General features: G+C 45.7%; 1 protein-coding gene across 1 annotated transcript; it reads right to left on the bottom strand.

The window, feature by feature from the left end:
• Nucleotides 1-68,861: 68,861 nt before the first annotated feature.
• On the bottom strand, nucleotides 68,862-272,144 carry LNP1 (leukemia NUP98 fusion partner 1). Its single transcript, XM_086933364.1, has 2 exons — nucleotides 271,941-272,144; nucleotides 68,862-69,313 (listed from the first exon to the last, which is right to left on the bottom strand). Exons 1-2 carry the CDS (start codon nucleotides 272,094-272,096, stop codon nucleotides 69,014-69,016), a joined length of 456 nt encoding a protein of 151 aa, XP_086789490.1. The 5' UTR covers nucleotides 272,097-272,144; the 3' UTR covers nucleotides 68,862-69,013.
• Nucleotides 272,145-288,358: the final 16,214 nt, after the last annotated feature.

Below are 288,358 nucleotides of genomic sequence, written 5' to 3'. Positions count from 1 at the left end.
ACTCATTGCTGGTCTGCCCCGCCCAGTGTGTTATATTCCAGCACATTACCTCCGTCTTGGAGGAGTTGGCTAGATATCCAGAAATTGAGCCAAACTCCCCCATGAGGGCCTCCACCCTTGGCATTGTTGCTTTCTAGTATAAAGGAAAATGTCGTCCGCATATAATGCTATTTTTGATGTATACTGCTGAGATTTAAAGGGCTGAATTTGGTCGTCAAGATTTATTGCCTGAGCCAACGGCTCTATATATATGTAGAACAGGAGGGGAGAGACGGGACAACCCTGCCTGGTTCCCCTCTGAATCTCAAAGCTAGGAGTAAGCATTCCATTTACCAAAATTTTTGCAGAGGCTCCCTGATAGCATTGTCTAAGCGTGTGGATAAACATAGGGCCTATGCCCATAGCCTCCAGAACCTCCCATAGATAGGACCAACAAACCCTATCGAACGCCTTGGTGGCATCTAAAGCGATTACCGCCAAGGGTTCAGATCTTACTATGGCAAGATCAATATTACCAATGAGGAGCTGAGTCTGTTCCTCAATAAAACGCCCACTGATGAACCCCTTTTGATCAGAACTTACCAACCCAGGGGCCAGTTTGGCCAATCTCCTTGCCAGAATACCCATAAAGATTTTATAGTCCGAGTTTAGCAGGGAGATTGGCCAATAGGAGTCAGCCCTCAACGGATCCACCCCCGGCTTAGGTATTCATACTATTGAGGTTCCGTGACAATTGTAAGTGATGTTTTCGACTCGCACGAATATGGTCGAGTCTGGTATCTACGAACAGCAAATGACGAGTTTAGTAAGTGTGCGCAGTTTCGCTGTGCTAACTTAAACCGTTCGTTTGTTACGTGGGTTTTTCATCTGTACCCACGGGTTCCATCTTAGATACGGCATCCATTTTGTCTCTTGCCCTCAAGTAGCCAGCGAACGCACGTTGTCCGCTTCGCGACCCTGGGGCTCCCAAGATATTTGCGGAAGACACATGTCCTTTGTAAGTGTCTTTATGATGAGGGGGATGATACTGTAAGGCAGATGGCCCCGCTCGAGGCTCATCTCGCCGTGCCGGTTTATTGTCTCAGCCGTGCATCTCATTAGGCACGTCCCTTTGATGCCTGTAGTTCGTGTTTCCCGATACCTCCCCTTTTACACCCTTTCCAATCTCCCCACTGTTTCCATCTTCCTCTGCACCTGTCCTTGTTCCTTTTTTTCGATCTGTTTTACTGCTGATTGGAATGTACTAATGGTGGGAAGATGGGTTTTTACAGTTGGGAACCGCCAAATGTTTCCGCACTTATGTTCCGGACCTTATGAGTATCAAAGTGACCAAAGCGACCCCTCTCGGGGATAATTGTGGGAACCGGGTTGTAAACCTTTGTGTGCTATGTAAACCTATGGGAGAATTTTGTATAAAAGGAGCGATCTACAGAACCAATTCGAAGCAGTCTCCCCGAACTACACTCGTTGTACTTCCGTGATTTCTGTGTTTCCCTGCAGCAAATAAACCTTGAATCTTTGACGCCGAAGGAAGTGTCCCGTGTCTCTGTCATTCGTACGCCGGAGCAGGTTACCCACGAAGGTTTCAGGTGTTGTCCCCTGGCACCGCTGGGTCTTAAAGAACCCAGTCCTTCAGTTGGCGCCCAACGTGGGGCTGCATCAATGGTACCGGTCCAAGCCCGACGATCGTGAGGAGCTTCGTGTGAAATCTCCGAGGGAAGGTGCACTCCGCTTCATCGATCCTGTTGTCGAAACAAGTGGCCCGAAGACTTTTCCCGCGAAGATTCCCGCCTCCTGACGGCTGCGACGGACTGCTGCCCTGACTGTAGACCTGTTTTGGCGCCTGGCGTAGACCTTGGTAGAGCGAGACGACTGACGGGCCTTCCTGGTGACGCCATCGATCTTTGAGTTAAGTATTTGTGGGTCGCTCCCAGAGTTCTTGGTTGTGGTTGCTTAGTGGTTGCATGGTTCCGTTGCATTTGTGGTTCTTGGTACTTTGTTGTGTTGTTTGACGACTGCAGCCGCCAAAAACCGAGGGTTTTCGCTTTTTGCTGGGACTTGGTAAATCCCGTAACCCTTGACGTTTGTGAAACTCGGCTAGTGTGCAAGATGCCTGGTCGTAGTACTTTGTTTAGTTGTTTCAGACGTTGTGGTGCGGATTCCCGACTGGAGGACTCGTGTCCGATACCTCCGGTTGGAACTCCGACTTATGAACTGTACAGCAAACATGGGCTAGGCCCGATTACTTTTAATGATTATTGGATTCGCTATACTAAGAAGGACGGTGTCCTTAGTTGGCCACCCCATGGTAGCTTTGAGACCCCGATCTTAGATAACCTAGAGGCTAAATTGTTCGAGAAAAAGTCGAGGCCGGCCATGTTTGATGCCTTTCGGTTGTGGCGTAAAGAAGCCCGACAGAAAGAAATCAGACAGACTAAACGAAATCAGAGAGATGGTGTTGCTACCATTGTAAAGAAAGCAGAGCAATTTCAGCGTGATAAGGAGGTTAAGGAAAAGGAAGTGTTTGATAGACTACAGCGTATGACCATAGATAAATGCTATCCTGCTTTGCCTACGGAGTCGGAAAAGAAGGAAGAAGCAGTTGAGGATCCTTTAATGTCTTATCTTATGAAGTCGCCCCCTCCGTATGTACAGGGTACCGCAGCTCCTGTGGTTCCCCCTGTACCTATTCTTCCACCTATTCTTCCTCCACCTGTTCCTCACCCTGCACCCGTTCTTCCGACTGTTCCTGCTCCTCTGCCTGTTGCTATCCCTACTGCCCCTCCGCTTCCACATACTCCTGCTCCCGCTACTGCTCCTGCTCTGTTAACTCCTGCTGTTGCTTCTGTCTCCACTCCTTCGCTTGTTAGTCCTGTGTCCTATACTTCTCCCTCTACTCGTAGTCGTACTTCTCCTCTTGCGGCTAGTTTCTTTCATTCTCTCGGACCTGTTCTTGGGTCCGCTGGTTCAGATGGTCCTCAAAGACGTAGTCAGCTTCCTGGTAACAGGGAACGCGCTTCGCTATATAATATGGCGATGGGTTGGATGACACATCCTCTTAGAAATCCACCACGTGTTGTACTCGATACGTTCTGTCAATTCAATATACCAACCCAAAGATTCGTGTTCGAAGAAATGTGTAAGGTCCTTCGCGATCAGATATCGGCCGATGCACCTGACGAGGTGCTGACCGCTTTGTCTGATCTACAGCTTCAGTTCTCGACTGGACTGATAGTAGATACCAATGTTCGACGTGCTGTTGAACGGTTGCTATCTTTCCGTCCCACTCCTATACCTCAAGCCCTCTTTGTTGAAGATGTTGAAAGACAGCCAGATGAGTCTGGTCAGTTTCCTATGCGAGAAGTTCCACCAGTATGGATGCCAGGTAATCCTGGGGCAAACCCCCGATCTTGCCGTTCTTTCAGAGGGTATGGATACATCTCCCATGGAAACGCTCAGAAGTGTTGCAGGTGAAGCAATCATTGCCTGACCCTCGCAAAAATCCTACAGGGTATTACAAGGAATTATCGCAGCTCGTAGATGCTACGGTAATGAATCTTGCTGATATTGACATGCTGTTTTGGCAATGTTGTACCGCAACCGGTATGGGCTAAGATTCGTCAGGAAAATCACGCAAACGAATTAGGTGGTGATTGGGCTGCCATTGTAGCGGCGGATGGTCGACAAATTGGTGGTGCTAAACCCGAGCAGTTGATTGCTGCTCTTCCCCAGAGAATAATTACGCTTATGAAAACTCTTATGCCAGCTATGAGAGTGAATTGGGACAAACTGTCAGCTTGTAGACAGAAGAAGGACAAGAGTGTCTCCGACTTCTTTACGAGATTCGAGGAGGCATTCATCGACCATAGTGGTCAGGATATGGGTACTGAGGGTGGTCAGCGGTTGTTCGTAGACAAATTTGTTTCAAACTTATTGCCCGATTTGAGAAATAAATTGAAGAATTCAGAAAGTGCGTGGGCCGTTTCTACCTCGGCTCAGATATTAGCCACAGCACAATATTATGAGAATAGAGAGAAAGAGGAGAACGACCGTGCTGATAAAAAGACGAAAGAACTCAAAACTAAAGTGTTGTTACAGCAGGCCTATCCTCCGCGTTCGAATCAGAATGCTTCGCAGCAAAATAGATCGCAGCCACAATCGAATCGATCACAATCTCGAAATGACTCCTCTTCCCAAAGATCTTCGTTAGGGTACAATCAATGTGCCTATTGTAGACAGGAGGGTCATATCAAATTCAATTGTCCTGTTCTAAACGATCGTAATAGCGGTAATTCATCCAGAGGAGGTCGTGGTGGTTCACAGCAGACATCACGCGGTAGGGGTCGTGGTGCTCAGAATGACCGTTCAGATAACTCATCAACTTCCGATAATTGTTTTGATCAACGTGGATCATCGCAAGGACGATCTGCGCAGTACAATGTAGATGATTATTACGTCGATCAGGGAACTGACGACAGTAATTACTAGGACAGCCATAGACAAGGAGAGGGAGTGGTATCAGTTCCGGTTGATCAGAGAGGGCCTTACGTCGCAGTTGCTACATCGGGCGTCGTTGAGCCTTTTCTGTTGGACACTGGTGCACGAAAAGTTCCATAAAGCATTCAAAACTCCCTGGCGCACCTTTGTCTGGCTTAACAAATGTTTCCGTTGGATTCTCTGGCGCCCCCGTTAGCAATCCAGTTTCGCGCCCTCTGCCCCTTACAATTGGGCCTCGTGAGCTCGAAGCTCCGTTGATTTTGACCACGGGCTGTGGCGAAAATCTTTTGGGCCTGGATTTGCTTAAACGTTTGTATGCAACTCTGTATTGTTCTCCTGCGGGTGTAAAGCTTACTTTAGGAGAGAGGGTCGTCTCTCCTATGTACTTGTCTCTCGATAAGCTTCCACCGGAATTGAGTTCTCTTCCTGCATCTTTGTGGGCAACAGGTCCCAATGACGTGGGCCTGCTTGACATCTCCCCTTATGTTGTTCAGTTGAAATCTAATGTGCGATTGCCACGTATTCCCCAGTATCGTATCTCTCTTGATGGTGAACGAGCATTGTTAGCGATCATCTATGATTTGATCGAGAAAGACGTTATTGAGGAAACGCGGGGAAACGTGTGCAACAGCCCTGTACTGCCCATTCTTAAACGTACTGATCCTTCGAAACCACCTGTTTATCGTTTTGTTATTGATTTACGGGAGGTGAATAAAATTGTGATTCCTCAGTTCCCCGTTGTGCCTGACATCACGGCACTACTGACTCTGATTCCAGCTTCTGCATCTTGGTTTTCGGTGATTGATTTGAAGAATGCGTTCTTCAGCATTCCCATTGCAGAAGAGAGCAGAGACCTTTTCGGTTTCTCTCTTGGTGGACGCAGCTTCCGGTTCAAACGCGCTCCTCAGGGCTACTGTGAGAGTCCATCGATTTACAGTCAAGCCTTGAAGGGTCAACTGGATGCGTTTTCACTGCCGGCTGGTGCGGCTTTAATCCAATATGTCGACGACTTATTGGTAGCTGCAGATACTCAGGACATTTGCAAAATTGCTACGGTATCGCTGCTGCAACATCTCTGCGAGTTAAATCACAAGGTGTCACCTTCTAAACTCCAATATTGTTGTCAAGAAGTAACCTATCTAGGTCACTTATTGTCAAAGGAGGGAAGGCGGTTGACCCCAGAGAGAATTGCAGCAATTGCGCGAATGGCTGTGCCAACAACCCAAAGAGATGTGCGTGCCTTTCTAGGTATCACGTCGTATTGCAGGCAATGGATTCCAAATTTCTCATTGCTAGCGAAACCATTGGTGGCTCTTACGTGCAAGGATGTTTCAACTCCTTTACCATGGACGGAAGAATGTCAGAAAAGTTTTTCTGAACTACGTGATTCATTGTGTTCGGCTCCTGTGTTAGGTACTCCTGACTATAGCAAGCCGTTTACATTATATGTTCACGAGAGGGAAGGTTGTGCGTTGAGTGTCTTAACGCAACCTTTTGGTGGTAAGCAACGTCCATGTGCATATTTTTCCTCGACCTTGGACCCGGTAGCTAGAGCATTGCCGAGTTGTTTGAGAGCAACAGCGGCAGCTGCGGTGTCCATCCGACAATCAGCAGGATTGGTCATGGATAATATGCTTACGGTGATGGTTCCGCATGCAGTCGACACTCTTTTAAATCGTACGAAAACCCAGCACTTGACGAGTGCGAGATTGTCTGGGTACGAGCTGACGCTGCTGGCAAGTCATATTCAGATAAAACGTTGCAATGTTCTGAATCCGGCGACTTTGTTACCAATTAGCTCAGAGTCAGACGAAATAACAGAACACGACTGTTATTTGAGGACAGAGGAAGAAACAAAAGGTCGAGTGGACCTTAAAAACACTCCTTTGGAAGACCCAGATGGAACGCTGTATGTGGATGGTTCATGTTTTAAATTACCGAATGGCGATGTGACTACTGCGTATGCTGTTGTAACGTTGAATACTGTTGTTGAGACTGCACGATTAAATCAGAATTCTGCCCAAGCTGCAGAACTGATCGCTCTAACTAGAGCGTGTGTGTTAGCGAAAGGGAAACGTGTGAATGTGTTTACCGACAGCCAATACGCTTTTGGCGTCGCGCATAGCTTTGGACGGTTGTGGAGAGAGAGAGGTTTTCTGACATCGCATGTTACGAAGATTCAGCATGGTCAGCTTGTGAATGATCTTTTGGATGCACTTACGTTGCCTAAGCAGGTAGCGATTGTTAAATGTAGTGCGCATTGTAAGGTGACGGATGATGTTGGTCGTGGTAATGCGTTTGCGGATGAGACTGCTAAGGAGACTGCCCGGAACCTTAGCACTCGAATGTATGTGACGAGTTCGGTTAGGTGGCCTACAGAATCGAGTATGTGTGAGGACACTATCGAGAGTGTGAAAGCAATTCAGAATGAGGCCACCGAGACTGAAAAGGCGAAGTGGAAAGAAAGTACGGGAAAGTTGGATGTAAATGGTTGTTGGATTGATTTATCGGATCAGAAAAGATGGATGTTGCCTGATGCGTATGTGCTGGCTGTTGTGACAATGGCACATGGGTTAGCACATATTAGCGCGAAAGGTATTTGCAAGTTGCTGTCTCCTGTGTGGAAGAACGATGGTATCACGAAGTGTGCTGAACGCTTGGTTAGGAATTGTATGGTATGTATGTTGTATAATCCTGGTAAGGGAACCCCAACTCCTCCTGGTAGTTTTGCTCCCCCTTCATGTCCCTTTGAGGTGATCCAATTAGACTTCATCCATATGGAGCGATGCAATAACCTGAAATACGTTTTAGTTGTGGTTTGCGCGTTCTCCCGATGGATCGAAGCCTACCCTCTTAAGGACAACACTGCTTTGTCAACTGCAAAAATCCTACTGAAGGAATACTTTCCTCGGTATGGAATGCCTCGGATTGTATGGTCGGATAAAGGAAGTGAGTTTGTGGGGAGTGTGATGAAGAGTGTGTGTAAGGGCCTTGGAATTAATCAAAAATTCCATAGCGCCAATCATCCCCAGTCAGCTGGTTTGGTTGAAGGGTATAACGGCACCCTTAAACTAAAGCTAGCGAAGATTCAGGCTACGACTGGTCTCTCGTGGCCTGACGCTTTACCCTTAGCTTTACTGTCAACCAGGGCAACTGTACACTCCCGAGTAGGGCTCAGCCCCTATGAAATAGTGTTCGGTCGTCCTGCAAATGTTTGGGGGGTCCCTAGACCGGGTGTGTTCTGTGATCTTGAGTATCCAATGTTAATCGATTATCTCCATGACTTGACTGCTAAACTGAGGTTAATTCACCAACAGGTTTACGAAGCATTGCCGACGCAGACGGAGGGTCCAGGCCACCAGCTCCAGCCCGGAGACTGGGTGGTGACGCGCAATTTTTCGTGCAAAAAGAATTTGGAGCCAAGATTCACTGGACCCTTCCAGGTCCTCCTTGCCACGAGAACTGCTGTTCGTCTAGAGGGTCGGAAAAACTGGGTGCATGCCACCCATACCAAAAAAGTCCCTATTCCGTTGCCGGCAGACTCGTGGGTGAGGAGAGGCATTGCATCAACTGAAACCGAAGGATTGCCGGCGTTTGTACCTTTCAGCGACGCACAACCTGTCAGAGAATCCTCAGTGCAGCAGAAAGACACTGTTGAACATTTGTCATCAAAAGACTCAAGACCAGAACATTCAACTGATCAACAGAACGCTGTCTCTTCAACAGATCCTTTGTTTGACGAGCAGACACGTCCTGGGAAAACCCGATACTTTTTGCGATCCAGCACTAAAGACTAATAAAAGATCCTGTTCTGTCCCTTGACAATTGCATTATCCCGTTTTCCACGATCAGTTTGAACACTCGTATCATTGTAATTATTCCTGTATATATACATTGAGTTTTTGTTCCTCATATTTTTGCTTCCACAGCTGAGAGACACTTTGCATACACATAATTGTGAATAAAGGCCGTAGGGCCGCGCGTGTACTTCCTTCTGGTTAGTAGGTCTTGACGCTAGGTTAAAGACCGTCGGTTCCTGGGAACTCCTAGGGATTGACTACTGCTACACAGAACGAAGTGCGTCAAGAAACTTTGCGGACGGTCGTAGGGGATGGCATTTTCGAAGCTGATGGACTTGGAAGAAGCTCAGGCGCAAAGGTTCAAGTTGCAACAACTTAGTCGTACCAAATGTTTTATGTTCCAAATATTCGTATTGCTTTTCACTGTTTCTGCATTACTGGCGGGTGGGGTGTATTACATGATGTCTTGTTTCTTATCTCCTGCCATACCTACTCCTACCCCTAATCCTAAATCTACCACTGTTGCATCTACCCATTCTTTTCACTTCTTACCCGAACACGAACAGGCAAGACGTGCAGAATTCCGCAACAATTCTTTTATTCAGCTCCTTCACCAGCATCAGTTAGTGGTTAACACTACGAATTGTTGGGTGTGTGGGTTGATGCCACATACCACGGATAAGGGAATTCCATATCTGGTGTTACCGTATAGTTCCCAAGGGTCTGCTCGAGCATTTCAAACAATGTTTCGAAGCGCATTAGATTCTCAACCCAATCGAGAGCCACGTTCTCCCTACCTTGGCCCTGGCTCGTACTATAAGCCTTTGTCTATAGCGATAGAAGACTTAGATAGAGATATCTATGAGCCGTCGCTCATTCCAGTGGAAGAGGTACAAGCCTATAGGGTCCTGAGTAAGGTCGAGTACAGTGCGCTCACGAGTGATAAACAGCTTAAAAGCTCGCCTCCGATATGGGTCGTACCCCACATTGGTAATTTTTGTCTAATGGGTCGTGGCCGAAGATCGAAAGCCCGACTTGGAGAGAGTGCTTGCACTGAAAATTACATGCTGCCGATGATCTCGTCCCCTGTGTTTCTGGCTGCCAAGGGTACCTACTTTGTCTGTCATGATCGTGCGTATGCATGGTTGCCCTCTGACTTCATGGGCTCATGTTTTATCGCAAACTTGTTGCCTCCGACGTTTACAGTAGATGCAGATTATCACAAGACTAGAGTTGTGAGAGGCGTAATTAGCGAAGAGGATACTGCCGGTCAAGAGGCAGGAGACTTTTTCAAGGGTTTCCTCCCGTTTTGGGGACCTATGGTTAATAGTAGGAACCTGAGACAGTTGACTCGAGTGGTAGAATCGACAGCTAATATTACTGCCAGTGCCCTTGGTAATATCACCACAGAACTTCAGGCGGATAGACTTATGACGTTACAAAACCGTATGGTTTTAGACGTGATCTTAGCAGATCGAGGTGGGGTATGTAAGGTGATCCATTCGAGCTGCTGTATTTTCATTCCTGATAACGCTCCGACTGTTTATCAAGCCATCTCAAAGTTGCATAAGATCTCTGAATCCATACACGTGGATGTAGGGGATTGGACGCTACTTGGGTGGTTTTGGGGCCTGATGTCGACTTGGGGTTGGAAGATTCTGATGATCATCGGAGTCGTTGTGGCGTTCCTGTTCACGTGTTGCCTTTGTGTGCAGTGCGGTCCTGCCTTATGTGGCCTCTGCGCTACAACGTGTATGAGACAGCCGCCTGTTGCCAATGGAACTCGGTTGGACAGGGCTATGCTACAGCAACATCTAGATGGTCTGATGAATATCGAGTATGATTCCGACTAGTGCTTGCCTACATGAGGGCAAAAGGAGCGTCTGAGGTTCCGTGACAATAGTAAGTGATGTTTTCGACTCGCACGAATATGGTCGAGTCTGGTATCTACGAACCGCAAATGACGAGTTTAGTAAGTGTGCGCAGTTTCGCTGTGCTAACTTAAACCGTTCGTTTGTTACGTGGGTTTTTCATCTGTACCCACGGGTTCCATCTTAGATACGGCATCCATTTTGTCTCTTGCCCTCAAGTAGCCAGCGAACGGACGTTGTCCGCTTCGCGACCCTGGGGCTCCCAAGATATTTGCGGAAGACACATGTCCTTTGTAAGTGTCTTTATGATGAGGGGGATGATACTGTAAGGCAGATGGCCCCGCTCGAGGCTCATCTCGCCGTGCCGGTTTATTGTCTCAGCCGTGCCTCTCATTAGGCACGTCCCTTTGATGCCTGTAGTTCGTGTTTCCCGATACCTCCCCTTTTACACCCTTTCCAATCTCCCCACTGTTTCCATCTTCCTCTGCACCTGTCCTTGTTCCTTTTTTTCGATCTGTTTTACTGCTGATTGGAATGTACTAATGGTGGGAAGATGGGGTTTTACAGTTGGGAACCGCCAAATGTTTCCGCACTTATGTTCCGGACCTTATGAGTATCAAAGTGACCAAAGCGACCCCTCTCGGGGATAATTGTGGGAACCGGGTTGTAAACCTTTGTGTGCTATGTAAACCTATGGGAGAATTTTGTATAAAAGGAGCGATCTACAGAACCAATTCGAAGCAGTCTCCCCGAACTACACTCGTTGTACTTCCGTGATTTCTGTGTTTCCCTGCAGCAAATAAACCTTGAATCTTTGACGCCGAAGGAAGTGTCCCGTGTCTCTGTCATTCGTACGCCGGAGCAGGTTACCCACGAAGGTTTCAGGTGTTGTCCCCTGGCACCGCTGGGTCTTAAAGAACCCAGTCCTTCACTATGGTCGCCTCTCGTCATGAACTTGGTATTTCCCCCGATGGACTATAGATTGATTGAAATAGAGAACCCAATGTTGGTACTATTTCCTTCTCAAGAAGTTTGTATATTTCGTTCGGGAGGGCATCCAGACCTGCTGCTTTCCTATTTTTTGATAACTTTATTTGCATTTTAATTTCCTCCAACGAGATCGGGGAGTCCAAAAGGTCTCTACCCTCCTGCGTTAGGGACGATAATGATTTAGTACTCAACCAGGTCTGTATTTGACTTTTTGAGTGTTTCAGATCCTCTTTCTAGAGATCTGTGAATAGAGAGAGAAGGCAGTTCTTTATGTCCTCTATATCTCTGGATTTGTCTCCACTGTCATTGATGACTAGCTTGCTTATATCATTTTTAGTACGGTCCGTTCTGGCCTTCCATGCCAGCAAGGCACCAGTCTTCTTGCCGTATTCAAAGCTCTCCATATTTTTATGTAACCATTGGGCCCTACATTTCTCGTCTAACTTACCTCTATAGTCCAACCTAGCTATATCAAGATCTTCTTCTATTTTGCTTACCCTTTCGGGTGGACCATTCCCTACCAGGAGAAGATCCGCTTCTAACTTCTTAATTTTGTCTTCTCTCAGTTTTAACTCATGGGCTTCAATTTTGTTTTTAAAGGATATAAGACCGTTTAGCCTACCTCTAAGATTGGCCTTAAAGGCATCCCATACAACTCCTATAGATGTTGAGCTGATGTTAATCTCAAAGAACTCCAAAGAGGAGGCTTTGATGGCCAAGATAATTTCAGGGTCAATTAACATTCTCCTGTTAAGAGTTCATCTCGTCTCAGCTACCTTCATTGTTCTTTTGCATGAAAGTAAAACAGGGGCGTGATCCGAGAGGTGACTTGGAAGGATAGAAATAGCAAGGGTTTTAGGCAAAAAATCTCTACTCTACTCATGAGTATATAATCAATATTTGAGAAGTGATGATGTTTTTTACTGGAAACGTAAATCCAGCAGCCTCACCCATCACCTCTCTCCAGACATCTACCAATCCTATATCATGAAACTGGTGTGGGAGCACACTGCTTCACCTCCCAGCAGAGTCGCCCCTAGGCATCATGGTAGATGCAGTTCAGTTCGTCAAGCGAGTACACTTGGAAAGTCTCTTGATTGTTTCACCAGGTGGGTGCATATTAGTGCTGGCCATCTCTTGACACGTTTTTCTGGATTATTATCCGTCATCAGCAGAGATTAGGCAAAATTATTTGGGGTTGCTGAGCAGGCTGCCGTATTCTTGTATCGCTTGTCGGACTGCATCTACCATGATGCTTAGGGGCAACCCTGGTGGGAGGTGAAGCAGTGTGCTCCCACACCAATTTTCTACTAGAAGGTTCCCTCGAGCCGCTGTGGGCTGATGAGCTTGTGGAGAGGCACCTGCGCGCAAGGAGGGATACTACGTTCCAAGGATACGGCAGCCTGCTCAGCAACCCCAAATAATGCCTAATCTCTGCTGGTCCCCTTCTGTTTACAGTTCTGAAACAGACTCAACAGGGGTGTCGATGTTAACCTGTACGAGAGAAAGGCCTTGCAATAGTGAAATACAATTTATTTTTTTAAACTCTTTATTCGTGACTGTATCAGTTGTGTCACAGTACATTCAATCATTTCACATTATATCAGTCTTTTCCTTTTTCTGTAACGTTACCTTTTGGTAGCATGTCTTTCAAAATTAAACATCTATTGCGTCTTACAATTCTCCGGATATCTCTTAATTACATCGTTCGTTTGTCATATACGTGACTTATAAAATCACTGCTAATCCCCAACTACCCCTCCCTCCCTGTCCACCCACCCTCCGTCTCCTGGTCAGTCTCTTACATACGCTCTGCATTTCGGTCCTGTAGGTTTCTGCCTTCCTAGAGAGTGTTATATGTCTTAGGCTCGGCTATCCAACACCTCTGATGACCGCACCCGAACATTCTGGCAGAACGTGTGTGCAGTCATGTCGTTGTGTTTTGCGGTCCTTCTAGATCTACCTCTTCTACTACTGTCCGCATTTGGTCCCATTCCTGTGCTATAGGGTACTTACGGAGACCCCTTTCCTCCTCCCCACGCAGCGCCGCAGATTCTGCCTTGCCCCATTTCAATAAGTCAGACCGCCATATTCCTGCATCTGGGGATCTGGGCGACTTCCATCTCATAGTAAGTACTCTGAGTGCCAATAAGAGCGCCAAATCTATAAATTTCAGCTGCGCTTTACATGTTTTGGATCTCTTCCTGTGCCCTATCAGACAGGGTAGCGCCCCTTCAGGGATCTGCAGTGGGTTTTTTTTGTTTTTTTTTTATTATCCTCATATTGCGAAGCTCTATGTATTTGGAGTTTCAGGTTTCTGCCTCTGGTTCTCTTACCAACACTGCCCCTTGGTCTTTCGTGGTTGGGGAGTTTGTCATCTGCGCGGCGTTTTCCAGAGGAGTACCCTTAAACTATTACATAGTACCAAATCTGGTTTGGATGTGTGGGAGTGAGCTAGCCATCTAGACTACTCGACAAGTATCATACTTGTCCACCAGATGTTGTTTCGCATTAATCATGGGACCGTGTGTACTAACCCTGTATTGGAAATTAGGTGATTTTTAAAGATTTCCCAATATTTAAATCTCTTATTGGTGTTTCCCTTCCTGTCTAGTTTGTTAATCCTTAAGACTGAGTTCATCCCGTCTCTATGTGTTGGTGGGGAGGGCCCAACCCAATTTATACAAATCTCCCTCCTTGCAAGAACAATTAACACAAAGAGTAGATTTTCCTGAGATATTGTTAATCCCCCTCCATCTAATGTGTCTTCAATCCCAAAAAGAGTAAGGGTTGTACTTACAGTTTGCTGTTTATGCATGATCATGCTCATGATCTTACCCACATCTTCCCAATATTCTTCCAACAGTGGGCAGTTTCTGAACATGTGGACGTCGTCTGATTTTTCTTCTCCACATTTCGGGCACTTTTTTACGCCTGCATTTTTAAATTTGGACAACTTTTTCGGTGTCCAGTATGCGCAATGAATAGTGTATAGATGGTTTCTTTTCAAAGCTGCAGACTTTAGTGTTGACCAGCATTTTTCCACAGATTTTTCCCAGATTCTATCCAGATCAGCTAATTGTATATCTCTCCCCTAGATTTGGTTTTCTATCCTCACGTCTCCTTCTCCTGCTGCTATAAAAGCCCAGTACCACTTTGCCACCTCTTTGGTTATGGGTAGGTTGTTTACCATTTCCTTTTCCAAATTTAAGTTCTCTTGATTGTTTATAGGGATGGTTTTCACCCAGCTTGAGATTTGATAATATTTAAATTTGGAGACTGATCCATTGGTGATTATTTGGTGTTTTTCCCATGTAATCAATGTTGAACCTTCTAATAGTTGACCCCAGTAGTTAATATTGCCTTGTTTCAAGGGGGTTGCCATTGAGTCTTTAAACAATCTGGAGTTCCCGGTGAATCCCATATTGGGGCCATTGCACTATAGTAATGAATGTTTAAATTTACTCTGATTTGTACCCACAACTTTGCTGCCTCCCTTAAAGTCTTTAATTTGACTTTTTTAAAGTACTTAGGATGGCCAAATTTGAAAAGAAAATGATCTTCTGTTTCTGTCATTGCTTGTAGGTATTTAGGGTAGTATTGGTGGCTTTTTAGCAGGGTCCGTATGTTTTTGAACTGAAATGCCTTGCAGTACTCCATGAGATCTGGGCTTTATAATCCTCCATCTTGTTTTCTCCTCCTGAGTTTTTTCCATGAAATCCTGGTTCCCTTCGAAGCCCATATAAAACTGGTGATATCCCCCTGTGATTTTTTTAAAAGAGACTTTCCAAATTCTAGAGGAATGGCATTGAAAAGAAATGTATATTTAGGCAGAATTGACATTTTGATGATGTTCGATCTTCCTATAAGACTTAATGGTAGACTGGACCATACTTTAAGTAACTTTCTCACCTCTCCTGTGACCTTGTTAAGATTACGTTGTGGAATCTTCTCTAGTTCATGATTCACTAGAATCCCTAAGTATTTTATTTCCTTCCTGATGTTTGGACTATTGAACTGAGTGTTCCAGGTCATAATTTCTGTTTTTGAATGGTTTACCAAAATAACCTGAAACTTTCCCAAACTCGCTTATTGTCTCTTCTATGGCTGACTTCGAGTTGACATAGTTGTCCGTAAAGATCATCAGGCCGTCTGCATATAGTGCTATCTTTTTTTCCCACATCTGATGTCTGAAGGGGGTAATCTCTTTAGTATTTCTTAATTTGTTCGCCAAAGGTTCAATATATAAGTTGAATAGCAGGGGCGAGAGAGGGCATCCCTGCCTTGTTCCTCTTCCTATGTTCACGTCCTCTGTAAGACTGCCATTGACTAGAATTTTTGATCTTGGTGTCTTATAGATTTGTTTCACGACGTGCATGAATGGTTGACCTATGTTGTTTTTGATCATGACTCTTTCTAGGAAGGACCAGTTAACTCTGTCAAATGCCTTAGCGGCATCGACAGTGAGTATGGTAAGGGGGACTTTCTTTTGCGTAGCTATGTCAATAGAACTCAGGAGTTCATGTGTAATTTCATGTTGTTGTCTCCCCTTGACAAATCCCTTTTGGTCAGGATTTATAAGTTGGGTCATTACTTTTCCTAATCGAGTTGCCATGATTTTTGTAAAGATTTTGTAATCTGCATTAAGCAGCGATATGGGGCGATATGATTCGCACCTAGTAGGATCCTTACTGGGTTTTAAAATGATTGTGATTATTGCATCATTCCAGGAATCGGGTATTTTGTTTTGTTGTTTCAGGATCAAGTTTGTCAACTCCGTAATGTGGGGTAGCAGGATATCTTTTAATGCAATATATATTTCATTTGGTAGGGCATCCGGCCCTGCTGCCTTTCCCTTTTTTAGGCTTCTGATAATCTCCTCTACTTCACTTGTTGGGATCTCTTTATTTAGTTCTTCCTTTTCTTCTTCCGTGAGGGCTAAAGATGGGATGCCTTCTAGGTATGAATCTATCTGGTTTTCTTGTGGGTTTGTATCTTTCGTGTATAGCTCAGCAAAAAATCTCATAAATTCTCTTCTGATTGTATTTTCTTCTGTGCTTTGATTTGTTTGACCTTCTTGATGTATTCTTTTTACTTTATTCCTGGTTTTATCTGTTTTTAGTTTCCAAGAGAGCCACTTTCCACAGTCTTCCCCGTATTCATGATTTGCTAGTTTACTAGTTTACTTGATTCCCACTTTGTACGCACTCTGTCTTCCAGGATGTCTTCAAGTTTTTCTTTCTGGCATTTTCTTTCTATTTCTAGCTCTTTTTTTCATAGTTGTATCTTGTTCCGCTACTATTTGCGTATCGAGGAAGTTAATACTCTTCTCCAGATCTGTTATTTCTTGTCGCATTTTTTTTGTTTTTATATGCTCCCAAACTTAATAATTTTCCCCTTAAAACAGCTTTATATGTGTCCCAAGTGACCTGTTTTGTCGTACCAGTTTTATTATTTTCAAAAAGGTTTTTTGTTTCCAGTTCAATTTCTTTCACAATTTGCTGGTCAAGTAATATTGCTCTCTCTACCGTGAATCTTCTTTGAATTTCAATTGAATTTACTTGAAGTGTTAACTGGACAGCAGAGTGGTCTGATAAGTGAGCTGGGAGGTGTGCTAGATTTTTTACACTTCCTGACAGCTCTTGGTCAATAAGGAAGTAATCAATTCTCGACCTATGCCCCAATATTTTGTTATGAAGCGTAAATGGTTGATTTTTTTCTCCTGACGGTCAGAAACACATTACACACTGTTACAACACTGCCGATTCAGGGATCTGCAGTGTTGTAACAGTGTGTAATGTGTTTCTGACCGTCACCCAGTAATTTCGTATTCTCGGGCATGCCCACAGCATATGGAGGATGTGTGCCTCATCTTCCTGACATCTCGGGCAGCAGTGGGGAGTGGCAGGGAACATCCTATGGAGCCTCTGGGGTGTAAGATATGCTCTATGGAATATCATGGCCTGTATGAACTGGAACTTGACATTTGTAGACACTCTCCTGTGATGGCCTAGGATGACCTTCCACTCTCCATCCGTTATGGACTACCCTGTGTCCATAGTCCAGATCTCTTTGAGTGAGGTAAGGGGCGACGCTACATGTTCCCTAATACCCGCATACAGCCATTTCACCAGATGTCCACCCGTTCCCATGTAATACAGGAGATGTACTAGTTCATGTTGGTCTGGTTTGGTGCGTTGCGGGGCCCACACGCATCGTATGTAGTGTGATATTGAGGCATGTAAAAGGTACAGTCGCTGTGTGGCTCCTGTGGATTGTGCAAATGAGGCATGGTCCAGTAAAGTATCGTCTCCGAACAGGTCCCCCACTCTGTCTACTCCGGCTTCTGAATACTTAGAAGAGTGAGACTAGAGAAACTCTAGTTGCATCCCATGGTTGGCACACATGTGTTTGTCTTTCCTTCATGCAAGAAAACGACTTCCATTCAATATTACGTTATTGTTCATTTTATTATTTTCCGGCTTCTGTCCAGGGACGCAGTCTGTGTTGTGTCAGGTTTCCCTGTGGTGTTGGGAGTCCCAGGAGAGGAATGTTGTCCGCATAGGGGGTGGTCCCTGCCGTGTACCTAAGTGCTTTTCTCCAGCAGTGCAGTGCCACGTGCAGGAGGGGGTGGCACTCCCTGGGGATTCTGGCAGTGGGTAGGAGGAGGGAGTGAAGGTCCCCACGCGCCAATTTGTCTGCTGTGAAAGCGATCTCATGCAGATCTCTACTCACCGTGTCAGCCACTGGAGTTGGCTTGCATAGTAATAGCTCCGTAGGTCCCGCACACCCAGGCCTCCCTGTCTAGTGCTCAGTTGTAATTTCTTAAGGCTTACTCTCCTTCTCCCCGACCCCCAGACGAGGTTGATCAATATTGTATTCTGTGAGGTAAAAATTTGCTGTGGAAGCAGCACCGGCAGGTTTGCAAAGTAGTACAGTATCCGGGGGAGCAGGACCATCTTCGAGACCGCCACCCGTCCCATTACAGATAGGGGTAGGGATGTCCAGAAATTTACACTACTGCGGAGGCCATTAATGTAAAACTTAAAAGTACATGTTCCACTTTTTAAATACACTGCACCCTGCCCATGGGCTGTTCTGGGCCCACCTTAGGAGAGACCTATATGTAATAAAAGGAAGGTTTGGGCCTGGCAAGTAACTTGCCTGGTCTAAATGGCAGTATAATACTGCAAACACAGGCTCTGCAATGGCAAGCCTGAGACATGTTTGAAGGGCTACATATATGGGTGATGGGTGACGCAATCAGTGCTACAAGCTCCCTAGCAGTATTTGATTTCCAAGCCCTGGACACATGTAGTGCACTTTACTAGAGACTTATAAGTACATCAAATATGCCACTTGTGGATAAAACTAATGTTACAACGTTTAAAGTAAAGAGCACATGCACTTTGGTACTGGTTAGCAGTGGTAAAGTGCTCAGATTCCTATGGTCGGCAAAAATGAAGTCAGCAAAACAGAGGTTAGAAGGCAAAAAGTTAGGGGAAAGCACGCCAAAGATGCCAGGTCTAACAATTGCTCACTAATCACAGTATAATTTGAGGCAAAAAGAATTTGACAATATAAATAGACTTGAACCTCTTTTGATGTTGTCATACCAAGCATGATAAGAAGTTGTGTCTGTGTCAAAGCAGTGGGTGGGTTGAAAGTCGATATTTAGCCCCAACTCTGTAAAATGTGACCTATTTTAAAAACCGTTTTTTAGGACGATATCCAAGATTTTACATAACTGTTTTTGTAGCCCTATCATGTGTGTGTCATTGTCTGTCTATGTGTGTCAATTTCATTGTTTGTCTGTTTCTGCAGTGTGTAATTTAAGGTCTAAGAAGTGGAATGGTTCCTGGTACAGGGAGGGTAAATGTCACTCTGCCTAGGCCCAGTAGTACTTGGAACAGCCCAGGCCTGAGCCAATGGGAGAAATCAACAACATATATTGTTTATCATACATGCTTCTTTTGAGTCAGGAAAGCTACTGACTGCTATGCAAGGCCTCAGTGACATGTAAGAGCACACAATATTAAAATACATTTTTACAATTTGGTTACTGAATAGTTTCTAGCTATGTGACAATTTGACTACTCTTTGTTTGAGGCATTTAGCCTGCTCATCAGGACCTAGCCCACAGCCACTGCATACTTCACCTAGCCTGTTCACAACAAGTGAACAAGTCTGAAGAACATGAAAGACCCAAAGACTGTCTCGCATTGCACACAATTAAGGAACATTACTCAGTGTGTCCAAATTCTGTACCATCATTGCCATGTACAGGTGATGTGAATACCTAGAAAGACATTGACTGTGGCCCAGAGTAGAGCTCTAGCCAAGAAATGAAGCTCCAGCATGATCCTGATGACACAAGGGACACAAGAGTCCACCCTGGGAGACAATAGGGGATGTCCAGGTGGTTATGGAGGTACCTAGGGGTGTAGAGGCAGGAGTTGTGCCAGACGTCTAGGAGGCACGGAGAGCCAAGGTGTTAACACGCAGCTGGGCGTAGAGGCAAAGAGGAGCAGGACTGGTACCTGATCGGCAGAGGCGATATGTGGTCTGGTGGCATCTTGAAGGGTGGCCTTAGGTTGTGTTTTGGCGCTGGGAAGAGCTCCTGCTGTAGGTCAGACGCCGCAATCTCATTGAGACCAACAACAAGCATGCCAAACAACACCTATTGGCCGCCTGGGTGCAGTCCCAGTGGAGGAAGACCGGGGCTGTTAAGAGGCATCATCCGCACACTTGGGCAGGAGCGGTACGGCTGCCTTGAGGTCCTTAGGTAACAAGCCTGCTGGTCCCCTCCCCTGCTGCCTGTGATATGTGGGCCAATGTGGCAGTCACTGTACTTACTGAGAAGAGCGGCCAGGGAAGTAGTGGTGTGACCCTTGCCTGAATAGCTGGGCAGGAGATTTCGGCCCTGATCACTAAAAGGCTGAGCACTTGGTGACAACTGATGTCATTTGCCTGTGTGGTGCCCATGAGGAATGACGAGAGGGCTCCCACTATATAATACACAGCAGAAGGGGTGGAAGCAAGCACCCACAGATGGCCTGTTATACAGCCTGGACTGATGGTGGTGGAAGTGGAACATTGTTGGGACACAGTTATGCCCTTCTGAATGTTGGTGGAGCTTGGGGAATGAGGAGGTCTGTGAAAGGTCCTATCAAACCTGAACAATGGTCTGAGACAAAGGTCCAAAGCTAGGCCAATTTAACAAACTGGAGAAATATGCTTTTCAAAGAAGTGCAGAGGGTGAGAATACAGATTAAGAGTTGGGCCGGTCACAGAAAGACCCTGGAGATCAAGAGCCTACACTCAGCAAGATAATGGAACCCGTGAGAGAAACCAAATGAGCGCTAGAATATAAAATGGATAAGTAACATTGGATATTAATCTCAGGTAAGCTGACTACAAGACAATGCCTGGTGAGCCACCCCAAAAAAGCAGAGGGGAGCAGGGCAAATAATTTTCCCAAATATCTATGATGCAAGAAGAACAATTGTCCAGGTCTTTTCCTGTGGAGATAGCACTGAGAACTTGCTGTGCAACCCGGGATGACAACCTGACCACTCTTAAAACTGAACTTAAACTTTACAGACCAGGACCTTATCCTGAGGTCAGCTTAGCTAAGTGGCTTTATAACGTTTGAGAACCATGCAATCATGGTCTTCCTGGACAACACACAGAAAGTGCAGACCAAGGAATTTTTTTTGACAAAATGGAAATGGAATATTCAATATATGTGTTATTTACACGAAGGCTCAAAATTATATCTGAGTGGGGATCACGAGTCTTTATGTCACCATACGAAGTAGGGCAATGGCTCAATTGTTGATGCCCTGTACATGGTAAGTGACAAAGATAATTAAAGATGCCTAGCCGAGAGTTTGAGAAAATCCTGGATTACTTTGGCCCTACAGACAATGGTCAAACAGACCAAGAAAACCATGAGCATGAGGTAACAGACGGGTGATACTACAATAATACTTTTTGATTGACCTGGGGTTAATAAGAAATTCAGAGCTGGAGGTGCCAAAGGAACGTAAATCTGCAATTTCAAGGTGTTCAGTCTACCTCCCCAACTTGCGGGCCTGGAAACAGTTTTTTGTCCTTGCCATATGGTTGCTGTTATTGTTTATTGGGAGGCAACAGGTGCATTGACATAGTGGATAGTTCGAAACCCGAAGCATGAGGCAGTAGGTTGGGGATCTGTTAGGAAATATGGAGGTATGTGTTGATTTTATGGTGTGTATATATGGCATGGCTGGTGGTATGTGTGTTTAAAGGTTGGGTAAGACGCAGTGGTATCAAGCACAATGACTGAACCAACATCTAGGCACAGGACAGTGGCCTTAAGATACCTACTTGGAAAATTAATGGACTGGGTAATAAGGTTAAGTGAGGGATCGTGCAGAAATGGTTTTACAGGCAGAACCCATACCTGATGTTGGTATAGAAGACCTCTCTGATGGGGAACCATTGAGGCTTCCTGGGAAAAGACAGGTATAAGGTATTGGCTCACTAAGGTTTCTCAATCTGATTTCAAGGGAGGGTGCTTGTGCGACGATTGCTAATGCTTATGGTTATGCAGAGTGGACAGACCCTGATGGCTGCTAGCCCGTTATCAACGGGGACTGTAATGGGGAAACTGTAATGGTAGTGTTGTGGTATGTTACTCTAGGGCTTCAATTGATGATGCTAGGGAAAACGGGGAAATGGATAGACCAAGCACCAAATAAACTGCTGAATATGTGTGGTGATTTAAATATCATCATGAACCTAGACATGGATAGAATGGGCTCTGACACAATACAAGGGAGGACTGATAACAGACTGCAAGGCTTTATTGAGGTACTGGGATTAATAGACATGCGGAGGGATATACACCCAGGGAGAAGCAATACTCATACGCATAAGGTAATATGCAGTTGCTTTCTAGCCTGGATTATTTCCTGGTGCCGAAGAAACAGAGAGCAAGATGTGCTGATGTCCATTTTCACAGGAGCGGAATATCTGATCACTCCCTACTGTGTATGAGATTAGAGACCAAAAGAGGTAGGGTGGAGGAGGGTGGAGACTGGATCCAGGGGACATCAAGCGCTAGGATACCAAAAAACACATGCAGGGCACAACACAGAAAATACAGGCTCAGTTAAATCTGGGGTGACATTATGAGACTCCTAAAAAAATGGATATGTATGGGAGATTTATATCTAAATTAGCTAGAAGTGGTAGGAAAGACTTGAAGGCCCTTATGAATCTGGAACAATGGCTGAGCAAGAGGGAGGCAAAATATATAGCAGAATCGAATGCCTCAATGGGCCACGGAATAACTCTAACCAGAGAAGAATATACACAACTTGTGGGTGGGTAAGCCATAAATACCTTTCTCGCTAAACAACATCAGTTGTATGAAGTGGGCAACAGAGCAGGCAAACTCCTCGCCTGAGTGGCTCCTAGAGATTAGAGTGAGAGTTGAATCTGAAGTGTCAAAACGGATGGGGTAGACCTGGTGGACTCGACTTTCGGAGAAAGCGAAGGTATGTGCCAAGCACCAGGAGTGGTTGTTTAGCCCTAGCAATAGATTCTTACCTTTGTACCAAGATATCCCTACTCCATATTTCAGTAGAGATCGCTAATATCTACTAGAAAAGAGTTAGTGGCCTCTGAATTTATATGAATACTTAAGAAAAAGGCCCTTCTGGGGGGCTGCGCATCATACAAGCCAATCTCACTACTTAACCTTGCAATTAAAATATTAGCTAAGGTGTTGGCCAATAGATATCCCGTTTTTGAAAAACTAATTGCCTGGGCTAATTGGGCTTTGTGCCATACAGATCCATCCGTCACAATCTAGGCCCTCAGTACCGGATGAAGGCGAGAGGAGAAGGGATGCTATAACCTATATGCAGAAAAGGCACTCAACTTGCTTGAATGGGCGTATATTATGGGAATTCTTAAAAATATGTAATTCAGGCTAGAATTTTGATCAAGGGTCGAGTTGCTATAACACATCCCTAATCTAGGGTTGGGGTGATTTGCAACTATCGTGGGAGTTTACATTTCGATGGGGAACATATCAGGGGTGTCCGCTATCCCCCTATTATTCGCCCTTGCTATGGATCCAGTGGCAGACTGAGTCAAACGTGATGCCCTGGTTAGCAGCCCTCATTGGGATCCTGACTGGGAGAAAGTTATTTCTCTGTATACAGACTGCCATCTCACTGTTCTCCTGCATTCGAACCTGAGGGTTTTAGACATGCTTACCACATTCTTGATACATGCGGGTATAAATATCAATTGACACAAATCTGTGGCCTATTCACTCACTGAGTGGGAGTCCCCTCGAGACTGTGAGTACCTCGTATAGTGGACAAGGGATTGTTTCACATATTTGGGAATCTATGTCAGTATAGACTATAAAGATTCATACTCCATAACTTAGACTTGTGGTATTCCTATTCAGAATATACTTCCATAGAATGTTATTGTTCTTTCCTCTTGTACATTCTGTTAGTGGGAGTTGGGAACTGAAGGGAAGGTTCTTACCAAGCGTGGATGTTTAAGCTGTCTACTGAGAATAAACTACATTTTCCCATGAACCTACGTTTCCCAATTACTTCGCAATTTGGCAACGAGGATGGGATTTTTAACAGACAGCGTTCACTTGTAACAAAACAGGTACTGTGTTTTACTCTAATTTCATGTTCTGATAGCACCAGCGGCTGTTAATTGGTTAATTGGATAAACGTCACTGCACTGTGTGGAATTTTGTTTGGATATGGCAGTGTTTTCTCTCTAATGTGTATATTGATTGCACCTGCGGCTGTATTTGTTATTTCATCTGCGGCAGTTGTACACACTTCGTTGGATTTATTATTTTTGTTCTCGACATTACCCATACAGTTACCTCTGTACTACAACGTTTTGCTTAAATTCACTTTAAAGATACACTCGTAACATTGAAACATTATGTACGGCAAAGTAACTGTTGGCTGTAGCTTACTTTCAAACGCTAACTGTTGAGTGCCTGCGTGTTGCACTCGAGTTTACTCTCAGTTTCACTGAGTTTTCATCAGTTAGCAGTCTAGTTTTACTTCCCCACATGATAATTTGTGTTTACAATGAGACATTGTTTTCTTATTCACAACGTGTTTTATTCTACTCCCAAGGGAAGTCTCACTTCGTGTTTCTCCATTACTATTTTTGAAATTCAATGGATTCTGATTTCATCTACAAACACCTAGACTTGGGTGACTACATTTATTATTTTATTCTCATCTAGAAACACCTAGACGTCGATGACTACATTTATTATTTTAGTTTCATTAATTTGTAAATTATACTTTCTCCTTTTCAGGTTCTACATGTGCACATCAATCTAAATTATTACCATTTTATATATGTTCATTTTTTTTTGTTATTTTACCAAACTTGTGTTCATTGTAACTCCATTTCTCTAACAATCTATGCATGTCTAATATAGTTGCACCTCCACATTTTTTGCCAGTAGCTGGTGAACCTAAAATGTAGTTGGATTTATGGTATCCAATGTTTTTAGCTTATGTTGATGTTCTAGAAGAGGATGGCTGTTGTCCCAAGAGGAAACTTGCCCTCTTAAGGAACTGTTTAGGGGGAGCAGGTTTAAAAGAATTAGCGACTTTACCTCCTGTTGAAGGTTCTGGGAATACTAATGTTTTTGATATTACCGTTCAACAAATGAGTACTAGATTTGGCAGGAAAATCAATACTGTTATGGAAAGGTTCAAATGTTATTCTCGTGTCCAAAAAGAGGATGAATCCATAGAGGATTATGTAGCTGTGCTACACACATTAGCTGGATCTGGTGCTTTTGAGTCTATCAATTTTGAACAAGTCTTAAGAGACCAAATTATGATGAAAACTAAGAGCAAGAAAATTCAAGAACGTCTATGGATGGACACTGAATCTTCTCTTAATGCTGTACTGAATATTGCCAAAGGGATTGAACAATCTGAAAAGTTTGTCAGTGAAACTAGAGGTCAAGTTGTTAAAGCTAAGGAAATTCTTCCAGAAGTATCAATAGTAAAGGCTCAATCCACTTCTAAAAAATTCTCTTCTTTTCCGCCCAAGAAAGACAATATGGGAAAACATAACACATTTTTGGGAAACACATCCCAAGTTGTTTGCTATAGGTGTGGTGGTTTCGACCATGTTGGAAGTTACAAAGGGTGTCCTGCGTGGAACAAGATATGAATCAACTGCAAGAAATCTGGTCATTTTAGTAAAGTTTGTAAACCCTCTCAAAAAATTTGCTTCATGGCACATGAAGAGAGTGAACATCCTCCAGAGATTAACAGTCTTTTGTGTGTTGGCAACACTATCTGCAAAGGTTTTCCCAGTGGTAAAGTAGTAGTAAATGGTATAGAAATGTCCATGCTTATAGATTCACGTGCCTGGTACAGTATTATAGGCAAAGATATTTTTTATGAATTTTGGAGAACAAAAAAATTATTTCCGCCTGATATTCAGCCAGGTGGTTATTCTGGTCACAAGATAGATCTTGATGGATTTATGTGGACAGATCTAGAGTGTAAAAACAGAAGAACCAGAGGGAAAGTATATGTAGCCACTAAAGGTGTTTCCATTCTTGGTTGGCCCCATCAACAAGAAATGGGTATGAAGTTAGATCTCAATGCTCCGTCACCTGTTTATGTTGTACCTCCTGACAGCAAGGAGCTCGCTAATGAATTAAGAAACTGGTTTCCTTCCTTTTTCACTGACAATTTAGGGGAATTTGTAAATTTCAAACACAAAATCATTCTTAAAGAGGGCGCAATCCCTGTCAGACGCAGGGTAAGAAATGTACCATTAGCGTATTGCGATAAATTGAAAGTGATTTTGTCTGATTTAGTTTCCAAAAACATTATTGAGTTTACTGAATCCTCTCCGTGGGTTTTACTAGTTGTTTTATCCCTTAAGAGCAATGGCGATCTTCGTTTATGTGTAGACCTTTGTAAATAAGCAAAATATGGATCAATAGACACCCTCTACCCCACATAAATGAGCTAATTTCCACACTTTCAGGTGCTTGTGTCTTTTCCACTATAGATCTAGCTAGTCCCTACCACCAGGTAGTTCTACACGAAGAATCTACATTTCTGACAACCTTTGTTGTATCTGAAGGTATGTTTCAGTTTTCCTACATGCCGTTCGGTCTAGCCAGTGCTGCGTCTGTTTTCCAAAGGCTCATGAAAGAAGTCCTGGAAGGGTGTTCTGGTACCATCGCCTTCCAGGATGATATTCTATTTTTTGGGAAGAACCATGAGGAACATGATAAAAATTTGTGAAATGTATTAAAATGTTTACAAAAGAAAGGTCTCACTTTAAAATTTTCTAAATGCAAATTCAGACAAATCAAAGTGGAATACTTGGGACATGAAATCTCTAGTAATGGTATTAGATCAAAGCTTAATCATATCCAAAGCATTTCCAATGCCCCTTCTCCTACAATGAAAAAACAATTAGTTTTATTTTTAGGATTGACAGAATTTTACAGTAAATTTGTACAAGATTACTCTACTAAAGTCCTTCCCTTAAGATCTATGTTAAAGACAAATGTAAAATTCAGCTGGAACAAACAACAAAAATGTGTTTTTGAACTTCTGAAAAAAGAAATTGTTGATGCGCCATTTTTAAGACCTTTTGAGGTCGGAAGAGAATGTATTGGGACTGTGGATGCCAGCAATGTTGGTTTAGGTTCTGTGTTAATGCAGAAAAAGAAGGGCGAAGAATATCTTGTTTTGTATGTATCCAGAACGCTACGTGGCGCTGAATAAATTATTCCACCATCGAAAAAGAGTTATTAGTAACCCTGGGCGGAGTTGGCGGAGTGGGGCTTCGCGGAGCTACGCGAAGTGGGCGAGAAACTACGCCCACCTCCGCACTCCGCGTAGCCCCACTCCGCAAACACCACTGGCCGCCAGCCCCGCCACCCGCCTCCCTCCCGCCCTCCCTAAAGACTTTAAATTAAAGGGGACAAATAATTTAAAATGCACTTACCTTGCCCGCCGCTGTCCGCCGCGTCCCCGGGGCTCGCTATCTTCCGTCTTCTTTATTAATGCGCATGCGCGGGCGGCCGCGCATGCGCATTTCTCACGAGAAAATGCGCATGCGCGGCCGCCCGCGCATGCGCAATAATAAAGAAGACGGAAGACGGAAGATAGCGAGCCCCGGGGACGCGGCGGGCAAGGTAAGTGCATTTTAAATTATTTGTCTCCTTTAATTTAAAGTATTTAGGGAGGGCGGGAGGGAGGCGGGTGGCGGCCAGCTACGCTCCGTCTGCGGAGCGTGCGTAGTGCCGCCTGGCTACGCCCGCTCCGCAAAATGCGGAGTAGGCGGCACTACGCACACTCCGTGCACGGAGCGTAGCTGGCCGCCCACCCCTAGTTATTAGCATGTACTTGGGCTGTGCAACATTTTCGTCAATTTTTGTGGGGTACCACATTTTGTTTAAGAACAGACCACAAGCCTTTAATCAATATGTTAGCTGCTGGTGGTGGTAGAACACTTACTGCTCTTTTGGCACGTCTGGCTGCTAAATTACAAGAATATCAGTGTATCGTTGAATATGTTCCTGGGCATTTGAACTTTCATGCTGATTGCTTGTCTTGGTTACCTTTGCCTGACACACATGATTCTGTTAACAGTAGTTTTAATTTTGATGTTGCATACACAATTGACGATATAAATGGTGGAAACACCAATGTTTCGTTATCTGATATCATTTCTGAATCTGAATGGAAGATTGTTTTTATTTTCAAGTTTCTTGAAAATTGCTCTGTGTCAGGATGGTATATTATCTAATGTTATAACATTCCTGCAAGTGGGTTGGCAATTAACTGGTGATCTTTTGTCTTTTTGCAAGATCAAAGAGGAATTAATTTTTTCTCATGGTTTTCTAACAAGAGGGGATAAAATTGTTCTCCCTTTTAAGATAAGAGAAAAATGGGTATGTCCAACACCAAAAGAAGCTTAGGGAATTTTATTGTGGCCTGGTGTCGATAGCATGGTCGATAAGTGGGTCAGTCTGTGTCTTCCTTGTTCTAAAAGTGACAAATCAGTCAAACCATTGTCAGCGGATGTTACTCCTATTGAGTATGTTTTAAGTCCATGGAGGAAACTTGGCATTGACATTATCGGTCTACTTGGCTTGTCTCCTAACAAGGATGTGTACGCATTAGTCTTAATAGATTACTTTTTTAAATGGCCTGAGTTGAAAGTTGTGGATAAAATTGGTTCAACACAAATAATTGAATTCTTAGATGAAGTCTTTTGCTGTGAAAGACTACCTGCAGAAATTGTTTCCGACAATGGCCCCCAATTTCACGAGTCACAGAGTAGTCAACTACTCCGTGACTCGTGAACGCCGGGGCACGCAGATTTATTCAGTGCACGCGGAAAACGGCCGACTCCTATGGCCTGCGAGAGCGCTGAGGCAACCAAACAAGCTCCTTTCTGCAGCCCAGAATCGATCTACTCTGTGGCTCCCAAAATCGCCCTGAGATCTCTTCTCATTGTTGTTTTCAAGGATTCTACTCAACCAGGATCCTCCAAGCACTCCTTCATTCAGACAACCAGTCCTGATGATGATCCGAACTAATCCGGATCGAAACGCCGTCGACCTAACAGCCTGATCAATAGGCGCACCTCTTCTTTGTGATTCTACTTTCAAATTAAATCAACTGTGCCCGCTGTGATATCACAATGTCACATGCGCCGTTAAGCCACTCACTTTAAATAGCTTGCACCTTATGCATAGTGCGCCGCCAACGCTGCCCACCCTTCACTTGCGTCGCCACTTTCACTTTTGTACACGTTTTTTGCACCAAGTTCCATGTGGTTGTCATTACTACAAACTATGCAGTGCTGTTCCTAACTGTATACGTCTGTCCTTGTAAACTAATGTAACCATATAGAGATGAAAAACTATCTTTTGACTAAAAAACGAGTTTTCTCCTTCTTGTCCACCCAAGTAATGCTATGTGCATGCTATTTATAATTGTCTTTTGACTCCCACCTTTTAGGACACTGTGTTCTATTTGCACTATATCTACAAAGGGCACTCTTTCAGAGAAAAACCCTTTCTAAACCGCTTAACAGCACAACCGGACTTATACTCTAGGGTGACTTTAACCCTTTCATTAATGTTTTAGGTGTGTTTTCTTTTACTTCTTAGCATATACACTTATTGTTATTATTTTTGGGCATTTGTATAGTGCACAATTTGCTAAGGATATGAGCAGGGCACAAGTCCTACAAAAAGAAGTGGGGGACTGACCGAGTTAGGCAGTATGCAAGTGACATCATGACAGTGTCATCAAAGCATATGACATCACGACGCGTGACATTCCACGTGGCATCACAGTAAGTGACCTCATTGGAAGTGATGCTCTATGTGTATGTTAATACACATGCCAACTGAAAATGCAATAAAACATGTTTTTTTTAAAAGTTGTCTCCTGCAAAGCATATTGTGTAACATGCAGACCCCAGATTTGTATTTTATGTAGATAAGTAAGTGGATTACTGCTTTGAACACATAGATCCTTTTGTTACTTGCAGTTAATACATTGTAATCCTTCTAGTAGACCACAGTGAGCTATGACGGGTATTTGACTCCTACACCTTGTAACCCTGACTGTCTCATGTAAGACATCTTGTACATTGATTTACATTTGGAATGGATAATGTGTATGTTGTGTACAGCGCTCTAACACTCTGCAGTGGGATGAGTAGCACTATAAAAGAAATAAAAGAGTGCTATTTAAATTGTTATTTGTAGTAAATACTGAGACAGACCAACCCATCTGACATTCTTACAGTGCATGCACTTATATTCAACATGCATCTCTTAAGTACATGTGAAGAGATAAGCTGTGTGCTTTTGTTTCCTCACCAGTGCATTTGCATTTGTGAGGTTCCAGGACGCCTTTAGTCCGATACTCGATCAAAAGGAGGCCTGATGGCTACTTCACTTCTGTCTTTCTCGTTGCCCAGCTGTAGGTGAAAAAAAAGCCCCCTCGCTTCCTCCATGTTGCTGCTGCAATGGAAAGCCGACAACATGCAGGAGCTGCTTAACGTTTCCTGGTGTCTCAAAATTACACTAGGACAAGTTCAACATATTTCTGTGGGGCCCAACATTTTTGCGTGTGGACGGCGTCCACCTTCTGAAAATAGTGGGTGGACGCTATGTACCTGTGTGTACCCCGGACTCGTGCCCTGGGTGTGATACTGAATCCCTTTCTGAAATCTGGAGCTGAGGTGTGTATTCAGTGTATTGACTGATGATGTATCTCTGTTATGGGAATGTAGGAGCAATGTAGACTTGAGAGTTTTATGGATAGGGCCTAAGAGTTGCACCAAATCACCTACCAGGCTTCGTTGTCTGGTTACGTGCCCAGCATTGGAAATGTGAAGATACCAAAAGAAAGGATAAAAAGGGCGCAATTTCGTTGACTGAAGATATCCCTGGCTAGTAAGCATGGTTATGTTTGCCAGACAATTTGAATAAATATGTGGTGGCCTAATGCTGCTTGTCACGCGAATCTTGAGTCGCTCATCGCACAACATGTGTCTACTGTTGATATATTTCCATGGTGGAATAAACTTTATCCTCATCAGAAAACAACACGACACACATTTCTAAGAAACAAAGTTCTGAGAAAATAACAGGCACAAGTGTGATAAATGTGACATCTAATAGCTTATAATGAGTTATATACATTATAAACAAATATTTATTTCCATGAGTTATTAAAGAACTATTGTTGTGCCAGCAGCAACAAACAAGCAATAGCAAGAAATCAGTGAAAAATCCACAAGCTTAGCTGACTGTGAGTTTCACAGTTTTAACCATGGGAGGATGCCAACTTGAGTTGTTGGGGTTTAATTAACTACAATTTGGGTGAGCTAAGGTAGTACAAATTTGCACTCACTTATCTTTTGGTACCTCAGGCTCTTCCCTTCCTGGAGGCAACGATGAGTATGATAAATTAAGATGACCTTTTAGGGCTCTGCTTGTTTTTGCAGTTATGTTCAACTAAAAAACATTGCGCTTCTCTGCAGTGCCTGCCCTCTGTACACTCTCACTAAAATGCTAGCTTGTTCTATCTTTATTTCCATAGCATATTGTAAATTGTAATTTTCTTTTGTGCTGCAGATGCTCTTTTCCTTTTTAGATCGAGTCTTACAGACAAGGCAAGCTGTATGGTTTCTTGTGGGGAAATATTGAGAGGTTACCACGAAGATACAGGGGCATGCAGACCACCCATTGCTTACCGCTGGTTGGCCATACTGTCACTCTTATTTGCTTGATTTCTATTGTATGACTTTTCTTGATTTAGCCTGTCCATCTTGTGTTTGCCCCATCAATAGAGCATAGTCTCTTTATCATCTTTTTTATTGGCTGGCTTCTGTTCTTTCTGCGCTCATTTTTAGGGACCCGCTTTTTTTCAACACTCCATGACTGTGCATGTGTTTTCCAGCTGTCTTACTCATGTGCTTTTCTCTCCATGCCCCTTCCTCACTTTTTCCTATTTGCTCCTGTTCCACATCTGCATCCTAGTTGCTCTCTCTCGCCTGCGAGATTCTTCACCTGAGCTCCACGTTGCTCTGTTTTGCCCGTGTTCTCTCCCTCGTGTTGCTTCTCCTCCACCTGTTCTGTTGCTTTTGCCCCACCCATTGTGTTGCTTCACCCCTACCCCCTCTCTCAACCACTCATTCATTAAAAAAAATATTTTAGGTGGGCGTAGCCACCGTAGCAATGGTGTGAGACGTGCATCTGGTGTACTCTGTTTCCCCCGGGGCCTGCTGTACGGTGCTTAAAGCACTCCAGAGTGGTAGCGGAGACGTGGAGCGCCTGTCCCTGCACCTGAAGCCCGTTCTGATTGAGTGAAGCTGTAAAGCAGGGCGGTGGTCGCCATCTTGCTCAGGTACTCGCGGCATGCACGTGCCCTCCTCCATTGCATTAACAAAGCACTTGCCTGGTGTCCCCGATCTGGGGTCGTGCCCGTCCACCGGGGGAGGCCACCTGGGGTGTTGGCTCCTGCCTCCATGAGCTGTGGGGGCTGGCTGGGCCATTGCTTGCACCCTGTCATCGGGTCGCCCCGCCACCATAATCACCGGGTTTGGCATTTGCCACAGCATACCTGGGCGCCGCGCAAGCCTACAAGTCGGGGACTTACAGCAACTGCAGGCGGGGTTGATGGCCGCCATCTACACCCAGGCATCTGTGGCAAGACCACCCCCTCTCTTGATCCAAGGGGTGCTGTGGATGGCTCAGTTGAATCCCTGGGGCTGAGTTTGCGCTCACTCTTCTTGTGGGCCCCCCGGCAGCTTAGACAGCTGCAAGGACTGTAGGGGGTGGAACTGCTTGGTGGTCGTCTGAATAAGCCTGGATCGGGCTCTGGGACTCCCGTTGGCACAGAGGCCCTGCTTGCATCGCTCCTCACTGCCGCACAAGATCCTGAGTCATAACAACGGGTGGCCCCACATACCTCACATTGGGCTCTGTTGAATCAGAGCTAGATTGTGACCCCGCGCCCTTGATACATCGGGGGTGTCCGGATGGTGAACCTGGGAGGAGGACTCACCCTCCCCTAGCAGTGGATGTGGAGACCGAAGGCTGTGTGATTGCAGAGAAAGCCCACCACTAGAGCGCGCATTGAGTGTGTGAAAGCTTCTAGCGTACCAGGGACTAGAGGCAGCCTAACAGCAAGCATGCCTGCCATGGGGAACATCCTAAGGTTTAACACAGATCACCTTGGACATCGCTGAGAGCGCATTAGACGCATGAGCCACACTGAGACCTAATGCGGCGAGCGGCATGAAACATCCCCACCCTTGTGGCACTCCTAGATGGATCTAGGTGCACAAACACACGGTATAATGACAGCTGCTTCCGCGATTACCTGGCGACACGTTGAGTGGGTGAATTCCACCGAAGTGACGATCTTCCATGTGAGACTCCATAACTTGGCACCTCTGGACCTCTGCTATGCCACTCTCTCAGGCAAGTAAGGAAAACATGGTGGCATCTTGTTGGAGCAAGGTCCCCAACCGGAAGTGGCAATGCAGTCCTCAGCTTCGACGCTGATCCTGAAGGCCGGGGAGCCTACAGCGCCAGTCATCCAAGGATACAAAGACCTGTTCCTGCTGGAGATACGTACTGATATCTCTTTCCTCAAAGAGGAATTTAAGTCGGGACTCTGTGATATCTGAAGAGAAGTAACTGAGGTTGGGGACCAGGTTGATGGCCTGGAGCGGATTGTTGATGCTCGGTCAGAGGACCACAAGATGCTACTGCGCACATTAGTGCATTAGAAGATCAACAGATTGAGCTTCAGACCAAGCAGGAGGGCCTTGAAAAGGGGGCCGCCACAACAATATTCACATACAGTGGGTCCAGATTGGAGCTGAAGGCACAGACAAAGTGGCATTCACTGCCAAGCTCCTGCAGATGATATGAGGAGCTGAGATGCTTTCCCGCCTGCCTTGATCAGGCCCACAGGGTCTTCTGGGGTGCAGCTCGAAAAGACAGTGGACGCAGCCCGCAATAAGACAGAGATCAAATATCGGGGGCACACAATCCAACTCTACCAAGACGTCTCTGCTGTCACTCTCTGTAAACGGCAAAACTTTAAGCCTGTTACTGATATGCTGTGAGCACAGGGCAGCCGTTATCAGTGGGGTTACCCTTTTGCACTCCTATTTCAGTGGGAGGGCAAACCCCGCTTGCTGCACTCGCTGACAGAGGCCAAGGCCTTACTGGACCTGCCTTATGAACACCAGGCAGACAAAAGCTCTTCCTCCCTGGGCACCTAGAGCTGCCATCTTAAGCCCGCATGGGCCACAGTTCCCCCGCAACGCTCACATAAGCAGCATGCAGGTCTATCGTCCCAGGAGGCAAGGAAAGATGCTATCAATCACTTGCGCAGCCTCAGCGGTGGCCCCTCACCTGCCCACTCGACTACTGGCTCTATGTGAGGATGGGACATTGTGGAAGTGGCTGCTTGCAACAGACCCAGAGACTGCTGTGACTGACCGGAGAATTCAAATGCAGGTGGCGATGACCATGGGCCCCCATCCTGGAACTGTGACTATGCTTGTTGCCCCCCAGGGGGGGGGGGGCACTCAGGGCTCGCCCTGATGGTGCTCTGATGTTCTGGCTATGCCCTTGATGGCCCATTACCCCAGATCTTCTCTCCTAGAGGGTGAATCCCCCAGCGGGATTAGAGCGCCTCAGTGCCAATCTCCGTGGATTGAGAAGACCTTGTTGGGCCCTGTTGGCCTGCTGTTGCTTTTTATATTTCCTTTGTCTCTTTCACAGGTCACATATGATGTTCACATTAGAGATACTGGTGGGATGCTTGCTGCTATGGGAAGAAGGGTGGGGACACAGTCAGTGGGACAATCAATATCTATAAAGTGGAGTCTCCTCTGCCGACGGGGACTGATTGATTGGGGTTTGCTTGAGATTGCTGTGGGGTGGGGGCTGCAGCAGATCATGGTCATCGGAAATCTGGCTAACAACACACCACATGCGAGAATTATGGAGGGGCGCATCCATGCCACTCGGAGAGCCTTCACCTGTCCTCCCCTTCACTATGGGATACATCAATCTGCTTTCACTAAACGTCCGGGGCCGCAACTCTCCGAACAAACGGAAACAAATATAGCGTTATATTCTTCACCACACCCCAGAGGTCATAATGCTCCAGGAGAAGGCAGACTTGCACCGTAAGTCCCACCCAAAATACCCTCACCGGCACTGGGCTTATAGAAACTCTAAAACTCTGGGGGTGGGGGTGCTATGTAAGGCAAATTTCTACACCTCTGTCGCTCGGGACACACGGGATGGGGTGGTGATGCTTACGTCTACAGAGGTTGCGAGCGAAGCACCAGCTGACACTGCTTGCCCTAACACGGTGCAGGACGCATATATCAGCTCTGTTCCACGCGAGCAGCTCACTGAGTAAAGGGGTACATCATAGTATGGGGCAACTATAACTTCGTCTGGGACCCTTCCCTTGACAGAACCGGCGCGACATTCCACATAATTGGGGCAATATCAGCACATCTTAAACAAGACATTGAGGACTGGGGCTTAGTAGATGCATGGCGATATACACACCCTGGTGTTGGAGACTACTCATTCTACTCCCACATACAGATCTCTTATTCGCACATTGATTATGCCCTGGTCACCCCCTCCCTTCGTAAATGCCTTCGCACCGAGGAACTCTTAGATATTTCCATCTCCGTTCATGCCCATCTTGAACTAATATGGGTAGATCGGACCACTTGCCCGGCCAGTGCCCCCTGATGGCACCTGACCTTAACCTACTGCATGAACCAGTAGATGTCAAGGAGATTCGGAAGGGGATTACCGAAAATTTCCAGCTCAATGCCATCCCCCGATGTCTCCATACACACACTATGGGATGGATTTAAGGCCATGATAACAACAATCACCATTGCCAGGGGGAGGTAGGCGAAACTGGTGGAATCTAAACTCACGGCCAATATTAAGTAGCTTGAGCGGGTGGACAAAGATCCCTCAACTCGGCAGACCAAAAGACACTTAGCAATACTGCATGGTCAGTTACTCGCACACCACATGGGTAACGTGGACCGTGCTCTTCTATCCCTATTATGAGGGCGGGAACAAAGTGGGAAGGCTGGTAGCTCATAAATTGCGTCAGCATCAGGCCACAGTGCAAATCTCTAAGATACAGATAGGTACTGATACGTGGGCAACCGCGGAACAGGATAAGTCTGAGGCCTTCTGCGATTACTACCAACAACTATACTCTCAGGAAGGTCCTTCTCCAACAAGGCTTCACTACTACCTTGCCAATTGTGAATGGGAACCCCTGCCCAAACATCATGCAACTCTTTTAGGCGGTCCCATTACAGTAAAGAAGCTGCATACAGCTACCCAAAGTCTTCTCCTAGGAAGAACACATGGCCCAGATGGGCTTTTTGTGCTTTTTTACTACTTCTTCCTTCCTTAGCTACAGGAACACCTCTTGCGCTTGTTTAACTCCTTCTTGGGTGATGTGGGTCTTACACCCACCATGGCAAAGGCCGAGATCTCCCTCATCCCGAGGTTGGCAAGGACACAGCACAAAGCTCTTCCTACCGTCCGATAGCACTGCTTAACACCGATACTAAGCTGTTTAATAAAATATTAGCCACACGACTCGACCCCTACCTCCCTGACCTTATTGATCCGGACCAGGTAGGGTTTATCTGCCACAGACAGGGTGCAGATAATGTTCGTCATATTGCACACCTAGTCGAGAAGGCGCGACGTCTGAATATTACCACCTGCCTTCTCTCGCTTGACGCAAAGAAAGAATTTGATAGGGTGGACTGGACTTACCTCTGCACCATCCTGGATGAAATAGGCCTCAGACTGGAGTTTATCTTGAAGATCATGGCATCGTACATGGCCCTATCAACCTGCATCTGGGTGAATGCGCGGACCACAAGGCCAATATCACTTCATCGTGGCATGCAACAGGGGTGTCATCTTGCGCCCCTGCTTTTCGCATTAGCGGTAGACCCTCTGGCCATACGGGTGAGGAAACTGGAAGGCATAAGAGCCCTGTTTGGTAGTCAGAGCAACAAAATTAACTTATTTGCGAACAACCTTCTCCTCACTTTGACTCAGCCTGAACTCTCATTCCCCTCTGTAGTCAAAATCCTACAGGCCTTTGAAGCTGTGTCTGGCTTCAAGATTAACCTTTCTAAGTCTTCCATCCTCAACATTACCACCCCAGCCTCAGAGGCTGGAATACTACTGTCGTAATTTGACGGTGATTGGGTTAGCGTTAAGCTTTGCTACACGTACTTTTCCCTTATCTTGGCTATAGTTGTCGGACGCCATTTTGTATGTATCGGCGGCCATTTTAGAGAGTGCGTTGCCTCGTGATCAGCATGCCCTTTTGTCCTTCCTCTGTACCACTGACCACTTGAGTTTGCCCAGCAACAGGCTATTTTTAGTAATGGTCAAGCTCACACATGCGCAGTTCAGATGGACCAGTCATCCCTTAGGAATGTTCCGCCAAACTGACCAGTGGTGTTATAGCTCCTCCCATGAGTTGGCTGTGTTCCAAAAATGACCATATATGTACCTAAAACTCTGTAAATGTGTACCGCCTACCTTTTTATTACTGTAAAACTGTATAAAAGAAGGACTTGAACCGATGTTCGGTGTGATACTTCTTGCATTACCGAAGGGTGCTGTAGGAATGTACCACCACCCCATGGGGTCTAAATAAACTTCTCTTTTACATTTTCTAGTTTCCGTGCCAACAGTTCTTATGGTGAAGTGGGTATTCTGCGGAGTATGTAGGCCTGGAGAACCCAATACCACAAATTGGCGACCACGAAGGGACTCATCGGCGACTCGGATGCCCGAAGGAGAGGTCGTGACGAAGGATTGGAAACTCGCCATGGACACGTACGCTGCCACTGAGTGACCCGAGTCTTGGCACCCACAGTGTTTTCTTCCTTTTCTTCTGATCTGACCTTACAGGTGGCGCCGGTTTCCCGACTGAGATCCTGCTCGTTCGAGTTGCCGTACAGTGCCGATTTTGGCTGATTTGATCACAGACCTTGGCAGTTGGAATCTGGATATCTGAGATTTTGGTAAGCTTGTGATTGGTAAGGTAGTCTGCGGACGCTTACTGTGGTTCTATGAATATGTTTTGAGTTAGCTAACATTTGATCCTATGACTTGAACTATATGTGCAGTGCACTTCACATAGGCAGGCATGTAGAGATATTTCTCTGAATTTGTTTGTGTTTGAACGGCACATTTGTGTGAAGTATAGTAAGTGCCATTTTTTGTGGTATCACGTTTCCGTGATACTTTTTGAACATGCCTGTTTTAAGCACACTCCGAGGAATGTGCTGTTTTGGAAATGGTACCACTTATCGATTAAATGAATCCAAGCCGGCTCCCCCAGAGGGGACTCCCAATCGAGAGATGTATATAAAATTTGGCCTTCCCCCTATATTGTACAGTAAATTATGGAATAAATATACTAAATCTGATCCCGAGTTGCAATGGCCACTACATGGGTTGTTTGACTTACGAAAGGTACAGTTTGTGGAACAATGTTTGTTTCAGTGCAGGTCTAGACAAAATATGTTTGATTGTGTACGAATGTGGGAGAAAGCAGTGCGTGAACGAATGAAGCGTGAAATTGCCTTGGTGGAAAAAGAGCAGCGCAAGGCTGCTAGAGATAAGGCTTTACAGCTAGAGGAGAAGGAGTTACAGGAAAAGAAAGAGAGGGAGGCACGGGAACGTAATTTGCAAACGAGCGGTCAATTTCCTATTCGACGTCCGCTTTATCCTGTCCTTACTAATGAAGTTGATGATTTTTCATTACTAGATCGGTGCCCGCCTCCGTATGTTTTGCCTATGGCTCCGGACGTGGACTCGGACGACGATGGTCGATGGAGTAAGAGTAAAAGGTTAACTGCTAGTGAAGCTGCGGAGTTGCGCAGTTTTGCTCGCAAGCTTAATTTGAATAAAATAACTATGTCAGAGATTACCATTGAAAGAAATAAGTGGTCAGAGCGAGAGCAGTTGTACTTTTTAAGTGCTTTCGGAGATGAAGTTGTAGACCGATTTAGAAAACATTCCGATGATCTAGAGCCTAAGGATGTATCAGTTCATCGTGAGAATATGCGTAAAGGTTTATTTGTTATTGCAGATGCGGATGGGTTTTTCCAACGGTTGGTCCAGCTACGGGATGAGGCATCCAGATTGCGGGAAGCACAAAAAGCAGCAGATGTGTCTGCGCCGGGGTCGACGGAGTCATCCAAACAGTGTTCTATGTTTGGAACAGATAAGAGTTCTAAAGCTCATGTTATGCCTATGCGGGAAGCCGCACCTTTGTATGTCTCCCCAAAAGGGCAAGGTACCAGTGATGATAAATTGTCTGGGGATGCAAAAGGGTATTTTATATATAATTGGGTGTACACGCCTGGGAATAGAGCAGATGTTATGGCATTGAAAAACGCTTTACCTGATCCACGTAAAAATCCAGCAGCTTTCTATGAAGGAGTGGAGGGGGCTATTTCTTCTTGTGTTATGACACTAGTTGATATCGATCTTTTTTTTGGGTTAATACTGCCCCCTGATATGTGGAGAGCAATTCGTAAGATTGATGACCAAACGATTTTAGGAGCGGATTGGAAAGCTATAGCCCAGGCTGATTTAGACAGAGAGCCTGCATGTAAGCCTTGCCAGTTAATCCTAGATCTCTAAACAGCTATCCTGAATAAATTAAAAACGCTTGTTCCCCCTAAAAAGATTGATTGGACTATGTTAGCATCTTGCAAACAGAAACAGGACGAGTCGTATCAGACTTCTTTTCACGTTTCAAAGAAGCGTTTCATGATTACAGTGGACAATTATTAACGGATGATACGGGTAGACATTTGTTTGTCGATAAGTATGTGGCTAATCTCCTACCGGAGATTGCAAAGCGATTGAAAACTAGTGAAAGTTCCTGGACCACGGCGACCCCTGCGTCTTTGTTAACTATGGCTCAGTATTATGAGCGGCAGGAATTAGAGGCTAAAGAAAGTATCGATAAGAAAGCGAAGAAGTTGAAGACGAAGGTGATGTTGGCTCAGGTTCGGGCTATGCAGCCGAGAGGGAATGATAGAGGCAGGCGAGGAGGGTATGGTACGTCTTATGGCTGTACTGACATTGCTGAGGACCAATGTGCATACTGTAAAGAGTTTGGGCATTGGGCTGACGATTGTCCGGTGCTTCGTGAGCAGCGTAGTCAGCGTGGTCGAGGAGGTGGAAGGACACGGTATAGTTATTCGGGGATGAGAGGTGGAGCAAGTGAGCGTGGTGGGTTTGAGGCGAGGGGTCGTGGTCAGGATGAGCGTAATACTTTTGATCGACGGAATCAGTACCAGATATCGGAGGGTGAGAATGTGGAGTCTCAGGACTATGTGCACGCATAGGATTGCGTAGGATGGGGTGTGGAATCGGTTGAAGTGCCAGTAGATCAAAGAGGTCCATATGTATCAGCGGTCGTTTTGGGTTATACTGATCAGTTTTTGGTTGATACAGGAGCTACTTGCAGTGCTCTGTCTAAAAACTTGGTTCCAAGGGCTCCCCTGTCTGTCGAAATGATTACATGTATAGGGTTCGATGGCACACCCTCTCCAAGCCCACTGTCACAACTTCTTGCGTTTTGCATTGACAGATTCTTTGGCCTGTGTCCATTCTTATTGTCGCCACATACCCCAGACAATATTATGGGCATAGACTTGCTTAAATATTTTCGAGCAACGATACGCTGCGCTCCTGAAGGAGTGCGGGTTATTTTGAATGACAATTATCCAGATGTAGGAAGACTATGTACCATGCTGGAAATTGAAGCATTAGCCTCTCTCCCACATACGTTATGGGCTGCATCAGACACGGATGTGGGACCGATGCACATTCCGCCTATTCGAATAACTGTTAAGGAGGGAGTGTCTTTGCCACGTGTACCCCAGTACAAGATATCTAGAGAAGGTGAAATTGCCCTAAAGAATATTGTTCAGGATTTGATCATTGCAGGAGTCGTGGAAGAAGTTCCCTACAATGTTTGTAACAGCCCGATTCTTCCGATCCTAAAGAAAGACACTGACGACAATGTCTATCGATTTATTATTGATTTGAGAGAAATAAACAAAATTTTAGTGCCCCAGTACCCGGTGGTGTCTGATATCACCACCTTACTTACTTTGGTCCCCCCTACTGCCACCACGTTCTCTGTAATTGACCTTAAAAATGCCTTCTTTTCCATTCCCATCCATCCCGATAGCAGATATCTCTTTGGCTTCACGTTAAATAATAAATCGTATAGATTTTGTCGTGTTCCTCAAGGCTATACAGAAAGTCCTAGCATCTATAGCCAGGCTTTAAAAAGACAGCTTGATTCCTTTGATTTGCAGTCTGGAGTAGCTCTTATCCAGTATGTTGACGATATCTTACTGGCTGCAGACACATATGCACAGTGTGAGGAGAGCACTCTTGCTTTGCTCTCTTTTCTTGCTCAGAACGATCATAAAGTCTCTGGGAAAAAGCTACAATATTGTAGACCAAAGGTGACCTACCTCGGTCATCTTTTGTCTAAGGAGGGACGTGCATTAACATCTGATCGAATTCAAGCAATTTTAGATACACCAGTCCCCCGCACTCAGAGAGATGTACGTGCCTTTATAGGTTTAACGTCCTTTTGTAGACAGTGGATAATGGGGTTTTCACACATTATAAAACCCTTGTTAGCATTATTGTCTACAACTACACCAATGCCTCTTGAATGGACAGATGAATGTCAGACTGCTTTCGAACAATTGAGACAAGCCCTTTGTTCTGCACCAGTGCTAGGTACACCAGATTACACAAAGATTTTCACGTTGTATGTGCACGAGAAAGATGGTTGTGCATTGTCGGTGTTAGTGCAGACACACGGGGATAAGCAGAGGCCCTGTGCATACTTTTCGGCAATACTTGATCCTGTGGCACGAGGTTTACCCGGGTGTTTCCGAGCAGTTGCAGCAACAGCAGTAGCTATACGGCAGAGTGAGGTAATAGTTTTGTCACACAAACTGTTGGTGCTAGTTCCCCATGCGGTAGACACTTTGTTAAATCAAACGAAAACCCAGTATCTCAGGAGTGCACGTTTAACAGGATATGAGCTCACACTGCTGGCACCACATATTACACTAAAGAGATGTGCTACCCTGAACCCTGCCACTTTATTGCCGTATCCGGTTGCTGAGGGCCAGGAGGAAGAACTGTAGTGTAGTTCCTAGTTTCCCACTAGGCCCTGCGCATTGGAATAACATAAACAGTAGTATCGACGTAGAAGTGCGGATCTTCCAGGCCTCTACTGACTATGCTAAACTTAATTGGGTTTGTTACCAACTAGCTCAGAGGTCACTGGAAACTTTCTTCTCTGCATAGGAAGTGATCAGCTTCCCTGGCACAGACAAGAAGGGATTCAGTTTTCCAACAACCGTGCAACATGACAACTTTGCTCCTCAGATTAAGAGTCAATCTCTAGGGTCGTGTGAAACAATAGACAGTTATTTTACTCAGTCAGGTTAGTGCAGTTTACTTTCACGATATGTAGAGAATAGAGAGACGGGCGTTTGTCAATAAAGGGTTAACATTTATTGAACAGTCTTTCTTCTCGTACAAGAGAAATGTATTGCCACAATTGCAAGACTTGTTATGATAAAAAGTACGTACAGTAAGATAAGTATTGCAAGATAATACTGTAAAAGCATTGATATGGTTTCTTAGCCATACAATGGTTTAAAAGTAATAAAACATATATACAGTCATATATACATTAGGCTAAAATACTCAAATGGTGCTTCTAACTATGCCTACCCCAGTGTGCCTGACCTAAGCCTAACACTTGGAAGGGGAGTAAGTAAGTAGCTTTAAGTTAAGTTGGTTTTGCCAAGGTTTGCTTCAAGAATTCTCTTCTAAGGGTTTAGTCAACACCATACCTCTGAATAGAATGATGGAGGTCTGGTATCTCCTTCAGGGGGAACTCGGTATCCCAGTCACCCGCGAGGGCAGACTAGAAATGCTGGAGCTGGATTTCTCTGCAGGAGAAAGGCTGCGTCTCTCTTCAGCGCGTCGAGGAGGAGGAGGGGGGACAGCGTCCGCGGGTAGCTAGCATCTGCTGGGCTTCTTCGCAGAGGGACAGCTGTTCAGCTCCTAAGCTCACCACACCATCGTTCGCGCTTTAGCAGCGATAATGGTATCAGTAGCTTCACCAACAGCAGCGGGGCAGCAGCAGCATCAGCGTACTGCATACAGCATACAACAGCAATGGGACACCAGCAATTGCTTAAGGCAACGTTGGTAATATTTATACCTGACAGGTGCCTGGTTTGACGTAAGTTTGCTGGACATAAGACGTCAATTAAAGATGTCACTAGGAAGTGATAGCTATCAGTTGCTCATTAGAGTTCCATTACTAATCAAAACACAGCAAGCGGGGATTTCCAGGTTTGCTGAGTTTTTATCTTGTTGAAGAACTCGGAGTGTTAATCTAGGAATATCAGATAGTGACTTCTGCTCTGTCATTGCACTAATTGGTTGCAAAGGAAGTGGCAGAGAACTATTCTGGAATGTGGCTCTGTTCGTGTGAGGCCAGAGATGACTTTCTGAATATTGTACTTGAACGGTTATGCCAATATAGGGAATAAATGGATTTATAGCCGAATAGGGGCATAAGGTCACAGTATCGATCAGGAACCTAGATAAACACGCAACACCCACTCCACGGGTTCATGTCCATCAAATTACTAAAACTAGAGCAATAGGATGCATGTGTAACATTGCCCACCCCAAAATACATATATGCATTTGAAATAGGCGTATAATGTAATACGTGAAATTTAGGTACTGTACGTTTTTGAAGCATAGAAATCATTCAAAAATTATAGCATATGAAATCAATGAACGATTATGAAAAAAGAATTACACATGAAATATCTCTGAAACAGAAGAAGGGCGAGATAAATCATCACATATAAATGCATTGCAATAAATGTGCTAGAGGCTGATGTAAGGTTGTTATGTCTCTAGATGTGTTTAGAAATAGAAGTTTGAAGCTTCTGTTCTCTAAGAATAGTTTTTACTTTAAGCAAAGAATTGTTCGTGCCAAAAAAAGGTCAATATTAAAAAATGTTCAATTCAAAAGAATTATTGCTTGAACGGGGAAATAGAGTTCCAACGCTTTTAGCAGTTTTTGTTGATCAAAACTGAAGGCCGAATTCAGAGTTCATGGGAACGCTGTGTGTCGGAAAGCTTCTCTAAAGTTATTGTTTCTGTACGGGTGAGAACATCGTATCAGACAGGCTCTCAAAGAATTGGTCTACAAAATCAGGTGACAGTTCAACCAAATTCGATAGTGCTGTAACTTGACAGGTGTGAGAATGATTGCTGTCATCATAGTCGGGATCAGCAATGCTCACAGAAGGTCGTACTTGGATGATGTTGCTTTTATCACTCGCTCCACTGTTACCACCTAGTCGTAGTACAGGAGTCTCAACGAATGCCGTCATCAGGATTGGTAGCCGCTGGGGACAACACAATGCGTGAGCCGTTATCGGACTGAGCAAAGTATCGACGTCCATTGGTACTGCTGATGGAAGTGAAAGACAGATGTGCAACACGCACTCATCTCCGCATAGCATACATCGAAGTACCGGTAAGATACAGTTCTGCCATATAGGTCTGAATGAAAGGAACCAGGTCATGTTTAGATCTCTCAGCCTGGCCAATCCAAGGACGTTAGTTATCCTGTCCCGGTAGCGCATTGCTAGGATTGTCTCTTCCATTCCCATGGGAGCTATGTCTGAGCTTTGGCTTGCCATAATGAAGCAGGACGGTCAAAAATAAAATCCCTGCTACAAGTCCCAAAAATAAGGGTATGCCGCCAAAAACAGAGTGAACAAAATTAGGAACGATTCCCAAAATTGCTTGAAAAGGTGTTAGCAGTCCCGTAAAAATCGTCTTAAATATGCCTGGGATGCCTGTGGCACTAGACATGTTAAGGAGTTGGCTAAGCATTTCTACGAAATGCACGGGCAAATTTGTTGATAAAAGTTCATGAACTTCAGTAGCTGTCCTTGCAACTAGAAGATCATACGTCTCTTTTGATGACGTTATGGGCACTGTTGTCTGCAAAAGCACAGACTTCATTTTGCTTAAAGTATCAATTCGTATAGAATAGAGATTCAGACGAGGCCAGATGGGAGTCACTGTGTCTGCAGGCCCACTCGGAGACAATGCCTGCATACAGCATTTGACCATGGATGTTACTCTTACTAGATAACTTTTCCCTGGCACAAGGCCACAACATCTGTGATCCGTTCTAAGAATGTAACTCCCGTTTGCAAGTTGCATAAAGAAGGGCTCTATCTGAGTTGCAGGTGTGACTAGCTGGTGGCATGAAAGGTTGTTAGAATTTCCATCACAAGCTCTGTGTAAATTAATACCCTGACACAAAAGTATACCGCTTAGTGAATGTTTACAATTTTCACCACTAAGAAATACATTTTTGTCGCTGTCACTATAGCAAGAATGTGTGTATGGTAATTTCCATTCTGATTTTACATATCCTTTACCCAATCGTTCATACTGGCCAGTAGGTATGTATTCAAGGCACTTTTTAAATCGGAAAGTTGTTATCGGAATTGTGATAATTCCGTGAATTATCCATTCAATGACAGGACTCTCTGACATTGTCAATGGTAATCTCTCAAGTTTTTCGATGCTCAGGATTGTATAGTCTGCTCCTTTCTGTGCCAAACTGATCTGTTTATCAGTAAGGTTAAAAATGGAAAATAATGACGTTGTGTTGATTAAACGCCAAGGCACATAGCCTGAACGAAGATTTTGCAGCGTCCAGCCCAATTGTACAATAGAACGTAATTGAGATTGGCCATGTTGTAACATTAGCAAGTCTCTGTCTATTATGTCAAAGGCAGAAGATACAATATTGTCCAATGAATATATTCTGGAAGACAGAGTCATTAACCCATTGTCTACTACAGAAAGTGATTTTTCCAAATTAATACGATCAATTTCTCGTATTTTTTCAGCTGTTTCAATTTGTTTGACTTTCCAAGCCTCGTTGTAAGCAGCATAGATACTTGTCGCTATGAAACGCTTTTGACGTTGTTTGCGTGGTCCAAGAATGAAATCGCGCAAATCAGCACCATCTTTTAGTAAAGACAAGTGTTGCTTAATTTCAGCCAGTGTGGATGATGTTAGCCATTCAAGGCAGAGTTTCCCTACACTGTATGTCGTTATTATCCCTGGATGTTGTCTCTGGGAATATCTCGGGTCTAGTCTGGTCATTTTTAACCCCTGTGTTTTATTCAGGAATCTATCTTGACAGCTGTTTGTGTCAGTAGGCCATATTAACCACTTTTTCCAATCAGGATGTGTTCTGTTAAAATGTAAAATTTGTGAGACGTCTAACTCAATATCTGCAGTTGTATTTTCAGGTATTGGCTTTGGAATAGACGGTGTTTTAAGGTCTTAGAGCTAGGCCAAGACAGGATGTTTGGTGTATTGTGTCAAAAATGCTTCTGAATATATCAGTTTTGAATTTGTCAGCATTGTTTTCATTCCTGTTTTATCTAACAGTTTGTAATAAAACGTTTCTGCATCACTAGTGTTAAACCCTAAAAAGTATTTGAATTTCTCAAAAAATGCTTTAGAACTGCTTGTAGGTGGTGTAGCACAATGTTCCCATTGATTATACATAAAAACATTTCTAGGCTGTGCAGATTTATGCAAATAATGATCGCCATAATGTGTGTAGCAGAATAAGTGCTCATAACTAGATGAACCTTGTAAATAATCATGATCTGTGAATCTAGCTGACATTACTAAATCAGACATCATGTCATTAATACTGTTAAAATCCCAATCATCAGAGAATGTACTAGGTTTTACAAAGTCACTTAAGGAAACCTTCAGTTGATGAGGATACTTCAGGATTTCGACCGGACCATAGATCTCATAGTCAGTTTTCTCCCATACTACCCCACCAGGTATTGGAATTGCTGTGACATTTACTGTTGACAGTTCTCTTTTCTTCACGTGGGATGATCTGTGTGGTTTCAGGACTAGGTTGATGTTCTGACTTGCTGTGTCCATTGTACTATATTTTCCCTCAATGAATTTTCCCAAACAAAGTACCATGATGAGCCAAAGCAGGAGGAAAAATACACCTAGACCGAACCAGAACTCTAACCAAGGTGAAATAAGGTAGATTTCCTTCAGTTGATGAAAGAGTTCCATTGCTTTTTCTTTAAAAGTATTTTTTGTTTCTGGCATCACTTCGGGGTCGTTTTGATCTTCAGAGAAGTTGTCGAAGTTGATGTAATAACCAGAGGCAGTTCTGTCAATTGATGGGATTGTTCTTTCAATCTTTCTCTCGGTAGCACTTTTTGATGCCACATTAGTGTAGACTGGTGTTGTTTCTTGACGAACTGTTTCAATCTGCGTCTCAAGAGGCACGAGTTCCATGGCATTATTGCATAGTCCTTCACTGTGCACTGCAGGCTGATTGAATGTGATTAGTCTTTCAGTTTGAACCTCTTGGATTGTTGCAAGTTTGGGTATTCTGTTGTTTCTTGGGAGTCCACTGGGCCTACTGTTGATTATAGGCCACATGCTTGTGGTTTTACCAGGTCGATGGACACGACTCTGTTCTCCTTTTTACCAGCAAGGGGCGGTAGTACAACTGATCTTGTTCCGGTGACTGCCAAGACAGGTACTGCTTTTCTGTAAGAAGGCCCAAATTCCTTCTTCACCGCAATTTTTTCTCTGACTAGATCCCCAATATTTGGAATTCAGACAGGCCTTGCTGGGGCTGTTGCTTGTGGTGCCTCGTCAGTGGTAGATGGCTGTTGCTTTAACTTTATGTTGCTTAAGGATTTTCTTATTCCATTCAGTTCCTGTAAAACAGCCAAACGACCTTTGATGTCAAAGTCTGTTGTTTTTTCTTGTACCACTGACATCTGACTATCGAGGTCCTGAATGTTCATTCTAATTCCGAACAATAGTTCGTATGGGCTGAAACCTTTTAGAGAATTTCTTGGCAAGTTATTAAGACTGGTCTGGACACTTATTAGATGTTTGACCCACCCAGCACCTGAACCTAATACCTTCGCTGTTATAGATCGGTTTATGTCCCGGTTTTTTCTTTCAACCACACTATTCCCTTCGGGGTACGACGGACAAGAATACCGCAACCCAATTCCCATGCTGGCCATGGCCTCCTTATAAGCTCGAGAGCTAAAAGCAGGACCCTGGTCAGAATGGAACGTGGTAATTGCGTATGTGCCGATAAAGACTCGCAAATCTTTTATAACAGTTCTAGGCGTCAGCCGAGCACTGGAGGCCACATTTTTTAAGTGTGTTTAGCCTTAATTGTGTACAATGGGACGCGCTTCTCTTCTTTGATTGCGCAGATAGACCGCCTTATGCTGTCTAGCAGGGATCCTGAAACTACACTGGCCTGTTCATTACTGCGATCTCTGTTGCAGTCTTCACAATTTTGAGCAAAACATTGAATATCTATGCTCATTCCTGGCCACCAGTACTCTGATTGTAATTCTTTCAGAGAATCCTTAATTGTTTGATGTCTCAGACCCAACCCCATGTGTGCTTCCAGTAAGAGGAAGCCCCTCCTGCTCCTGTTTGGAATTACTCTGTCCCCCACTCCAGGGATTCGAGCAAAAGGAACGGAGTTTGCATCTATTATGTATGCATAATTGAGTGGATAGTTCACGGGTAGTGCTGCACAGTCGCCTTTTACGGTCGTTTTTACTGCCAGCATGGTTTCCCCGTCTATGTATTTTTCTGTACGCTTTTTTGTGGCTACGGAAGCCAGTTTAGTTGCTTCCGCTGTGGCTGTATTAGCCAATGAATTCCCTGCAACGTGAACGCCATCACGTTGAAGACTCTGTGCGTGAATCACGTGAGTCTTTTGTAGTTCTTTGTATAAAAGAGCTACCTGTTTCCAGAGCAATTTATGCTTTATTGTGGCACCTGTGTCATCTTTGTAGTCGTTTTCAATCCACCTCTGCAGCTTATTGTTGTAAGAGTTGACGCAAAAATGAGAATCGCACACAATAAGTGTCGGGAATTCACGTTCTGCATTTTCGAGCGCCATCTTTAAACATCTGATTTCAGTTCTCTGAACCGAACAGTTTCCTACAGATTCAGTTTTTGTTACTTTCGGTCTGAATTTACCGCACAGCCAACGACCTTTAATGATCGCACATGCTGCATCGTAGGATTTTCTCTCTACGTTGAAATGCTGTACAAATCCATCTGTATAGATTATACAGGCGTATTGTGGGAGAGGCAGACGTTCGATTGGCAGAGGATATTCTTCTTCATATTCTAAATCATTCAGTTCTTCGAATTGCGGGGCGAAATAGTATTTCACATCTTCCGCTCCTAGAGAATCTACACACTGTATCCATTTCGGATCCAGTGACACTGTAGGCAGGTTTACTGGGCTGAATAGCGCCTCGAAGGCGGATTCCGCTGTGAGGATATTAATCCTTTTGCCGTGTGCTAGTTCTCGTTCATTTGCTAATGCGATTTGCACTGCTTTCACAGTTCTTTCTGTGTGACTGAATGTTTTTCTACTTGTGTGTACAAGTGAGATTTAATTGAAATTGGTACCTTTTCTCCCTCATTAGAGGTTAGGTACGTGAATCCGCATCTTCCTGGGATGACTCGGATTACAAGATCGCGTGTGTTGTCACGTGTATCTAATTTTGTTTTTGCTAACATGTCTGTTTGCAGTGATCTCAAAATTTCTGTGTGTTTTTGAGTCCAATTGATTTGTTTAAAATCAGGCTTAATTAGTTCGTAGAGAGGTTTAACCCTCTCTGCGTAATTTAGAATGTAAGTTCTTCCGAAATTCAGAAAACCTAGAATGGATTGTAAATTCTTCAGCATTTTTGGAGCTTGGAGTACAGCGCACTTCTCTAAGAAGTTGTCCGCTAGGCTTTTTCCTTCACTTAATAATTCGTACCCTAAGAATAGTACTGTCAGATGGGCAATTCGGGACTTTTTAAAGTTGAATTTGTAACCCTCTGCTGCGAACCCAAGTATAATGGTGTTCACTCTTTTCAAGTGAGTATCCAAGTCGTGGTCTGTGAGATAGATATCATCTACGTAAGATAATGCCTCATCATCATATATTTGTAGTAACTCTGTTACCCTAGCTGAGAATAGTCCTGGGCTGTTCTTGAACCCCTGTGGGAGTCAACAGAATATTTTCCGCGACCCAAATGCTGAGAAAGCGGTCAAATATCTGCTTTCTGGTGCAATGTTTTGACAAAAGAAACCATTAGATATGTCTAATGTCGTTTTATATTTTTTCCTAACTATGTTATTCATTAGGGCTGCACTATGCGAGTTTTGTACTGCAAATGTTTTACAACATGTATTAAGATGTCTGTAGTCCAAAACTAGACGATATGAATTGTCTGGCTTGGAGACAGGAAACAAAGGATTGTTCATTTGAGAGGTGCATGTTTCAATCACCCCCTAGTATTCAAGTTGATCTAAGATCTCCCTGACTTGTTTTTTAGCATCTTGCTTAATGGGATACTGCCGTTGGGCAGTTGGTTCACTTTTTAATTGGATTTTGTGGGGAGGTGAGTCCTCATCCCATCCTACATGATTTTTTTATAATGCAGGTGCCTGGGCCACTGCCCATTTCCTTGCATATGTATATTTTTTGTGAATCGGAATGTGATTCGAGAAGGCAGGCATAATTACTTCTTCGCCACGAGGGCACTCCCTGACAAACTCTGGGGGCCAATCTTTTTCAGCTAACAGAATATCATAGCCTTTTGAGAGCTTATCCCAAAATAGACCTCTTATTTTCCTAGTCTTATCACCCTCTATACGCAATGTTATTTCGTATATTTTATGGGGCTCGCTAAGTCTGGTGTCGGCAGTTTCAACCTGAATGTATTCATTCGTGTCCACTGTCTCCAGATGACTCATCAAGATCTTGCGCGCTATAATGATTTCTGCTGCACTGTCCAACATTGTCAATGCCCACTCCCCGTTTTTCAATTGTGTCCTCAGTATTCTCGGCATGGTTAATTACTCTAATACTGGCTACCTTCTTTTTTGAAAATTGAGATTTTTTACTCTGAGCAGGTTCCTTGTCTTTGGACTTGGTGTGCTCTCCTGGGTCTGACCGTCCTCTTCTTTCCGATTTCTGCGAAAAAGATCGAGAGGGACGTGTATCAATACTTTGATATCTATCAGGTTTTTTCAAATTATCCCTATTTCTAAGGTTATATCTTTTCTCAGAGGGCTCCCTCTGGGGAGACTGGTGTTCTCGAATCGGAGTTCTTTCCCTCCGTCGAGGAGACCTTCCTCTGGACTGGAAAACTTTTTCCTTGGGAGTTGATTGTTTATTTCCATCCCAGCTCTTTTTAGGAGTGTTTAAATTATTTTTAATAAATAATTTTACTAACTCTCTATATGCTTTTGTTAATTCTCCTATGTTAACTAAGAGTTCTTCTTTTGACATTTTTTCAATGTCCGGATGTGGTGTGTAGCTGACTAGAACCGGCCACGTTGCTCCTGGTCTACCTAGTGGACCGAGCCTGGTAATATGATCATTATGTTTTAGGGCGCCATTAAACCAGAGCAGGTGCTCTTGGAATTTTAGTGGGATTTCAGTCTCCTCAAAAGGAGCGTACTCTTCCGGAGGTTCCTCTATTTTGTAATAGTGAAACTCTTTTGTTGTAGCGTTTGCCGCTGGAAAGTTTATCCATGAATAGAATACCTCTGTCTGCCGATATTCGTGAGCCTCTATCACGAAAATTACTGTACCACCTTGAGGTGTCAGTCCGTTTTCTATAAGTTTTAAAGTTATAGATTTTCTTAAGTGGACCGGGATGATAATTGCATCCGGGTCTGTGTGTTCGGGACCCTGCTGAGTCGCATCTGCTGCGGCCCCAGTGGTTCCGTTTTCTCCTGGCATTGTATAAATGCAAGGTTTGCAGAGTAGGTCTCCAAGGAGACAAAGATTAGGTGCACAATATTTTGGAACACTGTATCCTTCAACGTTGAATAAACCAGAGCTTTACATAGGAATCTCTTCCTACTGAGTTCGGGCGGATTTTAACCTTTCACCCACTCCAGACGTCTATTGGAGTATTTACGGGAGAAAGGGGTCTGTGTGAAATATGCACGACTGAGTTACTCTAACGTCTTGCGTTAGTTTTATCGCCTTACCAAACGTTTGGGCGTCATGTAGTGTAGTTCCTAGTTTCCCACTAGGCCCTGCGCATTGGAATAACATAAACAGTAGTATCGACGTAGAAGTGCGGATCTTCCAGGCCTCTACTGACTATGCTAAACTTAATTGGGTTTGTTACCAACTAGCTCAGAGGTCACTGGAAACTTTCTTCTCTGCATAGGAAGTGATCAGCTTCCCTGGCACAGACAAGAAGGGATTCAGTTTTCCAACAACCGTGCAACATGACAACTTTGCTCCTCAGATTAAGAGTCAATCTCTAGGGTCGTGTGAAACAATAGACAGTTATTTTACTCAGTCAGGTTAGTGCAGTTTACTTTCACGATATGTAGAGAATAGAGAGACGGGCGTTTGTCAATAAAGGGTTAACATTTATTGCACAGTCTTTCTTCTCGTACAAGAGAAATGTATTGCCACAATTGCAAGACTTGTTATGATAAAAAGTACGTACAGTAAGATAAGTATTGCAAGATAATACTGTAAAAGCATTGATATGGTTTCTTAGCCATACAATGGTTTAAAAGTAATAAAACATATATACAGTCATATATACATTAGGCTAAAATACTCAAATGGTGCTTCTAACTATGCCTACCCCAGTGTGCCTGACCTAAGCCTAACACTTGGAAGGGGAGTAAGTAAGTAGCTTTAAGTTAAGTTGGTTTTGCCAAGGTTTGCTTCAAGAATTCTCTTCTAAGGGTTTAGTCAACACCATACCTCTGAATAGAATGATGGAGGTCTGGTATCTCCTTCAGGGGGAACTCGGTATCCCAGTCACCCGCGAGGGCAGACTAGAAACGCTGGAGCTGGATTTCTCTGCAGGAGAAAGGCAGCGTCTCTCTTCAGCGCGTCGAGGAGGAGGAGGGGGGACAGCGTCCGCGGGTAGCTGGCATCTGCTGGGCTTCTTCGCAGAGGGACAGCTGTTCAGCTCCTAAGCTCACCACACCATCGTTCGCGCTTTAGCAGCGATAATGGTATCAGTAGCTTCACCAACAGCAGCGGGGCAGCAGCAGCATCAGCGTACTGCATACAGCATACAACAGCAATGGGACACCAGCAATTGCTTAAGGCAACGTTGGTAATATTTATACCTGACAGGTGCCTGGTTTGACGTAAGTTTGCTGGACATAAGACGTCAATTAAAGATGTCACTAGGAAGTGATAGCTATCAGTTGCTCATTAGAGTTCCATTACTAATCAAAACACAGCAAGCGGGATTTCCAGGTTTGCTGAGTTTTTATCTTGTTGAAGAACTCGGAGTGTTAATCTAGGAATATCAGATAGTGACTCATGCTCTGTCATTGCACTAATTGGTTGCAAAGGAAGTGGCAGAGAACTATTCTGGAATGTGGCTCTGTTCGTGTGAGGCCAGAGATGACTTTCTGAATATTGTACTTGAACGGTTATGCCAATATAGGGAATAAATGGATTTATAGCCGAATAGGGGCATAAGGTCACAGTATCGATCAGGAACCTAGATAAACACGCAACAGAACACCATGATTGTGTTTTCCTGACTGAAGAACAAACAAAGGGTCGTGTCGACTTACAGGATACGCCACTTCCAGATGTGGATGGGGAACTGTGGGTTGATGGATCGTGTTTAAGGCTGCCAGATGGCACATCTTCTGCAGCATATGCAATCACGACACTTAAGACAGTGGTAGAAACAGAACGAATACCACAGAAATCGGCCCAAGCAGCAGAGTTAATAGCTTTGACAAGAGCCTGTGAATTGAGTGCTGGCCTATGTGTGAACATCTACACAGACAGCCGGTATGCCTTCGGAGTAGCGCATGACTTTGGCCTACTCTGGAGAGAGCGTGGATTTTTGACTTCGCATGGAGTACATATCATGCACGGGGAACTAGTGCGTGATCTTTTGAATGCGTTACTTTGTCCAAAGAAAGTGGCAATAATTAAATGCAGTGCACATATAAAGGTCACTGACAAAGTGGGACAAGGAAACGCTTTTGCAGAAAGTATAGCAAGACAAACGGCTATGTCACGAAATGACTCGCCAATGTATGTGGTGAAATCACAGGCTGAGCGATGGCATGATGCTAGAGAGGAGATATTAGACATTCAGAAGTCAGCGTCTGAAGCCGAGCTTGCAACCTGGGCAGCTGAGGGAGTGCTGGATGACGAGGGTTGTTGGCGAAGCAAAGATATGGAAAGATGGAAATTGCCTGCAGTTTACTTGCAGGCGATGGTCCAAATGACACATGGATTGGCACATGTTGGAGCTCTTGCAATTACTAGATTGCTAACGCGAGTCTGGGAGCATCCTGAGATTGCCAATACGGCCAAAAGAGTAGTGCAGACCTGTCTGATATGTTTGCAGCACAATCCTGCAAAAGGGACTCCGAAAGGAAGCTTTGTTCCACCTACTGCACCGTTTGAAGTACTGCAAATGGATTACATCCAGCTTGAGCGTTGCAATAACCTTAAGTATGTCTTAGTGGTGGTGTGTGCTTTCAGTAAATGGATTGAGGCCTTCCCCACGAAGGATAATACAGCGTTGACAACAGCTAAGGTTTTGCTCAAGGAGTACTTCCCTCGATACGGCGTTTGTAAATTTTTCTGGAGCGATAATGGTCCTCATTTTGTTGGGAAAATTGTGGAATACGTGATGAAGGGATTGGGAATCCAGCAGAAATTTCATGCTGTGTTCCATCCTCAGTCAGCAGGTCTTGTTGAACGATATAATGCTACTCTGAAATTAAAACTAGCAAAGATTGTGGCATCCACATCTTTGAAATGGCCAGATGCCCTGCCATTGGCATTACTATCTATCAGATCAGTGCCCCATTCCCGAACTGGCCTCACACCTTATGAAGTGGTGTTTGGAAGGCCTATGAATATATGGGGAGTTCCTAAGCCTCGATTGTTACATGATGTGCCTTGTATAATGATGAACGATTATTTGGAACGATTAACAAATGATTTACTGTCCATTCATCAACAGGTTCGAGAAGCGCTCCCTGACAACTCTATTGGAGAGGCTCATAATCTTCATCCTGGGGATCATGTTATGATCCGTTCTTTTGAGAGAACAAACAGCCTGGAACCGAGGTGGTGTGGCCCCGAGCAGGTATTGCTCGCAACGCGAACGGCTGTGCGAGTTACCAACAGGAAGCGGTGGGTGCACTCCACTCACTGCCGCCGTGTGTCTCCGGATCTGGTGAGCCCAACTGTACTGTCTGATTACCGAGACATCTTGGACGAGGAGAAGAGCCCAGCTGTAACGTCGGCCGAATCAGAGGGAGCCTTCCCGGACCACACTGTTTCTGGGAAAGAGAGATATAATCTACGACCATGATAAGTTTTTTTGGTGCGAGACTGGTTGAGTTACCGCTCCAGGTTTGTGAAACGGAAGCCAGGAATATCAAGGGGGGGTATCTGTTCTCCCAAGTGTAGCGACACCCGTCTTGAATCTCGGAGAAGAAACCAACGGCTACCTCGGAGCTCAGCACTCATATTTTTATTTTTAGTTGTGTTTTTCGAGACATTCCGAACTTTGAACTATGGCATCTTCTGCAGTGCGAGACAAGAGAATTCTTGATGCAGTACTATTTGTTTTGACAATCGTTGTGATAGCTGTGATAGCCTGGGTAGTAGAACTTGTGGTGCCAGTACGAGAACATTTGTTGCCAACTAACCCGATTCCATCTGAACATTTCCATTTTACTCTGCCTTATCATGAGGAGCGGCACCGACAGACTTATCTGAACAATAGTTTTATTCAGATTCTGCATCACACCCATAATATGACTAACACTTCGAATTGTTGGGTATGTGGGATGTTGCCTGGACATCAAAAGAAAGGAGGCACACCGCTTATCCCACTCCCGTTTTCTCATAATGGCTCTTGCAATGCCTGGTACACACTCCTATTCACTTTGCGATGGCCAACGAAAGGGGGTTGCTCTTTCGACTTAATAAGATATGTTATAATGACCGAGATGGCTATCCGCAACCTGAAGGAACTAAGTTTGAATGGGAGGAGTACCGCCCCGACAACGTGTCGGCACCACGAGTTTATAATAATCATCAGAACATAAACATGTCCAATTCACATGTAATTACTGTCATTGATACCAAAGCCGATCTCTGTGTTCGTAATAAAGATACAATCCCAGTTGGCAGAAGTGAATGTAACACCACTCTTACCTTTGACACTCCAAATGGCATTTCATTTGTGGTCTCCCGAAATACTTATTTTATATGTGGAAATAAAGGCTACCATCGTCTCCCTATAGGATGGTTAGGAACATGTTATATATCTTTTTTTTCCTCCTGTATTTATTGCCCCACCTATGTATCATAACAACTACATTCTCTACCACGATTTCATATTGAACAGGGTAAAGAGAGCATTAGTACTTGAAGATATAGATCAAACGGACACTGCGTTGCAACAATATGTAAATTTTAATTTAGGCCTGTTTTCTTTTGTTGGAGCTGCTCTGAATAGTCGAAAAATACGACGGTTAACTCGTGTTGTAGAAGCTGTTGCCAATGATACTGCTTTTGCATTAGGAAATTTAACTGAGGAGCTTCAGATAACTAGAATTGTAACGCTCCAGGATAGGATGGTGCTAGATGTAGTATTAGCTGATCGTGGAGGAGCATGCCGCATTATCGGAAGTAGTTGTTGCGTATATGTGCCAGATAACTCACCTTCTGTTTATGACGCCATATCTAAATTAAATAAAATTGCTGCTGAAATACATCCTGATAATGGTACATGGACATTTTCGGGGTGGTTTTGGTCAATACTTAGTACCTGGGGTTGGAAGTTGCTGACGATTCTATGTGTTATAATTGGAATATTATTCTTTTTATGTCTCTGTATCCAGTGTGGCCCTGTATTATGCTCCATGTGCCTTTCTGCTTGTATTCCATCCAGACGAGCCTTTGCTAAACATGAACAAATGATTCATAAAGAAGTAGCACAAATTATGTCTATTGATATTGAAGATGAGTACCCCGACTATGTCCACTATGAGGTAGCTTCAGCTAAACGCTAAAAGGGTCGTCTGTCGTAATTTGACGGTGATCGGGTTAGCGTTAAGCTTTGCTACACGTACTTTTCCCTTATCTTGGCTATAGTTGTCGGACGCCATTTTGAATGTATCGGCGGCCATTTTAGAGAGTGCGTTGCCTCGTGGTCAGCATGCCCTTTTGTCCTTCCTCTGTACCACTGACCACTTGAGTTTGCCCAGCAACAGGCTATTTTTAGTAATGGTCAAGCTCACACATGCGCAGTTCAGATGGACCGGTCATCCCTTAGGAATGTTCCGCCAAACTGACCAGTGGTGTTATAGCTCCTCACATGAGTTGGCTGTGTTCCAAAAATGACCATATATGTACCTAAAACTCTGTAAATGTGTACCGCCTACCTTTTTATTACTGTAAAACTGTATAAAAAAAGGACTTGCACCGATGTTCGGTGTGATACTTCTTGCATTACCGAAGAGTGCTGTAGGAATGTACCACCACCCCATGGGGTCTTAATAAACTTGTCTTTTACATTTTCTAGTTTCCGTGCCAACAGTTCTTATGGTGAAGTGGGTATTCTGCGGAGTATGTAGGCCTGGAGAACCCAATATCACACTACAGGGGCTGACCCCATTTCGCTGGACCTCGGACTCTATTAAGTGTCTGGTACTGCACATCACCCTCGCTTACCTCCTGGTCTAGCGTTAACTGGGCCTTTTCTTCGCCACTCAGTACTGGCCGATCTTCAGAGATGGAGGCCTCTGCATATCTCTTGCCTGGGGCGCATTAATGTTATTAAAATAAACATCTTACCACAGGTTTTCTACCTGTTTTAGACATTGCTGACTCCAGTCCGGCAGTTGGACAATCAGCGCCTCCAGGGAGACCTGCGTGCCTTTGTGTGGAATGGGAAGCGAACTCGGATAGCACACTCACTACTGATGCGTCCGTTGGATAGGGGGCTCTAGCTTGCCCTAATTTGCTAGAATACTATTGGGCCCTCCACCTAAGGTATATCTCTGAATGTGTGGTGTGAGAAAGTGAAAAGCATTGGTTCCACATGGACTGTGCGGTGGCCTGCCGGGCCATTGTGGGACCTGGTTTGGCTACCTAAAGATGCTCGCCCCCAAAGTGCATATGTTGCTACTCCAACCAAAACAGTCCTGGGGTAGCGTTAAAAAAAGGTTTAACTATGTTCCCGTCCCCAAATACGCATATCGCATGTAACCTGGAGTTCCGGCAGGCTTACAGATTCTCGCGTTTAATAAATGAAGCGGTGGGGACTGTCGGATGCTCCGCGACTTACTAGTAGGAGATGATATGAAGACGTTTAAAGCCTGCAGGGTGGAATTCACACTTCCCCCCACTGCGAGGTTTCAACACATACAGCTACGACAGTGGCTGTCCACCCAGGGGATCTACGCGGCAGGTGCGTGCCCCTTTACACTATTTGATAAACTATTGCGGGCCTTTGCAGGCTCTAGGGGACTGATCTCTAAACCCTACTAGGTGTTACAGCGTTCAACCCCGATTCACACCCACCGATACCAAACTGCATGGCAAGAAGCAACCCCAGAGGGCATCTCCCCCACAGTAGTGGGACACACTATGGCAAGACATCCCCAAGACCAATTGCAGCCTTGCTTCCTGTGAAACTGCATACAAATTAATGCTTCAATGGTACTATACACCCTCCCATCAGGCAGCTATATACCCCACTGTCTCCAGCCTCTGTTGGCGCTGTGAAAAGGGCAAAGGCACGCTCTATCACATTTGGTGGTTGTGCCAGGTGATAGCCACCTTTTGGAAGGAAGTCTTGGGACACACCAAGGGCGTTTAGAGATATCCGCTTCCACACTTGCAGCATGTGACTATCCTCGGCATACGCCACCCCAGCCTTAAGGCAATGACCATGGCAGACTGGGCCCTCATCAGTGGTGCCAGGAAGGCCATCCACGACAAGGCCCCCCTCTCTGAAGTCGATCTCACCGAGATCCTGCAAGCCACGTGATCCTCACAAAACTCTGGAGAGCAAAGTAGGAGAGTTTCATGTTGACATGGCACTCATTAGACAAGACCTTCGTAATGCCACGGCCGGCATAACATAAGTGGAGTCCTGCTTCTCCTCAGTGGAGGATGATGTACTCTGTCTAAAAGAACAGGTTGCGCAACTCCAATCACACACGAGAGAGCTGCACTGGCACACAGAAGATACAGAAATCCGCTCATGGCGCAACAATCTCCACCTAGTAGGCATTCTGTAATAAAGTATGAATCTTCATGGAGTCAGGATGTAGGTTCCAAGTAAGTCTTTATTGTTATTCGGTTACAGATAGTATATATGAGCCAAGATGGAAAATAAGCTATGAAGCATGCCCCACCAGGAGCAGGATAACCTCCCTGCTCAGCCTGCTGACATCAACTGCTTAACTCTCTGCACACCACATTCCAAGCAGTCATGACATTCTATAGGCATCATAGGCTGAACAAGAGGAATGAGTAAAGGAAGAAGAAGGGCATGTAAATAACTTACAACACATTCCCGAAGGAGCATAACCTGGTCAAGTGGGAACCATTGTTAAGACCTGGATCAAATAATGGATGCTGGTGGACGGGCTATCAGCATGGTTCGCTGTGGAATACGCCCACCCAGCTCTGGTGCCCAGGCCGCCACCAAGGGTGCCTCGCACCAGCCGATAATTGCCAGAATCCTCAACTTCAAAGACAGGAATGCCATCCTTCAAGTCACCCTCTCCCAGACAACCCTGTCCTACCAAGGCCACAAAGTTATGATTTTCCCGGACTATGCTAGGGAGGTTCAAACACAGCCCCGATCCTATGCGGAGGTGAAACAGAAACTACGGGCCCTGAACCTCCAATGCAAACTGCTGTTTCCTGCTCGTCTCAGAGTGTTTTTTCAAAACAAAACCCTCATCTATGACACTCCAGAAGCGGCTTGGACTTGGGCACCTCTCCTCCTGCTCTATACTCTGGAACCATGGCACCCAAAGATCCAGAGCCTCAAAGACACTGCACCGCTCTTGCAAAAGATGAAAAAATGCAGAGAAAAAACCACCTCAGCAGAGGCTGCTGCCCAAGCCTCCAGTACACTGTTCAAACTTCCGCAACCACAGGCTTACCCCAAGACCAAGAAACTGAGAGGACAGGATCTGAAGGAGACCCTCACTCACCGCTGATTACTGGTTCAATGAACACTGAACTAGCGCAGACCCCGACGATCTAATAGACACTCATTTAGAACCAGTCTATGCAGCCATCTACAAGTATCCGTTTAATGCTGCCCTTGACATTTATGACTCTGCTGTATTTACTGTGTCTTGCTTGAGTTTTAAATGCATCCTGCCACCTGGAGGTTGTACCATGTAACTTACACATTAAGCCTATAGTTTAGTTTTGTTACACACCCTGTTATAGTTAGGGCGACTGATGCTTCCTTTTAAGAAGTATATGAAGGGGAGGCTGGTTGGGAGAAGGGACGGGGACATTGTCCTAAAGTTAAGCTCAGTTTCACTCCAAGGACTCAGCATTTACTTTACTACATTAGACGCATGCACAGATTGCCGTCAGTGTGGTCTGACAAGACCCCCAGAATGTTCCGGCCTCAGACATCCCGGGCCACCAAATATGCTAATGCTAACCCCTAACCCCATACTCATGCTATGGCCTGATACAATATCCAGGAAACTCCCTGGAAATTCTCTCCTGGAATGTCAATGGGCTCCCCTTGATAAAGTGAAATGCACAGCGGTGCTGAGACACTCGCAAAGGCTAGCCCCAATGCTCTCTTGCTCCAGGAGACACACCTCATTGTTAACCAATGCCACTTCCTTGTCCGCCACGGGTTCGACAGGGTTCAGCACTCTGGGTTTGAATGGGGATCCTGAGGGGCTGCAATCCTCTTGCACCGTACCCTTCCTCTCACTCACACCAAAGTATCCAAAAATCCACAGGGAGGCTTTGTGGCCCTTACTGGGACTTTAGGGGATGTGAACATTAATCTGGTCTCGCTCTATATGCCTCCAACAACCCTCACGTCCACCCTAAAAGCTGCAGTTTATACCATTGCCTCCCTTCCCCCAGATTTAACGATAGTTGACAATTTTAATGCAGCCACCCCAAAATGCCAACGGCACACCATCCCCATCTAGGACTCAACCTGCTAAACGAATGATGGAATGGGCGACACAAATGGGGCTGTGCGATTTCTGGAGAGTATGGAATCTTAAAACGAGACTCTACACTCACACTTAGCAGCACACCATACTCATGTGCGTATTGACCTGATGTTCATGCCAGCCCCCAACTGCTGTGCAGTAACAGACGTTCGTATCCTCTCTCGAGGCATAGCGGACCATTCTCCCGTCCTCCTCCAGGCAGGGGGCCCTACCGGCACCCTACACCCTGTCTTGCTACTCAGAGTCTGGTTTCTCCAGGACGATAAGTTTCGACACGCACTCAGGAAAGATAACAAATACTCTCTAAACAACCAAGATTCAAGTCTCCTCATAAGGTACGCTGTAGGAAGCTGGCAAAGCCACGATTTGAAGGCTCGCTAAAGGGCATCTCAAAGTCGAGCGACTGTCAAGAGAGACTTGGCTCTGCCTCCTGGAAGCCCTGTCTCTGTCTCGCACTGCAGCCAAGACAGAGACAGGAAGAGAAATCCAACAACTTGAACTCCTAAGAGAGGAAATACAGCACCTATCACTTGAATCAGCAAAGCTCTTGTGGAGAATCTCTGTTTCCCATGTCTACTTATGGGGAGACAAAAATGGCAAACTGCTCCACTGGCTGTCCTCCTAACCATTGCAAACCAAATGGCCCCATACATCCTTGACCAACAAGGTCAAAACCATCGCCCGCCTACCTCCATTGCCCAAGCCTCTGCCAATTACTACTCCCAGCTCTACACGGCATATTGGCCCCAAAGTCCTGATTCAGGGACAGTGGACCTCACTCTCCTTCCTCATCTAACAGAGTCAGAAAAGACCCTACTATGTCAACCCATCACAATGGACAAAATTGGAGAGGCAATCTCCTTGACCGTGGCGGGAAAGATGCCCAGGCCTGATAAGTTCTCAGCGGAATATTATGTGGCATACCTTGACACCCTAATAACTCACCTACATGTGCTTTATGGGGAAGTGGTAAGGGCAGGAGCCTTCCCGCCGGAGACCGATATGGCGACAATCATGGTCATACCCAAAACGCAGCCCCCATTGGCCTCTTGCTCAGAATACCGCCCAATCTTGTGAATCAACTCTGAAGTTAAAATCTATGTGGCAGTCCAAGCCATGTGCCTTAAATCAGTCCTCAGCAGCCTCATCTACCAGGACCAATGCAGATTTATACTGCACCGCAGCACAAGGCACTTCATACAGCGCCTTCACCTGGCATTTACCCACCACCACTTTTTCGCCCCTTACCTCGCTCTCTTTTTTCTTGATTTTAAAAAAGCTCTCAACACTGACTATTGGTGAAATTTGGAGGAGGTGCTGGAGGCGGTTGGCACGGGAGACCACTTATGCAGTCTAGTACGAGTATTATACTCTAATCCCTTGGCACAGGTACTTATAAATGGAGCTCTATCAGACCTTTTCTTGATTCAGAAAGGGACACGGCAGGGATGCCCTCTGTCACCCCTCCTCTTCACCCTAGCCACTGAGCCACTAGCCTGCAATATCCGTGGATACAGACAGATCCAGGATTGGCACTGGTGGTGAGAACACAAAGACCGCATCGTTCTTTATGCGGACGATGTTCTTCTTTTCCTTGAGAACCCGGCCCACTCTCGCCTCAGAAGCCTCCATCTTCTTCGCCCCTTTGAGGCAGCTTCAGGCTTGTGCCTAAACCCAGCCAAATCAACACTGGTCCCCTTACACATACCTAGGGAATGCATAGACTGGCAGGCAAATATCCCTATAAAGCTACTCTCCTTTAAATCTAGGCATTTAGGTGGCACTGTTCCCGGAGCTTGCCTGGTCACTCAATATTAATCCCTTACTCCGGAGAACGAAAGCAGACCTCCGAAAGTGGCAATACCTTCCTCTAAACCCGATGGGGAGAGTCGCCATATTTAAAATGACCGTACTCCCCCGGTTTCTCTACATTATCCAAAACCTTCCACTCTACCTCCCTCGTGGATGGTTCCGAACACTGGACAGCATGGACACGGCCTTCCCATGGAAAACCTCAAGACCACTAATGGCCCTCAAGGATGGCCATGGGTAGACAACATTTTTCTTGGCACAGCAGTTATGGTGGCCAAACATGATATAGCAGCTGTGTGGAAAGGCCCTGCACCCCCCTAATATCACTAAATGGCATAGGGGGGTTAACTGGTGGGCGGCAAAAGAAAAGCCCATATATGACGACATTAGGGAATGGATTAGAGATGATCATGCTTATTATGATCCCACACCGAGAGCAGACCAATAAGACCTGTGGCAATATTCACTGCGCTAAATTTAGGACCTGTTTATGCTGCTGGTTATGTATGCTTTTAAAACCCAATAAAAATTTGTTGTAAAATAAAATCTTGTTCTTATCTGTCACATTTGCTATGCAGTCAGAGACAGAGGTCAAATGTCAAGCTCTTTCTTCCAGAGAGCTTGGTGATTACTTTTCTTTCTCTGACTTCAAAGTGTGAGAATTTATGTGAACATCATGCTGGCTACCCGGGGTATGCTGTACGAAGTTATTTTTTTTTCTAGCACAAAAAGAAATTTTAATGTCTATAAATGAACTGTGCAGATATTTCAGAATATGGAAAGCACAAATGTAGCACATTTTCTGGTAAGTCTAAAGTGTGGTGAAAAATATCGTAATACTATCAAAACTAATCAATACACTAGGTGATGACATTTTCACACATTATTGTTTGTGCACTGTATACTTTTATCATTCCTGATGTATGTCTTTGCAAATGTAATGGTCATTTCAATTGAAGATGTATTGTCCGTAATGGCAGTGTTCTATCACATCATTGTGGGTTTAACCCATCAATGGAGCATAGTCTCTTGACCATCTCTTTGATTTGCTGACTTCTAATCTTTCTGTGCTCGTTTTTAGAGAACTACTTTTTTTCAGCACTCCATAGGAGTTCATGTGTGTTTCAGCAGTCTTCCTCGTGTGCTTTTCTCTCCACACCATGTTGCTCACTTTCACCAATCTGCTCCTGTCCTTCATCTTCATCCGAGTTTCTCTCTCACTGTGTGCTTCTCCACCTGTGCTCCATTTTGCTCTCTTTTTCCAGTGTTCTCTGCCTTTTGATGCCTCTCCCTCATCCACCGTGTTGCTTTAGTCCAACTTCCTCTTTGAACCTGCTCCTTCATTTTATTTATTTTTCAAAGTGATTTCACACTACATTTTACCAGAGTGATTTTGCGCTTATTGTTTAGGTAGAGGCATACCAGACAAAACCTTGGGGACATTCGGAAAGCTTCCTTATGAATGGGTTCTACCCTTTGTTTATCCTTGGCTTTGTGGTTTGTAACTCACATATGCTTGATTTCTATTTGCTGGCTTTATTTGATTTAGGCTGTCCAACTTAAGTTTGTCCCCTCTCATGCCCATACCCTATTTATTGTATTCCTCCCCCTGTACTGAATTTCTGTAAACAGGCTTTTAAATCTTGTTCTTATCTTGTCACATTTGCTGTGCATTCAGAGACAGAGGTCAAATGTCAGGCTCTGTCTTCCAGGGAACTTGATGCTCACTTTTCTTTCTCTGACTTCAAAGTGAGAGGATTTATGTGACAATCTTACTGTCTACTCGTGGTGTGCTGTACAATGTAATTTTTTTTCTAGAACAAAACAAAATGCAATTGTCTATAAATTAACTGTGCGGATATTTCAGAATATTTAGGGCGCAAATGAAGCACATTTTTTGGTAATCCTGAAGTGTGGTGGAAATAACTTTTTTAATACTATCAAAACAAATCAAAACACTTGGTGATGACATTTCCACACATTATAGTTTGTGCGCTGTATACTTTTATCATCACTCCACTCTACACTACTCTAATCTATTCTGCATCACTGCACTCCACACCACTCTACTCTGTGCCACTCTCCTCTACACCTCTAACTTTCCCTTCCACCACTGCTCTCTACCATCCACCACTCTACTCTAAGCCACTTCACTCTACTCTGAAACAATCTACTTTATGTAACTGCACTCGACTCCACTGCATTCTACGTCTCTCTACTCCATTCTATGTCATTGCACTCTACGCCACGGCAATCTACTCTGCACCACTCTACCCTACGTCACTGCACTCTACAACAATGTTCTCTACACCACTTTAATCAAAGCCAATGCACTGTACACCAATCTACTCCACACCACTGTATTTTATGCCTACTTCAGTCTACTCATCTATACTCCACTCTACAATGCTCTACTCCATTAAACTCTACTCTACTCTACTCTATGACTCTCTATGCCACTCCACTCTACAATGCTCTACTCAACGTTATGCCACTCTGACACTACTCCTCTCTACTCCAATGTACTACTCTACTCCACTCTACTCCAATGTACTACTCTACTCCACTCTACTCCAATGTACCACTGTATGCCGCTCCCCTCTGATACTCTATGCCACTTCATCCTATTCTACGCCTCTTGACTATACAACACTCTATTGCACTCTATGCCATTCCACTCTCCCACACCACTCCACTATATGATACTCGACTCTACAACAATCTACTCTGCTCCAAGTCACTCTACTCCACAACACTCCACTTCACTCTACGCAACACCCTTTATGCCACTTCATTCTGCTCTAGACCACTCCATGACACTCAATGCCACTCTACTCCACTCTGACACTCTACTCCACTCTATGCCACTCCCCTGTACTCTAATCTACACCCTTCCACTCTATGGCACTCTACTCTCTCCATGACACTCTGCAACTCTCTACACCACTCCATTGTATGGAACTCCTTAACACTCTACACCACTCAACTCTACACCACTGTACGCCACTCCACGACTCTCTTCGCCACTCCTTAACACTCCACTCTATGACACTCTACTTCAATCTCCTTCACCCCACTAACTTTTAGCCATACTAAAGAGCATCCACGCTGGTGTACAACATGGCTAAAACATATTGGCAAAGCCAATTGCTCCTGCATAGGCGGAACCTACCGGCTTTGCCTATGCTTGTTTTTTTTACCAATCCATCTCAAATTGGTAAATAAAATAGCCTAAGTTCTTTTGTAAGCAGGGGCATGTGTGCTGAATGGATACCCGCACCTACAAAACGGTGTGGCTGCCACGTCAGTGCATCTTTTTAGCATTTGTTTGTTAGCCATGCTGCACAGCAGACGGTGCAAAAAGAGTTGGCAAAGTCAGTAGGTTTGAAAGGCTACACCTTTTGTCTTTGCCAAAGCTTGTATCCTGTATTCCTGATATGTCTGTTGTTTAGTAATGAGATTGACTGAAGCCAAGTCTTCTAAATGTTGCCTGACCTAAAGAACTGCTTAACTGAGGTTGATGGAGTTTCAGAGAATACGTTTGAATACCGGAGGCGTTGTTTTGAAAACTTTATTTTTTAATTGAATGTCTACATCAAAATTAAAAAAGAAAGACGCTTTAATGAATGCACAAGCACAAAGATGCAATTAAAAAATACAAAGTAATGCAAAAAAACAGCAAACAGGAAAAAGAGACGATTGTTCTGTGAATGATTACACAAAGTAAAACATCTAGCCTTAGTGCATACGTTATAAATATTAATGCCAGAAGGAAAATAAAATAAAGTGAAAGCAACCAAGCTTCTATGACGCAAGGTTTGGTTAATGCTTGTGTAATTTGTTATCGTTCTCGAGTTATTTGCTTTATTAAAGGACGTGGACAGTTAGGGGTAGATGTACCAACATACCCTTTTTTTGATTTCTAAATAGCGATTTTTAAGGAATCACTATTTAGAAAACGCAAAATGGGATGCATGTAGAAGTTCACAATTTTTTAGCCATTTCTTATTCTTCCTTATTTGCGAATTCGCAATTTGCGAATTCGCAAATAAGGAATAATTTCCCATTCATCATTCCTATGGGCCTCCTATGGGCCAGGAGGCCCATAGGAATGATTGTGAAATAATTCTCAATTTGCGATTCGCAATTTGCAAATCGCAAATTGAGAATAATTTCAAGGGTGCAGGTGTGTTTCAAGGACACCCTGTTGCACCCCTGAAATTTACATGTGTGTGCATATGGCGCGCATACATGCCCTATGGACATGTATGTGCGTCACATGCCACCTTCACAAATGCCAAATTGTGCATTTTTTTTTTTTTTTTTTTATTTTTGAAAACCTTTATTGTGCACAAAGTCAGTACAAATACGGGCCTACAACCGTCCGGCCGGCCACGAACTCACATGAAGCACTAGTGCATGCAATACGGTGTCAGGGTAATGCAGTCGAGCAGCAAGTGTAGCATAAAATACAGAGCAGGAAACACCACAGTACCCAGGCGCAGGAGCAATGCAGGTTAATTTTGAACTTTTTAAGCGACTATTTAGATCAGAACACAGTACTCCGCACATAAGCTAGTAGAAGATAAAAAAAAATAGGTCCGTGTAGGTGGGACTTGACTAGGAACAGCAGCACCAAACAGTTCGATTCACCACATGCAAGTCCCGACCAGAGGAGGGTCACAAACGAGTCACGCCACCAGAAAGCTGTTTCAACGACCCGTAAACATGTGCGCCGCCACCCATCCCCCAGTATGCCTAACACCGACCAAAGAAAAAGGAAAAATCATAGAAGAGCAATAAAGGCACCATAGAAAAAAACTCCTCGAACCAATAAGTAACCCCCCACCCTACACACATGCAGAGGCTATGGCCTGCCCCCCCCCCTAGCAGAGTGTCTGTCGCCCCCAAAAAACCCGAAATATAGCGAGAGTAGAGAAAGGAAGAAGAAGAGAAAGCAAAGGGAAAAAGAAAAAGAAAAATAACCCTGTGACTTGGAGAGTAGGAACAGTAAACCATCCCCGAACTCCCACAAGAGTGAAAACCGGGAGGAGGACCAATCGTATATACATACAGACTCCGCCAGCCTAAGTAACAGTTCCCGCCCCCACAACAGTATCAAGCAAAGCAACAAACAGTAAATCAGTCAGGGCGAATCAATGGACAGTCCGTAAAAATCAGGCCTAGGTCAAGAACCACCGTGCCTCCCCCCCATCCGCCCGGCTATCAAACCATAGAAAGTCTCCTAGCCCTGGCCCAAATTGTGCATTTTTAAAAGAATTTGCAAATTACCACCAACTACAAGTTGGTGGTAATTTGCGATTTCTTACCCTTAATTCGCAATTCCAAAATGCTACATACATAGCATTTAAGGAATCGCAAAATTGCGATTCCTTAAATGCTTAAGCAAAATAAGGAATCGCAAATTTTTGCAATTCCTTATTTTGCGAATTTTTGTTACATGTCAATACATGCAAAAAGACCATTTGCGATTCGCAAATGCCGGAATTCTGCGAATTCCGGCCTTTGCGAATCGCAAATGGCTTGATACATCTAGCCCCTAGTCCCTTAGACTAACTGACATGTTTTCTATCTTTGGCACACCTTTCGATCATGCCCATAAAACAAAAAGGGATGTATATTGTGTTAGTAGTCTAGTACTACTACCTCAGGCTGTTTAGATTTTCAATATAGGCCGCAAAAAGAAGATCATAAGTGTTGTAACACAGTATCATACTAACATTGTTCCTCTGCCGACCAGGACGTTTCATTGTTAAAAATGCTGTCATCTGTCTCCTTGTCTAGGAAAATTTGTCATTTTATTCACAGTGGTAGAATGAAAACAGCATGCCTCTGCATTGAAATACTTTACACCCTAAGAAAGTCAATTATTCATCCCAGTCAGGTTTCAGAAATGTCTATGGGTCCACCACTGGCTTATCCTTTACTGTGCCCACCGAAGACGTTGACTTTCGACTTCTAAATCGGAGTTGCCGCTCAAAGTATTCTGAAAGCTCTTGGATGGAGTTTGATCTCTTTTTCGGTTCTCTTGCTTCTCGGATCAATTCAGCAGGTGAAGACATTTTGCGTGAACTTTCAGCGATTTTGACTTTGAAATCTTTGTCTTCCGGTATCTCCTTGCCATCTTTTAGGTATAAAGATGCTGGAACTTTTGATGCTGAGTGAAGTCTTGCCACATGCATTGCAGAGAGTTGTGCCTAGGAAATCAAAGTAGATCTTTATTAATCTGTAAAGAAATATGAAGAACAAAGCAATACAAACTGTACTTAATTTAGGCTTAAATGGCACTATTTGCAATCAGTGCCGACAGCAAAATGAGGCTTCCTGGTTCAGTCAATGGGTAATCCAGCAATGGATCCTAATTTCAGTGCAAGATCTCCCACGAGGGACAATGCTGGTCGCACACAACAAACTAGTTCCAAAGTATAATAAAGTAAAGATATGCAAAGTGGATCATCACTAATTCACTTACTGAAGAGGAAAGGATCTGCTGGGTGAACTTTTTAATTGTGTTTGATGGACCCTTGCTTCCGTTTACCCTGATCCCTCGAAAAATCATTACAGAGGAAGGTTGATGAAGTAAAATAGCTTAAAATAATTCAATCTGGATGAAAGGATATTTGTGAAATATTGTAGCTTAATATGGGTATATAGAAAGAAAATACTGCATTGAATTAACTGTGGGTGGGCGAAACTCATTTTGAAAACAAGCATTGGCAAACCTGGTCTGACTTTGTCTGCCAGCCATTTGGCTTTGTCAATCCCTGTTTTGATTTCTCATGATTTTTGCAAAACTTGATTGTTGAGGAAGCTCCAGGCCCTTGTCAATCTAATAATAAAAATATTGCTTAAAAGCTAAAATGTTTTTGGTCTCAAAAAGCACACACTGACTTGTTGCTGCTGGAGGGAACAATTCTGGTGTGGCGTTAGCCAATTGCTGAAGTGGACTGATCCATTGATCAATGATATATGATGCAGCAGGTGATGGCAAAAGGTGATTGACACAATAAAACACCAATAGATGAAAAGGGCTGGTTTAAAGCCCCTGTAAGTAAAACTATTATGTATATAATTTTGCTAAAATGAAAAGGTCCTGCCTAACGCTAGACCTAAAAATAACAGTTTAACGAGAAATAAACAGATGTTTATTGCTTTGTCATCTGTATATCTTGTTTGACGTTTTCTTTTTACAGGTTAACATGAACACGTTACAGTGCGTGGATACTGATTTTTCTGTTTTATTACCTGCTACTTAGGAGTAATATAATAATTCATAAAAAACGCTCTTTCAGTCACACATTAAGAAAACATTCAAAACAAACTCTCCTGAGGAAATTCTTACATCCGCTAGAAAAGTAAAATTAAGCTGGTCCACACTGTCCAACAGATAATGCTGCTTTTTTCAAACCTGCAAAATGTTACCAAAAGTTAGTAGTAATCTTCTAATAGTCATTGTGAAATAGGGCATAAACACTGTATGCTTCCTGTGTTATGCTTGATGTACAATAAGGGATTCCCGCATATTGCACCAGGTTCAAGCTTTTTGCATAAGCAACATCCTCCTGGTACTTCCTGGAGAAAATTGCGTAGGAAAACAGTGCAGTAAGGGGGATGCTTTTCACATTGCACATAAACAACATTTGGAAAACTGCACTTTTGTAGTATGACTGACAAATTTCTGACGACCAATACACCTCGTCTCAGCCCCAAAAAGTTATTACGTATACATTTCTCTTCATGAGAACCCATTCCCAACCAATACTTCTCTTCTGGTTCTATCTCAGCTAACCTCTAGCAACATATCCCTAATCCCAGTTCTCAAATTTGTGTATTTTTCAATCTCTGAAATGTGCTGTTCAATTCTCTATTCTGGTTAGTTCTTCGCTTTTTTACAATGTGAATTGTACCATGTTATGTGAAGCATGCTATTGACTCAGGCACAGAAGCGCTATATAAAATGCTAAAAAAGAATACATTGCTTTGAGACCCATTACTGTGCACCCATGGTATTTTCCAAGGCATTTATTGTGTACCCGATTCTACTCCCAGCACCTTGTGACCTTCTGTAGCGACAGGGTAATTTTAGTCTATTTTCAGACTGATGGTGACTATAATTTACTACCATTTCAGTCCTAGTTGCATTTGCGTTCATTTGTAGGGCTTAACTATGTGCTTTGACAGGGTTTAGGGCCTTTTTCCGTTTTCTCGGTCCTACAGGCCCGAAAGCTAGAGAGAAGCCATTTTGTATCTCTGCCTCGGCTGTCCAAGGCGCTTGCAGGGTAAAGGTAATGTTTAGAATTCATCCTGTTGTTCGCTAGAGAGGAACCGGTCAAGACTGGCCGTTATTGAAGGAATGTGTTTGTCTCCCCGGCTCTAGACGCAATACGCAGGTGGCCACTGCGGAGGGCGAAGGGGGCCGGGGACTGGTACAGGAATTCGGTGGGAATCGGCCTAATGCCGGAATTTTCCATAGAGAAAGTGAGCTCTATATTATCAAGGAGCGAGTAGAGAAGAGAGAGAGAGAGCAACGTGTGGAGAAGACCGAAGAAGTTGGTCTGAAGGCTGGTGCATAAAGATTGATACCATCAGCTAATCGAAATCCTGAAGTGAAGAAGGAGAGTGATTGAAAGTCCTGTAGTGACATCATACAGGAGTGGCAGAGACTAAGACCAGAAGAGGGTTCGAGTATTCTGGAACCATGGCAGCGTAGACGAGGCATAGCGGTGCAGACGTGTATTTGTGAGCCATAGAGGGAGAGCAGAGTCCCAAGCTCATAGAAGAGAACGAGAGAGAGAGGGATCAGCTCCGCTGCTAAGATGGAAAAACACACATCTAAGGTGAGGCATTCTGAGCTTAGTGTAGAATGCATTTAACTATTCATCTTTATTCCCCTTTTTAGGTTATAGGTATCGACTAACTTAGTTTATTTGTCTTTTGCTCATTCTGTCATGTTTGATTTTAGAATAAAGATTTAATGACCAATATCTTTGAATGTTGTTTTCATGAATGGGATTAACCTTTCCTTTTAACCAGGTGCTGATACACAGAAGGATGGGATATGCCCTTCTGCAAAGGTAACTGATGATTGGGGGAGAGTGTGAACTTCATTTGGAAAATGACTCTTAAAGGTGAACCCCTATTTGTTATCCCCATTAGTGTAGATCGTCGGGTGACGTTAAAGAGATCGTCGGGTGACGTTAAAGATATCGTCGGGTGACGTTAAAGAGATCGTCGGGTGACGTTAAAGATATCGTTGGGTGACGTTAAAGAGATCGTCGGGTGACGTTAAAGATATCGTCGGGTGACGTTAAAGATATCGTCAGGTGACGTTATAGAGATCGTCGGGTGAAGTTAAAGAGATCGTCGGGTGAAGTTAAAGAGATCGTCGGGTGATGTTAAAGATATCGTCGGGAGACGTTAAAGAGATCGTCGGGTGACGTTAAAGATATCGTCGGAAGACGTTAAAGAGATCGTTGGGTGACGTTAAAGATATCGTCAGGTGACGTTAATGATATCGTCAGGTGACATTAAAGAATATAAAATGAGGTAAATATAGGACAGGATATGGAATCCATTAGGTATTAGTGATATGTTTGACTATACAGGCATGTAAATAGCTTCTTTTCACTTTCTCAGGTGAGTATTCTAGATGTCTTGTAAATAGTGGCCTGAGAAGAGTGTCGTTACATTACGACTGGGTTAGCCACGGTTGGTGAGCTGCCTGTCATGAGAATCCGGTCGTTACATTTGGCGTCACAAACCGTTTTCGATTGAAGGGTGCGGGTATTCCTTCGTGATTCTGTATGACGGTTCTCGCCGTGAAAGGTTTTGTATATACGTTTTACTGATTGTATATTTCTTTTTTGTTTTTGTGTGTTTATTAAGATTGCATGATGTTTTCGAAAAAATCTAAATCGTCTTTTCAATTGCCTTTGGAAATTCCTGGTTGGGAGTCAACTGCTTATGAAGCGCTTGCTCATGAATGGGCTAATTCTACTGGTTTGAGTGAAAACTGGAATTCATGTCTGGAGGATGCTGAGCCAGCTCAGGTGATTGCGTGTTTGCAGAAAGTTCCGGTGGCGAAAGGCGAAGAGCTTCCCGTATTGGGACGTAGAGGTTGGATTTTATTGAATGCCTACAGGCTTGTACATGAGAAATGTTCTCGATTACAGCGTGAGAAAAAATCCTTTGAAGAACAAGTTGTTCAGATTCAAAATGATGTTACTCTTTTACGATGTCAAAATAAATTACTTGCTGACAAGTTAGAAACGTATCAAGCTGTAGCCGAAAGGGCTGCTGTGCGCATTGCGAAATACAAGTATCGGCACAGACGTGGTAGAGTTAACACCAGGAAGGTGTGTATGGTTGTTGCAAAGGCAGGGCTCGATTGGAACCCTGACGAATGGGATGGTGATATTTATAACTCGTCTGATTCATTTTCTTCGGCTGAAGAGAATGCTGCGCATGCGCCTTCTTGCACTAGACGTCATTGTGACTCTAAAGACCGTACTGAAATTTCTGCTCAACCGATTTATCGACGTAAATTACAGGGCAATCCTAATGCTCCCCAGGGAATCCCTCTTGACAGCTTAGAGGATTATACTCAACAAGAATTAAATGACATTTTGGATAGGTTCCGACAGAAGTCGGTGAATCTTTACTCACTTGGATGGTTCGCCTTTTTGATTTAGGTGCCTCAGGTATCTCGTTCGATAAAGGCGATGCTGTGATATTTTGTACTTTGAGTTCTGATCCTACGGTTCAGGAATCTTTTAGTAATTACAATAGCGATGATCAGACTAATTTGTTGCAGTTGTAATCACAAATACCCTACTGAATCTGATTGGCCTATTAATGAGAAGCCGTGGTATACTTTGAGAGATGCTTCTTAGCAATTGAAGGAAGAGGTTATGAAAACCGCGATCTTTTTGGGTACGGCGAATAGGTTAATGGATGGTTTATTCAATGCATCTGTGAAAAACAGAATCATTCATACTTCTCCTCTTGCGTACAAACAGGTGATGATGACTCTATTAATCAATCAGACTGGTAACACCTTAGCTGAAGTGATTGAGGCTGTGCGTGAACTTGGTGAGTTGGGTGAGTGGATTAAACCTGAACGACAGTCTCGACCGGAAGGTCGCACTAATGATTTCAGATTTTCTAGACGTGACATGTTTCGAGCTCTTGTGAAGGATGGTGTGAAAGCTGATGACATTCATGATTTACTGAATAATATCTTATGGGCTATGTTTCGCAGGCGTGGCCTGGACAGGAAGGAAGGAGCTAGAAAGGTCCGTAAACAAGACTTTGATGTTAATCATTCCGATGGTAGTGGTGATGATGTTATGCCGCGTCGAGAGAGAGGCAGAGAGAGTGGGAGAGAGAGAGAGTGGAGCAGGACACGAGATTACTCGTCTCATTCCAGAAGGGAGCGAGAGAAAGATAGAGAGGAGAGAAGAGATCAGTCTATACGCAGGGATGAGAGAGGGAGAGATCGATCCCCAGAGGTGAGATTGAGAGACAAAAGATCACGATCCCTTGAACGGAGATCACAATATTTTTCCAATGACAAAAACCCTTTTCTTGAAGAGAAAGGGTACGAATGAGAGGTGACATTACCCAAACGATATGAGAGTCTTTATCCTGATTTGTCTTGGGCGACAGAACACAGTAAACGAGACTAGGAAGTAGGTCAAGCTCCAGTTCAAAATTGGGCTCATAGAGATTACAGGCCTTATGTAGATATTGAAATTTATTGGAGACATCGAAATATACAGAGGGCCCGAGCATTAGTGGATACTGGAGCGGAGGCCACTCTAATTTCTGGAAATCCTAAAAAGTTTAAAGGACAGGGTTACACGATTACTGGATTAGGTGGAAAGAAACCCCCGCAGTACAAACTAAACTTGAAATGAGAATAGGTAGGAACCCCCGAAAAGAGTACCATGTATTGGTGGTACCCCTTGATTAATATATAATTGGAATTGACATTTTGAAAGGTATTACATTGCATTTAGATGACGGATGTTACAAATTTGGACACAAGCATTATATATCAACAAAACCTGTGAGAGCCGGACGCTTAAAAATGCCTCCGATTAAAATTCCTCAAGCCACGAAGTTGGTTTCAATGAAACAATACCGTATTCCCGGTGGGCACGATGAAATCAGTGCTACTATTCAAGACTTGATGGATGCCGGAGTGGTAATTCCTATTACTTTGGCCTGGAACAATCCTGTTTGGCCGGTACGCAAAAGTGATAATTCTTGGCGCACGACTGTTGATTATCGAGAATTGAACAAACATACACCTTCTTTGACTGTTGCAGTCCCTGATGTTATTACTTTAATTGAAAGAATTCAGAAACATTCAGGTACATGGTATGCGTCCATTGACATTGCTAATGCTTTCTTTTCTATTCCAATTGCCCCAGAATGTCAAGAACAATTCAGTTTTACATGGAATGGTCGTCAAATGACGTTTAGAAGTCTTCCCCAGGGCTATGTACACAGTCCAACAATTTGTCACAGAATAGTAGCAGAGCATTTAGATGAGGTGACAGTAGATCCAAAGATGCAGGTGTGTCATTACATAGATGATATACTAATTCAAGGTGAGATACAAAATCAGGTGCAAATACAGTTAGAACGAATTGTTGCACATTTACAAAGCAAAGGCTGGGAAATTAATCCTGATAAATTGCAGGGTCCAGCGCAACATGTGAAGTTCTTAGGTATCCATTGGCATGAAGGGAATCGTGAAGTAATTCCACAAGTAAAACAGAAAATTGCACAATTTGCAGTCCCTAAAAACAGAAAAGAAGCCCAAAGATTCATTGGTTTATTTGGCTTTTGGCGTCAACACATTCCACATTTAAGTCATATTCTGGCCCCTTTGTACAAAGTTACACGTAAAAAGAATGCGTTTGAATGAAACAGAGCACAACAAGATGAGTTTGACTTGGCGAAAGAAGCGATTCAGCATGCTTTGGATTTGTGGCCAGTGCTTGATGGTGATGTGGATTTGAATGTATCTGTACAAGATATGTATGCATATTGGAGCTTATGGCAAAAGCAGGGTAAAACTAGAGTGCCTCTAGGTTTTTGGACTAAAAAGTTACCGGACGCTGGTGAGCGTTATACACCTTTTGAGAAACAGTTGTTTGCATGCTATTGGGCTCTGGTGGATACCGAGCAATTAACATTAGGACATGATGTGATTTTGAGACCAGAAATTCCAATAATGCAGTGGGTTTTGAGTTCGCCAAAAACTCATAGAATTGGTCATGCTCAGGAAGTGAGCATCATAAAATGGAAGTTGTATATACAAGACCGGGCTCGCGTGGACCCAAAAGGTGTTGCAATGTTGCATGAGAAAGTGGCGCAGGCGCCGATGGAAGAGAAAGAGAAAAAGTTCTCCGTACCTATAGTACGGGAATCTCCTGTTAAGTGGGGTATGCCGTTCGATGATCTGTCCATGGAGGATAGAAAACATGTATGGTTTACGGATGGTTCAGCTAGGTACATAGGAGAGAAGAGACATTGGAAATCAGTCTCGTATAATCCCACGACTCAGAAATTGTTGAGCCCTACTGGTGAAGGGCGAAGTAGTCAGTTTACAGAATTATATGCTGTATACAAGAACTGCCAGGAACATGTCATATTTTTACTGATTCATGGTCAACTGCAAATGGGTTAGTAGTCTGGTTACCTACATGGCAGTCCCACAATTGGATGGTTCACAACAAGACTATTTGGGGTAAGGAGTTGTGGCAAGAGATTTGTGAGTTACTTCCTCAAAGCAATGTGACTGTGTTTCATGTTGATCCCCATATGACTTTTGATTCACTTGACAAGCTATTTAATACCATTGCAGATGAGAAATCTAAAATTTCTGAGGCAATGGTGGACCAACAGAATTCTGATTTGGCGGGATTGGCGAAATGGGCCCACCAAAAAGCAGGACATTTTGGAGAGAAAATTACTAGCAGGTGGGCTACTGATAGAGGCATTCATATTCCTCTTGATTTGATTAAAACAGCAATACTTCAATGCCCCATATGCCAACATTCCAGACAAAGAGAAGTGCCTAGAATAGTGAAAGGCCAACTACATCGAAGTAAATCCCCTGCACAAATTCGGCAGATCGATTATATCGGTCCTTTACCCATGAGCAGAAATTGTCAATATGTTTGTACTGTTGTTGACACTTATAGTGGATTTCTAATCGCTTTTCCATGCAAGAGAGCTACCCAGATTAACACAATGAAGACGTTGGACTTGATTACATTATATTATGGTACGCCACTTCAGGTGTAGTCTGACAATGCCTCACATTTCAAAGGACGCCTGGTACAAAATTATTGTGCCGAAAACAATATTGACTGGGTATTTCATATCCCTTATTACCCACAGGCCGCAGGCCTGATTGAGCGGATGAATGGATTCTTAAAAGAACAGTTGTGCAAATTGTCAGACGGTACCCTAAAGAACTGGAGAGATCATTTATCATATGCTTGAATTATTTTGAATAACAGACCTTATTTGTATGCAAATTCTCCTTTGATGCGTTTATTTCCTCCCCACATTGATGTTCAACCAAATTCAGTTAAAAGCACAGTTTCTTATTGGGAAATCAGCCCCGGAGCCATGGCTCCACATAGAGCAACCCCTGGATCCGCAGGCTTAGACCTGCATTCTTTGAAAATGACTGTTCTAAAAATCAACAGTATTGCGATAATTGAAACAGGAATTGGTGTTCAAATACCAGCAGAACATTTTGGGTTGATTGCCCCGAGATCTGGTTTAGCTTTAAAAGGTATCCAGGTGCTTGGTGGAGTAATTGACAGTGATTACCAAGGAGAAATAAAAGTCATCCTGTTGAACAGTGGCGATTCTGAGATCACAATTCAGAAAAATGATCGAATCGCTCAATTGGTCATTATGCCTGTCTTCAGTGGCGTGATTCAAAAGGGCACTGCTCCAACTCTGTTAACAATTCGTGGAACCGGTGGATTTGGTTCAACTGACAATCCTGGAGCTGGAGTGTGGGTGCAGTCGCCGAATAATCCCCCTGAACAGGCCGAAATTATAGCAACAGGATCTGATAATACAATCTTAGTGATGAGGCCAGGGCAGGAAAGCTAGGATGTAGTCCCAGCTGATAAATGTTATCTGCGAGAATGAGTAATGCCTATCCTTTTGTTGCAGATCATTGCCTGGATTGTTGCTGCCGGATGTGTCGTCGTTGGACTTCGGTCTGCTGCGACGAGAGTCAAGAGAATGCGCAGGACCTGATTAATGACAGAGCACGTCGTTCCATTGCTTCGTGGGACATCACTATTAACTTTTGGATGCATTTATCGAAATCCATCACAAACTCCTCACATTGTTGTCTAGCACAGAGGTCTTCAAACTTTTTGATGCCGAGACCCCCTTGTAAAACCTTTTTAGGCGTAAGGACCCCCTTCCGACAAAAGATTCTAGAAAGTGGTACTCCTCATCATAAACAACTATCGACAACCATAAATGCGCCTGTTAGACCTCATCACATCCATCCATCCATCATTCATCCACCCACACTTCCACACATCCATCCATCCTTCATCCATCCACCCTTTCATCCTTCCATCCATACATCCATCCTTTACCTATCCACCTGTCCATCCACACACCCACCTTTTCACACATCCATCCATCCATCATTCATCCATGCAACCTTTTATCCATCCATACATCCATCCACCCTTTCATCCTTCCAACCATACATCCATCCTTTACCTATCCACCCGTCCATCCATCCATCATTCTTCCACCCACCTTTTCACACATCCATCCATCATTCATCCATGCAACCTTTTATCCATCCACCCATACATCCATCCTTCATCCATCCACCCTTTCATCCTTCCATCCATGCATCCATCCTTCATCCATCCTCCCTTTCATTATTCCATCCATATATCCATCCACCCTTTCATCCATACATCCATCCTTCATCCACCCACACTTTCATCCATCCATCCACCCACCCATCCATCATTCATCCCCCACCTTTTCACACATCCATCCATCCATCAATCAGCCATGCAACCTTTTATCCATCCATACATCCATCATCCATCCACCCTTTCATCCTTCCATCCATACATCCATCCTTTACCTATCCACCCGTCCATCCATCCACCCATCATTCTTCCACCCACCTTTTCACACATCCATCCATCATTCATCCATGCAACCTTTTATCCATCCATCCATCCATCCATCCATCCATCCATCCTTCATCCATCCACCCTTTCATCCTTCCATCCATACATCCATCCTTCATCCATCCAACCTTTCATTAACCCATCCACCCTTTCATTATTCCATCCATATATCCATCCACCCTTTCATCTATATATCCATCCTTCATCCACCCACCCTTTCATCCATCCATCCACCCACCCATCCATCATTCATCCCCCACCTTTTCACACATCCATCCATGCATCCATCATTCATCCATGCAACCTTTTATCCATCTATACATCCATCCTTCATCCATCCATCCACACTTTCATCCTTCATCCATCCACCCTTACATCCATCCATTCACCCATCACTCATCCACCCACCTTTTCACAAATCCATCCATCATTCATCCATGCAACCTTTTATCCATCCATACATCCATCCCTCATCCATCTACCCTTTTATCCTTCCATCCACCCTTTCATCCATCCATCCTCCATCCACCCACCTTTTCACTCATCCATCCTTCATCCATCCATCCACCCTTTCATCTTTACATCCATCCACTCATCATTCATCCACCCACCTTTTCACACATCCGTCCACCCTTTCATCTTACCATCCGTCCATCCATACAACCATCCACCTTTTCATCCATCCATCCATACATCCTTCATCCGTCCACCCTTTCATCCATCCATCCACCCATCATTCATTCACCCACCTTGTCTGTGCCTCTCTCATGGGGGGTCAGTATCTCTCTGCTTCGTCTTCCTCTCTCATGGTATGCCATCTCTGTGCCTCCCTGATTGGTGGGTGGGGGCTTGGGGGGGTGGGGGGGTGGCAGCCGGCTGTGAAAACATCTCACCATGAAGAACAGACTCTCAGCCACATTTCTCCTGCACAGGCGCCAGGTATGAGGGCTCGTGGGACTTGAACCAATGATATGATTGTAATGTCCTTCTGCTGTCCTTCTGCTGTTTACTGTGTATTTGTAAAGCGCTCTGATACCTACGGGTTAAACCAGCGCTATATAAAACGTTAAAAGTAAAAATAAACCCACAGCTAAGTCCATTGAACTCAAAGGGCCACAGCCTTCCCCCCCCCCCCCCCCCCAGCTCCTGTATGTCAGCCTGGCTGAAACAGCTTGGACACACACAAAGGCACACCAGAGTACTATCACAGGTCTTTAAAAGACCTTTACTTGTTAACGAGGCTTTGATGTTTTTCACACCTCGTGTGAATTAGGCGGCCTCCGCCTTGAGCACCCTCGATCAGCCCGACGCCAGGAACTGCATTCTGGCAGAATCTGCGACCCCCTTCCCAGGACTCCACGACCCCCCTGGGGGTCGCGCCCCACAGATTGAAGACCTCTGATATAATGTAATATGTTATCTTTTTTAGAAATGCTTAATGTAGTAGTGGCTTTTGGGTTTGCACGGAATTAGGCTGGAACATTTTTTTAAATGTACATTATTGTTTGTAATTTATAAATCATGTTTATGTACTTTACGTTTTATAGATAATTATGTACATTAATTCATTATAATTGTATTTATTGATTGATTATTAAATTAATTGTTAACTAGTGGATCAGTTTCTTTAATTATTAAATTGTTTAATATTTTTCATTTTTTTTATTGAATGATAAATTTATTAGTAATAATTTTCCATTTTTCCAATATGGGCAGCAGACGCTTTTCTCTCCAGGCTGCAAAGTTCTGGAACCAGCTTCCTGATATCATCAGACTAGAAGTGAACCATCTCAGGTTCAGGAAGATGTTAAAGACCTTTTTGTTTTCCTGAATCCTGGGGAATTGACTGGGTCATCGAATGCGCTGGGATGCCTCCGGGTAGCCATGCGCTATACAAGTGCGTAGTCATTCATTCATTCATATTATTTTTTGAATAATTTTAATTGTGTATCCTTGTTTATTTTTAGGGTAGGAGGGATAGAAGTGTTTTAATTTAAAATTGTTTCATCTATTTTTCGTTGTGATTTTTTTCTGAGACAAAATATGTATTTTTTTTTCCAGTTGATTTATATTTAATTAAGATTTTTTTATTTTAAATATGTTTTACATATTTTGAGCTATATTCAAATGTTTTATTTAAAAAAAATTAGGAGTGGGACTAGCAAATCTGAACCTCTCCAAACTCCAATACTTTCCCTACTATTGCTTAGATTGAAGTGGGACTCTAATCCCTTCAAAGTCCAACACTCAGTCGCGGCCCGTCCTAATAGGCAGAGGAGCCATGTCCCCTCAACTTTTGCCAAACACGAAGAGTGTCTGTCCGACTGAGCAAAGGTGAGCCTGACAGATGCTCTGTATTGTAAGGTCAGGCAGCTAGGAGCTAGACATACACTAAGGCGTCGATTCCGATCCGGTAAAATGCGCTCCGAATCGTCGTATGGTGCATTTTTCCCCGTACGAATCGTACCCGTAAACGTCCCCGTACGTACGACGAAATACGATCCGTACCAGGAGCCAAAGTCCTGATGAGTCGTACAGGACTCCGTACGACTCAAATATCCGTACGAGTCTCACTCGGAACCCGCTGTACGTGACATCGCTACGGTTCGCGGCTGGTTTTTACGACCCAGCAAGTACGATTTGTGTCGGGTACGCACCGTATGACCCTTTTTTTTTACGGGAGCTGGAAACAGCCGTAAACGCATAGTTCGCACCGAAACAAGTACGGAACGCCCCCCCCGGGGGACGCCGCGTACCCCCCATGATCGCCGGGGTACGCGCCGTACCCCTGCGATCATGGGGGGTACGCGCCGTACACCCAGCGTACATGGGGTACGCACCGTACCCCATGTACGGTGGGTGTACGGCGCGTACCCCATGTACGCTGGGTGTACGGCGCGTACCCCCCATGATCGCAGGGGTACGGCGCGTACCCCGGCGATCATGAGGGGTACGCGCCGTACGGTGTGTATGTGATTGTGCGCTTTTCCGTACGAATCGCCCTTACCTGACGGGGACCGTACGAATAGCGTCCTGATCACCCGGTCCGGATCGTACTCTCCGGGTCGTACGGTGTGTTTACGAGTCGTACGGAAACGGCTACGAATACGAATCGTACGGGGGATTTTTTTTACCGGATCGGAATCGAGCCCCAAATGTGCTGGCTCCTGGCTGTCTCAGCTGAACTCTTCCAGGCTGAGGATGACACAGCTCCTGTGGTTGGGACCTCTTCATGCTGGCAAAGGACCATAAGGCTCTGCCCCTCATGACAATGGGGAGCGTCATTGTTGCCTTAGACCTGGGCACTTAAATTTTAAGCCCTAAAGTGTCCAGGGCTGAGTGTGAATCACTGACATCGTTCACAGAGTGGGGGTAAGGTCAGCACCTCTTATGGATCCCATCCCACTCTGTGACGAGGTAGGTACTGCTGCTTCCCCTCATTGGCTAACCTAAGGTCAGCCAATGAGGGAAGGCAAAAGTCCCAAATGGGAAAAAGGGCTTTCAAAAATCATTTTTTGACTTGCAGACCAAGTTAGAATTGCACCATAGAAAGCGTAGTAACTGTTTCAGAAATATTTTCACATAGAAAGTGACACGTAGAAAAATGGACCTGCTTTATAACATGCAACAATCCTTTTAAAATACATTGGTAAGGCTTCAAATAATATTAATTTCCCACAAATTGGAAGAAAGAGCACTTCCTAAAATGTATGCTAAATAAATGTAAAGAAAATATTTTTGTACTAGGCTGTCATTCTTAAATGTACCCCTTGAGATAGGCCTAAAGCCTTTTTCTCTTGACTCATGCTCATGGCTTGATAGACATGTATTTAGAACATTTTGTCTACCATCAGTAACTTTCTTAACAATGTGCTGACTTCAAGCTTATGTTTCTTTAGCTTTATCACACCATATTAGATCGTCTACCCCAATATAATGAGCTTTGCTGTGACTGTTGAATAAATAATGATTAAGATATATTTTATGAATGCTTCACAGAATATTATTGCTAGTTTTCCTCATGATATCCGACTTGCTTTGTATTTAGAATAGACCTAGAGCGCAACTTTAAGCTTAGATAAGAAGGATTTCCCAAAGGACAAGATCTGTAAGTTGGTTGTTTAGTCTTAAAGGCCATTCTTGGCTAATCCTCGGGCTCCCGCACAACCCTCCTAGGAGCTGGGGGCGCTAGGTGGCGCCAAACCAAGATGGCCGCACTGGTGTGAGGCTCCCGCCAGATCGAGCACCTTTCTCCATCCTACAGTGATCCTGACCGGAGATTTCTGTCCAAGCATCGATTCATTTTGTCTGTGACACCGAGCTGCGCTCAGCGGTACCTGGCTCGCCCGGGTAGACCAACCGGACCCGAAGATAACGGCCGGAGAACCCTGGTCGGGCTGCTGTGTTGGAGAGAGGGCTTCTGGACACCGGCCCAATCCGCCAAGAAAGGCCGAGACTTCGCGGCCTATACAGAACTGCCGGAGGAGGCCTGCCCCCCTGGGAGCACCGAGTCCCCTGGGGGACCGAGGGACATCGTCGCCGTCGGAGCGACCCTAGCAGCTGCCAGAGGTTAGCGCCGCCTGCAGTCTTAACCCCCCCCCCCCCGGTGCTGTGGATATATTCGGCCGCGCTTACCTCCTCGCAGGGCCGGTCGCCAATTACTGCCTGAGGCCCTCCGAATTAGCGGGTGTGCCGATATATGCATCTACCTGAGGCACTGCATATCTGAAGCGCCATACACGGAGCCACAGAAACTTGCCCGGCTGGGGACGCTGACCACCCTTCTGCTGCACCGTCTAAAGGCTCCCCGATCTGCGGGCAGGCCGCACACGCAAACCCGGTGCTGCGCGGCCTACAGGAACCCGGCCGTACTCATTGCTGAAAACGCATGGGACACTGCGGGTCCACAGACACCTGCTCTGGATTGCTTGCTCCACTGCGATACCCCCGAGGCCCTAGCCAACAACCACGTGGGGCCCTTGCAACCATACATCCTGCAAAGCTACGTCACTGTTAAGGCCTGCTCCAACAATTATTGCGCCCAACGCTTCCTACCGGCTCACCTGAAGCAGACCTCTAGGACAGAGCTGCCCCCCCCCCCGTAACGCAGCGCCATACCAGCTGCTTCCTTGTGCCTACGATCTGTAAGCCTGGTCCCTACAACCTAATCGGCAGTGGTAGCAGCGCGAATCAGTACAAGGCCTGAACTACCTGCGGCCATTGCGTGGGACGTCGGTCCGCAATACAGCCGCTTCCCGCATTCTGCGCCTAGCGCACAAAGTGCGAGGGGGTGCACCTCTCAAACAACGCGGGCCAGCCAGCTGCAACTTGCTCTCAACCTCCTTGGTGCTGTGGTTTGCTGAGAATGCTACGCACAGAGGCCCGATAGCTCATCATAACTACAGAGCAGCTGGGACACGAGGCGCCCTCCCGGTGCAGATTGCACCTGCCAACAGCCTTTTTCTTTGTTTCTTCGGTCTTTCTGGGAATCGCCTCGTAGCAAGTATTGGAGATCTCCTATCTGACACTGCTTCCCCTGTAACCACATGCTCTGCTGCTACGCCCCTGTGGCATCTCGCCATTCCTCTGTATGTGGTTGAAGGAAATTGGACCGCGGCCTTGCTCACAATACGTCTAATCCAACAACGGCTCTGCCTTAGGTACACGGAATCACCCCAGGGAGCGCTGTGCCCCTACTTACTCGACACTGTAAGCGGCATCAGAACTGCAGCACACGCTCTTGCCTTACTCTTAGACTTGGAAACCTATTCCTGTTCACCATAAGCCAATAGCAGGCGAAACTTCCTCATAACCTTGTCTGAATTCCAGTAGCCCTGAGCCCCCATTCAACTGGTGCTTGAGGCAACGGACGCTCCTCAGCCCACATCCTGCTTTCCCGTCCAGTCTGCAACAGCCCCCCCCTTCCGCCTGAACCCTCATGATAACTGGCGGGCACTATTTCCATGCATCGCGGACGCCTAGGCGGGACATGGGCCGCAATGATGCTAGACAGTCAAAAATCCCTTTTGAATCCAAGAAAACTTCCAAAACGATGCCGGAGACGGAAGGCAGTCCTACCGCCTCGGCCCCTCAGGAGGAAGACTGGAAAACACTCTTGTTAGGTATGAAGCAGAGCCTGTCTACAATAGACTCCAAAATTGATACCATAAATACACGCATGGACAGTGCGGTGGCCAAGCTGGAGCAACATGACACTCGCATTAATGAGACTGAAGACAGGATTTCGGAATTGGAAGATGGAGCTACCTTTACTAACAGACAAATCACTCAAATGGACAGGCTGCTTAAAATAATAGCTGATAAGAATGAAGATTTGGAAGCGAGATCCCGCCGAAATAACGTCCGTATTTTAGGCCTTACGGAGTCCATCAACACAGGGAAAATGGAGCTCTTTGTTGAGAACCGCGTAGTGGAGCTGTTTGGGAAAGAATCCTTCTCCTCACACCTCATCGTCGAGAGAGCCCACAGTTCTTTGTTTACTCGCCCTCCTCCCGGAGCCCAACCATGTCCCATCAATGTGCGCTTTCTTAACTACAGAGACCGGGATGCAGTGTTGAGGCGTGCGAGAGAACTGGGGACTGTGAACTATGGCAACACAACGCTATCCTTTTTCCTCGATTTCACCCCCTCGGTCCAAGAGGCCAGACGCAAATTTGCAGGCGTAAAAAAGAAACTTCAGGCACAGGAGATCCCATACGCCATGCTGTATCCGGCAAAATTAAAAATTTCTCATCAAGGCAAGCACGACTTTTTTGAGAATCCACAGCAGGTGGAAGACTTTATCAAGCAACACAGGAAAGAACAGAATAGAGAAGATGTGGCACGTCGACGCTCCAGGTCACAATCACCAATGTCACAACAGGACTGAACTGATGTACTGTCATACTGGCCCTCGGGTCAAAAGAGTCCCTGGTCATTGATTATGCGGAGACTAATACCTACGTGACCTGGTGAGATGCTTGTTCTGATTTAATTCTCACTGGTCTATAGTATAACTGAGTGCTCGGTCACCCACCTCCGTCCCGCAATAGGCGACCGGGGTAAGCCTGGTTGTCTGTGGGTGTAAGTAGGGAGGTGGTTGGCAGGTCTGGTGCCCCTAGTTTCTGACCCCCAATGGGCGAACCCCTAAACATCCCTTCCCTCCTTAGGGCAGGGGCATATGTAGTACTCTTTTTGGTTTTGGTTTCGTTTTGGTTCTGGGAACGTGGGTGAGGGCTATATACCCGGCCAGTTGGGGTTGCCGGTGTGGGTGGGAAGACACTCCGATCTAATGCTGAAGCTATTGTAACGTTCGTAGCGCTTGTTCTGGGCGGGTCCTGTGGGGGGATAATGGGGTGGAACTGTTGTCTCTATGATATTGATTGCACTATGGTCCTTGACGATCCATCTACATGCTGCACTAATCTTTATGTGTTTGAATGGGTGATATAGCAGGTGCGCAGCCGGCACAGAAGTTCAGCTGGTCTCATGGAATATTCGCAGGGTGAACAACCCAAGAAAGAAGAGACAAATTCTGGGTTACCTGGACAGGCAGGGAGTGTCAATAGCCATGCTTCAGGAAACACACCTAATGCCAGATAGTTCCCCTCTGTTTGCGTCTAGATGGTCAGGCGAGGGATGCGGTTTACACCCGCTGGGACAGAGGTAGATTCAGGTGGCAGATATTGCATGGTCTGGGGGAAACTACACTCGCATACTGTCCTCTTCGCCTGCTACTATGGCCCCTATACGGACGACACTTCCGCGCTTCTTACAATGTAGGGTAAAATTCAAACATTGGGCATAGGCCATGTCATATAGGGAGGAGACTTTAATACAGCATTGGAACCGGGCCTGGACAGATCTCACCTCCAGGCTTTGCACTACTCCCACACCTAACATACACTGTTGTCTATTGTTGAGGAACACCACTACATCGATGCCTGGAGGCACTTACACCCGTCCCTCAAACAGGGCACACATCATTCTGCAGTGCATTCCACATGGGCGCGTATTGATTACGTTTTCCTATCGGTGGGCCTTACGTCTTGGCTAGTTAATACCCTACACCTTGCCAGGACATTCTCAGACCATTCACCAGTCCTCCTATCACTACGCATACCCATCGATGCCTTTCCATATTTAAGCTGGCGCCTTAACCCCGCACATCTCACGGACTCGGCCTTTAGGGCGGAACTTGACATGACATACAAGACTTCTTTGAGCATAACATGGGGTCAGTGTCGAATCTCACGACGGTTTGGGAGGCCTTTAAGGTCACGGTACGGGGTGGTGCATTGCTAAAGGAGGTGGTGTCCTCAAATCACTACGTGGTAAATTGCGCAAGTTAGAAACCGAGCTCCGGGACCTTGAACAGGGCATGACACGCGAGGGCATACATCTAAAGCTCTACTCAGGGAGAAGCTGAATGAGTATGCTGAAGCGGCTGATAGGGAATGTAAGTTCCTAGGAAAACCGCACACTGCGTGCATCTACGGCGAGGGTGATAGGCCCGGTAGGGCCCTTGCCTCCGCTGTCAGATCCCCAAGATATAATAACTATGTTGCAACCTTACTAGACGAACATAAAACTCCGCAGAGAGACCTCACAGAACAACTCCGCGTCCTTACTAATCATTACTCCACACTATACACCTCCCAAAGATCGACACCTATCAACTTGAATTTGTATCTCGACAACACTGCTATTGCATGGCTTGGCACGTCCCAGCAGAAATCTTTACATCATGTTCTCGAGGTGGACGAAATAAAAGACGCTATCATGTCTATGAAGTCGGGCAAATCACCTGGATCTGACGGGTTGCCAATTGACTTTTATAAGGCCTATATCCATCTACTCGCTCCAATACTGCAGCAAGTTTATTATTCGGCCCTTGAAGAGGGTACTTTGCCACCCACTATGCGTGAAGCCCTTATAACATCCCTTTTGAAACCAGGCAAGCCTCCAGAGCAATGCGACTCATACGGACCTCTTTCATTGCTAAATACCGATGTGAAAATATTGGCGAAAGTACTTGCGTCATGCCTTAACCTATTGATGGAGCGTCTGTAAGCATGGGCGAATTTAGCGAATCTCGCGTTCGCGAATTTTGCGGATTTGCGAACTCGCAATCCGCAAAATCCGCAAATTCTCGCGAATTTGCGGATTTTTTTTGTGTTCGCGCGGGTTTCTGCCAGTTCGCGAGGGTTTTGTACAATTTCGCAAAACGCGAACTTACCTGTCGGGTCGCAAGTTTCGCGAACTTGTTGTTTCTACGTGTCCAGCCTGTTTGGGACACTCTTCTTCATCACTGCCACTCTCTGTCACCACTGCCACTCTCTGACTACTCATGCCACCCTCTGGCCCACCCATGCCACCCTCTGTTTCATCACAGCACCCTCTGGTTGTCCAGTCAGTGTACATTATTGTGGCAACGCAAGCACACCTTCCCTGCCTCAAGTGACCTGAATTAATTTGGGGCTGATTAATGTGTCACAGAATATTTTTTTAGCTGGCACCTGCTTCCTTAGTGCTTCCTGATTAGTGATCTTTTGCACTTGCTAAGTGCTTTCATTGTTGCAAAATTAGTTACAACACCTGCCCTGCCCCAACTGACAATAATGAATTAGGGGCTGATTAATGGATTTGAACCTCCAGCCTGGCTCCTGCTTGTCTCCCTTAGCTGTAATTCAGGACCTTTGTGGCATATGTGTAACTATTCTGAGGTTCAGAGCAGGGTCACATAATAGTTGCAACTGGCAACTGAACTCTGGAGGGGCCCCTCAGGAAGCACTACAGGAAATGGCTACTAATGATGAGCCTGAACTTTTGAACCTGGTAAGTAGTTTCAGTTTTGCTAAGATCGTATTTCTGCAATTTTGCGCTTATTCGCGGGGCGCCGCGAACTCACGCGAACAGTGCGAGCAAGCCATGAAATCCGCTGCTCGCGGATTTGCGGATTTTGCGGGAGATTCGCGAATCTCGCGGATTGCGAATTTACCGAAAATCCGCAAAATCCGCGAGCGAAACGGATTTTCCGCCCATGCTTAAGCGTCTGGTCCTGCCTGACCAAGCAGGATTTGTCCCAAATAGGGCGACGTCACATAACCTGTGCAACCTTCAGGCTGTACTGCAGGACATTAATCCTCGCTGCAAAGCTGCTGCAGTTTTCCTAGACGCCACAAAGGCGTTCGACTTCCTCAAATGGGATTACCTTCTGGCCCTTCAGGAACGGATGGTGATCACCTTTAGCTTTCTTGATTTGATCCGACTGCTATATTGCAAACCGCGAGCCTCAGTCCTGCTAAATGGCTCCCGTTCAGCCCCCTTTGAGATCCAAAGGGGTACCCGGCAGGGATGCCCGCTCTCCCCAGTTCTCTTCGCGATCGCCATTGAGCCCTTGGCGGCCAAACTCCGACAACATCACAATCACCGCTCTCTAATATACTCGGAATGTCAGCTGACCTTATATGTACACAAACCGCAAGAAAACCTTAACCCCCTGTTGCGCGAAATTACCAAATTCTGAGCCATATCGGGGATACAAATTAACTGGTCAAAGTCTGCTCCATTCCCCTTAACGGATAAGACCTTGCATTTCCACCTGGACTACCCCCTAATATGGGAGACAGATGAAATAAAATACTTGGGTATCACAGTGTCCAGGAACCGGGAAGCTCTCATTAGAGCTAATTATGGTACTGTTCTGGATAAATTAACCGACACCATAACTAAGTGGATCCATCTCCCACTGTCAATGGCGGGGGGCATCTCCCTGATCAAGATGGTGGTTCTCCCCAAGCTGCTATATCTTTTCACTAATATACCATACAGTCCAGGCTCATACTTCTTCCGCGTCCTCAATTCCCAATTATCACGGCTCATATGGGGTGGCAAACAGGCCAGTATTAGTCTGAAGTCACTCATGTTACCTTATCATCAAGGCGGGTTTGATGTTCCAAACTTTCAATGATATTATGATTGTGCCCAGGGCCACTTCGTTGCGTACTGGTTTCATCCTCCTCCCTTCATGGCTCACCTGGCGGTGGAGGACGGATATATGAGGCCCGTACAACCGTCGGGTTATTTACACACTGCAGCTCGTATCACAGACCGGGACCCAACCACGGTGTACTGCACGGTTCAGGCTTGGAAGCGCCTAGCGGATCACATGGGGGTCGAGTTTCTATATTCACCATGTATGCCCCTAGCGCATGACCCCAGACTAAGAGTCTCTTGTGAGGAGATCGGCCGTAAAATGCTCACGAAACTGGCGATCCATACATGGGGCAATCTGTACCTCCAGGGGCAATTTTGCACATCGGCTCAATTCTTTGGGGATAACACCCCCTCGGTGATGGATACTTTCCTTTGTATTCGGCTTCGTCAAAATGTTATGGTTGTCACACTCAGTTTCCCTTATGAGCCGGATACTATGGCGCCCCTACATGCCCTCCTACAAGCAGACAAACCGAGACATGTTGTCTCCATGCTATATAAACATGCGCAGGCTGCCCCAGCACCCCCACCACTAAAAGCGCGACGTGACTGGGACGGCGATCTAGACGTCCCGTTGTCGGACGAACAATGGGAAGAAAGCTTCTCGCATACCAACACTGTGACAGGCAATGCACGTCTCAGACTGGTTCATTTAAAATTTTTACACTGACTCTACTACACCCCTGCCAAACTGTTCCGCTTCGGACTTCGGGACAATGACAGCTGTCTAAGATGCAGAAGCGAAGGTGCAGACTTCTTCCACCTGGCTTGGATGTGCCCTGCTGTAGCGGCATATTGGGATGAGATATTTAAGGCATTGTCTGACATGATCGGGGTGGACATCGCTCCTTGTCCTAAGGTTGCCCTACTGGGCCAGTCGAATCCAGCGATAAAATCACATAGGAAATTTTTCGCGCTAGGCCTCCTATTAGCTAAACGCCATGTGGCATGCAGATAGGGTCGGGGTCGGGCGCCTAAATTCAAGATATGGTTGAACACAATGTCTACTTGGCAGGATCAACTACACAATTATGCTGAACTTTTACCACATAAGTCACGTCATAAAGACCTATGGGGTCCCCTCAATACATATCTCCTTTGTGAGCAGGGCGAGGATTTGTCAGAGGCAGGAAGTAACAGGGAAGCAAGTTAAACTAACCCGTCTCCTTTTCCCAGGCCTGATCCAGGTTCCCAGATAGCCGAGACTAGCGGACTCCCTCCACCCTTGTGCATCATTCCACTTGTAAGTCAGCCTGCAGGATAGGCCCAGGGGCGAATGACTCAGGACACTGTACTGTCCTCTGAGATTGCAGAAGACTAGAACACATATCATACCAGCATCAGCTACCCGGCGGATGGCTGGTGTGCCGCTTGTCCTCATAACCAGATTGTTTACACACTACACTAGAATGTTATATGTAGCACAGCATCCAAGGACGTTACATACTGTTAAACTCACAGATCGGATCATAGACTACTCCCCCCTTCCCTCCCATGTCAGCCCGAAAGGTTCATTGGGTGCTGAGTAACATTATCCCAGACGAGGGTCACTTTTCGACATAAACAGTACCGCTCTACAGCTCTGCACCTCAAGGTCCTTTACGCCACATACTAAGTATGGTGGGGAAATCATGGGAGGGAACAGATTATGTTGGCTTTTTCAGTTCGTTATAAATGATAAAAGAAACCTCAAGTATATACTGATTGAATATACCGTGTTAACTTACTGGCTAGATAATGCATCCTTAAACAGCTTATATCGACTTTACATCGCGGCCGGCCCAAAAGGTTTGTAGGCAGCATGCTGTGTTAAATAACTGTTGCTTTACCTCTTTAGACATAAATACACGCATGACTCTTTCATCTATAGCTGCCGGCCCGCAGACGCAGGTTGTAGGCATGAAGCTGTGTACTCTTTATTTTGTCACTAATAAAGGTTTAAAAAAAAAAACCTCCTATGAGCTCTGAGGCAGAGCTGCACAGATAGGTGCAATTCTTTTTATGTTTGGTGTGGGAATGCCGTTATGTATGAACATTTAGAGTGATTGTTATAAATGAATGTGTGTGTGTCTGTGCATGTGTGTGTGTAAATGCATGGTGCATGTGTGTCCTGTCTGCCCCTCTCCCTGCTAAAATTACCACCTGCCATTGCCAACACTTTCCCTACTTTTGCTAAAGCTAAAGCACTTCCGGGTGCGCTAACGCGGCGCGTCATATGACGCATTACGCAACAACGCGATACGTCGTTGGGGCTCCACCGGAACTGATCGAATTGGTAGTCTACAGTGTTTCTGGATGTTTCAGACTGAAGCTGGCGTCAGCATGAGAGCACCCCGTGGCTACGTCGTGGCCATTCCGCGAGCAATCATGGCAGTCGCTCCCCACCGGAAGTCTGCGGGAGTCGGGGGCCCCGGTGACTTTTGTAGAATCTTTAAGGCTGAGGGGACGCTTTTGGGAATGGGGCCCATGCCCTAGCAGTCAAGCGTCCAAGTTCCAGGGTTGCCCAGAGCCATCCTTGCAGGCCAGGCCCAAGTCTGTGGAGCCGACCGCCATTTCCTGAGCTCCGTGGCAGCCGCCTGTCGCTGTACCACAAGAGTGGGTGCAATTCAGCCAGATGGGGGGTGAGACGTTGTAATAGCAAGAGCAGGCGTCATTCAGCTGCCCGAGCGAGGCACTGTGCCGCAGGAGCGGGCGCAACTCAGCTTGTCGAGTGAAGCGCTGGGGTGTAGCTGAGAAACCTCTACCTGGTGAGGTGGGGGAGGCTCGTTTGCGCCGCCTCTCCCTTACAGTGCACACCACGCCATCTCCTGGCGCAGGTATATGTGATGGTTGGACCAGGGCACTGCAGGACGTGTCTTCAGGTCAAACGGATTGTGGTCCAGAATGGAAGAGGCATCAAAAGGCAACAAGTTCCGCCTGACCCCGGGAGCCGGCCGCCTAAGTCGCGGGCGATCTTAGGCCACAGCAGGGCAACAAGACTTGGGGAGGGGGCAGGAGCCAAGCGCCCCCTCCCAGTCCGCGCCACCACACCGCCCCTCGGGGGCCTCCGTCAAGTGGATTGCGGGTGCGCGATATATAGTTAGTGCAACTAACTATATATGAAATTTCAATGGCTTTGTGTGAGTAAAATAAGATTTTGTAAATGCTAATTCCTAACTATATATGGTCTATAACCCATGTTTTTTTCAGTGAATTTTCAAGGTTTTGTAAATGCTAATTCCTAACTATATATGGTCTATAACCTATGGTTTTTTCAGTGAATATATATATATAAATATTCACTGAAAAAATAGATTTCAGGGACGTTATAGTTAGAAATTAGCATTCAAAAACCTTCTAAATTCAATGAAAAGGCCCCAGGTTTCAGGGAGGTCATACAAAACCAGAGAAATTAGTCCGTTATAGTTAGTTGAGCTAACTATAACTAACGTCCCCGCAATGCACTGCTGATGACATCACATATTACATCACTCATGGTGTAGTCAGTGACATCACTGATGACATCTCAAAAGACATCACTGATGACAACATCCAGAGAATGGGTTATTTTTAAAAGTTTAAGAATGTTATATATAGATACGCAAAGGTGTTTTGAAGAATGAGTGGGTGCATGAGTGTCTATGGATGATTTTGTGGGTGCGTGACTGACTGTATAACTGAGTGATTAAACCTGTCTTAGTGAATGCATGGGTGAGTGACTAATCTGTGTGAATGTCTTTATCAGTCTGTCAGTTGGTGTGTAAGTGGCTGCATAGGTTGGTGAGTAGCTACATGGGTGTCTATATGGGTAAATGATTGGTTGTCTGAGTACCTCTATGGGTGCCTGAGTGTCTGCGTGGGAGGTAGGGGGTGTCTCTCTGCATGGATGTGTGAGTGGGTGATTCACTGGGTGTATGGGTTCATGAGTGTGTCTGTGAGAGGTTGTATGGATGGGTGAGTGTGTGTATGACTGTGTTAGTGAATGAATGGATGTCTCAATGGTACGTGTATGAGTAACTACATATGTGAAAGGGTATATATGTGAGTATTGGAGTATATAAGTGACTATATGTGAGAGTGAGTGATTGTGAGACTGGCTGTATGGATGAGGTTGTGCTTATGTCAGTGATTGTATAAGAGAGTAAGTATGTTTTAGTATCTCTATGAATAAGTGAGGTGGAGTGTGTATAACTGTATAATGAGTAAATGACAGTGTGATTGATTCTTTGGGTGACTGACTAGGTGTGTGAGTAACTCTATGGGTGAGTGGCGGTGTGTGGGGAATCTGTATAGGTGTATGAGTGCATATATCAGTAGCTGTATTGATCAGTTACTGCATGTATGAGTGACAGTATGGGTGAGTAGATATGTGTGTAGATCTATGAATCAGTGAGGGGGTATGTACTAACTGCTATTGTGTCTATGGTTTTGAGAATGTTAGTCTGTATTTTTGAGTAGGTGTATGAAAGGTTAAATTAGAGTGTGAGGAGATGCATCAGATATTAAGTGGATGATGCCATCAATGATGTCATCAGTGATGTCATTTGAGATGTCATCAGTGATATTACTGACCATGTCATGAGATGTCATGAGTGATGTTACTGACCATGTCATGAGTGATGTAATATGTGATGTCATCAGCAGTGCAGTGCGCAAGCATGACTTATAGTTAGCTCAACTAAGTATAACGGCCAAATTTCTCTGGTTTAGTTTAAGTGAAACGTCCAACTAACTATAACGTCCCAGAAACCTGTGTTTTTTCAGTGAATTTTGAAGGTTTTTTAAATGCTTATTTATAACTATAATGTAGCAGTGATGTTTGCAGAGTGGTGTAGAAAGGAGGCTGGGCCTCCGACCAGCGCTCAGGAAATCCGCTGCGTAGGACTTACAGGAGGTACCAGGAGGCCTTCTTGGCCCCCAAAGTCCCTCAGGAGTAAAGGGGGCTTTATCCCCCAACCCGTAGCATGCCAAGAGGTGCGTTTGCAGAGTGGTGGAGAAAGGGAGGACGTGATCTCCAAAGACCTCTTAGCAATACCACTGTGTGGGACTTACTGGAGGTCATAGGAGGGATAGTTGGCCCCCAAGGATATCCTTGGGGCTAACTGCCCCTCCAATTACCTCCAGTAAGTCCCACTCAACAGTATTGGTAAGTTCTCGTAGCAGGCGACACCCCCTTTGCCCACCACTCTGCAAACGCACTCCCTGGCGCTCTCTTGGATGGGGATTAAAGTCCCCTTTGATGCTGGGGGTCCCTAGGTACCAACTAGCCCTCCTGACACCTTCAGTAAGCCCCAGATAGTGGGATTGCTGAGAGGTGGACACAGGCCACGCCCCCTTGCTGTACCACTTTGTAAACGCGCCTCCTGACGCGCTCTTCGTTTTGGCATTAAGTCACCTTGCCTCCTGGGGTCCCTGAGGTGGCAACTAGCCCTCCTGTTATCTCTAGTAAGCCCCATACAGCTGGATTGCTGAGAGTGGTCCAAGGCCACACCCCCTTTTTACAGCAAAAAAAGGAGATTTCTTTCTGTGGTTTTTAAGTGTAGTTTTATATGAATGTGACTAGTGAAGCCAGACACTAGTTACGTTCATATAAAACTACACTTAAAACCCACAGAAAGGAATCTCCTTTTTTTGCTATATTATTTCCCAGTCCTTTCTGGGTTCATCAGGGAAAACTCTCTCTTTTTCCGGCACACCCCCTTTTTACACCACTCTGCAAACGCGCCTCCTGGTGCATTGCTGCTCAGGGAATGAAGTCCACTTTAGTCCTGAGGTCCTCAGGACACAAGAGGACCTCATCGCCCCAGCAGCAGTGTGCCAAGAAGCCCATTTGCAGAGTGCTGTAAAAAGGGGTGTGGACTGGGACCACCTCTCAGCAATCCCACTGTGTGGGGATTACTGGAGGTACCTGGTGGGCTAGTTGGCCCCTAAGGACCCTTAATAATCTAGGGGACTTAATCCCCCAACCCAGAACGTACCAGGAGGCGCGTTTGCAGTGTGGTGCATGGGGGCGCGGGACCTCAGGTGAGATGCTGGCTTTTTTCCATCTCTTTTTAGAAGGGGGGCTGTGTGGCCCCCCTTCTCTCACTGTTTTAGGGGCCCTGGGGACCCCATCTCCCAGGGCCTGTGACATTTCATATATATTTATTTTTAAATGGGAAGGAGGCAACAAGGCCCTGGGGACCCCATCCACTGGGGCATGGCCACATATTTTTTTTAACTATTTGAAAGGAGTAGCGCTGTGCGGGCCACCTCCTGAGGCCAGCCGACATTGCTTTTGGGCAAAGAGAGCTGCTGACATGCAGCTACCCTTGCCCAAAAGTAATTCTGCTTTGCTTCATGGAAACGAGAGCAGGTTTGCTGCTCTCGCTTCCAAGAAGCAAAGCAGCGTTTGTTATGATAGGGCAGGAGCCATGCTCCGCCCTGCCATGGCAAACTGCAATGTCCGTGGGTGGGAACCCCGGGACATTGCTGGAGCTGGCCCTGGGGAATGGCCATAGAGGGCTCCAGGATGGGGGCAATACGGCCCCCCCTCCCATTGCAATTAAAGCCCCGGTGTGAGAAGTTATCCTGGAATATGGTGCCCACTATTCTAGTGGGCACCTTGCACCAGTCTAATCGACCCTTATTGATGGTGGTTTGTACAGTCAACCTTATAGACAAGCTATCCTAGTGGTAGCATGGACCAGCAGTCATAGGCTAAGACTTCAGAGAGCATGTGAAGCAAGCTATTTTACCAATTATAATCCCTTGAATACCAAATGAAAGGACACCACATATATATGTATTTATTCTAAACACAACTCCTCTGCACTCTTTATGAGGTCAGAGGTAAAAGTACATCATACGTTACTCAATTAGCATACGATAAGTTGCACAAATACAGTTTTGCCCTAGGGGCCTCACAAACCATATACTAAGGAAGTGGTATAAGAACCACGTGAGAGTTAGACAGCAGGCCTAGGGCCGGTAGAATCGCTGGGACTACACTAAACAACCAAAGGATAGGAAATAGGAGGCCCACGGGAGACGCGTGCAGTGTCTAAACATAGTCGCGAGTTACACTTCAAGATGGACTATGTTAAAACTCTGTAGGACTAGGACACTTTGAGAGTCAAGACCCACGGGAGCATCAGAGTATTTGTGTTACCTCACCCAGGGAAGCCGGGAGCATAGGTCCCTTTTGGTGTCGGGTTTCGTCGTCGTTTTCTATGGAGATCTGCAAAGAAGTGCTGCAGGCGACCAGAGGAAAAGTGTCCGGGTGGATCCAAGGGTGGATCAATGATGTGAAGAACCTGAAAGCAGAGGGGACAGAATCTGGGTCACTAGCCAGTGACCAGGAAGGAACCAGGAAGGAACCAGGCGATGTCGCATGCTTGAAGGTGAAGAAGGTGAGCTTGTCTCTTCAGCCACAAGGTCCAGGAGGCATCGACGATGACCAGGCACGGGATTCGGGCTTTCCCACAAAGGATCTAGTTGACTGCGGTGTTGGTATCTGGATGGGACCCAAAAACCCTTAGCAACCATAACCCACGCAGGATGTCAAGATTGGCTCTGTTGCAGACCAGCAAGGTCTGTGGCACTTCTCCTTTGAAGGAAAGCTGGAGCAAGCCTGGAGCAACCAGGAAAGCAGTTTAGTTCAAAAGGAAAGTCTTCAGGGGGCTCACTAGCATATGGGCAAAGAACCGGGAAGACAAGTCAAGTTGAAATGCAAGAGCGGGCCCCACACAGCACTCGTGGAGTGTGGAGGGCTGAGCTTCGGTGCAAATGGTGCTCGGGTTTGGGGCTTTTTGTACCCCAATGCACAACTGAAAGGGTACCTTGATAGTTGAGCAGTTAGCAAAATGCAGGATGTCCAGGGTGTCCGGTCCCACGTCTCTCGTGTCCGCCCGGGTCTCAGATTTACTATGGATGTGGGTCAGAGATAGAGAAGTCGGACAGTCCAGTTCCTGTGTCGCTGAGTCTTCGGGTTCCGGCGGGAGCATCGACAAAGCAGACTGGCAAGTTACTGGTGGTGCCTTTTTGCACAGGGTGGTCACTCCTTGACCACAAGAGAGATGTCTTCCATCTTCTAGTCGGAATAGAATGTCGAAGGTCCAAGAGTTCTGTATCAAAGTTTCTTTCCAGGATAATCTAAAGTCCTGGGGACACAGCTCCTATACTTTTACTAAGCTAAGGGGCTGGATTTCCTGCCTAGGTCCCTCCTATGGGTGGACCTGAGAAGGGGGTGGTTACACCCCTTTCCCTTTGTCCAGTTTCGCGCCAGAGCTGGGGCTGGAGTGCCCCAGCAACTGGTTTGAACCGGGCTATGCAAGGAGCACCTTGTGTTCTCCAGGCAGTGTCTAGATGCATTCACTGAATGCAGCCCTCCCTGCCCCAATACACAAAACCCCTGTCTGGGGAGGTGATGACACCTCCCTGGACAGGAAACCTATTGTCCAGGCCACCCTTGCTGGAGTTTTCCCCAGCAACATGTCAGACTCGTGTCTGTGGCAGCAGCATTTATTTTGTGATGCTGAGGCTCTGTTTAACTTTAACCGGGTAAAGCAGTAACATACATGTCTTTTCCCTCTAGAAGGGTGGAATGCTACCCCGCTGCCAGAATTGGCGAGGGGTTAGTATTCCAAAGTGTTTGACACCTTACACGACATGTTTTGATAAAGCCAAACCAAAGTTAGCATTAACCGCGAGGATTATAATGCACTTAAGAGTATATGGTATGGCTATATCATAGAACAGCTATAAGGAGATGGTTCTGAAAGCTGCAGAGGGGCTCAGCTCATGCTAGGGCACCCTCTCACATAAAACCAAGCACTCTGCCTCCAGGATTGTCGAGGCCTACCATAGGAGTGACTTATAGGTGCATATGTGTCTATATGTATAGGTAGATGTAGATATACTATATCTAAGTGAGGGGTGAATACACCACCTTACCCAAGCTGAGTGATCAGCCTGTGGTGTCAGTTTGTAGGGCCAGCCAGGGGTGGCATAATACATGCTGCAGCCCCTGGTAGGCCTTGGATGCACCTATGCCCTGGGTACCTATGATACACTATACAGGGGCTCACAAAGGTGACCCAATACCCAATCTGATATGTACCTAAAGTACATTGTATCAATTTAGAGAGAGAACAGCTGGGCTGTGGGTCTGATTAGCAGGCCCACAGCCACACTAAAGTCGAAAAACCAGAAAATCACAGCAAAATGTGGGGGTGAACATATCAAGCAGACCCTACTCTCCTACAACCGGGGAGGTGGTAGTCCCCAGGGCAGTGTGGGGGAAGCAATAGCCCACCACACTTAACCTTTTAATTATTGAAACCCCAGGGAGGTGGAGGTCTTTAAGGCTTGGGGGGCCCGAAAGGCCCCCCACACATATTAGCAATGGCCCAGGGAGGTGGCGGTCCCCGTGGAGCATGGGGTGCAAGTTGCTTTTTATTAAACAATAAGCCCCGGAGAGATGTTGGTCCCTGGGGCAGCGGGGCCCGCTCGGACACCTGCATGCTTATTTGACATTGCCCCCGGGACCTGGCCCACCCAGAGGCTTAAATAAAAGAAGCGTGGAGGAGCGCATTTAGTTTTTTTTTTATTATTATTTTTCTGTCGGATTCGCGCAACCAGAGCAAATCCCAGTGCATTTTATTTTAGTGTACCCTGCCCCCTTTTCTTGATTTTTAACCTTTTTTTTACCTTTTTCTTGTGACTCAGTTCAACCGAGTAACAAGATGGCTGTCAACACTTTTTGTTTTGGAGTTTTGGCAGCCAAACAGAAGTCAGCTCCTGCTCGGGAGGGTTCCACCGCGGTCACTAGATTTCAATATTTTTTATTTATTTAATTTCTCAGGAACTTCTGAATGGATTTACATGATATAACAAAAAGTACACTTTCTGAACCAAGAGCTACCTGTTTGCCAAAGTTGGTGTAATTCCGTTCAGCAGTTCACATTGGCGGGCCGACTGAAGCATTTTCTATATTTAAAATTTGTCAGAAATTGAATTGATTTAGTCAAACAGTGGAATTCCTTTTACGTAATCCAAAACCTCTACAGGAGGAATATTTACCTGTGCACTTTGTGCCCATAGGAAGCCCCAGGCTGATAAAACCACACACTTTGCAACTTTTTCCTACTTGCCCTGGCATCTCTCGAAGTGTTTTTATTAATAGCTGAAATATATTTTTACATTTGCTTAAAGTATATATTTCTATTTTTTATGTATTTTAGAATATTTTTTAAATATGATTTTTATTTATGTATATTTCTTTCAAACCTTAATATCTAAATGAACTAAATATACTACAATATATAGTAAACTAGCAACCCGTCCCGACGTTGTCTGGGTATGAATTGCTGCCAGCCAGTAGTATTTTGTTTTGTAGGATTTCGTTTTTATAGCATTTCTTATCTATGACAGGCCTGTGAAACGCTCCGATTTACAGTGCACTGCTGATGCACTTAAGAGTGCGCGTTCAGTAGTGTGTGAACTCGAGTTTCCCTACTTTATTTTCCCTTGCAATATTATATAGCGTGAACAACATGGCATGAGCACAATTTACATTACAGAAGAACACATTCATTTGTGGTAGGCACTGGGAGACAAAAGGGATTTGCCTGGAATCACAGGATGTTGAGCTGATGCCGAGTTTCGAACGTAGCTCCCCAGCTCTAAAGTTCGCAATTCTAGAACTTGTGGCGGGAGGTGTGTCTAAAAGTGTATGTCGGTGCTGGCCATCAATGAGAAAGACCTGTGTGCATTTTTCAAATGGGTGGTGAAAAAATATGAGTATGTTGCTGGAGATGTGGGCCGCCGTGCCACCAATGTACTTACCGGGGGAGGGTAAACACCCAATATTCCGCAACTTTCTTTCCGCATACCATCACTCTGCATACTTTCATTACGAAAGTTCCATGACTCCGCAATGCCATTATAACGCATGACATAAAATTTTATATGCTTTTACCTATGCTTTAACCACGCATACAGTTACAATGAAATTCGTTGTACATGCATGAATGGTAAAAACATGTTTTTTTAAACTGTTTGGATAAGGTAAGTATGGGTATAGGGGTATATGTTTTGGGGTACTGAGGTATATGTTTTGGGGTGTTTGAGTATTTTAAGGGTTCAGATATAGTTTTGGGTTATGGGGTACAGGGGTAGTTTTAGGGTTTAGGGATAGGTATGGGGTTTGGGGTACAGGGCTATTTTTAGGGTTCAGGGCTAAGTTTGGGTTTTGGGGTATAGGGGTATTTTTAGGGTTCAGGGGTAGGCTTGGGTTTTGGGGTACAGGGGTATTTTAAGGGTTCAGGGCTAGGTTTGGGATTTGGGGTACAGGGGTATTTTTAGGGTTCAGGGCTAGGTTTGGGTTTTGGGGTACAGGGGTATTTTAGGGTTCAGGGGTAGGTTTGGGTTTTGGGGTACATGGTTATTTTTAGGGTTCAGGGCTAGGTTTGGGTTTTGGCGTACAGGGTATTTTTGGGGTCAGGGGTAGGTTTGGGTTTTGGGGCACAGGGGTATTTTAAGTGTTCAGGGCTAAGTTTGATTTTTGGGGTACAGGGGTATTTTAGGGTTCAGGGGTAGGTTTGGGTTTTGGGGTACAGTGGTATTTTTAGGGTTCAGGGCTAGGTTTGGGTTTTGGGGTACTGGGGTATTTTTAGGATTCAGGGGTAGGTTTGGGTTTTGAGGTACAGGGGTATTTTTAGGTTTCAGGGCTAGGTTTGGGTTTTGGGGTACAGGGGTATTTTTAGGGTTTAGGGATAGGTTTGGGTTTTGGGGAACAGGGTATATTTATAGGGTTAAGATGGGTTAGTGTTTAAGGGTGTTGGGGTATTTTAAGGAGTAAGGGTGGGTTATGATTATGGGGTGCAGGGGTATTTAAAGGGAGCAGGGTGGGATTAGCACACGATATGAGACATGGCATGAAGGGCGGAACGTACCACACGCCCCCAGCGTTTGTCACGCCCCCAGCACACGCCCACAGCACAACGCAGACACGCCCGCAAGGGACTACTTTGCTGGAACGGTTCTTTTACCTTTTAATTGTATATGGTGGGCGTCTGCATAGCCTATGTCCTTCTGCTGCAACTGCCCTTTCCAACACTGTATTGGGTGTTGTGATTGGTGCTGTGGTTTCTGAGATTACCCGCCTCAAAGGTTTGAGCTCTCTATTTATTATATTAGTATGGATTACAATATACTTAACTGTTTTTTTAATTAATTTCTTGTACATTATTGTCTTTTTTCGTTACTTTACATAGTATGTAAATGCCATAGTTTGGTTCTCAACATTTTGTCATATAGCCATGGGCCATAATACAGCACTCATTATTTCTTTATCTCTTTACTTGTATCAAACATATAATATTTGCTACCACTTATTTTATGAATTGTGTTCAATAATGTGCACCCCAGCCCAAAAACACTAAAATACCATCATCAATGTATTATTTTGAAGATTGAAAAGAAAGTAGACATAGCCTTCCTAAAGTTACTTTTATAGAGATTAAAAAAACATTTTCAAGACTATTGGGAAACTTGATCTAAGAGCAATGGTGTCCTGAATATACCAACTTCCCGGAAAAGTTATCTCTCCTTGGTAAACCACACTTAGGGCTCGATTACAAATTGGTCTCGGAATGGTTTCCAACCGAATCGGATTCGGGGAGTCCGACCGACCGACCAAATTGATTTCAATGGAAGCCTGTGTTCCAACCAAATACAAAACACAGGCTCCTACTGAAGAAAGGAGTGGCTGGGTAAAATCAGGGACCCTGTGGTGGGCACCCCTTGGTACCTGCCACACTGTGCATGGTCTGAAAGGGGTTCCCTTGGGTACCCCCAATGGACCCATTCTGAAGGCTCTGTGTGAAGGGTGGCCTGCTACCAGCCCCCAAAGTCAGAATCCAACAGCTGTGTCAGAAAAACTGATTTGTAAAGGTTGTCCTAATCGCTCAGTCGGAAACACAGTCCATAGACCTGACTCAGAAAGTCTGACCGTTTTCCGAACATCGTAATCAGTCGTTCAGAAAGCTGTCCATTTCGGAGCCTTTCCGAACTACACTGTAATTTAACCCCTTAATGAGGAAAGGGCATATGTAAAGTTTATAATGATTGCTTTCAACCGTGTGTTCATACCGTTCAAGGCTTTCTGCAACTCCGCTTGTACTCAATGAACCAACCCTGGAATACCCCTTTACCGCCGCAGATCTCTCTAACACACCTAGACTCCCTCCCCCCTCTCCAGATCTCCACACTCAACTTCTGCCCCTCTCCCAACACCCAGACGTGCTGGCACGCTTCGACGATATCTCCCTCCAACTGCCCCTTCTCTCCAACGAATTCTGCGTTTTCAAAAACCTTTCACTTGAATGTCTCCCCTTGTTAAGTCCCCTCCTCTCTCATCCAAACTGGCCCAGAATCCGCGCCAGTGTCACAGATAAAGCCCCCAATGATCATCCCTCCCCCACTACTACTGTCCCTCTTCATAACACAGCTTTCCTCCTCAGATGCTCGTTGACAGTGCTTGCGCCCAAGGAAATTGATAGCCTCCTCAAGTCCTATTCTTCAAGCATGGGCACCAACTCGAGTACAAAGGGAATAATTCAAACCATTCACTCTAACCCCACCACAACCGCAGAGTCATAAATAATGATAACCTCAAGAGAGTGAACATCAGTCAGCCTCCTTCCCCCCATAATCTGGCTACACTCGAATGCATACTACTCAACTGTAGGTCTGCCAACAAACATGCCTCTGAGATCTGCGACCTCATACAACATAATGAGATAGACATCATTATCCTCACTGAAGCTCGGCTCACCCCCTCGTCCACTCCGTTTCTAGACCTCTTGGTGCCCCCCTACCATGACATAATTTGTCTGGATAGAGTTACGAAATTGGGAGGTGGCCTAGCCTGTATACATCAAAGTACACTTGCGATCTCCCTCTCAGAGTCCTCCTCTCCATTAACCTGCGAATACCTTTGCCTCAACATTTCCAGTAACAAGCAGCTGGTTTGCAAAATTCATACATTCTAACAACCTACTATTTATTGAACAATTAATGGAAATCATAGCTGACAACGTGGATTCAATTCAATTCAAAAAGTGCTTTATTCGAGTGTTACTCATAAAAGCAGACAAACAAACACATAATAAAATACAATTAAATTACTAAGTCAGCATGACTTTAAGCACAATACACATTAAAAAAGAAGTTTTAAAACACATTTCATCAAGTTATATACCATCGAGGTGCAAAGTTCATATTATAAAGTCATATTAAAAGAACAATCCAATTACATAGTTAAAAATTATTTTAAAAATGTTTTCGTCAGATAGACACCTGGCATGGGAACAGAGAATAGATGAACTAGCAGTCTCTGATCATCTAGGCAGAGAGTAGTCACCCTACTAGCAATATCTGCCTAATTACCCACGCCCACCCCAAGTACTTTGCGGTCGCTATGATAATCCAGTTTAAGGAGGTAGTTTTAACAATGCGTAGAGCTACCGTGGAGCTTTTAGTACCCAAATTTCTGCACATGGGAGCCAACCACACACGTCTAGGAACAGAATATGCATGACAGACAAACAAGAAGTGTCCCAGAGTCTCATTGCCTTCCCCACAAACTAAGCAAGTTGCTGGACCTCTATTTCTCCATTTAGATGTTAAATTACCAAGAGGTAGAGAGCCAGCCCTCATTTGGAAAAACAGTTTCCTGTCCATGGGTTTAGTTATAATATCCCAGTACATTTCAAACATTGGAAACAGTTTAGCTTCAAGGAAGGCAGTCGTCATAGACCCATTATTGTTGTTAAGGAGACTCTTATTTTCAACCTGTTCCCAATAAAGGTTTTTTATAAACAACTTTGATGGAAAGGATGACCCGGTTGGATCCGACCACAATTCACTCAACCCTAGTTCACTTAGTGCAGTTCTCAAAGATCTAAACCATTTAATTTCATGAAATCGATCTGCTTTGATCACATCAGCAAATCCTTCTGCATATTGTGACAACTCGGGGGTGGTCCAGATTCTACGCCAATATAATATCGGTCGAAGTTTACACATAGCCGAAATTTCCTTCCTACCAAGATCATATCTGAGTGGCAAGAGGGGACTGCTCTGTGGGGTGCCAGTTAGTTTTCGGAGGAAGCTATTCTCTGACCTCTGCAGCTCCTGGAGGTTTTCTTGCCCCCACAGCTCTGCCCCATATAGTGCAGACCCTATTGCTTTAGCCTCGTATATGATTAGTGGCGGTTTGATTGGCTTAGTTAAAGATTTCGTGTACTCCTTAATGATGGTACCAGCCAGTTGTTTGTGTCTTAATATTGCCAGATTCAAGTGGTGGTTCCATCTGTTGTCATTTGAGATATGTATCCCCAGATAAGTAAAGGAATTCACAACTTCAAGGCAGCGCCCACTCATGGTAATTTTGGATTTATAATTCCTACAAGGATTAAAAACCATGAGTTTTGTTTTAGCTGCATTTACCTCCAACCCATGATCACAACAAAATTTGTCAAAAATTGCCAATGCCTTTTGCAGACCACTTGGGGATTTTGATAAAATTAAGGTGTCGTCTGCGAACATTAAAATTGGAACTTTTGCACCAGCGAGAGAGGGAGCATCTACGGGCTCAGCTTGCATAAGGGGAACAATTCCGTTTATAAAAAGAGTAAACAGTGTTGGTGCCATTGAACAACCCTGCCGAACCCCCCGCTCGACAGGGAAGTCAATAGTATCGTTACCGTAGCCACCCCATTGGATCTTAGCATAAGTGCCCTCGTGAAGTCTCATGATCAAGGTTAAAATAATCATCGGGACCCCCAGGGCTGCCAACACCTCCCACAATTTTGCCCTCGGCACCAGGTCGAATGCAGCCCGTAAGTCAACAAAAGCTGCGTAGAGACTGCATCCGCCCAGGACCACTGTCCGCCATTGTATTAATTGGAAGCGAAAGACCTGGTCTACAGTGCTAGTTGCTCTGCGAAAACCCGCCTGAAAAGGGGATAGGACGTTCTGCTCCTCAGCCCAATCAAGCAGATTATTAATAATTACACGTCCTACCACTTTTTGGACCGTGTCTATTAGGCTGATTGGGCGATAATTACAGGGTTGGGCACGATCCCCCTTTTTGTATACTGGTATAATGACAGCACCCCGCCAGGATACCGGGATTTCAGCCCCCCTGGCTATGTGGTTTAATAAAAGGCAGATGTACTTACTCCACCTGACGGTGTCATCTAAGAAGACAGCCGCCGGAACGCCGTCATTACCCGGGGCTCTGCCCCTATGAACGGATTTCAGGGCAGTCAGGATTTCGCTTAGCATAAAAATATCTTCATCTGCGAACAGATATGTAAGGTTAGAATTGCTAGCAGGCTGATCCCTGGAAGAGTACTGCTCGCTGAAAAACTTAACCCAGGCGTCATGAGGGACATTATTGTTGGGAGGCTCTGAAGATCTATCATGGCCCCATTTGACAATATGCCAGAATTGTCTAGAATTTTTACTTTCACTAGCACATCTCAGTTTCTGCCAATGTTCTTCGTCCCAGTCTCTTTTTGCCCTGGCGATACAGTTTTTATAGTGCTTCCTAGCAGACCGAGTCTCACTCAGATTATTATTTTTGATTGCAGCTCCTAGTTTAGATCTTGCTGTCCTGCAATCTTGGTTATACCACTTTGCTGGTTTAAATGGACAAGCCCTGTTGTTTCGTGCGGGTTTTAAGAAAAAGTTTTTGACTTCACCAAAAAGAGTCGTATGAACTTTATTAACATCTTCTTGTCCTTGTGCAAGAGCAGTGATATTTTCCAATGCCAGGATGGCTTTGTCTGCCGCTGCTCTATCTTTTCCAGGGCCTGCTGGTCCGTCTTAACACCAGACCATCTTAACCTACGCATATTATTGGATTGCGTGATCGTTGGCGGCACAAGTAAGTTACAATGAATTGGAGTGATTACATTAGATGTCCACCAATTATGCGAGATGCATAGCGGGTCGTGGTCACTTTCTATCCTGGGAGTAACTACCATATCGCTGAGAGATGGCCATAGCGATGTACTACAAATGACGTAGTCAATACGGCTTTTGCTTCGCCCGTTGTTAAACGTCATGGCGGGAACACGGTCTGATTGGGTTCCGCCGTTCAGGGCTCGTAACCCATGCTCCAAGCACATGGCAATTAGACCTAAGATGTCAGCCGTCCACCGAGTTATCGGGGGGGACTCTAGTGTGGGAATGTCCCAAAGCTTATCTTCCTCCGATCCCAGAGGAGAATCACCAGTGATGAGAGGTTCGAATGTCCGATTCAAATCACCTGCAATTATGATGTTTTTTCCCGCAGATTCGGTCTCAAGGATTGTAGAAAGGCACATAAGAACCTCGGATCTACCTTTGCTACCACCTCTGACATAGATATTATATATATCCATGGAGAGGGGTAAATCACTGGTCAGTCTTATAAGCTGGATATCTTTTTGGTCAAGTTCCACACATTTTACAGCAATTTTTAAGGACTGCCTAACCCATATAGTAAGGCCCCCCATAGGCCGCCCTTTAGGGCCCTTGATAGCAGGAACATGAAAGTTTACATACCCCAATGCAAAAGTAGGCTCACACGCCCAAGTCTCTTGAAAAATACAGAGGTCATACCTATTTACAAATTCAAACCAATCTGCGCTGTCCATTTTGGAAGATATACCAGCCACATTCCATGACAAAAGATTCCCTGAAATAGGTGTCATAGGAATAACCCCTGTAACCTGGTCTATGGTTGTTACATTAGATACCCCAGGTAAATCGACACTCAAAAGCCCCAGAGGGCTAGTTGTTGGGAAATTACAAGCTAAATCTGGTGTACTTTTGGCACAAACAGGCACGGTCACAGTATTACAGGTAGATGGTTGTCAATCGCAATCGCTTAGGTTAGATAATGAAGAGAAACGATTTTCCAACCCCAGACCCCAGTCCACTGAAGCAACATCCTTCCTCCCCCTCTTAGTCACAATGTTCCATTTGGTTCTTAAAATACTTGAGTTTGGTCCGCTTCCCTTTCTTGGATAGAAGAAGTCCAAAGTCAATGGAACAATTGAAGTCGTTCGCCTTTGAGGTGGTAAGATGTTTGGTAGGATGTTAGGCAAGACCCCAGGGTCAGAGAAGTGGAGGACGACACACTCCCCTTTAAACTTTTTCACCCTATCCCCGATCCACTGTACCCTTCTCGCTTTGACGAGCTCTTCAGAAAGTTGCTGCTTTCCCCAAGGAGTAATTACCATGTTGGTGGTTAACCATGATAAAGATTTATTTCTTAGAGAAGATGTTGTTTCTCGCTCGCCTTGAGCCAAGGGAGGAACATTGGCAAGGACAAGTACCAGTGGGGAAGCTTCAACCACAAGTTCGAAAGTCCCCTTTTCAATGAACGGGTCTTCAGCAGCAGGAGCAGGGATCGAGGTAATATGAGAATCACCTAGTAGAGTGTTATTACTTGCCATTAGGGGGTTTGGTACAGGGACAGGGATGAGACCACTAACAGCTGTAATTACTGATTTATTTACAGATTCCTCTATCTTTGCAGAGACATTTTCCGGAAGTTTCCCTATCTCACCTATAGATTTTTGTAGTAGACCTTCCAAACGGTTAACCTCAGAAGTTAGCTTATCTATTTTGCTAACCAGGGGTTTGACCACACCTTTAATTTTTGTGTCCATCAGAGCCAGTAGTTTATTAAATTGGGCATTCGAAAGTGTAATGAACGCTTCACTAGTCAGATCATGCTCCTCTTCCTCAGAGTGTTTCCTCGGGGGGTTTGCTACTCTGTTTTTAGCTGACCTGAGACATTCCCGTTTACCCGGAACGGGTGCTGGAGGGGAGGTAGAATGATCCTGACTAATAGTTGTATCAGCCAATACCTCGTTGACACTCAGGTCTTCAACTCCAGCAACGGTACCACTTGGCTGTATAGTAATGGTATCTGGAAACAAGTCAGGTGTAGCACTATTAGTGCTATTGTTGATTAGAAGGCCAAAGGGGTCATCAGCCTCGATGTCAATGAATGGAGATTGAGCAGATGAGTCTATTCCCAAAGAGGCTCTTCTGTCGATGTTAATTTTTTCCACTACTTGCACCAGATAATTTTCGATAGAATTACTAGGAGTGGTTAACTTTTTTGGAGGCATAATGCACTTTATAAACAACCAAAGTCAATGTAACTTACGTAGCAGTCTGCACGGCAGATGTCGAAGCGCAGCAACGTCAGCTCCAAGGCAGCGAGCCAAAAGACCAGGCCCAACCCAACCTTGTCCGACCTCGGACGGCCTCAGACGGCCCGCCCTTTGCCCGGGCTTCGCCCCGGGCGTCCCGCTCGCGTCCCACGAGACGGGGGTGATGCGCTATTTGAGCGCCTCCAGGCGCGCTGGTGACGCTGGTGACGCGGCGTGCGCCGCTTGGCCTCCTGGGAAATGTAGTTCCCTCAACCACGCTCCTCTCGGCCACCTCGTACTCCCAGATGGCAGTGGAGTCGGGCAACGCGAGGCGGGAGGCGGGAGGGCAAAGCAGCAGTAAGCGAAGGTTTCCTTCTGGTCTCCAACTTCTCTGGGCAGCAACAACAACAACGTTTTGCCGGTAAAGGTTCCCCCCCTCGACCGGGGTGATGCGCTATTTGAGCGCCTCCAGGCGCGCTGGTGACGCTGGTGACGCAGCGTGCGCCGCTTGGCCTCCTGGGAAATGTAGTTCCCTCAACTGCGCTCCTCTCGGCCACCTCGTACTCCCAAATGGCAGTGGAGTCGGGCAACGCGAGGCAGGAGGCGGGAGGGCAAAGCAGCAGTAAGCGAAGGTTTCCTTCTGGTCTCCAACTTCTCTGGGCAGCAACAGCAACAGCGTTTTGCCGGTAAAGGTGGATTCAGTGCAGTCCTACATCTACCTGGGAGACTTTAACATCAAGACAGATTATTTCAGATCCCAACTTAACCAAGCGGCCAATCGACCCAAGAAACTGTTCGAGCTGGTTAAACAACAATCTGTCATAGCCCCCAACTGATCAGCTTCGGATGTCAGTCCTCCCTCATGTGTTGACTTGGTGGACTTTTTTACTGAGAAAACTAGACTTATTATATTGATCTTGAAACCAGAAGGTCTCTATTAACATCCAACGGCCCGACACCCCCCTGGCCTCACCAGACAAGGTTGCTTCACTTAGCTAGGGTATCAATCACAATGCTTCCTGGGACACCTTTACCATCCTAAACTAAAATGATATCAATAAGGTCCTTCGGAGTATCAACCCATCTAATCACTTCAATGACCCTTTACTACCCACCATCTTCAAAGCAATTAAAGATTCAATCTCCCCCATCTGGACAAATATTGTCAATGCTTCTCTCTCACAGGGTACAATCCCAGACTGCCTAAAAGAGGCCCAGGTAACACCTATATTAAAAAAACCTACAGCAGACAGCACAGATCTCAAAAACTTCCGCCCCATCTCCAGCATCCCTACACTAGCCAAACTCCTGGAAAAATGCGTCCAGTCTCAATTATGTGCGCACATCGAAAATTTCCATCTCCTGGACCAACACCAATCTGGCTTTCATAGTGGGCACAGCACTGAATCGGCTCTCATTCACGTCATGGATGACATCCTAATAATGCTTGAAAGAAAAGAATCTTACCTCCTTATCCTACTCAACCTCTCCTCTGCTTTTGACACTGTCAATCACGACAACCTCCTATTCTGGAGCAAAGGATGGGCCTCTCTGGGCAGGTGCTGCAATGGTTCTCGTACGTCCTCCAGCACAGATCCCAAAGAGTTAAGGTGAACCACTCTCTATCCCAGCCATCCCCAGTCACCAGGGGAATTCCCCAAGGCTCCTCCTTATCTCCCATTCTCTTCAATTTGTTTCTGGAACCATTAGCTAATGTTCTAAAATCCATGGACATTCGCTTCCATATGCATGCAGATGACACCCAGCTCTACCTGAAAATCTCCTCCCCGGACAACATCACTTCACTCAACTCCATCCTACTAACTACTCAAAATTGGCTAACTGAGAACCACCTCCTTGTAAACACCTCCAAAACGGAATTCCTCCTAATCTCTCCCCGAAACACACTCCTAATATTGACCTCTGGATGAAACAACTCACAGCCTTCAACTGCTCCCCCGCGTTATTGACTCAGCAAAATCTCTAGGAATCACACTGGACAAACATCTTAATATGAAGACCCATATCTGCAACGTAAGCAAGGGAGCTAACCACCTTCTGAGAACACTCAGGAACCTCAAACCTTTCTTACCTCAAGCCGATTTCAAGCAGGTGGTCCAAGCACTTGTTCTACCGAGGGTTGACTATGGCAGTGCTACGCTATGCGGTCTCCCCAAATACACTTTGGCTCCTCTAAAAGCATCATTGAACGCTGCGGCCAGATTGATTACGGGCACCAAGGGAAATGCCCACATCTCCCAGGACCTAAAATCTCTAAACTGGCTGCCCTACGAAGCTAGAATTCAACTAAAGATTGCTTGCTTATCGCACAAAGCCCTCCATTTCAAAACCCCCAATTACCTGGCGAAAAAGTTAAAACTATCCGGAGGCGGTAGACCATCGAGGAGTGCTAATTCCTTCCTCCTGAAACCCCAGATCTTAGACAAAAAGAGAACATGTCAACGAGCCTTCTCGGGCTCTGCCCCAAAAATTTGGAACTCTCTTCCACCGGAAATCCGGAGAATCTCCTCCAAGGTTGCTTTCAAACAGGAAGCAAAAAGATTCCTCATGGACAAGTTCTTACCTTCATAAGAGGAGCGAATGTCAGCTCTCAGCGCATCGGACACACTACAAGAAAGGATGTTGTATTTGTTCCCCCTTATCATTATGTTTCAATGCCTAGCACATTGTACGCTTAGCCAAGGCCTATATTTGGTCTTTTTATGTTCACGATTTATGCAATGTCTATGTATATTCCCTATTTGACTCTAGTATTGATCTGTTACCTCATTCCCTCAATTTGCAAAGCGCACTGATATCCTTCAGGATTTATTACGCGCTAATATAAAACTTTATAAATAACTAAATAAATAAGAGATCCAACCAAATGGATTGGAAATGTTTTTATATGAGAATATAAACAATGTAGCATTTTTGGCTACATCAAAGCAAATCAGTTTGAATTCCTGAATATTCTCAGCTGGGGGCTTTTATAAGGGAATATAAACAATGTAGCTTGCAAGTGAACACCATTCTTCCAATAGAAACATAGGTATTTTTTTTAACTTAACTCAGTTTAATGACCTACACCTTGCAGTAACAAGCGAATCAATTCAGCCTATTATCAATAAGGTTCCCTAGATAGTTAAAATTGGAAATGTTTTCAATTCTCTTAGACCCCACAGCGTAGTTCTGAGTTTTCGTCTTTTTAGGCCCGCACACCATCACATATGACTTAATAAAATTAAATTTTAAATCAAGTGCCAGCGTAAAATCCGCAAATGCCTTAAGAAGCTTTCGGAGGCCATTTGCTGTCAGGGCCATTAATACAGTATCATGCGCATAAGAGAGTAACGGGACAAGGGTGCCCCCAATACGTAGACAGTCAATTTTGTCAAATAAAAATGCATCTAGACCATTAGTGTAAATTAAAGGAAAGGAGCTAAAATACATCCCTGCCGGACACCTTCTTTAGAGGCAATAGGCCTAATTTTTTCCCCATGTAGACCGTGTCTTATAGTTACAGATGTGGAAGCTTGGAGCCTACGAAGCAGAGAAATTAGGGCTTCTTCGACTCCCATTTTCCTAAAAAGTGCCAACAGCTTATCCCGATTCAAAGGCACTGGACAAGCCCAGGAAGGCCAGATGGACAGAACCCTTTCTGACCTTCATGTACTTGCCCATAATCAGGGACAAGTTGAGGCACTGTTCAGTGGTGCCCATTCCCCTCCTAAAACCATACTGTGTTCTTGCTAGCACCATCGCCCCTGTGTCTAACGCCCAGGTTTCAAGACAGGACAGGACAACCCTTCCCAATAATTTCACTGTAGCTTCAATAAGGGAGATCAGCCTATAACAGGCAGGGTCACATCTATTGTCTTTTGTGAACACAGGGACCACGAAGGCCTCCTTCCAGGTAGTTGGGATAGGGCCAATCATCACTGCTTTAAACACGTTGGTCAATAATTGGGCCCACAGAATGGGGTTACTTTTAAAGAGGTCTACTGGCACTCCATACGGACCTGGAGCTTTCATGCTAATTCCTTTTGCTATAGCTTCCTGTTAGAAATGGGGGTCTCTAGTTGGCAGAGGTATACACTTCTGACAAATAGGGACCCACCTCCTCTAGTCAGGGCAAGGGGATCACACACTCAGATAACTAACCCCCGCTCACCCCCTTGGTAGCTTGGCAGAGCAGAAAGGCTTATCTCAGAGGCAGTGTGTTAAGCATTTATGACCACATACAGTAAAAAAGTGAATACACCACAAATGGACACAACACAGAAGGTATTATAAAAATAAGGATGTTTATATAAGGCTTAGCACAAGACAAAATAACGACAAAAATATACCACAACCTTAATAAATACTCTTTAGAAGGAAAATAATAGTTCAGGTAAAGTCTCTTCTTAGCAAACGGTTCTTTAGCAACAAAAGTAAATCTTCTTCTTTAAAGCACAGTTCTTGGCAACAATGTAACCCCCACAGGAGTCACACGACATCGAAGCAAAGTTATCTCAAAGGTTCGGCGTGGACCGCGAGGAGTGCTACGTCGAGCCCGGAGTCGAGCCAGACCCCACAAACACAGTACCTTTGGAAATGAAGAAACGATGTTCCACGGCGTCGAGTCTTCGGCGTCGATCGGGCCTCGGAGTCGGAGCGATCTGCAGCGGGAGCAGTGCTCACGGTGGCGAAGCAGGATACGGCGTCGTCGTCGATGTCGTTGTTGCAAGAGTGAGCAGCGCTCACGGCGTCGAGAAGGGCTGCGGCTTCGATGCGATCAGCGGCGGCACCGACACAGGGTCACTTGGAGCTGGAGCCGAACTCGCTACTCACTGGCGTCGCTACTGGCGTCAATCGGGCCCGGCGGCCGGTGTCGAAGAAGTGGGACACTGGAGCCGTTACTCACAATGTCGAGCTGGATTCGGCGGCGTCCGTCGACGTCGAGGTTGCTGGTTTCTTTAGAATCCTGGAAGCACCACGCTCCAGTCCTTTAGCCCTGTGACTTCAGCAGGAGACTGGCACTCCTCCAGTCCTTGGAGATTTTCTTGGCAAAGCTTGAGAGTACACACTCAGTTCCTCTCTCCTTGTTCCTTGGCAAAAATAAAGAAGCAACTGCAGGATTCCCACCAGCAAACAGCACTCTGGCAGAAGGGGTAGGCAAGCCCTTGGATCAGCAGGCTTCTTGTCCTTGGTGTAGGTTTCCTTGTCAGAAGTGATCTAAATTCTTGATTCAGGGGTCCTTCTCTTATACCCCTTTTCTGCTTTGATCTCTTTGTCCAGGCAGGGAAATTCCCCCCATCCAGGGTTTGTTGTGGGTGTTGCCAGGCCGAGGCACCTGGCCTATTCACTGTGCAGGGCAGAGTACTCAGCCGCCCAGCAGGAGGTGGAGCCAGCATTGTCACTGGCAGGAGCAGGGCTATCAGTCACCCGGCAGGAGGTGGAGCCAGTATTGTGTCAGGCAGGGCAGGCTATCAGGAAATACTCTTCCCTCACTCTAAACGCAAATGCCTCATTCACTCCACACTGACTCATTCAGACCTCTGGAGCCACCCAGCTCCTGTCACACACACACCAAACCAGCAGAGACCGGTAAATAGTTCAACAAGAATCTAGTCACTTTCTAATCTAGTTTCAAACTCAGAATCTAAAAACCATCCATCCTAAAGGATGTGTATTAAATTCTCAGTTCAGGGATACTAAACTCGACTTTCCACCATGCTCTCTGAGTCTGTTTGGACTATATAGTGTAATAATTCCATCAGCTCAGTCTGGCCTAAGGAGAGCAGGTAGCCTTACAATAGTGAAAAACTAAAATGGTTGTAATTCACTATTAGGACATGCCACACACATCAGGGCTTGTCCTACCTTATGCTTACAATGCACCCTGCCCGTGGGCCTACCATAGGGGTGACTGACATGCAGTTAAGGGAAGGTTTTGGGGACTGGCAAGTAGGTGTTCTTACGCAGTCAGCATGGCAGTACCAGACTGCACGCAGGTTCTGCAATGGCACACCTTAGACATTTTTTACTAGGCCGCTTCTGTGGGTGGCACAAACAGTGCTGCAAGCCCACCAGCAGCATTTGTATTTACACGCCCTGGCACTCCTGGTGCACTCTACTAGGGACTGACAGTAAACCAAATAAGCCAATCATGGAATCCAATCAATGTATCAATTTATCATAGGGAGCACTTGCACTGTGGCACTGATCAGCAGTGGCACAGTGCCCAAAGCAATATTCTCGCAAAACATTGTAAACAGAGGAGGCAAACAGACAAAATATGGAGGAGAGACTCATGCCAATGATGCCAGGTCTAACATGTGTCCCCTCCAGCTGAAATGTGGGGAGAAATACCCTTCACCTAGGGAGTCCTCAGCACTAAGGCGGAAAAATCTGTACAGACCATCAGCAATGGCGTGATCTGTACCAGGGCGGTGTTCCACCGTGAAGTCCATCCCCTGTAGGGAAATGGACCACCTCAACAGTTTCGGATTCTCACATCTCATCCGCATCAACAATCTGAGGGGCCTGTGGTCTGTCTGAACCCGGAAGGGAGTCCCAAACAGGTAGGGTCTTAGCTTCTTCAGCACCCAGACCACAGCAAATGCTTCTCGCTCTATCGCACTCCACCTCTGTTCCCTGGGAAGTAACCTCCTACTGATGAAGGCTACAGGTAAGTCTCGGCCCTCCTCCTTCTCCTGTGCTAGAATAGCCCCCACGCCATGCTCTGAAGCGTCCGTCTGGACAATAAATTCCTTAGAAAAGTTGGGTGCCTGGAGTATGGGTGCTGTACACATTGCAGTCTTCAGGGTGTCAAAGGCCGTCTGACAGGCGTCAGTCCAGATCACGTTTCTTGGCTGCTTCCTGGAAATCAGCGAAGTCAAGGGGGGCACAATGTTGCCATATCCTTGACAAACCTCCTGTAGTAACCCGTGAGACCTAAGAAGGCTCTCACCTGAGTCTGGGTTTTGGGTGGTGCCCAAGCCAGGATGGTATCTATCTTGGGTTGCAGGGGGGCCACCTTGCCGCTACCTACTTGGTGTCCCAAGTACACCACTGAACCCTGAACAATCTGGCACTTGCTTGCCTTGATTGTGAGGCCTGCTCTGCGCAGAGCCAACAACACTTCCTGGAGGTGGCGCAAGTGTTCCTCCCAGCTGGTGCTGAACACTGCTATGTCGTCCAGGTAGGTGGCGCTGAAATCCTCTAGTCCAGCCAATACCTGGTTGACCAACCTCTGGAAGGTGGCAGGGGCATTCTTCATCCCAAAGGGCATAACCCGGAACTGGTAGCGCCCATCTGGTGTGGAGAATGCAGACCTCTCTTTTGCACCATCAGTCAAGGCGATCTGCCAGTACCCAGACGTTAGATCAAACGTACTAAGGTACCGGGCAGCCCCCAACCGATCTATGTGCTCATCAGCTCTGGGGATGGGGTGCGCGTCAGTCTTGGTGACTGAATTGAGTCCTCGGTAATCCACACAGAACCTAAGTTCTGGTGAAGCAACAGGCGCTGCAGCCTTTGGGACCAAGACCACTGGGCTGGCCCAAGGACTGCTAGAGGACTCAACCACCCCTAAGGCAAACATCTTGGAGACCTCCTCCTTGATGTAAGCTCTGACCTTATCAGTCACTCTGTAGGCTTTGTGCTTCACAGGAGTGCTGTCCCCGGTGTCCACATCATGGACACACCACTGAGTGATACCAGGGGTTAAGGAAAACAGATCAGGGAATTGCCCCAACAGCTGGCGACAATCTTGCTGCTGCTCAGGAGACAGTGTGTCAGAGAGAAGAACACCATCCACTGACCCATCTTGCTCTTTTGCATACAGGAGGTCAGGAAGAGGCTCACTCTCCTCCTCCATTCCAGCATCTGTAGCTAGGAGCATGCCCACTTCGGACCTTTCTAAGTGGGGCTTTAACCGGTTGACATGCAGGACCCTCAAGGGGTTCCTGGGAGACTTCAAGTCCACCAAGTAGGTGACATCGCTCTTTTTCTCCACAACCTCAAATGGTCCAGTCCACCTGTCCTTGAGCGCACAAGGTTCCACAGGGGACATGACCCAAACCTTCTGACCAGGTTGAAGCTCCACCAGAGTGGCATTCCGGTCGTACCACAGCTTCCTCTCTTCGTGGCTGGCCTTCAGATTTGCCTGAGCAGGATCTCTGAAGCGCCTAGTCTGGTTCCTAAAGGCCATTATGTAACTGTATACATCCTAGGGAGGTTTCAGGTCCTCTTACCGGGTGTCCATACAAAAGCTCAAAGGGGCTGAATCCTAGAGACTTTTGTGGCACCTCATGGTAAGCAAACAGCAGGCATGGTAAGAAGACGTCCCATTTACGTCTCATTGGTTCTTCAAGACCCATGATCATGCCTTTGAGGGTCCGGTTGAATCTCTCAACCAGCCCATTGCCTTGTGGGTGGTAAGGAGTGGTGAACTTGTAGGTTACCCCACACTCCTTCCACAGGGACTTCATGTAATTGCAAATTAAGCTGGTGCCCCGGTCTGACACCACCTCTCTGGGGAACCCCATGCGGGAGAAAACACCCATCAGTGCCCATCCCACCACGGGGGCCGTCACTGTGCGGAGAGGGATGGCTTCCGGGTACTGGGTGGCATGGTCCACCAAGACCAGGATAAACCTGTTGCCCATGGCTGTCTTGGGGTCCAGTGGCCCCACAATGTCAATCCCCACCCGATCAAAGGGGGTACTGATGACGGGAAAAGGTTGGAGGGGAGCCTTCTGCTTCCGCCCGCTTTTCCCACTTGCCTGGCAAGTTTGGCAGGTTTTACAATGGATGTCTACATCCCTTCTCATCTGGGGCCAATAAAAATGGGTGACAAGCCTATCATAGGTCTTGTCTTGCCCCAGATGTCCAGCTAACGGAACGTCATGAGCCAAACCCAGTAGGAAGGCTCTGAAGCGCTGGGGTACCACCAGCACATGGGCTGACCCAGACTCAGCAGCCTTAGGCTCGCTATACAGGAGATCGTTCTCCCAGTAGACCAAATGTGTTCCTGACTGATCACCTGTTGTTTGGGCTGAGGCCTGCTGCCTCATACCCACAAGAGAAGGGCACACTTTCTGTTCAGCACAAAATTCTTCCCTGGAGGGACCACCATCCTGCTGCCAGTGGGTCAGCTCGGGCAGGTCTCCTAGTTCAGCAACTTGTTCCCCTGTAGGTTCCAGGGCATCCCCCTCAAGGTCTGCCTCCTCCTGGACCGTGGGAACTATGGGGGATGGTTTCCCGCGCCCCTTGCCTCTTCTCTTCACAGCTGGGTTCTGGGCCATACTTTCAGGCTCCAGAACCCCATCAACACCCTTACTAGCTGTCATGGATCGAGTGGTTGCACACACCCACTCTGGCACAACCAACATTTTCAAATGTGTCTCTCTCGCCACCTTAGTCCAAGGGGAGTCCTCCAAATCTTTGCCCAGGAGACAGTCAACAGGCATTGCGGGCCACACAGCAACCTGAAGAGTACCCGAGACCCCCCTCCCCCCATTCAAAGGGAACCTGAGCTACCTCACACTCTCTCTGGGAGTTGTCAGCAGCTACAACAGGGTAGAATGCATGGGGGACCACCTGCTCTCTGGACACCAAGTGACACTTGACAGCTGTCACACTCACTCCGGTGTCTCTGAGAGCTTCCACCCTATGGCCATTAATGGTCACCCACTGCCTATATTTCTTAGTGTTACTAGGCAGAGGGGGTGGAGGGACCATTTCCATGTCACCTAAAGAGACCAGGGACATCTCTGCGGGACTCTCCCCACCAGGGACAACCATCTCCTCCCATTCCAGGGCTACACTCGCCATCTGACGGGGGGGTGCACGTGGTGGTGCATTAGAGTTCTTCATGGGACACTGGGGATCATAATAAAGGTGTCCCACCTGCTTACAAATGTAGCAGGTCATGGGGCCCCTAGGAACAGTTTACCTGTCGGGGCCTCTGGCTTCTTTACTGGGGGAGGCTGGAAACCCTCCCCTTGGTTCCCTTGGGGATTACTTTGGGGCCCTTTCTGAAACGCCCTCTGTTTACCCCTGTCCACCCCACTCTTCTGCTGGGTATCCTGCCCACCTTTGGCTAAGTCTCCCACTGGACCCTTGTGGACCCTGGTACTGATCCAGCGGTCCGCCTCTTCAGCAGGTTTTCTAGGGTTAGATATCTTGCTATCAATAAGATGCTGGCGTAGCTCTGGAAAACAGTTATTAGACAAGTGCTCCCAAGCAAACAAATCATAAAGAGCATCATAACTTTCCACTTTGCTACCCTTTATCCAACCATCTATGGCTCTGCAAAAAAATGACACATATTCAACCCACGTAGTACCAGGCAACTTCTTACATTATCTAAAGGCTTGTCTGTACTTTTCTGGGGTTAGGCCATACCTTAACATTAAAGCATCTTTCATATGAGTATACGACATCCTATCCTCAACAGGCATGCTCAACAAGGTATCTCTTCCTTCATTGACAAAGCGACCCCACAACCCCGCTCCCCAATCCTTCTCAGGAACCCGGTGGGCCAGCAATGCTAACTCATATGCTTTAAACCAATGACCAATATCTTCTTTCTTCTGAAAATCTTTTATCACATCTTTGGGAAAATAGAGCCTACTTTCTGCAGGCACAGAAGGAATGCTGCCACCAGAGGGATTCAATTCTAAACTCTTAGCTTTGAGCTCCATCTCCCTCACCATTTTCTCATGTTCAAAAGCTAACTTTTCTCTTTCAAACTCCAACCTTTTGATCTCCATATCAGCTTCTCTCCTGCTTCTTGCATTCTCTATCTCCAATTGCCTCTCTATCTTAAGTTTTGCCATCTCTAGGTTGTATGCCCGTTCCTTCGCCCTTTCTTCTCTTTCTTCAGGAGAAAGACCCTTAGAGGAAACACTGCTGCCGGGACAGGACCTAGGCCTCTACTTCATCCCCTGCCTCTGGCGGTACCACCACCGGATCAGAGGGATCTCTGGCCTCTAACCAGGCTTCGAAGGCTTTGAAATATTCTCCCTTATTTTTGAGACCTGTGGTAGGAACTTTCAACTGCTTGCAAAAGTGTTTCAGCTCCTTTAACGGGTAGTCCTTTATCTTTTTCCTATCAAATTCCTCCACAACAACAGGGGTAGTGGCTCCGGCCTCACTCATGGTCAAAACTGGCAGTGTTCAAAACAAGCTTCAGGAAAGCGGAGAACAAAAATAGAATATCCTACCAAAAACAGATTGTGGCTGCGCTATGGTCTGTTTTCACTATGTAGTGCACACTAATCACTGCACATGAGTCAGTCAGTCAGTCAAATATCTTTATTTCGGTTAATAAAAACCATAAAAGCAATGCAAAATTCATTATTATACATGTTAAAATTATACAGATGTGCACATGATTACAGTTCATTATTGACAATCTAAAACAATTAAAATCTTTGATACAAAGAGAAAATGGAATGAAATCAATATCATGAAACAATAAACCCACCCCAATTTCAAACAATCCTCAATACATAATAAGCTAAAAGTTTTTTGGGGAATATCATTGTGCTAATAAATTCATCTGGGTAAGTCTTGTTTTATTTATGCGCGCTGCCGCTATCAAAAAACTGGCTACACTGTAGATGACCTGAACGGAATCAAGCATTTGTAAATGTAGGAGGGCAGGCCTCACCTGGACAAATTTTAATTCCTTCAATCAGGATTGGGTTTAAAAAATGTTTGCGGACCACCAGGTAGTGCTCACAAAACATCACTAAGTGGAGCGTGTCCTGTGTGGAAAAACTGTCACAGGTGCAAGGTGGGGTATCTTCTGGGGTCCTCCACTTCGGATAAGTACCCATCGTAAGGTGAATGAGGTTGAACCTAAATCTGACCAGAAGGAAACGATGGTAAGGTTTAGTCACGTACTCAGGTACGGTTCCATGACTGGGGAGATTACCAGCTGATAAATTGATCTCACCATAGGTTTCCTAAGTTCAACCTCCTCCCTTTCTGACTCCAGCAACTTGAGGAAGTTACGCTTAATCCACCCTACATCCTCGTTTCTGAGGCCCTGTGGAGATAAATACATTTCCGGACGCCCTAGCCTCACGCATGCCGCTCTAACATACGCAAGCCAGGGTATTCTATCAGCTCTGTCCAGGGCCATACAGTCCTTGAGTATCAGGTGGTTCAGCGTGATTTCATCATTCAGCCAGGTTTTAACCCATCGTAACAAAGGGGCCGTTTTCAGGTGGTCGGGAATATACCCCAAACCCACTTCACAGTGAATTGAATATGTGGGGGATGATTGTGGGAGTGACAAGAGGATTGAATAAACTTTTTTTCTATGATTTGGATCCCTGGTGTTGGGACATAGCCCCAGATATCGGCCCCATATGAGGCAATTGCCATGCACTTTGATTTATAAATGCGGACCATAGCCTCCATGGGTCTTGCTCCCAGTCTTTTTGAAAAGTTCAAAAGGGCTGTGGTAGATCTTACAACCATGTTACTCTTGAGCTTTAACTTGCGACCCCAGTTCCCCCTTTCATCGAATACACCTAAGTAACAAAAAAAAGGCACCCTTGAAATTGGTGTTCCGTTACATGTAAAGGTTTTAACCTTCGTAGTTTTCCTGCGTAGTCCAGTCACCATTACATGGGATTTCGAAGTATTGATTTTTAAATTCAGGGCTTCCATAAAAGTGCCAAAGTGATCTAACAGTCTTTGTAGTCCCATGCCTGTACGTGCAAGTAGGACAGCATCGTCCGTGTACAGGAGGACCGGAATAACCGACCCTCCCATACGCGGAACGTGCAGGGTGGCCAGGTCCAGGGATTTACCCTAGGAGTTAATATAGAGCTGATCTGAATTGCTCGGTATATCTGCCATCCCTTGTTACCCTAACAGAAGCCGACAAGTTCTGATGAAGATCACTTAAAAAATTAACCAAAGTGGTGTCTAGACCCCTATCCCGCAAAATAAACCATAATTTTGAATGATTAACTAAATCAAATGCAGAAGATAGATCCATAAAACCCAAATATAGAAGCCCCTCCTTCACCACTGTGTATTTACTGACAATAAAATGCAGGTTTAAGCATTGATCCATAGTCCCCCTGTGAGCTCTGAAGCCATACTGGAGATCAGAGAGAACCCCACTCCCCTCAAGCCAATCCCCCAGTCTCTGTAAAATGACTCTGCCTAGGATCTTAACGGCCGAGTCCAACAGGGAGATTGGCCTGTAGCAAGCGGGGTCCCCTCTGTACCCCTTCTTAAAGATTGGAACAATAATGGAGGATGACCAAGAGGATGGGAAACCTGCGTTGGGTATTGCGTTAAAAACGTTAGTTAAAATTTTGGACCAAAATTGTGGGTACAGGATGTAGAGGTCTGCGGCGACCCCATCAGGACCAGGGGCCTTATGTTCACTTGTATCTTTTATCGCCTTTTCCACCTCAGAGGTATTAAACTTAATGGGCGTAGTGTTTCGGGGTGCAACAGTGTCAGAGGAAGTTAAGACCCCTAACTCTGTGTCATAGATGTTTTTAAAATGCTTGAGCCAGCTCTCGTCATCAATTACACAGTCCATATTTGATTTCCCATCCTCAGTGAAAAACGACTGGTTAATAATGGCCCAGAATTTTTTGCTGTCCCTCAGCACATCTGGGGATTGCAGATTATCCCAGGCTTCTTCCTTAATTTGGTCCTTGCATATTGCAAGTGCCAATTTATATTCCTTGCGGAGGTTCGCCACTAGTACTTTGTTCCTGGGTCTGTGTTTTAGTGCTTTAAGTAAGGCACCATGGGTGAGTGAACACTTTTTATCGAACCATTTATACACCTTCCCACAATGTGAGCCATTACTAGACTCCAGGTTCTTAGAAATCCGTGAGCATATCTCGACATAGGCAGCCACAACATCAGCCCCTGATGAAGCGGGGTCTAAACAAACGGCCATATTAGCCTCGGTTTCCTGTGCAAGTGTCTTAAAAAAGGCTTCTGGAATGACCTTCTCCCACTTGACCCACCTGCCCTGCTCCCTGGTTGACAGATGTCTTGGAGCCACCGCACCTAGGTTCCTCCCATGCATAAAACTCTCAAGGTCCACAGCCAATAAGACCGGGTTATGGTCACTGAAAATTGCGGTCACTACCCTATACTCCAGCATTTTGGCTAGCGCCCCAGGAGATACAAAGAAATAGTCAATGATGGTATTTGCATCCCACCCAATAAATGTGGGTGCTCTAACCTCGTCTTTGCCTAAACCTGGTTCAAATAAATTTAGGTTGGAGAGGAGGCTCTCCTCAAGGGCATCACCCTCCTTGCTATGTTCAAAATGGGGGATCCCCTGTGCAGGTGATCCTCCATGTCCATCATTGTAACAATCCCCCTCACAGGGGTGAATATCAAACTCTCCCAGGATAACCATCTCTGGAACAGAAGTGCAATCTTTTTTATAGACTGACAGAAAATCTCCCAGGGCGATCAGGTGCTCGTTCCCAGATGAGCCCTCCCTGGAATTATAAAAATTAATAAATAAAAAATTTTGATGGTCCGAAATGGACCGTTCAATTATAAGTGAATTCATAGGAGCAGGTTCTACTTTTTTGAAAACCCCAACCAGGTTAAGTGAAAACAGAGTAAGCAGACCCCCTTTAGCTCTTCGCTTTGTTCCCGGTACTGCTAGAGTAGAGAAGCTGAGAAAACCGTCCAATGAAAAACTGGACAATGTATCCCAGCTCTCTTGGAAGGCCAGTATATCATACTGGTTGACAAACTCCTGCCAAATAGGGTCAGAGATTTTTGAACTAAGTCCCGCCACATTCCAGGTAAGAATTTTACAGCATGGTCTCTGTGAGCTAGGCAACCCTTCGTCCTCAGCTAAAACATCAGGCAGTCAGTCGTTAGTCTCCATTGAAGTCAAGGGGGAGAAACGATTGGTAAGAGTAATGGCAGCTGGACCTAGACTGTCCTGTGACACATAATCAACTACACCAGGAGAACCTCTTCCCACCCCACCTAATAGCTCTCTGGCAGGTCTTTGTTGTGCCATGTTAAAGCGCTGCTGGTAAGATGGATATGATGTAACACGGGCGAACCCCTCTTGACGAATCACAAGAAATTTGCCCAAGGATCTTGTTATCCCACCTGGAGGATAAAAAAAGCCCAGAGGGAGGGGTCTAATACCGATATTTGACAAAACTGAGGCATCCCAGAAAAGCCTATATGCACTGTCGTAGCTGTTAAAGTTTACAACAAGGCAGTCCCCTGGGATAGTTTTAGGATGGTACCCCACCCAGCTCACTCTTCTTGCCGCAATGACAGTACGTGTAATGTCTGTGCCTCCAGAACTGAATCCTGCGCAGTATTCCCCAGCCAGGCCCATCAAGTCTTTGTTTATCTCCCCTTTGCCGGCCTTAGTGGTGGGATCCCTGTGAAGACAGCCACCAGGGGGGCCGCCTCTGGGGGGAGATGCAAACATTTTGTTCTGTAAAGGGGTCCACTAGGTACCTGATTGTTAATGTGTACACCCAATTTTGTGTGCTTGGGCCCCTCCACAATACCCCCTTTAGCCTGGATGTTCTCACTAGGAGTTTCCGTACGCTTGGTTACGATATTACTACCTATATTACTGGAAATACCAGGTGAGAGATTAACCACCTTCTCGTTCTGACTTGCAAATTGTTTGAGAAGGGTATCAATTTTCTTGCACTTAGCCAGTAGGCCCGCTACACATTCATTTAGTGTGTCCACTATGTCCTTTGCTACTGCTTCCAAAGCTGGTTCAAGTCTTTTTATGAACAGTTCTTCCACAATATCACATACATTGTCCCTTAGGGTGGCAGCTTGGTGGATAGGTTTCCCATGAGTAGATTTCCTTTTGACACCCTTTGCATGAGATCTTCGTCTTCGCGTAATCGTGAGCGAGGGGGCTAGCGAGGTTTCAGTTACTTGAGTGGGGTGTAATGGAGGTGGGGGACTTGGGGGAGCAGTCAGCAGGGGTGCTGGACAGGGGGTTTTAATGGTGATAATTGTAGGTTCTAATGGTATACGCTGTACAAGTTCAGGGATGGGTCCATTATCTGTAACAGAGGTGTTGTTAGTGGATTTCAAACCAAGTTCCTTTTCAGCGTGAGCAATTTTCTTAGTTAAGACCCCCACCGCAGAAGCTAGGTATGAAATTATAGATTCTGATTTGCGCCGAATCTTGGCGACCTTACCTTCTTGGTCGCCTCGGCATGTCTGTTTTCTTTTTCCCATGGCAAATGGAAGAGGGGTGACACGACCCGACCACTGCTGGCCCCTCATGGCCACAGATGGCCCGCTCTCTGCCCGGGCTCAGCCTGGCGCTGCCCGCGCGCGTCCCGCAGGGCGGGAGAAGTTCCGCGATGTTATGGTGCCAGCAGGCACAGCAGGAGCGTCACGGGAGCGCCGTGGAGCCGGGGCTGCTGGGGGATGTTGTCCCTGGCCCAGGAATGCCTCGGTGTGCTGGCCGTTTCCCTCATGGCGGGATTACCCTGGGCGCTGGCCATTTCTGTCACGGCAGGGTCTGTTGGTAAGTGGCAAAGCGTCCCACATGAGTCATAAATGCAAAGTTCAAATCCTCACCGCTGACCAACAATGTTAGAATTGGGGGTCTCTAGTTGACAGAGGTATACACTTCTGACAAATAGGGACCCACCTCCTCTAGTCAGGGCAAGGGGATCACACACTCAGATAACCCCCGCTCACCCCCCTTGGTAGCTTGGCAGAGCAGAAAGGATTATCTCAGAGGCAGTGTGTTAAGCATTTATGACCACATACAGTAATAAAGTGAATACACCACAAATGGACAAAACACAGAAGGTATTATAAAAAAAAAGGATGTTTATATAAGGCTTAGCACAACACCAAATAACGACAAAAATATACCACGTTCTTAATAACTACTCTTTGGAAGGAAAAATAATAGTTCAGGTAAAGTCTCTTCTTAGCAAACGGTTCTATAGCAACAAAAGTAAATCTTCTTCTTTAAAGCACAGTTATTGGCAACAATGTAACCCCCACAGGAGTCACACGACGTTGAAGCAAAGTTATCTCAAAGGTTCTGCGTCGACCGCGAGGAGCGCTACGTCGAGCCCGGAGTTGAAACAGACCCCACAAACACAGTACCTTTGGAAATGAAGAAACGATGTTCCACGGCGTCGAGATGTATCGGCGTCGAGTCTTCGGCGTCGATCGGGCCTCAGAGTCGGAGCGATCTGCAGCGGCATCGACAGGTGTCAGGCTGGAGCAGCGCTCACGGTCGCGAAGCGGGATACGGCGTCGCCGTCGATGTCGTTGTTGCAAGAGTGAGCAGTGCTCACGGCGTCGGGAAGGGCTGCGGCTTCGATGCGATCAGCGGCTGCATCGACACAGGGTCACTTGGAGCTGGAGCCGAACTCGCTACTCACTGGCGTCGCTACTGGCGTAGATCGGGCTCGGCAGCCGGCGTCGAAGAAGCGGGACACTGGAGCCGTTACTCACGATGTCGAGCTGGATTCGGCGGTGTCCGTCGACGTCGAGGTTGCTGGTTTCTTTAGAATACTGGAAGCAACACACTCCAGTTCAAGTAGATGACGAAGTCCTTTAGCCCTGTGACTTCAGCAGGAGACTGGCACTCCTCCAGTCCTTGGAGATTTTCTTGGCAAAGCTTGAGAGTACACACTCAGTTCATCTCTCCTTGTTCCTTGGCAAAAATAAAGAAGCAACTGCAGGATTCCCCCCAGCAAACAGCACTCTGGCAGAAGGGGTAGGCAAGTCCTTGGATCAGTAGGTTTCTTGTCCTTGGTGTAGGTTTCCTTGTCAGAAGTGATCTAAATTCTTGATTCAGGGGTCCTTCTCTTATACTCTTATACCCCTTTTCTAATAAGCCAATCATGGAATCCAATCAATGTATCAATTTAACATAGGGAGCACTTGCACTGTGGCACTGATCAGCAGTGGCACAGTGCCCAAAGCAATATTCCAGCAAAACATCGTAAACAGAGGAGGCAAACAGACAAAAAATGGAGGAGAGACTCATGCCAATGATGCCAGGTCTAACACTTCCTCAACCTCGGTTACTGTAATTGGTGCGCTTAGATAAAAGGCTGAGGTTAGATTTAGAGGCAAATCCTCACTGGGTAGCTCGAACTGACAGCCACTAGGATTTAATATAACCGCAAAGTGAGCTTCCCAGGCATCCCACAGAATCAGGGAGTCAATTTTGCCCACCTCTTCACTAAACAGTGGGCGATTTATGATTTCCCAGAAGCTTTTCGAGTCCGTAAGGGAGCTGGCTCTCTCCAAGTCGTCCCAGGCTAAGCACCTCAATTCTTCTTTCCTCTGCTTAGCTACACCTTTATAAGCCTTCTGAGCATGTTTGATTTGAGACTTGTCATGAGGATTTGCGTGCAGTGCCAACTTTAAAATGTTATGGGCTCTTGAGCATTCCACATTAAACCGCCTTTTCTCCGGCACATCCTTAACCTTAATTGATTTGTTAAACTTTTTGGCTACATCAAAGCAAATCAGTTCGAATTCCTGAATAATCTCAGCTGGGGGCTTTTATAAGGGAATATAAACAATGTAGCTTGCAAGTGAACACCATTCTTCTAATAGAAACATAGGTATTTTTTTTACACTGAACTATGTTTAATGAACTACACCTGGTCACCAAAAATACTGATGATGTTTTCATCCACAGGCAACATTCAGTACTGAAGAGGTTATGCTATATCCTGATAAAGGCTCTCTGTTGGTATTTCTAAGCAGAATCATTAGGCAATATTTTAAAAATAGTTCAGGCTTTCTCCCGTATTGGAAGCCTACTATTTGGCTGAATGAGTATGTGGGTCCATCAGTTTGTCTGCCTCTTAATAAGTTTCAGCTTATGTGCTGCCTAACTGTATGCATATTGAGTGAAATTGTCGGTGTGATTGTTGCCTCTTTGTGTTAGTCTGCCTGCGTGGAAGACTGTAAATGTAAATGTATTTGAGCTTATATAGTGCACAGCTACCCGCAGTGGGTTTCCCGGCGCTTACTTAGGGAACCCGTCCTGGTATTGCCCTGTGAGATATCCTGGCAGGGTATCCACAAGGTGAAAGCCAGGCATCCCGCCGCGAGGGGCCGTTGTGGAGATTAAGCAAGCTATTGCCCAGAGTCGCAGAGTGTGAACCCGTGAGTCGAGGAGGCACCTGAGCGAGAATTATCGAGTCCGTGGATTTTTTTTTAGCCCAAGACCCACCGAGGTGGGGAATTGGACCAGGCCCGGACTGGCTGTTGAGGGCACCGGGCAATTCCCCGGTGGGCCGCCAGGTTGGGGGCCGGATTTGGGCCCCTGGGGCCGTTTTTGTTACAGGGCCGTTATGCTGCAAAAACGGCCCTGTAACAAAAACGGCCGAAAACCGGCCCTGTCACAGAGCACGGTCGCACCTCTCCCCCCTCCCCTCTCCTCCCGGAGGGGGGAGGGGGGCCGGCCGAGCACTTTGCCAGGGCCGGTTCTGGTTCCCAGTCCGGCCCTGAATTGGACCCTGGTCCAGAGCCGATCTCAGCTTCCGGGTCTGCCGCCTCTAACCCCTGAGCCACACTTCTCCACTGTAAGTCTGTGTGACTGGGTGCCATAAGGCTACTTACAGCAGTACTTTAGTAAGTTTGGTCTGTGTTCATTGGTGTTTGTAATTATATTTGTAATTTGTAATTATATTTGTAAGTATATATAGATGTCTGTAGGTTTGCTGCTCTATCTGCATATATATGTGTGTCACTTTGTGCATAGTGGTATTTATCTCTCAGTATTCATGCATATGTGTCATACCTTCTGACTTTGCATTTACTTATTTTCATATATGTTTGATACTACGTATCATATAATAACCTGAAAATGTCTAAGTACTGAGACTTTCATGGCATCACAAAGATGATGTGTCGTAACTGTGAAGTAAGTCTGCATGTGTGGACAGTGCTTGCATACTACCAACGAAACTAGAGAACAACAGAATGCTGAAAAAGTTAGTTACCCTACACCATGAGTACTCGCTAACATTTTCCGAGGGGCCAAAAAGTTTGGTCTGTGATGAGACCAAGGGCCGTACTGATGCCAGCAGAGGCAGTGTGGGGGCTGTAATTTTGTGGTAAGGTGATTGTAGGGTAAGTGACGCATATACATCTAGTGGCTGAAATGCACAATGAGAAACTGGGAGACTTGAGATGTATACCGGTTTCCCCACATTATCAAATTGCGTGATCTTTGGCAATTGTTTTATTTCACTTTCCCTCCTTTTTTCTTTGTTATCATATGTAATGCACCTCGAAATACATGACTTAAGAATGTGTGCTGTACAAAATCTTTTCCTATGTTTGATTTAATAAAGTATAATGTTGTTCATGTATAGTAATAACCCAGGCCACCCAACGAGTGCTCATAACAACTGACTTATCTCTTATTTCACTATTGGAATTGTTGTACGGGTAAGGGTAGGGAATTAATGTTTCTAAATTTATGTTTGAAAACTATCACTTTAATAAAGAATATCTCAATGCACTAATATAATCTGATGTCTTAAACTGAAACGGTTCTGCATATTAAAGAAATACAATTTTGAAGAGACTTTGTCATATTTTTATCCTTTTGCTGCAAGATGTCTTAAAGGTGTTGCTAAAGTTAAGAGGTGCTGGACTCCCTAGTTACTTGTCTCTTTAACACCAATTAACCTTTAAATAAATACATGCCTGTTTATTTAACATTTTTTTAAGGTTTAGTGCTGAATCGAGTAAAGAGCAGCCCAGTGCTGTAGTGGACCAGAGGGCAGCATGTAAAGGTCAGGAGGGCCGCATGCGACCCCCGGGCTGTACTTTGAGCATCAATGCCCTACACAATACCTGGTGTATGCAAACCGAAACACACTCAAAATATCAATTGCTAATTTGAAATCTATGAATGTGTATTTTACACACTGGACTACTGAATAAACTGACTCTAGTCCGTATTCAGTTTGAAAAACATTCCCCTACCACAAATCCTCCATAAAAATGCTCTTCTTTTAGTGATGCACGTCACAACAGTTGCATTGCATTGTTAGTATGTATTGGCCATTTAAACTATTGATAAGGGGTTGAGAACTGCAGTCTGGAGATTCCGCCCTCAGTTTGAGGCTCCCCCGCCCCCGATTGCAGAGACTAGGCTACGAGCACATAGACTCCGCACTTGTAACTTTACTACACGTAAGTAGCTTTGTGTACCTGTGTGCCCAATTCTGTTTGGCCTGGCAAACATACAGTGCAAATAAAATGGGGACGCGCATGCAAACATCAGCAGTGGGGGACTCCAAGTACCAGGATGCCTTGCACTGTGTCACCAGGAGCAAAGGCTACCCAACACGCTGAAAAGTACCAACTTCTTCCTGTGGTTCGGGATTCTCAGCAAACACTGGCAGTAGCAGACTCCAAGCCCCAGCAAGCCTTGCTCTGTGTCACCAGGAGAAGGGGCTGCTCAACGCACGGAAAAGCGGCAACTTCTTCCCGCGGTGCGGGAAACGCGCGTGCCACGCCCAGGCAAAGCCCAGGCCAAGAGCGGGCCCGTCATTGCCAGGAAGACGCAGGGTAGGGCACCCCTTTGATTCGTGGACCATCTAACTAAGTTCCAAATATTTTGACTTTGATCCCATCTCTGACTTTGCTTCTAGTTTTGGACACTGTTCTGGACCACCTAGCTGCCACACTAGTTGAACCTCTGGCCCTGGCTGCTTTGCGTCGTTTGTATTTGGCTTTATATATATATATTTTTTTTTAACTCTTTATTCATGACTATGACAGTTATTACATTTTACACTTATACTTATCAGTCTTCAGCAGTCTTTTCACATTTTCTCCCTTTAACTTCCGGCTATTGTACAAGTAACTTTCCCTCCTTTGACATTATTGCAGGTTGTCTCAGTGTTATTATAACAAGAAATACAGTACATTTGTATTACATTATCGCCTCTTAACGAAACTCTGTCCCACCCAACCTCTCCCCACCCTCCTCGTCTCCTAGCTTTTCCATCAGTTAGGCACTTTAACTCTTGGCATGACAGCCGTATTCTATCCAGCACTGCAGTTCTAAGTGGCTGTCTATCCTGTACTTCCGGCGATTCTATCCTTGTTCAGTGGTCCGCCCTCCCCCCATCTCGTATTTCTGGTCACGGGGTAGTCTCTTGTGATATCTCTAGGTCCTCTTCCTCTACCTCCACCAGCATCCGCTCCCAGTCCTGTGCGATCGGATGCTTCCGGAGACCTTTCTCCTCCTCCCTGCGCAGGACCACACTTTCTGCCCTGCCCCACTTTAGCAGATTGGACTGCCATACCTCTACACTCGGGGGTCTGGCTGATTTCCACCTCATAGTTATGACCCTAGCTGCTAACAGGAGTGCTAAGTCCAAGAACTTCAGCTGTGCTTTGTGGTTCTTGGTCCTTTTCCTGTGACCTATCAGGCAAGGCAGTGCCCCTTCCGGGATCTGCAGGGTTGTGATAGTGTGTAGGGCATGTCGGACTGTCCCCCAATAACTGCGTATTCTCGGGCACGCCCACAGCATATGGAGAAGGTCGGCCTCCTCTCCCTGACACAGGGGACATCTATGGGAGGAAGCAGGGAACATCCTATGAAGTCTTTGCGGGGTAAGATATGCTCTATGTAGTATCATAGCCTGAATGAATTTGAATTTTACGTTCCTGGATACCCTTCTGTGATGTTCTAGGACAATCTTCCAGGCTCCGTCTGTCACAGCCTCTCCCGTGGCCAATGTCCAGGTGTCCCTGAGCGTATTGAGAGACAGGGCAGCGTGTTCCCTAATGCCCACATAGAGCCATTTCACTAAGTGTCCCCCTGTCCCCATATAATAGAGGAGATGCACTAGTTCATGCTGTGCTGGTTTGCTACGTTGCGGGGCCCATGTATGGCGTACGTAATGCGTCACTGTGGCATGTAGGAAGTACAGTCTCGTTGGGGCTCCTGTTGTCTGTGCGAAGGAGGCGTGGTCTAGTATTGTGTCATCTCCAAACAGGTCCCCCACTCTGTCCACTCCCGCCTCCGCCCAGGGCTGTAACCTGCGTTGTGTTAGACGTCCTTGCGGTGTTGGGATCCCTAACAGGGGAATGTTATCTGCATAGGGTGTGGTCCCTGCCGTGTATGGCAATGCCTTCCTCCAGCACATTAAGGCAGTATGTAGCAGGGGGTGGCAGTCTCGGGGATTCTTGGCTTTGGGTAACAGAAGGGAATGCAATTCTCCCCTTGCTAGTTGTTCTTGAGTGAAATCAATCTCATGCAGATTCTTGCCCGCCACCCATCGTGACAGCCACTGCGTTTGGCTTGCGTAGTAGTAGCTTTGTAGGTCCGGTACACCTAGGCCACCCTGTCTAGTGCTCAGTTGTAGTTTTTTTAGGCTTATTCGCCGTCTCCCAGTGCCCCATATGAGAGTGATTAGGATCGTGTTCAGTGTAGTGAATATGTGCTGCGGGATGAGGACCGGTAGGTTGACAAAGTAATACAGTATACAAGGGAGCATGACCATTTTTGAGACTGCTATCCGACCCATGACAGATAGTGGTAGGGATGTCCAAATGTTTACACTACTTCGGAGGCCAGTAATGGCCCTCCTCAGGTTACCCTCAATCTGGTCGTCCTGCCGTCTATATACGTTGATACCTAGGTATTTAAATGTAGTCGGCTCTATGAGAATCCCACAGTCGCCGAATTGTATGTAGGGGGGTCGTTGCCCCTCTCGGAAATAGAAGCCCAGGGATTTCGTCGGTTTAATGGCTAGGCCAGATACGGTCTCAAATTGGGCAAAGATAGTCGCCAGGTTTGAGTGGTCCCCGTTCAGATCCCGTAGATATACTAAAATGTCATCAGAATATATTGATATCAAATTATGTGTTCCCCCTATGGCGATACCCACCTCGTCCGCTCGGGTCCGGAGCACTATCGCTAGAGGCTCAAGTGTCAGTACAAACAGTAGAGGCGATAGTGAGCAGCCCTGCCGGGTGCCTCTATAGATGTCGTAGCTATCTGAAATGTACTGCCTGTGCGCGCGCTGGCCGTCGGGTTCGTGTACAGTAGACAAATTCATTTGATCAGGGAGTCCGGGAAGCCAAACCGTCGTATGACCTCGAACATAAAGTTCCATGTCTGGGAACGTACATGGTTTCAACAGCTTGTGCCATGACCACGAAACTGCAAACTTCTTGGATCAACACGACTTAATACTGCTACAAGAAACCTGGAACCTGCGCCAAATCTCCATTCCGGGATACATCGAATTTCACGTCCTCGCCGAAAAACCCTCTAACTTTGGCCATCCTAGAGGAGGCTTATCAACGTATATCGCCCAACAACACAGATGGCATACTGAAGAAGTAGACACTATGGTTAAATGGATACAAGTAATAAAACTCACGGAGAACTTGGTCGCCGGCACAGGCTCTTGTAATCTACTATTGCTCAACGTTTATGTTCATCCGGAAAAGAAGGAAAAAAATGAAAAACTGATTACTCTACTCACCTTGATCAGGGCCTTGCAACTCACTCATGAGACGTATTCCATGATTATATCAGGTGATTTTAATAGCAATCTAACAAACGATGACAAGATAACGCAAGCTCTTGAAGAACTGGGCCTTTTTATTCTAAATAAAGAAGTCAGTGGGAATAGTGGTATACCTATAACCTTTCTAAGCGGTAACCGAAAGTCAACAATAGACTTCACAATATTGAGCAACAGCCTGTTACCAACGGTGAGTGCCTTTTCAGTGGAGCAACGTGTGGAAAGTGACCATTTCCCTCTAATTACCAAAATGATAATGTTGGTTACCAAGACGGAAAAACAAAATACCATCATCCAGTACACTGAAAAATTTAATCTACGTAAACTAAAATGGAGAGGAAAGGATATAAAACCAACAATGGATAAAATCAAAAACGAACTGCTTAGTTTAACACCGGAAGAAAAAGGAAATCTGGTAAAAACATGGGAACACCTATGCGAAGCAGTAACAAGTAATCCCCCACGTACAAATCAAAACCCAATAAGATTCAACACTGGCAAAAAGCCATGGTACACTACTACCCTGAGGGAAGAAAAAAGAAAAATTGCACGTGAAGTCCGCAAACAGGCATCATTGATAAAAAGTGGAAAAAAATCAAATAAATCGGAATTGAAAGTTATGCGAAAAAAATATAAGCTCATGCTAAGGAGCGCAAAAACACTGTACCAAGAGGAAATGTGGACTAACTTACTAATAGCTAGTAAACATAAAAATGCCAGTACATTTTGGGGTATTATCAATAAACTGACAAGGGGGAATACCCTAAAACAGGAGGCAGGTATTGGAGAAAGTATATGGACCCAGCACGTTGAAAACATGTTCAGCGACAGGACGGGAGGTGAAAAAAGGCACTGTAATCCGGAGTGCAAAGTATGCACTAGAAACTGCGAACATGCAGAAAATTTGCTGGGAAAAGGAGTTAATGCTCCAGGAGACAAACTAAAGCAATCGTTGGGTAGTGGAAACGAGATCAACCCCAAAAATTCACAGTTTAGTAAATCAGAAAAAATAGTGGATGCCGTGACCGACACCCTAGTAACAACAGACCAGCTTAAAGACAAAATAAAACGCCTGAAAAAAGAGGGTGCAGCGGGTCCAAACGGGCTCCCAAATGCTATTTTTAAATATTCGCCTGAATTTTGGGCAGAATATTTAACTCCACTCTTCAATGCAATCTACAACCAGAACAAGCCACCAAGATCCTGGAATGGGAGCATAATTCACCCCATTTTTAAACAAGGTGACCACAACGAGCCGGGGAACTACAGGCTGATATCGCTAATGGATGTTGAGGCAAAACTATATGGATCATGCCTATTATCGTTCCTTCAGGACTGGATGGAAGATACGAACATAATACCAATGTTCCAAACAGGTTTCCGGCCAAGGACGGGTACATTGACAAACTTGACAACCCTGGCGCTCCTGAAGGAAAAAGCTGCAAAAAGGGGGACGAGACTGTATGCTTGCTTTATAGACCTTCGAGCAGCTTTTGATAAAGTGAACAGATCCCGGCTATGGGAAAAACTAAGATCATGGGGTATCCCGAAGAAGTTATTGGAGGCAATTATAGTACTGCACAGCAACACCTGGGCTCGAGTAAAACTGGGAAACGGTAGCAGCGTAACAAGGCTGTGTACTGGCCCCAAGTTTATTCAACCTGTACATGGCAGATATTGTCAACCACATGGAGATTGGGGAATGCCATCCACCCCACATGTCAAAAATCCCAATTCCCTTCCTGCAGTATGCAGACGATATTGTTGTTCTGAGCCAAACCCCAATAGGGTTGCAAAGATCGATCAATAACTTGACAACCTATTTGGAGCACGAATGCTTGGAACTGAATAAATAAAAAACTAAGGTTGTCCGCATTGTGGATCTTAAAAAGCAAATATTCAAATGGTATGCAAATAGCACCCCAATAAAGGAGGAAACTTCATACAAATACTTAGGTTTGAAATTGGGGCGAGGGCCAACGAACAAAGAACATAAAACCGTGCTAAAAGCAAAAACACAGTCTCTGATCTACGCATACCGGAAATTACAAAATAAACTGAGTTGTCCAAATTATTCACACCTGCTGAAAGTGATCAAAGCTCAAACCCTACCATCCTTATCATAAGCACTGGCCACCTGGTGTGGCAAAGAAGCAGGGCTGTTAAACAGCCTACAAACAAAAGTATACAAGGCAGCACTAAACCTTCCAAAATCATCAGCTCCGGCGCAGGTTCGCCTAGAATTTGGCCTTCTAAATCAAAAATTTCGCAGTTTTGGAACCTTTGTGAAACTCTGCCATAAAATACGCACGTCGGAAGCCAATACATTGGACTATTTGTGCTGGAAAGAAATTGAAACCCAACAGAAACAGCAAGTTCCAAACAGTTGGGGAGGCTACCTGTCTCAATCCCTAATCTGCATAGGAATTGAAGAATCCTGGGACATGAATCCAGACAGATCCACCTTTGATAAAATTGTAAACAATGCGGTAAAATGGGAATCTTACTTGGAAGACAAGATAATTACCGCAAAAAGATGACACGGGTTGACCGTGATAAATTCATACACCGGGATAAAACCGCAGTCTTACCTAGAAAGTCACTTTAACAATTCGTTAAAACAAAGATATATAAAACATCAATTAGGTCTACAGTTCTCAAAGGACCTGCTACCAGCCTGGAAAAACTGCCACACCGACCCCCATTGTCGCCTATGTGGATATCGAAATGAAACCCTACCGCACTTACTATGTGTGTGCCCGACACTTAAGGACTTGAGGAGACGGCTTTTAAAGAACATTTTTAACAAATTGAATATTTGGACTTGTAGGCAAGCCGTAATCCAATGGCTAGATGGATCATGTCCTATGGTGGCCTGCAGAGGGGTCAAATATATGATGAAAGCCCAATCTCTCCTACAGCAAGCTGACCTTGGAATTATACCACCAACCTGAAATAACTGACTCTTACTTGCCACTTACAAATAATTTTATTTGCCAATATTTTAAAATGTGTTTTATGCCCCAAGTTGATCTAGATGCATTTTGTAATGATTTTTAATAATTTTATACAATAAAAATTGACTTGACTTGACTTGATAAAGTTCCATGTCAGGGAATCAAATGCCTGTCTGAGATCTAAGGCGATGCAACCGGCATGGGGAAAGTTTGGTCTGTGATGAGACCAAGGGCCGTACTGATGCCAGCAGAGGCAGTGTGGGGGCTGTAATTTTGTGGTAAGGTGATTGTAGGGTAAGTGACGCATATACATCTAGTGGCTGAAATGCACAATGAGAAACTGGGAGACTTGAGATGTATACCGGTTTCCCCACATTATCAAATTGCGTGATCTTTGGCAATTGTTTTATTTCACTTTCCCTCCTTTTTTCTTTGTTATCATATGTAATGCACCTCGAAATACATGACTTAAGAATGTGTGCTGTACAAAATCTTTTCCTATGTTTGATTTAATAAAGTATAATGTTGTTCATGTATAGTAATAACCCAGGCCACCCAACGAGTGCTCATAACAACTGACTTATCTCTTATTTCACTATTGGAATTGTTGTACGGGTAAGGGTAGGGAATTAATGTTTCTAAATTTATGTTTGAAAACTATCACTTTAATAAAGAATATCTCAATGCACTAATATAATCTGATGTCTTAAACTGAAACGGTTCTGCATATTAAAGAAATACAATTTTGAAGAGACTTTGTCATATTTTTATCCTTTTGCTGCAAGATGTCTTAAAGGTGTTGCTAAAGTTAAGAGGTGCTGGACTCCCTAGTTACTTGTCTCTTTAACACCAATTAACCTTTAAATAAATACATGCCTGTTTATTTAACATTTTTTTAAGGTTTAGTGCTGAATCGAGTAAAGAGCAGCCCAGTGCTGTAGTGGACCAGAGGGCAGCATGTAAAGGTCAGGAGGGCCGCATGCGACCCCCGGGCTGTACTTTGAGCATCAATGCCCTACACAATACCTGGTGTATGCAAACCGAAACACACTCAAAATATCAATTGCTAATTTGAAATCTATGAATGTGTATTTTACACACTGGACTACTGAATAAACTGACTCTAGTCCGTATTCAGTTTGAAAAACATTCCCCTACCACAAATCCTCCATAAAAATGCTCTTCTTTTAGTGATGCACGTCACAACAGTTGCATTGCATTGTTAGTATGTATTGGCCATTTAAACTATTGATAAGGGGTTGAGAACTGCAGTCTGGAGATTCCGCCCTCAGTTTGAGGCTCCCCCGCCCCCGATTGCAGAGACTAGGCTACGAGCACATAGACTCCGCACTTGTAACTTTACTACACGTAAGTAGCTTTGTGTACCTGTGTGCCCAATTCTGTTTGGCCTGGCAAACATACAGTGCAAATAAAATGGGGACGCGCATGCAAACATCAGCAGTGGGGGACTCCAAGTACCAGGATGCCTTGCACTGTGTCACCAGGAGCAAAGGCTACCCAACACGCTGAAAAGTACCAACTTCTTCCTGTGGTTCGGGATTCTCAGCAAACACTGGCAGTAGCAGACTCCAAGCCCCAGCAAGCCTTGCTCTGTGTCACCAGGAGAAGGGGCTGCTCAACGCACGGAAAAGCGGCAACTTCTTCCCGCGGTGCGGGAAACGCGCGTGCCACGCCCAGGCAAAGCCCAGGCCAAGAGCGGGCCCGTCATTGCCAGGAAGACGCAGGGTAGGGCACCCCTTTGATTCGTGGACCATCTAACTAAGTTCCAAATATTTTGACTTTGATCCCATCTCTGACTTTGCTTCTAGTTTTGGACACTGTTCTGGACCACCTAGCTGCCACACTAGTTGAACCTCTGGCCCTGGCTGCTTTGCGTCGTTTGTATTTGGCTTTATATATATATATTTTTTTTTAACTCTTTATTCATGACTATGACAGTTATTACATTTTACACTTATACTTATCAGTCTTCAGCAGTCTTTTCACATTTTCTCCCTTTAACTTCCGGCTATTGTACAAGTAACTTTCCCTCCTTTGACATTATTGCAGGTTGTCTCAGTGTTATTATAACAAGAAATACAGTACATTTGTATTACATTATCGCCTCTTAACGAAACTCTGTCCCACCCAACCTCTCCCCACCCTCCTCGTCTCCTAGCTTTTCCATCAGTTAGGCACTTTAACTCTTGGCATGACAGCCGTATTCTATCCAGCACTGCAGTTCTAAGTGGCTGTCTATCCTGTACTTCCGGCGATTCTATCCTTGTTCAGTGGTCCGCCCTCCCCCCATCTCGTATTTCTGGTCACGGGGTAGTCTCTTGTGATATCTCTAGGTCCTCTTCCTCTACCTCCACCAGCATCCGCTCCCAGTCCTGTGCGATCGGATGCTTCCGGAGACCTTTCTCCTCCTCCCTGCGCAGGACCACACTTTCTGCCCTGCCCCACTTTAGCAGATTGGACTGCCATACCTCTACACTCGGGGGTCTGGCTGATTTCCACCTCATAGTTATGACCCTAGCTGCTAACAGGAGTGCTAAGTCCAAGAACTTCAGCTGTGCTTTGTGGTTCTTGGTCCTTTTCCTGTGACCTATCAGGCAAGGCAGTGCCCCTTCCGGGATCTGCAGGGTTGTGATAGTGTGTAGGGCATGTCGGACTGTCCCCCAATAACTGCGTATTCTCGGGCACGCCCACAGCATATGGAGAAGGTCGGCCTCCTCTCCCTGACACAGGGGACATCTATGGGAGGAAGCAGGGAACATCCTATGAAGTCTTTGCGGGGTAAGATATGCTCTATGTAGTATCATAGCCTGAATGAATTTGAATTTTACGTTCCTGGATACCCTTCTGTGATGTTCTAGGACAATCTTCCAGGCTCCGTCTGTCACAGCCTCTCCCGTGGCCAATGTCCAGGTGTCCCTGAGCGTATTGAGAGACAGGGCAGCGTGTTCCCTAATGCCCACATAGAGCCATTTCACTAAGTGTCCCCCTGTCCCCATATAATAGAGGAGATGCACTAGTTCATGCTGTGCTGGTTTGCTACGTTGCGGGGCCCATGTATGGCGTACGTAATGCGTCACTGTGGCATGTAGGAAGTACAGTCTCGTTGGGGCTCCTGTTGTCTGTGCGAAGGAGGCGTGGTCTAGTATTGTGTCATCTCCAAACAGGTCCCCCACTCTGTCCACTCCCGCCTCCGCCCAGGGCTGTAACCTGCGTTGTGTTAGACGTCCTTGCGGTGTTGGGATCCCTAACAGGGGAATGTTATCTGCATAGGGTGTGGTCCCTGCCGTGTATGGCAATGCCTTCCTCCAGCACATTAAGGCAGTATGTAGCAGGGGGTGGCAGTCTCGGGGAATCTTGGCTTTGGGTAACAGAAGGGAATGCAATTCTCCCCTTGCTAGTTGTTCTTGAGTGAAATCAATCTCATGCAGATTCTTGCCCGCCACCCATCGTGACAGCCACTGCATTTGGCTTGCGTAGTAGTAGCTTTGTAGGTCCGGTACACCTAGGCCACCCTGTCTAGTGCTCAGTTGTAGTTTTTTTAGGCTTATTCGCCGTCTCCCAGTGCCCCTTATGAGAGTGATTAGGATCGTGTTCAGTGTAGTGAATATGTGCTGCGGGATGAGGACCGGTAGGTTGACAAAGTAATACAGTATACAAGGGAGCATGACCATTTTTGAGACTGCTATCCGACCCATGACAGATAGTGGTAGGGATGTCCAAATGTTTACACTACTTCGGAGGCCAGTAATGGCCCTCCTCAGGTTACCCTCAATCTGGTCGTCCTGCCGTCTATATACGTTGATACCTAGGTATTTAAATGTAGTCGGCTCTATGAGAATCCCACAGTCGCCGAATTGTATGTAGGGGGGTCGTTGCCCCTCTCGGAAATAGAAGCCCAGGGATTTCGTCGGTTTAATGGCTAGGCCAGATACGGTCTCAAATTGGGCAAAGATAGTCGCCAGGTTTGAGTGGTCCCCGTTCAGATCCCGTAGATATACTAAAATGTCATCAGAATATATTGATATCAAATTATGTGTTCCCCCTATGGCGATACCCACCTCGTCCGCTCGGGTCCGGAGCACTATCGCTAGAGGCTCAAGTGTCAGTACAAACAGTAGAGGCGATAGTGAGCAGCCCTGCCGGGTGCCTCTATAGATGTCGTAGCTATCTGAAATGTACTGCCTGTGCGCGCGCTGGCCGTCGGGTTCGTGTACAGTAGACAAATTCATTTGATCAGGGAGTCCGGGAAGCCAAACCGTCGTATGACCTCGAACATAAAGTTCCATGTCTGGGAACGTACATGGTTTCAACAGCTTGTGCCATGACCACGAAACTGCAAACTTCTTGGATCAACACGACTTAATACTGCTACAAGAAACCTGGAACCTGCGCCAAATCTCCATTCCGGGATACATCGAATTTCACGTCCTCGCCGAAAAACCCTCTAACTTTGGCCATCCTAGAGGAGGCTTATCAACGTATATCGCCCAACAACACAGATGGCATACTGAAGAAGTAGACACTATGGTTAAATGGATACAAGTAATAAAACTCACGGAGAACTTGGTCGCCGGCACAGGCTCTTGTAATCTACTATTGCTCAACGTTTATGTTCATCCGGAAAAGAAGGAAAAAAATGAAAAACTGATTACTCTACTCACCTTGATCAGGGCCTTGCAACTCACTCATGAGACGTATTCCATGATTATATCAGGTGATTTTAATAGCAATCTAACAAACGATGACAAGATAACGCAAGCTCTTGAAGAACTGGGCCTTTTTATTCTAAATAAAGAAGTCAGTGGGAATAGTGGTATACCTATAACCTTTCTAAGCGGTAACCGAAAGTCAACAATAGACTTCACAATATTGAGCAACAGCCTGTTACCAACGGTGAGTGCCTTTTCAGTGGAGCAACGTGTGGAAAGTGACCATTTCCCTCTAATTACCAAAATGATAATGTTGGTTACCAAGACGGAAAAACAAAATACCATCATCCAGTACACTGAAAAATTTAATCTACGTAAACTAAAATGGAGAGGAAAGGATATAAAACCAACAATGGATAAAATCAAAAACGAACTGCTTAGTTTAACACCGGAAGAAAAAGGAAATCTGGTAAAAACATGGGAACACCTATGCGAAGCAGTAACAAGTAATCCCCCACGTACAAATCAAAACCCAATAAGATTCAACACTGGCAAAAAGCCATGGTACACTACTACCCTGAGGGAAGAAAAAAGAAAAATTGCACGTGAAGTCCGCAAACAGGCATCATTGATAAAAAGTGGAAAAAAATCAAATAAATCGGAATTGAAAGTTATGCGAAAAAAATATAAGCTCATGCTAAGGAGCGCAAAAACACTGTACCAAGAGGAAATGTGGACTAACTTACTAATAGCTAGTAAACATAAAAATGCCAGTACATTTTGGGGTATTATCAATAAACTGACAAGGGGGAATACCCTAAAACAGGAGGCAGGTATTGGAGAAAGTATATGGACCCAGCACGTTGAAAACATGTTCAGCGACAGGACGGGAGGTGAAAAAAGGCACTGTAATCCGGAGTGCAAAGTATGCACTAGAAACTGCGAACATGCAGAAAATTTGCTGGGAAAAGGAGTTAATGCTCCAGGAGACAAACTAAAGCAATCGTTGGGTAGTGGAAACGAGATCAACCCCAAAAATTCACAGTTTAGTAAATCAGAAAAAATAGTGGATGCCGTGACCGACACCCTAGTAACAACAGACCAGCTTAAAGACAAAATAAAACGCCTGAAAAAAGAGGGTGCAGCGGGTCCAAACGGGCTCCCAAATGCTATTTTTAAATATTCGCCTGAATTTTGGGCAGAATATTTAACTCCACTCTTCAATGCAATCTACAACCAGAACAAGCCACCAAGATCCTGGAATGGGAGCATAATTCACCCCATTTTTAAACAAGGTGACCACAACGAGCCGGGGAACTACAGGCTGATATCGCTAATGGATGTTGAGGCAAAACTATATGGATCATGCCTATTATCGTTCCTTCAGGACTGGATGGAAGATACGAACATAATACCAATGTTCCAAACAGGTTTCCGGCCAAGGACGGGTACATTGACAAACTTGACAACCCTGGCGCTCCTGAAGGAAAAAGCTGCAAAAAGGGGGACGAGACTGTATGCTTGCTTTATAGACCTTCGAGCAGCTTTTGATAAAGTGAACAGATCCCGGCTATGGGAAAAACTAAGATCATGGGGTATCCCGAAGAAGTTATTGGAGGCAATTATAGTACTGCACAGCAACACCTGGGCTCGAGTAAAACTGGGAAACGGTAGCAGCGTAACAAGGCTGTGTACTGGCCCCAAGTTTATTCAACCTGTACATGGCAGATATTGTCAACCACATGGAGATTGGGGAATGCCATCCACCCCACATGTCAAAAATCCCAATTCCCTTCCTGCAGTATGCAGACGATATTGTTGTTCTGAGCCAAACCCCAATAGGGTTGCAAAGATCGATCAATAACTTGACAACCTATTTGGAGCACGAATGCTTGGAACTGAATAAATAAAAAACTAAGGTTGTCCGCATTGTGGATCCTAAAAAGCAAATATTCAAATGGTATGCAAATAGCACCCCAATAAAGGAGGAAACTTCATACAAATACTTAGGTTTGAAATTGGGGCGAGGGCCAACGAACAAAGAACATAAAACCGTGCTAAAAGCAAAAACACAGTCTCTGATCTACGCATACCGGAAATTACAAAATAAACTGAGTTGTCCAAATTATTCACACCTGCTGAAAGTGATCAAAGCTCAAACCCTACCATCCTTATCATAAGCACTGGCCACCTGGTGTGGCAAAGAAGCAGGGCTGTTAAACAGCCTACAAACAAAAGTATACAAGGCAGCACTAAACCTTCCAAAATCATCAGCTCCGGCGCAGGTTCGCCTAGAATTTGGCCTTCTAAATCAAAAATTTCGCAGTTTTGGAACCTTTGTGAAACTCTGCCATAAAATACGCACGTCGGAAGCCAATACATTGGACTATTTGTGCTGGAAAGAAATTGAAACCCAACAGAAACAGCAAGTTCCAAACAGTTGGGGAGGCTACCTGTCTCAATCCCTAATCTGCATAGGAATTGAAGAATCCTGGGACATGAATCCAGACAGATCCACCTTTGATAAAATTGTAAACAATGCGGTAAAATGGGAATCTTACTTGGAAGACAAGATAATTACCGCAAAAAGATGACACGGGTTGACCGTGATAAATTCATACACCGGGATAAAACCGCAGTCTTACCTAGAAAGTCACTTTAACAATTCGTTAAAACAAAGATATATAAAACATCAATTAGGTCTACAGTTCTCAAAGGACCTGCTACCAGCCTGGAAAAACTGCCACACCGACCCCCATTGTCGCCTATGTGGATATCGAAATGAAACCCTACCGCACTTACTATGTGTGTGCCCGACACTTAAGGACTTGAGGAGACGGCTTTTAAAGAACATTTTTAACAAATTGAATATTTGGACTTGTAGGCAAGCCGTAATCCAATGGCTAGATGGATCATGTCCTATGGTGGCCTGCAGAGGGGTCAAATATATGATGAAAGCCCAATCTCTCCTACAGCAAGCTGACCTTGGAATTATACCACCAACCTGAAATAACTGACTCTTACTTGCCACTTACAAATAATTTTATTTGCCAATATTTTAAAATGTGTTTTATGCCCCAAGTTGATCTAGATGCATTTTGTAATGATTTTTAATAATTTTATACAATAAAAATTGACTTGACTTGACTTGATAAAGTTCCATGTCAGGGAATCAAATGCCTGTCTGAGATCTAAGGCGATGCAACCGGCATGGGGAAAGTCTGTTGGCGTGGCCGGCATAAGGGCGTGGAGCCTTCTCGTGTTCTGGGAAGTGCTCCTCTCCAGGCGGAAGCCACATTGGTCTGGGTGTATTAGGGCAGGGAGACGGGACTGTAGGCGCATAGCAATAGCTTTGCTAAGTATTTTATACTCTGTGGAGAGCATTGAGAGGGGTCTGTAATTACTTAGGTCAAGGGTATCCCCACCGGGTTTTGGTATGGAGAACACTGCGGCCTGCATCGTTGTGGCAGGCAGGTGACCCACTTCATAAGCTGTCTTATACATTTTCTCTAAAATGGGTACTAGCATTGCAGAGTAAGTCTGATAAAATTCTACCATATTTGGCTTTTTATTTGACTTTTGAATGCCCGCCTGTTGTTTGCTTACTGACCCACACCCTGTGTATCACAGTCACAATATTGAACTCTTACTTTATTTTATGGGTACAATGACTTGTGGCCAGTTCTGTAACTCCTGATGGTTATTCTAGCTGTGATCTTTGTGCTCCTTAGGTTGCATGCTGAGTGCATTAGCTATATTTCAGGCCAAAAATAGTCCGGGGGAGTAACTCCGGATACACTCTAGATTTGCAACATATTAAGCCCCATCAATCACCAAAGGGAAAAGGAAGTCCAGGGATTTTAAAAATGGGGACGAAGGGGCACAACCAAAACCAAAAACCAACAAAATGAGTAAAGCACGTAAATCGTCAGGAGGTAATTGCGTACTTGACCGCATAGTCAGTCAGTCAGTCAGTCATATACTTTATTCAATAACTTAATATCATAAAAAGGCACAGATACATATTCAACACATTAATACCATATCGTAATCAGAACCTTAAAAAAAAAGTTTCTTAAAATCTATTATGTTTAAAAATCATTTCATAGGACTACAATCAAGAAACAGTACTAACACTCAAATATTTCCCTACGTGGGTAAGCATTAAAAATACATTGAAAAGTTATTCGAAATACTAAAAATTAAAATTAACAAGCAGTACCATAAACAAATGACTAAAAGACAAACCACATCTTCCTTCATTATTAAACTCAAACTACAGCTCCCATAAGACCTAATCTTTTCTTCGTTCCTTTAATACGTACCGCTGCCACTAGAAGGTTCGCAACATGAAAAGTGGTTCTAATACGTCCCAGAAGCTGCAAAAAAAGGAGTGCCGGCCTAACCTGTGCAAACTCTGCTCCCCTTAACACTGGTACCAGATACTTTTTCCTGATGTCTGCATAATACTCGCAGAACATTATAAAATGCATGGTATCTTGTAAAGAAAAATTGTCGCACTTACAAGGTTCAGCATCCTCTGGTATTCCCCATTTAGGAAAATCACCCAGTGTAAGGTGGATTATATTGAGTCGGAAACTGGTTAGTAAATGCCGATGAAAAGGCGTGTCACTAATGTCAGATAAGGCTCGATTCCCGGTGAGGTCACCAGACCATAATTCGCTCTTACCATAGGTTTTTTCAGCTCTACTTCCTCCCTTTCTGAAGAAAGATGGTTTGCCATGGCATTTTTAATCAGATTAACATCTTCTTTCTTAATGGTGTCCGGTGCTAAAAAAATCCCATGATGACCAAGTTTTTTTAAGGGTGGATTCAATGTATACTAGCCATGGTATTTTTCTAACCTTATCTAGAGCTAGGCAGTCTTTTAAAATCATATGGTTCAGGGAGATCCTGATTGAGCCAGGTTTTAAGCCAGCATATTATCGGGGCTATTTTCAATAAGTCAGTTACATAACTCAGCCCTAATTCTGCATGAATGGAAAAAGTGGGGGTGGACTGAGATTCCGACAGCAGAGATCTTAAAAATGTATTTTCAACTACTTGTATTGGGTGGTATTGTGTACTATACCCCCAAATGTCGGAGCCATATGTAGCCTGTACTAGGCACTTGCTCTTATAAACTTTCACAATGGCTTCAATGGGTCTGGCCCCAAGACGTTTTGAAAATCCCATAAGGGCTGAAGTCGATCTGGCAAATACATTCCTTTTAAATTTCATTTGAGGCCCCCCGGCCCCTTTTTCATCAAACAAGATCCCTAAATAGGTGAACACAGGGACCCTTTTGACCTCATCAGTACCACAGAAAAAATATATCGTTCTTTGTTTTTTTCCCACTGTGGTCCCCCACAATCATAACATGGAATTTTTTTGCGTTTATTTTCAGGTCTAAAGACTCCATGAATTTGCCGAAGGTGTCCAGCAGTTTATTTAGACCCACACCAGTGCCCGCCAACAAAACGGCGTCATCTGCGTAGAGGAGAACTTGACCGCATAGGCGATCTTCTTGTCGAATGCGAAGACATTTTAACTCCACCAGCCAACTTACCAATGACCCCTGCCCCCTTTGCTTAATAAATCACTCTAATAGTACAAAGACCTGCCAGTTTAAGCACATTTCTTCTATGTTTAAAAAGCTTAAAACGTGCAGTACAAAAGCCTGCTCTCCTGACCATTCACTAATGTCCTACATATCTAATGTTGTTGCAGAGGTGAGGTGATAAGTTCTGAACTCTCTGCTAGGGATCTAGATAGCCCTTCAGCCATTACTAGTCTAGATACTGAGCTTACCCTCTCTGATAGTTTCCTCTTGCTCCAACTCATGCATGACCCCCGGTGGCAGTGGGGATGGGGCTAGGTGAGTCCCACAGTCTTGACGATGAGAGACAGCAATTGAGAGCAGACGCAGGGCCCCGAGATACTCCAGTACAGTCTATACGTGAGATTGCCCCTACCGACCATGTCTTGAAGGGTCAAAATCCCCTTAAGACTATAGCTAATCTGAGGTCCGAGATCGACTCTCTGAAAAAGGTAGTTCAAGAGTAAACAGAACAAATAAAATTGCCAGTAGAGATAGGTGATACTGAAGCCCAACCACCCAAGCAGTCCTCCGTAAAATCTCTGACCCGTACTATTACTTTTGATAGCCCAATTACTCTGTCTTTAAGATGTGCTACAAATCCCACCTGGAAGAATTCCTCTGACTCTATGCCTAGGAACACTTCATCCTATGCTAATATTGTTTGCAGCCACACACCAGTCCAGTTGCCAACCAGAGGTGCCCCAATCCCTTCCCCCATTAACTTGTGTTTGTCGAGATATACCCAGTAGGCAAGTCTCACCACAAGGGCCCCCTAAGAGCATCTTTCTGACCAATGTCCTCAGATTGTCATCCCCCACAAGTTATGAACACGAAGACTCCCTTATGTAATGTAATGTATGTGTCTTGTAAAGCGCACTGCTGCCCTGAGGCGTCGTGGCGCTGTAGACCGCTGGGGAACCCGTCCTGGCTATCCCTGTGAGATGGTCCCTACTGGGTATCTCCAAGGTGAAACCAGACATCCCCGGCAAATGTGGGGGTCCGTTGTAGAGATGAGGCAAGCTAATGCCCAGAGTTGCCGAGTGTGATCCCGGGTTAGAGTAGGCACCGAGGCGAGAATTATCGAGTCCGCTGACCCTGGTCCACGACCCTGCCGCGTCGGGAATTGAACCCTGGTCCCGGGCCGTTCTCTGCTTCCGGGTCTGCCGCCTCTAACCAGTGAGCCACACCACTCCACTCCTTATCAACAAACTCTCTTACTTTCCTAAGATAATCTGCCAAGATGTTGCAACCTTACCATTAGCCGCTGTCATGCGCACTACAATCGGCAATCGGTGCCTGACCGCATGCAGTGGCCGCAATGAGGGGGGCAGTCCCACAGGACTTTGGTCTAGATCTCAGGGAAGAGATATGAGAGAGGGTGAAAACCCTGTAGCTTTAGGCAATAGAGATCATGTGACTAAACTCTCCTTACTGTCATGGAACTTTGGCGGGGTGAGAACAAAACTCGCATTAGCTCATTGGACCCAATTCATAGAAAAGCATGACATCTGTATACTATAAGAAATGTGGTCCCCCACGATCATCGTTATCCCCGGGTACATCACATTCCATCGCTCTGCGATTGCCAATAAATCTGGGTACCCAAGCAGGGGTTTACTAATCCTAATCAAAATTAATCTCCAGTGCTCTGTCAAAGAACAGAAGACCAACAGCCCAGATATACTAGCAGTCCACATAAGATCAGGAGATGAGTTTGGAGTGGATCTTTTTAATGTGTATACTAGAGGGACGAAAGTGCGAAGTACATCATCCTCCCTTCAGGAGCTGGAGAACCTTTTAAATGCCAGAGACACTTTATCACCATTAACAGTTGCAGGTGACTTTAATGTCACTTTTGAAGCACTAAAGCAGGAGGACCTGTGTGGAAGTAAGGAGGAGGATGAGCTGTGGCTCGTTCTCCCCTTGGACCTTACTTCTATCAAAAATTGTCCCAAAGGGCACTGCAGCCTAATGCATTAACACTTGAATTTGGTTTATGGGCTAATAACAGGCGAACCAACTCTGGTAAGTCAGGAGCAAATACTTTTAACTGGATCAAATTGATTACTTTCTTGTAGACCTGAGATGATGGCTCAAAGTTGTTGAAATGGTTGCAGGGTCTACCACGGATAGCAATCACAATCCCCTTGAGCTATCCTTAATCTATCCTTGGGCTAGACGCCTACATTCTTCTGATGCTGCTCTCGGTACCACGGAGGTCCATTCCCCCAATGAAAACAGGCGTCTTAAATGGGCACACATAGCTATGGACCCGGAGAAGTAAGCTTTAATTAATACCAACCTGGAGGTTCAGTTTGATAGAATACCTGGATGATCTTGCTAAGATTGCTGACTGTCATGCCAACTTTTTCAACTTATTGGCCACCTATTTCAAAATGCAACAACGCTCACAGGGTGAGAAAATAAGCTTGAAATCACAGTTTGCTTGGTTTACGCGAGAATGCAGGGACATAATAATCCAACTGGTCTCTGCAATTTGATTAAACAATGTAAATCAAGTGAGGGAAACAAGGCGACCCTTTAAGAAAGTCAGTCTCAAGGCCAAAAAAGATTGGGAAGTGAAGCGTTGGTCACTGATCAGTGATGCTTGTGCAAAAAAAAAGACACACAACATTTCTGGCTCTTAGTAATGGGGGGAGAGGAAAATAGGTCCCAGTCACAAGACAACAACATTGCTGTCAAGGCCTGGCATTGCCACTTCTCGTCTTTATACACTGGAGTGCCTGTACATGTTAATGAAGACCCAACAGTCATATAAGCAGCCCTGAGATTGATGGGTTCTTCACCCTAGCTGAAATTAGATCCAGTATCAATACTATTACTAGATAGAAAGCCCCTGGACCGGATGCCATCCCTGGCAACTTATTTCTCAGCAACTCTGAGAACTGGTTTCTCTATATTCGGGCACTGGCCAATGGAATAGCCGCCGGTTCCGCAATTCCTTCTTCATGGAAAGGGACTGAGGTAATCCCAGTATTTAAGAAGGGTGATCAGTCACTGCTCTTGAATTACAGAGCCATTAGCCTGATTGACAGTGCTCAAAAGGTCTTTGCCCGAGCACTCCTTATGAAATACAAACTTGGATAGAAGACAATATCATTCTGACGCCTTTTCAGTCCTGGTTTAGACAGAAAGTCAGCACTGTCGATCAGGTTTTCCACTTCCTACTATTAACTTGGAAGACAGTCACAATCTCACAGGGAAGCCTATATGTAGCTTTTATTGGTTTACAGTCTGCTTTTGACCTTATCCCCAGACAAAAACTTTGGTGTGTCTTGAAGGCAATGGGAATCCCACCTGAAATGTTACCACTGACGGGTTGCCTGCATGAGAACAACTATGCAAGGGTACGCTGGGGTAACCAAGGCCAATTGTCAGACCTGATTAGGATTAACAGAGGGGTCCGACAAGGGTGTGTAATGGCCCTCATTCTCTTCTCACTTTTCATCAATGATGTTGTCCAGTTCCTCGCAGAGAGCCCAGCTGATGCGCCGACCCTGGGGGGGCGGGTTAAGTTGACAACCCCACTTTTTGCAGAAGACACTCTGATAGTTTCCAAGACCCTGAGTGGCCTGCAATCCTTTCTAAAACGATTTGTATCTTTCTGCACATTAGGAGGTCTTGAGATAAACACCGCAAAGACCTACGCATTGCTATTTAAATTTGATTGCTTCATTATGTCTGTATTAAACTGTATGCATATGATACTTTATGCAGTAACGGCCGAAATAAAGTTATTTGACTGACTGAGTCAACAAATATAATGCAGACCACCCTCTTCTGAACAAAAAAGATTAATTTTTGTACTTTCTCTCTATACTTTTTTAGCTCATGTTTTTCTCCTAGGTACTCTGTTTATTTTTCTTTTGTTTTTTCTTTCATACTTTCTTTTCTGCATTAGATGTATTTTTCTCCCCTTTCTCGCTTTTCTCCTCTTCCTTTTCTCTTTCATCTGATCTTACTCTACCTTTCTCTTTCATTCTGTATTGTCTTGCTTCAGTTAGTACTTTCTCTTTTTTCTTCCACTGTCTTTCTTTGTTTCTTTCCATCTCTCTTGCTCTTTTTTGTACTTTTGAAATATTTTTCTTTGGTCTGCTGCATCTTTACTTATTTTTCTCTGTTTTCATTTTTTTTACCCTTTTTCTCTTTTCTCCCCTTATCTTTCTCTATTTTCGATCCTTCTTTCTTTTCTCTTTTTTTTGCTCACCCTTTCTTCAATTTTCTACTTGTATTTTTCACATTCCTTTTCTGTTTTCTTTCATTTATCTCTGTTATTTTGATGTTCTTTCTTTTTTCATTCTTTCTTCTCTCAACTTTCTTTAGCTCCTTTTTCAATATTTCTTTTTCTTTTTTCGCCTTTTGTTTTCTCCTGTCTTTTCTTTTTCCAATTCTCTCCTTTCTGTGGTTCTACTTTACAAATGTTCGTTCTCTCCTTTATCTCCTATTCTCTCTCTGCTTCTTACCTTTCTTTTTCCCAATACCCCATATCCCTCGTTTTGTTTTCTTTTCTCTGTGTATCTGGTTCTTTTTCTTATGTGTTGTTTTTCTCTCTGTCCTTGTTTGTGCTTGTCTCTTTCTTTCTCTCTCAGTTTTTCTTTGTCTACCTATCTTTGTCTTCTTTTTACCTGTTGTGTTTTTTTCTTTCTTTTTTTTCTATTGCTCCCTCTCTCTCCCCTTTTCCCCTGTCACATTTTCTTCCTTCTACACCTCCTCTCTTGTGCTTTTGTTTCTTAATTTCTGTGGGCACTCTTGCTTCCTAGCAAAGTTGAAATTCCCTAATTACCAATACATACATTCATAAGTGCATGTGTCTTCATTGACTGACAGGTGTACTCTGAATGTGCGGAACAGACTGCAGAGGTATGTAGAGAGCCATGAAGTCTGCCTTTGCCTCGTAAAATGTATCTTTGTTAATAGTACTAGTTAAAGATGCAATCTATATGGTAAAAAAATAACTTGCTGCTTAGCTTGTTTGGACAGCAACCCAATGGCATACTGAGCAAGTGGGCAGACGTGAAAGACGTTGGTCTCTAGCTCTCAAAATAACAGTAATATCATAGAGGTAATACATAAATACGAGCAAAGTGACAATATTGATCATTGGGAACCCTGTAGGTACACTTTTACAGCTCTTGTGAATGTTCACTAGGGCAGGACTGATTTACTTCAGGGGGGGGGGGGCATTCACGTTACTTGCCCTTTGTGTACCATCATCAAATCCCTATATCAGGCAGTTGCTTTACATGTTTTTTTATAAACTTCTCACTTTCAGAATGATTGGAGTAGACTGAGGAATGAAATTCAATCATTGATAGCCACGCATACATTTATTTGACCAGCCTTATTTGGTACTACCCTTTTGAACGTTCACTTGTCTTCTCCAGTAAGATGCTCAGGTGTTTTTTTAAAATATAAACTGTATGTATTATTAGACAGTCTTATAAAGCATGATTAGCGTGCCATAATCAGTGATTACTCCATTTCAGTATAATTGTATGCTGTTTCTCTGCTATGTGGCACAGTCACTGACTCATTTTGTTTTGTATATAAATTGCACAGTTTTGTTTTATATGTGCAGCAATGCAATGATGTTTTACCTGAGATTAGATCATTTTAGTTTTGTGTTTGACAGGAATCACTTATAATAAGGTTGTCTAACATGTAAATCACCTGTACTACCCATGATTGATACATCCTGATAAGTTTGTCTGGTCTAGCATCATTCCATATATATCTAGTGCAGCAGTTAAAAATGTTTGTTCTGCAGATGACACTAGTACTTTTTCAATATGATAGGTATACAGATTTGGACATTTGGTTCATCATAGAATTCAGAACAACACACTTGTTGCCTTATTTAAGGTTTGGTGAGTGGCCTGCAGTCATGCTATGGGATGGAGGTGATTATCCCCACCATCCTGACACAGGGAGGCCTGACTTATTCAGCGATACCTACCTGCATGGCTAGGATTTTTTTGCTGTTAAGGTAGCCACTACCACAGCACTCTGAACGTGTTTTGTTCTTTACTCTGCTGGTTTCCTTCTTCCTATTGTTCCTCTTCTATCTAAGTTTAAAGTGTCAAACTGCATTTGCTCGAAAGAAAGTCAATTCCAATAGCAAATCTTTTTAGTTACATTACACAACTAGTTAACAATCTTGGCTAGTGAAAGCTCGAAGCTACGAAACACATATTCTACGAATGGCTAGTATATTAATCAAGCAATGGTTTAACATGCTTATATGAGTTATTTTTACCCTTGAAGATCAACCTTAAAGACACAAGTGGCTGCAAGAAATTCAGATAGGAGTGTTTGGTCAATGTACTCAACGCACAGTTGTACATTGACTATGAAGTCTTGTCTTGTCACATAGATTCTCCTCGCTAGTCTTGGAACTTCAGACCAATCTGTCAGAAACAGCACAATGTAAATATCCTCAACTTATGGTGCCTTGGAAACATGCAGACTCCATTAGACTATACCTCTTCTGGCAGAGGCTTGACCAAACCCACAATCTAATCAGTAAGTGAGAAATGTCATGTAAATTCAATAACGTCCACTCAAGCACTGACTAGACTCTATTACTAAATCATAAATCATTTGGTGTAGACTATGTAATGATTTTCAGCTCCACTGTCTCGGCTCTGATTTGTGAACATTAGCCAGTTAAGTTACATATGAATACATTCTGTAGAATCATGGTTCAGCATTCACTCAACTGGAACTACAGTAATACCATTAGTGCAAAGAAACTCAATTGATGTATTGGGCCACCGAGCAGTTATCCTGACATAGGGTCAGGCGCTGGCAAAGCATGCAGACGAGGAATGCATGGGGCACTGTGCTTGAAATCCCGTTGTCATTTATTCTTTTTTCACACTCTAGGCCTCTAGAACCCCCCTCTCCGTTAAGGAATGGCTCTGCAGAACAGTATTTCACTTTGCGAGAATGTAGTATAGGCTCAAAGGGCCCGATGTAGGTAAGTTCATTTTGCCACTTCTTAAATACCGAATCATACCGATTCGGTATTTAAGAAGTGGTAAAATGGAGGGGGGGGGGGGGGGATGTAGGTATTTCAGATTCGGTAAATACCAAATCGTTAAGATTCGGTATTTACCGATTCTGTAAATACCGAATCGGTAAAGCCCATTGATTCCTATGGGCATTGAAGCCCATAGGAATCAATGATCATTACCGAATCGGTATTTACCGATTTGGTAATTACCGATTTTTGCAAGGGTGCAGGGGGTGTCACTTTGACACCCTCTAGCATCCCAAGTGCAGGCTTGTGTGCCATGTGGCACACAGACATGCCCTAAGGGCATGTCTGTGTGTCACATTGCACAGGTGTGCATGCACAGATGTGCATGCACACCTGAATTCGGTATTTTACCACCCAATTGGATTGGGTGGTAAAATACCGAATCTTAAAGCCCTGTGACACTCTGACATGTGCCAGCTACATCTGCATTTACAGAATCGGTATTTTACCGAGTCTGTATTTACCGAATCGGTAATTTTACCGATTCGGTAAATACAGAATCGGTAAAATACCGATTCTGTAAATGCATGCCCTACATCTGGAAACCGTAATACCGGTCGGAAACGGCCGAATTCGGCCGTTTCCGACCGGTATTAGGGCACCTACATCGGGCCCAAAATGTCAGACCGTAAAAATAATTAAATGTTTGCAATATTTCTGTTCTCTAAGTCTTTTTTGCAAATGATTACTTTTCTGAGACAGCGCTCGTGATCCAACAAATCTGCACTCAGATTGGTATAGCAAAATATGAATGAATATTTCTACCTTGTTTAAATTGCCTTGAAACGTGGACAGAAATAATGATCTGAAAGGTGATCAATGATTCTTTGCAACTGATCTGCCATTACGTCGCCCTACATATGTCTAATTTCTTATGGTACATTTGAGCTAGAAACATTTTTCTTTTGCGGCTGTATGTGTTTTTGTGGCAGATAGTATATGCAATCATTACTTACTGATAATGGCAATACTCCTAGTCCTACTCCCTTGCCTTCCTTCTTAACCAATGAGGCCCTTTGCCTCCCCAAGACCTGCCCCCTAACTTATAAAAAAAGGCCGCCATCACCACCTCCTGTACGTAAGGAAGCCGAGCCTAGAACTCAGTTGGACCGCACAGGGAGGGCGGGAGGGACCATGAAGGAAGGCGAGGGAGTAGGACTAGGAGTAATACCATAATCAGTAAGTAATGGATGCCTTACCTCCCATCACTCCCTCGCCTTTCTTCTTAACCCATGAGGAAATAGCAAGCAAAAACAGATTGAGTTGGACAATTGAGTGAAGAAAAAACACAATTTTCATAACATGCCCGAATCACAACACAATCCCCCTATTCCTTCATAGAGGACACAACTCTGTGCCCCAGGACATCAGCCAAATGTTCCAGACCAGGAATGCCATAGTGGTGGACAAAAGAGGAAAGGGAAGACCAAGTTGCCGCCCAACAAATTTCTACCACAGAGGTACCCTGCAGTTCAGCCACAGTAGCCACCATACTATGGTAGAGTGCCCAGGCACCCCCATTGGAGGATCCACCCATTTAACCTTGTGAGCCAGAGACCAAATCCAAGGATGCAAAGTAGCCAGGACGTTTTTCCCCTTTCTTAGCAGGACCAACATTCCCAACAAAGAGTCCCCCTTCTAGAAGGACTCCACCACCTGCAAATACCACAACAAAGCCCTCCGCACATCCAAGCAGTGCAACTGACAGTCCTCAGCCGAGGAAGGATCAGGACAAAACTCAGGCAAAATCACCTTCTGACTGAGATGAAAAGCCGAATTCTCCTAAGGGAACAAGAGATGGTACCGGCACCAGCACCACCTGGTCCGAAAAGATCTTGCAGAAAGAATATTTGCAGGACAAGGCCCTGACTCTCCCAACTGCTTAGCCAAAGTGATGACTACCAAGCAACAAGCCAATCAAGAGCATCAACTCCAACCCCTCTAGGGGTTCAAAAGGAGGACCCAACAGCACATCCAAGACCAACTGTAAATTCCAACATTGAAAAGAATGAACAGACCGAAGATAAGGGCTCAAAATACCCTAAAAAAACGAGGCATCGGGCCCCCATCATCCTGAAAATTGCACCGCGAACCCCTAAATAACTGAATATCCGCCCACTACACCAGCAGTGAAGCAACCGACATACCCAACTGAGCACCTTTCCTTTAGGAACTGAAACCAAAAAGAGATCAGCTACAGTAGGATAAACCTCCTTACCAAAAAAACTCTCCAATGCTTAATATAAGAGAGAAGCGTGGAAGAACTACGAGAAGCCTGCAAGGTCAGAGCCAACTGTTCAGGGACCTTAAACTGGCTAAGCCCCTCCACTTAACTGCCATGCCATCACATGCAACTTCCTTAAGGTACCCAGGTGAAGAGCCGGAAAATCAAACGGAGACAGAACTACAGGAATGACCCACTCCAGGTCGCACCGAAACAAGTCCAGCAGAAGAAACCAATCCGCACAAGGCCACATGGTCACAATCAACAAGGGACCAAGGACAGGTCAAGCAGTCAATCCCCCAAGCCCAGAGACACTGACTTAGAGAACCTTGGCATTCCTCATATCCACAAACAGGCCTACCACAGGACCAAGGACAGGTCAAGCAGTCAATCCCCCAAGCCCAGAGACACTGACTTAGAGAACCTTGGCATTCCTCATATCCACAAACAGGCCTACCACAGGTTTCCCCAATGAACCACTAACGGCGGAACAAACTGGGAAGCAGGAAGAAATCCTTGGACGAGGGAATGTCCCTGCTCAACAGATCGACTTGGGCATTCTCCACCCGTGAAGAGCAGACAGCCCCAAAACCCAGTCCTGAGCCCACAGAAAATGTCTCTGCCCACCAAGTTCAGGGATATGGACCTGGTCCCCTCTTGCCATAGGACGTCGCAACAGATTGTCCGTCTGAACTACCACCATCTTACCCCGCAGAGCATCCTTAAAATATAGCAGAGCGAGGAAAATCACCCGCAATTCCCTTCAGTTTGAAGACATCCAAAAGTCTAGCAGAGACCAGCACCCCTGAACCTGCTTCAACCCCAGCCACGCCCCATATCCGGACATGATGGCATCCGATGTTACCACCAGTGGATCCGGGGGAGACAACAAGACCCTAGCCAGAAGATGCTGCTGGCAGAGCTGCAAGGAGAGGTCCTCCTGGACTTGGTCTGTCATCTGTAGTGGAGCCAACAGATATTGGGCCCCTGGAGACCACACAGCCAGAGCTCAGTTGGCCAGGCGAAGAAGGTGAATCCAGGTCCAGGGCACAAGAAACACCACTGAAGCCAAATGCCCCTGCACCCTAAACCACTCCACCGCCAGACAAGCCTCCTGGTACATCAAGGCCTGAACCACCGCCTGCAACGAAACCATTCAACTTTCAGATAGCGTAACACAGCCCTCGAGAGTCTGAAAATGAGCCCTGATAAAGAACATGTCCTGAAAGGGGGCCAAAGAAGATTTCCCCAATTCACCAAAAATCCATGTTCCTGCAGATCCTCCACCACCCTTTCAACATGAGCAACCAATAGAGACTCCTCTGCCGCACAAAGCAAAAGATCGTCAAAATAGGGATGAACGAACACCCCCTCCGCATAAATGATAGCCATCAGTGGTGCCAGGACCTTTGTATAGACCCTTGGAGAGGACTTGAGGAACAAAGGGGAGAACACAAAACTGAAAATGGGCGTCACATACCGCGAACCTCATGAATTGCTAAGAGCAGGCTGTGGCGAGGACGTGGAGATAAGCGTCCTCGAGATCCAATGAGGCCAAAAAATCTCCTGGCCAGACCAATGGAATAATCGCCTGAAAGGTCAACATGTACCGAGGAGTTGACCCACTTTAGATCTAGAATCAGCCGAAAACCCCCGAGACCTTCTGAACCAAGAACAAAATGGCCCCTGTGCTGATTTCTGACTCTGGCACCCTGCAAATGGCCTGTTTATCCAGTAAATCCTGGACACCCTCCAATACTCAGTCTGGCTGCGGGCACAGGAGTCATATGAACATCCGTATCCGGGGGAACCTGCCAAAACTCGATCTTGTAATAATTTCCACAATGTCGAGGACCGGGAGATCTGAAACATCCAGATGCCATACCGGAAGGATATGCCTGATCCTGCCCCACAGGTATTGACCCCCCCTGACTGTGATTTTCAGGGAGCATTCTTGGCAGTCCCCTTAGGAGTAGAGGCAGCATGTTTAGGAGAAAAATGAGGCATGAATCTTCTCCTCCGGAAAGACTGATGAGACTCACACTTCAGGGGGGGACCTACTCCAATCTTTACCAGAAGAAGAAGCACCGCCCTTATGAGGCAAGGCATGCTTCTGCTCCTTGAAAGCCTTCAAAATCATGGCAGGCAATTGATCCCCAAAGAGAGCGTGTCACTCAAAAGGCAATTTCAACAAGGCAGCTTTCTCAGCAGGATCCGCCTTCCATTGCCTGAGCCACAAAGACAGTCGGGCAGTCACCAAGGCCCCAGTGGACAATGCTAAAGCCTGATTAATGTCCTAAGAAATGTCATCCAGAAGCTTAGCCTGTTCTTCCATGGCAGCCAGCAGCCCTGAACACACAGAACTATCTTGTACTGCCATGGCCAACTTGTCAAAATCATTTCCAGAGACTGTGCAGAATAAGCGGAAAACAGACTCGCCTTCAAGGCAAAATTTTCAGCAGCAAAGGCTTTCTTAATCCCTAGTCCACCTTCTTAGCAGTGGCATCAGCCAGGTACAATCCTCCCGTTGAATGGCATTCTTTCCAATCAGAGTAGCCAGAATCGAATCCAACCACACAGAGTGGAGCAAGGGGTCATCCGCTTCCACCAAGTAAAGTTTATGGAGAAAGCGCGGTACCTTGTCTACCTCTGTCCACTTCCACATCCCCATCTCCCGTACTGGGTCCTGAAAAGGCATGTCAAACGGAGAGGGTCCAACCTACTGTGGAAAAAAGTGCCCTCCTCCTCTCCATGCTGGGAATGAAGAAACCCCAAGTTGTCCCGGACATGTGCCAAAATGTCCCACATCTCCTCCCATGAGATATACTTCCTACCAGAGGAGGCAGTAGGACCCTCCCCATCTGAAGAAGATGACTCAGCCCCAGGATCCACAATCCGAGATTGGGAAGGGCCAACATGCAATCCAGGATGAGCCTGTAGAGCCTTGGAGACCGCCTCAATCATGCCTGAAACTTCCTGCCTGGATATGAGAGGCATCTCACCCCCAACAGAGCACCAAACACAATGCCATTTCTGGAGCACAGCAGGCCCATCCGCCAAGGTTGAGGTGGAACATACCACATTGCTGTGCTTGGACCACCACTTCTGACTCATGTTTAAAGAACAAGTGCAACCAACCAAAACACCAGCCCCAGAAATAGTCCCAGGGAAAAACAAGCGCCAACCAATGGGGATGATTCACGTCCCAAACAACAATCAAGACACAAATGAAAACTGCATGAAACAACCAAACCCATCCTATCGTCTCTCCAAGCGCCCCTGGCTCCAGCTGATCCAGCCGCAACATGACTATGACCCGAAAACAACACCCCAGCCCCCAGTGGACTGCCGGACTCCTTCATGGCGTCCTCACCCAAGCGCTCCACACTCCTCCAACGAGCAGTCGCTGGTGGCAGCTGCACATCCGGATGATCAACGCCCGATGTACTGCATAGGCCGTGACCAGCACCCATTGACCCCCAGGCCCCGCCACGGAGGGGACAACAAAAAAGAACAGGAGGTGGTGGTGGTGAGGGTATTTTTTTGGAAGCTGGGGGTGGGTCATGGGGAGGCAAAGGGCCTCATTGGTTAAGAAGGAAGGTGAGGGGGGGACAAAAGGTAATATGCAAGTATAGTAAATCGATGTATGCAGAAAATGCAATATTGAACTGTTCTGTTGTTAGATTGCCCCATCTACACCAACCATTGTATATCCAGTTCACGACTTTCCCTTTGAAATCACTGTTATCAAGAACATCCGGTACTTGATTCGAATGAAGCAGGGGCGGCTCCTCCATGGGCTCAGAGCCAGCAGCAAAAAAATAAAATGATATTTCTGTATCTTTTTATTTTGAAGCAGCTGGCTCACCCAGCGTGTGCAGGGAGGAGTGGAGCCGAGGCATGGGAGGGAGGAGGAGAAGTGGTTGTGCACTCCCTAAGTGCTCATGTGTGTTTGGTCGACAGTCTCAGGCCAACCAAAACTCACATGCGCACTTAGGTGTCTATAACCTGGCTGTATTGAACAGCCGGGTTAGAGAAACCCCACAAACTCCCTGACCTGAGTGGAGCGTCATTTTAGCCACTCAGGCCAATCAGCGTGGGGATTGGACAGGGAGTCTGTGATGTAGTCACAGTGTCTGCTGGGACAAGGAAGTCCCAGCACCAAGGCGTGATGAGGGAGACAGCAGGTCAGTTGAACTTTAAAAAACAAAATGTTGTTATTATTACGTCCTCCCCTCCCCCATGCCCCCTCCTGTGCTCCGTCCTGCACTCTCTGCCCCAGGCCCCCTGCCCCCCACCACTTTTTAGGTCTCGGCCTACGCAGCGCGCATGCGCGCTGCGTAGGAAAGAAACCTGTAGCCATCAGCACAGCTTTCCCGTGAAAAACGTGCACGCATTGCATTGTTTCCAATTGCAACGCGTGCATGTCTAGCTATTTACTCGCGGGAGCGAGCAGTTGGCGCCCTCCCCCCTGCTGCCGCGAGCGTGTGTTTAGATGAAGGCGCAATTCACTTGCGGGAGCAAACATCTCTCTGAAGCCGCGATTCACTATTGCAGTCGAATTAATCCCTTTCACTCTGTTGACAGTGCTGCCGCGCGCTCATGATGACTAGATGCAGGATGAAAACGATATTTTTTGTCTTGCAGGTTTTACTGTATTTCAGAGGCAGCGAAGAAAAGGAGATTCAAAGAGTTATGCAAAGTGACAGGAAGTATAGGGTGTCGGAAAAAAGCAGCATGAAGTGGCATTAAAACTAGCTAGACTCGACAACACTTGGTTGTGGCGGCAGCTGCTAACAAACACTTTGGAGAGCCCTCTACTTTACAAATTTTTCATCTCATACACAGATTTATTATGTGGGATAATTTCATGTTTTAGGGTATTCTTTTCTTACTGTGCTGGTGGTTTTAGTTTGAAATTTACAAGGTTTTGTAGTGTTTTGGTTAAGTCAGTAGACTGCAACTTCAAAATATCCTTAGAGACCATGTGGGAGCTTTGAACATATGTCGACACCATCCTGTTCTCCTGAATGGCAGGCAGGCTGGCGGCTTTCTCCGGTTACTCGCCTCGCTTCTGATAACGCAGCTTTTGTGGCGACTGCAGTGAGGCGGCGTTGGCACAGTGCCCTCTTCCGTGATACTCAGGCCTGCCCCCTATGACCAACCCTCTCTTTTGCGATGGCCCCAGACTGTGATGCACTTCCGTATTCCGAGGTCAAGGACCTCGAGGAGTATTTGAGTCCACCCTCTTCCGGAACGGACGGCACGTTAACTTCCTGTTACTGAGACCAAGTTGTACCTCGTGAACCCGCCTTGAGGTTTCTACCTCACTTCATTCGAGTTAGTTCTCGCTTCTTTGTCTGTACTGTCTTCAAACTTCCTTTGTTTGGGGCGCTCTCCACTCACTGCTCGCTTTAGCTGTTTAATGTAATCACTCCGAAAGTAAGCCCTGGCTGAGATAGCTGCACTTCCTAGTGAATGGTGCGGCAGGTTTGTGTTAACAGCATGACGAGTGCCATGAAGTGGTCTCGTGGTGTCACGTTGGAATTATGCAAAATACACACACACACACACACACACACACACACACACACACACACACTCTAAGGGGATTGGGCTGAGTAGCAACACCACCTTTTGAGAGGACTTGTCACAAAGCCAGTCTTGCATGCACATTCGGCCCTTTCAGTGAGTGCAGCACTGCTCCACATACACCTTTTATTTTATGTTTTCTGGAGTAGGAGACTTGTGCGATTTCTGTGACGAATTAGTATTTGTCACATGCTTTCTCCTGAAAATTATGCTTTCTGTACCTGAATACTGGGGTTAATGTGAAATTGGGCAGGATGCTGTCCAAACTGGGGCCATCCAAATCACCCTGCCCTCTGAGCCCCCGCAATGCCCCTCTGTACTTGTGTTCAAGACTCTTCAAGATACTTGCTTGCTTTCCTTCTTCTATTTCTTTAGAGCTTTCCTTATTTCTCTTTGGTGACTCGTTAGCGAGAGCTTAGAGGCCTGGCGGTCATAAAGTAAACAGCAGGGTCTTTAATTTTTGTACCCAAAGGGACTTTAAAATACTCCAACCCTTCTAAAGTGGGAGTGCTCCCTTCTATGTTATCAGCTCTATAACTTTCAGTGACATGGTTGAGAGTTCTGCTTTTAAGGAAACGTGAATCGTATTGTGTGGGGGAAAATAGTACCAGCAGAAACATTTGATTTTTCAGGCTTGCCTACAGACAGCATTCAAGAGTGACAGTCTCGCCTACAGTCAATGTATAGGTGTTCGTTTGCGAATTACCTATTTTCAACCAGGCGCACAACTAGACCCAATTTAGGGTTGGATGGGGCCGGAAAGGTGTTGTATGGAAAGCTAAGATTTTGAATGGGTGGGGGTAGCCATCTTCAAACCTTGAGTTATAATTCTATGGCAGGACGGAGGCTCCGATTATGCTTTTCTCATTTTTTTACTAGAAATGCTCAGCAGAAGAATACAGTAAAGAAAAAGCACAACTACATTACCCATGAATACTCTGGTTAACCATAGAGGATACAAACTATATAAGGCATTATAGAGGAAAACACTTCCTCTTTCTTTGCTGCTCCGCAGCCAGTTAAGTGCCTTTTCTATCTTACTCGATTGTACTTGCTCATGCCTTGTTATTTGCATGTTCTTTAGCTTGTTTTCGTACCTTGTGCACGCCGCTTGCTTTATAATTGCTGTTGTCATTCTCGCGGCTCTGTTTTCAGGTCCGGCGCGTTGTGTGGCCTCCTTTGCGGTGCCGTCGGTGCGGGGAGAGTGCTTCCACCTCCCCAGTTCGGGCGCGTGGTTCCCGCGCCTTGTTTGTAGTAAGTGGAGCGGGAGGAAAGGGGACGGAGGGACAGCGTGTGGCTCGCGTGTCCCTCTATTTACATATTCTACAGGCGGCTGTCAGCACGCATGAGCGACAGTCTCCTTGTTGCTTACTTCCGTGTTTACACGGAGCTCGAGACGCCTGAGAAGCGTTATTCACCACAGCGCATGCGCACAGCCTGCAGTTTATTCCTCAAGTCCCCGCTGACACCCATTTAGGTTGATTATTTGGGCAGTTTAATTGGCATAGGCTTTGCCTAGAGTGGCTTTGTGTTTGGCAAGCCCTCCCTTCACATTTAAATTGGTTTGTGTAGACAGGTTCTTGCCTGCTCTTACTTGGCTTGCTTTGGGGTCTCCACTCCCCCTGTATTTGCCTTTGGCAACTTTGTATTTCCTTTCTCAAGTGGGCAGAATTTACACTTGTTGTTTCCAATATGGGAATTTACTATGAGGAAGATGACTACTACGATGATGAGGAGGCCTCTGGCTCTGTGGAGCGGGACTTGATGGATCAGGCTTTGGTCCACGCCATTGCTCCTTTGAAGCGCCATCTTTCTGATTATGCCATGCAGCAGGGTTGGTTACCCCCATCCTCTGGGTACACTTCAAAATCTCCCAAAAATCTGCATCATTCGGATTTTGCTAGATTGGCGAAGTCTTTATCTTCAGCACAGTCTTCTCAAAAGGCTTCTCGGTCTTCTCGTTCCTCACCAGTCTATCACACGGATGATGGTGCTACCACTTCAGATTCTTCGTCATCTGGTCCTACGGTTCCCCCTCCTTCTAAGAAGTCTTGTAAGAAGCATTTTGTAGATGCCCCCTCTACTCCTCAATTGCTGAATTTTGATCCTTCGGACATTGTCCATCCCAATTCCACTTCTTGGCTACCCTTTCCTGAAGAGGCTGATTATGTGCAATCACATATACGCCAGCCGTTTGAGAAGGATGTTCGGGCCCGACTTTGGTCTGAGTGTCCACGTCCTGATCTCTCGGACAAGTTAGCAGAAACTCCTGAGGTAGATCCGACTATGGTGACATATCTAAAGAAATATGCAAAAGATCCAAAGAAGGGACTGGACAGAGCCTGGCGTTCATGTCAGGATAAGATGTTGGATCTTCTAGGGCCCCTTACGAAAATTCTGGATTTGGGCTTTCGGGCCAAGGAATCTGGTGCTGCCATTGATCCTGACGAGTTGGTGGGTTGGTCCTAGAGTGCCATCTGTCTGTTGGGGAACGCAAATTGTGCGATTTCCAGCGAGCGTCGTTGCTCTATTCTCCTCAAGCTTGACCCTAAACTCACCGATTTGGCCTCGTCGGAGTCTGGGTCTCTGGCACAAGGTTTGTTGTTTGGCCATCTTTTTCTCAAGGAATTGACCAAATTTGTGGACACCTTCAGGGCTTGACAAAGCTCATTCTTCTCTTCGTCGGGCAGTCCGCCCGGTTTTCGGAAGGGCCGGACGGCGGGGACGTTCGTTCGGCCGGGGAACCAACCAGCAAAACCAGCATGGTTTTCAGTCCCAGAAAGGTGGTGGACAGGATTCCTACAACTCCAACAAGTCCTCCTTCTATCCCTCCCGCAAGGGGAGAGGACAGTTCAAGAAAGGAAACTTCGGTGGCAATCAAGGAGGTCGTCACGACTCCTCCAACTCAGGTGAGTTTGATTTTAGCCTCGGAGGTCGTTTTGGGGGGCAGGGTACGGTTTTTTCCCCACAATTGGAAATGGATCTCGAGGGATGCCTGGGTGTTGGAGATGGTGCAGGGTTACAAAATAGAATTCTACAGCCGCCCTCTCCAACCCCACCTACCTATGCCCCCAGGTTTTTTCCCGACTAGATCAGGAGTCATTTCCGCAGAAATCAAATCTCTTTTGGCCAAAGGGGCCATAGTTCCCACGTCTCTCCATCCTCACGGCTTCGTCAGCAATGTGTTCTGGTTCAGAAAAAAGGAGGCGGAGCTCGGTTGGTCCTCATCCTCAAAGAATTCAATTTGAATTTAATTTGAATTTAAAAACATTTATTGAGCTCTCTTATACCAAGCGGTTTCATGGCGCTTTGGAGATTACGACCAGCAAACAGCAGCAGGAGAGGGCATACTAGGTGGTAAAAGCACTAGAAAAAAGAAAAGTTTTCAGGTTTTTCCGGAACTCTAAATAAGAGGATGAAGTTCGGAGCGCCAGGGGGAGGGAGTTCCAGAACACCGGTGCAAGGGCCGCAATTTTCGCCCCGCCAGCTTTCAATGGCGGAGTGGTGTACCGTAATTTCAAGATGGAGGGCATCCATCTTCAGAGGGATCTTCTTCAGGAAGGGGACTGGATAATCCGTCTCAACCTGAGGGATGCTTATCTGTCGGTTCCGGTTCACGGCCCTCATCGGCATTTCCTCCAGTTCCAATGGCTCGGGACTTGGTTCGAATACGCTGTTCTCCCCTTCGGCCTCTCGTCAGCACCGTGGTGCTTCACGAAACTTCTGAGGCCAGTGATGGAGTCCTTGCGAGCCCGCGGGGTTCGCCTGATTGTGTATCTCAACGACATTCTTATCATGGCGCAATGCCCTCTTCTCTTGCAAACTCAGTTGAATTGGTCAATAGATCTGTTACAATCACTAGGGTTTCTGGTGAATCCTCTGAATTCTGCTTTCGTTCCTTCTCAGGCGATGGATTTCCTCGGCTTTCGGATTGACTCGGTCTCTTGTCAGCTCCTCTTGCCTGGTCAGAAAATCAGATCCATCAAGAGGGAGTTGAGGTTGGCATTGTCCAAACAGATTGTTTCATTGAGATCTGTGGCTCGAATTGTAGGCCTATTGGCCTCTTCGATCCAAGCGATCTTCCCGGGTCCATTGCTTTATCGTGCTCTTCGGCATCTCAAGATCAAGCATCTCCAGAAGGGCCTGAGTTATTCGGATCATATTTCTCTGTCGGAGGATGTGAGATGGGAGATGTTGTGGTGGCTGGAGCCCATGGAATCTTGGAACGGGCGTGCTCTGTTCGGGAAATCCCCAGAGGTGGTGATCGAGTCCGATGGCAGTCTGTGGGGTTGGCGAGCCCTGGTTTCGACCGGGGGACGTTGGTCCAAAGAGGAATTGTCTCTCCACATCAATTGCTTGAAGCTGTTGGCGGGCTCTTTTGTGATTCGTTGTCTGGCCCCACAAGCGACGAATTGTTGCATACTCCTCCGCATGGACAACATCTCGGTGGTTCGGTATGTCAACAAGTTGGGCGGGACGAGGTCCAAACTTCTAGCAGAGATTGAGAAAGATTTTTGGCATCTTTGTCTGCAACGTCAGGTCACTGTTATTGCAGAGTACTTTCCGGGTCGCGACAATCAGATTGCCGGTTCGAACTCTCGCCATCTGAGGGATTTCAGCGACTGGAGGCTTCATCCTCGTGCATTTTGAGTTGTGTCCCGGCTTTGGGGACGTTGTCACGTCGATCTGTTTGCCTCTCGCCTTAACTCGCAAATTCCCCGGTTTTACAGTTGGCTCCCGGATCCGGAGGCTCTGGCCACGGATACATTTCTCCAGGTCTGGCCTCCTCTCCTGTGTTATGCATTCCCCACTTTGGTGATGATTCCCAGGGTCTTGGCTCGCACGAGACACCTTCAGTCAGAGCTCATTCTGATCACTCCTCTTTGGAGGGCTCAGGCTTGGTTTCCAGTTCTTCTGGGGATGAGTTGTTCGACACCGGTCCTTCTTCCACACAGGTGGAACCTGTTGCTGGACCCTCTTTTCAATCCGCACCCCCTGGTTCTATCGGGTCAGCTCCTTCTAGTGGTGTGGTGGATTTCGGGCGACGCTGGCAAATCCCAGGCCTTTCTAGTGACCTGTCAGATTTATCAGCGAGGCTTGGGCCCCCAACACACACAAACGTTATACGTCAGCTTGGAAACGATGGTGTGATTCGTGTTCACAGCGGGAAGTGGATCCCACTTCAGCGGATATCTCTTTGATTATCAATTTTCTGGCCTCCCTGCTTCTTCGGGTCTGGCTTATAGGACTGTCATTTCAGCAGGACATGTTGCTATCAATGGCAAACCTGCTGGGGAACATCCTTTGGTGAATTACTTAGAGGCATTTGGCTGGTAAAACCGCCCTTTCCTAAATATGTGGCTTTGTGTAAGCATGAGCGAATTTTGCGGATCTCGCGTTCGCGAATTTTGCGGATTTGCGGATTCGCAATCCGCAAAATCCGTGAATTCCCGCGAATTTGCGGATTTATTTTTTTTTGTGTTCGCCCGTGTTTCTGCCAGTTCGCGAGGGTTTTGTACACTTTCGCAAATTGCGAACTTACCTGTCGGGTCGCAAGTTTCGCGAACTTGTTGTTTCTACGTGTCCAGCCTGTTTGGGACACTCTTCTTCATCACTGCCACTCTCTGTCACCACTGCCACTCTCTGACTACTCATGCCACCCTCTGGCCCACCCATGCCACCCTCTGTTTCATCACCACACCCTCTGGTTGTCCAGTGTACATTATTTTCGGCAAAGCAAAGCACACCTTCCCTGCCTCAAGTGACCTGAATTAATTTGGGGCTGATTAATGTGTCACAGAATATTTTTTTAGCTGGCACCTGCTTCCTTAGTGCGCCCTGATTAGTGATCTTTTGCACTTGCTAAGTGCTTTCATTGTTGCAAAATTAGTTACAACACCTGCCCTGCCCCAACTGACAATAATGAATTAGGGGCTGATTAATGGATTTTAACTTCCAGCCTGGCTCCTGCTTGTCTCCCTTAGCTGTAATTCAGGACCTTTGTGGCATATGTGTAACTATTCTGAGGTTTAGAGCAGGGTCACATAATAGTTTCAACTGGCAACTGAACTCTGGAGGGGCCCCTCAGGAAGCACTACAGGAAATGGCTACTAATGATGAGCCTGAACTTTTGAACCTGGTAAGTAGTTACTTTCAGTTTTGCTAAGATCGTATTTCTGCAATTTTGCACTTATTCGCGGGGCGCGAACTCACGCGAACTCACGCGAACAGTGCGAGCAGTGCGAGCAAAATCCGCTGCTCGCGGATTTGCGGATTTTGCGGGAGATTCGCAAATCTCGCGGATTGCGGATTTCCCGAAAATCCGCAAAATCCGCGAGCGGAACGGATTTTCCGCCCATGCCTAGCTTTGTGGGATGTGTCCATTGTTTTGGAATCCTGGTCTTCCAACTCTTTGTTGACTCGCAAGCAGCTGTCGGCTAAGTTAACGATGTTGCTGTGTTTGGTTTCATGCAAACGGGTCTCCGATGTTCGAGCTTTGGACCTTGCTGGTCGTACCTTTTCGCCGGAAGGTGTTACTTTTACTGTCTCCAGGCGCACTAAATGTAATACGTCTTCCGTGACTTATCCTTCTTTTCCACATAGCCCACAACTGTGTGTGGTTCAGTGCATTAAGGATTATGAGGTAAGTACTGCTCCTTTTCGACAAGATTTACATGGTCAATTGTTGATTGCCTTGCAAAAGCTTTTCAAGCCTGTGACTCCTGCTACGTTGGCGAGATGGGTCCGTTGGCTCATGCTGGAAGCTGGCATTGATGTTTCCCTGTTTGGTGCACATTCTGCGCGGGGGGCTATGGCTTCTAAAGCTTTTTCTATGGGTGTCACTCTCCATGATATCATGAAGGCCACTGATTGGTCTAATGATTCTGTGTTTAAAACCTTCTATTTCAAACTTATTGTTGATATTGCTTCTGTTGTGGTGTCTAAGCTTTAAACAAGCATAATCGGAGCCTCCGTCCTGCCATAGAATTAAAAATTTGCAAACATTCGTGACAAGAATTTTCAATTCTATTAAGGACAGGAGGCGAAGGGAAACATCCTTTACAACGCAATTTTTACCACGCAGTACCTTTACATTGCAACTTTTACAACGCAAACCATTACAACGCATTGCGCTGGGGGGCGCTCTAGGATGGGGAATAGATTTAATTTACTATCCAATACCTTCCCTACTATCCACGGGGACTGGAGTTGGAATAGTAAATTAAACTATTCACTATCCTGCACCCCTCAACACTATGCGTTGTAAAGGCATGCGTTGTAAAAGTTGCGATGTAAAAGCATGCGTGGTAAAATGATGCATTGTAATGTCATACATCCGAGGCGAAGATTATCCCACCTATGTTCTATGCCTGCATTTCTGCTGTGTATTGCTTTGCTTTGTATGCAATTTGTATTACGCTGTGTTTCATGATGCTCCTTGCAGTTTTTTACCCTCCCCCCCCCCATCTCTGGTTTATATACTTTTGCTCCTTTGTGAGTACAGTGTATTACAGCTCTGATTCGCCTTTCAGGTTCTGATCCTAAATGAAGTTCTTGCTGTGTGCTCTCTGCTACCTGAAGATTGTGGTTCACTCTGGATGATCTTCGGCTGCTGCACGCTTCGCTTCTGCCTTCCGTCGATTTGCTGCTTCATGATGTTCTTCATGGATCCTTCTGTTTTTGCTTGAGACTTTGACTTTCTTCTATTACACTGTTTTATTCTGGACAAAGAAAGAGGAAGTGTTGTCCTCTATGATACCTTATATAGTTTGTATCCTCTATGGTTACCCAGAGTATTCATGGGTAATGTAGTTGTGCTTTTTCTTTACTGTATTTTGATTGGCTGCTGAGCATTTCTAGTAAAGAAATTAGAAAAGCAAAATCTTCGACTCCTGTCCTTAATAGAATCGAAAATTCTTGTCACAAATGTTTGCAAATTTTTAATTACTCGTGAGAACTTTCCTGTCAATATGAAGTGTTGTGTTTTCATACTCTGGGCTAATATACCTGGCAGGAAGAGGGTCTGTTTCTGTGACAGTCCGTGGCAAATGGGGTCGCCTAAACAGAGATGGCCCAGTTGAATAGCATTTATAATATCTTCCACAAGATATCTGTGCTAACTCCCACTACCCCAGATATTTAGGACAATTGCTATGCTGCTTAGGCATACTGTTGTAACCTCCCTCTTTCTCCCAACCACCCCTCTCCCCTCTCCCCTCCTGGTACAGTCCACTCTGCCTCTGCGAGTGCGTGTCAGAATGTTCGTTGTGAGAGACTGCCGCCAATCTGGGAGCACCTGTTATATTTATGACAAATAAACTTAATGTTGGAACCCTCTACAGTTGTGATTTATTACTACATTTCTGGTGACAAGGACAAGGAGCTGAGCCAGGGTCAGTTAGGTGCTTTCCCCCCTGGAAATGTGATGCTTGTGCGGAGCTTTGAATCGAAAAGAGAGACTCACCAGTTGATGATTGAAGATCACTGGACAGCAGACCAATCGGCAATCCAGGCGGTAATCATCGAGGTGTTCCCTTGGGGGGACGTGAGATTCCCGATTCCGGAACATAAAAGGGAGTCGGGTGTGAGGCCTCGGAGAAGGTGAGCCGGTGCCGTGTGGAAAAGAGGAACGTTCCCTCCTCGTAAAAGGTCTGACTGGCGACGGTGGATCTGGTAACCAGTGTCCCTTGGCGGTATCCCGAGGTGGTGGAAGTAGCGTTTCAGGAAGCAGCGGGAGATATAGCCGGGACAGTTGGTTGGGACACGACAGTGAAGAAGTGTCCGGTAGCAGGAAACGGATCAGTCACCACTGTGAAAGAAGACGCTGAGGGAAAGCGGGTGAGGAGTTATACCTGCTGTTGTTGCTGTGGAAGAATATTGCCGGACGGTCAGTGCAGCGTGGTTCAGGCACGGTCTTCTTTCGATGACAGTTGGGCTCCGACAGTAGCTGGGTTTTCTACCACTCCCGACCTGGTGACAAACGTGAGACAGTCTTCTACCAGAAGGGTTTCTGATTGGAAGCCAAGGCTGAGCTGAGAAGCTGTCCCAACTAAGGAAGCAGTCGGCTGGATAACACATCCCGGAGGAAGTTGAGGTACGACATCTTGAGGTGGGTGTCTTTCACAAGAGGAACATATGAGACAATAGTCCTAAGGTGAAATTCTGCGAGTAGCTTACGAATCGCCTTGAACTGAGAGGTTACTTAATAATTCAAATAATTTTCTGCATATCGTAGGAAGGACTAGTGCGTGAAACATTGGATGTAAGAATTACCCTGTTTGTGGTACAGTGACTTTTTGGCAGAATTCAAGTGGTGTGCACTTATGAAATTGATCTGGAGGAGAAGGGGAGTGAGGCTAATTTTAAAGTTTGACAGGCGCGAGTGTCAGTTACCACAGCTTTTAAGCTGAGCGGGCGCCACATCGCACTGCCACCTTGTGGGCCATACTCTTCAACGCACACTCGTCTCTATCCGGGATCGTCGAGCTTAAGTAACATTGTGAGGAGCGTGGAGTGTAACACAGCGTGCTGTAATCTCATCAAACTGAACGGCAGCAGTGAAATGAGCTGTGTAAGGAAATATCAGAGGAACAGAGAGAGTTTAGCAAGCTTTCGTTCCAGTTAGTGAAGATTAAGGGTGGCAGCACGTTTAGCTGTATAAATTAACTGAGGTGATCAAGGAAGGGAGATAACCCCTGTGGCCACGAGTGAAACGGAACAGTGTTGTAATTCTATGAAATGGTACGGCAGCAGTGAACTGAGCTGTGTGAGGAAAAAATCGGAGGAACAGCAGTGAACTGAGCTGTGTGAGGAAATATCAGAGGAACAGAGAGTGTAGCGAGCTTTCGTTCCAGTTATTGAAGATTAACTGTGGCAGCACGTCTAGCTGGATAAATCAACTGAGGTGACCTAGGAAGGGATTTAACCCTGGTGGCCACGCGTGAAACGGAACGGTGGCAGCTCTGGGAAGCAGTGTGAGAAGATTGCAAAGGGGCAGGGAGTGCAAGGAACCCCTGTTGCGGAGTCATTACAGATTTTAGGCAGCACGCCTTGGGAAGGACACGTGACCTTTTCGGTATCTGTGTCAGTGGATTTACAAGGGCCTTAAACCTACATACGGCACGAGCAAGACATATTAAGTGATTTCAGGGAGCCAAGAAGGATAACAGTAGGTGGTGTAGGAATGTTTCCTTCACATTTAGAACACTAGTGCTCACAGTCTGCGCATTACTTTCAATCTGCTCGGGGCGACAGAGAACTCTACAAAGCGCACTTGTACCGCCACCTTTCTGGTGAGGTGGATATCACATCTTCACGTGAATTCCTGGAGATAGCAGTGCATTCAACATGGAGTTGGGCCTAAGGTATAATTTTCCGCCACAAGTGCTGTCTATGGAGGTGGATGAAATAAACACTGCAGAATGGAGTGAGTGGAAAGAGTACATAACAGTCGTCGAGGAAGAGGAAGTATCCCTTATACCGGAGGAAAAGGCTGAAGCATTACTTCACAGCTTAGGTACTGAAGGACGGAAAAAGTACCACGAAATGGGAAAAGTATTCACGATAGGGTCAGTCAGAAATGTGAATGAAGACATCGTGAGAGCGTGGGAGGAATATAAAAAACAAGCCTCGTTGGTAAAGGTGCAAAAGGAAGAATTGAGCAAGGAAAGAATGGTTTGCCAAGAGAAAGATAATACTAAAAAAATAAACCCGGAGTGTACCACCCCCATAGGTGGAGTAGGGACGGATATGATCTTAGTTTCAGGATCACGCTATGAGTTGGTAAACAAGAGCGAATGGAATAGAGACTTTGCTAAAAAAAAGAATGGCGATGATTTCAAAGAGGTCAACATATCCCTAAAAATGTACACAGGGGAGAACATCAACGCCAGAGGTTACAAAGTAATGGATTTAATGCACAAGGGAAATAATACTTGGAGTACCAGATATATAACGAAAAGAGGATCCACCAGGTCAGGGTGGAATGATCAAAAGAAATTGGAAACATCAAGTTATGGAAGAAGAAAAGAACACGTGAGTGTGCTGGCACAGATCCAAGGCATGCAGGGAACAAACAGTGTAGCATGGAAGACTCGTGTGTTGACATCAAAGGATTTGGGTGTTAGTGAAGGAGCTGCAAGTAATAAAGAGTATAAAAAAGAAGTTAAGAAACATGTGAAAAAAAACAGTGAAGGGAAAAGTGAAGGAAAAAGAGAATTCGAAAGAAAGGGAGAAAGCATAATTATTACAGCTAAGGAGCGGCAGAGGATAAAATGTGAGAGTAACCAATTCAATCACAAAGGGAAGTGGAGAAGAACCACATCGTCTGAGCCCAAGACCAAAATGATGGAGGAATATGAAGACAAATATGAACAGGAAAGAGATACAGATCTCCACAGACTGGGGCGAGAGGAAGCTCTTAAAGGGAGAGCGACCGGCATGGATGCAACCAAGGGCGAAACATGGATCGCTCGCACGTTTCCGTCAAAAGGAACGGTAGTGTTTCAGGAAGATGCAAACAATAAAGGACGAGGAGAAAAAATAGCAAAGGACAAAATAAGGAAAAAACTTGAAATGTACCAAAGTTGGGTGGACGAAAGAGAATTTCGTAAGAAATGCGAGAGAAAAGCCAGAGGAAGCGAAGTTGTGAAAAACGGAGAATTCGAGAGGAAGGAAAAGCGCATAGCAAACGCAATAAATGAGCGAGAAAAAATGAAATGTAGGAGTAACCTCTTTAATCGCAGGGAGACGAGGCAAAGTACCACACCGGTTGAGTTCAGGACTGAAACAAGGAAAGAATATGTGGACTATGGTGGACAGAAAAGAGAAAGGGACTTAAGTTTGTCGTAGGATAAGGGTGAGGAGAAAGCTAAATACTCTCAAAGGCATTACAGTGGTAAGATGGAGAGTGAGAGTGGGGAAATGCTGAAAATGTCAAAAGGTCTCCCACTAAGAGGCCTGTCAGGGAAGAAGGGTACACTCGATAATTATTGGAGCATGCAGGAGTGTCATGGCCCAAGAAACACTACGGAGTTCTTCCAGGGGAGTCAAGGAAGGGAGCAGAATGACAGACTAAGGTCAGCAGAGACTAATGCTAATGTTCCGGAGCTGTTGCAATGGAGTTCGATAAAAGTCTGTATTCTGCTTACGGCCAAGGTAAGGAGGGTAGAAGAGGGACCAGACCAGTCATCGAAGACGACATTGAGAGAGAGTCTTATCTTGTCAGAGGGAGCAGGCGGGGTGTGTCCGGGCCCCAGCTACTGCCCAAGGAAGAAAACAGCGTTACCGCCTATACACCCTCCCCGAGGGGTATGGAAAGACTAGTTGAAGACTGCTCAACTCCAGGTGGGATTAAACCGTATAACTTGTTCACTCTTAGAGGACCCTAAGGGAAAAAGTTAGGCTGCACTCTTTCCTGCCCTTTACCCATGCCTTGAGACTTATCATGCAATTTATAGAAACGCTTTGGCGGGGTGGCAGGAGTAGACTTCTAAGGATCAGCATAACCGGCTACACCTATTGTAGCACTCAGGGTGTTCATCCTTTGGGAGAAAGGCCAGGACTCCTTACGGATCCTATTGGACTTAAGGAACCAAATGCTCATGACTACTTCCTGTCAGTTCTACACTGAGGTTAACGTGATGGTTTTATAGTTTCATGTTCTTTCTCTCTCACTTCCTTTTCTTGTCCCCATGTTCCCTCTCCTCTCATCCCTTTCTTCCCACCCTCGTCTCCACCCCCCCCCCTCCTTCTCCCCGCCTGGGGCGCCGCTTTCCCCTTTCCTTCTGTTCTCCTTAGAGGGGAAGGTGTGTTGTAACCTCCCTCTTTCTCCCAACCACCCCTCTCCCCTCTCCCCTCCTGGTACAGTCCACTCTGCCTCTGCGAGTGCGTGTCAGAATGTTCGTTGTGAGAGACTGCCGCCAAGCTGGGAGCACCTGTTATATTTATGACAAATAAACTTAATGTTGGAACCCTCTACAGTTGTGATTTATTACTACACATACTTCATTAGTTAAGTTCTGTTCATACTATATTTACCACCATACAGCACCTTTAAATTGCGGAATAAAATACCAGTAAATAATTTAACTCACTTGCTGTTATGGGAAGGATGTTTTGTGTATAGATCTTATTTAACATTCAATGCCGACTCTGTTCTTTGGTGTACCTCATGGTAACCATAGGTTTTAGCTCTCGTGAAATATTCTTGATTTTGATGTGATTAGGCACTTGAAAAGCCTTAACTCATCCAAGTTTAGATAGATGTTTGTTGCAAGCAACACAACGCAAATAAACCAAGCACAAAGTGTCAGTATAGTGCCCTTAAAGAAAATACAGATGCCCAAACTAGAAACTGACCCAAGCACACTGGTAGCTGGCAAATATCAAATATTAACACAATGTGGCAATACCTGCTGGCAGTTCGTGAAGAATAACTTATTTACAACTCAAGCTTGTGAAATTTATACCCGTCTTAATTATGGCACGGCAAGTGTGTTTCATCATCATTCTTGAGCAAGGCAAACAAATCTTGCAGTAAGGCTTCTTTCGGCGAATGATATGTAGTGGCATATCAAAGTCCTTGCATAAGTAATGGAGTTGGGACTAAATAAGAAACACATGTGAGTATGTGTTTCAATTCCAGTTCGTAGCTCAGTGACTTAACATGCTCGCTGCTGAGATCTGTGTGAAGTTTGTTATTGACAGGTTCATATACTCAAAGTAGCTCGATGGATTTCTGCATGTACTGCACAGATGTGTGCAGTCTATAGGTCACACGTTCTAATTTCAGCAAGATTGTTTTATGGTTTAGTTTGCCTATTCCAGAAATCTGTGAGTACCTTTCATATCACAGATCATTCATGACAATATTGATTCAGCCTTTCATCCTCTTGATGTTGATAAAACAAAGATAACTGATTACTGACTTTTTTCCTGCTCAATTGTGCTAAAACAGTGGTGCCCATCAAATGTGAAGGAGGATTGAACCCATGCCAGATTTCAGATTAAAAGCTAACTATGTATTAGAGCTCCATTAGGTTTATTGTATTGTATGCGCCTATCCTGAAAGTCTGGCATGTATCTACCCCCCTGGTTGATATACTTAATCTAATACAAGTACAGATGGAGAACAACATTACAGCATTTAATGTCTGAATTTACATAGAACAGAAACACAAAAGAATATAAAAAAGCATTGGCATAGCCAATAGGTCTCGCCTTTGGGACCTTATAAGTATTTAAATATGCAGCACAATATCCTTAGTGCAACATCAACTGTTGCATGGCTAAACACATAAGGTCCCAAAGGCGAGACCTATTGGCTATGCCAATGCTTGTTTTATGTGGCGACCACCGCTGAAATGAAGACTACAAATCTGAAAATGCACTAGTGTAGTAAATGAAAACGCAGGTATGTGGTGCCTTAATACTCATATTCATTATTTCAAGTGACAAGCATTTCGGCATTTCAGAAGAGAAAAAGTTCAAGGCAGTACCATAGATTAATCTGAGCTATTTTCCAGTGCTCAACATAAATTTGTGTTTATGAAATTTTACTTTGTTTGTCCTACTTTCATTTTTCTTTATTTGCAACTGCTATACCAGCTCTTTCTAATTTCTTCGCCATGCTCAGCTATTTGCCTCTGTTTAGAAAGGAGCTCTGCTTTATAAACACCATATTGTAATCAAAAAGTTGTTTATGATTAATGAAATGCTTACGTAAAGTGTTCTAAGCATAAATATGCATTATTTCTAGCACCATCAATAGGCTGCTAATAAAAGCAACATATTCTGTATACCTTGCAATGGCTCCCCATCAATGCTAGAGACCAATTTAAGACTATTACCCATAAAGCCCTCCACAACTCCTCTGCCACCTAACTGGTTGGAAATCGGGATCAAGAAACAACAAATATCTCCTGCTCAACCCTCTGACATTCAAGAAAGAACTCTGCTTTAAACAGGTATTCTCTCTGGTAGTGCACCAAGGCTCTGGAACTCTCTCCGGCCAGCCCTTCGAACAACCTCTTGTCTAATTACATTCAAAAGGGAACTCACAATCCTCTTTTTTTGAGAGGCACTGTTCACATTTTGTCCTCTGCTGACTCTATATGTCTATCCTATTATTTCTCTCTGCTCTATTCCTACTTTGTAACTGTTTCGTTATGATTGTTAAATAAGTGTTTGCTGCTATGGTTCTATTTTTAATAACCCTGGGCGTAGTTTGTGAAGTAGCTCTACGCGTAGCTACGCGAAGTGCACTGCATGCTACTCGTAGCACTACGCGAACTGCATAGTAGCCTGTTCGCACTGTGCAAGATGCCATTTTCAATGATTGCACAGGGCGGACAAGCATCCGGCACTGTGCAATCATTGAAAACGGCATCTTGCACAGTGCGAGTTGTAGTTTTCTGCTGCTCGAGTAGATTTTTACTCGAGCGGCAACTTTCTCAACGCGGTCGCGAGCATACGCGACCACTCGCAATGAGAAACGTGACCTATCCATGTTGAGAATCTCGCCTGGAGGTTTATTTTCCACGCTCACGATTGGCAACTTGATGTTGCTGATCCCGAACAAAGAAACAGTCTCGCCGGGATGTCATTCTGCTTGCTCACGGTCGCCAACTTGATGTTGAGGACCGCAAGAAAGCAAAAAATGACCGCTGCACTACTCTACGCGTGTTTGCACTGTGCTACATGCAATTCGCGTAGTGCGAAGTAGCGCAAACTATGCAAGCGTAGCGTAGTGCTTTGCCCAGGTTTAATTTTCAACAAAAACAGAGTGTTCCGGCCAATTAATCTAGAATGAAACTAACTAGTCTAAGGGCAAGTATTTTATAATCAGTATTAATAAAAGAAATAGATCTATAGTTCTTTCACAAAGATAACTCTCGATATTTTTAGGTATAATACAAATCATATCCTCTGTAAAAGAACCCACAGAACCATTAAAAAAGAGAAGTGATTATTCAGCTTGCATGGATAGGAAATTTATTTTTGAAAATTGCAAATATAATTCTACTGTGACTTTATCTGGACCTGGTGCTTCCTCTTTTGGGAGAACAGTATAACTCTTCAATTTATAATTAGTTTTCTAGAGAACATAAATATAAACTGCCTGTATTCCTTTTCTTAAGTGTACAGTAATAGGAATAATGAGCACCTCAGACGGCCCAGTCTCAGGAGAGTGTAAATGTTCGTAGTAGTTTGCAAAACAAGTTCAATTTCAGAATAGCTGAACATTTTCTCACCCAAGTTATTCAAAGTAGATTTTACAGCTGACATCTCCCTTTTGCATTTCAGATAATTAACCAATAAAGAACAAGCTTTGTTCCTCCCATTGTAATATCTAGCATTGATTTTAAGAAGAACTCCACAAACATTTTCAGTAGTGTATTTGTTAAACTGTATTTCAGCCACCATCAACACATCTAGATCAGCTTTATTATGCTTAGGAGTGTAGTATTTATGGTCTAACCAATTAATGTCAAGAATAGATGCAGATTGTATTTCTATATCTTTCTTTTTGGAGGAAACATAACTAATTATAAAACCTCAAGAGTTTGCGTTAAATGCATCGCCGATGAAGTAGAAAGGTGTGTCCCCTGTATTATTATTATCAAAATGTGTGCTGACAAGGTTTTCCGTAATTAAAGTATTATCTGAAAGAAGGAAATTATTCAATCTTCAATGAGATTTCCTATTATTGCTCTGCAGAATTTCTAGGTCTGTCTAAACCAGTGAATGTTCAGAAATCAGAATTTAGCCAATTTCCCAATTAACCAAATGTTAAACCATACTTTTATTTAAAAATACGTAGTCAATTTTAGTTTGAGAATTTTGAGTGGTCTAATAAAAGAAAACTCTCGAAGATATAGGTTAAGTAATCTCCAGAAGTCAGATAGGGAGCTCTGTGAAAACGTATTTTTAAATACCTTAGTGCACTGCTAGGAACAAATGCTAGCTGAGGAATGTCTATCAAGAAAGGGTCCCTTAATTGACTATAATCCACACCTAGTAAGAAATTATCACCAGAATGCTCAAGTTTTTTCTTTGAATTTAGTTTCCAAAAAAAGCCGATCCAGCTGAGTTGGGCCACATACTATTTTGAGTTTAACTAAACTACACTATCCATCTGAATTATTTTCTTTCTAAATAAAAGAAAAAGGCAAATTCTTGTGACAAAGTATCACAACACCATTCTTTTTAGAGACGGAGGAGAAAAAAACTTCATCGATCCATGCTTCTTAAGGGTAACAACCCTAATATCAGAAAGATGTGTTTATTGAAATAAAAATAGATGACCTTTGAGGCTTGCCAAATGTGACAAGATTCTTGTCTTAATAATAGGATTTGTTACTACTTTACATTCCAATGAATAGATTCATTACAAATAATGTGGTTAAAAACATTTGACTTAATGAAAGCATATTATGTAAAACATGTAGAAAAAAGAAAAACAGGTAAGAGTAATAGTGAAGAAAGAAAAAAAGAAGTGGTGGTCAATCCCCACCAGACTAACTAATGAATGACAACAGGGAGAAAAAGAAAATTCCTAGTCGCAGTTGAAACAATATGGATATGATTTGGAACTCCGTGTAGATTGTGAGGGTGGCGGAACACCTAAATGGAGAAGTACAGATTGTGGCTCCAACAGACAAAAAAGGAAAGAAAAAATGTATATACCAAAGTTACCAATTTAAAAGAAAACAAAAACTTGAGGAAGTGCAAAAAAACGGGCAACACACAGCTCAAAAATGAACAGTAGAAACATAGAAAAACAGCATAATGATAATTTTACAAAGGTCTGCGATTTGCCATTATAGACATAAGCATAGGTAAATAAGGAACTGGAAGATCACCAACAATTATATATATATTACCTACTGGCGTTCGCCTGAAAGTAGTTATAGTTAGGACCTATTATCCATAGGAAAACCACAACATTCTATTGCCAATAACTTTGGCGTCGATTGATGAAACTTCTTTCCAAACTTTTGGCCAGCTCAGTTCCGCCCCTTCCCTTAAAGTTTGGGGGTGATTGGTGAAGTGGGGGCCGAGAAAAAAGGGGGTCCCAAAACATGTTTTCCCCATGCAATTTCACATAGGACCTTTAGCCACAGCTACAGCTCGAACGGCTGAACGGAATTACATGTTGAAACTGCTTTATTAGTCCAGCTCTTCGATCCTTTTGTGCTGCATATAAGTTATTAATCCAGGGTATATATAAAATGATGAATTTTCCTCAGGATTAATAGTAAGAATTATTGTTAGATTTACAATTTCATTAATGATATAATGATTATATTGTAGTATCTGGCAAACATATATGATGAAGTATCTTGGAAACATTGATGAGTATGTTTTTCATTTCTATGATGGGTTGGAGGAGGAGTTACGGAAGGTATGCACAGTATTTAAAACGCATGTGTCTCTGGGTATGTTAGGTGAACAAGTCCGGGTTTCCCAGACGAAACGCGTCATGCTACCACCCATCTTGGAATAAAGCACTTCCTTTTTTTGCATCATCCATTGCTGTGGTCTGTACCTGTTTGTGCTCGTGTTCTCTTCGGGATCCTTGTGCTGCAGGACTGTGGAGTTCGATTTAATAGGACGGTTTGGCTGATTCTGCCCTGTACAGACCCTCTCTTCGTTTGCTGGCTGGTGGACTATTGGCCGACATCGCTTTGCTATAAGTTTCTTTGGACCCGGAAGGAGTTTTCCATTATCCAGCCTCCGCGACCGGAAGTGTTTGAGGATTGCAACAAGGCATGGCTAGCTGAATGATAGATGTTGTGGAGGTCTGCTGGGAGTCAGAGGACCCGAGGGATCTCTCCCCGGCATCGTCCAAGGTGAGCCGTTAGCCATAGTTTGCTGACCTTTGGTCATTTGCGGGTTGAAGAGAAAGAGGGAACGAAAGCTATATAACCGTTCGCGTGTCAGACATTACACGTGAGGTTTCACAGGACAAGTGCTACACAACATTATTCGGATATATAAGATGGCGATGGCAGCTGACATATTTAGAGACAGAGAGCAAGCAGCTGACGCTCTTTTTTTGAATTTACCGGCTATCTCTAATGGAGGAAAAGCCAAAGGGAAGGTGACTGAATCTGAGGATGTTAAAATGAAATTGAAGAGGGGGGCGTGGCTAAGCAGGCAATCATGGTGGACGGGTGCTAGATAGCTCCGTCCAGCCCAGCACTGATCCAGCGTTTATCCTTGCTCCCTCGGACGCTTTGGTGGTCCTTGAGGGGATATCCTTGCTCTGGAAGCCGGCCGGGTTGGTCCGGTGCCCCTGCTGAGTGGCTGGGGTGCCGGTGGACGGAGGTGGCTAGCCCAGCGTGCTGCAGCCTGGTGGGAGTCCAGGAGGCTGGGACCTCGATTTTGGCGTGCCCGGGACTGCGCGGCTGACGGCGGTCGGCCTCAAAACAGAGAAGGAGCTACGACCGGAATCAAGGCTGTGGGCAGAACAGACTGGCCCAGGAACAACATCCTGTGGGCCCCCCCCCCGGTGAGGAGAAGACAGGGGGGAATATTCCGACCTAACAGCCGGGTTGCTCCCGGCATTGCTGCAGTGCGGGTGGTCGCCCCATGTCCCGCTGCCTTGGGCGTAGATTTGGCGGCGACTGGAGGGGTGCGTGGGGCTCCATCTGGCCCACCTGGGGGTCCCCCTATAGCTGCGAAAACAGACCCTTCTCCCCAGCCCATCGGGAGATCGGCGGTTGGACCGGACCGCGTGGAGGGGCGCAGTGGCACAGTTGGTGTGCCTGGAGACAGCAGAGATGCCCGAGGCGCGGGCGGTAGTCACGCCGGGACCTGCTGGGGGTGGCCTGCTCTCCTGGGGGCCGTGGCTGGCCATCGGCGGTGAGCGGTACAGCATTGGGCCGGCCCCATAGAGTGGACACTGTTTGCCCCCTCCCCGGCTTCATCAGCGGCCCGGTGACCTGTGTGGCGGTGTGGGGCCCCCCTTCCCCCAAAGGTATCGGCGGCCGGGCCGGGTCACATGGGAGGAGTGGTGGAGCAGCGAGTGCAGACCGGGCATTGGGAAGGCCCGTGTGGCGGCTGGAGAGAGCCCGAGCCTGCGCTGCGGCCTGTGTGGGGGCGGCCCACATCCTTAGGAGCAACGACTGGGCCTTTAACAGTGACTTTGGCCATGCCCATGTTGATTTCTGTCCACCGGGCCTCGGCTTGGCCCCGACACTCGCGGGCCCCCTGCTGAGGGTGATCCACCCGCAGACACTGGTGGCAGTGCACCCGGTGGGGGTCCCACGGGACGATACGGCTGGCGGACTCCCCTAGGGGCGGCTGTGAGGAATACATCGGAGCTCGCCATGACTAGTGGCAAAGGGGGCAGTGGCCCTACTACACACGGGTCCATTGACAAGTTTACTGGCCCGGGGGCGGCGAGTGGTACTACCGGACATTCGCAGGAGGGCCCGCCGGACAATGCGACGCTGCTGGCTGCCATAACCCAATCCAGGTAAATGCTTGATGCCAAGATTGGCGCGGTTGGGTCGGATGTGATGTTGCTGTGGCAGGACCTGCGGAATGCAGTATCCCGCATAACTGAAGTGGAAACGCGAGTGTCTGGGGTAGAGGAGGATGTTGTGTCCCTCAAGCAGAAGGTGGAGAAGCTGGAGAAGTTGGAAAGTACCCAGAAAGGCCTGGCACTGCACGTGGAGGATGCGGAAGGGCAGGTACGGCGAAACAATCTGCGCTTCGCGGGCTTCCCGGAGGGGTGCGAGTCGGGTGGCATGAAGCGTTTTCTTACGCAGTGACTCGAGGGCTGGATGCCTCCAGACGCTCTCTCCCACTGCTTTAACATCGAACGGGCCCACAGGGCGTTAGTGCAGAAGCCACCGGTCGGGGCCCGGCCTCGTCCAGTAATCGCGAGGCTGCTAAACTACTTTGATTGTGATGCCATCCTGAAACAAGCCAGAGCGAAAGAGCCTCTCATGTTTGAAAAACACCGGATCATGGTGTTCCCGGATTACACACGCTTGGTCGCGCCAGTCGTTCCAGGCAGCTAAGACCCAGCAAAGAGAACTTAAGCTCCAGTATGCCCTGTTGTGTCCGGCGCACCTTCGCGTGGTGTTTCAGTCACAGACATTTTTCTTTGATTCTCCAGAGGAAGTCTTCAAATGGACGGATGAGACTGTGCGGGTGAGGGCCCATACCCCCCAGGTCGGCATTCCGATTTGTCACTGAGTGAAGGGGTGCAGCAGGCCTCGCAGAGACAATGTCGGCGGGGCTCTTGGAGGCCCCGATCCCAGAGGCGATCACAATCATGCAGCTCGGGGGTCGGAGGAGACGCAGCGACCCGGACACAGAAGACTGGATCCTCAGTCCGGGCTGAGGGAGATAGTACTGGTGAACCCTCGTAATTGGACCATGTGTTCTACTATTTGCTGTAATAACGAGGGAGCCCTGCGTGGGCTCGGACCCTGCAGCCCTCACGCCTGTAGGTAGCGAGAGGAACTTCTATGGGTGGTAAGTTAGGGATCCATTGGTGGGAGAGGCCCGGGTCCTCCGGTTGGGGGCCTGGCTCCAATCCGACCGCGAAAGGTACTTCAATGTTTCATGAGGTATGGGGTGAGGGGTTTGTTGGGGGTTGGGGGCGTTTGGTTCGTGGGTTAGATTGCGCTTTTACACCGAGCATCACACGCAGATAAAATCAAGCGGGCGGTCCTGCGACAGGCCAAGCGGGTCGGGCGGATGTTCTCCTTTTGCAGGAAACCCATCTGATGGGTACTAAGGTGCTCTGTCTACAGCGCTTTGGTTATCAACAAGTGTTCCATGCTGGCTTCGCACAGGGGTCCAGGGGCGTGGCTATCCTCATCCATCGTAGAGTTCCTTATGTGCATGCACAACAGTGGCTGGATGGACACGGGCGCTATGTCTTTGTCCGTGGTATGATTGGAGCGGAGCAAGTGGTGCTGGGATGTGTGTATGCCCCCCGTCCTTTGCAGTGGCCCCTGGTGGAGCGGTTGTTGGCGCTGTGGTCTGATACGCCAGATGTGGTTTCTGTGGTGGGAGGCGATTGGAACAATGTCATAGACCCCAGTAGGGATAGGTCCAAAACGGGCGGGTTCTGGGGGGGCTCCCAACCCACAAAGTTACAGGCACTGGTGTCCAGTCTGGATTGGGTGGATGCGTGGCGACTCCACCATGGCACTAGAAGGGAGTATACTTTCTTGTCGGCAGTGCATGCGTCCTTCTCGAGGATAGACTTTGTGTTTGTTCCTAGGGGGGTGGTCTCGAGGGTGGTGTCGGCTGGTATTCACCCTAGAGGGTTATCGGACCATTCCCCAGTATACATCGACTTGCAGTTGGGCGGGGCGTGGCCTCAGTTCCGATGGCGCCTCTCGGTGTGGCATATACAAAATGCTAAGTATGACACACTTATGTGGGAGGCGATCGCCGATTACTTGACCACGAACTTGGGCTCGGTCTCGGACGCGGCGACCTTATGGGAAGCGATGAAGCCTACCCTTAGGGGGACAGACATTGCTGGGTGCACAGCTGCACGTAAAGGACGCAGGGATGCTTTGGTTGGGGCAGAGGCGGCGGTGGAGAGACTGGAGCGTCAAAGTAGGGAGGACAGTGGGGGCGTGAGGGTGTGACGCCTGCTGCAGGCTCAGAAGTCGTACGACTCTCTTCTGTTAGATGAGGCGAGACAGGCGTGGTTGGCAACGCGTAGCAGAGTCTGTCAATGGGGAGATAAATCTAGCAAAATGCTGCATAGGCTCTGTCAGGGGACCCTTCGCCCCCAGGCCCTTCCGGGTATACTGGACGGGAATGGTTCACCACTGGTGAGCCCGGAACCGATAGCGGATCGCTTTGCTGAGTACTATGCTGACCTCTATGCCCCGCGGGAGTGCCTGACGGAAGAGTGGGTGGAGAGATTCATTGGGGACCTCCCGCCGAAGGCTGGGTCTGATGAGACGCAGCGGCAATTGGACCTGCCACTGTCGGATGAAGAACTGGCAGGGGCCCTAGGGGGGCTTAATTTGGGGAAGGCAAAGGGCCCTAACGGGTTTCCGAGCGAATTTTTCAAGCGATACCATCTCCAACTGGCCTGGCATTATCGTGCGGTAGTAGAGGAATCCAGGGAGACCGGGAGGCTTCCCCCGGACTGGCGTCATGCGGAGGTGGTGGTGTTCCTGAAGCCAGGTCGGCCCTCGGGGCAACATGCCTCCTACCGTCCGATCTCACTCCTAAATGTGGAGGTCAAGGTGTTGGCAAAGGCACTAGCTAACCGTCTCATGCCATACATATCGACCCTGGTACACCCAGATCAGGCGGGCTTTATGCCTCAACGGGCGACGCGCCACAACATCAGGCGGGCGCATGTGGCACTGGCGGCGATTAGATGGTCCGAGACTCCGGCTGCCCTTCTCCTGGCAGACATAGATAGGGCATTTGACTCCCTCAGTTGGGTCAACCTCTTCGCCCTCTTGCGCAGACTCAATTTTGGCCCACGCTTCTTGTCATATATTCGCCTCCTGTATACCGAGCTAACTGCGTCGGTGAGGGTGTCCGGGGCAGTGTCCTCCCGCTTCTCGGTGCGGCGTGGCACAAGACAGGGCTGCCCCTTGTCCCCGTACCTCTTCGCCCTGGCAATGGAGCCGCTAGTGGCATGGATTCACATGGATGCGCAGTTGAAGGGATTTGAGTGGGCTCCGGGGGCCTCTGACAGAATTGCGTTGTACTCTGATGAGGTCCTCTTTTTTCTGACGGACTTAAACAGGTGGGGTCGAGAATACTGGAAGTCATGAGAATCTTCGGCGAGTCCTCCGGACTGTATATGAACCCCGGAAGTCCACAATATGGATACTGGGAAATCCCGAAGCGGTAGGGCCCTGGGCACACGCTGCAGAGGGCGGATGGAGGCCTCAAATACCTGGGAGTGTTCCTCAAGGACGCGCCCGTGGTGTCATGGGAAAGGAATTTGGCACCGGTTTGGGAGCGCGCGAGATCGGACATGAAACTCTGGTCCCGTATGCCCCTCACGATCTATGGCCGATCGGCGATTTTCAAGATGGTCACACACCCGCTATTGCTCTACCAGCTGCAAAACCACCCATATCTGATTGCGCCCAGATGGTTCGCGCAGGTAAACTATGCGCTGGGATAGTTCCTGTGGGGGGGTAAGACGGTGCGGGTTGCGATTCATACGTGCTTTCTGTCCACATACTATGGGGGACTGGTGACCTCTGATATTCTCTCCTATTATCAGGCCTCCCATCTCCTGATCTTGAATGAGTGGTGGTATGGGGACAGAGGAGATCCGGCGTATGCACTGGAGCGGCGCTTGATGGAGCCACACACCCTGCACACGATTCTGTATTTGGCGCCGTTGCGGAGGGATCTGCCGCCGACTACGAAGCTAGGGCCATATGTATCAAGGCCAAATGGGTTCGCAAACGCCGAAATTCGCAGAATTTCGGCGTTTGCGAACCCATTTTCGCCAAATGGTATGTATCAAACAATTTGGGTGCAAAATAAGGAATCGTAAAATTTGCCATTCCTTATTTTGCGACTGCATTTAAGGAATCGCAAATTTTGCGATTCCTTAAATGCAATGTGTCAAGGAATTTTTTTTTCAAAAATGCCCTTAAGGAATCGCAAATTACCACCAACTTCTAGTTGGTGGTAAGTTGCGAATTCTTTAAAAAAAGCATTTGTTTGAAAATCCAATGGTGCCATGTGACGCTCATACATGCCCTTAGGGCATGTATGTGTGCCACATTTGCACCCATGTAGATTTCAGGGGTGCAACAGGGTGTCCTTTGGACACCCCTGCACCCTTGAAGATATTCTCAATTTACGATTAGCAAATTGCGAATCTCGAAGAAATGAATGGGAAATGATTCCTTATTTGCGATTAGCAATTTGCTAATCGCAATTAAGGAATTTTAAGGAATCGCTAAAAAGAAGCAAATTTCTACATACATACCATTTTGCGATTTCTAAATAGCGATTCCTTAAAAATCGCTATTGCCCTTTCGCCAAGCTTGGTGGGCATTGAGGCGCTTCCGGAGTTTAGCCCCCTGGATGCCAAAGTTTTCATGGGAGATCTGGAGACCAAAAAGATTCCGAGGATCTACCAGACCCTGGTCACTCACAGTGCTCAGATGACAGACAAATTGCGAGGAGTGTGGGAGGAGGACGTTGGCGCTCTTGAGGAAGAAGACTGGAGGGAGGCCCTAGCGGCCCCGCGGGGGGGGGGGGGCGCAATAGCCATGTGTCTGCGGCTCGTTCAAGTTAAATTTCTGCATCACGTCTATTTCACTCGGGCCTGGTTGTGGCAGGCGGGTCTGATTGCCTCCCCGGAGTGTCTCCGATGTGGCCAGGAGGAGGGCACCTTCTTCTATACCGTATGGTCATGCACTGCCCTGGACCGCTTTTGGCGAGCGGTTTTCCCATGCTTGTCGGAGGTGTTGGGGTGGATGCTCCCGCGCACCCAGCGGTGGGGTCTTCTCCACATGATGGACGGATCGGTGGCAACGCCTATAAACGGCATCTGCTGCTCCTGGGGCTCACCCTGGCAAAACGGGACATCCCCAGGGGCTGAGGAATGATCGAGGGCCCGCGCTCTCTGCATGGAGGAATGGTCTGGATCTTAACATGGGGCTCGAACAACCCACCTTCGTTGCCCGTGGCTGTCCGTGGAAGCACTATAAAATATGGAAGGGGTGGGCGGAAATTAGAGGATTGTGGCTGGATCCCCCGGGTGAGTCGAATGATCCGTCTGGTGATTGATGTGAAAGGGGCTGACTGTAGAGATAGGTCCTGCTGGGCACGTGTGCTCCAGAGTGATTCATTGGTATTCTATGTGATGAGCTAGGTGGTCAGTAGTGCAATCTGGGGTGGGGGGGCGGGGAGGGGGGGTGTAGGTTAATTGGCTCGCCGGACTCAGTTCTCTGGTGGCGGAACCTGTTTCTCTGTTAAGCCTAATGCCCGCTTGGGCTTCATATATTGCTGTGGCTGTGGCTTCTGGAGTACAGAGCCCTGCGCTTTTAGATGGGCAATTTAAACAAGACTCTTTATTGGCCAGGAATGTATCGCTTCTCGTTGGGTTCCTAACGCAGATGTGCACAGAGAAATAAGGTTGACACTGCTACATGTTCTGCTGTATATTTATAAGTAGGGTGAGCCGGGGGGGTTGGGGTGGTGGTTGTTGGGTCTTGTTCCCCTTTTAGGTTTCGTACAAGTTACTTGAGAAATGATATATAGTCACAGTACTGTTGGACTGGATGTTTGATTTATGCATGATGTGCTGCCCTCAAACTCAAGGTACAAAGATGTAATCCATGTCTAGGTCTCCTTGCAGATCTGCGATATATCTTGTCACGATTCTGTCGGGGGGGATGCACAGTCTGCTTATGTACTGTAATGCTTTTCTGCAATAAAATATGTTTTTTAAAAAATAAAAAATAAAAAATTGAAGAGATTAGAAAAATTGCTCCGAATGGAGCTTACAAAGTGGTGGGAGAAGAAGAGTTTGGAAAAATACAAGGAAGCGGGGAGAGTGCCCCGAGGTTTGAGGGTACTAATAGCACCCTCATTCGAGAATCCCAATACCCTTATGTTGAAGGAGTGGGCCCATAACAATTTAGAAGCCTCAATGAACATGGTGCGTATGCTGGTGAAGTACGCAGAAATTGACAGGATAGAATTATTGGCCCAAATAGAAGCGCTTAACTTGGAACTTGATGCTATGGAACAACAAGAAGCAATCACTAAAGGGCGGGAAGATATAAAGAAACGCCTGGAAAAACATGAAAGCGTAATTAAAACACGTAAAGCATTCAAATTTGCAAGGGACAAATCTGACTATGAAAATGGCTAAATATTTACCTTTTCTAAGAAATTTGAGTCAGTAAAGAGACAAGCCTTAACCAACACGGCGCCTACAATTCAAACACCAGCAACTCAACTTACCATTGCCCCTGCTTTATCAGAAACGGATTTAAGTTCTGTATACAGCAGTACAGGTTCTGAAGATGAAAATGATGTTCAACAGACTGCTGTCAGTAGCTTTACTCCATCAGAGAAATTGGTTTTTATGGTGGAAGATCGACGCAATACCTTGCGTTCGAGGGGCACACAACAAGTGAAAGGCACCACAGACGCAACAAATGCCGCAAGGAGAGGAGGAAGCGCCCGCCGCTTCATGAAAAAGAAAAGAGGGAGGAATCCTCAATGAATATAGTGAGGTGTATTGTTTCCTCTCGCACCACATCAATGAGTGAAACATCGAATATGGAAGAAATAAAAGAAAAAAATGATGAAAGCGATGAAATCATTAAAAAAGAAAAAATAGAAAAAAATGTTAATATAAATAATGAGAACACAGTGATTAATTTAACAGACCTGGACCTTAACATTGCGGAAATTAAACTTTTGGCCTTGGGTCTCTCCTTTTGCCCTAAAAACAGTTTCAAATATGTCCAATCTAGGATTGGTGTTTTCAAATTTATCCGAAAGCTCAAACTCTTGAAATTTCCTACTTTGAACAAAAAAGTGATCATGCCACTGACATTTTACAAGAATCTCAACCTAGTAGGACTTTCACTATATCAGATACTATGGCCCTGAAAACTGAACACTCTCTTTTATACTTAGAGGATGAGACTGTTGACAATACTCAAGCAGTGTTAAAGTCCATGGGCATCACGAGTGGCAGTGCTGCGAAAAGTCCTTTTTGTCCTCGATCTACGTTTGTCCCAATGATGCCTAGGGACGCCAGTGACATTTTTAGTGATCAGATGATTGATGTTTTGAAGAAGTTGAATCATGTTGTGGCAAAAAATCAGAAGCATAGGAGTTACAAGGACAAACAGTATTCCAATCTCATGCGTAAAATCAACAATCATGGAAACATTATAGTGAATAAGGCTGCCAAAGGTGGAAATGTTGTTTTATGGCCACGAGATGTATACATTACAGAGGCTGAAAGACCGCTCAATGATCCACTTTGTTATAGGAAGGCCTCTTTTAATGAACTGAAAAAAGTGAAACAATTAGTCCATGCTAACTTGTCACAGTGGAAAAGAGAAGGATTAATTAGAAAAAAGGAGTTTGAATTTTTAAAGAAAGATCATCCGATAACTCCCACACTTTATTTGCTGCCTAAAATCCACAAAGGTATTTCTCCTATACCGGGGCGACCGATTATCTCAGCTCAGAATGGGTTATTGGAGGCAATATCTAAATATGTGGACTTTTTTCTTCACGGTTTTATGGAGGCTCTTCCAACTTATATAAGAGACACGAGTGACTTTCTCAATAAATTGAATGGAATCATTTGGAAACCTGAGTATCGGTTTCTGGTAATGGACATTTCATCTCTATATACATCTATAAATCATAGTGATGGTATAAGAGCGATTGAATATTTTTTGAGTGATAAGGACATTAGATTCTATGAACACAGTAAGATGTTGATTAAAATGATTGATTTATGCCTGAATAATAATTATTTTTTATTCAACAACGAGGTGTATCAGCAGCTGCAGGGTGTGGCCATGGGAACATGCTTCTCCCCTAGTTACGGGTGTTTACACATGGGCTGGTGGGAGAAGAATGTTATGGGTCAGCCCCGGGGGTGCCTGAATGAAACAGAGACTGGGATCATTAACATGTGGCGATTCATAGATGATGTCTTTATAATTTGGCAGGGTGTGAGGCTTCTGATGAAGACTTTGTTAACACCTTGGCTGCTAGAGGTTTTCCCCCGCGGCGCTGCATTCCCTGATTTCCCATTGTTCATGACGAGCTCAGCTCGTCATGAGCACAGCTCAACCGTGCCTCATGACGAGCTGAGCTCGTCATGAGCATCAAAGGGGTTAAAGAAATTAACAGCAACGCATTGAATCTTGAGTTTACAGCCACTATAAGCAGTATCAAAGTTGATTTTCTTGATGTTGAAGTGTACATTGCCAATAATGAGATTAAGACCAAAATGCACAGAAAGGTCACGGCAGGGAATTCTATTTTGCATGCCCAGAGCAATCATCCTCGCCATTTAATTAAAAGTATTCCATATGGGGAATTTTTAAGAATTAAGAGAATTTGTAATAACGAGGAGGATTTGAATATCTGTCGGGATGATTCTTTTCAAAGATTTCTAGTTAGGGGTTATAATACAAATGAACTGACTAATTCCCTGAGGAAAGTAATGGCCAAAACCCCTATTGCCTCTGCAAACACTGCGGTCACTACTATTATGCCAGCAGAAACAGAGGAAAGTGGGGTTGAGAAAACTAAAATTAGGCTTATCACTACTTTTAACTGCCAGGAACACAAAATTAGACAAATTGTTAAATCCAACTGGCCGATCCTTATGACAGACATCACATTAGCCCCCCTGATGGAAGACCATCCAGCAATAACATTTCGAAGAGCACCATCAATGGGGGATGCTTTGGTTAAACCTAGTCCTGAAGTCACTATTAAATCAATTTGGTTATCCAATAGAACTGGATTTTTTAAATGCAGCTCCTGTACAGCATGCAAGTTCGGAGTTAATACCACAGAGTATCAAGAAGCTTTTTCAGAGACTATTAGTAAGATCAACAATCTATACACATGCAAGACCGATCATGCAGTTTACGTCTTACAGTGTACTTGTAACTTACAGTACATTGGAAGTACGAAACTTCAGGTGTTTAACCGAATCTTACAACATTTACGGGCAATAGTCAACTCCGATTCTAGTTATCCAGTGGCGCGTCATTTCAAATTAGTTCACAATAACAATCTTAATGATTTGAAATATTTTTTTATTGACGTAGTCCCTGTCTCCAAGAGAGGAGGAGATAGAGAAAAAAGATTAAGACAGTTGGAGAGCCATTATATAGTACTTCTTAATAGCAAAATCCTGAATGGCCCTAATATGGGGGAGGAACTACATAACTTTCTGTAAATATGCTTGGTTATATATCCTGAATACTTATTTAAGGTTTTAGGATAATTATGAAGGTCCTTTGTGATTAACTTCCTCTTTATGCAATAATATTATATAGATTTTAGATCTTGGCTTTTATTAATTTATTAATATGTTGTTATTAGCATGATTTTATAAAGGTTTTACCGATTTTATGGTTTTACTATTTTAATTCGTGCTGAGGATGATACTGTTGTGGTTTTAAAGGGGACGTTGCAATTAGAAATTAATTTTTAAAGAAGCTTTGATGAAATTTATAAATTATCTGTAAAGAATTACCTGCTAGGGTCTGTTATCCTATATCACTGTATGCACTTTTTTCATAAAACTTTCCTGCTGCTACTTTAAAGCAATATTGATAATTTAGCCGAATCTGCACTTTAATGCACTTTATCGCACTTGGCACTTTACACATTATTATACGTATGCTGTGAATACTTGTTACTGCTTTGGTATTCTTGCTCATTATATATATTTTTTCACGAGTATGCACAATCAATTTTTGCACTCTTTAGATATTATGTGATTTTAATCATATTGTGTGTGATACCTTTGAAGTAACCTTTTTAAATCCCTCCTAACTACATATTATACCCATTATTCTTCTTAGGACACTTGCCCTTAATTGTTGAAACTGCTTTCTTAGTCCATCTCTTCGATCCTTTTGTGCTGCATATAAGTTATTAATCCAGGGTATATATAAAATGATGAATTTTCCTCAGGATTAATAGTAAGAATTATTGTTAGATTTACATTTTCATTAATGATATAATGATTATATTGTATTATCTGGCAAACATATATGATGAAGTATCTTGTAAACATTGATAAGTATGTTTTTCATTTCTATGATGGGTAGGAGGAGGAGTTGCGCACAGTATTTAAACCGCATGTGTCTCTGGGTATGTTATGTGATCAAGTCCGGGTTTCCCGGACGAAACGCGTCATGCTACCACCCATCTTGGAATAAAGCACTTCTTTTTTTTGCATCATCCATCGCTGTGGTCTGGACCTGATTCTGCTCGTGTTCTCTTCGAGATCCTTGTGCTGCAGGACTGTGGAGTTCGATATATATATATATATATATATATATATATATATATATATATATATATATATATATATATATATATATATATATATATATATTACCTACTGGCGGTTGCCAGTAGGTAGTTATAGTTAGGACCTATTATCCATAGGAAAACCACAACATTCTATTGCCAATAACTTTGGTGTAGATTGATGAATCTTCTAGAAATTTTCCAAACTTTTGGCCAGCTCAGTTCCGTCCCTTCCCTTAAAGTTTGGGGGTGATTGGTGAAGCGGGGCCGAGAAAAAAGGGTGTCCCAAAACGGGTTTTACCCATGCAATTTCACATAGGACCTTTAGCCACGGCTACAGCTCGAACGGCTGAACGGAATTACACCAAATTTGGCAGAGAGGTAGTCCTCAGTTCCGACTTGTGCCTTTCACATATCTGTTGTCCATATGTGAGTAGTTTCTTTGAAAATTACGGTTAAAGTCATTTATATATCTACGGGCACGGAGGATCCGCGGATTGTGCGAGGGTTGGCCTCGTAGGATAAGCGCATCGTCCTGATCATGCGCTCAATTCTAATTGGCTGTTAAGTGGTTGTAAACATTCGAAATCAGGAACTGTTGGCAGCCATTTTGTGCCTCGGTAGAAGCGAGGCTGAGGAAGTCAGTGAAATATGTGTGAAAAATGTGAAAAGGGGGCAGGGTAGACACACCCTGACTCCCTAGGCCTGCTCAGGGGGTCATATAAGAACCCGTAGGGCCAAAAAAGTAAGATAGTATTTTCTTTCCTTTAGCCATGGCGCTCGAACGGCTGAACGGAATTACACCAAATTTGGCAGAGAGGTAGTACTCAGTTCCAACTTGTGCCTTTCGCATATCGGGTGTCAATCTGTTCAGTAGTTTCTTTGAAAATTATGGTTAAAGTCATTTATATATCTATGGGCGTGGAGGATCCGCGGATTGTGCGAGGATTGGCCTCGTAGGATAAGCGCACCGTCCCGATCACGTGCTCAATTCTAATTGGCTGTCAAGCGGTTGTAAACATTCGAAATCAGGAACTGTTGGCAGCTATTTTGTGCCTCGGTAGAAGCGGGGCTGAGGAAGTCAGTGACATATGTGTGCAAAAGGTGACAAGGGGGCAAGGTAAATAAACAACAAGAATCCACCAAATGAGGTGAAGTGTTCCCTACAGTGGTGGGGAGCACAAAGTGTTTTTAAAATACCCCTCACACACCAAAAGGGCCCTTGGTGTCATGCTTCATCATTGGGGTCTTCGCACACCTCTACAGGATGCGGCGTGCTACGACCTATGGCTACGCGGGAGCACTGATAATTTTACTATGTGTGGTGCATGTGGGGATTGGGTGTGAGTATGTGGTGAGGTAATGTGAGTAAGTGAATGTTTTAAAAAGTGCCTGGCTCGTGGGGTAGGTCAAAATTAATTTAATGAGCACCCGGGCTGGTACTGTTAAAAAAGGGTGCAGGATGAGGTAATAGTGTGATATTAGGCACCGTGCCCCCAAAGAGGTACTGTGCCTAATATCACACTATTACCTCATCCTGCACCCTTTTTTAACAGTACCAGCTCGGGGGCTCATTAAATTAATTCTGACCTACCCCACGAGGCAGGTACTTTTTAAAACATTCACTTACTCACATTACCTCACCACATACTCACACCCAATCCCCACATGCACCACGCATAGTAAAATTATCAGTGCTCCTGCGTAGCCGTAGGTCGTAGCACGCCGCATCCCATAGAGGGGTGCGAAGACCCCAATGATAAAGCATGACACCAAGGGTCCTTTTGGTGTGTGAGGGGTATTTTAAAAAAACTTTGTCCTCCCCACCACTGTAGGGAACACTTCACCTCATTTGGTGGATTCTTGTTGTTTATTTATACTACCTGGGAGAAGGAATCCACCCTTATCTCTCTCTCTCTCCCCCTCCTTGTTTTTTAAAAGGGGGTAGGGTAGACACACCCTAACTCCCTGGCTTGTTCAGGGGTCACATAAGGACCCGTAGGGCCAAAAAAGTAAGATAGTATTTTTCTTTTTAAAAAAAAGTCATGAGATGAGCGTAGGATCCGCTCATTTCGCGGCCGAAAAAAAAGAAGCATGTATTTTTGAGATATACATCAAGCTTATGTGTTTAGATCTTGGGTGGCTCTTAAAAGAGCCCTTGTGTTTATTGAGAGATTTTAGTACCTACAAGTAAGTACTGATGCAGAGTATAAAGTTTATGAGGAAGACTCTGTTTCCCTCATCTGTAAAATGAACACCATCTCTCCTATAGATGCCATGCATATTGAAATGCAGATTGTTGTGGTATATGGACCCCATTCTATAGTCTCGGAGAAAAGCAGAAACAGATTTATTCACATGTTTCCTAGCTTTCTCAATCTGTGGACAAAATTGATTGGACCAGTTCCATTTTTGCCTTTGGCATATGTTAGAATAGACAATGGCAGTTTGGGGGAAAAGTGACATCAATTCTCCAAAGGTGTCCTTCATAAGCACTTCCAGACCTACCCCAGTCAAAGTGCCTAGGTCATTGCCACCACAGTGCACAATTATGAGGTCAGGGTGTTGTAGATGTAAGAAGGATTTCACCAATGGCACCAATTGGTGCCACTTTAACACTCTCTGTTCATTCCATTTAATGTCTACGTTTGGTAAACCTAGGTCTTTGTGAATTCCTTTCTGTTCTGCGTACCTTTGGCTCCAGAAAATATAGCTGTGTCCTACAATCCACACTCTAAGCATGTTGAAGGGAGGTCTGGATGCACGAAGATGGTCTCTGTAAATGAAGGGCCAGTTTGAAAAGTAATATTTTTCTAAAATGGTGGATACGATGCAGTTTAGAAAAAAAGTAGAGAAATGATTGGTTGTTAGACAATATTCTACATTGAAAACTAGGGTGCATGTTTCTGTTTTTTGAAAGCCAGATTCTTATTGGTCAACAAAAATTGATAGAAAGGAACATTACATAAGATAAGCTGGTATACTGAGAATTCAAGCACACTTGCTGTTTTGATTAGTAACATTGTGTGATGAACTTTTGACCTGTGTGCTCAGTTAACTGTTTCATGAAGTGTTTCTTTGGTAACAGGCAGAAGGCAGAATGGGGGTAGGGTTCAAATGTATGTCGCTTGGAAAGGATTGAAATGTCTAACCAATAGAAATGTGTGCTTGGTTTTGTATTAAAGTGGTAAGGAATGTGATTTGATGTTCAGGTGTATATGTGTTGAAAATGAGAGGGAAACTCTGCCATTCTATGGTTCTGGTGAGAGGTGTTGAAAACAGAGATTTTGAATAAGAAAATCTGCTGTGTGACTGGCATACTTTTTATTGTACAAAACAATTGGAAAGGTGAGTTATTAATTTGTGAGGGAATGTATGTGGTGCATTTTGGTTTTAATCAGAGTAATGTGTTTGTCCTGCTAAAGTGAAGGGAATATTTTTTTTTCTTTAGAATTATATTGTGAGTATGTGTGCATTTAGAAAGCATTCTGCGGTAAGCATTTGTTTATTTTATGTGTTTGCAAACAGATAACTATGCTGTTCTCTTGTTTTGATAGAATTAGAAACCAGTTATTTTTTATTTATTTGCAAAAATGAGTGAAGTTTGTACATTAAAATGTAGTACTCATTCTAGACTACGAAATGTGTTTTGGTAAAATAGATGGGATAGTGTTGTTTGTCTAGAATCACACAGGGGTATATTATCAAGAACGGCGATAAAATTATAATTGCTTTAGCGGCAGGAAACTGCCGCTAAAGCGGCAATAATGGGATTGATAATATGCTCTTGTGAATTCCTATAGCAGACCAGGTTCTGATAATATGCTCTTGTGAATTCCTATAGCAGACCAGGTTCTGGTGTTAACCTGGACTGCTATGGAAATTCACAAGAATTAACAAAACAATATGCCAGTACTGCGCAATGATTTCATGAATTTCACAAAACAATGAATAAAACAATTGTTCTGTATAAACCACTAGTTCAGTCTGAATAAATCTTTCAATCAAATTGCTTTTAATTTTTCAGAAATGTATACGTATTTTGAAAAAGTTTTTACATTAGAGCAAGTTAGACAAATAGCCTATTTACAAAGTGAGCCCTTATTTTTTTTAAAAGGGGAAGTATCTACAGTGGATTTTTAGAAAGGAAAAGTTAGAACTTCTTAAAGAGAACAGGGAAGTCATTTATACCATAAACAAACTCAATCATTCCCTGATACTATCATACACATACTATAATCATCCACTCACACGCAAAAGAAAATAGAAGAAAAGTAGAAATGAAAAGAGTACCTCACATAGAAGTTTTAGTCCTATATTATTTTGGGGGGAGGGGTGGGGGGGTGCGGGCTACTGGTTAATGCCTATTTTACACAAAACAACCTGACACAAAATACAGGCCATCTGGCTTTTTTAAAATATGTTTACTCTTGTGTACCAGAAAAGTGAAATGACAGATTGGCCTGAAAAAAACAAAAGGTCTGTGCGTTTCGAAGCCCCTTAGTTGTGGGGGTTCTCCTCAGGACCAAGATGAAACATCCTCTTAATGCTTGGTTGAATCAATGCAATCAGGTTTTGGCGCAAGGTCTTTGACTTCGCGGCCGGGGTGGTTCTTTCGGTGTCTTATCTATGGAATTTCTTAATCAGAGTACGCCTTTGATAAATTGTTGTCCATTCTTTAGATCGTACTAATATGTACTTTAATTTTTGTCATTTTGCAGTTCTGAAATATGTATAATGTATGGTTGATGTTTTTGCTGACAGATAAGTACATGTAGTCTTGCACTGACACTTCAACCACTATGATTTCCTACACTACCCAAACACCACTGCACTATTGTAAACCCTTAATCTACCTCCAGCATGACCACCTACACTACTTATTCACCACTTTACTACCCTAAACTTTAAATCTACACCAGCAAAACCTCCTACAGTAGCCAAACACCAGTTTATTTCCTAGAACACTACCGTACCACGACCCCCTACACTACACAAACCCCACTGCACTACCTTAAAGCCTAAAACGCTTTCACTAGCATGATCTCTTATGGTACATAAATACCACTGCTGTTTTCTAGATCACTACCCCAGTATGACTCCCTATACTACCTAAACACCATTTCACTACTCTAAAGCTTAAATGTATCATACCAGGATCCCTTACACTAGCCAATCACTACTATAGTATCTACTACTGTATTTATAAGTAATATTGTTATTTGTCTAGAATCCCACAGTGAGTCTGTGCATTTACGATTCAGTCTTAGAGAAGTATTTTGGTAGTTAATGTGTCCTTATGTGACCCCCTGAGCAGGCCTAGGGGGTCAGGGTGTGTCTACCCTGCCCCCTTTTCACATTTTGCACACATATTTCACTGACTTCCTCAGCCTCGCTTCTACCGAGGTACAAAATGGCTGCCAACAGTTGCTGATTTTGAATGTTTACAACCGCTTGACAGCCACTTAGAATTCAACGCGTCATCGGGACGGTGCGCTTATCCTACGAGCCCAATCCTCGCACAATCCACGGATCCTCCACGCCTATATATATATAAATGACTTTAACCATAATTTTCATAGAAACTACTGAACAGATTGACACCACATATGTGAAAGGCACAAGTCAGAAATGAGGACTACCTCTCTGCCAAATTTGGTGTAATTCAGCTCAGCCGTTCGGGTTGTAGCCATGGCTAAAGGTCTATGGGACATTGCATGGGAAAACCCCATTTTGTGACTCCCCTTTTTTCTTGGCCCCCACTTCATCAATCATCCACAAACATTAAGTGAAAGAGCGGAACTGAGCTGGCCAAAAGTTTGGAAAATTTCAAGAAGTTTCATCAATCGACGCCAAAGTTATTGGCAATAGAATGCTGCGGTTTTCCTACCCTAAATCTTAAATATAGTGCATAAGAACCTTCGACATTACCCAAACACCAGTTTATTTTCTACAACACTACCACAACACGACCCTCTATACTACAGAAAGACCAGTGCCGTACTCTAAACTCTAAATCTACCCCTAGTATGACCTCCTACACTGTATTAACCGCTGTACTACCCGGAATAATAAAACACTATGCAGCACAACCCTGGACACTACTCAAATACCTTTGCATTACCCTAAACATTAAATCTATCTCACCACCACCTCCTATACTACCCAATCACGACTGTACTATCGTAGAACACTACTCCAGTATAACCCCCGTACACTAGTGAAACACTACTGTACTAACGTAAAACACTACTGCAGTACGACTCCATACACTAGACCAAAACACCACTACAGTACCTTAAACTCTAAAACACTATCCCTATTATGACCTGATACACTACATAAACACCACCGCACTACCCTAGAACAGTACCTCAGCACGATCTTCTACACTATAGTCAAACATCATTGCAGTACTCGACATGACCACCTACAGTATACAAATACCACTGCACTATCTTAAATCCTAAAACACTATCCCTAGCTTGACCCTGTACATTATATAAACACAGGGACACAGGGCAGAGCAGGCACATCTCAGGGGCCTTGAGGGAAACAGCTGCGCTGCAGACACTAGCGGCGCTCTTCCTGCCGTGAGGGGAACGGCCGCGCTGCTGACACCGAACTACACCTCCCAGCTGCCCCACCGCACCTCTGACGCTACTGCTGCACCCGGAGGCGCCATAAGAACGCGGTGCCCCGAGCGCACTCTTGAGGGACGCAGGGCAGAGCAGGCACATCTCGTAGGCCGTGAGGGAAACAGCCACACTGCAGACACTAGCGGCGCTCTTCCTGCCGTGAGGGGAATAGCCGCGCTGCTAACACCGGACTACACCTACCAGCTGCCCCACCGCATCTCTGACGCTACTGCTGCGCCCGGAGGTGCCAGAAGAACGCGGTGCCCCGAGTGCACTCTTAGGGACACAGGGCAGAGCAGGCACATCTCGGAGGCCGTGAGGGAAATGGCCGTGCTGCAGACACTAGCGGTGCTCTTCCTGCCGTGAGGGGAACCGCCGCGCTGCTAACACCGGACTACACCTCCCAGCTGCCCCACCACACCTCTGACGCTACTGCTGCGCCCAGAGGTGCCATAAGAACGCAGTACCCCTCCCGCCACGTGAAGCCCGGGACAAAGACGGGACCATCTGTGGCCATCAGGGGCCGGAAGAGGCTGGGCTGGGCCACCCCCCTAAAGCTCACTGTAAGAAACACTGTGAGTAGTCAGAATTGCAACTTGCTTAAGTGACATTTTACTAAGTGGGATTGTTTGATCGTCTTTCCTGTTTGTGCTAAAACCTGACTCACATTGACATCGAGTGTTTGTACACTGGTTGGGTCCTCAAAGGCACAAAGAACTCACAGAAACAACATCATAGTACAGAGGATAACAGGAACTATAAACAATCGATACTTGGGTGGTCCCAATTTTGATGGTATTAATACTACTGTGTTTCTTGTTATACTCACTATTTTTTCGTTTGGTTTAAGGTCACTTAAACGGTAAATTACTTGTCTTATTTGTTGGGGAATCCATTATGGCACCTTGCAAAGAGAAAGACACTGGTACAACCGGGATGATTGGGACCCTAGATGCCTACTTGACTAGGGTGAGTCAGCTGTTAATAAAGAAATCTCCCTAACTGACTGAAGGCTCTCTATGGATCCTCTATCTGGAAGAGCAATAGCCTCCCCTGCCCTATTGAGTAATGTGTCACTAACAACCCCCCACCTGGCCAACTAGCGGTGACGCAGCCAGATAGTGACACTTCCTCAATAAACAATAGCCTAATTATTAGGACACCTGAACAGGCCCCGAACCCAGTAAAATCTAGACTAAGGGCAAGAAGCTAAATAGACAAGCCAGTTTTGAACTGCTCGAAAAAACCAACCTCTCTAAAAAATACCAGGGTGCCTAAACAGAGCTGTGTAGCAACTTGTAATGAGGTTATAACGGTAGCAGATATTCATGTCACAGGCAGAAAAAATGATAGTGGTGTCACCCGAAATGTACAATGTGATGGAACAGCACAGAGTTGTAATCTGGCTGGGGGAGAGTTCTGGGGGAAATTAGAAGGTATCATGCAAACGCTGTTGGCCCCAATCATGTTGAAGCTCACCAGGTTAGAATCCAGGCTCTTGCTCCTGGAAACTTTCATCGGGAATAGAAAACAAACAGCGGCTACAGCTCCCACTATTAACATTGCTAATCCTCCATCTTCTACTAGTAGGAAATCCAAGATACCCAGCAGTAGCATCAATCTGACTGCCCCAGCAATTAATAACTTAAGCCCCCCAGGACCTGCTGATGCAGCCATTTCTACTGCAAACCAGTCAACTACTAGGAGGGACATGCCCTCTCCCAACCTTCAACCAAGACCGGATGAAAGAGTCAGTGCTACTCGCCGTCCCATAGTTATTGATTTACCCCCAGAGGTGACTCCATACATGGTCATATTGGGGAATGCTCCTGCTCTCCCACACGGGGAGTCAGAGAGCTATGAGCAACTATGGAACAAAACAACCTATTGGCTTAACCAAAACACCCTAGAGAGGATGAATGTCGCAAATAATATACTGATGTTACTTAGGGTTAGTTGGATTGGTAGCACAAACAAAAACAGGAGTGGGGAATGTATTATTGTTAATTTTGATAACCCTTCTACTGCTGGCCAATTACTATCTAACGGCCAATGTCATCAGCGGATGACTGGTACTGCAATTGAATTGCTCCCTCTAGGCTTTTTTTTTATAGGCCAGCGTATGTGAGAGGCATGACACGACCTATCCAGGGAGGTAACTGGCGCATAAGAGATAACACAAGGGCGAGACCCCTCACCAGCTATCCGCCACCCGGGCCACAACTTAACAATCTTGGTAACTACTGTAGGAATGGGTTCGATGTCCCAACCCAAAATATATTTGAACTTTTATCAGGCCTAGAGGCTTGTGATTGACTTGAGGGCTCGGGTGAACAGGGAAGGGAGAGTTCGGTTGACCTGGGAGTGACAGAAGCCACTTGGGGCAAGAGGAGCCCTAACAATGTAATTTCCTGGAACATTGCGGGCTTAGGTGCCAAGATGCAGGATTGTAATTGGATTATTTACATTAAACAGTATCTTATAATTTGTTTGCAGGAGACTTGGTCTATTGAATGTAATCATTTTTTAGAAGGGTATAAGGCATATTATGTCCCTGCCATTTTAACCAACAGGGGAAGACCTAAGGGGGGGATGGTCACGTATATTTCTGTTGCACTGACTTGCAAAGTAGGTAGAGTACCATCTGCTAACCCTGGAATTCTTGGTCTAATTTTAAATGGAGAAAACTGTCTAGCTGGTCTGGTAAATTTTTATAATTCAGTTAACTCTTGCTCAGATTTTAGTCAATTATCTGCTTTGAATGTTTTTATTAGTATGTCAATGAAACAGAGTCTACATAATCTTATGATCATGGGTGACTTTAATGTTCACCCTTGTGGTGACCCCCTATTTAAATGCATTCTGGATCTAAACTGTGTACAATCTAATGGTTCACATTTAGAACACTCAATTGAGGGGGAGCTTTTCAATGATTTATTGAATGATCTGGATGTGACATCAACCATGGCCTTGATGCATCCCGCCAAGAGATTTGAGATACCAACTTTTAAGGGCCTTGGGAGGGAAACTTTAATTGACTATGTACTAATTTCATTATCAATGCAGTCTTTTGTGGACTCTTTTATCATTGAAGAGAGTGAATTTAGCGACCATAACCCGCTCACTGTACGCTTGCTGGGACCGTGGATAGCTAAAGAAGGGCCGAACCCCAGTCAGGGAAGGATGAGCACAAATGACGGGAGACGCAGACTGAGATGGTCTAAGATCACCCCAGATCTGCTGTACAAAGACATCAACATCATATGTGCAGACGAAATTAACACCTGCACCCAAAAAGGCATACAGCCTAGAAAGGTGCTCGGGCGTTCCAGTCACTCTCAGATAAGGTCTCGAAGCTGTTGTCGGTACCAGCTAAAAATCTAGTTAATGTGGGCCCAAAGTGGTTTAATCATGACCTCACCAAAGCAGCAAGTAACCCCAGGCTAGCTTTAGTATCTAAACCAAGAGAACATGCGACTGTCCAACTTTGTCGGAAAGAATATAAATCTACTATAGCCAAACGCAAGGAATCCCTAAGGGAAGAGGCCTGGAACGAGATCCTGGATCCCACAACTTTAAAGAGTAGCTCTAGATTTTGGGCCCTAATTAAAAAGCCTTTTCTTGTCCAGGAGACCGGCGACGGCCTCGAATGCCATATACCCTAGGGGGACTGGGAAGTGCACTTCAAGCAACTATACTGTAGCCCAATGGAAGAAACTTCTAGCCTAGTACCTTGTACTAATGGAAAGAAGATTAGCATTGACAGGGGTGAAGTTCTTGAGGGTAATATGGGACTAACAGCCGGGAAAGCACCCGGACCCGATGGGATTCCTCTGGACTTATTTAAGTCTGAGCCTTCCTTCTGGGCTCCTATTCTAGAGTCTGTATTTAATGCCGCAGTGCAAAGTGGTTGCCCACAATCCTGGGGGGTTTCTACAATTGTCCCGGTTTTCAAAAAGGGGGACAAATGTAGCCCACATTGTTATAGACCCATTTCGCTAATCAACTCTATGGTAAAAAATAATAGGAAGGATACTACTGCAGAGACTTTCAGATTGGGTGGTGGAAAACAACATCATGTCCATCTCCCAGTATGGATTCTGCAGTGGTCTCTCGACAATAACCCAATGCCTTAACCTATTTTTATTTTTAAGTATGTACACAGTGGCTCATAGGGGTACCATCCACCTCGCCTTCATGGACTTGTCCTCAGCTTTCGACTGTGTGAACAGGCGGAAGCTGTGGGAGTCCATGAGGGCGAAGGGGCTGGACAGTGGTATTGTTGATTTTCTTATAGATCTTCACAGCAATACCAGAGCTAATGTCAGATACTCTCAAGATCTGAGCGTAACAAACAATTTTGATATCAGAAAGGGAGTCCGCTGTATTTTGGCTCCCTTCCTTTTTAACTTTTATATTAATGATCAGGATAGCGTGCTATAGGAGGTGCCGGCTGACTGTCCCAGAGTCGGTCGGCGGGGTATTCCAGTTCTTTTATATGCAGATGATGCAGTTTTAATATATAGGACAGAAAGGGGCCTTCAAGCTCTTTTAAATGCTTTTAAGTCCTTCATGACAGATAGAGAGATAATGATTAATAACTCTAAATCATTTTTCATGCAAGTAGGTCAACAACCCAGAAGAAAATGTATATTTAAAATAGATGAAGTGGTAATCCAGATGTCAAAAACGTTCTCTTATCTTGGGGTCCTTTTTGATACTAAATTAAACTGGGGTCCGCATCTTCTTAAAAAGAAAGGAGAACTAGTCAGGGTGAATGCCTCTATCTTTAATTTTGCCTCGAAGCTGGGGAAAAAACCTACTGGCGCCATGCTGCAACTCTATAATGCTAAATCAGTGGCAACGGCTACATATGGCAGCAAAATATGGGGGTATGTCGGTGGTGAGCAGCTGCAGATTGTTGAAATTTTTTTTATGAAGCGTCTTCTGTGCGTCCCCTCAGGCACGTCCAATCTTGCAGTTCATGAAGAATTGGGGACACAATATATATGCAACATCTTTTTCCTACGCCCACTGACCTGCTGGATAAAACTGTGGTTGAATCCTCACATCCCACTGACACACCTGATTGTGAGGGACTGTTTGTCTCAGGACAAGGCACTGGCTATCCCATGGATAAAATATCTGAAATCCAGTTTCTCTAGACTTGGGCGCCCCAAATTGTTTGAAAATCCCAGTCAGACTGTCAAGGGGGACTTGGAGGTAATTAAACGGGCCTTCCTCATGGACACGAAGACCCAGAGGGAAGGAGTGGAGCTCCAGAAGCCGAGTGTCAGAAAATATGTTATGTTGAAAACTTGTGCAACTACCGAGCCATATTTATTGGGTTCCCTTACCTATAACGAAAAGTTTTTATTAACCAGGTTCAGGTTGAATCTTTTTCATCATCTGCTTGTCAGGCCAAAAACTGCTAATTTTAATAAGACTGCAGCTCCCTGCGGCTGCGACGGAAAGTCTCCGCAGGATATGCTGCATTTTATATTTTTATGTAGGTTTTATGAATACCCCCGCAAGCGCTATCTGGTGACTCTTTTAAGAAAGCTTAATTTTACTCAGATCAGTCCGGCCCTGATGTATTTACAACTTTTGCCGAATGATAGTATTCTCCAAGTTATTGAATTTTTAAAATTAACTGTTAAATATAGAAAATGTATGGATTTGTAGTGGCCCTTATGTAATGAATTTTTCCAATCTCCTAGTCTTTATGTAATGAAGAATTTATATCCTTGCACCTTTTGCACTTTATTAAGATATGTGTTTTTAACAAAAGTATTATGAATTGTGAGTATTACTGCATATGTACTTTTATGGTTTTGAACAAAAAACGAAATAAAGTTTTATTGAATTGAATTGAAGTATTTTGGTAGTTAATGTGTCCTTATGTGACCCCCTGAGCAGGCCTAGGGGGTCAGGGTGTGTCTACCCTGCTCCCTTTTCACATTTTGCACACATATTTCACTGACCTCCTCAGCCTCGCTTCTACCGAGGTACAAAATGGCTGCCAACAGTTGCTGATTTTGAATGTTTACAACCGCTTGACAGCCACTTAGAATTCAACGAGTCATCGGGACGGTGCACTTATCCTACAAGGCCAATCCTCGCACAATCCACGGATCCCCCGCGCCTATAGATATATAAATGACTTTAACCATAATTTTCAAAGAAACTACTGAACAGATTGACACCACATATGCGAAAGGCACAAGTCAGAAATGAGGACTACCTCTCTGCCAAATTTGGTGTAATTCAGCTCAGCAGTTCGGGTTGCAGCCGTGGCTAAAGGTCCTTTTGGAAATTGCATGGAGAAACACGTTTTGTGACTCCCCTTTTTTCTTGGCCCCCACTTCATCAATCATCCACAAACATTAAGTGAAGGAGCGGAACTGAGCTGGCCAAAAGTTTGGAAAATTTCAAGAAGATTCATCAGTCGAAGCAAAAGTTATTGGCAATAGAATGTTGCGGTTTTCCTACCCTAAATCTTAAATATGGTGCAGCAGAACCTTCGACACTACCCAAACACCAGTTTATTTTCTACAACACTACCACAACACGACCCTCTATACTACAGAAAGACCAGTACCGTACTCTAAACTCTAAATCTACCTCTAGTATGACCCCCTTCACTGCATAAACCTCTGTACTACCCTGAATAATAAAACACTATGCAGCACAACCCTGGACACTACTCAAATACCTTTGCATTACCCTAAACATTAAATCTATCTCACCACCACCTCCTACACTACCCAATCACGACTGTACTATCGTAGAACACTACTCCAGTATAACCCCCGTACACTAGTGAAACACTACTGTACTAACGTAAAACACTACTGCAGTACGACTCCATACACTAGACAAAAACACCACTACAGTACCTTAAACTCTAAAACACTATCCCTATTATGACCTGATACACTACATAAACACCACTGCACTACCCTAGAACAGTACCTCAGCACGATCTTCTACACTATAGTCAAACATCATTGCAGTACGCAACATGACCGCCTACAGTATACAAATACCACTGCAGTATCTTAAATCCTAAAACACTATCCCTAGCTTTACCCTGTACATTATATAAACACCACTGCACTATCCTAGAACATGTACCAGCAGGACCCTCTACAGTACACAAAGTCCACTGCACTACCGTAAACCCTAAATCTACCCCAAGTACAACCCCTACACTACCCAAACACCATTGCACTACCCTAAACATTAAATCAATGTCAGTATGACCTCCTACACTACCCAATCACGACTGCACTATCCTACAACACCACTCCAGCAGGACCCCCTACACTACACAAAGACCACTGCACTACCCTAAACCCTAAATCTACCCCAGTACGATCGCCTATACTATGCAATCACCAGTGCAGTTCCCTAAATTCTAAAATATTACCCAGGCACGACCTCCTACACTACCCAAATACCACTGCACTACCCTAGAACACTACCCCAGCATGAGTCCTTACACTAGACAAACAACACTGCACTACTCTAAATTCTAAATCTGTAGTGTTGCAAAACCATAGTGACTGTTTATGTACCATGTAGTAATCTATTTATTAAAGTAAAAGTGAAACAATTATTGTATTTTATTGTATTGTAATTGCATTTATATAGCGCTTACTACCCCTGACGAAGCGCTTTTTCGGCAAGTAGCACGCTACTCCGGGACCCATAGAGGATTAGTGTTGAAGTAGTATAGTGAAACATAGAAGTACATTTTAAGTGGTGGATAGGTTAGTCAGCTATTTGGATTTGTAATGATAGCAGAAGGATAGAGGAGGACAAAGGTTTGTATTTATATAGCGCTTGTTGACGCACGCTATTCAGGAAGCCTACAAAGGATTAATGGTGAATTAATATGGTAAAATATGAAGTAATTTCAGTGGTGGATATTAGCCAGTCACTTGGAGTGAGAAGGATAGTGTAGGGATAAAAAGGGAAGAAAGATTTGCATTCATATAGCACTTGTTACCCCTGATTGGTGTTGAATCTCTTTTCGGGCGAGTAGCACACCACTCCGGAACCCATAAAGGATTACTGTTGAGAATTAGTATAGTAAAAAAAAAATATGAAGTAATTTGAGTAGTGGATATGTTATTCAGTTATTTGGGTAGAATATTAGTATAGTTTAATATGGAATTTGAGAAGTGAAAATGTTAGTCTATTAATTTCGATTGAAAAGGATAGTGGAGGGATAAAAGAGTAAAATATTTTTTATTTTTTTTAGGTCTTAGCAATAGGAGGAGGCTTTTGGATGAGTAAAAAGGAGTTTTGGAGGGGAGAACTCAGAGGAAAGAGTTTAGAAAGGTTTATTTTAGGGGATCGGTATAGTAAAAGAGGTGTCAGATGATGCAAGGAGGGGTAGAGTAGGAGAGAGTCTAGAAAGGGTTATTTTGGCAATCATAGTAGTGGTATGGGGTTTGGGATAAATGAGAGAGTGGATGTAGAGGATATATTGATAGATGTATAGGATGAGAGATAGGGTATTGCATTGGAAGGAGTCGTAGAAGAAGTTTGGGATGAGTCAGAAGTTTGGGATAGAAGATATATTGAGCGAAGTATAGGCTGAGAAATAGGGTAGTGCATTGGAAATGCTAAATTAGAAGAAAGTGATAAATATATAGATCCATAATTACATTGAAAGTATATAGATACATAAAGGAGGTAAGTATATGTAGATTAAAGATATTGATAGAGGCACAGTATGAGAAATAGGGTAGTGCATTGGATATGCTTTTTCAGGAGAAAAGTAACAGACACACAAATCCAAGTACATGGAAGGTACATAGATGCACAATGGAAGTATGTACATGTAGACCAAAGATAACTTTCATTTATTTATTATTATTATTTTTTTCTCTCAACAACATCATTATTTTACATGTTTATACAAAGTAATACACAAAGATAGGTACATATCTATAGAGATAAAAATGCTTATATACAGAGGGATATGCTGTAAATTTCTGTTTGCGCATGGTGCTTATGTGGGGAAGAGCCAAATCTTGAGTAGTTTTCTGAAGATAAGGTGGTTGTCGGTGGACCTTATGTTGGGGGGGTAAAGAGTTCCATAGTTTGGCTGCTTGAACAGAGAAGGATGTGCCACCCATGGTTTTTTTCTTGCATGGTGGGATTTTGAGGCGAGATGCTCCTTTAGAGCAGAGGTTCCTTTGTTGAATGTGTTTGGTGATTTTATTCCTGATGAAGAGCGGTCCCATTCCATGTATTGCTTTGTGGGTGATACAAAGCAGCTTAAACGTGGATCTTCTGGCAACTGGTAACCAATGCAGGGCTTTCAAGGCAGGGGTTATGTGGACTTGCGGTTTGATATGCGAGAGTAGTCTGGCAGCCGAGTTCTGAATCTGTTGTAGTCTTTTCATGGTCGTTAAAGGTGATCCGTGGTAGAGGCTATTGGCGTAATCGAGTTTGGACAGAACAAGGGAGATGGTAGCTTGGACCTTGTGTGCAAATACAAATGAGGGAAAATTTGTCACAGTGTTTTTATAGTAGCAAAGCTTGATCTTGCTAGTTTATCCACTTGGGCATTCATCGACAGCTTGGAGTCCATGGTCATTCCGAGGTTTCTTACTTACTTTGATACTTTAGGCAGGGATCCCAGTTCATCAGGCCATGCGGCAAGGGGGTTGTAATGTTTCCAATCGCCACAATTGAGTATTTCAGTTTTTGAAGCATTCGACCTGACCTGATCAGAGCCGGTCGCTCCACCCGCCTCGTGCCTGACCCCGATTGCTGCCGCCTCCGCTGCCCGCTGTGCCTCTGGTGTGCCTCTGAGCTGCTGTGCCCCTGAGCTCGCCAAGGATCTGGTCTTGTGCAGTATTTTGTTTTCATTTTTGCCCTGTATTTAAATTGTTGTGCCTGTTTCGTTTTTGCTCTGCATTCAAATTGTTGTGCCCCCTGATTGCTGCCGCCACCGCTGCCCGCTGTGCCTCTCTGGTTTCGGTTTTGTTTCTGGATTCCATTTGTTGTGCCCTGTGCCCCTCCACCTCGCTCCCTGCCGCTGCTCAGCCCAACCCCCGTTCCCTCCTGCATCACCACTCCTCCCCCCCCACTCGCCAACCCGCTCCCGCCTCGCAGCTGCTCCTCCTTCGCTCCGCCCCCTCCACTCTCCACTTATGACAGAATGGCAAACGCGCAGCATTCACGCGCAGCAGGCGCCCCAAAGGTAAGCCCGTCTACGCCCGTCTGCGCCTGTACCGCGCCCAGCGCCAGAACCCCTGGATCCCGCAAAGGCCATCCCTCTCGCCGAACTTACGACGCCGCAACCCTCACTGCACTCAACACCGGCCGCCTCCACGATTGCCACCAAGCCGCCCCAGGACGTACCCATGGACCCTTCACCTGCCAATCCTGCAAGTTCTGCTGCATCAGGACCCACACTACAACCACAAACGCCAAACAGAGCTCCAATAACAACTACCTGAAGTGCATCCTGCTCAACACCCGCTCGGTCCACAGGCACGCCATTGAACTATGGAACCTACTCAACACCACTTCCCCGGACGTCGCCTTTCACACGGAAACCTGGATGAATGCCTCATCAGCACTCGACATCGCCATAGCCATCCTGGACGGATACAAGATCATCCGAAGAGACCACATCAACCAAACAGGAGGAGGCATCGCCATCGTCCACAAGAACACCATCCGCATCTTAACCAACTCCGACGACACCCTATTAGCCACCAAACACCTCCACTTCCAGATACACACCGACCCCAAGACCACACTCAGAGGCACCCTCATTTACAGACCCCCAGGACCCTGCACACAATTCAGCGAAGACATTGCTGACTTTGTCAGCCCACACGCCCTCCCCTCCGATGACTACATCCTCCTAGGGGACCTCAACTTCCACCTGGAGAATAACAACGACAACAACACCACCACCCTGCTGGATAACCTTGCCAATCTCAGACTCAAACAACTGGTGAACACCCCCACCCACTACGCCGGACACACGCTCGACCCAATCTTCTCATCCAGCAAGCACATCTCCTTCAATTACGTCACGGAACTGCACTGCACAGACCACAGCTGCGTCCACTTCAGCTTCAGAAAGACCACGACCCACCACCACCCGCAACAAGTTTCCCGCAGAAGCTGGAACAAAATTACCACCGACCAACTCACCACATCTCTGAACCAAAACCCTCCCGCCATAGCAACGGACCCAAATCAAGCAGCCATCAATCTCGCACAGTGAATCACCCACTGCGCTAACAAACTAGCACCCTTGAAAAACCATCCCAACAAGCCAGGAAGCAAAAAAGCCTCCTGGTTCAACGATGACCTCAAGAACTCCACAAAGAACTGCTGCACCCTCAAGAAAGCCTGATGAAGAAACCCAACCACAGACAACATGACCGCCCTCAAGAACACCACCCGCAAACACCACCAGCTGATCCGCACCACCAATAAATCTCCATTCAAGGATAGACTGGACGGCAATGCCCACAACAGCAAGGAACTCTTCAGAATTGTCAAGGAGCTCACCAATCCCAGCGCCGGCAACAACGACATCACTCCTTCTCAAGACCTCTGCGACTCTTTAGCCTCGTTCTTCCACAGCAAGATCGCAGACATACATAACATCTTCGGCGACCAGCCCACTCCCCTCACCACTGAACCGAAGCCCCCCACCACCACCCTCCGCGCCTGGACCCCAATCAGCACCGATGACACCATTCGCTTGATGAACTCCATCCACTCCGGATCGCCAACCGACCCATGCCCCCATCACATCTTCAACAAGGCTGACTCCGTCATCGCACCCCAAATCCGGGACATCATCACCTGCTCCTTCAACACCGCTATCTTCCCAGAAAGCTGGAAACATGCCGAGCTCAGGGCCCTCCTGAAGAAACCTACAGCAGACCCCACCGAACTTAAGAACTACCGCCCCATCTCGCTCCTCCCGTTCCCCGCCAAAGTCATGGAGAAGACCGTCAACAGTCAGCTCACCGCCTTCCTTGAGCCTAACAGTTCCCTGGACCCCTCACAGTCCGGCTTCCGAGCCAACCACAGCACTGAGACCGCCCTCATCGCAGCCACCGACGACATCCGGAAACTGCTCGACAACGGGGAAACTGCAGCCCTCATCCTCCTGGACCTCTCCGCAGCATTTGACGCGGTCTGCCACAGCACACCTGTACAACGCCTCAGGAACGTCGGGATACTAGATAAGGCATTGGATTGGATCATCTCATTCCTAGCCGGAAGAACCCAGAGAGTCCGCCTCCCCCCTTTCAAATCAGAGGCCACCGAAGTCATATGCGGCGTTCCACAAGGATCATCGCTCAGCCCCACCCTCTTCAATGTCTACATGAGTCCCCTCGCATCCATCGCACGCCAACACAACCTCAACATCATCTCCTACGCAGACGACATCCAGCTGATCCTCTCCCTCACCAAAGACCCAACCACCGCCAAAACCAACCTACACGAAGGGATGAAAGACGTAGCCGAATGGATGAAGAACAGCCGCCTAAAACTGAACTCCGACAAGACGGAAGTCCTCATCCTAGGATCATCCCCCTCTGCCTGGGACGACTCATGGTGGCCCCCGGCCCTAGGCAGCGCACCCAAACCAACGGACCATGCTCGCAACCTGGGATTCATCCTAGACTCCTCCCTCTCGATGACCAGACAAGTCAACGCAGTCTCATCATCATGTTTTAACATCCTACGCATGCTCCGAAAGATCTTCCGATGGATCCCCACCGAAACAAGGAAGACGGTCACCCAAGCACTTGTAACCAGCTGACTAGACTACAGAAACACCCTCTACGCCGGAACCACAGCCAAATTGCAAAAAAGACTTCAACGCATTCAAAACGCCTCCACCCGACTCATCCTTGACTTACCTCGCCACAACCACATACCCGGTCACCTGAGAGACCTGCAGTGGCTCCCCATCAACAAGAGAATCACGTTCCGTCTCCTCACCCACACACACAAGGCCCTCCACGACCTAGGACCCAGATACCTCAACACTCGCCTGACCTTTTACACCCCCACCCGCCAACTACGATCGTCCAACCAAGCCCTCGCTGCGATTCCACGCATCCGAAGAGTCACCATGGGAGGAAGATCCTTCTCTTACTTGGCGGCCAAGACATGGAACTCACTCCCCACCCACCTCCGTCTCACACAGAACCACCTCTCCTTCAGAAAGCAACTCAAAACCTGGCTGTTTGATCAGTAGCGTACCCCTCTCCCTTAAGCGCCTTGAGACCCTCTGGGTGAGTAGCGCGCTATACAAATTCCTGACTTGACTTGACTTGAATTTGAGTTGGCTCCAGGTCATCCACTGATCCACTGCTCTGAGACAGCTGAAAATTGGTGATTTTCCAATATCTTTGGGGCATTCCAGTTGGAGTATTTGCGTGTCATCTGCATAGTTATAGCACGTGAAGTGAAATGTATTGATCAGTACTGGTAATGACTTCATGTAGATGTTGAAAAGCATGGGCGAGATGATAGAACCTTAAGGACCCCTGCTTTTGTGGAGTATGGTTTGGACGAGAAAGGTGGGATATGGATGACATTAGTTCTGTTTCGAAGGTAGGATGCTGTCCAGTCTAAAGCAGTTCCCACTATGCCGGCTTCATAGAGTCTTTGTTTCAGAGTGTCATGGTCAACTGTGTCAAAGGTAGCTGAGAGGTCCAAGAGGAGTAGCGCAGCAACCCCGTTGGGGTAAACTGTATTCTTTAGGTCATCCCAGATAGCAAGGAGGGCAGATTCAGTGCCTCTTCGTGGACAGAATCCTGTTTGGAAGTCTGAAAGTATGTCATTCTCTTCAATGAATTGTGGCATCTGGGCGAAAGCTGCTCTTTCTATCAGTATGCCCAGGAACGGTCCATTTGTAATGGATCTGTAGTTATCAGGGTTCAGCGGGTCCAAGTTTGTTTTCTTCAGTAAAGGGCGTATGTATGACTTTTTGAGTTCTTCTGGAAATATTCCAGTAGTTAGGAATCATTGATGATTCTTCTTACTGGAGTGGCAGTAGAGGTTATTAAAAGAATTTTCTTGTAAGTTTGTGGTGGACAGGGGTCAAGAGGGCTGCCGGCAGGTCTGCTTGCTTTGACCAGGTCCATAAATTCATTGTGTGAGATATGTTGGAAGGAACGGAGAGGCTTGATTAGAGCGTTCTTGGATTGTTGTTTTGTACAAGGATTAGTGCTGGTGCTTTGTTTCTGTTTTAAGTACGATTCCAATGTGTTGCTTTGTCCGTGTAATGATATGCCAGTTTGTCTGTGAAGTCTTGAGTAACAGGATGAGTTTCTTCTAGGCAATTTGGTTTGCGAAATTCATTGAGTATTTTATAGAATTCTTTATTTGCACATTTAGCATTTTTAATTCTGTCTGAATAGTACCTTTTCTTAGCTTTTTTTATAGTAGACTTGTACAACCCGTTAATTTTCTGTAGGTGAAGTTTGTCTTGTTTGGCGTTTGTTTTGAGCCAGGTACGTTGCAGCTTTCTAATTTGTTGTTTTGTGTCTTTTATTTCTATGTTTCTCCAAGGCGCTTTTTTTCTTTTGTTCTGTTGTGTGGTTTTGAGTGGTATCAGGATGACAAAAGCTTCCTGTAGCCACTCATATAGATTTTGAAGAGAATGTATGCTTTCCAGATTTGTACTGGATGTTAGTTGTGTTTCCAAGTGTTCTAAATTGAGTTTGTTTCACGACCGATAGGTGGATGGATGTAAGGTAGTTTTAGGTGAGTCGCTTAGGGTTGTTTTATGTTGGAAGGCAAGTAAGTGGTGGTCTGACCCTGTGACTGGAGTTATAGTTTGAAAGGTAACTAGTTCAGTATTAGCAAAAATTACATCTAGGATATGTCCAGCGATGTCTGTCGGATTGTGGACAATTTATTTAATTATTTATTTAACGATTTATAGAGCGCCTGGTGACCCGGAGGCATCCCTGCACTGTAAGAACTTGAGTTAGCCGAAAGGGAAGGGAAAAAAGCTTATTTGGGGAACAGCAGCATTTTAAGTTGTTTGCGGAAGCGTAAGTATACAGGTTCCAACCGTAGGTAATGGGGGAGCGAGTTCCAGCAAAAGATGCTTTTACTGAGAAGCGGCGGCCTCCGGTACGTACCCTCCTGAACTTGGGGACGTTAGCTAGTCGCTCATTGTCCGAGCGCAGGGATCTCGGGGCTTTGTAAGGAGTGACCATATCTCTCAGAATGGAAGGACCTTGTCCATTGAGGAGTTTGTGCGCGATGCACATTGCCTTGAACTTTATCCTTTCTCGCACTGGCAACCAGTGAAGAGCCTTGAGCGCTGGTCTGGCTGAGGCTCTAGAGGGGAGATTCATTAGCATCCGGGCAGCCGCATTTTGAGTTCGTTGTAGCTTGCCCAGGGTGGATTCGGGGGCTCCTAAGTAGACAGAGTTGCTATAGTCTAATCGGACAAGGATAAGTCCTTGCACCAGGAGTTTCCTGGAATGGGGAGGGAGCAGCGGCAGGATCTTACGAACTGAGCGCATCAGTCCAAAGCAAGTTCCCGCTGTTTTAGTTGCCTGAGTTTTCATAGACAAATCAGGTTCGAGCCAAACCCCTAGACTCTTGATTTCCTGATGCAGGTTCAATGCGTCTAGGCCGGTGATTATACTTTTTGGATGGGTCATATTGGGTTTATCAAACCAAATGTTAAGGTCACCCAGAATGCATAGGTTGGAGTGTATTGTTAGCAGGTTTGAAACTGTGTCTAGAAGTGCGTCTGGAATGTTGCCTTGCTAGGTGGAGGTCTGTAAAGGAGCAGGAAGTTACAGGAGGAAGACGGTGTAGGATTGCATCTTGTTAGAAGAGCCTCACAATTCTTTATGGAGATGTTGTCAATTTTAGTGATATGTATTGTTTGCCTGAATACAACAGCTAGACCCCCTCCTTTTTTGGCTATACGATTTGGGGTGATTATTTGATAGCCTAGAGGAATGGCTTCATGCAGGACTGGAGCCATATCTTCTCCCACCCATGTTTCGGTTATGAATAGTATGTCTGGTTTTGCATCGGTGAGAAGGTCGTGGATGTGATGCTTGTTTTTAGAGAGGGATCGAGCATTTATTAGTAGACAGTTTAGTGAGTGGCCTTTGTTATAGTGGGATTTTGTTTGGTAGAAGAGTGATGAGTATTGCGTGGGTTTGTAGCAGATGTGTTTTTAGTGCTGGTATTAGCTGTATTAGGATAGCAATCGTGTAGCTGTTCTGTATCGTGTTCCTCATTCAGCATGCTAAGAAGGCATTTTGATGGGTCTTCATGTGTATGTGTTGAAGATGGTGTTTGAGAGTGAGTTGGAGTGCTGTGTTGCTTTTGTGGTGTAACATTGTTGTGAAGTAGACATGGGGAGGCAAAGTTGTGAGGTGTGGCATGTTGCTTATATTTTCTGCGTATGTTTAAGGCGAAACGTGTATGAGTCAGGGGAGGTGGTGCAACATGTGGGTCATGTAGTAATGTTCTAAATTGTCCAATGGCTGAGAGGCGGTTAGAAGAGAGGTGCTGTACTGCTGTATCTGTGTTAGGTGTGGTGGATGAGTGAAAGTTTGGCATTGGAGTTTGTTGCTTTGTGTGGTTTGAAAGGTGGGTATATGTTTGTTTTTTGTGATGGTAAGTATTATGAGGTGTTGCGCTTTGAAGATCTTGTTGTGCTGGTGTGTGTGATATGTTTTGCTTTTGAGGAGTAGTGAAAAGGGGTGCTGATGTATATGTTTCATTCAATGGATTTGGTTGTGTAGTACTGTTTGTGAGAGGAGGATGTGACGTAGAGGGGGTGGTGATGTGTTTATGAGTAGAGTGTAGTTTGTGTGTAGGAGGGAATGAAGTACAGGTGAGAGTGTTTATCTTAGACTGGTTTGGTGCAAGAGTTACAAAGTGTGGTGGTGTGCAGTGTTTGTGTTGTGCGTTAGTATTATTATGGTAGAAGGGAGAGGAGGGTGTGTGTTGGACAACTGATGGAAGGATGATTATACGTTTGTTAGTGATAAAAGGTTGTCTGTTAGGTATAATTACAGCAGGGAGAGTGTGTCTGAATGGGATGTAGTTATGTATGGTGTTGATCAGCATTTTGTTAGTCATGAGTGTATTGGTTAGTGGTATAAGATACAGTTGTGTAATGTTTGTAGGTGATGGTGGATATACGTGGTAGTTGGGATAGTAGGTTGTGTAGATGTGGTTTGGTTGGGTTTGTAGTGCAGGCTGGTACATTCATCTGTGCATAGTGTTGTGCGTGGTGTACATTTGGTGTGAGTGTGTTGCTCTGTTTGTGGATGTGGATGGTGTGGGCTGGGTATTGCTAAATGAGAAAAAGGGCAGCATTTCCGGCCCTAGTCCCGACCAGTCTCAAACAGGCTTAAACAGGCAACTGCTCTTGTCCTCTCTGCCCTTAACAGGCTCAAACAGGCAACTGCCCTTGTCCTCTCTGCCCTTAACAGGCTCAAACAGGCAACTGCCCTTGTCCTCTCTGTCCTTAGCCTCGACGCCCGGGCTGAGACGCCCTAAGCCTGGCCTTTTTTTAGCCCTAGTAATCAGGTGACCCCTTCAGCCAATGGGAACCCTAGCCCTAACACTATCCAATCACAACACTAACCCTAACATCTAGAACCAATAGGAGACCAGGACCTTACAGCCAATATTAGCCCTAGTCCAAGCACCCAATCATTTCAAAAACCCTGATCTCTATGTCCAATAAAGGCCCTAGCCCTGCCAGTAGTCCCAAAACAAGTCCATACAACCAATGGCACAGGTAGCTCTAGTCCCTACTTCTAATAGAAAGCCTAACCCTCTTCTAAGTCCCACATCTATTCCAGCAACCAATCACACCAAAAGCCCTAATCGCTACTTCCAATTACAGGTCTAACCCTAGCCCTAGTCCCACCCTACTTCCAACAACCAATAACATAGAAAGCCCTAGTCCCTACTTCTAATAGAAATCCTAACCCTAGCCCTAGTCCCAACCCTACAATGATTTAATCACAGACCCAGAAACCAATCAGAACCCTTAAATACCCAACCAATGAGGACTTTAACCCTAATCCAATAGAAACACCAGATACAACCACCAATCAGTGTAGACATGTACTAACCACTAACAGACCATATAAGGTCCCAGCGACCTCAGACAAGGTTTGCTAGCCAGGGAGTTGGAAGCTGCTTCTCCTGTTCAGAATCTCCTAGGAGACAGACAGGCTCAAACCACACTTTGGACTGCAGCAGGTAAGTACCTCACTAACTTGAAATCTAGCAATACTGTTTAAATAAAACTTTACTCCCCCTGCTGGCCAAAAAACGAAGTGCACAGGCCCTAGTAAAACACAGTTTAAACCGCTAACAGAAGCACCCTCTGATGTAGAAAAATCCCTGTTGCTGGGGGGGGGGGGCTGCTTGGGGGCAGGGGGTCTGGTTTCACTGGCTTGTGAACACAAAATGGTGGCTGGGAGTGCACTGTTTTGACATACAGGTCTTAGCACAGAGCAAAGGAGAAATTTGGAGGGAAATCAGAATTCACACCAAGGAATGAGAGGGACAAACTACAGAGGTTGGACTGCAAATCCCACAATTCAACACACTAAATGGAGGCAATCATTGGCAGGGAAAAACACCAATTTAAAACACAACTCAGGTGACAAAATATGCAATTACAGACAGGCTAAAACTACAATTTTTAACTGTAACAACCACAGGCATAGACAGTAAACACAGAAAGTGAAAATCGTTTTTAAACAACTTTTTGTCTTGGGAAGAGACAGCACTAGTCTGTCTCCTTACCACTTCCTGGTCTCTGCTCACTGCAATCTGCGGCACCGGTAAGCTGCAACTTACAAGATGGAGGAGAATGATTTGGGGTGCACCGAGCAAGGCCTTAGGGGGCCTGGGCAGGTGTGAGAGGAGGGCTCAGACTTCCTGGTAGCTGAATAGCCAATGGTCTGCTGGCCTGGGGGTGGAGGCTAGGCAGCTTCTTCTCCTGTTCAGAATCTCATAGGAGACAGATAGGCTCAATCCACACTTTGGACTTCAGTAGGTAAGGGCCTCACTAATTTGAAATCTAACAATACTGTTTAAATAAAACTTTACCCCCCCTGCTGGTCAAAAACCGAAGTGCACAGGCCCTAGTAAAACACAGTTTAAACAGCTCACAGAAGCACCCTCTGATGTAGAAAAATCCCTGTTGCTGAGGGGGAGGCAGGGGGGCGGGTTTCGCTGGCTTGTGAACACAAAATGGAGGCTGGGAGTGCACTGTTTTAACATACAGGTCTTAGCACAGAGCAAAGGAGAAATTTGGAGGGAAAACAGAATTGTCACCAAGGAATGAGAGGGACAAACTACAGAGGTTGGACTGCAAATCCCACAATTCAACACACTAAATGGAGGCAATCAGGGGCAGGGAATACCACAAATTTAAAACACAACACAGGTGATAAAATATGCAATTACAGGCAGGCTAAAACTACAATTTTTAACTGTAACAACCACAGGCATAGACAGTAAACACAGAAAGTGAAAATCATTTTTTAAATAACTTTTTGTCTTGGGAAGAGACAGCACTACTCTGTCTCCTTACCACTTCCTGGACTCTGCTCACTGCATTCTGGGGCACAAGTAGGCTGCAACTCACAAGATGGAGGAGAATGATTTGAGGTGCACCCAGCAAGGCCTTAAGGGGCCTGGGCAGGTGTGAGAGGAGGGCTCAGATTTGCCTGTTAGCTGAACATCCAATGATCTGCTGGCCTGGGGGTGGGGGGCTGGGCAGCTGCTTCTTCTGTTCAGAATCTCATAGGAGATAGACAGGCTCAATCCACACTTTGGACTTCAGAAGGTAAGGGCCTCACGAACTTGAAATCTAACAATACTGTTTAAATAAAACTTTATTCCCCCTGCTGGCCAAAAAACGAAGTGCCCCATCCCTAGTAGAACACAGTTTAAACAGCTCACAGAAGCACCCTCTGATGTAGAAAAATCTCTGTTGCTGTGGGGGGGGGGGGCAGGGGGGCTGGTTTTACTGGCTTGTGAATGCAAAATGGTGGCTGGGAGTGCGCTGTTTTAACATACAGGTCTTAGCACATAGCAAAGGAGAAATTTGGAGGAAAACAGAATTGTCACCAAGGAATGAGAGGGACAAACTACAGAGGTTGGACTGCAAATCCCACAATTCAACACACTAAATGGAGGCAATCATGGGCACGGAAAACCACAAATTTAAAACACAACTCAGGTGATAAAATATGCAATTACAGACAGGCTAAAACTACAATTTTTAACTGTAACAACCACAGGCATAGACAGTAAACACAGAAAGTGAAAATCGTTTTTAAACAACTTTTTGTCTTGGGAAGAGACAGCACTAGTCTGTCTCCTTACCACTTCCTGGTCTCTGCTCACTGCAATCTGGGGGCACCGGTAGGCTGCAACTCACAAGATGGAGGAGAATGATTTGGGGTGCACCGAGCAAGGCATTAGGGGGCCTGGGCAGGTGTGAGAGGAGGGCTCAGACTTCCTGTTAGCTGAATAGCCAATGGTCTGCTGGCTTGGGGGTGGGGGCTGGGCAGCTGCTTCTCCTGTTCAGAATCTCATGGGAGACAGATAGGCTCAATCCACACTTTGGACGTCAGCAGGTAAGGGCCTCACTAACTTGAAATCTAACAATACTGTTTAAATACAACTTTACTCCCCCTGCTGGCCAAAAACCGAAGTCCTCAGGCCCTAGTAAAACACAGTTTAAACAGCTCACAGTAGCACCCTCTGATGTAGAAAAATCCCTGTTGCTGGGGGGGGGGGGGGGGTGAGGCAGGGGGCTAGTTTCACTGGCTTGTGACCACAAAATGGTGGCTGGGAGTGCACTGTTTTAACATACAGGTCTTAGCACACAGCAAAGGACAAACTTGGAGGGAATACAGAATTGTCACCAAGGAATGAGAGGGGCAAACTACAGAGGTTGGACTGCAAATCCCACAATTCAACACACTACATGGAGGCAATCATGGGCAGGGAAAATGACAAATTTGAAACACAACACAGGTGATAAAATATGCAATTATAAGCAGGCTAAAACTCCAATGTTTAACTGTAACAACCACAGGCATAGACAGTAAACACGGAAAAAGAAATCGTTTTTTAAACAACTTTTTGTCTTGGGAAGAGACAGCACTAGTCTGTCTCCTTACCACTTCCTGGACTCTGCTCACTGCAATCTGGAGCATCGGTAGGCTGCAACTCACAAGATGGAGGAGAATGATTTGGGGTGCCCCCAGCAATGCCTTAAGGGGCCTGGGCAGGTGTGAGAGGAGGGCTCAGACTTGCCTGGTAGCTGAATAGCCAATGGTCTTCTGGCCTGGGGGTGGGAGCTGGGCAGCTGTTTCTTCTGTTCAGAATCTCATAGGAGACAGACAGGCTCAATCCACACTTTGGAATTCAGCAGGTAAGGGCCTCACTAACTTGAAATCTAACAATACTGTTTAAATAAAACGTTACTCCCCCTACTGGTCAAAAAACAAAGTGAACAGGCCCTAGTGAAACACAGTTTAAACAGTTCACAGAAGCACCCTCTGATGTAGAAAAATCCCTGTTGCTGGGGGGGGGGGGAGGCAAGGGGGCTGGTTTCACTGGCTTATGAACACAAAATGGTGGCTGGGAGTGCACTGTTTTAACATACATGTCTTAGCACAGAGCAAAGGAGAAATTTGTAGGGAAAACAGAATTGTAACCAAGGAATGAGAGGGACAAACTACAGAGGTTGGACTGCAAATCTAACAATTTAACAAACTAAAGGGAGGCAATCATGGGCAGGGAAAACTACAAATTTAGAACACAACACAGGTGATAAAATATGCAATTACAGGCAGGCTAAACCTATAATCTTTAACTGTAACAACCACAGGCATAGACAGTAAACACAGAAAGTGAAAATCGTTTTTTAAAACAACTTTTTGTCTTGGGAAGAGACAGCACTAGTCTGTCTCCTTACCACTTCCTGGACTCTGATCACAAAGTGCTTCAGGTTTTAGTGTTATGGAGTGCTTCAAACTGGCATGCACTATGTATGTAGTGCTCTTACAACTTTCACAGTTCTGCTTCAGGCCTCCAATTTTTTAGTTAGAATGTATATGAAATGTGTTTGTACAGTAATAAAAATGTATAATTTTTTTAATTTTTATTAAATACTTATATATGTTTATTTTTTACAGATACTGTTTATCATCGTTAAAATAACGTTCTCTTGCTGCAGAAAGAAAGACGAATAAAAAGTCAGAAAAAGGATACTTATTTGAAAAAAACTCAACCAGAACTCTTAGAAGACCAACATAATGTGGCAAAAAAGAGAATAATTTCTGGTAAGACTTCAAAAGACTTTATAAAAAAGATTACTAGACTGAGAAAAAAATACAAATGTGCAAAGCAGTGAAAATGTTCCAAGCACAAGAAAAAGTACAAAGAATAGGAAAGGCAAAAAAGGCAATGTAAAAACAAAGGATACAATTTATAGTAAAAGAGAAGAAAATCAATATAAAGAAATCCGCCAAAAATATTTTACAACAGAGTTGTGAATAACTTACTTAAAGACACAAGAAATATAGAAAGAGAACACAATTTTATAAAAAGAAGAAGCATATTGAATCCGTTGTTAAAAAGGCTTTTGAAGTGAAGAGAAAACTCTTCATTTCAGTACTGAAGAGAATTCAATCATTAGATAAACCAATACATTTAATGAAGGCCAAAAGTAAGAGGAAAAGAGTAATTAACAAAACAAATTTTTGCGTTTTTTTTAGGACAATGGAAACGCAGTTCAAGTTCTGAGCCTTTTTTTGATGAAGAGAGTTATTTACAGAGAAATAATTTGTCGCATGCAGTTGACACCAGTGGTCGAGCTTATGAGGTTAAAGATGGTTGTCCAATTGAGAAAGAGCAAATGGTTCCTAGAAATGCAGAAGAAGTGATAGCTGATGAAGTTCTAGGCATACGTCCCAAAGCCCCAGTGTATACTTGGGATTTTAGTAGTATTTGTAGTGTACGACAAGAATCTATTGATAAATTACTCAATGTCTTACAAGCATTTTGTAAAAAAAGTGTTAAACAAAAGATTAAGCTGTTGCAAGGACTAGACCCTTGCAGAGTGAAAAAACATACTGGTTTGCAAGGTCATTCTCTGGCTTGTCTTTCAAGGAAAGTATGTCAAAGTGTTTTTCACCATTTCAGGATTTTGGCAGTACATCATACTCAAATGCGGAAGTTAGTGAGAAGATTGTATTATGCAAAAAGTCCAGCACTAAAGTTAAATGACTTGAACAGTGCTCTTTTGCGAGGGTCAATATCAGATGTGAAAAAGGTTTGTGATGATATTGAGTTTTGTTACTTTTGTCCAGAAGAAGAGAGTGAAGAAACTCAAACATTAATGGAAGAAAATGTTGCAGAGAATGTTGAACATAGTTGTTTCAAAAATTTTGAAAATGAAATTACAATGTTTAAAGTGATTTCAGGTAAAAGGACACATTTTTCTTGTATTTGTTGTCGCCGAACTCACTACAAAAATCAGACTAGGAGTGTTGATCAGTATTTAAAAATTGAAAAAGAAAATATTGATAAGTGGAAGGAATTTGAAACGTATTTGTTGGTAGATAATTGTTTTGATTTGGGTTCTGATCAGAGTATTTCTAAATATTGTTATAACAAACTAGATGAGACTAGAATGCCTGCTAGAGCTGTGCATAATAATTTAGAATTAGTTGCTATTCCTCCCGAACTGACAGATCTCAAAACCTATGAGTGTATTCTCATTCAGTGTGTGCACCCGTTTCAGGCTATTGTTCGTACGGAGCCTAAAACAGGTAAATTGCCTCCTTCAGATTACAAAGAGGATTAAAAGGAAGAGTGGTGTATTTATTGTTAGATTTAAAGAAAAATATTGAAACTACTGGTGTAGACAGTGTAGAAAGTGAACCTCTATTTATTCTTGTTAATGGTGTGCCAACTAAGAATAAGAAAATCTGGCAGGAGTTAGTGGATGTTAGTAAAAAGTGCAAAAGGCAACATTGTATTTGATAAAAAAACAATACATCCTATAAGAATGTTTATATAGGAGAAGAAGAAATACTTTTAGAAGAAGATACTGAAACGTCAAGTGGACAAAATCAAAAAGTGGACATGTTAAGAAATCTATGAATATTATAGTGTGCACCCACTTCATTCAAAAGAAGTGATGGAAAACACAATTGATTTGTTCCAAATGAAAAAGGCAAAAGGAAGTCCCATGAGTGTATGGGAAGAGCGCTTGGAAGCTCGTTGTTTTCCACAGTTGTTCCCAACTGGAAAAGGAGGACGATATGATGAATGTCCTGTGCAGATTCCTGCATCTGAATATCGGACAACAAGATTATATGCAGAAGATTTCGACAATGTATCCCTTATATATTTCATCTTTTGTTTGAAAGTGACTTGTCTGGACTTTCATATGCAGTCAACCATATTCCAAAATCTGAAATACATCTGCAAAATGTATCTGCAAAAGATTTTATGGATAAAGTGCACCAGAGAGATGATCATCTAGAATCTCAGCTCATTAATTTAATGCCATGTCAGCATGGGACTAATGAATATTGGTACCGTCGTCATGGAGAACTAAACTGTATGCTACGAAACTTAGGAACTCCAACATGATTCCTTACCCTGAGCTGTGCTGAGTACGCTTGGGAAGATTTACTAGAATTTCTTCCAGAGGCAAATTCGAATATAAAAAACATTGAATACAAGACACCTGGAGAATTGTGCTCTTTGGATCCTGTTAATGTATGCAGGTATTTCAGTCATAGATGTGAGGCTATGTCTTTTATCTGCAATAAAATAAAATCCTCCCCTTGGAGAAGTTGTGGATTTCTTTTGGAGAATCAAGCAAGAGGTGCTTCTCATATACATATGCAGTTATGGAGTAAGGACCCTCCCAAATTTGGAACAGATGCGGATGATACTGTTTTGAGTTTTATTGAACAATATGCAACATGCGCTGTACCCAAAAGCACAGAAGAAAACAACTTAAGAGCACAAGTCTTACGATTCCAAAGCCACCGATGTGGAAAATACTGTCGACGAAAGTACAAATCTAAGGATAAGTTCTACACCAAATGTCGTTTTAGATTTCCACATCCTGTAATATCGAAAGGAAGAGATTTTTATTTTTTATTTTATTTTTCCACCAAGCAGCAGCAAGTACATCATACATTCATTTTTCCTTTTTTACAAAGCAGTCATAATGTCTCGGTGTGTACAATGACATGCACCTAAACAAAGCATATAATAGAATATACAGTATACAAACATGATATCTATTACACCAAGGATTACCATCTGATGATCACAGCATTTGAATGCTCATGCCGCAGTTACAACCAGACCTTATCTTTACATGGGAACTACTGTGACAGACTGTTCAAAACAACATGCATCAACCTTCCTCAGCTACACAACCCTCTGTACCTGGCAAACAAGAGTCCTCTTGGGTTTGTTGTAGATAATCCAATAGTGGTTGCCAGAAATCTTTAGGTCTAGAGGCTATGGGGATTTCCTCCACATATGTCCCTAATGTTTCCTTACAATACAATAAATCAGACACCCAGTCCTTAAATCTGGGAGGTCGTTTGCTGCCCCACTTAAAAGCTACACGTCTTTTTGCAAGTAGGAGAGACACCGCCAGGAATTTACTAATTTTGGTTTGTTTGAGTTTACGAATTCCCAGCAGGCTTACAAATGACGTGTTCGGAATTAGTTCGGCCAGCATGTTTGATAGTGCGTCTGTAATGTCTTGCCAATACTTGTTCATACTCGGACATGCCCAGGCGATGTGTAAGAAGTCAGCCCAGGATGCCAAGCAACGCAGGCATATGTCATCTTCTTTAAGGCCGTATCGGTGTAATTGAACCCATGTGTAATATGTCTGATGGAGAAACTTAAAATGTATGATTTTTAGATTACAGTTTGACGTGAGTAAGTGCAATTGCGTACAGCTGTAACTCCAGCCCTCTTCTTGTATAGTTTCCCCAGTTGCGTCCTCCCATCTCTTGAGCGACCTATCAGGCCCTGAAACTTGTCAGTTCTGGGAAGCGGTGTATAGCCGTGTGACAAGTTTCATACATGTGGTTGCTGTTAGTAATATTTGCAAAGCGTGAAGTGATGTGGGTTCTTCTGGGTACGATTCATACAAGTCCCCGACTGCTGCCCTAACCTTAAGTATGCAAACCTCTTCAATGGTGTTTGATGTGCACAAAGGGATGGGTCACTATGTAGGATAAATTCCTTATGTGGAAACACATCATTACCCATGGTCAACAACCCCGTTTCCCCCAGCACCGTCTGCATTTTCTTTTCTTGTGTGAATGAAATTTTGGGATGGTTAGCTAGTGCTAGAGCATATAGAGGGAGTTTCCGTGCTCGTAGTGCTAGAGTATGCCACGCCCTGGATGTGCATTTAAGCGTTTGTATCTTGTCTTTGGGATAACAACCAATAGGATCTGATATTTAGTGAATACGTCGGTTTGGATGGACACTATCCCTCTCTACTGCAATATGTGGAATATGGGAGTGTGGTTGTATTCAATAGTGTGCATTATGTGCTTGTGCACAATAGTAGTATAATTGTAGGTCAGGGGCGGCAAACCTGCCTTGATGGTAGGATTTCGTTAGTATCTACCAACTGACCCTAGGTTGTTTCCCAGCCCATGTGAGACGTTGCAATACTGTGCGCAGTTTAACAAAAAAGGCCTGTGTAAGCCATATCGGGATATTCCAAAATAGATATAAAAAACGAGGGAGTACTACAATTTTCTGGATTGCTATCCTATCTGCGAGTGATAGAGGTAGTTTTATCCATTTTTCAACATGCTCTTCGAGTTTAGTCATGGCTGTCCCATAATTTTCCCTAAACACTATGTCTGGGTCACGGTGAATCCAGTTCCCCAGGTACTTCACCTGGTCGGTATGCCATTGTAGCGGGTAGTCTAAAGAAGGTTGGGAAGTCTCTAATGATAATGGTATCACAACTGATTTGTCCCAATTTATACTAAGTCCGGAATATTTCTCGAATTCGACATACTCTCTTATGAGTGGATTTAAGTTTTTATCTGGGTGCCTGATGTAAAGTACTGTAGTGTAGTTCCTATTTTCCCAATAGGCTCTGCGCATTGGAATAATATAAACGACAGTTTAGACGTAGGACTGAGGTCGACTAGGTCTCTATTGAATATGTTAGACTTAATTTAGGTTTGCCAGCTAGCTCAGAGGTCACTAGAAACTTTCTCGAATGAACAGGTAGGAGTGAACTTCCCTGATTAAACAAGAAGGGATTCAGCTTCTGACAACCGCATAAACATGACAACTTTGCTCCTCCAGAATAAGGAGTATATCTCAAGAGTTGTGTGAAAACAATAGATAGCTATTTCACTCAGTCAATCGTGCATACTTAGATTCACCAGAGTGCAGAGAAATAGAGAGACAGGCGTTTTCAATAAAAGGTGTTATTTATTGAGCAGTCTTCTTTCTCATGCAAGAGAAATGAATTGCCACAATTGCAATACTTGTTATAAAGTAAAGTACGTACAGTAAAAGGAGTATTATGAAATAATACTGTAAAAGCATTGATATGGTTTCTGAGTCATATGATACTTAAAAGGTATAAAATATATACAGTTATATACAATGATAAAAGTTTGACTAAACGTACTCAACTGGTGCTTCTAAGATACGCCTACCCCGATGTACCTAACCTAAGCCTAGTACGTGGGAAGGAGTGAGTGAGCTGCAGTTTAAGTTAAGTTAGTTTTTGCCAAGAATCTGACTCAAGAATTCTCTAAGGATCTAATCAGCTCCGTACCTTGGTTTCAGAATGAAGGAGGTCTTGTATCTCGCTCTCAGGACTCGATCTCCCAGTAACCCGCAAGGTTGACTGGAAATACTGTAGCTGGATTTTCTCGGCAGGAGAAAAAGACAGCGTCTTTCTCAGTGCGTCAAATGGGAGGGACGGCTTCCTTCGGCACTCGCATCAGCTGGGCTTCGGATAAGTAAATAGCTGCTCTGCTTCAAACCACTCTGTGTTGCTTAAGGCAAACGCTGGTATATTTATACCTGGTAGGTGCCGTGTTTGACGTAAAGTTGGCCACGAATAAAGTCTGTTGAGGCACGGTTGTGATCTTTTAAACACACACTTTTTGCACTGATCACCACTTTCACACATACCTGCTCCGCTGCACTCGCAGGCGTGGTAGCACACAGGAGGGGATAGTCAGCCCCCCTGTGAACAAACCCAATGATGAAGCATGTCACCTCTAGGGTGAGTGAGGGTTCTTTTAGAAAGTAATTAATTTTCCCCTTTTCCTTTTATATAAATTAATTGACCATTCACTTTTAGGGTAGTTTATTCACCTTGTTTTCATTGAGAAATAGGGCTATTCACGGGTGTTCCTTATGGCGCTCTTTTGTTGATAACAGTCATTTAAATAAGGGGTAGGAGAGTAGCCGCCTTTCCCTTCCTCTCTTGTTGTATATACATGAGACCATTTCATCATATATTTATACAAGATTGTACATGTGCTAGAGGCTGATTCAAAATATTGTCTCTAGAGTCTCTAGGAATAGAAGCTCTGTTCTCTAAGAATAGTTCTACTTTAAGCAGAGTACCCTGTGCCAAAAAAAGTAAATATTTTGGAAGTTGCAAAAAAAAAATGTTCTTTCAGGGGAAAAAATAGGTCCAAGTGTTTTCAGCAGTGTTGTTTATAGAAACTGAAGGCCGAATTCAGAGTTCAGGGAACGCTGTGTGCTCGCTATTTCAATTGTTATTCTCGTTGTTAGGAGAGAACATTACCTCAGCTAGACCAGCAAAAAATGTGTCTACAACAGTAGGTGAAAGTTAGGCCAACGCTGAAAAAGCAGAAATAGTGCATATATGCGATGCATTGCCATCATCGCTGTTTAGATCAGCAATGTTCACAGAAGGTTGTACCCGTGTGCTTCCGCTTTCATCTCGTACTTCACCGCCACCTAATCGTAATGGTGAAGTCTCAACGAATGCCGTCATCAGAATCGGTAGCCGAGAGGGACAACACGTTGCATGAGTCGTTACCGCACAAAGCAAAGCGTCGATATCCATTGGTACTGTTGATGGTAGTGTAAGATAGACGTCCAACACGCATTCTTCTCCGCATAGCAGACATCGAAGCACAGGTAAGATGCAATTTTGCCAGATCGGTCTGAATGAAAGAAACCAGGTAGTATTCAGATCTCTTAGCCGGGCCAATCGAGGACCTTAGTGATACGGTCTCGGTATCGTATTGTTAGGATCGCTTCTTCCATCGTAGCCTGAGTTTTGTCTGTGACTTGGCTTGCCACATCGGTGCAGAAGGAACAAAAATAAAATTCCTGCTACGAGTCCCAAAATAAGAGGCAGGCCACCGAAAAGAGAGTACACAAAATTCAGGAAGATGCCCAGAACCGTTTCAAAAGGTGTTAACAGTCCTGGAAATAATGTCTTAAATACATGTGCGATGCCACTGGTATCTGACATGTTTAAAATTTGGCTTATCCTGGGGGCGTGGCCAAGATGGTGGGCTGAGCAGACGTGGTTGTCCTCGGCTCCCCGGCCCAAGCCCCAAATAGCCTTCTTTCCGCTGCAGTGGCCCTCGGAACCAAGCGCCTTCTTGCCCCTGAGGGGTGGCCAGTGACCACCAGCATTGCGATCGGCCATGAGCTTGAGGAGGCGAGCGGAAACGGCGCGGCCGGCGCACCGGCCCGGAGCGGAGGGCAGCCTCGGCCGAGGCGGACCCGGGGCTGAGAGGTCCGGTGGGCATGACAGATCGACCAGACTGGCCTCGACACAGGTGGAGACCTGCGCTCCCGGTCTTAGAGGCATAGTGGCCCTGGCCGCTGGCAGAAGTGGTGTGACCCCCCCCCCCGAGGCGAGGGGAGCGGCGGCTGCCTGGCGCCCGACAGAACAGTTGTTAAATTGAGGCCCCGGCTCGGGCCTTGGCGGGTATCCCCGGTCCTCCCTGGCAGTGACAGCGGGGGTCCGGCGTGAGACGAGGATGCACCGGCCAGCCTGGGAGACTGCTAGGAGCTCCGCGACTGTCGGGAGGCACCAGAGGCAGCAGAGAGCGGCGCCCGCCCGGCTCCTGGTCGGCGTGCTGCCCGGGGCGAGGCCCCGGCTTCGGGCCTGGTGGTGGCAGCGGAACCCAGCGGACCAACGTGGCAGTGGAGAGGCCAGCGTGGTGGACGCCCGGCGGACACAGTGGAGGCCTAGTGCAGGAGGAGGCTCTCCGAGCGGCGCCTCCGCCCCCCCACAGCATCGCGGCCTGGCCTGGGCCGAAGACTCGACGTAAGTCTGCGCGTCCCCGGGACCACGCAGCGCCGGATTAAGGGAGCAGAGCAGGTGGTACCTTCTTGTCCGCTGGCGCCACGAGATGGCACTGACTGTTTATCCTTTAGTTACAAACAACAGAAGAGTGCCCACTTAAGGGTACAAATGTCCAGCACAGAGACAAGGAAAGTCAAATTTACCTGAATAGGAATTTCCCAGGGATTCTTTTTAAGCCCTCACTCACCACCCTGGGTGGTGACATGCTTCATCATTGGGCCCACCAGGAGAAACCGAGTGCCTCCCTGGTGTGCTGCGACGCCAGGTTACTGCGGAGCGGGGTTTTTTTTGTGACAAAATGTGCAAAAAAGTGAGTTTTAAAAAATACCAGCAGCTTTTACCACACAAAAACTTTATTCCGTGGTTAGCTGGGTATTGGTTAAAAAATATGTGTAGGGAAATATACCAACTAATGTGTTGGGTGTTTTCCCCTTTTGAATTACAACGGGGTCAACATGTTTAGGCGCGCTAAGGCCTACCCTAGCCAGAGGACGTGAAAAGACAAAACAACAAGGTTACTGAGTGGACTGGAACGTCTTTCTGCTCCAGTCCACTCAGTAACCTTGTTGTTTTGTCTTTTCATGTGTGTTTGTCAATCTTTTTCAGACCACAGGTTCGCTTAATTTAGTTTGAACCCCTTTTTTGGTTTGTTCTTTGTTCTTTTTGCACCCTTTTCTGACACATAATTCTGTTTTTTAACTTTCACGTCCTCTGGCTAGGGTAGGACTTAGCGCGCCTATACCACCGAGGTACACAATTACATGGTCCTGACGAATGCCCAGTAACATACGTACACTTAAAGGGCAGAAACCAATACCCAGCTAACCACGGAATAAAGTTTTTGTGTGGTAAAAGCTGCTGGTATTTTTTAAAACTCACTTTTTTGCACATTTTGTCACAAAAAAACCCCGCTCCGCAGTAACCTGGCGTCGCAGCACACCAGGGAGGCACTCGGTTTCTCCTGGTGGGCCCAATGATGAAGCATGTCACCACCCAGGGTGGTGAGTGAGGGCTTAAAAAGAATCCCTGGGAAATTCCTATTCAGGTAGATTTGACTTTCCTTGTCTCTGTGCTGGACATTTGTACCCTTAAGTGGGCACTCTTCTGTTGTTTGTAACTACTTCTTGGGGGACCGAGAGTGCCCCTTCCCTCTCTCTCTCGTTGTTGTTATTGTTTATCCTTTAGGCCACTGATCCGCACTGACCATGAGCGATCCCTCGCCCCGCGCCCAGGTTGATGTATCCTTTGACCATTCTTTCCCTAAATGTTAGGGGACTTAACAGCCCAAACAAGCGCAAGGCGATCCTCTCCTTCCTAGAGCGCTCCCGAGCTGACATCTGTCTCCTGCAAGAGACACACCTGCTGTCCAAAGATCATCATAGGCTTCGGTCCCGAGCCTTCCCTGAGCAACTGTTCTCGTCCACCTCTAAGAAAGTAGCGGGGGTGGCCATATTGGTGGCGAGGTCCTTTAGGGGGAAGGTGCTGCAGAAGGAGGCGGAGGTCAAGGGCAGGCTGCTGCTCCACCGCTTCCAGGTGGCGGGGCAGACGCTTCTGATAGGCTCCATGTATGTGCCCAATGAGGGTCAGGAAAGGTTCCTGCGCGCGGCGCTAGAGGCGGCCACGGCCAACACCCACCAACACTTACTCCTGGGAGGGGACCTAAACCTAGTGTTCCATAATATCACTGATCGCTCCAGCCAGAGAGTGGGCCAGGTAGGGGCCTTGTCGACAGAGGGGCACACTCATCTTGCGGACCTGGGACTGATCGATTTGTGGAGACACCTTCACCCTCATGACACAGCCTACACCCACTATTCCGCAGCCCATAAGACTTACGCGCGACTGGACTACCTGCTTTGCTCAACCCACCTCGCGGCACATGCTCAGGAGATAGAAATCCAGCCGGCCTCGCTCTCTGACCACTCCCCGGTTTCGGCGACTTTCCTAGTGCCTGATACACCGAGCCCACAACGCCACTGGCGCTTGCGCGACGGTCTGATGCAGAGCCCTTCTTCTGTGGAGAAGATTAAGGCGGCTATCGACCAATTTCTCCAGCACAATGCTAACGGGGACACTTCCAAAGCTACTCAGTGGGTCGCGCTAAAAGCAGTCCTTTGTGGCGAGTTTATCTCCCTGGTGGCGGCCAACAATCGGGAGCGCGCGCAAAAGAGGGCCGACCTCACGCAGCGAGTCCGGGAGTTGGAGCAGCTGCATCAGCGCACCGGAGCGGCCAGGGCATGGCGCCAACTCTGCACGGAGCGGAAGATGCTGGCTGCGCTAGACCAGGATGTCGCGGAATTTGCCGCCATACGCCTGAAGCATGCCTACTACATGGGAGGGGACCGATGTGGGAAATTATTGGTGTGCAAGCTACGGTAACAAAGGCAACACCGACACATCCAGGCCATCCAACCCAACCAGGGGGATTTGCTCACCGACGGCGCGGCCATAGCGGCAGCATTCGGGTTAAACTGGGAGAGTCCCCGGGGATCGACTCCCTTACCTGCAGGTCCGGCACTGGGTCTAGCACCCATCCGTTCGACCGGGTGCGCAAAGATTCCTTACGCCATATGAGAAATGGCTTCTCACACGCACGTCAGAGAAGAAACTACTTTCAGACCTATACCAACACCTACTCCTCACACACATATACACTTACCACCCAGGGAGGGCTAGATGGGAGGAAGACCTTGGGAGGCAACTCACACGGAAGGACTGGGAAGGGATTTATCATAGAGCCAGACACTCGGCCTACCATACTGGCCTCACGGAGACTCTGACGAAAGTGGCCATGTATTGGTACCATACACCGGCGCGCATTCATCGCTGGGACCCCAAGACAAGTGATCGCTGCTGGAGGGGATGTGGGGAACGGGGCACACTGGAACACCTGCTCTGGAGCTGTGAGAAGCTGCAACAATACTGGTCCACCATCCTGGATCTCATAGATGCACATTTAGACACTCAGCTACCTCGATTCCCTGCTTATGTGCTTCTAGGCTTGCCAAATACACTGATGTACCCCCTGAAATCCATGAGAGGGAGGTTGATTGCCATAGCGCTGGGTGCTGCGGTACAGAATATTGTGGCACGCTGGAGAGACCCACAGCCCCCCATACACCTTGGTGGCTACATAGACTCTGGATGGTGTTGGGGATGGAGAAATTATCACTGACTGCGGCGGGGCGGGGCGAAGAGTTTGCGGACATTTGGCGGCCATTTCTGACGCTGCTCACAGGGGAATTTCGGGAATTGAGCTGCCCCCGCTACCTGCGGCTACTGCATCTAGCAGATACTCTGATCCCAGAACCCAAGGTCAAGACTCGGAGGCGCACAGTCCAGGGCGGGAGGTTTCGGGAACTGGCTCCCTAGGGCAGCTGTACTGAGGGGGATCTAGCCAGAATTACTTAGCGGACAAGAAGGAGGGCGGGGAATGGGGTTGGGGGGGCGGTTTGGGCTTGTTGGGGGTTTAACTGTGTTGCATAGATCACTTCAGCATCCGACTCATGCCATGCTTGTTTGACGTGGCCGGCCCAGCTGGGTTGTAGGCGGCTTGCTGTGTTTAATTTGTCCTGAACGATACTTATGCCCGCCAGGAGTTTCCTTATACACTATAATCGTGTGACCGGTGCCTTCGCAAGCATGGGTCGGTGTGTTCTGTTGCTCTGAATAAAAACATTTAATACTAAAATTTGGCTTAACATTTCTACGAAATGCACGGGGCAGTTTGTCGATAATAGGGTATGTATTTCTGCCGCTGTCCTTGCAGCTTGCAGGTCATACGATTCTTTGGATGAGGTTAAAGGTACAGTTGTCTGTAAAAGAATAAACTTCATTCTGCTTAAAGTACCAATTTGTATATTCACAGAAGGCCATAATGCTGCCTCCATGTCTGGATTGCTATTTGGATACAATACTTTCATACAACAAATGACCCTGGAAGTAACTTTCACGAGATAGGGTTTTCCTGGCATCATGCCACAACAGCTGTGGTCACTTAATATAACGTAGCTACCGTTGGAAAGATGTCTGAAAAAGGGATCTATCTGTGTAGCTGGGGTGCCGTGCAGATGGCATGAAAGGTTGTTTGATGAACCTTTGTAAGATCCATGCAAGTTTATACCTTCGCATAGGAGTGTACCGCTCAGTGATGTTTTACAATTATTACCACTAAGAAATACCTCTTTCTTTCCCCCACTCCAACATCTCTGTGTATAGGGTAAATTCCAGGTTGATTTGATGTATCCTTTACCCAACCTTTCGTACAGGCCTGCTGGTATATACTCTTGGCAGTATTGAAACTGAAAAGTTTTTATCGGGATTGTAATCGTGCCATGTATTAACCATTCAATGACAGGTCTTTCTGACATTGTCAACGGTAATCTCTCAAGTTTTACAATGCTCAGCACCGTATAGTCTGCTCCTTTTTGTGCCAACGAGATTTGTCTATCAGTAAGGTTAAAGATAAAAAATAATGACGTTATGTTGATTAGACGCCATGGCACGTGACCTGAACGGAGATTTTGTAACGTCCAGCCTAGCTGTACAATAGAGCGCAGTTGGGACTGACCATGTTGTAACATTATCATATCCAGTTCTATTATATCAATAGCAGATGATACAATGCTGTCCAGTGAATAGATTCTGGAGGACAGAGTCGTTAACCCATTGTCCACTACAGAAAGTGTTTTTTCAAAATTAATTCGATCAATTTCTCGTATTTTTTCAGCAGCTTCAATTTGATTTAATTTCCAAGCTTCATTGTAAGCTGCGTATATACCGGCGTATATGAAACGTTTTTGACGCTGCTTGTGAGGTCCCAGTATGAAATCTCGCAAGTCAGCACCGTCTTTAAGTAAAGTTAAGTGTTGCTTAATTTCGGGGAGTGTGGATCTCTGTAGTCAGTCGAGGCATAGTTTTCCTACACTGTATGTTGTAACTATCCCTGGATGTTGTCTCTGGGAATATCTTGGGTCTGGCCTGTTCTGTTTGAACCCCTGTATTTTGTTCAGGAATCTATCATGACAGTTATTAGTGTCTGTGGGCCAGATCAACCATTTGTTCCAATCAGGAAGTGTTTTTTTTTGTTTTAAAATATAGGCCACGTCTAACCCTTCATCTGTAGTGTTGTTTCTATCAGCCATTGGCTTTGGTATAGACTGGTTGTTTAAATCTTTTATCTTGGCTAAACCAAGACAGGTTGTTTGCTGAATTGTGTCATTCAGGAACATTATTTGTTCTGGGATCATGCAGGCTCTGAACAATGCTTCTAAACCTTGTACCTGCCATTCTTTTGCACCCCAGATGGTTTTTGTCTCAATGTTGTTTTTCCAAAATTCAAAACCAAATGTAGACATTTTTTCATAAATTTTTTCAAAATAAATCAGTTTAGTGTTTGTCAACATGTTTTTCACTCCTGTCTTATTTAACATTTTGAAATAGAATGTTTTAGGATTAGTGATATTAAACCCCGAGAAGTATGGGAATTTCTCATAAAATGTTTTTGAGCTGCCTTTTGGTGGGGTTGGACAATGTTCCCATTGATTATAACTGAAAATATTTCTAGGATTTGCAGATTTATGCAGATAATGATGCGCAAAGTGGTTGAAACAGTACATTTCCTCATAATTCAATGAACCCTGCAAATAATCATGTGCTGTAAATTTTGCTGACATTTCTAAATCTGACATCATATTATTAATATTTTCAAAGTCCCAATCATCAGAAAAAGTACTAGGCGATACAAAGTCACTTAAAGAAATCTTAAATTAGTGTGGATATTCCAAGAGCTCAACCGGGCCATAGATTTCTTAGTCAGTTTTGTCCCATGCTATACCACCTGGTATATGGATGGCGGTGATGTTCACTGATGACAGTTCTCTTTTTTCGATGTGTGAGGATCTGTGTGGCTTCAGGACCAAGTTGATGTTCTGACTTGCTCTGTCCATTGTACTATATTTTCCATCAATAAATCTACCCAAACTTAAAACCAAGATGAGCCATAGAAGGAGGAAAAGTATGCCTAACACAATCCATATTTTAATCCATTGTGAAGTCAGATATGTTTCTCTGAGTTGATGAAAGAGTTCTTTAATTTTTTCTTTGAATGTTTTTGTTGCTGGCTTGTCTCCATGTTCACTTGGATCATCGGAAAAGTCATCAAAGTTGATAAAGTAGCCAGATGCAGTTCTGTCAATTGGTGGGATTGCTTCCGGATTTCCATTGATCTTTGCATTTTCTTTTGTTACATTTGTATAGTCCGAGGCTACATCGTTTTAGACTGGTGTTTCTTGATGAATTGTTGCAATTTGGGTTTCAATAGGCACAAGTTCCATGGCTTTGTTGCACAGTCCTTTTTTAATCACCATAGGTTTATCAAATGTGATTAGTCTCTCAGTTTGAACCTCTTGGATTGTAGCAAGATTTGGTCTTTTGCTATTTCTTGGGAGTCCACTGTGTCTACTACTTATTATTGGCCACATGGTTGTAGTTTCACCAGGTCGATTGATACAACTCGGTTCTCCTTTTTTCCAGCAAGGGGTGGTAGTACAACTGATCTTGTTCCGCTGACAGCTAAGACAGGTACTGCTTTTCTGTAAGAAGACCCAAATTCCTTCTTCACCGCGATCTTTTCTCTGACCAGATTCCCAATCTTTGGAATCCAGACAGGTCTTGCTGGGACAGGTGGTTTTTCTAGAGTGGTAGTTGGCTTTAGCTTTTCGTTACTCAGACTTTTTCTTGTTTCATTTAAGTCCTGTAAAACAGCCAAACGATCTTTGATATCAAAGGCTTTTTGTTGCACCACTGAAGTCTGACAATCCAAGTCCTGAATGATCATTCTGGTACCAAATAAAAGTTAATACAGACTGATACCTCCTAGAGAATTTCTTGGCATATTATTAAGACTACGTTGGACACTTATTAGATGTTTGACCCACCCATCACCCGAACCTAATACCCTCGCTGTTATAGATTGCTTTATGTCCCGGTTTTTTCTCTCCACTACCGCATTTCCCTCGGGATGGAATGGACTAGAATACCACGATGCAATGCCCATGCTGGCCATGGCCTCCTTGTAAGCTCGAGAGCTAAACGCAGGACCCTGGTTAGAATGTAGCATGCTAATTGCATATGTGCCGATAAAGACTCGCAAATCTTTTATAACAGTTCTGGCGTCAGCCGAGCGCTGGGGGTCTCATCTAAATGAATCTTGTCTTAATTTTTATGGGACCGCATATGTCCGGTCGGACATCTGCGCATAGATAGCCTGATGCTGTCTAATAGTGGTATCTGGGCTGGTGTCTCGTCCGGTTCACAACTGCGATCTTTGTTGCAGTCCTGACAATTCATTGCAAATTTATAATTCTCTATGCTCATCCCCGGCCACCAGTATTGTGATTGTAATTCTATTAGAGATTTCATGATCTCTTGGTGCCTCAGACCCAATCCCATGTGTGCTTCTTGTATCAAGAAGACTCTCCGGTTTGTGTTTGGAATTACTCTATCCCCCACTCCAGGGATTTGAGCAAACGGAACGGAGTTCGCATCAATTATGTATGTATTGCCGAGTGAATAGTTCAGAGGTAACGCCGCATAATTGCCTTCCATTGAGGCTTTTACAGCAAGCAGCGTCACATGAATCATACACCGAGTCATCAACGTGATGGCGTTCACGTTGCAGGGAATTCATTGGCTGACAGAGCCACAGCGGCAGCTGATCACACGGCTTCCGAAGCTACAAAAAAGCGTACGAAAAAACAAATAGATGGCATTAAATAACACAATTCTCAAACTTGACAAGAAGCCCCAGTACTGCGAATCGCCCTCTATCCGTGATTAACATGGACAATAAAATTTGATCTGAACTGATTGCCTTGTGTCTTCTCCCCCTCTAACCGACTATAGTGTCGCCGGCCCAGTCAGGATTCATCCTGGACAGGTCAACATCTCAAAACTTGCACCCCTTCTTTGCCATACTCCACACTATAGAGCCAACCCCAAGGGCAGCTGTGGTATTCTTAGATGCCACTTAGGCGTTCAACTCGCTCGAATGGCCACACCTCTCGCAGCTCACCGCTGCGTGCAGGTTGGGTGGGAGAATGCCATATTGCATATTACTCCCGCTATGCCCGGGGTGTTGGCAATTCTATGTCAGGACCGGAGGCGAGGATTATGCTCATTCTCTCTTCGCTTTTATTCAACAAAATTTCACAGCAGCTCATCATCAAACTTTTTTCAAAACTACATTTTCCAGAAACAGGAAAAACATAACAGTCTCTTGCAGTCCTTCTATAGTGTCCATGAATCCTGGCCAATAACTGCTGCTGACACCCCTTGCACTTCCTCTTTCTTCGCTGTTCGGCAGCTCGAGATAAGTGCATTCCCTTTACGCCTGTTGTGGGGTTTTAGTGGTTGGCCTACGGGCGGTTACTTGAGGGGATTTGTGTATATCTTGTTTGGTGCCTTTACAGATTCCCTGTCGAGCTGGGGGAACGCGAGGGCGCTCCTGACGCGGCTCCGCCACTTTTCCCGACCACGATGCGGTCCTCCGCCTGCCAGAGGGCGCTGTGGGTGGCATCGCGCAATAGACCGCCCCTTGCCCGATCTGCTAATCGCCCAGTTCTGGCACGGGTCGGTACGTTTGCACATTTCATTAACGCCCGCTTCACAAGTAGGTAGTGGTGCGCTGCACACGAGGGGCTTGCCCTACATCGCCTGGTGGCACGGGTCTGTACTGCGTGTGAGGGGGCTTGAGGCCTCTGCTCACAAGGACACCTGAGCAGGCGGGAGCGATTCCCGGGTGAATTGTTGGGAGAGTACGGTGTCCTGGGGGGTTAACTACCCTACGAAACCTGGAGCCTCTGGCCCTTCTGTCACGCCTGAGAGATCCTCAGCCCGCAATCTAAATATATATACCTATATATAAGGACCCTCCCTTGTGTAAGGTTCCCAACCGCTAGTGTATCGGGCCTAATGGAGAACACAGTAGAACAGGACTATTATGAGGAGGAGGATTCGTTGGCCTACTTACAGTGGGATGATGAATTTTATTCTAAGGTGGATAACTCAATTTACACGGCGGTCAACGAGCTGATGACCCCCATGGAACAACGCTTAGCGGATCGCATTGATCACCTCTGTGCGAAGGTCGCCCCGGGCACGTCAATCCCTGCGGGGGCGACTGCGTCACCTCAGTCCAGCAGTGAGGGTCCCCCTCCCCCAAAGAAGAAGTGTGAGGAGGGCGTTGACAAGGACGCGTTTGAACGCCTGAAGCAGGCGTTCTTGGAGCATACTGCCCCCATTGAGTTGCCCCAACCTGTTCCCCAGGTGGAAGAACCCCCTCCAGCTTCCCCGCAGACCCAAGGGGGGGATACTCCGGACGCTTCAGATGACGAAGCTGGCTCCTCGAGGTCGTGGAGGCCTTCGGGGTCTACTGACCCTCCGAGGACTGGAATAGCAGATATGCTTGATCCCGACGAAATTGTGCACCCTAGATCAGCAGAGTGGGTCCCAGCTGAAAAAGCAGCACTATATGTGGCGTCCCATCTAAGAAAACACCTAGAAAACCAAGCCAGAAGCAGACTGAGGGCTGAATGTCCCCGCCCTACGCTCACAGGCAAAGTGGCAGTCACCCCGGAGATTGAGGGTAAGATGGCGACCTTCCTCGCCAAAAATTTATCAGGGACCCGAAGAAAGGGATAGATAGATCCTGGCGCGCATGCCAGGACAAGTTGTTGGATGCCGTCGGTCCCATGACAAAAATATTGGACATGGCAGAGGAGGCTCGGAGTTCGGGTGCCCTGATTGACCCGGAGGTTTTGTCGGCATGGGCGCAGCACGCGATTTGCTTCATGGGGAACGCAAACTGCGCCCTGTCCACAGAAAGGCGTAGGTCTCTCTTGATCAAAGTCGATCCCAAGCTAGGGGATTTGGCCTGTTCAGAGGCAGGGGTCTCGGCGCAAGGCGGCTTATTTGGCGAGCCGTTTATTAAAGAGCTCGGAAAGTTTGTCGCCACTTTCACATCCTTAGATAAGGCGCAAGCAAACATAAAGCGGGTTTTTAACCCTCGGGTTTTCCGTGGGGCCGGTTGGGGCAGGAGCTGCCCGTCTGGCCGTGGACAGAATCAGCAACCCCAAGGAAGGGGGCAAGGCTCCGGACGCGGCCAATACCAGGCTGACCAGTGCTTTAACAACTTCTATCCCACAAGAGGGCAGAAATTCCGAGGACGAGGAAGCTACAGAGGCCAGGATGGCAATGTCAACGGTGAGTGTTTGGCCCGCGGCGCAACAGCGAGTGGGAGGCAGGCTGGCGCCGTTTTTCCCCGCTTGGGAAGCGTTAACGGGGGACGCATGGGTGCTTCAGACTGTAAGGGGCTTCCAGATAGAGTTCTTTGGGACTCCCAGACAAAGAGTGCGTCCCAGCCCACTCGTGTTCTCAACACCAGCTGCGGCGCTGGTGAGCGAGGAGGTTGCGGAGTTGCTGCGGAAAGGGGCGATTTGTCGCACGGATATCCACCCTACGGGTTTTCTCAGCAACATATTTTTAGTGGACAAGGCAGATGGGGGCCAACGGCCAGTGATCAATCTGCGAGATTTCAACAAATGGCTGGTGTACAGACACTTCAAAATAGAAGGTATGCACCTGCTGCGGGATGTACTCCAGCCACTCGATTGGATGGTGAGATTGGATTTGAAGGATGCGTACCTAGTGGTACCAATTTTTCCTCCACACAGATGGTTCCTCCAGTTTCTTTGGCAGGGTCAAGCCTACGAGTTTTGTTGTCTTCCGTTCGGCCTCTCCTCGGCCCCATGGTGCTTCACCAAGGTCCTCAAACCCGCTGTGGAATATCTACGGGCTCGGGGTGTCAGGTTGATAGTCTATTTGGATGACATTCTTATCATGGCCCAGAGTCCGGTGACTCTCAGGACTCCCCTGCAGATGGCGGTGTCCCTGCTCCAGTTGTTGGGATTCGTTATCAACGAGAAGAAATCTCTTCTCATCCCGACTCAACAAGCCTCCTTCTTAGGGTTTGTGATAGATTCCGTGTCAGCCACTCTCAGCCTCCCTTCTCGAAAGGTAGCGAAGATCCGCCACGAGATTCGTCAGACCTTGGCCAAGCAAGGAACATCCTTGCGGCAGATAGCTCGGCTAGTGGGCCTTTTCTCGGCCTCCATTCAGGCGATCTTTCCGGGGCCTCTACACTACAGGACCCTGCAGCGTTTAAAGGTGCACCACCTCCGGAAGGGCCTCACGTATTCTCAGGTGGTTCCGCTGACGGACGAAGTTCGCGATGAATTGGAGTGGTGGCTGTCCCACATGGAGGCTTGGAACGGGAGAGCCATATTCGGTTCGGCACCCGACTTGGTCATAGAGTCAGACGCCAGTCGATCCGGCTGGGGGGCACAGTGTGGGGAATTCTCCACAGGAGGAAGCTGGTCTCCGCAAGAACAGCAACTTCATATCAATTGCCTCGAATTGCTAGCGGACTCTTTTGCGGTCCGCTGTTGGACCAAAGACAGGGTTCAGGCATCAGTTCTTCTGAAGATGCCAATGTGTCCGCAGTCAGGTACATCAATCACCTGGGCGGCACACGTTCCAAGGCTCTAGCAACCTTGCCGAAACAGTTTTGGGAGTTTTGCCTCTCCAATCAGGTATCGTTCATAGCGGAATACCTTCCCGGGACGCAGAACTCGGTGGCCGATTGGCACTCCCGTCATCTCCGAGATGCCAGTGTTTGGAAATTGGACCCGGAGGTCTTCGGCGGACTTCAGGACCGTTGGGGTCCTTTCTCCATAGACCTTTTTGCGTGTCGGCTGGATCACCAACTTCCCCGGTTCTTCAGTTGGAGGCCGGACCCCTTGGCGGTGGCGTCCAACGCTTTCACCCAGGACTGGAGTCGGGAGAAGGGGTATGCGTTTCCACTGTTCTCTATGATCACCAGAGTGGCAGCCCAGGTGAGCAGACAGAGGTCCTCGGTGGTCCTGATAACACCATGTTGGAGGTCGCAAGTTTGGTTTCCAGTTCTACTGGAACTTTCTTGGGATTTTCCAATCCGACTCCACCCAACTCCCCGCCTCCTGTTGAGTCCAGAAGGGATTCCCCACAGGCTGGTGGAGGAGGGCTCGCTCCAGCTGATGGCATGGCGGATTACAGGCAAAGTTGGCGCCTGCCAGGCCTTTCGGGCCACGCTGAGCTCCTGCTGTCCAGAGCGTGGGCAGACAGCACGTCTAAGCGGTACCGATCAGCATGGACACGGTGGGTATGTTGGTGTATGCGACGGGAAGTGGATCCCGTGGTCGCCGATCTGACGCATGTTTTGAACTACCGAGCGGAATCGGCTCAGAAAGGCCTAGCCTACAGGTCGGTCAATACTGTCTGCTCGGCCATCTCGGCAGGACATGCTCCGCTTGACGGAGCACCCTTGGGGGAACATCCTTTTGTATGCAAGCTTCTTAGAGGCATTAGGTTGTCTCTTCCTCCGGAACCTCGCTATTCGGTCCTTTGGGACGTCAATCAAGTGCTGAACTTGCTGTTATCTTGGCAACCGAATCGTTTTCTATCACGGAAGGAATTGTCCGCCAAGTTGGCGATGTTGCTTTGCCTAGTGTCATGTTGAAGAGTCTCAGATGTTAGAGCTCTTGATATTACGGCAAGAGTTTTCTCCCCGGAAGGGGTGACTTTTACGGTGAGTAGGAGGACCAAATCTAATACTCGCACGATTTCTTATCCTGCTTTGCAGAAACACCTAAACTCAGTGTGGTGCAATGTTTGAAAGCTTATGAGGAAGCCACGGAGGAAGTTCGACCCCCAGGCGAATGACAACTCCTGATAGCCCTCAATAAGCCTTTCAGGGCGGTGTCCTCGCCCACGATAGCCCGTTGGGTGCGTTGGATTATGCAAGAAGTGGGCATCAGTACAAGCACTTTTGGTGCACATTCTGCCAGAGGAGCAATAGCTTCGAAGGCGTTCAGCCTAGGGGCGCGCCTGGAAGATTTGATGAGAGCAGCGGATTGGTCCTCGGATTCAACCTTTAAAAGGTTTTACTTTAAACCGCTGCTGAATGTGGCTCAGGTAGTGATTGACAAGCTTTGAAGGAGCATAATCCTTGCCTCCGGACCTGACATAGAATAGAAATTTGCCTAGCCTCCGAGAAGGTAAGTTTCAATTCTATTAAGGACGCGGAGGTGAGGATTATCCCTCCCAGCAAGCGCGTGGGTTGCTGGCCCGCCCCGTATGGTGGTAAGTAATTGCCTCTTGACTTTTCTGTTTCTGATACTCCCTTGAATGGTTCTATGCCTTAATGATGGAAGTAGTACTGTTAAGATACCGACCTGTTTCAGTTGTGTTGATATTTTGCTTGACTTCCTTCATGATGAAAGAATGGTGTTTGATTACTGTGGTTTCTTTCAGGAAACGACAATGCGAAGCAGGCTGGTTAATGATGGAAGGGATCCTCCAGCGAAGAAAGAGGAAGTGCAAGGGGGGTCAGCAGCAGTTATTGGCCAGAATTCATGGACACTATAGAAGGACTGCAAGAGACTTATGTTTTTCCTGTTTCTGGGAAATGTAGTTTTGAAAAAAGTTTGATGATGAGCTGCTTTGAAATTTTGTTGAATAAAAGCGAAGAGAGAATGAGCATAATCCTCGCCTCCCCGTCCTTAATAGAATTGAAAGTTACCTTCTCGTAGGCTAGGCAAATTTCTATTCTGATTCATAAAGGCATCCCATGGCTCATTCACACTGTTCTGCGTGACCCACAGGGATGATATACCTCCCTCTCTGGCACACTATAGGGATTCCATCTCCGACTCCTATCTCAGTGTATGGGCCTAATGTTGACAACCCTCAGCTCTTTGCAGAGGTCTGGTGGTTGACGGGGACTCTGGGACCGAGCCACTCTTGGGGGGGTGGGGGGGGGGGGGTTCAATGTGGTTTTAGTCCCCACAACAGATAGATCCAGCAACTCCAGTATCCCACATTCACAAGCAGCAGCCCAGTCGCACTTATTAATGAGTGATTTCAAACTCATTGATCTCTGGCGCTCCTGACACCTGGCAGAGGAGGGCACATGCATAGCTGCTACACACACCACCTTGGTGCGCATTTACTTTTGGCTTGCAACAGGTGATATCGACACATGGCCTACACCAGTCACTCATTTGCCCTGCACACTGTCTGACCACGCCCCTTTTTAGGTCTCGTAGAGAGACCTATTGCAGTCAAACCAGAAAGCTGAGAATTTGTAGAAGTGCACGTGCTCGTGAACACGCTTCTATCCCCCTGCCTTGCTCTTCAAAGGCTCCCCTTACCATTTGCTCCTGCTTCCCCGCCCACTGCTTCACACTTCACGGCCGCCAGGCCGTGACTCGCATTTTTTTTCTCTGTGCCCTCACCTCTCCAGCCCCTCCCTGCTCGCCGTGCTCCTTGCTTCCAGCCCAGGCCAAACTCATGCCTTCAAAACGTGACAGCATTGTACAGCCCGGCCGCCTTTTGGTCTCCATCAGTGTGTTAAAGTGCATGTTCCCGTGCACGAGCTTGCCATTTGCTCAGGCATTTCTCCTCCCCCTAATTAGTCACCCCTGCTGTTGCTGCCCACGGCCGGCCGTACTTTGTCTCGCATTTCTCCTCCCCCCCTCCCCACAGAAAGGCCAAGAGCTTGTTAACGATGCTTTCTCTGCTGTAGCTGTATACCCTATACTCGCCTGCCTGGAAGGTAGCAAACTTTACCATAGTGTATTAGGCATCAGACCTACTCCCATCTCTACCCCGGTGGTCTCAAAGCTCCTCCATGGCTCTACCTGGAATGTATAATTCACATCTGTAACCGGACAGAATACGTCAATTTACTCCCTCAATAGCATTGACGTCATTGCACGTTGTAAATTAGACATTGTATATCGCAGGATCCATTGTTGTCTCGCATCTGTAACCGGACAGAATACGTCAATTTACTCCCTCGATAGCATTGACGTCATTGCACTTTGTAAATTAGACATTGCATATCGCAGGATCCATTGTTGTCTGATTTGAGACTGTATCATATTCACAGCACCGGGTACTTTGCTGTCAATCAAACCTCACTTCTTTGTGCTAGTGTCGGGTGTTATGTAAAGAGCGTGGGTCAGTCTCACGCTTTCTGATTCCAACCACACCGCCCTTTTCCTGCAAAATTGTTCTAAAGGAAAAATACAAGAGCATACGGAACATTTTTCCCCTACAGCCACCTGACACCTGTCAGCTTAGCTGTACACAGTGAGAGGCCTTCTGCTTTTCACAGTGTGGCTTGTACCAGCTCTCCCATGCACGGGCTCTGTATCTGTACCGATCCACGCATCACAGTTAATCTTTAACCGGCTCCGATTTACCTAACACTTAACCATGCCAGCCCCATAAAAGGACAGCCTCACGCAGTGCTTATTAAAGAGCCTGACATTTAATGGTATATATATGTGCGCTCTCTCGTAAAACTCAGTAGCAAACCTAACATTGGCCCACAACTCAAAACAGGCCTCAGTGCTGTGAAGAGGCCAGACATCAGTTGGGAGGCGCTACTTTAAGCAATCTATTCGGGAAAATATCAAGGCTTTACAAATATATATATTATTTTATGTTGAAATGGTAATTTAAGCAGACTTTATGTATAACTCAAACCAAAATAACACTAAATATACTAAATAACCTGAATTATACAAAGACATTCCTAATGAAGTTTCTAAAACAGTATTGCCATTGAGTAGAATATATTTATGCAACATCAGCCCTTAGCGGTGTAGGTGGTAACATAGCTCAGTGGTCAATGCACATGTTGCAGAACATCAATGGAGCCTGCCAAGTATGTGTGCGAAAATTGGCCATGCGCAAAACTGCCTCTCATCCTTACAAGGTCAGTAGACAGTTTTAAAGACTGGTAATGGTAACATATTTTATTTATAGTGTTGTTACTGGTAATGGTAACACATTTTATTAAGTGTTGTTAGCGCGTCCACATCAAAGCCATCTGTTGCTCAGCCTCACTTCTCCACTTCTCCTCCCCCCTCCTAATTACATCCCTGCTGTTCACACTTCTACACGGCCGCGAGGCCGTGCTTCAAAGGGGTCCGCTCCCCCGCCCCTAAAAGCTTACCCCTGCAAGATTTTGTTTTTCATCTCTTCCCACAGATTCTGTCTAAAAAAAACTAGTAGGGAGCTTTAATGGGTTTAACGTTTGGCTTTCAGTATTTCCCAATTCCTCAAACTCGAGTGTTTCTTTGTAACGAGCATTGTTGTAGACTTCTATTTGTAATCTATAAGTAAACATGTCAAACCCTAGCACAGCCAGCTGGGACATTCTACAGGTGTGAACACATTCACTAACATCAAATTAGACATCGACTCTTGATTTAGCTCAATGAAATGAAGCCGTAGCAAGCTGTTAAGAAACGCAGCATTTATCTGCCTTCATTGTAAATACTCGAGCTAGTTGTATTGGTTTCATTTTGCATCACTCTAACCCTCCGTACTTCAGACAGGCAGTTCCCTTCAGCCTGAGCCACACTGCCCAGATGTACCTTTTGCCCTCTAATAACATGTAATTTATAAATATGACTCTGTAATACATTATTACTTGAAAACCAGATTTGCTGACATTGGCAATGCTTGTTTGTCTACTTGGCAGGCTCAGCTGAGAGGCCAACAACTGAATGGGTGCGTGTGAAGAGTCAGGTAGCCTGCACTTCTGCCATGGTCTCACTAATTCAGGACACACTTTTTTTTTACTTCCTCATTAGTTAACCGCCCCACCTCCACTTTTGTCTAGTTAGGAGACTCAGCTGAGAGGCCAACAACTGAATGGGTGCGTGCGAAGAGTCAGGTAGCCTGCACTTCTGCCACGGTCTCACTAATTCAGAACACACTTTTTTTTTTACTTCCTCATTAGTTAACCACCCCACCTCCACTTTTGTCTAGTTGGGAGACTCAGCTGAGAGTCCAACAACTGAATGGGTGCGTGCGAAGAGTCAGGTAGCCTGTACTTCTGCCACGCACTTTTGTTTCTAATGCTTACGGAGCAGGCAGCGCTAGTCTCTCACTCGCCTCTCTGCATGCATGCTTAGCTCCCTTTGTTAGTTTTCCTTGGCCGGACTTTGGAGGGCAGTGTGATGACCCACTGTGGGGGATAGTTCAGAGTCAGGTAGCCTGCACTTCTGCCACGGTTTCACTAATTCAGAGCGCACTTTTTTTTTTACTGCCTCATTAGTTAACCGCCCCACCTCCACGTTTTTGTCTAGTTGGCAGACTCCGCTGAGAGGCCAACATCTAAATGGGTGCGTGTGAAGAGTCAGGTAGCCTGTACTTCTGCCACACACTTTTCTTTCTAATGCTACGGAGCAGGCAGCGCTAGTCTCTCACTCGCCTCTCTGCATGCATGCTAAGCTTCCTTTGTTAGTTTTCCTTGGCCGGACTCTACCGCCCTCACTCTACCACTCTACCACCCTTCCTCTACCACTCTACTGCCCTCACTCTACCACTCTACCGCCCTCACTCTACCGCCCTCACTCTACCACTCTACAGCCCTCACCCTACCACTCTACCACCCTCACTCTACCACCCTCACTCTACCACTCTACCGCCCTCACTCTACCACTCTAACGCCCTCACTCTACTGCCCTCACTCTACTACTCTACCACCCTCACTCTACCGCCCTCACTCTACCGCTCTCACACCCTCACTCTACCTCCCTCACTCTACTGCCCTCACGCCCTCACTATACAACTCTACCGCCCTCCCTCTACCACTCTACCGCCCTCACTCTACCGCCCTAACTCTACCATTCTACCGCCCTCACTCTACCGCCCTCACTTTACCACTCTACCGCACTCATGCCCTCACTCTACCGAACTCACTATACCACTCTACCGCCCTCTCTCTACTGCCCTCACTCTACCACTCTACCGCCCTCACTCTACCTCCCTCACGCCTTCACTCTACCGTCCTCACTCTACCACTCTACTGCCCTCACTCTACCACTCTGCCGCCCTCACTCTACCGCCCTCACTTTACCACTCTACCACCCTCACTCTACCGCCCTCACCCTACCACTCTACCACCCTCACTCTACCGCCCTCACTCACTCTACTGCCCTCACTCACTCTACCGCCTTCACTCACTCTACCGCCCTCACTCACTCTACCGCCCTCCATCACTCTACCGCCCTCACTCTATCACCCTCACTCACTCTATCGCCCTCCCTCACTCTATCGCCCTCCTTCACTCTACCGCCCTCCATCACTCTACCGCCCTCCATCCCTCTACCGCCCTCCATCACTCTACCGCCCTCACTCTATCGCCCTCCCTCACTCTATCGCCCTCCCTCACTCTATCGCCCTCCCTCACTCTAATGCCCTCCCTCACTCTATCGCGCTCCATCACTCTATCGTGCTCCATCACTCTATCGCCCTCCATCACTCTATCACCCTCCATCACTCTATCACCCTCCCTCCCTCTATCACCCTCCCTCTATCGCTCTCCCTCTATCGCTCTCCCTCTATCGCACTCCCTCTATCGCCCACCCTCCCTCTATCGCACTCACTCTATCTATTGCATCACTATAGCATCACTCAGCACCAGCACAGCATCACTCAGGGGCACCACAACATCACTATGCGCTACAACAGCATCACTGAACGCCACCGCATAGCTTGTCGCCAAAACAACATCACTCATTGCCACCACAGCATCAATCTGTACATCCATTCAACAACAACTGGTTCAAATATGTTCTGTCAATGTTTCAAGCTTTATTACAAATGTCATAAAAAGATGTTAAATGTTTTCACTTCTGTTCTTGGATTTTCGTCACAATAAAATACACTGAACATAATCTTCACAAAAGTTATTCACAAAAGTTTAAGCTATTGCCATTATACATTACAATACCTTTTATTTAAGTATTAAATATTAAAAAAATTAAAAGCCATTGTTATTTGTAACATCAATACATCTAAGTCACGTAAATACAACACATATTGCATTACAAATGCTATAGGTGTCACATTTGCGAAAGTTAAAACTATTGGCATTGTAAATGACAAAGCTATTAATTTAGCTATTTTCAAAACCAACACATAAATACAAAATTTGTCATTTACAATACCAATAGCTCAAACTTTCCTAATGCGAGACCTATGGCATTGCAAATGCTTGTTTATGGGAGTTGGCACTCCTGGAATACCCCCATGCACATTCACCTGATGGATTCCGGCTGAGGCCCTCAGCAAACAAGTATTCTGGGAGGACATTAGAGTTTAAATAGTGGAGTATTTTGAGCACAACAACTTCGAATTTTCGCGATCTTCACCCTGGGAGGCATTCAAGGTAGTCATAAAAGGTGCATGCATAGTGAAACATGCAGAAGTAATGCGAGCGCTGCACAATGATCTTGCAAGACTTGAAAAGGAGACCAGGAAGCTAGAGCTTCGCTACTTTGTAGAGTGCAGTGCATCTATGCTGTCTATCAGGAGCAAACTGCTGGAGTATGAAAAGGCTGCACACAGGGAGACCCCCTTTCTTGTCAGGAAGGCTTGTGCCCGGTAATATGGCGAGGGTGATAGAGCAAGATGAACGCTGGCCCAAATGCTGCATTGACCCTGAGTGAGCTACTATATAGTCGAACTGCAAGAAGAGGATAGTAATAAACTTGTTGGCACTGGGACATTGCAGGCTGTGATGCTTGACTTCTTCATCTCACTATACTATACTAGAAAAAGTGATTTTCCTCAAGACTTCACTTCATACGTCGACTCAATACAGCTATTATGACTTGAGGTTGGCCAAAGGCAAAACCTGGACAAATCCTTCTCGGTAGAAGAGGTGGTCTGGGCCATTAATACAATGGCCACAGACAAAGTGCCTGGCTTGGATGTCCTAACTGCCGCCTTCTGTGAAGAGTATGCACACATCTTGGCTCCACATCTCCTTGCAATATATGAGTAATTCCTGGCTGCTGGTGTCCTACCCTCCACTCTGTGGAAGGCATTAATTAACACAGTTCTCAAACTTGACAAGAATCCCTAGTGCTGCGAATCGCCCTCTATCCATGATTAACATGGATAATAAAATTCGGGCTGAACTGATTACCTCGTGTCTTCTCCCCCTCTAAACGACTATAGTGTCGTCGGACCAGTCAGGATTCATCCTGGACAGGTCAACATCTCATAACTTGCACCCCTTAGTTGCCATACTCCACACTATAGAGCCATCCCTAAGGGCAGCTGTGGTATTCTTAGATGCCACTAAGGCTTTCAACTTGCTCGAATGGCCATACCTCTGTGCACTGCTTGTGCGACTCAAACTGAGCCCCAGATTTATAAGGCTCATTGGATTACTGTATGCATGACCTGGGTTGGGGCTGCAAATCATTTAGTCTTTATTTCGAAATAAAATTCATAAAAGACAGCAGATATAAAAACATTATCAACATTACAACATTTTACAATGGATCCCCAGATTTATAAGAGGGTTTACCTACAAACAATATACAAACATTAAAAAAGATCAGGTTGAGTTAAAAGGGGTTACAATTTCTTTACGCGAATTAGCCACATCCAACCCAAAAATTTGGCAACACAGATCACAGATTTTTCAGTGCGTAGATCGCGTAATTTCAACAGGGCAACACGATTCTCCCTACAATTTAAATTTTTACAAATTGGTTTCAACCATTTCAATCTAGGTGAGCGATATGCCAAGAATATATGACCAACACTTTCAACCTGGTCAGGACAAAAAGGGCATTTATTACTTGTATTCTTTGTCCACTTCGCAGTAAAGGAGTTGATCGGCAAAGTTCCCACCCGAAACTGATGATACAGCTTACGGTCAAGTGTTTTGCATATCAAGTCCCATTAGGGTTCAAGGAATGGAGTTACTTTTTGCGTTAGGAACAGTCCCGTTAGGCTATTTCCTGATGAAAGGGTGATCAGTGCAGATTTCTTTGCGGCCCAAAATAACTCTTTGTATTCCACTTTAGATGGGAACCTAGAACATTCAGGGTGTAACCAAAGTTCAGGGAGGCCCATAGAATACAATATTTGTTTGACCTCCCGCAGCCATGGGATTTTCTGAGCACCCCACAATGATCTGACCTCGCCCAATTCGTGAGCGGATAAACTAAGCTCTTGGGTCGTCCAGAGGCGACGCCAAAGAGCCGCAAGATGGTATTGTGCCATCTCATTCAGCGGTCTACAGCCTAAGTCTAGAAGCAGTGGTTTTACAGGTGACGATTGAGGGAGCCCCACTAAGTTCCGAAAAAACCTGTTCTGTGCTGTGGTTAGTGCTGACAAGTCTTTGTAGTCCCATATATCCGCACCATACAGGGTAGCTGCATTAACCTTGGCCTCATAGATTTTTAATGCCGGTGTGATACGTTTGGTTAAGGTTTTTTTCTGTTCCTTCAGCAAGCATCCTGTAAGGCGAACAAATTTAAGAATTAAAACCTCCAACTGGGGATTCCATGTAAATTGATGGTCAAGGGTCACGCCCAAATAAGTCTTGACTTTGACCTGTTAAATTGGGACACCATCTAATAAAAATTAACTTTTAATTGGTTTGTTTTTGTTAAAAATCATAAATTTAGTTTTGTCAGCGTTAATCTGAAGGTCGTTTATTGTGCAAAATTCAGCAAATCTGTTTAAGGCAGCTTGTAGGCCGCTCCGGGTCTTTGATAGGAGCAGGGTGTCATCGGCAAATATTAACATTGGATATTTTGATCCCCCCAGGGTGGGAGCATCCGTTTGTACTTCATTAAAGAATGCAACCACCCGGTTGATAAACAAGAGAAACAGGGTAGGGGCCAACACGCAACCCTGCCTGACCCCACGTTCGACAGGGAAGCTAGTGGTCACCTGACCCTGTTTCCCCCATCTTACACGGGCAAAGTTATCCTCATGTAAGCGCCTGACCAGCTCTAGTAGTTCAGGTGGAAGGCCCATGAGTCTGAGGGCTTCCCAAAGTTTAGCCCTGGGAACCAGGTCGAATGCCGACCTGAGATCGACAAAGGCGGCGTAAATGACACCACCGCCCAGAAAAACCACCTTCCAATACAGCATGGTAAGACGAAACACCTGGTCTAGGGTGCTGGTGCCTGATCTAAACCCTGCCTGCATGGGGGAGAGTATGTTATTCTGCTCAATCCACCCCTGTATTCTAGCCAGGGCCATTCGTGATACCACTTTTTGAATAGTATCGATCAGGCTGATGGGGCGATAGTTTTTTGGTGAAGATCGGTCCCCTTTCTTTATAGACTGGAAGTATCTCAGCCCCTTTCCAGGATTGTGGCACCCTTTCTCCTGCTGCAATAGAATTTGCCAATGTTGTTATATAAGGGACCCACAGATCAAGATTCAATTTAAAAAGGTCCGCTGGTACTGCATCAATACCTGGGGCTTTCCCAGACTGGATGAAGCCTAGTGCCTGTTCGGTGTCAGAGCTACAAAAGGTGAGCCTATCCCCATAGGATACTATTATAGTCCCTGCTAAGGGCTCGCCTGCCAACTGGGCGATATTGGGATCTTTGAATTGAGCGGAGAAAAATTCCACCCAATCTGCGGCGGAAACATGATTTTCAGGGGTCAGGGAATCAGAGCCCCTACCCCATCTGACTAACTCCCCAAACTTAATTTGGTTGGACGACTCACAGGCTTGAAGGAGATCAAGCCAGTACACATCATCCCATTCCCTTTTAGCTTCCCAAATAATGCGTTTGTAAGCCTGTCTCGCTATCCTGATGTCTGGAGTGTTTCTGGATTTAACGGCAGCAATTAAGATGCCATGGGCTTCTCTGCAATTTTTATTATACCAACCTTTGAATGGCTTCCCTTTCTGTTTTCTACATGGCCTAGTGAGAAGATCCCTAATAGCCGCAAAACATGCCTCGTGGAGATCCACAATAGTGGGCTTTACCCTATTTATTTATTTATTTATTTATTTACTGACACTTATAAAGCGCGAACAATTACCCTTGGGTGTCTCGGCGCTAGACTGCAGTAATGTTATTCCCTAGAGGTGCGGTATACAGTGGGTGTACTGTGTTATTGGTTGAATAACCATGTCTTCAAATTTTTTCTAAACTGTAAGAGTGATGGACTGGCTTTGACGTGGGATGGTAGGGTATTCCAAATTTTGGGGGCCGCAACTAGGAAGCGGCCCCCAAGCCGGTCTCCGATCTAAGTTCAACCAAGAAGAGTGAATAGCATTTGTGCGGTGCTACGACATCCTTTGTTTTCAGGAGACTTGGGCAGTATCACCCATCCATTTAAACGGCTACAAAACCTTCTTCTCCCCGGCATTCACCTCATCTTCAGGGCGAGCTAAAGGTGGGTCAGTGATCTATGTTTCCAACCTAATTCATATATCTATATCTATATCTATCATCAAGAGATATAGCAGACATCCTATCTCTAGTGTCTAGGACCTGTGCTTCTATTTGACAGACAAGCTCTTGGTCAGCTATGACCCTTGACCATTTGACCCGTCTTCTGTTATCACACAGAGCTAAGTCTGACGTGATACAAGCTGTTTCTGTCTGAGAGAGTCCTAGACCAGGGATCCTAGGTGCAAGTGAGAGTGGGTTATGATCGCTCTCTGGCCTGGTTTCTATCGACATATCAATTACAGAAGCCCAGGATTCGATGTTGATCAATATATAGTCGATGCAACTCGAACTAGACCCATTGTCAAAGGTTGGTTTTCCCGCCTTGTCGGACAGGCTGCGGCCATTCACCGCTCGGAGCCCCCATTCCAGGCAGAGCTCAAGCCAGTGAAGGGCAGCCTCCGTACCTCTGACAACCCTATTTATTGCTAGCGGGGGAATATTCCAGACAATATCCTCATCTATCCCTTCATCCTCGGCAAGACTCGGGATGGGTTCAAATGAGCAGTTCAGGTCACCAGCCACAATAATGAGCTGGTCACTTTTATACTCATTTAAAAAATCTTCCAAATCATTAAGGATAGGTTGCTTCCTTCCACCCTGACAACCTCGGGCATAGATATTAATTAAAACAATATCCTTACAATTTTCCTTGCTTAGGGATATACAAAGGAGATCAGTATTCTTCACCCGGATTTCCCTGGCGCTGAAACCAAGTGAGTTTTTTATCCATATAGTAAGACCACCCGAAGCCCTACCCCTGGAGCCCTGCGTAGCTGGTTTATAAAAATTTAGGAAACCTACTCTAAACAGGGGATCAACTGACCAGGTTTCTTGGAAAACGATGATATCATATGTGGTAATATAATCTACCCAATCATCGTTATCCAAGCGACCCCTTAATCCTGCAATATTCCATGAGGCCACCCTAATTTCGTTATCTGGATTACTGGGGCTGGAGGTCTCAGATTGGCCCTGAACTCCTAGTTCAGTCGGGATTAGATTATAAACATTGCCCATTGCTGATTGTGGGCCTGATGCTATCATCGAGCAAACCACACTAGGTACTGACAGGGTGGGTGGAGTAGAGTCTACTAGATGTTCTTAAGCAACCACCCCGCCGAGTCAGTCAACCTCCTCCAAACAGCCGAACATATTTTATGTGGGAACCCCCTGCCACCAGGTGTTCTGGTTATACCCACCAATCCCATATCCTCTGTGCCTGGGCTTTTGGATTGTCGTCCAAGACCCGCCCATTCCAAGCTGTCGTTGAGGAGGATAGAAAAAGCTGAGGGGTCTAACAACGACTGGGTGGTCCTCTGCGCACGAGGCCCACGAGCAAAGATGCTGAGCTGTATGGGGGTCAGCAAAGGACACCACTATACAATCACCAGTAATGGTTTTGTGAGTGGGTCCAACCCATGGTACTCTTCGCACCATTAGTACATGACTTCTTTGATGACTAGGCAGCTGTCTATTCGTGTTGAGCCAATAAATGACCTTATTTTTGAGAGACCAATGATCCTCTTTAGTTTGTGGGTCAAGAGCAGGTACACCAGCTAAAACAATGACATATGGACATGCCTCTGGTGGTAGGTCAATATAACCACCACGGAAATTCGGTCGACTAGATTCTAAAGATGGCATATTCTTGTTAGTCAAATGGGTAGGCTGTTGTACAACATCTTGTGGTCTAGATTTAGAGCGAGCTACATTCCGTTGTGGACAGGTTTGAGCCCTAGCATTAGATGGTGCTGTAGTCTTTGTGGGGCAAGCTTGTTGCCTGGGTTTGGGTGGTACTGGGTCCTGGGAAGGGGGACAAACGCCAAGGTTTGAGATAGTATTAGCGTTGTCCCCAATTTTCGTGCGGGGTTTTGGTACGGGTTTAGGACCTGGAGGTGGAGGGTTCGGGGGGGCCGGGGGTTCTGACTCTAGTGCCTGGGAAGCTAAGCCATCCCCCTGTGGAAACCTAGCTTCCATTTGCTTTAGACTAAGGCTAGCCAATGTGACGATAGTCCTGTCCATTTCTAACAAATGATTTTCAATTCTGGAGAGTCTAAGTTCCAGAGGGGAAAGTAACTTTTTAAGTGTGTCCCAAACAGTTTTTAAGAATTCCTCATCCCCTCTCCTATCCCCATCTATCGCACACAAACTACTCTCCTTTGACCCTTCCTTACTCTTTTCAGGGAAAATATCCACCGAAGGATCCAGCATCACACTGCTTGGGGCATGGATATTATCACTGCCTGGTGGTGCTATATTAGCTTTATCTTTTCCTTCCCTAACCCCAAATGTGGCCAATGGCCACCTACTATTAAAAAAAACTGGGATCTCGCAATTTTGGCCTTTTTGCGAGCAAAAGTAGACCTAACAAGACTTTTTTTCTGTCGAAGGGCAACCTTTTTATCATTAGCAGCAATCTTGGGCACAGCAATTTTTACTGGGGAGCTTGTGCCAGCCACAAATGTAGGTGGTGCAAACTCCTCCGGAAGTGTTAGTGTAGGTTCTTTAACTAGCTCAGAAGAGGATGTGCTTAGCGAGTGGTGTATATCTACCACAGTAAGTAACGGGCGAGGGCCAGATGTTCGCTCAGAGGTTAACGCTAGGGCAAGGTTTCCTAAGGATGATTTTTTGGAAGAAGCAATATTTAAAGACAATTTGCGTGCAGCATCTAGTTCTAGGGAAACCCTATGCTGCATTTTGTTAATTTCCGCATCAATGGCCAAGTTGGTCCTTGTGAGGAAATCATCCAGGGTCCCACTAGGTTTGTTAAGACCCTTGGCAGTTTTACTGCGACTTCCCCGTGTACACATGATCGAAAACAACAAGGAACAGTAGCACAAATAAAGTAACACAGATGGTGAAAGAGTCAGCCAAGGGATATGGCCCAGCCCAGACCTCTAAGACCTTGAACGGCCTCAAATGGCCCGCTCTTAGCCCGGTCTTTGCCCCGGGCTGCGTCCCGCGCTGCGGGAGAACGAACACTGTTTATAGTAGTTGGAAAGGGCGGGGGCGGAGCTACAGGGAGAGCGGACCGGAAGGTGGGCTCGGTCTTGCAGGGACACCTGGGTCAGGTAGTCCCTGCACGCTCGCAGCCCTGTAGCTTAGCTAGTCCCAGAGTCCTTCCCCAATTACTTCCACAGGAAGCAGGCAGAGTCCGCGCTAGATCCACGGCGAAGCGGCACCCGCGGAGCGGGTGCGGCGAGCTGCTGATTACAGGAGCTGGAGCTGCAGGTAGCGCGAGTCCAACAGTGCGCTAGGCTTGAAGGCAATAGTGAGGTGTCCCAAGGGTCCAGGGCCAGTACAGGTGATTTTAATGGCAATCCAATGGGCGGGGGGCGGAGCTACAGGGAGAGCGGACCGGAAGGTGGGCTCGTCTTGCAGGGACACCTGGGTCAGGTAGTCCCTGCACGCTCGCAGCCCTGTAGCTTAGCTAGTCCCAGAGTCCTTCCCCAATTACCTCCACAGGAAGCAGGCAGAGCCCGCGCTAGATCCACGGCGAAGTGGCACCCGCGGAGCGGGTGCGGCGAGCTGCTGATTACAGGAGCTGGAGCTGCAGGTAGCGCGAGTCCAACAATGCGCTAGGCTTGAAGGCAATAGTGAGGTGTCCCAAGGGTCCAGGGCCAGTACAGGCGATTTTAATGGCAATCCGATGGGCGGGGGGCGGAGCTACAGGGAGAGCGGACCGGAAGGTGGGCTCGGTCTTGCAGGGACACCTGGGTCAGGTAGTACCTGCACGCTCGCAGCCCTGTAGCTTAGCTAGTCCCAGAGTCCTTCCCCAATTACCTCCACAGGAAGCAGGCAGAGTCCGCGCTAGATCCACGGCGAGCTGCTGATTACAGGAGCTGGAGCTTCACGTAGCGCGAGTCCAACAGTGCGCTAGGCTTGTAGGCAATAGTGAGGTGGCTGCAAATTAATGGGCCGATCACACCTGCCTTTGTGGTGACGATGGGCACTCACCAGGGATGCCCAATGTCCCCTATACCATTTGCCGTAGCCATTGAACCGCTTGTGGCCAGGCTGTGGCAGCACCATGTGCAGCATAGCCACCTATATTCACTCCACAGGATCATAGTATTTATGTACGCGGACTATGTCACCCTGTATTACGTAATCCACAGACTCACCTAGACTCTCAGATCAAGGAATTCAACGGATTTGGGGGTATATCAGGGGTCACCATTAACTGGGCGAAGTCGCTCATATGCCCATTAATGGACGCGGTCTTGGTCTCAGAATTCCCCTCTGAGTTCCCACTCACATGGGCAAACACTCCCCCTGTCCTTCACCAGACAACAGTTATTGAAAAAATTGTGGTTCTTCCAAAATTCCTGTATCTGTTCATCAATCTGCCACTTTCCTTGCCACTCTGCTTTCACCGCCAGCACTGGTTGCACTTGATCTCCCTCACTTGGGCTGGTGGGCAGCCCAGGATAGCATGGAAGATAATTACACTCCCATTTGAGCAGGGCGGGCCCAAAGCCCCAGACATGGATCTCTATTACTTTTGTCCTCAACTGCAGTTTGCCCACTACTGGCTCTTCCATACACAGTATTAAGCCCGCACTACCCTGGGAGCATCATTGTGTGGTGCCGTGCCCAATTTTGTTGATGCAATATATGACCCCTAAATGCCCGAGGGTGTAGGTTGACACCGTGGCCTGTACAGTGTGACCTTGTAATGAGCTTTGTCGGAGTCCCTGACTGGAGTACCTCTTTGTTCTGTCGGTTGGCCTTATAGGGTACCCACAACAGCGGAACGTGAAACAGATTACACAATTTGAGGCAGACTTCCATGGGAGCGATTTACCCGGATGGAATCTTTATTATACTGAAGAAAGCCCTATAGCTCCCTGACGCCACACTACTGAACACTTTCACTTACTACCAACTGCAAGCTGCAGTCGGGGCAGCCCAAAACTCATTCCCGGAGGCCCCGCCCATATTCCAAGTCCTTGATGCAACTCTTACCACCCCCTCCCCTTGACTTCTGATCACGTGACTGTATACTTGTAGGAAGCTAGGATCTTTCTGCATAGTTACCCCCACTTTTTGCCTGGTGCTGTGCTGGTTTTTGACTAGTCTGACTGGGATCCTTCTAATCAGGACGCCAGTCTATCTGCTTTCTCCTGAAACTGTTATGTCTTGTACCTAGGTACACTCCAGATTGGATACTGGGGTACCCTTGTCAGTCCCTGGAATATGGTACCCATGTACCCAGGGCATTGGTACCCCAGAGGCCTCCCAAGGGCTGAAGCATGTATTATGCCACCAGTGAGAGGTCATGCTAAATGGAACTACAGGCCTGCCATTGCAGCCGGTGTAAGATGGTGCATGCACACCATACTTTAGATATATGTTTACTATATCTAAGGGTCACTGCACTTAAAACCTATAAGTCACCCCTATGCAGGCCTTAACAATCCTGAAGGCAGAGTACTTGGTTCTAAGTGAGAGGGTGCCAATGCATGATTGAGCAGGACACCCTTGCAGCCTAAGGAGTCCATTCTCCCGGGTTGTCATTGTCTCAGCCATTTATGACATATAGAGTGGCATTATGCGACTGTGTGATGACCAACTCTAAAACGGCTGAAAGTAACCCTATCATGTTTGGTGTCAAACATTGTGGAATCATACCCCCACACCGGTATCTGGTGTGGGAGGTATGATTCCACCCCTCAGAAATTAGCTGGTATTCCTGGTACCAACCTTCTAGTCCCGGGCAGCCCAAAAGGGTTGCTGCCAACCAGAGACACATTTCTGCCCTCCTGCTGCTGAGCCAAGCTCGAGCAGGGGAAGGCAGAACAATAGGCATCCTGCCACAGGGAGGTGTGACCACCTCCCACATCGGATTTAGTGTATTAGGCCTGGGTGGGTGCACTTGCTAGCAACTGAAAGTCTGCATGAGGGGCACATTTGGTGTCCCTGTGATTAGTCCAGTTCAAACTAGTCCTGCTTTGGCGCAAAACTGGACAAAGAACATGGGAGTAATTTTTCCACTGTCCAGGAGAGTCCCCTGAATCTGTCCAACCCTCTATGAGGGGTACACAAGGGCTTACCTGACTGTCGGACCCTAGATTGCACGTGGACAATTCTGAACCAGAAACCACTGAACTTCGACCGTCTAGACACTCTGAACTTCGCTGGACTTTGTTTGGGCCTGACCTTGTCTCCCTCTCAGTCTGGAGCTTTGTCTGTGCCCGTGCACCATACAGGCTCCGTGCAGGACCTGTGGTGCATCAAGGACAACTGAAGATATCTCCCTTGGAGTAAAGGAGTCACTCCCCTTCAACCGCAGGCACCACATCATGACTGACTGGTCTGCTGCTCCTGAGCTCCTCCGGACTCCAAAGACTTCAGCAACACAGTAGGTGGGTTTCCACGTCCCTCTCGGTCTGAGCTTCCTTCTCACCAAGTTTGAGGTCAGAATCCCTTGTGGGGGCTACTATACCTGTACCCCTGTGCACCGCGTTCATTTGCAAGTGCATATGCTTGTTGGCATTTCCAGAACAAGTGCACTGGGCTCTAAGTAGCCCCAACCTCTGGCAACATTTCCTACAAAGAACTCCACCCTTCTTGCACCAAGTGCTCAGTGGGCTGCTGCTTCGTGAAACTGCTCAAGGTCCCCTTGCGACTCCTGTGCCTCCAGCCTTTGGGTCCCCTTGAGGGTCAATACTGCTTTTCTTGGGTTCCCCTGATTGCTCCATGCCTGCCCTGACTCTCCTGTGTTTGGTGAGTCTCCTGGACCCTGTTGAGCCGAACCGTAACCTTCCTTGTCCTTCCGCATGGGTTGCCGCTGTCAAGGCCACTGACCCCTCAGCGATCGACATCCTTTGTGGGACAGCTCGCATCTGGCTCCCGGTTTCTCTTGATGTCTCCTGGTGCCTGTGTCTGTAGAGTCAAGAACCCCCTCAACGCACCTGAAGCACCTGACATCGGTGGGCATTCATCTACCGAGCCCCTGGTCACTCCTGAGTGACCCAGACTCTGTCCCCTCTGCTTTCAAGTACTATTCAACAAGAATCCACCTTGGGATTCCAACTGACACTTTTCTTCTTCCCAGCAGTGGCTCTTCTTCAAAGTCCTCCATAGAGATCGACAGCGGTTTCCGATGCCACTTCAAATCAACGCACCAGGTTTCCCTGGGATAGGTAACTCTGGGACTACGGTATCCACAGGTGGGATGGGTGTCCAACCTCCTAAGTTCCACTGGGTTTCTTCGAAGTCCACTTAGAAGGCTCCTTGGACTTTAAAACTGCAACTGTGACTCTCCCATAGCATTGTATGGCACCCACGGTTGTGTTCCCACAGTGCACACTTCCTGCATGGGGTCCCTACTTACTTACCTTGGTAGTTCCTTGGGGTCCCAGCGATTCCTCATCCTCTAGACACTGTCTTGACTCGAGTTGTGGTTCTTATACCACTATTTTAGTATATAGTTTGATCTCCCCCTAGAGCCCACTGTGTATTAGTGCTATTTACTATTGTTTTTGTGCTACAGTATTGTGTGATTTGTGAGTATCTTCATGTAGAAGATACTGTGTCATACTTAGAGACTGTTATATCACTAAATACATCTTTTTATAACTACTTTGTGGTTCTCCTTTCATTTAACCAATACTATAAGGTTGCAATCTGGTAAAACAAGCTGCTTAACATTCCTCTAAGACTAAGCCTGAAGGCTTCTCTCCACAGCTACCACTTGGATAGCTTTCTAAGGTTATCTTTGACCTCTTAAAACACCATAAATGTTGTTTGGACTGGTGCAAGGTGCCCATTTTCATTAGTGGACATCATATACCAGGCCAACTTATCACAATGCTGGGATGCAGGAATCTGCAAACAAAACAGGTGATGGACCGAATGTGGATCAATGTCACACATTCATCCCAGTCCAAAGATCTGGGCCCAAATCCATCGTTTTTTTGCACTCCACACCACCCTGGGTTAGACAATGGCGATATGCAAATCAGCTCCGACCCTGTGCCCCATGGGAACAGTCCATTCCGAACTACAAAAGCCATGTCCTTCCCAGAACGGAATCAAGCATCCGAGGACAGGACCGGTTTCGAGGTAACACCTCTCATCAGCCCGGCTAGCTTGACTCCAGTAGTGTGGAGTGCCTGGGACCCACGTCGTTTTTTTGTTTATAAACATTTTTGTTGTAATTTTAACAAATGAAAATAGACGCAAACACTTTGCAAGCGCAGTACATCTATGTCAACCTATTTTTTTTGTTGAAAAATCGTTTTTATTCGCATTTCATTGTATAACACAGTACATATGTATCAATTATCGCAGGAAGTAAACATCTTATTAATTACAGATCATGGTAACATTTATAGCCATATCCCAGTTCATATCCCATCTGTTAGTGCAGTAGACAGTATCATCGATATGGGGGGGTACATGGGTGTAAAAACATGTGTCCATGAGAGATGGTCTGTGATCTGCAATGATGCTCGGGCGTGAACTCTCAACATCAGCCCTGTGAGTGATTCGCTGCTATGCGAGCAAATAACAATCATAACTCCTCAAACCTGTGAATGGAACATGGGTACACTGTGTCTGAACTAGTATCTCGTCATCAGGGCCAACGGGTAACAAGCATTGGAAATGCAATAGGTCTCGCAGTAGTAAAGTTTGAGCTATAGGTGTTATTTATTTTTTTGTTTTTTATTTATGTGTTGTTTTTTCTAAATAGCTAAATTAATAGCTTTCTTCTTTACAAAGCCAATAGTTATAATTTTTGTAAATGTGACACCTCTAGTATTTGTAAAGCAACATGTTTTGTATTAACGGGACTTATATGTGACATATGTATTGATATAAAAAAAATCAATGGCTTTAAAAAACAATTAATAATTAATACGTAAATAAAATGGATTTTATTTTATATTGCCAATAGCTTAAAGTTTATTAAATATATTTAGTGAAGATGCTGTGGTTGCGCTGAGTGAGGGTGAGTGAGGGTGAGTGAGGGGTTGAGGGTGAGTGAGGGTGAGGGGTTGAGGGTGAGTGAGGGTGAGGGGTTGAGGGTGAGTGAGGGTGAGTGAGGGCGAGTGAGTGAGGGTGAGTGAGGGCGAGTGAGTGAGGGTGAGTGAGGGCGAGTGAGTAAGGGTGAGTGAGGGTGAGTGAGGGTGAGTGAGGGTAAGGGGTTGAGGGTGAGTGAGGGTGAGGGTGGGTGAGGGTGGGTGAGGGGTTGAGGGTGGTTGAGGGTGAGTGAGGGTGAGGGGTTGAGGGTGAGGGTGGGTGAGGGTGAGGGTGAGTGAGGGTGAGGGATTGAGGGTGAGGGGTTGAGGGTGAGTGAGGGTGAGTGAGGGTGAGGGGTTGAGGGTGAGTGAGGATGAGGTGGTGAGGGCGGGTGAGGGTGTGTGAGGGTGAGGGTGAGTGAGGGTGAGTGAGCTAAATAGCTAAATTAATAGCTTTCTTCTTTACAAAGCCAATAGTTATAATTTTTGTAAATGTGACACCTATAGCATTTGTAAAGCAACATGTTTTGTATTAACGGGACTTATATGTGACTTATATGTATTGATATAAAAAAAATCAATGGCTTTAAAAAACAATTAATAATTAATACGTAAATAAAATGGATTTTATTTTATATTGCCAATAGCTTAAAGTTTATTAAATATATTTAGTGAAGATGCTGTGGTTGCGCTGAGTGAGGGTGAGTGAGGGTGAGTGATGGTGAGTGAGGGTGAGGGGTTGAGGGTGGGTGAGGGTGAGTGAGGGCGAGTGAGGGTGAGTGAGGGTGAGTGAGGGTGAGTGAGGGTGAGTAAGGGTGAGTGAGGGTGAGTGAGGGTAAGGGGTTGAGGGTGAGTGAGGGTGAGGGTGGGTGAGGGTGAGGGATTGAGGGTGAGTGAGGGTGAGGGGTTGAGGGTGAGTGAGGGTGAGGGTGAGTGAGGGTGAGGGATTGAGGGTGGGTGAGGGTGAGTGAGGGTGAGGGGTTGAGGGTGAGTGAGGATGAGGTGTTGAGGGTGGGTGAGGGTGAGTGAGGGTGAGGGTGAGTGAGGGTGAGTGAGGGTGAGGGTGAGTGAGAGTGAGGGGTTGAGGGTGAGGGGTTGAGGGTGAGAGGGTGAGGGGTTGAGGGTGAGTGAGGGTGAGTGAGGGTGAGTGAGGGTGAGTGAGGGTGAGGGTGAGTGAGGGTGAGGGGTAGAGGGTGAGTGAGGGTGAGGGTGAGTGAGGGTGAGGGTGGGTGAGGGTGAGTGAGGGTGAGGGGTTGAGGGTGAGTGAGGGTGAGTGAGGGTGAGTGAGGGTGAGGGGTTGAGGGTGAGTGAGGGTGAGGGGTTGAGGGTGAGGGGTTGAGGGTGAGTGAGGGTGAGGGGTTGAGGGTGAGTGAGGGTGAGGGGTTGAGGGTGAGTGAGGGTGAGGGGTTGAGGGTGAGTGAGGGTGAGGGGTTGAGGGTGAGTGAGGCTGAAACAAATATATGGTTTCAAAAAATCCAAATCGTTCATGATAATAATGCCATATCTCTAAACTATTTCCTAGAATACACAATTTGAATTGGAGATTACAATAAACATTAACCTTAAACCAAATGGATAACCAAATAAGCACGATCAAAATTCACAGCTCAAAGGTTCGGAACAGACCACATCAAACTCAATTGTGAAAAAAAGTCAAATATATTATTGCGTTATGTTAGTCTTTTACAGCCGAATACAAAGAACCTTCGTTTGTAGGTTGATCCCAAAAATTACAGTTAGTAAAGGTATTTTAAAGGTGGAAGGAGTTTCTCTTGCAATATGAGAACAATTAAGTAGACTCCTCTCACATGCAAATAACTTGTAGTCCGATTTCTCCTTCACCTTTACAGGTTTCTGATATTTCAGACAATATATTGACGTACCATTTAATTATGCACAGCCAGCCTTTGATTTGAGAAATCATGAATTACGTATAAGCTGCTTACGTTATTTAACCAGCAGTAAACTGTATAAGCAGGAAAAACTTACTAGTTTTTGGTTTCAACAAGCTTGAAATGGTGAGGTGAGGCTGCCGGACTGACGGCCAAGTAGAATTTGCTGAAAAGGTTTGCCAGGTGTTGCGATGTATTTAGTTGGTTGGCGAAGGGGGTGTTGTGTATTATTCCTGCTTTTTTTTAGCCGAGCTGCTGCAGATGTTGTGAAGACATTTGGCAATGTAAACAGCTGAGCTGAATGGCCGGGAATGAGTGGGCGGTCGAGGAGGACGCTGCCGATTTGGTTAATGTTGGAGAAGGCTGAGAACAGCATGCTCGGGAACCAAAGGGCGGTGCAACCTGACGACTGGCCATGCCTGGGTCATGTGATACGACACCAGCAAAGCTGAATGGGGCGCGCTGGTCACATGACGCTGAAAGGGCTAGTTGACTGGCTAATGTAGACCCAGAGGGTGGTGAGAAGAGACATGATGATACCCGATCCCCAACTCCTAATGCATGTTGGGAGTTGTGTGATTCACATCAGAGTCCAACGCGACCTGCTTGTACTGTGGCCCAAACAGAAACAGCTCAGGCGAAGCCTTGCATCCCAAGCAAACAATATACACCCAAACTAACCCAGCGCCACATTCAGCGGTGTAGACAATGTAGTGGCAGCAGGGCATGACGTCCCTCTCCAGACTCTTGCATCAAGGCGCTCCATCAGAGTACAGACTTTCCTATCTTGAAGGGAAAAAGTAAACTCGCACCAGAGTATTCCAATATAACAATCCAAAGCTTTAAATCGGAGACCCTGCAAAGTATACGCACAAAAAAAACCACTGGAAATAAGGCATTTTGGGTTAAAAGCAAAAATAGCTTGACGGCGCGACAAATAATTTGCTTGTGCAGAAAGAAAAAGGTGTGTTATTGATAAAGATGTGGTTCCTCATTTAAAACCGCCGGGCTACCTTGGCAAATAATTCACACTCATCCCCCACAGCCCAGGTAAACCGACCCTGCTCATATTGAGCCCGCAATTCCACCCTGTTCATGAAGGAGTAAGAATAAGGTGTAAGTAATGAAACGCTTACCCTGCTGCAGTCTGCCTAAGTGTCAACTCCGACAAAAGCCCTAGCATTCCTCCCTGCCCTGTTGCCAGGCCAACTCACAGTGAGGCAGGAAAGCGAGAGACTGGCTCTAATAACCCCCTTTGGAGGAGAGAGAGAGAAGGAGCTGGGAGGCGACAGCAGGGCGGAGCTCCTCTCGGCTTCTGTTAATGAAACTCCAGGAAATGAGTCAGTGCCTACTAACACATCCCTTCAATACAACTGGGCATCAAGTTACCGACCACCCAGCTCAAAACAGGAGTGCTCTGGGACAACGGCTGCAACTGCCTGGAAGAGTAAAAGTGGGAGATCGTGGGTGCGCCGAATGCCAGGGCCCAGAGGAAGGGGCAGATCGGAGCAGACGACTCGACAGCACCATAGAAAAGGCATAATGGCAGCCTCCATGGGAGGCGGGCACACTAGATTCAGCATGCCCAACTGTCTAGTGGCCCCGCGCCATCTGCTGCGCCGTCACGCCTGTCCCGATTCCAAGACGATCGCAAACTGCATTTTGGCGCTTGCAGTTTCGCTTTTACACTTGCAAGCCTGGACTCAACATCCCATCATGCAAAGTTCTGGAGGTTAAAAAAATCAGACATGGCTTTAGGCGTCTAGGACACGAGGCCACTTGACAGGGCGCGCGCCAGCCAAAGAGGAGACACGTGTAGAAATCGTAATTTGGCTTGAGGGCGATGTGTTTACGTAAATATCTGTAAAGGAAACTACAAAAGCATAAAGCGACTCAGAGATGGTAAAGACGTGGGAAATAGGAGTCGTAAAGAAAACAGTCTTTTCAGAGCAACTACAGAGCACAATCGAGGTCCCGTCCAACGACTGTATTCAAGGCGACCGTTTTTGTTGAGTGTGCTTTGCTTTTAACTCCGCAAAAGCTAAACAAATGAAACAGACTTTAATCGCTTACGCGTCCTTTCTATAAAAGCTTCAATTTCAGAGTACAATGAAAACATGCACTTTGTGCTGAGCAGCGTCCTTAGCACTAGAAACGGCATACAGTACTTGCTAGACAACTGCTGGCAAACGTATCTACTCAAATATGGCGACGGTCTATGCCTACGTGAAAAACCTAACCGTTTTAATGGGGCCGATTCAAAACCACCTAAAAGTAAAAGAAAGTCTCAGAAGATGTATAATGCGGTTCTCTATTGTGGCTAGACAGGAATAACATTTTATGATGTATTCCGAGATACATAATCTTGTCAACAAAAAAAACTATACTCCCGAAAATAAATAAAAAGTAGCCTATACACATACACACATCACTAATGAAGAAAGGAATTGAATTAGCCAAGCCGTGTTTCTCAATCTTTCAAATAGCTTCTCAAGATGGCTGGCCGTCTATGTTAGACATCGGCAATCGTGCCCTTAAGGTAACCTAACTGCAGCCAATGCGTCCAGTGACTGCATGTTCTGGAGGAAAAGGGATACCAGCTGATCGCAATATTCTTGATATTTGAGTTTGTAGATGTAAAAACTGACTAGCAGCCATGAAGCTATCTGGCAACCTCTATTGAACAAGACGGAGGGAAGAGAGGGGAGGGGGGAGGAGAAATGCGACACGGCGGGAAGGGGAGGGGGCTGAGCGGGTAAACAAAGACGGACGTGCACGCGCTTTTAAGCTCAATGCGCATGCGCATTGAGCTTAAAAGTCACGGGCACTGCAAGGAATCGCCACGATTCCTTGCAGTGTGGATAAAGAGTGGATAAGTCCCAATACTCTCGCCTTGCTCGATGCGCATGCGCATCGACAGGCGAGACCTAAAAATGTCTGGGTTAAACTGCTGGACGCACGGCGCTGTGGGGGGGGGGGGGGGCAGGGACCCCGAGGAACGGGAACGTCATGTGGATAGTATGTCCCAGGCTACTGTCACCAGCCCATGAAGTGTCTATAATACACAGAGACTGCAGCGGATGACTCGGCATGTGTGCGCACCGCGGGGCAGCAAGCGCTTTGGGGTGGTGGTTCGTCCGCCGCCTCCTGTTTAAAGGAGTGTAAATGATCGCCCATGCCATAGATATGGGGTGTTTACGGGCACCCTTAAGCTCCTCTGATCGTAACACCTCTTCCTCTGCGCACCCCATTTGTTGACCGCCCCCCGCCAAGCCGCCGACGGGGGCCCCTTTGGGTCCCTCCAGTACATTGCAATACAGCGTTTAGCCAACAGCAGCTCCAGAGATGCAAACCGCGTCTCAACTTCCATCAACTTAGGCGCTTGTATATGCCCAGTGCGAAGGCCTCTCATGTGAATGTCAGTAAGTCCCGTAACTGTGAGAAGCGTGGCATGAACTCCTGCCCAATGAGCGCCAGACCGTCCCAGAACATGAGGTGAAAGGATGCGGCGGGCATGGGACACCTGGGACACGTAAAGGTCGTGTCTGGTTAATACTGTTGGAGCTTCTCGGATGTCAAGGCGCAATGTAGTATGTGAAGTTGGATGCTTTTAAAACGATAGTTATGGTACACTGTTTGGGGGAATTCTAACGCCCGGTCCCATTCCCTATCGTGCAGAGGTCTCTGGAATTCAGCTTCCCATTTTTCCCCCAAGGGGTGTGAGGGTAATTGGGTTCAGACTGCCCACACCGCTTTGTAGATCCAAGTAACCAGGTGACGTTCCGGGCCCATCTGCAGTAATGTATGTATCACTGGGTGTGTGGAGGCTCACTGTCTATTGTGTGCCCCAGGGTCCGACAGTCTGCTAGCAATAGACGATGCAATAGAAATAGTCCCCTGGGGATCTCCATATCTGCTGCCAGTCACCCGAATGTATGCAGCTCTCCATTCAAGTAGAGACTGCCTACCTCTGTAACCCCGTGCGATGTCCAAACGCGGAGCATCCGCTCAGTATAATGTGCCCGCCGCCCGGCCCCTGGGGAACCCCACCAACGGCAGGACAGGGCAGTACATGGGTGTCTGCGTCTCGCGGTTCAGTCGATGTATGGTGACAGACAGGCTCGGGCTACCGTCATCTGGACAGTACATCTATGTCAACCTAACCAAGTATTTTGTTTTCACAATGGAACATCAGATTAACATCGCGCCTGATAACATTACCAAAACCCGTCTACCTCGGGGAGCATTTCCACTATTGGCCCAGAACTGTTGTGTGTTTTCGCGCTGCTGCACAGGCCTTTGTGCGAGGCATGGTCTTTTTTTTTGTGCAAGTGATTTAGCATAAACGTTCATGCCTCTAGTGAGTCCATTCACTTAGTAGTGGGGCCTCTGCACCTCGCCAATGACGGGCCACACCCCTCTTTGCAACCACTAAACCAACTGCGACCAGCATGCCAGCATGGCGCGGGCCACGCAAGGCAACCAATACCCCCGCATGCCAGCATGGCGCGGGCCACGCAAGGCAACCGATACCCCCATAGGATTATATTAGAGTCTGGAACTATTTCATGTCCAATTATATTCACTAGGACAACCATTCCAAGATTTAGAGGTGTCTTCTGTCAAAATATACACAGGCTATGCCCTCAAGGTGCGTTATTCCCCAGGTTATTGTGGATTAGGAGTACAATGGCACTCATAAACATAGCTGCCAATTTTCAAGGTCCATGCGTGATGTGCTGCTCCAGTCCAGGTTTTTAACTTTGAATTCTGGAACTTATATTCCTGTCTTATAATGGTATAAACAAAACTACTAGTCCCAGAATTCAAAGAAAAACCCGGGTCAGGAGCAGCCCATCACCATATGGCCGGAAAAACTAGGCAGGCTGCGTAAAGAGCGACTTGCATGGCATAAGTCCGTGCTCTTTTGTGGGATATTCTGTCTAATGTGTGCTACAGGATATTTAAATGTGAAATGCCATGGTGGCAAATGTTTTGGATTTTCAATTGAATGTATCTACATAACGCAAACCTAGCTCGAAGGAAACATAGCGCTGAAGGTGTTTACAGTAAATTACATAATCACAGTAGGTCAGGCCCAGTGATTAAGAGACAAAAGCAGGACCTATGCATGACTATAAAAGACCAGATATTGCTTACTGCCACGCAAACATAGCCAATGAGCGAAATAAAAGGAACAACAATCACAGAGATTTGACACAATATATGCAACAATGTATAGACAGATTTTGTCCACTCCACCTGGGTGTATGGACATCAATTTACCAACATGTTAGGGGTAAAGGAAGTGACATCACACACCCAATGACCCTAACACATCAAAAGAAGTGACAGTTTATATCTTTGACCCTCAATATCCCTAGGAAGTGATGTCACTTGATCTTAACCCAGGTGATATTAAAATAATTGACATTGATTTAGTTCCATAATACCTTTGTGATTAACATGAAAGCACTACACAAATGTCTGTTTTGGATACACCAATATTAAGGTGCTGACATAATCTACAAGAGTGGTGGAGTGTATTACAGTACTTGGCCTACACTATAGTGAGCAAATCGAATGAGCCAGACTTCTTCTGGGAGGGGTTTGAGTGGCTTAACTTCTGAGAAAACGTAGAAAAATGAGGTCCAGTAGTGCATTTTAAAGCACAAGTTTCACATAAATTGCTAACAAGCCATGGGCTCTGAAAGGGCACTTGTCAAATATATAAGTCCTGCCATGGTGTGCACATCCAATGAAACCTGACGCTCCCCAGGAGTCAACCTGATTGTTTCCAAAATGTGCTATAGGTGCACCCATATGCCAAAAATAACCTCCATTGTGCCTGGGCTAGTATTTTGTCATGGGTGCCCCCTTATGGTAACAATTACATACAATATACCTGTCTCATAATTTTGCTATCCATATACCAAGAGTGATCAATGTGCCTTATGTTATGGCTGTCCTCCTCCTAAATACCACGTGTCCTCCTTTAGGATAAGTATCACCTCCAGTGTACAAGTGACAACATTTTGCCATGGATACCCCTAATGTCAAGAATTACATTACATCTAGTACACCAGTACCAGTATTTTACCATGGGTGTGCATTATTCCAAGAATTACCTCCAGTATGGCAGGGCCAATATTTTGACATAGATGTCCTACTTGTCAAATATTACTTCTACTATGCCAGTGACAGTATTTGTCACAGGCTCCTGTCATGTTAAGAATTGTCTCAATAAGTCAGCTTCAGTAGTTTGCCATGCATCAAAGGCAGACTCAATCATAAGACCACATTCTCACTCATTTAAATTCGGCCACCCACAGTCCTTCTCACCTACTCACTGTCACTCAGTCAATCTCACTTACTTTAACTCAATCTTGCTTTCACTCACTGGTTCTCACTCATTCACACGCTCATTCTTACTCTGATTCACTCAAACTTACTCACACTGACTTAGTTGCACTCACTCTTAATTTCACTCCCTCTCGCTCATTCTGACTCACTCTGACTCACTCATACTCACTGACATTCAGTCTCATTTTTCTTCTCAATCACTGTTTGTCACTGACTAAAACTATCACTCCGACACACATGCTCATATACAAACGTCCACGCTGACACATTAACAGTCCGTCTCTCACACAAACACACTCTCACCCGCAAGCATTCACACAACAAACCTTTAACATTTTTACTTACCTCAGTTGACATAGTAGACTCCATTACACATCTTGATGCTCCATTTTTATGGCACTAATAGTGAATATTATACAAATATTAACTGTTAGTATTATAAGAAATGGGCTAAAAACAGGGAGGGCGAAGACGCAGGTTTTCTTGGCACTGATTTTGTCACCTCAGAGGCTTGAGATCACAAAGACAGTGCCAGGGTTTGCAAGCGGTAAGCCAGACGTCGAAATTGGGACCACAGGCTACCCCTAAATGACGTCCGTGCCTGGGTGTAAGAAAGATGAGCAGCTATTTACGCCCCCAGCCCCACACATGCTACCCAAAGTCTCGCCAAGGCAGATGAAGCCAGGTCACAGGTGAGCGAGTTTTGGCATGAACAAGCTCAAAGCCCATGTCTGACTGACACCTCTCCATGCAAGCCCAAATATATACATATACATACATGCATACATATATATATATATATATATATATATATATATATATATATATATATATATATATATATATATATATATATATATATATATATATATATATACATACATACATACTACATACATACATACATGCATACATGCTTACATATATACATACATGCATACACATACATGCATACATGCATACATACATACATGCATACTACATACATACATACATACATAGTGTATTACTCCCAGTCTCCTTACCGGGCATGGAAGTGATGCTCTCCGTTCATTGATGAGGCGTGTTTGGCGCTTCCTGTTAGCTCTTCCATGTTTGTCACTGGCCTCAATTCCATTGTGGCCCCAGTAGCTGCTCATCCATTTTGCAAAGTGCACATCATCGTCCTCCTCATAATCCATGTACTGTGGCTTTCTGCTCAGTTGGGCGTCCAAACAGGAAAGGAGGCGGGCAGATGAAAAGTGCAAGTATAGCACGTTGTCAAATATGGCCGACGCAAGGCAAGATAAGAAACCTTAGCTTCGAAACCGAGCTCGCTAGGGTAAACCAAAGCTATTCTCAATAACTGAGGTTTATAACTCAGCCATGTGTAACCTATTTAGCTTGTGGTTCGGGTCCTGGCAGTGTGCTCTTTTAATCTTTCCACTGCATTGACATCCATGTCGCCCAGCCCAGGGGGTGCAAAGCCTTTCATAGATTTTACTGGCCGGTGCATCTAGTTGTCAATAAATGCAGCTTTGCAGACAAGAACATGCCTTAAAGCTATTGTTCGTGCCATCATTTAAAAAGGGATTGTTAATGAGAACAAATAGAATGAGTGTATTGATTATTGCCAGAAGCAGGCAAGGCACCTTTGCTACGAAAGTCGAAAATACTTCATGGGAGAGGTTTTCACAGTATCTGTATTATCCGAATACCATATATAGAAATAGTATATGCAGCATATCAAACTATTTGTTTGCTAAAAAAATGAACTTCATTGTACACAGACAAATGGCGTGATCAGTGGCAAAAGGTGCATATTAAGCACCAAAGTACAGTAACCTTGTTCAAATCCTACTAGGATTGGGAGACAACTTACCAGAGGCGTTTGGTCATTCTGATACTTTGGAAGTTTAGGTGAATAACATTTGTCTTCGCTTTTCTTAACTCTACTGCAATCCACAGCAGCATAACAACAAAACAGCAGTACAGTCAAGAGATCTGTGTTAGACCTGTCAGCCTTACATCTGAACCACAGAAGGCAATCAACAACTGCTACTGTGGGGATAGTAGAGGTGCGGTTGCCGGGGGCCACTGTTAAACAGAGTTTGCCCCAATGCGATGATCAACAACCTTCTGTGTGTCCATCGACCTGATAGACTTGGCAGGAAAGCCCAACACCACTACCATCGTGGCTACTGCAGTCCTGAATGAATATGATCTAAAATTGATTGGTGAGTTGCCCAACTATTTGGTGGTATGTGTACATATGTTTAGCAATAGTTTTGGGTGCTTAGCATGGAGCTTAAGACCCCCAGAAAGTTCTGGCCAGCATGGAACACAAGGGCTTCCTCTAGATGCACCCGATCCCATTTTCCTCTCATCCATCTGGGCCTTACTTCTCTTTCTGTCCGTCGTTGCACAGGAGTTCAGTGTTCCTCCACTCAATAACCCCTTGCATATCCAGTCTGGACCCCACCACCAACTGAGAGATTCTAAAGACCCAAAGAAGTCTCTTGTAATGGTGTGGTGGACATCTTCTGGTAACGAGGACATTTAAAGAGGTGGTGGTTTTGATATTTGCAAATGCTTTGGTACTGGTAAAATTCTTTGTCTGTGCCCTCCACCAGTTGATCAATCAATCAATCAATCAATCAATCAATCAATCATGGGCATTTGTATAGCGCGCTACTCACCCGGAAGGGTCTCAAGGCGCTGGGGGGAGGGGTCCGCTACTGCTCGAAGAGCCAGGTCTTGAGGAGCTTCCTGAAGGAGAGATCCTGCCCTAGGAAACATCCACCATCACATAGCGCTCTGTTCATCACTAATATTCTCCTATGTCCTTCACGCACAAGGTCCACGACGTTTGATTTTAGATGATTGGGAATTATTATTAGGGTGTCTCTAAATACTGAGCACCTCTGAACACTGTAAGTTTTTCATATATTTGCTTGAATGCTAATGTCTTTCAAATTTGCTTTGTCTTCGAGTGAGATTTCATCAATATGTCTACATTGTCCATTTTGCGACAGTCTTTTCATTTCAGTCAGGGTTTGGTCGCTTTAGTGACTTCCTCAATTATGTCTGGGGCCATTGATGGTGGGGTTGGGTGCCTCATTACGATGTTCAGGTAATCTTCACTGATGATGGTGTGCTTTTAATGTGAGTGGGTGGTGAGATAAGGAATCTGCTGGGTTGTTGTCCTTCCCAGGTTTGTGTCAAATGGGGCATAAGTACTCTCGAAGTTGTGTTCCACATCGCTCAATTCTTGTGAGATTTTTGCTAGTGGGGGTTTCCAAATATCTTGAGCGCTTGGTGTTTGGTCATTATTTCAAGTGTTTTCCGTAAATGAAGATGTTATAGTATTCACATGCCAAACACAAGGATATAATGAACGGAGCACTGAAACTTTTCAGACACTCACTCCCAGTCACAGATCTGGGTTGAATCCATCATCATGCTTTAGCTCACTTCGCTACCTCAGTTCAGACCCAGCTGGATATATGACGGTACAACGCGTGCTTTTACAACGCGTACCGTTACAACGCAGGTTTTACAACGCAAGTCGTTACAACGACTTGCGTTGGGGAGCGCTGGATAGTGAATAGTTTAATTTACTATTCCAACTCCAGTCCCCATGGATAGTAGGGAAGGTGTTGGATAGTAAATTAAACTATTCCCTATCCTAGAGCCCCCTCCAGCGAAAGTCGTTGTAACGACTTTCGTTGTAAAACCTGCGTGGTAATGATACCGCGTTGTAAAAGTTTCGTGGTAAAGGATGTTCCCCGACCCAGCTATATGCAAATCAGTCTTGTCCTGTGCCTCATTGGAACAGTCCAGCCCGAACTGCCAAGCCGGGTCTTCCCTGAACTGGAAAGAAGCATCCTGGGACCGGTTTCTGGGTAACACCCTTCATCAGACAGGCTAGCTTGAATCCAGCGGCAAAGTGAGCAAGTCCAGCCCGAAATTGCCAAGCCAGGTCTACCCTGAACCGGAAACAAGCATTCTGGGACCGGTTTCTGGGTAACACCCTTCATCAGCCAGGCTAGCTTGAACCCAGTGTCAAAGTGAGCAAGGGACCCACATCTGTGCATACCCTGCCAACTTCTGGCTAATCTCCAAATCTTTGATTAAAACCCACCTTATTCCCCCTGATCCAAAAGAAGCTCAAAGCCGCTGCGACAAGCAGGGCGAGTACTTCTTCCAAAACATTCCATCAATCTCCCTTTCTTTTAAACCGAATGAAAAGAATCCTTTTGATACAGGAAACCTCCCCGCAAAATCCATCTGCCAGCTAGTGGAGTTTCCACTGCTTAATGAAGACTCCCTGAATGCATTAATGCTAAAAGTGACATTGGGCTCTCCTACCGATCCTGCTCCGCCGCGCCATCTATTGAAGGTTGCGGATATTATCAGACCAATTATCCTAAACATCCTGAATACCTCTATTACTACAGGATATGTACCAAAGGCTTGGAAATGCGCTCAAGTCAGGGCTTTACTGAAAAAATCTAACCTCGGCCCAGCAATTATGGCTAACTATAGCCCAATCTCCCTTCCCCCCTGGATGAGTAAGCTGCTTGAGAGGCACATCAATTCCATCTTGGTTGACTATTTGGAACTCAACCACCTACTCCATGACTCTCAAGCAGGCTTCTGACCTAACCTGGGGACAGAGGCCTCTTTGCTGACAGTAACAGAGCTAGCCCGGAAGCACATGGACCAAGGCAGCACCACGGCAATTATGCGTTAGACCTGAGGGCCGCCTTTGACACCGTGAACCATAACATCTTAATCTCTCGTCTAAAACATCTTGGAGTGGCAGGTCAAGCCCTCACTTGGTTGCGATCTTTCTTAGAGGATAGGATGTTTCAGGTGTCAGAGGGTGCCACTCAATCCAAAGCTTGGCCCCTCACTCGCGGAGTGCCCCAGGGTTCCTCCCTAAGCCCTACACTTTTTAATGTTTATATGGAGCCCCTGGCAGAGATTGTGCGCCCCCATGGCCTTGAAATAGTAACCTATGCAGACGATACCCAACTAGTGGTGGCTCTGAACCAACTAGAGGGCACATCCAACAATCTGGGCAGTTGCCTAGAAGCAATAACAAAATAGATGGCCCTGTCCCACCTAAAATTGAATGGGGAGAAAACGGAGCTGATGTTCTTGGGAAAATTAGGTGTACAAAGACCCACCATTGATTGGCCGACCTGCATGGGTGTCCCCCCAGAACCAAAATATTTGATCAAAAGTCTGGGAATTTGGCTAGATAACAACTTAAGCTTTAATCAGCAAGCCACCAAACTCTCTGCCACATGTTTTGGCCTGATGAGAACGTTGAGGAAAATTTTGCCTCTTCTCCCCTTTCAAGCCCGAAGGATAATGGTCCAGGCTATTCTCCTGTCCCGCCTTGACTACAGGAATGCCCTTTATATGGGCGCTCCTGTCAGTACTATTAAAAAACTCCAAGTAACCCAGAATGCGGCGGCACGTCTTCTTCTCGGACTCTCTCGAAGACACTCAGGCGTGGCCACCTTGAGGAAACTACACTGGCTGCCCATACAGGCCAGGGTAAAATTCAAGGCAATGTGTATAATGCACAAAGCTATGTGGCAAAAAGGTCCTGCAATGATCTGTTCTTTAGTTACTCCCTACCATCCTCGGAGATCATTGCGCTCCAGCATAACCTTTCTGGTTACAACCAAGAAAATGAAACTAACCAGATGGGGTGGCCGCTCTTTCTCGTGGAACGCGGCATCTGACTGGAATTCCCTGCCGCTTTCCTTGCTCAGTGAACCCGATCTCCTAAAATATCGCAAAACCCTGAAAACACTTCTCTTCCACTAATCCTTAGTTGGTTGTTACCGTTTCCCACCCGTCCTCAGCGCTACGAGGCCTCCGGGTAGTAATGCGCTTTACAAAACTCTATTTCATTTCATTTCATTTATGTCTGGCTTTCAGGTATGTTCATGCAGCATTTTTATCTGCTTTGCATACTGGCCTGACCTTTATACTCTTCGTTACTGTGTGTTGACAAGCTACAGACCTGTAACCTGACATCTCTGGCTAATCGCAGAGTGTGCAACGAGCAGCTGGATAGAGTGCTGCCAATTTAAATTGCCTTATTGAGAGTGTGGTCACATCTTCTGTTATTTTGCTGTGCTGCCTTCTGTCCTAATACATTTATGGATGTGTTATGATATTATTTCATTATGATGTTATTTCTCTTCTTGTCTCTGTGCTTCTGTTGTGTGAGACTGACCGGTCAGACTTGGAACACTGCTGCGTTCTAGGTGGTCCGGTCATTCTTGGAGTAGCGGTTGTTGGAGGCAGGAGTCTGGGAACCCTGTCTTTGGAGAAGCATAAATAAACTTACTTCGTTGGAACTTTTTTGTGTCCAGTTTGTCCTCTTGAACATTTTGGCGGCGAGGTTGGGAGATGACTGCTAGATGATGTTGCACATGTAGGTCAAGTGCCAAGACCAGTGTCAGTGGGAATGCAATACCAGGTCATACACCCATCCAGCAAAACGTGCTTCTTTGGTGAATATGGATGTGAATAAATTGGTATCACAGTTTTGTCAAGGTCGAATGACCCAGTGTGAAGGACTGGGTTCTTTGGACCCAGCGGTGCCAGGGCACAACACCTGAAACCTTCGTGGGTAACCTGCTCCGGCGTACAAGTCACAGAGACACGGGACACTTCCTTCGGCGTCAAAGAGTCAAGGTTTATTTACTGCAGGGAACACAGAAGTCACAGGAAGTACATCGAGTGTAGTTCGGGGAGACTGCTTCAAATTGTATTTGTGGATCGCTCCTTTTATACAGTTTTTACCCATAGGATAACATGATACACAATAGTTTACAACCTGGTTCCCACAAGTCGCTCTCAGAGGGGTCGCTTAGATCACTTTGAAACACACAAGATCCGGAACATAAGTGCGGAAACATTTGGCGGTTCCCAACTGTAAAAACCCATCTTCCCACCATTAGCAAATTCCAATCAGCAGTAAAGTAGATCGAAATAGGAACGAAGACAGGTGCAGAGGAAGACGGAGACAGTAGGGAGATCGGAAAGGGTGTAAAAGGGGAGTGTCGAGAAGCACGAGATACAGGCATCAAAGGGACGTGCCTAATGAGATGCACGACTGAGACAATAAGCCCGTGCGGCAAGATGAGCCTCGAGCGGCGCCATCTGCCTTACAGTAGCATCCCCCTCGTCATAAAGACACTTACAAAGAACATGCGTCTTCCGCCATATCTTGGGAGTCCCAGGGTCGCGAAGCGGACAGCGTCCGTTCGCTGGCTACTTGAGGGCAAGAGACAAAATGGATGCCGTATCTAAGATGGAACCCGTGGGTACAGATGACAAACCCACATAACAAACGAACGGTTTAAGTTAGCACAGCGAAACTGCGCACACTTACAAAACTCGTCGTTTGTGGTTCATAGATACTAGACTCGACCATATTCGTGCGAGTTAAAAACACCACTTACAATTGTCACGGAACCTCAGACGCTCCTTTTGCCCTCATGTAGGCAAGCACTAGTCGGAATCATACTCGATATTCATCAGACCATCAAGATGTCGTTGTAGCATAGCTCTGTCCAACCGAGTCCCCTTGGTAACAGATGGTTGTCTCATACACGTTGTAGCACAGAGGCCACATAAGGCAGGACCACACTGCACACAAAGGCAACACGTGAACAGGAACACTACCACAACCCCGATGATCGTCAGAATCTTCCAACCCCAAGTCGACACCAGGCCCCAAAACCAACCAAGTAGCGTCCAATCCCCTACATCCACGTGTATGGATTCGGAGATCTTGTGCAACTTCGAGATGGCTTGATAGACAGTAGGAGCATTATCTGGAATGAAAATGCAACAGCTCGAATGGATCACTTTACATACCCCACCGCGATCTGCTAAGACAACATCTAAAACCATACGGTTTTGTAATGTCATAAGTCTCTCCGCCTGAAGTTCTGTGGTGATATTACCAAGGGCACTGGCAGTAATGTTAGCTGTCGATTCTACCACTCGAGTCAAATGTCTCAGGTTCCTACTATTAACCATAGGTCCCCAAAACGGGAGGAAACCCTTGAAAAAGTCTCCTGCCTCTTGACCGGCAGTATCCTCTTCGCTAATTACGCCTCGTACAACTCTAGTCTTATGATAATCGGCATCTACAGTAAACGTCGGAGGCAACAGATTTGCAACAAAACATGAGCCCATGAAGTCTGCGGGCAACCATGTGTATGCACGATCATGACAGATAAAGTATGTACCCTTGGCAGCCAGAAACACAGGGGACGGGGACATTGGCAAAACGTAACTTTCAGTGCAAGCACTTACTCCAAGTGAGGCTTGCGAGCTACGACCCACAAGACAAAGATTACCAGTGTGGGGTACGACCCATATTGGAGACGAGCTTTTAAGCTGCTTTTCATTAATGAACATACTATATTCCCCTCTACTTAGGACCCTATAGGCTTGTACCTCTTCTTTAGGGATAAGAAAAGGATCATGGATCTCATCTTCCATCTCCTCTATTGCCATCGATAGCACCCACTGATACGAGGTAGGACCAGCGTTGGGGGAACGTTGTTCTGGAGTGGGGTGGAAACCCAGTGCGCTTCGAAGCATTGTTTGGAATGCTCGAGCTGACCCTTGGGAACTATACGGTAACACCAGATATGGAATTCCCTTACCCGTAGTATGTGGCATCAACCCACACACCCAACAATTAGTAGTGTTAACCACTAACTGATGCTGATGGAGGAGCTGGATAAAGGAATTGTTGCGGAATTCTACACGTCTAGCCTGTTCGTGTTCTGGTAACATATGAAAGGAATGAGGAGAAGCAGTAGAAGTAATGTTAGGGTAAGGAGTAGGAGTAGGGGTAGGAAGTAAGAAGTAAGACATAGTGTAATACACCCCACCCGCCAAAAATGCAGAAGCAGTTAAAAACAAAACAAACAACTGGGATACAAAACATTTCGTACGACTAAGTTTCTGCAGCTTGACTCTATATGCCTGAGCTCCTTCCAAATCATTCAGCTTCGAAAATGCCATTTCCCTACGACCGTCCGCAACGTTTCTTGACGCACTTCGTTCTGTGCAGCAATAGTCAATCCCCAGGAGTTCCTAGGAACCGACGGTCTTTAACCTAGTGTCAAGACCTACTGTCCAGAAGGAAGTACGCGCGCGGCCCTACGGCCCTCAATACACAATATGTATATATTAGCACAATATTTCTCAGCTGTGGAAGAAAAAGATACAAGGAAGAAGCTTGATATATATATATACAAAACAATTTTCAATGATACGAATGTTCAAAGTTGATCATGGGAAACGAAGATATTGCAGTTATCAATTTCAGCAAAGCAAGCAAATTTTTATTTGTCCTTAGTGTGAGATCGCAAAGAATATCGATGTTTCCCGGGACGTGTCTGCACGTCGAACAAAGGATCTGTCGAAGAGACAGCGTCCTGCTGATCAGTTCGTTGGTCTGGTCTTGAGTCTCTTGCTGACAAATGTTCAACAGTGGCTTTCTGCTGCGCTGAGGGTTCTCCAACAAGCTGTGCGTCGCTAAAAGGTACAAACGCCGGCAATGTTTCTGTTTCTGTTGACGCAATGCCTTTCCTTACCCACGGGTCTGCCGACAAAGGAATAGGGACTCGCTTACAATGGGTAGCATGTACCCAATTTTTCCGCCCCTCAAGACGAACGGCAGTCCTCGTGGCCAGGAGCACCTGGTAAGGTCCGGTGAAGCGAGGGTCCAGATTGTTTTTTCGTGAAAAATTTCGGGTAACCACCCAATCTCCGGGCTGGAGCTGGTGGCCTGGACCCTCCGTCTGCGTCGGCAAGGCGTCGTAAACCTGTTGATGAATTAACCTCAGTTTAGCAGTCAAGTCATGTAAGTAATCAATCAACATCGGAAACTCAAGATCAGAGAATATTCCTGGCCTAGGAACCCCCCACACATTCGCAGGACGGCCGAACACTATTTCATAGGGACTGAGCCCTATTCGGGAGTGTACAGTCGCCCTAGTTGACAGTAATGCTAGAGGCAAAGCATCAGGCCACGAAAGTCCAGTCGTAGCTTGAATCTTCGCTAATTTTAGTTTAAGGGTGCCATTGTACCCTTCAACCAATCCAGCTGACTGGGGATGATTGGCGCTATGGAATTTCTGATTTATTCCAAGGCCCTTACACACACTCTTCATCACACTTCCAACAAACTCACTTCCGTTATCTGACCACACGACTCTAGGCATTCCATACCGAGGAAAGTATTCCTTCAGTAGGATTTTCGCAGTAGACAAAGCAGTATTGTCTTTGAGGGGATAGGCCTCGATCCATCGGGAGAATGCGCAAACCACAACCAAAACGTATTTCAGGTTATTGCATCGCTCCATATGGATGAAGTCCAATTGGATCACCTCAAAGGGATACAAAGGAGGAGCAAAACTGCCAGGGGGAGTTGGGGTTCCTTTGCCAGGATTGTACATTATACACACCATACAATTCTTCACCAAACGTTCAGCACACTTAGTAATTCCATCATTCTTCCACACATCAGCCAACAACTTGCAAATACCTTTCGCGCTAATATGTGCTAACCCATGTGCCATTTGCACAACGGCCAGTACATACGCATCAGGCAACATCCATCTTTTCTGATCTGACAAATCAATCCAGCAACCATTCACATCCAACCTTCCCGTACTTTCTTTCCACTTCATCTTTTCAGTGTCGGTGGCCTCATTCTGAATTGCTTTCACACTCTCTATAGTATTCTCACACATACTTGATTCTGTAGGCCACCTAACCGAATTCGTCACATACATTCGAGTGCTAAGGTTCCGGGCAGTCTCCTTAGCAATCTCATCTGCAAACGCATTACCACGACCAACATCATCCGTCACTTTACGATGCGCACTACATTTAACAATTGCAACTTGAGCAGGCAAAGTCAATGCATCCAAAAGATCGTTCACAAGCTGGCCATGCTGTATTTTCGTGCCATGTGACGTCAAGAAACCACGTTCTCGCCACAATCGTCCGAAACTATGCGCTGCACCGAAAGCATACTGACTATCGGTGTACACATTCACACGTTTACCTTTTGCTAATACACATGCTCTAGTAAGAGCGATCAGCTCTGCAGCTTGGGCAGAATTCTGATTCAATCTCGCAGTCTCAACAACAGTATTCAATGTCACCACAGCATAAGCAGTAGTCACATCACCATTCGGCAATTTAAAACATGACCCATCCACATACAGGATGCCATCCGGGTCTTCCAATGGGGTGTTTTTAAGGTCCACACGACCTTTTGTTTCCTCCTCTGTCCGCAAGTAACAGTCATGTTCTGTTACTGCATCTGACTCTGCACTAATTGGTAACAAAGTTGCCGGATTTAGGACATTACAACGTTTTATCTGAATGTGGCTTGCCAAGAGCGTCAATTCGTACCCAGATAACCTCGCACTCGTCAAGTGCTGAGTTTTCGTACGGTTCAAAAGAGTATCGACTGCATGCGGAACCATCACCGTAAGCATATTATCCATGACCAATCCTGCTGATTGTCGGATGGAGACCGCAGCTGCCGCAGTTGCTCTCAAACAACTCGGCAATGCTCTAGCTACTGGGTCTAAGGTCGAGGAAAAATATGCACATGGACGTTGCTTACCACCAAAAGGTTGCGTTAAGACGCTTAAAGCACAACCTTCCCTCTCGTGAACATATAACGTGAACGGTTTACTGTAATCAGGGGTACCTAACACAGGAGCCGAACACAATGAATCACGTAATTCAGAAAAACTTTTCTGACATTCTTCCGTCCATGGTAAAGGAGTCGAAACATCCTTGCACGTAAGAGCCACCAATGGTTTCGCTAGCAATGAAAAATTAGGAATCCACTGCCTGCAGTACGATGTGATACCTAGAAAGGCACGCACATCTCTTTGGGTTTGTGGCACAGCCATGCGCGCAATCGCTGCAATTCTCTCTGGGGTCAATCTCCTTCCCTCCTTTGACAATAAGTGACCTAGGTAGGTTACTTCTTGACAACAATATTGGAGTTTAGAAGGTGACACCTTGTGATTTAACTCACAGAGATGTTGCAGCAACGACACTGTAGCAATTTTGCAAATGTCCTGAGTATCAGCAGCCACCAATAAGTCGTCGACGTATTGGATTAAAGCCGCACCAACCGGCAACCTAAACGCATCTAGTTGACCCTTCAAAGCTTGACTGTAAATCGATGGACTTTCACAGTAGCCCTGAGGAGCGCGTTTGAACCGGAAGCTACGTCCACCAAGAGAGAAACCGAAAAGGTCCCTGCTCTCTTCGGCAATCGGGATGCTGAAAAACGCATTTTTCAAATCAATCACCGAAAACCATGAAGCTGTAGCTGGAATCAGAGTCAGTAGCGCCGTAATGTCAGGCACAACAGGGAATTGAGGAACCACAATTTTATTCACCTCCCGTAAATCGATAACAAAACGATAAACAGGCGGTTTGGTAGGATCAGTACGTTTAAGAATGGGCAGTACAGGACTATTGCACACGTTTCCCCGAGTTTCTTCAATGACATCTTTCTCGATCAAATCATAGATGATCGCTAACAAAGCTCGTTCACCATCAAGGGAGATACGATATTGGGGAATACGTGGCAATCGCACATTCGATTTCAACTGAACAACATAAGGGGAGATATCGAGTAGGCCCACGTCATTTGGACCCGTCGCCCACAAAGATGCAGGAAGAGAACTCAATTCCGGTGGAAGCTTATCGAGGGACAAGTACATGGGAGAGACTACCCTCTCTCCGAACGTAAGCTTTACACCCGCAGGAGAACAATACAAAGTCGCATACAAGCGTTTAAGCAAATCCAGACCCAAAAGATTTTCGCCACAACCAGTAGACAAAATCAATGGAGCTTCGAGCTCACGTGGCCCAATTTTAAGGGGCAAAGGGCGCGAAACTGGATTGCTAACGGGGGCGCCAGAGAATCCAACGGAAACATTTGTTAAGCCAGACAAAGGTGCGCCAGGGAGTTTCGAATGCATGATAGAACTTTTCGCTGCACCAGTGTCCAACAGAAAAGGCTCAACGACGCCCGATGTAGCAACTGCGACGTAAGGCCCTCTCTGATCAACCGGAACTGATACCACTCCCTCTCCTTGTCTTTGGCTGTCCTAGTAATTACTATCGTCAGGTCCCTGATCGACGTAATAATCGTCTACATTGTACTGCGCAGATCGTCCTTGCGATGATCCACGTTGATCGAAACAGTTATTAGAATTTGATGAATGGTCAGAGCGATCATTCTGAGCACCACGACCTCTACCACGTGATGCGTGCTGTGCACCACCACGACCTCCTCTAGACGAATTACCACCACTACGGTCATTTAAAGCAGGACAATTGAATTTAATGTGTCCCTCCTGTCTACAATAAGCACATTGATTGTACCCTAATGAAGATCTCTGAAAAGATGAATCATTACGCGGCTGCGATCGATTCGATTGCGACTGCGATCTATTCTGCTGAGGCGCATTCTGATTAGAACGCGGCGGATATGCTTGTTGTAACAACACTTTAGTTTTCAGCTCTTTCGTCTTTTTATCGGCACGGTCATTTTCCTCTTTTTCTCTATTTTCGTAATATTGTGCCGTAGCCAATATCTGAGCTGAGGTAGAAACAGCCCATGAACTTTCTGAATTTTTCAATTTATGGCTCAAGTCGGGCAATAAGTTCGATACGAATTTATCCACAAACAACCTCTGTCCACCCTCAGTACCCATATCCTGCCCACTATGATCGACGAATGTTTCCTCGAACCTCGTAAAGAAGTCTGAAACACTCTCATCTTTCTTCTGCTTACAGGCTGACAACTTGTCCCAATTTACCCTCATAGCTGGCATAAGCGTTTTCATTAATGTAATGATTCGCTGGGGAAGAAGTTCAATCAACTGATCGGGTTTAGTAGCAGCCACTTGTCCAGCGTCTGCCGCTGTAATGGCAGCCCAATCACCACCTAATTCATTCGCGTGATCTTGGTGACGAATCTTGGCCCATACCGGTTGCGGTACGACATTGCCAAACAACATGTCGATATCGGCCAGATTCATTATCGTAGCGTCTACGAGCTGCGATAATTCTTTGTAATACCCCGCAGGATTTTTGCGAGGATCAGGCAAAGTTTGTTTCACCTGAAGCACTTCCGATCGTTTCCAAGGGAGGTGTATCCACACTCTCTGGAAATGTGCTGGTATTGGAGCATTAGCATTAGTATTATCAGCGGGTACCCAAACTGGCGGAACTTCACGCATAGGATATTGGCCAGACCCATCTCGTTGTTCAATGTCCTCAACGAACAATGCATGAGGAATAGGAGCGGGACGAAGAGATAGCAACCGCTCAATAGCACGTCGGACATTAGTGTCGACTATCAGTCCAGTTGCGAACTGAAGCCGGAGTTCAGACAGGGCGGTCAGCACCTCGTCAGGCGCATTGGCCGCTATCTGATCATGTAAGAACTTGCACATTTCATCAAACACATATCTCTGAGTAGGTATGTTGAATTGATCAAACGTTTCGAGGACAACACGAGGTGGATTTCTAACAGGGTTTATCATCCAACCCATCGCCATATTGTATAGCGCAACACGTTCTCTATTACCAGGAAGCTGGCTACGTCTCTGTGGACCATCAGAACCTGCAGACCCAAAAACAGGTCCGAGCGACTGAAAGAAGTTTGTCGCAAGGGGAGAATCACGATTACGAGTAGAGGGAGAAGAGTAAGACACAGGACTAACAAGAGAAGGAGTAGAGACGTTAGCAGCAACAGGGGTTAACAACACAGGAGCAGTAGCGTGAGCAGTAGCGGGAACAGGAGTATGTGGAAGCGGAGGAGCAGTAGGAATAGAAATAGGCAAAGGAGCAGGAACAGTCGGAAGAGCAGGTGCAGGTTGAGGAACTGGTGGAGGAATAACAGGTGGAAGAACAGGTACGGCAGGGACCATAGGAGCTGCGGTACCCTGTACGTACGGAGGTGGCGACTTCATAAGATAGGACATTAAAGAATCCTCAACTGCCTCTTCCTTCTTATCCGACTCCGTAGGCAAAACAGGATAGCATTTGTCTATGGACATACGCTGTAATCTCTCAAACACTTCCTTATCCTTATCCTCCTTATCACGCTGAAACTGCTCAGCTTTCTTCACTATAGTAGCAACAGTATCTCGCTGACTACGTTTATTTTGTCTGATCTCTTTCTGTCGGGCTTCTTTGCGCCAGAACCGAAAGGCATCAAACATGGCCGGCCTTGATTTACGTTCGAACAACTTTATTTCCAAATTATCTAAGATCGACGCTTCGAAGCTACCGTGAGGTGGCCAACGAAGATCGCCGTCTTTCTTTGTATATTTGATCCAATAATCGTTAAAAGCAATCGGGCCTAGCCCATGTTTGCTATATAAGTCATATGTAGGAGTTCCAACCGGAGGTATCGGACACGAGTCCTCCAGCAGGGAATCCGCACCACAAGGTCTAAAGCAACTGAACAAAGTACTGCGACCAGGCATCTTGCACACTAGCCGAGTTTCACAAACTTCAAGGGTTACGGGATTTCGGGATTTACCAAGTCCCAGCAAAGAACTAAACCCTCGGTCTTTGGCGGCTGCAGTCGTCAAACAAATACAACAACAACAAAGTACGCTAGCAAAGTGTCACCGACAAAAACACTCACACAGCGTGTACAACAAAGACACCCGCTAAAGTGTCTACAACAAAAACACTCGCTAAAGTGTTTACAACAAAGACACTCGCTAAAGTGTCTACAACCAAGAACTCTGGGAGCGACCCACAAATACTTAACTCAAAGATCAATGGCGTCCTCAGGAAGGCCCGTCAATCGTCTCGCTATACCAAGGTCTACGCCAGGCGCCAAAACAGGTCTACAGTCAGGGCAGCAGTCCGTCGCAGCCGTTAGGAGGCGGGAATCTTCGCGGGAAAAGTCTTCGGGCCACTTATTTCGACAACAGGATCGATGAAGCGGGGTGCACCTTCCCTCGGAGATTTCACACGAAGTTCCTCACGATCGTCGGGCTTGGACCGGTACCACTGATGCAGCCCCACGTTGGGCGCCAACTGAAGGACTGGGTTCTTTGGACCCAGCGGTGCCAGGGCACAACACCTGAAACCTTCGTGGGTAACCTGCTCCGGCGTACAAGTCACAGAGACACGGGACACTTCCTTCGGCGTCAAAGAGTCAAGGTTTATTTACTGCAGGGAACACAGAAGTCACAGGAAGTACATCGAGTGTAGTTCGGGGAGACTGCTTCAAATTGTATTTGTGGATCGCTCCTTTTATACAGTTTTTACCCATAGGATAACATGATACACAATAGTTTACAACCTGGTTCCCACAAGTCGCTCTCAGAGGGGTCGCTTAGATCACTTTGAAACACACAAGATCCGGAACATAAGTGCGGAAACATTTGGCGGTTCCCAACTGTAAAAACCCATCTTCCCACCATTAGCAAATTCCAATCAGCAGTAAAGTAGATCGAAATAGGAACGAAGACAGGTGCAGAGGAAGACGGAGACAGTAGGGAGATCGGAAAGGGTGTAAAAGGGGAGTGTCGAGAAGCACGAGATACAGGCATCAAAGGGACGTGCCTAATGAGATGCACGACTGAGACAATAAGCCCGTGCGGCAAGATGAGCCTCGAGCGGCGCCATCTGCCTTACAGTAGCATCCCCCTCGTCATAAAGACACTTACAAAGAACATGCGTCTTCCGCCATATCTTGGGAGTCCCAGGGTCGCGAAGCGGACAGCGTCCGTTCGCTGGCTACTTGAGGGCAAGAGACAAAATGGATGCCGTATCTAAGATGGAACCCGTGGGTACAGATGACAAACCCACATAACAAACGAACGGTTTAAGTTAGCACAGCGAAACTGCGCACACTTACAAAACTCGTCGTTTGTGGTTCATAGATACTAGACTCGACCATATTCGTGCGAGTTAAAAACACCACTTACAATTGTCACGGAACCTCAAGTGTCACCGCCCGAGAGAGTTACTCTATTCCCAGATGAAACCTCAGATTGTGTGGCCAAGAGGTGTGTTCCGGTGTCTTATCCATGATCCGGATTGGAATTTTTGAAAATTATCTGGAGGCTATTGACGGCCTTAGGTTCCAAGCTTCAAGAAAGAAAGCCATATTATTGAATTCATTAGGAAAAGCCTGTTTTTAAAAAGGGGCAGAAAGGGGACCCCCCTGCTATAGACCAATCTCCCTGATAGACTCAGCAGTAAAATTTCTGGGTAGAGTCATCTTGTACAAACTCAGGGATTGGTTAGATAGCAAGGGGGTCCTCTCTAATCTTAAATACGGCTTTAGGGAGAAGAGAAGCACCCTAGATCAGTGCCTGAACTTACA

This window comes from Lissotriton vulgaris, chromosome 8 (assembly GCF_964263255.1).
Source record: "Lissotriton vulgaris chromosome 8, aLisVul1.2, whole genome shotgun sequence".
In the NCBI taxonomy this organism is placed as follows: domain Eukaryota; kingdom Metazoa; phylum Chordata; class Amphibia; order Caudata; family Salamandridae; genus Lissotriton; species Lissotriton vulgaris.
This window is presented reverse-complemented; position numbering and strand designations above follow the sequence as displayed.

Coding starts and splice junctions, on each gene's coding strand:
- LNP1 (XM_086933364.1), bottom strand. CDS start 272,096: ATGGATTATGAGGAGGACGATGATGTGCACTTTGCAAAATGGATGAGC. Junction 69,314..271,940: donor GAGCATCACTTCCATGCCCG/GTAAGGAGACTG, acceptor TTGATTTCCTAG/GCACAACTCTCTGCAATGCA.